The sequence below is a fragment of the Diaporthe batatas genome (assembly GCF_019321695.1).
Source record: "Diaporthe batatas strain CRI 302-4 chromosome Unknown Contig00006, whole genome shotgun sequence".
Lineage (NCBI taxonomy): Eukaryota > Fungi > Ascomycota > Sordariomycetes > Diaporthales > Diaporthaceae > Diaporthe > Diaporthe batatas.
The window spans coordinates 1,809,595-2,012,528 of NW_025408553.1; the positions used below are offsets into that span (position 1 = coordinate 1,809,595).

General features: G+C 45.7%; 44 protein-coding genes across 44 annotated transcripts; 15 read left to right on the top strand and 29 right to left on the bottom strand.

Annotated features, from left to right (window-relative positions):
* Window positions 1-3,953: 3,953 nt before the first annotated feature.
* KVR01_006034 (uncharacterized protein) lies at window positions 3,954-6,362 on the bottom strand. The gene is made up of 2 exons (XM_044783873.1): window positions 6,255-6,362; window positions 3,954-6,132 (listed from the first exon to the last, which is right to left on the bottom strand). The coding sequence occupies exons 1-2, from the start codon at window positions 6,352-6,354 to the stop codon at window positions 4,043-4,045; spliced, it is 2,190 nt and encodes a 729-aa protein (XP_044644837.1). The 5' UTR covers window positions 6,355-6,362; the 3' UTR covers window positions 3,954-4,042.
* Window positions 6,363-7,490: 1,128 nt separating this feature from the next.
* KVR01_006279 (uncharacterized protein) lies at window positions 7,491-19,579 on the bottom strand. The gene is made up of 6 exons (XM_044784224.1): window positions 18,430-19,579; window positions 17,332-18,355; window positions 13,166-17,275; window positions 12,400-13,100; window positions 10,563-12,350; window positions 7,491-10,510 (listed from the first exon to the last, which is right to left on the bottom strand). The coding sequence occupies exons 1-6, from the start codon at window positions 19,397-19,399 to the stop codon at window positions 7,554-7,556; spliced, it is 11,550 nt and encodes a 3,849-aa protein (XP_044645082.1). The 5' UTR covers window positions 19,400-19,579; the 3' UTR covers window positions 7,491-7,553.
* Window positions 19,580-19,773: 194 nt separating this feature from the next.
* Window positions 19,774-21,313, top strand: KVR01_006114 (uncharacterized protein). Its single transcript, XM_044795026.1, has one exon. It carries the CDS (start codon window positions 19,863-19,865, stop codon window positions 21,132-21,134), a length of 1,272 nt encoding a protein of 423 aa, XP_044644917.1. The 5' UTR covers window positions 19,774-19,862; the 3' UTR covers window positions 21,135-21,313.
* Window positions 21,314-21,524: 211 nt separating this feature from the next.
* KVR01_006245 (uncharacterized protein) lies at window positions 21,525-23,502 on the bottom strand. The gene is made up of 5 exons (XM_044791650.1): window positions 23,240-23,502; window positions 23,046-23,186; window positions 22,910-22,994; window positions 22,118-22,852; window positions 21,525-22,066 (listed from the first exon to the last, which is right to left on the bottom strand). The coding sequence occupies exons 1-5, from the start codon at window positions 23,405-23,407 to the stop codon at window positions 21,642-21,644; spliced, it is 1,554 nt and encodes a 517-aa protein (XP_044645048.1). The 5' UTR covers window positions 23,408-23,502; the 3' UTR covers window positions 21,525-21,641.
* Window positions 23,503-23,741: 239 nt separating this feature from the next.
* Window positions 23,742-26,899, bottom strand: KVR01_005906 (uncharacterized protein). The gene is made up of 2 exons (XM_044786214.1): window positions 25,766-26,899; window positions 23,742-25,692 (listed from the first exon to the last, which is right to left on the bottom strand). Exons 1-2 carry the CDS (start codon window positions 26,314-26,316, stop codon window positions 25,155-25,157), a joined length of 1,089 nt encoding a protein of 362 aa, XP_044644709.1. The 5' UTR covers window positions 26,317-26,899; the 3' UTR covers window positions 23,742-25,154.
* KVR01_006008 (uncharacterized protein) lies at window positions 23,820-25,055 on the top strand (the record flags this gene model as incomplete). Its single annotated transcript, XM_044793802.1, has 1 exon — window positions 23,820-25,055. One exon carries the CDS (start codon window positions 23,820-23,822, stop codon window positions 25,053-25,055), a length of 1,236 nt encoding a protein of 411 aa, XP_044644811.1.
* Window positions 26,900-27,233: 334 nt separating the features above from the next.
* KVR01_005803 (uncharacterized protein) lies at window positions 27,234-28,299 on the top strand (the record flags this gene model as incomplete). The annotated part of the gene is made up of 2 exons (XM_044783729.1): window positions 27,234-28,111; window positions 28,167-28,299. The coding sequence occupies 2 exons, from the start codon at window positions 27,234-27,236 to the stop codon at window positions 28,297-28,299; spliced, it is 1,011 nt and encodes a 336-aa protein (XP_044644606.1).
* Window positions 28,300-28,862: 563 nt separating this feature from the next.
* On the top strand, window positions 28,863-30,553 carry KVR01_006053 (uncharacterized protein; the record flags this gene model as incomplete). The annotated part of the gene is made up of 2 exons (XM_044795068.1): window positions 28,863-30,081; window positions 30,138-30,553. The coding sequence occupies 2 exons, from the start codon at window positions 28,863-28,865 to the stop codon at window positions 30,551-30,553; spliced, it is 1,635 nt and encodes a 544-aa protein (XP_044644856.1).
* A 152-nt stretch (window positions 30,554-30,705) lies between these two features.
* Window positions 30,706-32,442, bottom strand: KVR01_006110 (uncharacterized protein; the record flags this gene model as incomplete). Its single annotated transcript, XM_044795071.1, has 1 exon — window positions 30,706-32,442. One exon carries the CDS (start codon window positions 32,440-32,442, stop codon window positions 30,706-30,708), a length of 1,737 nt encoding a protein of 578 aa, XP_044644913.1.
* A 416-nt stretch (window positions 32,443-32,858) lies between these two features.
* Window positions 32,859-35,042, bottom strand: KVR01_006447 (uncharacterized protein). Its single transcript, XM_044785025.1, has 2 exons — window positions 34,003-35,042; window positions 32,859-33,944 (listed from the first exon to the last, which is right to left on the bottom strand). The coding sequence occupies exons 1-2, from the start codon at window positions 34,562-34,564 to the stop codon at window positions 33,355-33,357; spliced, it is 1,152 nt and encodes a 383-aa protein (XP_044645250.1). The 5' UTR covers window positions 34,565-35,042; the 3' UTR covers window positions 32,859-33,354.
* Window positions 35,043-36,245: 1,203 nt separating this feature from the next.
* KVR01_006405 (uncharacterized protein) lies at window positions 36,246-38,217 on the bottom strand. Its single transcript, XM_044787030.1, has 2 exons — window positions 37,597-38,217; window positions 36,246-37,541 (listed from the first exon to the last, which is right to left on the bottom strand). The coding sequence occupies exons 1-2, from the start codon at window positions 38,008-38,010 to the stop codon at window positions 36,420-36,422; spliced, it is 1,536 nt and encodes a 511-aa protein (XP_044645208.1). The 5' UTR covers window positions 38,011-38,217; the 3' UTR covers window positions 36,246-36,419.
* An 8,286-nt stretch (window positions 38,218-46,503) lies between these two features.
* KVR01_005772 (uncharacterized protein) lies at window positions 46,504-47,565 on the bottom strand. Its single transcript, XM_044782274.1, has 3 exons — window positions 47,192-47,565; window positions 46,952-47,076; window positions 46,504-46,891 (listed from the first exon to the last, which is right to left on the bottom strand). The coding sequence occupies exons 1-3, from the start codon at window positions 47,486-47,488 to the stop codon at window positions 46,765-46,767; spliced, it is 549 nt and encodes a 182-aa protein (XP_044644575.1). The 5' UTR covers window positions 47,489-47,565; the 3' UTR covers window positions 46,504-46,764.
* A 970-nt stretch (window positions 47,566-48,535) lies between these two features.
* On the top strand, window positions 48,536-50,771 carry KVR01_006327 (uncharacterized protein). Its single transcript, XM_044782251.1, has 2 exons — window positions 48,536-48,856; window positions 48,918-50,771. Exons 1-2 carry the CDS (start codon window positions 48,564-48,566, stop codon window positions 49,486-49,488), a joined length of 864 nt encoding a protein of 287 aa, XP_044645130.1. The 5' UTR covers window positions 48,536-48,563; the 3' UTR covers window positions 49,489-50,771.
* Window positions 49,835-50,425, bottom strand: KVR01_006098 (uncharacterized protein; the record flags this gene model as incomplete). Its single annotated transcript, XM_044791203.1, has 1 exon — window positions 49,835-50,425. One exon carries the CDS (start codon window positions 50,423-50,425, stop codon window positions 49,835-49,837), a length of 591 nt encoding a protein of 196 aa, XP_044644901.1.
* A 5,030-nt stretch (window positions 50,772-55,801) lies between the features above and the next one.
* Window positions 55,802-57,611, bottom strand: KVR01_006157 (uncharacterized protein; the record flags this gene model as incomplete). The annotated part of the gene is made up of 3 exons (XM_044792360.1): window positions 55,802-56,865; window positions 56,989-57,300; window positions 57,482-57,611. 3 exons carry the CDS (start codon window positions 57,609-57,611, stop codon window positions 55,802-55,804), a joined length of 1,506 nt encoding a protein of 501 aa, XP_044644960.1.
* An 874-nt stretch (window positions 57,612-58,485) lies between these two features.
* Window positions 58,486-59,778, bottom strand: KVR01_006305 (uncharacterized protein). The gene is made up of 3 exons (XM_044794442.1): window positions 59,622-59,778; window positions 59,092-59,541; window positions 58,486-59,016 (listed from the first exon to the last, which is right to left on the bottom strand). The coding sequence occupies exons 1-3, from the start codon at window positions 59,662-59,664 to the stop codon at window positions 58,658-58,660; spliced, it is 852 nt and encodes a 283-aa protein (XP_044645108.1). The 5' UTR covers window positions 59,665-59,778; the 3' UTR covers window positions 58,486-58,657.
* Window positions 59,779-63,408: 3,630 nt separating this feature from the next.
* On the bottom strand, window positions 63,409-64,586 carry KVR01_006039 (uncharacterized protein). The gene is made up of 3 exons (XM_044787957.1): window positions 64,295-64,586; window positions 64,007-64,224; window positions 63,409-63,935 (listed from the first exon to the last, which is right to left on the bottom strand). The coding sequence occupies exons 1-3, from the start codon at window positions 64,439-64,441 to the stop codon at window positions 63,830-63,832; spliced, it is 471 nt and encodes a 156-aa protein (XP_044644842.1). The 5' UTR covers window positions 64,442-64,586; the 3' UTR covers window positions 63,409-63,829.
* A 225-nt stretch (window positions 64,587-64,811) lies between these two features.
* Window positions 64,812-70,438, bottom strand: KVR01_006466 (uncharacterized protein). The gene is made up of 6 exons (XM_044782427.1): window positions 67,612-70,438; window positions 66,300-67,544; window positions 66,196-66,232; window positions 65,655-66,096; window positions 65,526-65,590; window positions 64,812-65,463 (listed from the first exon to the last, which is right to left on the bottom strand). Exons 2-6 carry the CDS (start codon window positions 66,486-66,488, stop codon window positions 65,021-65,023), a joined length of 1,176 nt encoding a protein of 391 aa, XP_044645269.1. The 5' UTR covers window positions 66,489-67,544; window positions 67,612-70,438; the 3' UTR covers window positions 64,812-65,020.
* On the top strand, window positions 69,014-69,818 carry KVR01_005853 (uncharacterized protein; the record flags this gene model as incomplete). Its single annotated transcript, XM_044788692.1, has 2 exons — window positions 69,014-69,430; window positions 69,480-69,818. 2 exons carry the CDS (start codon window positions 69,014-69,016, stop codon window positions 69,816-69,818), a joined length of 756 nt encoding a protein of 251 aa, XP_044644656.1.
* A 212-nt stretch (window positions 70,439-70,650) lies between the features above and the next one.
* On the top strand, window positions 70,651-73,058 carry KVR01_005744 (uncharacterized protein). Its single transcript, XM_044793663.1, has 2 exons — window positions 70,651-71,389; window positions 71,453-73,058. The coding sequence occupies exons 1-2, from the start codon at window positions 70,811-70,813 to the stop codon at window positions 71,957-71,959; spliced, it is 1,086 nt and encodes a 361-aa protein (XP_044644547.1). The 5' UTR covers window positions 70,651-70,810; the 3' UTR covers window positions 71,960-73,058.
* KVR01_005805 (uncharacterized protein) lies at window positions 72,313-73,350 on the bottom strand (the record flags this gene model as incomplete). Its single annotated transcript, XM_044794872.1, has 1 exon — window positions 72,313-73,350. The coding sequence occupies one exon, from the start codon at window positions 73,348-73,350 to the stop codon at window positions 72,313-72,315; it is 1,038 nt and encodes a 345-aa protein (XP_044644608.1).
* Window positions 73,351-82,173: 8,823 nt separating this feature from the next.
* On the bottom strand, window positions 82,174-85,457 carry KVR01_005880 (uncharacterized protein; the record flags this gene model as incomplete). Its single annotated transcript, XM_044781898.1, has 3 exons — window positions 82,174-83,425; window positions 83,488-83,521; window positions 85,400-85,457. 3 exons carry the CDS (start codon window positions 85,455-85,457, stop codon window positions 82,174-82,176), a joined length of 1,344 nt encoding a protein of 447 aa, XP_044644683.1.
* Window positions 85,458-87,473: 2,016 nt separating this feature from the next.
* On the bottom strand, window positions 87,474-87,954 carry KVR01_006099 (uncharacterized protein; the record flags this gene model as incomplete). The annotated part of the gene is made up of 1 exon (XM_044794862.1): window positions 87,474-87,954. Exon 1 carries the CDS (start codon window positions 87,933-87,935, stop codon window positions 87,474-87,476), a length of 462 nt encoding a protein of 153 aa, XP_044644902.1. The 5' UTR covers window positions 87,936-87,954.
* A 776-nt stretch (window positions 87,955-88,730) lies between these two features.
* Window positions 88,731-89,191, bottom strand: KVR01_006457 (uncharacterized protein; the record flags this gene model as incomplete). The annotated part of the gene is made up of 2 exons (XM_044789597.1): window positions 88,731-88,771; window positions 88,837-89,191. 2 exons carry the CDS (start codon window positions 89,189-89,191, stop codon window positions 88,731-88,733), a joined length of 396 nt encoding a protein of 131 aa, XP_044645260.1.
* Window positions 89,192-90,374: 1,183 nt separating this feature from the next.
* On the bottom strand, window positions 90,375-91,471 carry KVR01_005921 (uncharacterized protein; the record flags this gene model as incomplete). Its single annotated transcript, XM_044784600.1, has 3 exons — window positions 91,273-91,471; window positions 90,792-91,212; window positions 90,375-90,715 (listed from the first exon to the last, which is right to left on the bottom strand). The coding sequence occupies exons 1-3, from the start codon at window positions 91,444-91,446 to the stop codon at window positions 90,375-90,377; spliced, it is 936 nt and encodes a 311-aa protein (XP_044644724.1). The 5' UTR covers window positions 91,447-91,471.
* Window positions 91,472-92,678: 1,207 nt separating this feature from the next.
* On the bottom strand, window positions 92,679-94,664 carry KVR01_005988 (uncharacterized protein). The gene is made up of 3 exons (XM_044793543.1): window positions 94,515-94,664; window positions 93,311-94,443; window positions 92,679-93,247 (listed from the first exon to the last, which is right to left on the bottom strand). Exons 1-3 carry the CDS (start codon window positions 94,548-94,550, stop codon window positions 92,788-92,790), a joined length of 1,629 nt encoding a protein of 542 aa, XP_044644791.1. The 5' UTR covers window positions 94,551-94,664; the 3' UTR covers window positions 92,679-92,787.
* Window positions 94,665-95,677: 1,013 nt separating this feature from the next.
* KVR01_006275 (uncharacterized protein) lies at window positions 95,678-96,451 on the bottom strand (the record flags this gene model as incomplete). Its single annotated transcript, XM_044789030.1, has 2 exons — window positions 95,678-96,092; window positions 96,195-96,451. The coding sequence occupies 2 exons, from the start codon at window positions 96,449-96,451 to the stop codon at window positions 95,678-95,680; spliced, it is 672 nt and encodes a 223-aa protein (XP_044645078.1).
* A 12,944-nt stretch (window positions 96,452-109,395) lies between these two features.
* On the top strand, window positions 109,396-113,785 carry KVR01_005957 (uncharacterized protein). Its single transcript, XM_044794447.1, has 2 exons — window positions 109,396-110,717; window positions 110,776-113,785. Exon 2 carries the CDS (start codon window positions 111,252-111,254, stop codon window positions 112,233-112,235), a length of 984 nt encoding a protein of 327 aa, XP_044644760.1. The 5' UTR covers window positions 109,396-110,717; window positions 110,776-111,251; the 3' UTR covers window positions 112,236-113,785.
* A 6,319-nt stretch (window positions 113,786-120,104) lies between these two features.
* Window positions 120,105-121,376, top strand: KVR01_006145 (uncharacterized protein; the record flags this gene model as incomplete). Its single annotated transcript, XM_044785936.1, has 3 exons — window positions 120,105-120,299; window positions 120,351-120,708; window positions 120,772-121,376. 3 exons carry the CDS (start codon window positions 120,105-120,107, stop codon window positions 121,374-121,376), a joined length of 1,158 nt encoding a protein of 385 aa, XP_044644948.1.
* Window positions 121,377-122,426: 1,050 nt separating this feature from the next.
* On the bottom strand, window positions 122,427-123,902 carry KVR01_005971 (uncharacterized protein). The gene is made up of 2 exons (XM_044793021.1): window positions 123,043-123,902; window positions 122,427-122,961 (listed from the first exon to the last, which is right to left on the bottom strand). The coding sequence occupies exons 1-2, from the start codon at window positions 123,425-123,427 to the stop codon at window positions 122,819-122,821; spliced, it is 528 nt and encodes a 175-aa protein (XP_044644774.1). The 5' UTR covers window positions 123,428-123,902; the 3' UTR covers window positions 122,427-122,818.
* A 5,983-nt stretch (window positions 123,903-129,885) lies between these two features.
* Window positions 129,886-131,278, bottom strand: KVR01_005866 (uncharacterized protein; the record flags this gene model as incomplete). The annotated part of the gene is made up of 4 exons (XM_044782370.1): window positions 129,886-130,280; window positions 130,343-130,407; window positions 130,488-131,041; window positions 131,114-131,278. 4 exons carry the CDS (start codon window positions 131,276-131,278, stop codon window positions 129,886-129,888), a joined length of 1,179 nt encoding a protein of 392 aa, XP_044644669.1.
* Window positions 131,279-134,934: 3,656 nt separating this feature from the next.
* KVR01_006441 (uncharacterized protein) lies at window positions 134,935-137,760 on the top strand (the record flags this gene model as incomplete). Its single annotated transcript, XM_044790616.1, has 1 exon — window positions 134,935-137,760. The coding sequence occupies one exon, from the start codon at window positions 134,935-134,937 to the stop codon at window positions 137,758-137,760; it is 2,826 nt and encodes a 941-aa protein (XP_044645244.1).
* A 1,070-nt stretch (window positions 137,761-138,830) lies between these two features.
* On the bottom strand, window positions 138,831-139,932 carry KVR01_006448 (uncharacterized protein; the record flags this gene model as incomplete). Its single annotated transcript, XM_044787006.1, has 5 exons — window positions 138,831-139,021; window positions 139,103-139,425; window positions 139,519-139,625; window positions 139,673-139,828; window positions 139,891-139,932. 5 exons carry the CDS (start codon window positions 139,930-139,932, stop codon window positions 138,831-138,833), a joined length of 819 nt encoding a protein of 272 aa, XP_044645251.1.
* A 4,142-nt stretch (window positions 139,933-144,074) lies between these two features.
* KVR01_006479 (uncharacterized protein) lies at window positions 144,075-145,117 on the top strand. Its single transcript, XM_044781786.1, has one exon. The coding sequence runs from the start codon at window positions 144,307-144,309 to the stop codon at window positions 145,102-145,104; it is 798 nt and encodes a 265-aa protein (XP_044645282.1). The 5' UTR covers window positions 144,075-144,306; the 3' UTR covers window positions 145,105-145,117.
* Window positions 145,118-145,162: 45 nt separating this feature from the next.
* KVR01_006025 (uncharacterized protein) lies at window positions 145,163-146,563 on the bottom strand (the record flags this gene model as incomplete). The annotated part of the gene is made up of 3 exons (XM_044792327.1): window positions 145,163-145,665; window positions 145,727-146,257; window positions 146,347-146,563. The coding sequence occupies 3 exons, from the start codon at window positions 146,561-146,563 to the stop codon at window positions 145,163-145,165; spliced, it is 1,251 nt and encodes a 416-aa protein (XP_044644828.1).
* Window positions 146,564-156,263: 9,700 nt separating this feature from the next.
* Window positions 156,264-158,072, bottom strand: KVR01_005835 (uncharacterized protein; the record flags this gene model as incomplete). Its single annotated transcript, XM_044783776.1, has 7 exons — window positions 156,264-156,341; window positions 156,421-156,561; window positions 156,599-156,925; window positions 156,997-157,318; window positions 157,513-157,643; window positions 157,696-157,949; window positions 157,985-158,072. The coding sequence occupies 7 exons, from the start codon at window positions 158,070-158,072 to the stop codon at window positions 156,264-156,266; spliced, it is 1,341 nt and encodes a 446-aa protein (XP_044644638.1).
* Window positions 158,073-158,615: 543 nt separating this feature from the next.
* On the bottom strand, window positions 158,616-159,465 carry KVR01_005933 (uncharacterized protein; the record flags this gene model as incomplete). The annotated part of the gene is made up of 2 exons (XM_044792830.1): window positions 158,819-159,465; window positions 158,616-158,774 (listed from the first exon to the last, which is right to left on the bottom strand). The coding sequence occupies exons 1-2, from the start codon at window positions 159,341-159,343 to the stop codon at window positions 158,616-158,618; spliced, it is 684 nt and encodes a 227-aa protein (XP_044644736.1). The 5' UTR covers window positions 159,344-159,465.
* A 3,387-nt stretch (window positions 159,466-162,852) lies between these two features.
* Window positions 162,853-164,220, bottom strand: KVR01_006202 (uncharacterized protein; the record flags this gene model as incomplete). The annotated part of the gene is made up of 1 exon (XM_044794026.1): window positions 162,853-164,220. The coding sequence occupies one exon, from the start codon at window positions 164,218-164,220 to the stop codon at window positions 162,853-162,855; it is 1,368 nt and encodes a 455-aa protein (XP_044645005.1).
* Window positions 164,221-166,576: 2,356 nt separating this feature from the next.
* Window positions 166,577-168,065, top strand: KVR01_006470 (uncharacterized protein; the record flags this gene model as incomplete). Its single annotated transcript, XM_044788681.1, has 1 exon — window positions 166,577-168,065. Exon 1 carries the CDS (start codon window positions 166,761-166,763, stop codon window positions 168,063-168,065), a length of 1,305 nt encoding a protein of 434 aa, XP_044645273.1. The 5' UTR covers window positions 166,577-166,760.
* A 2,516-nt stretch (window positions 168,066-170,581) lies between these two features.
* On the top strand, window positions 170,582-171,819 carry KVR01_005919 (uncharacterized protein; the record flags this gene model as incomplete). Its single annotated transcript, XM_044789925.1, has 4 exons — window positions 170,582-170,813; window positions 170,870-170,992; window positions 171,054-171,720; window positions 171,780-171,819. The coding sequence occupies 4 exons, from the start codon at window positions 170,582-170,584 to the stop codon at window positions 171,817-171,819; spliced, it is 1,062 nt and encodes a 353-aa protein (XP_044644722.1).
* A 455-nt stretch (window positions 171,820-172,274) lies between these two features.
* On the bottom strand, window positions 172,275-173,774 carry KVR01_005989 (uncharacterized protein; the record flags this gene model as incomplete). Its single annotated transcript, XM_044790395.1, has 1 exon — window positions 172,275-173,774. One exon carries the CDS (start codon window positions 173,772-173,774, stop codon window positions 172,275-172,277), a length of 1,500 nt encoding a protein of 499 aa, XP_044644792.1.
* A 1,113-nt stretch (window positions 173,775-174,887) lies between these two features.
* On the bottom strand, window positions 174,888-176,066 carry KVR01_006151 (uncharacterized protein; the record flags this gene model as incomplete). The annotated part of the gene is made up of 2 exons (XM_044782091.1): window positions 174,888-175,929; window positions 175,989-176,066. The coding sequence occupies 2 exons, from the start codon at window positions 176,064-176,066 to the stop codon at window positions 175,117-175,119; spliced, it is 891 nt and encodes a 296-aa protein (XP_044644954.1). The 3' UTR covers window positions 174,888-175,116.
* Window positions 176,067-178,225: 2,159 nt separating this feature from the next.
* On the top strand, window positions 178,226-180,705 carry KVR01_006033 (uncharacterized protein; the record flags this gene model as incomplete). The annotated part of the gene is made up of 2 exons (XM_044793294.1): window positions 178,226-178,973; window positions 179,045-180,705. 2 exons carry the CDS (start codon window positions 178,226-178,228, stop codon window positions 180,703-180,705), a joined length of 2,409 nt encoding a protein of 802 aa, XP_044644836.1.
* A 10,180-nt stretch (window positions 180,706-190,885) lies between these two features.
* On the top strand, window positions 190,886-192,034 carry KVR01_006163 (uncharacterized protein). Its single transcript, XM_044785165.1, has one exon. It carries the CDS (start codon window positions 190,956-190,958, stop codon window positions 191,805-191,807), a length of 852 nt encoding a protein of 283 aa, XP_044644966.1. The 5' UTR covers window positions 190,886-190,955; the 3' UTR covers window positions 191,808-192,034.
* Window positions 192,035-202,934: the final 10,900 nt, after the last annotated feature.

Here is a 202,934-nt window from a genome sequence, read left to right on the forward strand (position 1 = left end):
TTACCTGCCCGTCCCAGTCCTGAGCGAAACAGGCAGGCCAGACTTCGTCGGCCTGGATCGCTACCGCAGGTCACATGTCCGTGGAGAGGGCCAACCAGGGGAGGACCTCGGGAATGGTCACCAGACCAAGAACGATCGAGATAGCAACACGTGTAAAGGTGGTCGGAGACCGTTGCCGAATTCGAACGAACCGTAGAATTAGGCATGCTGGCATGATGCAAACCAAACATTCCTGCCCGGACACGACCTGCCCTCCCCTTTGCGTCAGGTCCAGCAACCTGCCAAAGGGCGGGCCGAGCACGACGCGAGCATGAATCTCCCCAGCGGTCATTTTGCCTGAGCAGGATTTGGAAGACCATCCCCTTCCGGAACGCCGAGCCCCCACCCTCTGCGGCTCGCCAGGCATGTGCATCGGTGTCTTGCAGGTGTCATGATTCACTTGTGTGGATCTAGATCCACAGGATGTACCCATCGCATCCTCCCATTTCATCCTGACAGGGGTTGGACTTCTGCGCCATGGTGGGGAAAGGGGGGGGCGGACCGCAGTCGGCCTCTTCGACTCTCAGACACAGTACAATTTGACCTCGTCTGGGAAATAGTCTGTCCTGACAGGTCCCGATGGGGGAACAGGGCTCATATCGAGTGCTGCTTTGGGCAAGTTTCACGTCGTTTGGAGGGTCTTCTGTTGCCACAGCTCGGACGAATCTGTGCAGATGTGGCACTTCTGTCACCTCGTATTAATGAACATTGCCGTTCTGCCGGAGCACCTCAGACATGACATCGTGGGATCAACATTCCCTCCGACTCCAGACTGCCGTGGGCAATTTGCCGTCGCAGTGGCTGGGCCTGGGCTGGGCTTGGACACCCACAGTGTGGTGGTCGTGAGGCTCGTGCTGAGACGACAGATCACTTCAGGCTCAGCCCTACGAGTCGAAGCACTCAATATGAGGTGGATCTCCCGGGCCAACCTGCGCTGGCTGGATCTTGGAGGCCCCGGGTGAGTACTCCTGCAGAACGGTAGCTGCAACTCCATTGCAGCGTCGAGCGCAGGTGCAAGCAAGGTTGAGGGAGGGAGGGGTGGCTAGCAGAATTTGTCCATGACTTCGTGATACTTGCGGCCAAACGTTGTGTGGTAACAAGTACAGCTGGTGCAACTACATGCTTCTTTGCATTGTCTCGAGACCCTGGTTCTTCGCATGACAGCAACATTTGAACCTGACATAGACATTAAATCTTGTCTGCCGCGAAGTCATCAATTGAAGCTCCGGGTGGCTCGAACCTTCGGCTACCAGACCTATCGCCGTTGGAGACGTCAGGATACAGTTGCCCGAGCGGCAGGCCTCACCCAACGGTGCTTGTTGATCGGCCAACGCATATGCTTGGGCATTTGGTCCGCTCGGGCCAGGACCGGAAAGACGTTTTATTTTGGCGCTTTGATGATTGCAGAAACAGTCAGATCAGTCTGGTTAGATGGAAGACATTCATGACTTGAAAGTCATCTGGAACACAACTGCCGAGGACGACACCAGTTCATGTACTAGAAGGTGGGTACCTAGGTAGGCTCTGCAGATTCTCACGATGTCATCTTGCACAAAAGCTTAAAGATGAGCCCAGGGGTTCGCAGCACCGACGGGACAGGCCTGCCTGATTCGCACACTTCAGCGGGCGGCGTCAATGCCGGGTGCAACCTCCACCGAGCCCGGCGGCGCGACGCGACCTTCCCCGGGGCTGATGGTGGCATGCCGGCAATTTGATCCGCAGATCTGGACCTGTGTCATCTGATTCTTCGGCTCCGGGCGGTTCCCTGAGCCTGCAGTAGCGAGCGGGCAGTCGAGTCGCCGGTACGGAAGCGAGTGTCTAGCGCGTGGGGGGTTGGCAGGCTGGCACCGTTGGCTAGAAGAGGGCAGGGCGTGCGCACGATAGCCTCATGCGCAAGTGGTGTGTTTTCCTCGTGGTGATCATGGGCCCCCGTCTGGGTTCTTCGCGAACCAGGTTAGGTTCGCAGTAGCAGGGCGAACGGTTTATCACGGTTGTGTGGTTCTCTGCTTCCGCCAACCACCCACTCGCTGCAGGTGATTCAGTTTCATCCCAGGCACCACGTGTGGGCTAATGCAAGCCAGGCCTACGCCTGCCGCATTCGGTGTGCCTTGCCTCTGCCGTTACATCGCCGAGGTTGAGGTTGGGGGCTTGGCAGCATCCGGGAGGCTCTTCCGGTGATGACGTCTGCCACACAGTACGACCTCGTCAGTGCGATCTTCCGATGTACGGATGGGGCGGCAGATGGATGGAGTACAAGCCCCCCTTCCCCGACATTTGCACCGCAAAGCACCACCCCGACACGGCGCACATGAATAAGGCTGCTGCTGCGAATATCCTTGCAGCTCTCGAACCTATTCGCGCCCGGCGAGCACCAGAGGGGGGTTTAACAGCCTTGGATACGAGTCAATGGGAAAGAGATTATGAGTCTCAAGATGATTGCCGGATACATCCAGCTCCTGTTGGAGTTCAATGGCAAGAGAAGTAAAATATGTGGTCCTGGAGCTCATTGCAAATGTTGCAAGAAAGCAACGCGTCATTCAGGGTGCATTGCTTCAATCCCCTGCTAGGGTGGCATTGTTCGTGATGTGGTTGGGCAATTGACTCTGGCCACATTTAGTGTTGAAACGGTAATCTTGAACAAGCACGACGGCTGGACGACTGACGCACATGCAAACGTGGTTGAAATGTACCTTACCCATGTGGGCGTGTACTGTAATTACGGTACGGTACACGTGTGGATTCACCCATCCCAAGGTCGATTTGCCACGTTACTCTGGACTGGCACTGCAATGCTCAACGTGCCACTGCCTGATCCGACGCTCAAGCGCACAGCTTCCAAGTCAATTCCACCGTTGACCTCAAGTGATTGGGTATCAGTCCATGTCCCAACAATAGTTTCAGCTTCAGTTAAGATTAGACCTGACCAAGTCCATACTGTTATCAAATAGAATTGAAACTTTTCCACCACCTTCCCATCGCATCGTGTGTCCAATCCTGTTCTCGGTATACAGAGCTAAATCACTGTGCTGTGTTACACATTGCCACTGCGCCAACGCCTGCCTTGGTAAAGCTATCCTGAATGCGGTGTCAAACCGCCTGCGGTGCCGACCCTGCTGCAACGCTGGCGCCCCTATGACAGACGCGAAACGGCTCACTAGGTAGTTAGGCACTCTCAGCACCAATTCCGAGGTCCGCCTAAGTCACTTGGGGCATACAGACTGCTATAATAGTGAAACGTTGAAAACGCCATTCCGGCCCCGAGTAAAGGCCACGTGGTACTTACTTATCGACCACTCCGCGGTTTCCGGGTGAAGTCTGGTACGTTGCAACTCTATGAGATCAGCGTGACATCGTGATGCGAGTCCCTAGAAATGACTTGGTCCCCAGAGAAATCGCAAACTATAACCCCACCTCGTCCTGGCTCTCCAAGTCGTGGGGAGCAGGAATGCCCCGAGTAGAGCCAAACTTCCAAACAGTCATTTACAACTTCGTGTATTAATAACAAATACGAATACGTATCTGGGCATGGAGCGCTGATTCGCGGCGTAATACGGAAGGGCTGACGATCGACGGCCCGAGGCATATCTTGGGCAGTCGGAAATACTTGCATCAATATATCTCCGATCTCATCCGGAGTTCCGGTCATGAGGGATGGGGCATGCCAGAAGACAAAACAAGACCTGCAAAGCTGTATCCTCAAATAAGACCTTTTAAATTTGGAGCTGTAAGGATTTGAATTGGGAATGATGAATTGATCTCACCCGTGATGCGCCTGAAGATGCTCCTAAGTACCAGTTGACCAGTGTCTGGAGAAGGTGCACCAGCACCATTTGACTCGACAGTAAACCAGGTGTTTTCGTCCGCAGGCTTTATGGGGAAGGTCAGACGGACTACGCAGTCAGATTGACATTTAATGATCGCAACTCTCGATTCCATCCCTACATGACGAATCTCGTTCTCGTCATGGAGTTGGCTATTCATCAATGGTTTCTGTTCCGCCGTGTTACACAACGTCGATCGTGTGAAAATCTATGCCCCCAATCTTTGTGCCTTCCCCAAACATGAATCCATGGCAATATGCCTCACCCACCAACTCCCACCCCCCTTTTATCCTCTCTGACGGTCTAAACACATAGGGCACACTCGCCCCTGCTACAAGCATGACAACGTCCCCCTCCAACACTGTCCATGGAGCTGTTCCTAAGTAACCACTCTCGGTACAAAACATTCTCCGGTCAGCGTAGAATTTCTCAAACACATCTTCGAACAGCGGATCTTTGGCAGTCCACATTTTCTGTTCGATCTCGAGATCTACCCTGCTCATCCCCTTGAATCGCTCATGCCTCAACCTGATGAGCTCCCGAAGCCTGTAGGCGGGTGTGTCGAATGAAGCCAGGAACTGCCGGACCGTATGAATCTTGTAGCTGTCCAGCTTCTTCATCTTGCTATCATGCATGAACTCCCGAACACCGATGCGGTGTCTGTCGTCAGGCTCAGCAGCCAGATCTAGGTCGTCCTCGTCCTGCTCCTTCAAGATGCCCTCGCGCATTTTCCTTTCGGAGAGCGTATACGATTCTTCGGCGAAAATGACAAACCATTCCGCGAAATGACTGTCGGTGAGCTCGACTTCCACCATCTTGTCATCGCCTTCCTCAGCGTCGTCTGGCTTGTCGGTAGTATGCGTGGCCCCGGCGGCGAGAGTTCTCCAGAGCGCCGTCACTATAGGCTCACCGGTAGGTACGTATATCCCTTCAGATTGGCGTGGCAAGTTAGATAAGAGTCGAAGCAGTCTCCAAATAGGTCTGATGAATCGACCCGAGCGGCTGTCGCCTGTAGCTGTAACGGTATCCAGTAGTGCAGCTTTGAGTTTCAGTACTCTCCCTTTGTTGCCAGTGACAGAGAAGCTGGGCTCAACTGACCCAGCAGCGGAGAATGTGAGTGCTGTCAGCTTCATTAGGGGCGTCGGTCTCGCCGGGGCGCTGAGATCAGGAACCCACGAGGGCAAGTCCTCCACGAAGCCCGCCTCCGGCCTGAACTGGTCGATGTAGCTCGCGGAGAAGGCATAGGCGAGGTCACAGCCCCGGCGGATCTGACCCACCAGCGAGAGCAGCAAGAGCCCAGTGTTCTTGCTCCGCAGCAACGCCGCGGCGCACTCGCAAAAGACCTCCTGGACAGACTTCTTGTAGTCGGCAGCCAGGCCCGCCGCATCTTCCGGGTCACACAACGAAAGCACGCCGTACAGGTTGTCCTGCCCTTTCACCGCGCGCCGGGCCCTTGCTTCTGTCACGGCCGCCTCGAGCGTGCAGCCGCGCCCACTATCGAGCAGTTCGTGCGCGGCGCGTGCGAAGTTGAGGCCTACGATGCGTGTGCGCAGCCTTCCCAGGAGACTCTCCACGTGGCCCAGGGATACGGCCCCGTCCGCTGCGAACGTGCAGCTAAGCAGCTCCTGGAACGGCACCGACCGCGGGCCCAGCAGGTACACCGTCTCGCGGGCCAGGGCTGCCTCCTGCAGCGTCCAGACGCGCCCGAACCAGCCCCGGGAGAGCACCCAGTTCAGCGCCTCGAACGCGACAAAGGCGGCGCCCCGGCTTTTCACGGCTGCCCAAGGGGTCGATAGGTCTTGAGCGATGGTTCCATCAGTGAAGAGGGGGCCGACCTTTTCAAGTGCGAGCTCGGTGGCATACGAGGATTTGCCTAACCAGACGACCACACGTGAGGCGGCGCGGAAAATATCGCCCATCATGTTGACCTGCGCACTTTTCTCCATGTCATCACCCTGATTGATGCATATGGCATCAATCCAGAAGGGCGTCGACGTCCAGCCGAGCTCCTGCAGTTGTAAGAGCGCATTGTACAGGTTCTTGAATACGTCAAGAGTCGCACCATTGCATATTATTGTCCTGTCAGGGGCGCCAGTGTGAGGGCCAGAGATATCGCTATCGATGGCCCACGTGTACGAGAGAGCTTCGTAGTTTGGCTTGGTGTTGAGGTCAACCTCGATTAATGTGCACCGAATGAGATAATCGTCGGTTTTCGGTGAGAGTTTCACCAACCGTATCGACGTGGGCTTCTCAAGGGCCGAATATTTGAAGCCTGGTGTCCGCCGCTTCTAACTTGGTCGTTAGCGGTCGCACGCTGCTGTCAATAAATTGTTGCCCCAGGGACGTACAGCCAAGGCGCCGGCCACATGTCTTGCCAGTGACATTTGCTCTTACCCTGCCTGAAATGATCATGAAATCCAAATATGGACTGTGGTGGCAACTGCTCTGTAGCATACCTAGGTATGCAGATACAACATTGGTCGCTACCCCACATGGTCGATCATTATTCACGGCGGGCCTATCGTACATATAGGCGGAAAGGCCACCTGGGCACCCTAGGTACCTTAAGAAAGCGGATGCTATTAGCTGGACTGAATATCAGGATGTGCACGCTAGCCCATCAGAGCATCCACTATCGACCTCGGGAATTGCAGCCTGCAGTAGCGCTCCCAAAAACAGAGCCCGTTTATTGATGATTCCTCAGCTGACAACTGCATGCCTGTTCAATGGGCTGACACTCTGCAACTCCAAGCTGACATGCATTATTTCTAAATGCAGTGCAAGAGGTCCGCCCCACAATATTGACTATGAGAAAGTACTTCGAATAATCCGAGAAGAATTCGTAGGTAACATCACGTTCATGATCATCCGGATGCTATTGGACGATCATATTGCACCTTGGAACCCCATTGATGTCGTTACCTTCCTTGGTCCTAGGCTCCCGGTAAACGCGATTTATGAGAGCTTCGTTTTCCGTGTACAACAAGGCCCACTGAGTACCTGTTCAAAATCACTCTCATCTTTTTCCAGCTCTCTTCCAGCCTCTGCTACCTGTGTCTGTTTTATTGTGTCTTTGCTGTCGGCATACAAATTGAGATCGCCGTGGCGCGGCACTGGTCATTGCTACCACAACATCCCAGCAGCGACATCCAAATCCTTCATTAGCGGCTTCAGACATTGCAGAATGATTTTGCGATGATAAAAGTTGAAACGACTGTTCATTTGGTTTTACAATAACACTTCTTCCATGCCGCCCAGGTCTCTATCCCAGCTGCGGAGTGTTCTTGGGGTCAACGAGTTCCAATATTCCACAATGTAGAAGCCGTCCCCAAGCATGGGGCGTATGAACCTTCGTACAAACTGCGCAAACGTCTGGAGCTCTAGTACTAGCTTCACAAGTTTTCTTACTTTATGGTTCTTTGACGAAAATGGGTCAGCTTTCGGGTTGACTCGAATTTTCGCTGTTGGATAATCGGCAACCTCCCATACTGTGAGTCGCTTCCCAGAATTGGCCCTGAAATACTCTGTCCACTCTTGTTTGCTTCCCTCTGGTAGGAACGATTTTCATTAAAAATGGAAAAAACCCACCTAACTCTAAGGAACTCTATCTATCAATGTGGCTGGATATCTGCGAAACCCTCGTCTACTGGGGTTGACCATTCTAGACGTTCCGCCAAAACAGCATGATTGCGATCACACTGTGGCTGAATGACCCTCGCTTTCCACATGACCCTCCTTCAAAATCCTCGGGAGCAACGCCTTCCGACTTAGTATAGAATGCAGATGCTCGGCTAGCAACGCATTCATCCCAGCTTGCGTTGCAAGGTCTACCCATTCTCGCACAGAAACCACACTGAATGCTTCTCCCGCCTCATTCTCCAAACCTGACCGAAAATCCTGTAAATTGATCACCAAGTCGCCAGCCTCGTAGACAAACTTGGCACCTGCGGCAGCACGGTCTTGCGAAGACTTGACATGACCAATGATCCGGCCAGCAGCAGCTTGCACGGACACGAAGTCCAAGTAACCGCTCCAAGTCTTGTTGACATCTGGCACCGCTTTGAGTCTGCGCACATATCGCATCAAACTGCTCATGAGATCCGATTCTGGCGCCGCTTCACCCGTGATGCTGGTCGGCCGGTGTATAGTCACAGGCAAGCCCAACTGCCGACTGATGCGCTCGAGGTAAACTTCGGAGACCCATTTCGCTGCTGTGTATCCATCGGTAAGACCATCCAAGGGTTCGAAGTCTGCCACGGATTCCGGCCCGAAAGCTTCTCGCCCGGAAAGCTGAGCGATGGTGGCTGAGGAGATGAAGTGCAAGGGAATGCGGCGTGGTAGGCACAGCCGTACTAGCTCCTTGGTCGACGCAACGTTTGTCAGCCTCAAGCTCTCGTAAGTCTTCATGAATGATACGTCGGCTGCTGCATGGATTACTGTGTCGACGTCGTTGAAGATTTGTCTGCTATCATGGTCAGATAGTCCTAGTTGCCGCGCGCCGAGGTTGCCATGCCGAATGTCGACCTTGCCATCGCGGAAGATGCCCCCCAGTTCCCGCTGGGGTGTCCGTACAGCAATGCAAATTACTCTCGTGACTCTTTCATCATCGATGAGCTGCTGCAGTATTTCTTGGCCGAGGAAGCCAGTGGCCCCGGTGAGGACGACTGTTTGAGGGATAGCTTTTGGTGGTAAGTTGCTACTAGTAGTAGTTACCGCTAGCTCTGTCAGCGCGGCTGATATCCTAGTCTCGTTCTTCCAGTCATTGGGTGAAGATCGATCTCGTAGATGCTGTTTCTGGTGTATCAGGCGCGACATCTTCTCGAGTGTGATTGACTGAAATAGATGATGTATTGAAACCTCCACCATCAAATGGTCTTTGATCAGTCGTTGAAGATTTATGAGGGCGAGAGAGTTGCCTCCTGCGTGAAAGAAGTCGGTATCTCTGTTAACGGTGTGTCCAGCGGCGTTGCCAGGTAATGCCTCTTCCCAAAGCCCTCGTAAGGTCTCTTCGAAATCGGACAGGTCGGCAGCAACATTTTTCTCTCCAGGAAACGTGTCCCAGTCTATCGGGATAGCCTCCACCGCGGTTCGGTCCAATTTTCCTGAAGCTGTCCTCGGAATATCTTGTAGAAACTTAACGACGGATGGCCGCATGTATCGTGGTAATGGCAGATTGCGCTGAAGGTCCGCACTAAATGCCGCCTCGTCTTCTTGCGACACGTCAATGGATGACACGATGAAGGCGACAAGAAAATCCGGCTCCGACAGCTCCTTGCCACTTCTGCATGACACCACAACGTGACGTAACTTCGGCAACATTGTCTTCATAATGTTGCTCTCGATGTCTTCGACTTCTATCCGAACTCCCCCGATCTTGACTTGCGTACTGCCTGCTGTTCTCCCTTCCAATACCAGGTGCCCTACCTCATCCAGTCGCCCGCGATCATCGGATAGGTACAGGTGAGTCCATCCCTGGTCATGGAATGATCGACTAGCATAACGATTAGGGAGGAAGGTCATGTTCGTCAGTGATTCATCTGTAAGATATCCCGCCGCAGTCCCTGCACCTCCAATAGCGACTCGACCCGAAACGCCTGCGGGCACAGGTTTCATGTCCGAATCCAAGATTTGGATAGAATAGTTGGGAAGAGGGGTCAGGGCTGGTATGGTATATGAATCATCAGCATACGAGATCATAGAGTCGGCACACCCAAAGGTAGTCTCGGCAGGGCCATAACAGTTAACAAGACGCAGCGCAGCACAACTGAGCGACCGGAAACTCTGAACAAGTGCTTCAGAGACACCTTCCCCACCGCTCATTGCAACTCGCCAGCTCGACTTGGCCAAAGACTCGCGATTATCCTCCCTGAGCCACGAGATATATTCCGTCGGTGTCGCAAGTGTAACACTGATTTCTTTCTCGGCCACAAGTGCTGATATGGCCATTGGATCTCCTCTCAACGTGCTATCGGGTATGATGAGTGTGTTACCATGCCCGAGGCCCACGAAAATCTGGCAGAGGGACATGTCAAAGGCATACGAGGAATGTTGTAGGACGACTTCGCCTCCCTCGACAAGTCCCCATCTCGAAAGTCCGAATTCCACCCAATTGCAGATCGAAGAATGCTTAATGGCTATGCCTTTTGGCTTGCCCGTCGATCCGCTAGTGTATATAACCACTGCCGTATCATTGGATTTCGCCAGGCTTCTGACGGGGCAAGAGTGGCCGACTGATTTTGTCCTGGAAACAGCTATTGATTCTGTCTCGGCACCGCAGATGGTCTGAGCTTGTTCGTTGGTTGACTCATCTGTGAGGATCACACAAGGCTGGCAGTCATGGACCATAGTTCGCAGTCTCTCGACACCTAGCTGAGCATCGAGCGACACGGCGACGCCGCCAAGTCGCAAAATGGCTAGAAGTGAGCAGACCCAATCAAGCCCTGGTTTTTGGAAAATACCGGCGTGGAAACCGTGACTCAAATCGCGGTTCCATAGCTCTAATGACAATTGGTGAACACGCCGTTCCATTTCCTGGTAAGTGAGGTAATTCCCTTGGGTATCTTTGAGCGCACAGTTCATCCCGTATTGCTCAGTCATTTGGTCAACACGATCGATGATAGTGCCACGCCACCTCGACGGAAGTTGCAGACCTGACACTGTGTCAGCAGCAATATTAATATACCTCAGCTTCCTGAGACGCACCTCTTCCAAGATCGATGACCTTCTTGATCTCCTCTTCGGGATGCAGGGATGGCCAAGCGATTTTGGCAGCGGGGTTCTCTGCAAAATGATCAAGGAGCCCAAGATAGCTGTTTTTGAACACCTCTGCATCCTGTATACTGTACAAATCTTTGCTGACCGAAAGTGTGACTAGATCTTCTCTCCCGTTGCTGTCGAGAATGTCGAGGCTCAGGTCATATGCGTTTTGACCGACAGTGACCGACTCGCCTTCGGCCTCAGATCCGAGAAACGTCCGGGCTTCCTTGATGTTCGAGCGGTAGTTGAAGAATGTTTGGAACAAGGGGCTGTGGGAAGTAGAGCGCTCCACCGACAAGTGATCTAGTAGAAGATCAAAGGGGATCTGCGAGTTTTCGAAAGATTCCATGGTGGTCTCTCGCACGTCCTTGAGTAGTTTCGCGAATGGCTGGTCCCGATTCGTCAGTACCCGGACTGGTAACAAATTCAAGAACAGACCAAGACTTGACAAAACATCCTTCTCTTTTCGATTGCCATCAGCCACTCCAATGCACATATCTTTGACTGTATGGTCCGAATAGCGGAAAATCATTATGGAGAAGACGGTCAGATAGAAGTAGAAGGGTTTGGCCTCCAAGCGACTGCACCGTGCGTCGATTCGATCTTTCAAAGTTCGATCGACGCGGAATTTCACTCCATGAGAGTTGAACGTTGATTTCTCTGGTCGGAAAGACTTCCGCGACAGTGACAGGATTGGGAGTGGCGGGGGTAGTGTCCGAAACTTGATACACCAGTAGTCGAACTGTCTGGTCCAGTCCCCTCGTTCGTACCTTTGTATCTCTCGAAGTGTGAAGTCAGGATACTGGCATACGTTGAGACTCAGAGGACCGCTATAAGCTTTCTCAAGATCGTCACAGAAGATCTGAAACCCGATGCCATCCATCACAATGTGGTGGTATGCGATGACCATGGAACAGGTTCCATTAGGCAAGGATAGAAGCTTCATACGGAGCAGTGGTCCTCTTTCGAGGTCGAATTGATGGTCCGCCATTTCCGACAGTACTTTATTGATGCAGGTTTCGTCTTCAACATCAGAGTGCTCGAGTTCCATGATTGAATGGGGCAAGACACCCTGCATTTGCCTCTTGCTGGCCGCATCGGTGTAGAAGACAGTACGCAACGCTTCGTGCTGCTGCCCTACCGCAAAGAATGCGTCTCTGAGCTGCAAAACGTCGAGCTGACCTTGGAATGCGACCTTGACAACGATGTTGAAGGCGGACTTGTTGTCCACGAAGAATCCAAGAAACCAGAAGCGTGACTGGGCAAAGGACATTGGCACATTTCGCTCGAAAACGACCGCCGGAGGTAAAAGCCTTTTGTCTTCTGGATCCGATATTATTGTGGCTGGCTCTGACGGCATGGATTGCAAGTCACGTTCCACAATTTCTGAACCATTTCCGTCGGAAACCGTTGTCTGATCCGATTCGGACTGCTGATGAACCACGCTGGGCTCTGCGGGTGTGTCAGAATGTGTTTCGTCGGCTAGCAATTCTCTAGGCTGCGGCGTGAACTCGTCCAGCACCAGTTGCTTCTGCACAGAAGAAAGAAGAGCTTTGATTGGGTGAGGGTTGAATATGTCGAGAACTGATAGTTGCACACCGAGCTCTGTCTGGAACCAAGACTGAATGTCCACAGCCACCAGCGAGTCGACTCCGAGTGCATTGAGGCTTAACGAGGCGGTCAGATTGCCAGAATCAATCTGTAACCTATATTGCAATTTTTCCATGAAAGCATCTATAAAAGTCGTTAGTATGGTTCTACTCAAGTGCAAATGCCAACATACCTTCCAATAGTTGGTATGCTTGGTCGTGGTCTTTCGCCTGCTGTAGTGATGATTTCAAAGAACCCCTAGATTCTCGCTGCTTGGCCCTGTCCGCTCTGTCTCGTAACTTCGGCACCAAATGCGAAAAGATAGGATTCGAGGCCCAAGTCTGCTTGTAATTGTCAGTCCCGTCGAGTCGAATTCCAGTTGTGATCTCAAAGTTCCCCTCGAAATCAGACCGGCTGGCTAGAACGCCCTCTGCAAAGATCTCATGAAAAGCTCTTTCAGATAAAAACATGAAGCCGGCTCTCTCCAATGCCAGCTGCTTCTCGCGCGACATCTCACGAGATACGTAGCCGTTGCCCAGAATTGCTCCGACGTTGACCACGGAGGCCGAGAGACCGCGGGCGCGTCGATTGGCGGCGAGACCTGCCATGAACGCATTAGCCATGGCATACGCACTTTGTCCGGCGTTGCCAGCCACGTAGGCCACGGAGGACAGGAAGATCATAAAATCCAAAGTGTCCTCTGGGAAAAGCTCGTCCACGTAAGTGCTACCCTCGACCTTGGGCCTTGTCACTTTGTGCAGTCTCTCTATATCAAGCTCAGGAAACGCAGTGTCATGGAAGACGGCTGCTCCTTGAACTACTCCAGCAATGGGAGGCATGGTCTCGGTAATTACAGAGTGGGCTTTTCGTAGAGAGAGTCGATCTGTGATGTCTCTGAACCACCAGCCAAATGTTAGCGCTTCTTGCAATGAACACAATCGAAACAAAGGTCTTCTTACGCTGCGAAAGTGCGCACATGGCATACTGAATTCAATGGATATTGATACCAGGCCTCGTCAAGTTTAGGGTTCCTGCTTGTCAGTGCGATGCTTGTAGCTCCTCGATCTGCCATCCATCGGCATAGAGATTGGCCCAAGCCGCCAGTCAAGCCAAGCAGCCAGTATGTTTTGTCGCTGGCAAAGCGAACCAGCTGACTGGCGGGCTGAACCGGTATCTCCACAGTCTCCGGGGTTTCCCAAGAAAGAATAGCCTGCGTCTGAATGACTTCGTGGGCTAGATCGTCCAAACGCAATATACTAGTTGGGGTTTCAATTGCAAGACCCGATGGCTTCTTGACTTTCACAGACCCTGCTTTTACAGCACATATCCAGGCGGCTTCAAGGTGATCGCCTACTTCGCGTACGCACTGAGGATCGCCGTCATGATGTGAAAAGTCACTCAGGAAGTCTGAGGACGAGAACTTTTGGCAATGGCGCGGCAAGATATCCTCGACCACAGAAGAAAGCTCGGATGGTACGCCCAGGTCGACGAACGTAGCTATGTCGGCCGGCAACAGTTGCGAGACTGCTCGTTTCGATGCTCGGGGGTGTAGATATGCTCGAGGTCGTGCGTTGCTCTTGTACTGCGTGCTCAGAAGTACTAGCCGTATGCCCTTCTCAGCTGCGACGTCGGCTATAGCATCTTCTAATGGTTTGTTGGCATCCAGGACCACGATTGGCCTACCAGCCTGGGCTTTGGATAGAACGCTTTGAGCCAGAAGCTGACTAGACAGCGAGAGCAGAAATCGCATGCCTTGTTGCGATCGGGGTGCAGGTATAGTCCAACTTGGAGGAATCTGCACCCGCGATTCAAGGGAGCTCGTAAGAACGACGAAGTATTCTCCACTCTCTTCCTTTTCACCCAGGGATAGAAACAGCCTGGTTCGGCTGGAAATCGGAACGGTTTTGAGCAGTGAGTACCTCAAGCGGTGTACACCATTACCGTGCATGAGTGACATAGACTTCGTCGACATTTTCATTCTGCCATTCATGCTTACAACAGCGAGGACAGTTTCCTTCGAGGCCACCGGTCGTGTCACCGGCCTAAAGGTTGAAGCAAGCCGCTGGTTCTGAGCTTCTTGGATTTGAAGCCTCGGGATCTTAATCCGCCCATCTTCGACCCGTATTTCCGGCTCGGCGTGCCACAAAATATCTTCGTCGGGCCGTTGCTCTCTCAGATGCGCCCCTACCTCTAGTTCCAGGAGCCTCCTGGCTACCAGGTTGACATCAACTTGTTCTGGAGTGGTGAATGTGATGATCTGAGTCCGAAGATACGTCATCTCGAGCACTGCAGTCCTCAGTAGCCCAGCAAGCATGTTTTTGTGTGGGTTGGAAGCACCAGTATCAGACGATGCCCATAGCAATGTCTTACTATGTTTGAGCATATTTTGCAGTGCCAACAGCCTTGTAGCTGTCATGCCCTGGAAAATTGAATCGTTGCCGCAATCCGCAAAACTGATGAAGGTCCCAAATGAAAGGCCTGACGATGCAAGGTCATCGAAGCGATCAAAGTGGACTACCTGGTCGTAATAGGAGCCGATGGAATTGACAAGCGACGTTGTCAATGATTTATCCCCCACTACCGACAGAGGACCCAATGATGGCAGCACTGATTGAGATCCTGTCAGCGGTTCGAAGAGGGGGCGTACTTGCTCATCTGTGGCTTGGCTCAGGAGTAAAGAAAAGGGAGTTGAGCTACTGCGTTCCTGATTCTTGGTAGCGATAACTGTGAAGCCGGCTTTGCAAAGTAGGGAATTCCAATCTTCCTTGCTTGCAAATTGGAGTATGCCAGTGATGTTTGTTAAGCCAGAGTGGTAATCGGTGCGCTCGAGCACAATGAGATACCCTCCAGGTCTCAATAGCTTCCTCATCTGCGACAAAGTTTGCCCTAGGTTGTCTATCTCGTGTAACACTAGACAGGCGATCATCAGATCGTACGAAGCCGGTTTGAAATCCTGGTCGTTCACCGGCTCTTTGAGGTCGAGGTGCTTGAATACCACTTGGGAGCCAGTCCTGACTTCATGAAGATCGACTTCAGAAATTCCCGTGAACTTGGATATTGGCTCTGTAGCAGTATACGTCGAAAAGGTGCCACGAGCGCTCCCTCCAAGCATGGTTGTTAGGTATCCCCCACTAACGTCAAGAATATCCATACGGGGAAAGCGATGGCTGAGCTGGTTGACGACATGTGCTACCTGCTCCAGGTGTTGGCCGATCTGCTGCTTAATGCCACCGTTCCCCTCAGGTATCTGATCTGGTAATGGTGTTTCGTATCCCCAAGTCTTCTCAAAGAAGAGTTTCGCATCATTTTGGAGTGAGTATGGACTCAAAGGTTTCACGTGCAGACCTTGGAGTTGAATGAAGGTGCGGCCACCATCGTGTGAATGAACCTCCACATCGCCAATAAGCTCAGTGAGTGCTGGGATTGCATATGCTTGGAAACGCAGCTGTGACTGACGATCGAGATCAACACGACGGGCTCCAATGTCAACGCAGAGACGCTCAATTTTTACCGGCAGATGAAGTTGGCGGAGATCGTTGTCTCCGGGGTAGGAATAAGCAAGAAGGATAGCTTGGATGGCAGAATCTAGTATCCCTGGATGAACCTGCAGGGGATTTTCGTTTTCAGTAGTGTCATCTGGCACGTCGATGAACCCAATGGCCTCATTTAGTCTTCTTTGCGTTCTTGTCAGACCACGAAAAGGCCCAGTATAGCCATAGCCAAGCTCGTGAGCTGATTCGTAGAATAGTTCAGGCTGTACTTCGACATACCGACCCTCTGGCATCGATGGAGCTGGTAGCAATTCGCTTGATACTGGGCCCTTGATAATACGCAGTCTGCCAGAGGCATTGGATACCAGGTCAGCGGATCCTCGCGCGGAATCTGAGCTGAAGGAAAAGCTGGCATCCACGTGTTCATCGACATCCACGAGTATGGATATTTCCACGAGGATCTCCACTTCACCTTCCGCCGGTATGAGTAAAGCTTGACCAATGCTGATATCGCTGAAGTCGACCAACTTGATGTCTTGATTTGGGTATAGTTGCTCAAGGGCCTCGATCACGGCTGAGATGTATCCCGCAGCAGGAAACACTGCTTGGCCTTGTATTTTGTGGTCCATCAACCAAGGCACACTTTTTGGACTTAGGTAGTTTCGCCACTGACACTCAGTTGGGGTTCTGTTGGGACATATAGAACCGATCAAGCTATGCGTCTTGCGATGGTCGCTTCGGAATGATCTTGTCTGCCGTGTTTCGTGCCAGTAATCCCGTTCATGCATCCATGAATACGTAGGAAGCCCCTTGATGAGTTTTGCTGGCGGGTCGCCGACCTCACAGAGATATCGATGAAGGGCATCGAAGTCCACTGCTTTCCTGCCAAAAGCTGTCCAAAGTGTGCCGAAAGTGCTAGCAATCGCTTCAATATCGTTGGTGCCTCTTTGAAGTGTGCCGCAGTAGAGAATTTCTTCGCCATACAGGTTCTTCATCGTGTCTAATGCAGGTGTCTTGAGTGCTGGGTGAGGTCCGATCTCGATTGCTGCGTCGAAAGGACCATGAGCTCCAGTGGCATACTCCAAAGCACTTGAGAACAGTACTGTCTGCTCCATGTTATCCCCCCAATAGTTTCGACTGAGATAATCCTGATCCACACCTTCAGTCCGGTCGCCTGTAACACTGGAAACCCAGTGTGGGAACTTCGAATCCGGTGCCGGCGGTTTGGCCTGCGTGTTGCATTTCTCGAGAGCCTGCAAATATGGCTCCAGGGCAGGGACCATATGGTGAGAGTGATACGCTTTCTCAACCTTCAGCATCCTTGCAAATTTCTTCTCGTCTGTCATCACAATACCAGCATGTTTGACTGCTGCGGCGTCTCCAGATAGGGTCACACTCATCGGCGAGTTGACCGCGGCTACGCACATACGACCTCTGAAAAAAGGCAGCTCGCACAGGTCGCTGGCATCTTGGAATGATGTACCCACGGCCATCATCGCACCTGCGGCGTCGCTAGAGTTGTTCCCAACATTCGCAAAGAAACCTCGATAATATGCGATTCGTATTGCGCATTCGGCACTGGGATGACAGGTCAGCAACATGCTTCTCTCAGGTCACAGCGGCCCCTTGATTACCTTAGATATCCAGCAGCATATGATGCGCCTATCTCCCCCGATGAATGGCCAACAACGGCAACAAGATTGACTCTTGCAGCTCTAAGCAAATCTACGATGGCAATCTGAATGGCGGTGCAGAGAGTCTGTGAAAAAACCGGTTGGCTTATTCGCTGGGAATCAGGTTCGATCAACTCATCCAATAATCTCCATGATGGTGCATGCTCTTGTCTTAAGGTGTCCAATGATCTTTGTAGCTTTTCCAAACAATGTCTGACGGCAGATGAAGATTGGATCAGGTTCGCCCCCATGCCTGCCCACTGGGCACCCTGGCCGGTGAAAACGCCAATAAATCGAGGCTCTGCAAGATCCATGCCGTGACTCCCAAGTTTGCTGATACTTATATTGTCTTCAATCGTCATTTGAAGTTTATCAGCTAGATCGCTCGGGTTGGAGGCTGCCAGAGAGATACGAATTGGGTGTGTTGACCGGCGAGCGTTCAGTGTCCATGAAAGGTCCTTCAACGACACCTCCGCGTTCGCTCTGATGAACTTTGCATATCCATCCAGCATGGCCCTTAAGGACGTCTGGGAAGCGGCAGAAAAGTTGAAGGGTATCAGAGGCGATGATGCACCTGTGTTTTGGTTCGTAGGTTGTGCGGTCGGATCAATGAAGTTCTCGAGGATGGCATGTGCATTAGTCCCACCAAAACCGAAGCTGTTCACACTGGCTCTTTTTGGGACATTTTCCGGTAAATGTGGCCACGATCTGGCTTCCGTGGGGATGATAACATGCTTAGCAAACGGTCGCACTCTCTCGCTCAGCTGATCCAGCAACAGATTTGGTGGAATTGTTGCGTGTTGTAAACTCAACATTGCCTTCATCAGTCCGGCTATACCGGCTGTACCTTCTGTATGGCCCAGAACGGTCTTGATAGATCCGACGTAAAGTCGCCCAGAAGCGTCAGAACTCGTGCTGGTCGGGTCGGGCTGGAAGAAAACCTTATCTATAGCTTCCGCTTCGATTGGGTCACCTGCAGCAGTTCCTTGTTTTATCGTAGTGTCAGTTACATGCGTTACAAGGCTGGGATCCGAGAATGGTGGCTGCAGTTCAACTTACCTGTCCCATGGGCCTCAAAATATTGCGGTCTGCTCGACGGTATAGATAGGTCTAGAGCGGCTCTCTTGTATGTCATCCGTATCAGCCGTGCCTGTGCCTCAGAGCTGGGCATGGTGATCCCTTTTGTACGCCCATCTTGATTGACTCCCGTCTCTCTCACAATAACCTCCACGTGGTTTCCATTCACTTTTGCTCTAGAGACACGTGTCAAGACCAGCACTCCAAAGCCGTCGGCACGAGCGTAGCCATTCGCCGCCTTGTCCCACATCCGACTCCTCCCAGTAGGGCTTAGCATCTTCAGCTTGCTTTCCGCAATGTAGGGTTCTGGTGCTAGTAGCAGGTTTGCTCCTGCAACAATAGCCACAGAAGACTCCCCACTTCTCAGACTCTGGATAGCTTGGTGTAGAGCGACAAGACTTGAGGAGCATGCTGTATCAATCGTCATGGAAGGGCCGCGTAGATCGAAGAAGTAAGATAGCCTGTTGGACAGTATACTTCTCGCGGTACCTGATGCAAAGTAGGTTGGCAGACTTGCAAGATCGCGACCTGCGACTGCAGTGTACTCTTCCCCCATGACGCCAACAAATACTCCAGTTGATGAGCCTTTCAAGTTTTCCATCGGGATACCTGCTGCTTCCAAAGCCTCATAAGTCACCTCTAGCAGTATCCTCTGACTCGGATCCATTGCTGTAGCCTCCACCGGACTGACACCGAAGAATTGGGCGTCGAAAGCCCGTATATTTTCGGACAAGGTGTACGAGTGGCGCACATTGCTTGTGCCTTGGTGTTGGCTGTCTGGATGAAAGAATCTGTCGGCGTTGAAACGATCTCTTGGTATTTCGCGCAAGAGATCTGGGGGTTGTCGGAGTACGTCCCATAGCTTGGCTGGCGAAGACGCGTCGCCTGGAAAGCGACAAGCACTGCCTATGATGGCGATGGGATCATGCCCAGCACTGTGCTCGGCCGCCATCTTGGTGACCGAGCCCTCACTGTACCAAAACAGAAGACACAGAAAAGGAAAAGGGAAAAAAAAGAAAGGAAAAATACTATCAAAATTGATGTTGCCAGCCAGGGACTTTTCGAGACTTTGCCAACGCCAAGCTGCGAGAGTGTCGTAGATGAGCAACCATGGGGACGAAATGAAAAGGCAGTATAGCCTACAGCTGTTGCGTCATTGGCTGCGCTGGGAAGGGAGGCTCTAATTCCCATAGAGTGGACTTGCCACGACGGGTATGCATCGGAGTTGCTTTGGGACCAATCGGGCTTCAGTTGTTTCCAGCTCTCGAAGTGGACCAGGATTTCGGGGAGAGGGAGCCCACACAGCGACTACAAAGGCCATTACGACAAAGTTCAGAGACTTGATTCGCCATGACTAGACTTCACGCCTTTTAAGGGCTTATTTTTCATGACTTACCGGAATATCTCTGCCCAGAATGCACCAATTTTTCAAGAGTGACTTCTTCAATTTTGAGACCATCCGCATCCTCGGCACTGTCAGATCTGGCGGAGCCGAGGTAGCAGAATGCCTCGAAGCACTCGGCCAGATCAAAGACAATGATCCGGTGAGTTGGCAAGAGGCATGGCATTACCAGGCCCAGAAAGCTGAAGAAGTTGCTGAAGAAGCACAACGTCATGACCATCGAGATGCTGCCAAAATGGCACTCTTGCGAGCTGCAAACTATCACCGCGCAAGCGCCTACATGATGACAGGGAACAGAACGGGAACTTCTGATCCCAGGGTCGTGCCAGTTCTGGAAAAGGTCGTGAGCCTCTTCCATCGCGCTGTGCGTCTTATGGATGGCCAAGTGCACACACTCGATATTTCCTACCAAGACGGCATTTCACTGCCAGCCTATCTATTCCTACCCCCGGCACCGAGACGAGTGGCTGGCAAGATCCCGATCATCATCAACTTCGTGGGAGCAGACTCCATGAGCGAGGAGATTTACCACATGTTTCCAGCCGAAGGACCAGGACTTGGTTACGCTCTTGTCACCTTGGAAGGACCAGGCCAGGGACTCACGCTGCATAAGCATAACATTCCAATGCGACCGGATTGGGAAGTAGTCAATGGGTTGGTGCTCGATCATCTACAGAAATATGCAACATCACACCCAGAAATGGAGCTGGATCTCGAGCGAATCGCTGTCGCAGGCGCGTCTCTTGGCGGCTATTTTGCGCTTCGGGCTGCGGCCGACCCTCGTGTCAAGGCGTGCGCGGCGGTAGATCCCATTCATGACCTGTACGATTTCGCCACCAAGCACGTCTCGCCAATATTTCTTGGACTCTGGGACTCGGGCTGGGTGACGGATCGATTTGTGGACAATATGATCTGGCTAGGGACCAAGACCATGTTCCAGATGCAGTGGGACATCGCAACATCGTCCCGTTTTCTAGGGGCGTCATCGCCAAGCGAAATCCTGCGGTTTATGAAGCGGTACACACTCAAGAAGAGAGGCGAGGCGTATCTCGACCAGGTGCACTGCCCAGTGTTCGTCTCAGGAGCCACGAATTCAATGTATGCCCTGGACGCACATGCGACCGCTATAATCAAGGACCTGAATACCAAAGAGAAGGAGACTTGGTTACCAATGAACCCAGGCGGCGGGAGCTTGCAGGCAAAAGTGGGGGCCATGGCATTGTGCAACCAACGGGTTTTCCAATTCTTGGACAAGACATTCAATATTGACAGGTCTGCTATCTGAGGTACTCCACTCTGCTGAAAATGCGAATGGGATCCAAACTAAGACAGTGCTTCCGTGTTCTTAAGTTGGATAGTAGGGGCGATAAATAAGGGCTATGTATAACTAGGTTGGGAATCTAAGCTAATTTATATGAAGGCTATAGATATATTATAATTTTCAATTAACTATATAATTACTAATCTACTATTTACCCTTTTAACTCTCTTTTCTTATATTATATATAAGGTCGATAATAACTTTAAATATTTTTTAATATTCTTTTATTAATAACTTTTTAAAGAGTAATCTTTTTTATAATTATTAATATTTTAATTCACTATATAAAAATTTAATTTATATGGCTTCGCTTCTATTCCGTATACGTCCGAGGACATACATGGCGCCTTCATACTTTTACTACTATGTTCAATTAACATGCTATGTAAGAATAACATTCTATGTTACTTCTCCATGGTATGAATGGCTAAACATAGCATGTCTGGTCCCTAATACCCTCTAATGGGATGTCTATTTTGAGATAGAACTCTTCTTCCGGATCAGAATTGGTGTTGCCATGTTCGGAGCCACACCAAATCCATAATACATATCCGGGGGCCTTTCTTGAGTTCCATCCAAATACTTGAACTCATAGTGAGTCAGCAAGCGTGTGAACATGAGCTTCAACGTGTCTTGAGCCAAGAACCGACCGGGGCACGCATGGTAGCCACTGCCCCAAGTAATCGAGTCATCCGAGACAGAAGCGAAATGGAACTTTGCTCTATCCGCGCCCTGCCGCATTCTGAGCCAGCGTTTCGGATCAAATGTTTTGGCGTCCGGGGTAATATCATCGTCCAAGTTCAGCTGCTGATTCGGAAACGAGATCTGAGTCTCGGCGGGAATATGCAAGCCATCGTCGAAAGTATGAGATTGCATGGCCATCTTCTCGACCGTCACTGTTTCGAGGATCAGCTGAAATCGCGTAGGAACATAATTTCAGGTCGTACCTTGTGTGAATGTGTGCACCCTTTTACTCTCCTTCATGAAGCTATCAAGGACCTTCAAGTCTGCCAGGGAGCTTCGCGTCCATCCGACCTTCTCATCATACACCTGCGAAATCTCCTCCTGGATATCGGTCACGGAGTCTGGACGGTCCATTAGGTCAAACAAGATGGATGTTCCCACTGCTGGCGTTGTCTGAGTAGCGGCAACAGTGACGAAAAGAATGTCCTGGGCGAGATCATCTGATGTCGGTACCTTGCCTTGGTCTTGATATCGACTTATCAACCATTGAATGGCATTGCCCGACGCTGAAGTCTTGCCCGACGGAGTACCCTTCGCATGGGTGGCTAGAATGGGCTGCAATAGCTCCCCGGCCCGGCGACGCAACTGAATGACTGATTTAGTGGGAGTGTCAAAGTATTTTGCCAGCCAACGTAACGATGGGTGGTATTTCTCGGTGACACTTATGGGTGCCATCATGACACTCGGGATATAGGCCAATATCATGCCCATCCAATCCTCATCGTGACACAGTTCAGTTCCGTACAAGACAACTGCAGTAGTATACGCAAAAATTGGTAGCAGCACTTGAAATGGCATGATCTGACTCCAGTCTAGCAAGGTTAGAGAGGACATCGAAAAAGGAGTTTGCATTGAAAGGGAGTATACACCTTCACAAGGAGGGATTATCTTGTCGCAGGCCCGCAAGCATTCTTCGTCCAGACTGGGTATCATGCTTGCTGTGTTAAGTACTGATATCAGCAGCTTGATCAGCTGATCGCCCAGGGAAGACAAACTTAACGCTTTGGTCAGTTCAACCCTGACCATGTCGCTCGCTGTATTGGTGAGCCAGCACCCATGGATATCCTCCATAACGGATGCCTATTCTTTCATGATGAGCCGAGTCTGCGAGGCTCGAGAATCAGATCTTACCTTTTTCAGAAAGGGGTAGAAGTCAAAAGCGCTCTGTGGTGCATTGCGGACCTGGTCCAGGTATTTCATAGGCAGGATGACTTGTGGATGTTTTTCATCCACCGGATTCCTGATGGCAAACGCTTGGCCACTTTTGATGTACTAGAGCACAAATGAGCAAGATAGCTAATGTCTTGATATAGAGTGATGCGCACATTGTAATAGCCTCTTTCCATAAGGCTCTTGGTCTCAGATATGTATCTCGCATCGGAATTGTTGCCGTCAAACTGCACATAAGGCATGTTGAGCTTTACGACTGCTTTGCGCTTGGAGATGAACCATATCGCGCCGAGAGAAGCGACGAGAAATAACGTGGTCCACATTTTGGATTCCAATAGTCGTGTATATTGCTGGTGATCTTCTCATTCGTCACGCCACACTGAGGAACGCAAGCTGCAACTTCACCTGTGTGCCACAGCCTAGCACAAGTCATGTACTATGGTAAGGGCTGTCGCCGGGCTGCTCAAGGATCGACGTTCGACAGTGTCATTCCGCCTTGCCGGCACAACCTTGCACTGTACACCTGCATGCACTGACTGGGATATCGGAGTACCGCGGGGCCACTCGGAGTTGGTTGTGCTGATATTATTTGTCTTGGTCTATACCATAATGGGCAATACCTACAGTTAGCTCCCTCAACACAATCTACTGTGCTGACAACACTGAGATCATAACGATGAGGCACGAAGTACGCACGTCGACATCTTTGTACCTGAAAGCAACGATCTACTTGCCATGAGGTCCCGACAACAGAAGATGCTGCTCGGCCTGTCCGGGCTGGTAGCAGCCGCTGTTGCAGGTGATATCAGGTTTCCAGATGCATGGGCCTCTGAGCAGATCCCCTTGGAATCCGAAAACTGCACAATCAGTCACATGTCAAGATACGATGAGGCGAGGAGAGGCGCACCAATATTTCTCTCAACAAACCCGCTAGATCACTTCGAAAAGCCTAGCGTTGAGCCTTTGAACACAACCACCGGAGAACAGTGGGAATTCGATGGCATATCGGAAGACGGAAGACAGGCTTTTATGATTGGCTTCTACCGTGACACAAGTTTTGCCTTCATGGGGACCGGTAACCTGCGGTTCTATTTCGAATACGCCTTTCCAAACGGGACGAGACACGCCGTCGTCCACTATGCCGAGTCCTCGACGATTGAGACGTGTGCTGGTCGTGGGACCCGTGGGGTGTGGCGAGGCCATGACTGGACATACAGTTTCGAAGTTTCCGACGACATGTCGCAAACCCGGATTTCTATGGATGGGCCAGAGGAGAAAGCCGCAATCAGCATGAACTCGCTTGCGCCACCACGATATGCAAACAACGAGATCTGGCCTTCCTCAAACGGCGACACTGAGCCTGTCCCGTTCTTCCACTGGGTTGAGCCGGTCCCCGTGGCGGACGCCCGCATCGACGGAGTCGTCGCTGGCGAAGCTGTGTCCTGGATAGGCATGGGTGGCCACGAGCGTCTTTGGGGCGCGTATAGCTGGTATACCTGTGTCGCCAGCATGACAGCGGTCCGGCTGCATACTGGGCCGTACGCACTGTCGCTCGTCGAGTTTGGTTCGAATCGTGAGCATGATACCATCGTTCCATCTGTGATAATGGCAGAGGATGGAAAGGTCATTTTCAGCACAAGGAGAGCGGCACCACACGAAAATGAGGACTGGATGCAGGTGCGGAAGTTGTACGGAGCTGATGGCATCACCACGGAACAGCTTGCAGACAAGGCCACTGGGTTTAGACTCACTTTACACTCTCCTGCAGGGGGCAAGACTTGGAAATTTGAGGTCAAGCACTTGAATATTGGTTTCGAGTATCCCTTTGGCGAAGGCGTTGGCAGCACTGGCTATTCAGGTCTAGCTGAAGGAGGGCTTGTTGGCGCGAAAACTCACCATGGCCCGGCCTACACAGAGATCATGAAATTTCCAAAGAAATCCTGGCTTCTGGCCAGGAGTCCGATTCGGTAGCTCATTACGGAAGACCTCGGCATGTCACTAGAGAGGCGGCACTGCATGCTTTAAGTCAACCTCACACCCTATAGTATTTTACTCTGGGTTTGGTTTAGGTCAGGCCTTGGCTGTCTTATATACCAGTTTCTCCCCAGATATGGCGTGCCCCTTAACCAGGTCAACCCCTTCCAGTATGCCTTCCAAACCAGCCTGCTCGTGAACCCTGATCGGATGGGTTGCAATCTCGCGCGCATCGAGCATCCGCTGCACACACCGGGACCATTCCTTTCCAAAATCGTGTATATGCGGATCGGGCTGCACGCCGTACGGCTCTTTCCAACCTACTGCTTTCCCGAGGATCGCTGAATTGATGACCCACTGTGGTGTAATCGCCCTGCGCGTGTCGCCAATTTCAGGATGGAACGGCTCGAGTGTGGTATACTTGCCGCCGGCGCGGCCGATGGCCGCGTAGCAAAACGCCATGCTTGCAGCATCACAGAAACAGTCCAGCGCGTAGTACAGGGCGTTTTTTGTGTAACTCCGTATTTCCCCGGGACTCGTCGGATCGTGATAATCAAATACTTTCTCAGCACCGTATTCTTGGACGAGGGCAAAGTTCCTCGGGGAGCATGTTGTGATGGGTATCATTCCCGATCTGCGCAAAATCGTGAGCGTCCATGTCGTTATATATGAGGCTTCGACCTTGGATGGGTGTATGTTTCACCTACTTGCGCACCAGTTGGATTGCCATAGTCCCGGACGCGGTACTGCCTCCGTACACGAGGACGTATGGCATCGGTGAAGTCTCTACCGGCTTTTCCGGGTGACCTGGGATTTCTAGGGAGTAGAAGAGCGCGTACCCAGCGACCGTAACGCTTGTGCCCAGCGTGGCAGCTTTCTCGAACGCCATATCATCACGGAGCTTCCATGCAAAGTCCTCATAAGCTACAGAGAACTCGGAAAAGGCCCCTACTTGCGGCGCTGTCGGATTGGATCCTGGCACAACTGCAGCTGCTCGGTCCCCTATCGAGAATTTCGTAACTCCGGTGCCAATTGCAATTACCGTCCCAGCGAAATCACAACCGGCAACCGTCCCCGGGCTGGCCATGGAGCCCGAAAATTTGACATCCACCGGGTTGAGAGCCACTGCTTCCGTGCGGATGAGTAGCATATCAGGCTCAATTTGCGGTATTGGCACATTGTGCGAGATGGCGAGGTTCCCTGTCTCGTCTACGACAATCGCCTTCTGCCCTTCGGGCACCGCTAGTATCCCATGCATCTGCCTCTTAGCCAACTGCAGTTTCCGAACGGCGGGGGGGGGGGGGTTATTTGGTGATGGGTACGAAAGTATAAGTCCCAACCTAAACCATATTTTCAGATACTGGGGTCACCAATGGTCCAGTACGAATAGTGTGTATGCAGGGTCGATTGAGTCCACACTACACGATGAGGCTATTCACAATTTTTAGTTCGTGCAGAGCACGGTAGCGCTCGAATAGTGGTGTGTATGTGTGATGTCTTTGGTTACGTTTTCTTCTCCCGTGCTCTTTAAAAAAAAAAAGGCAGTGGGCGGTCCCTTCATACAATGATGAACGCTCAAAGACCCAGCGTTCGATACAAATACCGGGAGTAATAGCTACAAGATGAGGCGTATGTGTGATGTATTGTCATGTTCTTGACATTCCAAAATGAGGTCTCACCTGGATCGATATCATCCTATCGGAGGCTGCCTAGGGGGTGGGGCAGTCCGATGGCCCGTGCGGGGCGGAAGTGCAGGTACCTAAGTACCTAGGTAGTGAACTTGGCCGAATAGGTACACACCACCCAACCTCGGAAAAATCCCCTACTCCTCCGGATCCTCGTCGTGCGTGTATCCAAGTCCCTGAATCCTAGTGCTGCCATCATCCCCTATAGCTAGCTTGAGCTCACTGTAGCCACTACAAATCCCTGGGCAATGTGGCAGACGAATGGGGGACCATAGATTACTTGTTATTAAGTACTGATACCTAGTCAGCCAAGCTGGGCCGTCTTTCGTCGTGATTACGTCAGCCAGCCCACGCACTTAGACCCTTGCCAGAGGCCCTCCGTACCTACCCTAGGGTAGCTGAATGAACCACGCAACTACACTACTACTTGACTGCACCCTAGAGTGACTCCCACAGGCAACAAGCAATTGAGTTCGACAACGTGCACACCATGTCAGGCTTATTCGACCAGTTCCGGGATGCGAGACATCCTCCTCAGGATCCGACACATCTCTCGTTCAAAGGCAAAACCGTCCTGGTGACGGGAGCCAACGATGGGCTGGGTCTACAATCCGCCATCAAGTTTGCCCAGCTCGGGGCCGACAGATTAGTTCTCGGTGTCAGAACACAGGAAAAAGGAGAGGCTGCAAAGGCTGCGATCCTGAGCCAGACGAAGAATGCGCCCGAGTTCGTCGTCGTCACCGCGGACCTCTCGACCTTCGCATCGGTGAGGGCGTTCGCGGCCGAGGTCAACGACAAGATTGACAAGTTGCACATTGTCCTGCTGTGCGCGGGCATCATGGTCCCTACCTTCCAGGCCAGCCCAGAAGGGTACGAGATCAATCTGCAGGTCAACGTTCTCTCAACGGCCTTGATGGCGCTTTTGCTGGTGCCCAAGGTCCGCAGCACCGCAGCTCTTCGGGATGGCGATTTCACACCACACATCACCATATTGAACAGCCTCGCGACCCAAGAGACAGAAGATGCATCGGTCCCGACAGATCAAACTCTGCTCGACCGCATCGGTGACGCGTCCAAATTCGAGCACATCAGTCAATATTACCTGGTCAAACTAGCCGCCCGATACTTCATACGGGGATTGGCGGAGCAGATTGTCTCGAAAGACATAATCATCGTGAACTGCTGCTGTCCCGGAATGTGTCGGACTGGGCTTCTGCGCCACTATTCTCTACCGATACGGATCATGCTAGCTCCATATAGATGGATCTGTGGCAGAACGGGCGAACAAGGCGCTCGAACACTCGTGAGCGCGACCGCCTTGGGTCCGGAGAGCCATGGCACTTTGTGGTTGAACGATGAACTCCCCCCGTACGTGTCCTAGACTTGCTGATAAGGCTTCGCTTTTGCTGACGGAGTTGTGCAGGCCCGCGAAATTCCTCGCCACGGAGCGTAGCGAAGAAGTGTATCGAGAGACATTCAGAGACATCCTCTCTATTCTGAAAGAAAAGGGAGGGTTGACTGAAGATTTCTTAGCTAGCTTGCGTGGCGGTGTCTGAAGTATAACTTGTCCATGTCCCGTAGCTGGATTTTGAACTCAATGTTCAGGTTTGCGTTGTAGCGACTCGACGATAAGCGACTCTCCCTTGCATTCAAATTGTATCTGGATGGACCGGACGCTGGGTTGCTTTCTGGAGTTCACCTTCTTGTAACATCTACCAAATATTCAATCACGGCTACTCGCTATAGCGATTCACATGTATGCATTTGTACAGGAGGATCACCAAGATTACAAATCTAGGGGTCGGGGTGCGTCTGAGACATTTGACAAGGCCTGCAGTCAAAGGATGGCCCGGGATTGGGGGCTGGCAGGGTTCCGTTGGGCGATAATTATCTCCTGCAGCGCACCCCTTGCACCCCCGAGCGTGCCCCAGGGTAAGCTCCGGGTCTTTCCACCCCTCCAAATAAGCTTGAAGCTCCCTTTTCTCCAGTCAACAGCACTGCCTATAAGCATATCAATCCAAGGCTCATTGATGCATCTTTACAGGACGATCGATGAAAGGGACGCCAACAACGCTGGTTCCTAATCGTGGCGAACACGACCCCCTCGAAATTAGCAGCTATGGCAGGCTTCTCGGCGACGCTGCGTGAGCAGTTCACAGCCATGCAGCAAGCTATGGCACCCGTTCGGCTCAGCAAGACCGACTTATTTTGGCTGTCTTTGCGGAAGGCCCGGCATGATATTGCCCTTCTGCTGTCTGATCCGTCTCCTAAAGCGACATACACCGTGTTCGCTGGAGTGGCTCTGTTGATTGCGCTTCTGGTAGATCAAATCAGGGCTCGGCAGTCTTCACTCCAGAGACTGGGCATGCCGCTCGTCAAAGCGCCGAAGGGGTCCAAGAAGTTCGACTACAAGGCCATCCTCGACGCAGGAGCAGTGTCGTACCCAGGCCAGCCCTTTATCGTGAGCTACTCCGGCTTCGAGCTGGTTGTCTTCCCAAACTCCACGTGGGATGAGATCAAGCGCCTACCCGTGACAAAGGCTTCGACTCTCGAGTACTTTACTCATGCCTTCTTCCAAGGCTGGCGCTTCTTGGGTAGCGACACGAGTGCTGTGCACAAGACGATTGGCATTGATGTCACACGCTCTCTCCCGACACGGGTGGGAGCCCAACAAGACAGCGCAGCCCGTGCTTGCGAGAAGGCGCTGGGCACCTCCAAGGACTGGAAATCCTCACGCATGTACTGGACTATGCAGGATATCATCTCGACCACGAATGCAGCAGGCCTCGTGGGCGAACAGTTGGGAACCAACCCTCGCTGGAACAGGGCGGTCCAGAGTTTTGTGCTGGCCATAGTGTTCGCGATCGCCACTGTCAGTCTACCGCCTCGCTTTCTCCGGCCATTCGTTACCTTATTTGTCTTCTTGCCGGCTTGGGGCATCTACTGGTATATGAGATGGCTACTACTACCGATGGTCAACGAAGATATGAGTCAATATGACCCGTCAAGTGAAGGGAAGAAGGAGGTCCTTGCCACGCCAGACCAGAAGTTCCCAATCACAGCATGGCTTCTGAACAGATACGCGGCAAACGAGCGCACGCTGCAGAATGTTGGCCACGATTACGTGGTCGCGTCTTTCGAATCGACTTCGGCAACTTCGGCGACCTTCTACTTCATCATCGCTGAAATTATTCAAAGACCGGAGGTGGTGGAAGAGCTGCGCGAGGAATTATCCCGGGTCATGGTGGATGGTCGCCTGCCGCAGACACAGCTCTCGGAACTGGAAAAGATGGACAGCTTCATACGCGAGTGTTCCCGATGGAATCCTTTCGGCCACAGTAAGTTCCAAATAGGTGGCACGTTGGTGATGCTGTCGACTGACATACATGCCCAGTGGCTCTATTCAGACGCCTAATGGCACCTGTGAAGCTCTCGAGCGGCCCTGAACTCCCGGCTGGCACACTCATAGCGGTTGATGTCCACAACGTGCCGAGGTCGCAGGAACTGTGGGAAGACTCGGAAGAGTTTGACCCGTGGCGTTTCTTGAAGTTGCGAAAGCTGCCAGGGCGCCAGAACCGACACCAGTTCACGAGTCTCGGCCAAGATAGCCCAGGATGGGGTGACGGGCCACAGGCTTGCCCGGGGCGAGCTTTCGCGGCAGCTACTCTGAAAGTGACTTTGGCACACATATTACTGAACTACGACCTCCGCTTGCCTCCTGGTGGTAGGAAGCCGGGTAGACATTCGATGCCTAATGGGTCGATGCGGCCGGATATGTTTGTGAAGATCCAATATCGGAAGCGGCCATGAAATGCTTGGGGATGATCTACTCTTGTACTGGGATGGAATCATGGTGATTTCATTTAAATCTTCTATTGAATGACTGTCTTCTTACAATATGAGCTTAGCTCGTCTGTGCGTCTATAGAACATTCACCAAAATACAAGCTGCACTATTATGTACTAATACGGTGAAAGATCTGCTAAGCATTCATAGCCCGGCAAAGAATCCTCCCATCCTACACAGTGCCAACAAGCCAAGAGCCCATCTGGATCGATGAACTTCTTGATATCCAGTAGCCGGGCGTACTTAGCCCCCCATATATGCTCAGCCCAATCCTGGAGCCACCAATCCGCCTCATTGCCGTAGGTAGCTCCGTCCGGAGACGCCGCATCCAGCGCCAACGTGACATTATGGAGGCTCGATGCCAAAGTCTCCCGGACCGACAGAGGTGTGCTCGGGGTGAATGCAGTCTGTGCCACCACCAACCACGCCGATTCATACCACGCGGAATGCATGGACACCTCCTCCTCCGCGCCTTCATGGTCTGCCGCATAGCGCAGAGGCGGCGTCGTGAGCATGTTGACGGGGACACCGGCATTCTGAGACGCCATGATAGTGTCCACGACCCGTTCTCGCGAGGCAGTGTTGCTCAAAACCTCAACGCTGATTGTCCTACTGGTGATCAGTCCAGCGTTGCTGATAGGCTCCGGAGCGGCGAGACTTCCGTTGACGACGGCGACGTAGTACTCGTAGTAGGTGGGCCAGACGGAGATGGCGGCGCTTCCCCCTTGGCTGGTGGCGTACTCGATGGCGGGGGCCAGGCTGAGGGCGGCTTCCTTCTCGTTGAGATAGGGGTTGGAGAGGAAGGTCAGATTGGTCCCAGACGGGCCGCCCCAGCCTTCTAGGGACCAGCGCACCATGTTCTGCGCCAGGATATCCACGAAGGGCCGTTGGTTGTCTGCCGTGCCCGGGAAAAAGATGGTGGCCGCCGTGATGGGTCTTTCGGGCTCGACCTCGAAGGTGGAGTCGAGCACGACGCCAAAGGCGCCGCCGCCGCCGCCACGGAGGGCCCAGTACAGGTCTGTGTTGGTGTACTTGTTGGCGATCCGGACCTCGCCGTCGGGTGTGACGATTGTAGACTGGAGAAGCCGGTCTGCACCGAGACCACGACTGCCCGTGAGAACACCGTTGCCCCCGTTCAAGGACCACCCGCCCACCGGTCCGATGGAGCCAACGACGGGACCAGCGAATAGCACGCCCTTGCTATGGGCAAAGTCATACGACTCGTCGGTACTGACACCTGCACCAAGCGTGAGGGCGGGAACCGGATGTACACGGTATGTGGCGCCATCAGGGAGGAATGACGCATCATATGTCATGTTTCGCAATCCCCGCGTCCATATGGCCAGGGACCCGCGACGACTGCTCCGGCCGACATAGTCATGGCCGCTGTTCTTGATGGACAGCGCGGTGCCGGTCCGGCGGGCATAGGCGAAGACGGCCTGGACGTCGTCGGCGCCCGTGATCTCGAGATAGGTCGGCGAGAGGACGCCGAGTCCGCACGTGGAATTCTGCACGGGCTCGAGCGTGGCGGGGTCCAGCATGCACTGGTCGGACGGCCGCGAGGCGCACGCCTCGCCCTGCAGATACTGGAATCCCTCGTAGCGGCTGGTGCGGTAAAACGCAGGCTTGCCCGAGCTCAGGGCCTCCCGGTACGAGGCGCACGCCTCCCCGTCCGGCTCCTGGTAGCAGGGAGCCGCTAGTGGTTGCGACGCCCGAAGTCGACCGCCCACGGTGCTGTTCAGCTGGTCCAGGTTGCGTCGTTGCAGGACTCGCAGGTCCCGCCCGGCGCCGATACGGCAGAGGCAGAGGCAGAGGACCTGGACCAGGTACAGCGGCCACCCGGCTGATCGCATCTTTTTCGAGAGGTAGTCTAACTAATGAGATTTGGCGACGCCCACCACAGCACAGCAACTCGCTCACACCATGAAGAGCCTTTATGGACTTGCTTTTCCCCATCGCTTTTCCCCATCGTTGCTGCGCCCGCTCACCAGCCCGTCAACGGTAGACCATTGGCTTGTGATACAAGTGAATGTCGTGGTGGTCATTTCCGTGCTGGATATTTTCGTCCAGCTTCGGCTGCTTCTATTGGAGGGACAGGGGTATCGGCCCCGGGTCGGGCTTGACCATGGAGGAATGCAGGTGCGCAAGGGTATCGGAGTCCGGGCTGAGTCCTAGGCCTCCGATGACAGACAAGTGTCACTCGCGTATCCGCCAATAGAATGCCAGAATGCCCAGGGAGGTGACCTAGGCGAGCAGGCGAGTTAGGAAGGTTCTTCTAAGTAAACGACCCTGGTGCCGGCCGATACGCCGGGGCAGATACACTGGGTCACGATTGGATGATGCAGTGGTTGGTTCTTGATGGATGACGTGCTTTGTTTTTTCTTTCTCATTTTCTTGTGTTCTGTATAGGTGGCTAATCTACGGGAAACACTATGCCATATGCCTGACATCTAACTCAAAATTGTGAATAGCCTTACCATCATGTGGTTTAGTTTTTAATCCCAATACATGTAAAATGTCTTGACATCTGACAGCACCGTCCTGCTATACGGCAGTCCCCACCATCCACTTGTACATATATGCCAATGTATTCTTGAAGAAAATCCATGCATCTCATTACAAGAAATCCTATACACGACCCAGCACGTACTTGGACCTTGCAAGCTTTTGGTCTACGAATACATCCCTGTTACCTGTGATCGAGATCCTTATGACCTACGTAACACATCTAATAATGGTACTCTCCCATCGACTCAAATCCTATCTCAAGGCTCGCGCTTGTGGTACGTCACCGAGATGTCGTCGGTGCGCTGGACCACGGGCTTCCCGGGAGGGAATCGCGGGGCTGGGCCCGTCTGAACCGTAGTGTTTTGCTTGGGAAGGATCAATTCCTCACCAGACACGCCGTGTGTCGGTTGCATTTCCAAGTCCATGTAGCCCTGCTTGTAGCTCAATGACTGCGACGCCGTCTCAGATCTGTGTCGCCTGCTGCTCCTCCTCCAAGTACTCGGGACAAGACCGGCCAGTGACGATCCGAGGTTTTCGAAGAAGGGCGCCAGCACATTCGCGAGCGGACGTAGCGTGGGGATGGACCCGATGATGATAACCAGGCACTGTTCGATCGCAGTGCAGAGACTCATGACTCCGAAGAGTGTGAAGATTTGAGGGTCGCTGAACGGATCGATATTCGCGTACACGCAGTTCACTACCACCTTGGACAGCGCGGCAACCGCGGTCAAGACCGAGAAACCCATCAGGACAATCAAGCCGATCTTGCGGCGCGTCGGCATGTGAAGCTTCCAGATGAAGACGACCGGGAACAAGACATAAAGGAGATCGGAGATTCCGAAAAGCGCTGTTCAGTGTCTCTCGTCAGTCCCGCAATCTCATCCGCACCGGGGACCACTACTTACCCTGTAGCACCAGAGTCAGGTACTGCTGGATTCGCTTATCCCAACATTTCGCTCCGACGACGAGGAAGTCCCACACCGCCTCCACTGGAGTACATTGCACCCAGATAATGATGATGTTAAGCAAGCCCAGCACGGTCTGGAACGCAGTGAAGCTGATGAGAAACCATTTGAACCATCTCCTATTGCCGAAGATGCGAATAAGCAGGATGGTGATGGAGATTCTGGCGAGGATGGAGACGACGTTGGAGAAGGGTGTCGTCAAGAACGCCCATTTCTCGGCGGCGATGATCTCGTCAAGCGTCATGTTGGCGATGGCCTTGCCCAGGCCCGCGACGCAGCATATGGTCAGGAAAATCTGGTAGACTATCTGGAAGAAGGCGGCGGCGAGCATGATCCAGTCGTCAGAAGCGATCATGATCTTCTGGGACTTGCGCAGGTAGAACCGCAGGCCGACGGTGGCCATGACCAGGACCGTCAGCAGCCATGAGACGGCGAGAATCGCCGGGCCGATGCCCGGATCATCGGGGTTTACGGGCGGCGGCAATACAAATCCACTAGGCATCTTCTTCGGGCCGTGCCTGAACGTTATGCTTCGGGTGAGGAAGCCACAAGCCACTTGAAGAGACCGTGGGAGCAGAAGAGCCTTGGAATGAGCTAAGAAACCTCATGGAGCGCGGAAGAGGGGGCATATAATACATCAGCTGACCATGACTGCCGGTGGTGGCACCAAATGTAGAGCCAGTAGGATGCTCGAATGGCTGGGCGCCTTTTGGGCCATAAGATGCTGCACCGCCTGCTGCATCTTGTCAACTCGACGTCGCTTCTGCAGGCCGGCCACATACCGTCCACGAGGGAGCGGGCATTGCGGCTCATTGCACAGCTGGCTTCCCGGTCAATCGCAAGCTCAGTTTTTCATTGAATCTGTACAGATGACTGAGAAGTTTCCTACACACCATCATCGACAATAGTCCATTTTCATTGGTCGTGTGTTGCAGAAGAATCTCTCACGCCGTGAACAGAGTCCGAAGTCCGTATTATAAGTCCGATTTAGGTGGAAACTACATGACATTAGCTGCACTGCGACGCTGGACCTTTCCGTTACAAATATAGATACAATGATACAACTATATCTAAGCCCTTATAGCCCTATAGACTATCTACTATTAGAATAATAGATACCTACTAAGCTTTAAAGCCTTTAAGTTAATAAAGGTAGGGATATTTAAGCTACTTAAAGTTAATAATAAGTATTATTATATATAAATTAAATTTAATATTATAATTATATAAAAAAAGTTAATAATTTTAAATAATATTATTAATATTAATATTAACTTTAAAAATAAATATATATTAAAATTCATTCTTTTTTTATATATAATATAATTATTATATTAATATTTATTAATAATTTAATTTATTACTTTTAATTTTATTTAATATAAATATTAATATTTTTAATTTATTTTAATATTTAATATATTTAAAATATATTAAAAAAATATAATTTTTATTAAAATTATAAATTAAATACTTATAGAACTAAATAGTAGGACTGTATACTCTACTTATCTTATTAATTTAAGTAACCTTTATACCTCTCGCGATATAAGATTATAATTTTACTACTTCCCCTACATTGTTCTTTAAATAAATTTAGTTTTAAATTAATAATTCTTTATAAATAATTTAAACCTTCTTTATTATAAGTTATATAAACTACCTTAATTTTAAAGTTTTATTAATATAAAAAAACCTTTTTATAATTATAATAAGAATAACTTTAAACTTTAATTTAATTTAAATTAATAATAAATATATAAAAGATTTAAAAGTATAAAATTTAAATATATATTATTTATTTTATTATTATAATATAAAATTTATAAATAATATTTTAAATTAAAAGAATAGTTTTATTATAAATCTTTTAATTATTTTAATATTTTAAAGGTTTATAAAATTATAAAATTATTATATAATAATTTATTTAATATTTTTTATAAATATTAAAATTATTTATTATAACTATTTAATAATTAATTAATTAATTATATAAAGAAATATAGAATATAGGGAACGTGTTTACTAGCATAGGGGATGGGTTCACCGGCTCAGTGGAAGTGACGGTACGGGTCTTATGTACTGCTAGGAATAACCAAGGTCTTTTGGCCGGACGAGAGAGCGTGTGGCTAGCAGTCGCGCCTCTCGTTGCAGGGGACAGGTTCACCGGCACAGGGATATCGGAGCCAACGTAGCTAATCACACACCGGGAGAGTGCTGCTCTGCATTACGTTCTTTTAAAAAGCGGCGTAGGCGCATCCCTACTCCTACCCAACCCCTCTGCATGTAACCACACTGTGCTGCTCTCACAGCCTTGATTTCAACTGTGCATATAGCGCCCCACCCTTTCATTCTCAGCTCTGTGCGCTGAGTCGTGATTTGAGCTCACCTGCCAGGTCACTCAGCGGAAGTGAATCCAGCCCTTCTGGCCCCTCGCCCGAGCGCGTCATCTCCTGCGTTAGTAGCATGTCTCTGATAGAGATAGACACAGGTCCCTCTACCACACAGGCTGGCTGCCCCTGCTGGACCCCAGCCCCAACTTGGCGCGCCCTGCTGACACCCCAGCAGCCCGCCCCAAGACCCGTCTCGATCCGTCCCAGCATGTCGAAGCACAGCTCGATAAGCACGGAGACTTGGGTAGCCGGACTCCCCTGCACGCGGAACCCCCCGAGCTGCAGGCTGGGCATGATGGTGAGGCCGCCGCCGCCAATGTCCGTGGATCCGGCTTGCGGTGATGGCGTGCTTTCAAGCAGTAGACGGTGGAGGTAGACGAATATCCGGCGCCACACGCGCATCAGGAGCATGTAAGCCGTCACGAGGGATGTGGTGAGCACGACGCAACAGGCTGGGCTCGCGCCTCGACGATCACAGCTGCTCGTGTAGCTGGCAGTGGAAGAGTGCCCGCCCGCTCCGATTATCTTCAACAGTTCGCACAAGTGCGAGGAGCGTTCGAGAGCGCGCTGAACGGCTGCTTCGAGAGGATTTGGCGAGGTTTTGGAGTATGGAGGGTAGACGTCGGCTGCTTGCAGATTTTCATAGTCCTCTGCTAGCCGACTGCTGAGCTCCATGACTTCGGGGAGATAGTTGCGCGGCACGTCGATCCCGACGGCGTCCTCGCGGCCGCGCGCAGATTCGAGATCCATGTACAAATCGTCGGGGCCGGCAACCTGGGTGCGTGATGATGATGTAGCCAGGCTTCCACGACCGGAATTCACACTTTGTCCTGGACTTGGAGTCTCTTGGTTGACGGTACCGGGGAGTATAGCTCCTGGTGATGAAGAGCCGGCCTCTGGGTGCACAAGATCCATATAAGAATTGCCAAAAACCGCGACATCAATGGAAGATTCCGCGAAATGCTCCTGCCAGTCCACATCAGGTGCCTTGTTGGGGTCACTCTGTGCCTCTCGGCTTCCATCCGACGGCACAAGGCAGGAAAAGTTGAAGTCGAAAGCCGGTGATCGTACTAAAGCCTCAGGCTTCGCATGTGTTAGTGATATCTCAAAAACATCATCACAGTTGAGGATCACTTACCGAAGTGCGGCCCTCTCCCAAAACTGCAGCCGGTGGATTTACTCTAGTATTCTCGGTACGGGCCACGTGAACGGTATCTCTCGCTGGCTGTATCTGTTGCATCGGCCGGGGTACGTTGTGGGAGCTAGAGACCCTGCGCGGCGCCAGGGCCAGTGGGATAGCAGGTCTGGTGCCTGTGCCGAAGCCCTTATTGGCGTCCACGGCCGTTGACATGGGGCTACTGGTAGCTGCGGTGGCCGTCGCCGTTGTCGCCGTTGTGCACGCGGCACCGGACTTGCGGCATCGCTCACAGACGCCCTCAGCTTGGCGGGGATCGCGCTCGCACCGCAGCTTGTACGTCCGGCATCGATTACAGGCCGACCTGCGCTGCTGCCGTGATCGTTGAGACAACATGGTCATCGAGAGTGGGCCCATCGCCTCAGGCCCTTGTGAAGGTCAGCCCATGGGTGTATCGTGGATTTTTTATATGGACTGGAAGCAGCCCATCAGTCCCAGGCAAGGCAAACAACATTTGAACCGTTTTCCCCGCTTCTACGTGAAGAAGATATGGTCGCCAAGGGCTCCCTCTCGGGTTCCAAGTTTCATTGCTGCGGCCGTTGGCTGCAGGCAGTCATCAATGATAGTGCTTGTGTAACGCCGAAGCTGCAAAGGTACCTAAATACTGTACCTAGGTACTTCCACGACTTGCCAACCAACGGTGATAAAATGTAGATCTTTCCTTGTTAGCACCTACTTGTGTAATGCGGGTGTGGGTGGCATTGGGGTCCGCCGCGGGACATAGACATGTAATTAGGTATTTCCACAAATCCTTGGAATTTTATATATACTTATAAGGTACAATGTAATTATTTTAAAAATTTATATATACTATCCTTATAGTAGTTTTATTATTAAATAACATTGAAATAAAGTTATACTTTAATATATATTATATAATTAAATATTAAATTGAAAAAATAAATATATTTTTAAATATTTTAATATTATAATATAATTAGGTTTATAATAAGTTATATATTATATAAAAAATATAAAAAATATAAAAAATATAAGTTTAATTTAAGTAAGACTTTTTACTTATATTTATAAAGTTTATATTAAAAATAACAGTTTAATTTATAATTTATATTTATAATAAAATAATATATTATTTAATTACTTTTTAAAATATATAAAAGTATATATTATAACTTTATTTAAAAGTTAAATTAAAAGATTTTATTATAAAGTTAAGAATTATATAAATATAAAGAAATTATATTTAAAATTAATAATAAGATTAATTAAAATAAATAGAAGATTAGTTAGAATCCTATTATAATTATATTAAGGTAGTATTATTAAAGCTTGTTATTTCTAACCTAGGTAGGCTATATTACTATTATGTGTATCGTGTTTAACTGTGTTTTTTCCTACTTAAAGTTATGTAGTAAGTATTTAGTTACTATAGTAGAAGTATATATATTCTTACCCCATACCTATGAATTAGAATATTAGAATTTATAAGGAATCTAATATTTAAAGGTATAAATAGTTAGATTATTAATTAAAAGAATTAGTTATTAAAGGGTACCTATAAAAGTATAGTTTTAACTATCTATAAAGCTTATTTATATAACTAATTATAGATTTATATTATCCCCTTTTTTAAATAAACTATTCTTAATTTATTTATATAAATTATATTCTTTAATAATACTAGTTAGAATACTTTTAAAATTTTATTTCTTCCCTTTAATATATTAAATTCACTTTTATTAATTAAGCTAAAATAATATAATAATAATATACCTTAAAATTTAAGTTTTAATTTAAATTAACCTAAAAGGTTATTAAAATAAAAAAAAGGTTTTAAATTTAAACTAAAAGTTTAACTCTATTATAATAAAAGTTTTAAATTTAAATTCTAATTTAAATAATTTTTTTATCTTTTAAATTATTTTATTTTAATTTAAAACTTAATTATTAAATTTAACTAAATTATTTAAATTTAAAGAATTTTATATAATTAATAAAATATTAATAGATAGATAGTAATAATTAATAAAATTTATTAATTAAAATAATTATTTAATTAACTTCTAATTATATTAATTTAATAATTTATCTTTTATCTTTTTAAATATTATTTTATTAATATATTATAAACTTTTATAAAATATCTATTATTAATATATATTAGGAAAAGGTTTATATTATTATATTTATTTTAAAAGAATTTTATTAAAGTTTTAAAAGTATAAATATTATTAATATAATAAATAATAATTATTTATAGATTATTATAAAAGGGTTTATACTTATATACTTATTAATATATTTATAGTATTTAATTATTTAAAATAAAGATATAAAAAGAGTTTTATCTTTTAAAGGAAAGTATAAATCTAGTTTTTAATATTTTAAGCAATTATATAATTCTTTATAATTAATATTTTATAATTAACTATTAGTTATTTTATAAAAGCTTCCTTTTTTATTTTATAGATTTTTATATAAATAATATATAGTTTATAAATTAAAGAAAGTATTATCTTAAAAAGGAAATAAAGGTTATAATTATAAAACTTTAATATATAATTATATAATATAATTATTTATTAAATTAAAGTTTAAATATTATAATTAAAGTTAATTAACTATTTATAAAGGATTATTTTTTAAATTATTATTTATTTTTAACTTTATTATTTTTTAGTTTATTAAGTATAATTAAGTATAAATAGGAACTATAATAATAGTATTAATTTATAATAACTTTACTTATAAAGTAATCTATATTATTTAAAATTTATTTTTTTAAAGTTTTAAAAATATTAATAATTCTTTTATTAATATAAATATAGCTTTATAAATTATATTAAATATAACTTTAATTTTAATTTACTTAATAATATATTTAATTATTATAAAAATAAAAACTTTATTTATAAATATAAAGTTAATTATTTAATAAATTAAAAATATTAATAATATAATTAAATTAAAGTTAAAAAGTATTAAATAAAAATTTTATTAATTAATACTCTTTATACTTTATAATTATTTATTATATAATAAAGATAATCTCTAAATATTAATACTTTTAAATACCTTATAAAAGTACTTTTAATTATAGTATAATTATAATTAAAATAAAGTTTCTTAATAGCTATTAATAAATTATTAAATTTAAAAATTAAAAAGGAGAATTATTAAAGGGTAATTTTACTTTATAAAAAAGTCCCTTAAGGAGTATTAATAGAGCTAAATCTTATATAAATAATTATTTAAAAGAATAAAATACTTCTTTATCTATTTAAATTAAATAACTTTAAAAATTAACTTTTTTATAAAAATACTTATAAACTACTTATAAATTTACTCTATTAAGTTAATATAGTTTATAAATCTACTTTAATAAATCCTTCTCTTTTTATTTAAAAATAAAAGTAATATTTTAAAGATTATATCTTTAAATAAATAAAATAAATAGTCTATAAAAATATTAATCTTTTAATATAATATATAATATAAATTTTATAATACTTTATAATATCTAAAAATATATAATTTAAAAAACTAATCTATCTTAATATTAATAATCTTTAAAAACTTATAGTTTATTAAAATTATAATTTTAATACCTTAAATTTAATAAAACTAATATTATAAAGTTAATAAAATTTTAAGTAATTTTATTCCTAAATAAAATATTATATTTATATATTAATAAACTTTTTAAAAGTATAAAACTAAATATAAAATAGATTCTTAATTATAAAAGTAAAATTATAAAAAGTAATATTAATATAATATTTACTTATATTAAATTTAATTATAAAAATAGCTATTAATTAAAAGTTTTATAATTAAAAGGTTAATAATAATATTTTTAATTTTATATTATTATTTCTATACCTTTTAAAAGTATAATAATTTAACTTTTAAAGTTACTAATATAATTTATAAAAATATTAATTTATTTAAAATAATTATTTATTAAATTATAAAAATACTTAATAATATTAATAAAGTTATAAATTTTAATTATAATTATTAATATAAGATAGTTATAAATAGTAATAACTTTTACTAAATTAATAATAATATTATTTTTAAAATAAAAATTAAAAACTTTTATTTAATAAATAAATTAATTTTAAATATATTTAAAATAAAGTTATAAACTATTAATTAAATAAATATAATTAATATATACTTATAAAGTTATTTTATAATATCTACTTAAATAATTATATTATTTATTAAATTATATATAAACTTATAAAGTTTATAAAAATTTTTAATAAACTTTTAAAATATAATTAAAATATTATAAAACTAAATAATATTATTAATTATTTATATAAGTTAAATAATATAATAAAAGTAGTTTTTTTATAATCTTAAAGTTTAATTAAATATATTAAAAGCTATTCTTTAAATTTATAAAATATATTATCTATAATTTATTATATATTAAATTTAATTTATAATATTAAATATAAAATATATATATTTTTAATATAATTATTTAATTAATAATAATTATAATAAAATATTAAATAAATTATTTAAATTAAACTTTTTTATATATAGTTATAAGTTTTTAAATATAAAATAGAAAAATAAAAATTAGAATTTTTACTTTTATAAATAAATATATCTTTATAAATTTTAATAAAATTATATATAACTTACTTTTATAAGGAATTAAATTATTTAAAAAATAAAAAGTTTATAATTACTTATATTAATATAATAAATAGTTTTAATAAAATATTTATATAATATTACTTTTATTAAATAAATTAAAAACTTTAAAGTATACTTTTAATATAAATAGTAATTTAAAGTTATTTATAAAAGTATTTAGGTATTATTTTAAAGGTAAAAAAGGTTTTAATATTTAAAATATAGTTTTATAATTAAAAGCTTTAACTTATATATTTTAAAAATATTAATTTAAATTAATTAAAGAAAGTAAATAAATAAAGAGTTTTATTTTATATATAGTATATTATTTATTAATAAAAGATTATTTTTAAAAATAAGTTTATTTAAAAATATATTATTAAGGATTACTTTATAAAAACTATAAAATCCTTAAAAGTCTATTAATTATAATAAATTTTATAATAATAAAAATATTTTTATAATTAAAGAGTTAATATTATTAATATTATTTATTTATATAGGGTTTATAAAAGGTATAATTTAAGTTTTATTATTAAAGATTTAAAATAATAATAAGTTTAAAAGTTATAATTAAAAAAGTATAAAAGTTATAATTATTAATAAGTTAAGTATAAAAAGTTATAAAATATTTTAATACTTTTATAAGGTAATTTATTATAAAAAAGTAGGAGATTATTAGTATCTATTTTTATATAGAAGGTATTTTAATAGTTTTAATCTTTTAGGTAAATATTATTAAAGATTTCTTTTAAGAGGTTTTTAACTTCATTATTATTTTTATATAGAAAGTAAGGTTATAATATTCTTTTTTATTTAAAGTTATCTTTAATAAAATAAATTTAAGTATTTTTTTAAATAATTTACTTTAAAATAACTTTAACTAATTATTTTATTATATTAATTTATAATTATATTATATAATTAATTAAATAAATTAAGTTATTTATTATTATAAAAACCTTTTAAGGATAATATTTTAATTAGTTAATAAATTATAAATATTTTTAAAAAAGTAAGTTTAACTTTATAATTCTTTATTTAATAATTTTATTTATTATAATTAAAGTAAATATTATCTTTTTAAACTATAATAATATAAACATTAATATATATTATCTATATATTATAAGTTAAATTTTAAAAATAAAGTAAATAATTTATTTATTAATTTATAAATCAAAGATTATTAATTATATTAATATAATATTAACTAGTTTAAATTATATAATTTTTAACTTTTAATAATATTTTAGTTAACCTTTATATAATAAAAAGGGTAGTTATACTATAAAGTTAAACTATTATTTTAAAAATAATAAAGATTTTTATTTAATTATCTTATTAATATAAACCTTAATATATTTAATAAATTTCTTTATAATTATTATAATTACTAATTAAAATAATTTATTAATAATTTTAATATAAATATTTAATTAATTAATAAAAATATTTTAAATAAAATAATATAAATTATTATAAATTATTATTATAAAAATAAAAGTTTAAAAAATATTTTAAAAGTATTAAATAAAATTAATATATAATTTATTTTATAAGGTAGAAAGATTAAAAAAGTATAACTTAAAAGTAAAAATATTATATTAATTTAAAATCTATATAATTACTTTTATAAAAATAAATTAATTTAGTTTATTAGTAAATATTTATTTAATAAAATTATTAAAATTATTTAATAGTTTTATAAAGACTCTATTTAATTATAATTTATAAGAAATTATAAAAGTATAAAGTTAAACTTATATTCTTTTAAACTTATTAAAGATAAAAATATCTATAATATTAAGTTAAAAATTCTTTAAAAGAAAACCTTTTATATTAAAAGTTTTAAAAAGTTAATTTTATTAAATAGAATTATTATAAAAAACTTTTATAAATAAACCTTTATTAATATAATAAGTTTCTATAAAGGGTTATATAGTTAATATTAAAGATTAATTATATTATCTTTATATTAACCTTAAAAGTTTAAAGTTATTAAAAGTTTATTATTAAAAGATATAAATTAATTAAAATAATAATTTTATTTACTTTATTTAATATAATAAAGAATTATATTTTATTAAAGTATATAATAATTAAATTAAATTTTAATTAATATAATTATTTTAAATAATATAAGCTATTTTAATAGTTTTAAATTTAATATTATATTTTACTTAATCTTTTAAATTATTATTTATAGTTTTATTAAATTAAAAAATAAATATTTAAAGTATTAAGAAAGTCTATAAACTTAATATATTAATTAGTAAGCTTCTTAAAATATTCCTTTAATTATAAATTTATTAATATTAAACTTATAATTAATAAGTACTCTTTAAAAGAAATCCTTTATTAAATTAATTTTATTAAATATTATAAGGTATTAAATAAAAAAATTAACTAAAAATAAAAATTAATATAAAATAATAAAACTAATATTTATTAATATATTCTTTTAACTTAATTATAAATTAATTATATTAATAATAATAATATAAAAAATATAATACTTATTATTAAAACTTTTAACTAATTTAAAAACTATTTATTTATAAATAATAATTATTAATAAATAAATATTATTATTATTTAATCTAATAAATAAAGTTCTCTTCCTATAATTATTATTATTATTAAAAATAATCTAACTTTATATAATTAAAATATAAATATTTATTTTAAATTAAATAATAATTAAATTAATAATTATTTAAAAGTATATTTAATAATATTAAAATTAATTATAATTATTCTTATTAAATATAAAAATAAAATAAAGTTCTCTTAATAAAAATAATTATTTTTATATATTTTTACTCTATACCTATATATTAGAATACTAGAATTTATAAGGAATCTAATATCTAAAAGTATAAATAGTTAAATTATTAATTAAAAGAATTAGCTATCAAAGGGCGCCTATAAAAGTGTGGTTTTAACTACCTGCAGGGCCTGCTTACGTAACTAACTACGGATCCACAAGCATGGAACAGACGAGCTACCTTGCTACTTACATGTGCATCCTCCGTATACGCCCTCTCCCTGCCTTGAGGCCTGTTACAGAGCACTGGCGCGAGCACGGTCGGGCGCAGCGACACATATATCCGCAATCCTAGCCTTGGGCTTTGAGCATGCTGCCTGCGGCAGCCCAGCGACGGCGCTGGCAGAAGAGTTAGTCTGACACATAGTGTGCTGAGTACCTAGGTATATAAAGGAGGCCACGCTGCCCCTTACGCGCGGTTTCCCTTGCCCAGTCCCTCTTCCTCAAAGGGCATTGCATGCTTAGCATCTTGTGGTGTATATAACGCCAAGGCAACGCATACCGCAATGAAGAACGACTCGACTTAAGCTGGTATTTAATAGGACGTGTTTGAGCGCAACTACGGGCTCTAGGATAGGCAAAGTGATCGTCTAACTGTAAGCCAGCATCCTGAATTAGATGGCAACAGCAGCGAAAATGAGTTTCCTACCTCTGATTCTAATAAGTTCATGACACTCGCCCGCCGCTGGTGCGATAGTAAGTGGCTATAACGGCACCACCATTCCTATCCGCGTTGTTTGCTCATCGAGAAGCAGTTCACCGGCCGCAGAAAGCCGAGAAGCTGAAATGTCAACGACCCAGACTGAGACGATCACGCCCCATCAAGATAACAATCAGAAACAGCAAGAGTACATCTAAGGCCGTGCGACGCTCAGCTCGCATCGCGGCGAAATGAAATCGCGAGATGGTGACGGAGTGATTTCAGGACCTGCTACTAGTTAGCATTCCTGAGGTTCGGTAGTAATTGTGAATATTTCGTAAAGAAAATTGGATCATGCCCTTCTTGTGTTTTTTCCCCCTAAACTCGATTGTCAGGACCATGATTGTGATGAGGGGGAGGACATGGTAATTAGTAGGTATTTATGAAGACGGGCTGCCCGGTGACCGGTCCCAACAGGCAGGGCGATGACTGGTCAGCGTGAAGGAGGAGACCTTAAAACTTGGCCTCAACAGAGTGACCGGTCAGCTCGATAGCTATGGGGACTGGTCACATTTAGATACTGGTCAGCATCCCAGAGGCCATTACTGGTCAGAGCTGTAACCAGTCCCAAGTGAAGAGGCCATAACTGGTCAGAAGGCATTAGCCGCAGCCTTGCCTAATTAAAGAGCAATAACTAATTAATAGCGCAGCCAAAGGAAAAGAATCACCAGTAAACAAGTTGGGGAGTGTACTTGTGATTACCTAGGTAGTAGTGCAACATGCACATCAAGCTCGGCCAGCTTTCCGTCACAGGAAAAGAGTTGAAACACGATATTTATGATGCCTACTGATATTTTTGTGGTGGTATTAGAAAAGAAAACGAAACACTCGGCTACCAAGTTTCGCGCGCGAGATCAGATTCGGAGCATCCGCAGACATGCAGTGGGGCGAGAACTGATCAAATTGTGGGCATTCGTCTCCAAGTCTTTGTAGAGAAGATGATCATAAGGTAGGTTCACCCTTATAGAACCATCTTGAAACTTTCTTCCAGCTTCTGCGATGTTCCTTCGGCGCGGTCCACGGTGTTGTCTTCCGACGCGATGAGCACCGAGATAAAGCGCGCCCACTCTCCTGACCGGTTCTCCCACCTATCATTTTATCAGTATCGTGCACAATAGGGTTAACAGAGAAACAAAGCCCAATCTTACGCATGCAATGTGCCACGCTGCACGACTATGTCGCCAACATTGCAGACTGTCTCCCGCAGCTTGCCCGACACGTCCGAAGTGCCAGGGTCATAGGCCTCATCCGGGGTTATGAGAACCATAGACCCCTGAAGAAATATGATGTAATCAGTCGTCGTGGTCCGATGGTTTTCACGCATCTCTGGTCAGCAAGCCGGGCCAGCGAGGAAGACATTAATTCCAGGCGCGCCCTCCTCGACCTACCATGGGAGCTTTACCACCAGGCGGGATCTCGTTGTATCTGACATTCGCGCCATGGGGAAAGCAGAGCCCACCGTTCGGGATTGGCTTCACGGTTATGTCGGTCCCGGTATTTGAAGTGGGCACTTTCTCGTGCGTGAAGACGGGCCGTCCGAACCACAGCCCGCCCAGTTCCGACACGAGAGGGAGCTCCTCGCTGACTACTTCGACTGCCGGCTCTGAGTTGTCAACTTTATTGAGACCCTCCGGGACGGCAAGGTTGGAGGTCACGATGCGACGCGGTGCGGGTAAGGGGCTCATCTTCTTGTCCTGGGGATAGTCAATTGTGGGTTTGGGGCGTGATGCAAGAGGGAGTGTGCCCTTCAAAGACGCCTGACATCGGGTTTCGAAATTTATTTCAACCGTTGAAAATGTTCAGGTGCCACCCATCACCCCTCAACTGCAGCTCGTACAGGCCGACCAACCAAACGCAAGTCTCGGACTCCCCCCGCATGCAGGATTAAGACCAAGTACCTCGCAGAGTGTCACTTTTGGGTGTCGGTGAGCTTGCCCAGACGTCGCCTTCCTGAATTCTGTGAGTAGTCGACTCCTGATTCGCTTTCCAACCAATAAAGTCACCAAATCTGCATGGATTCCCCCCTTGCCGTGTCGCGCCGGCTTCCGGTGCCTGCTCCCGGTCATACGACTTGTGAGATCCAACACCCATGGCTACCAACATGTCTTTTTGGATGCTGATGACTGCCCTAGGTACTCTGCACTTGCCTCCCGGAAATTTATGGTTAGTCAACCCGAAGGAATGCTGGATGAAGTAATTCCGTCACCAGATACTCCTATTGTCCGAAGATGCGATTACAGAGTCTCATATACTTCATATCAAAGAGCAGGTTGTGCGATCTTGGTTGGAAGAGCCAGAAGGCGTTGCGGGAACAGCTCCATAGCAGTTTGACAGAGGTATTCCTTGTGGTATTGGAAGGATTCACACCGCCGCTCGTCAATGTACCCTTCGATGGACTGGAGCCGCAGACTCCCCGCAGCTCTACATATGCAGTTGCGAAGTCCAATTCAGGAGATCACGGCCGACAAAAAAAATACAACATTGTCACATATTCTACATGACTGAGCGGGTAGGGAGGCATTCCTGGCTGGTTATGGTTCTTTTCCAAATGCGATCAGTTCAATTCCTCTGAAGGTTTGCCTAGAGGCGACCCCTCAAATTCCCGTGATAGCGTGAGAAGAGAAATGGGTCTCCAAGACAATCACGTGCCGTGTTGGAGTGCAGGACTGAGAAGTTGTTTGATGACGCCGAACCGCCGAGTATTCCGCTAAGCGATTTTCTCATGCTCTCCGTGTTGATGTACATGCTTGTTCATCCGAAATGGACCAGAACGGCAAAAGTTCATCGCACGATGTCCATGCCGACATCAACTACTTCCCGGCCACAGGGAAGGTCATCTCAACCGAGGAGTGGCAGCCTCGCTATTTGGGAGTGAGCAATGAGTCCACAAGAAAAATGACGATCCACGACATACGCGGCATCGAAGACAGATTCAGCCTCGATGAGAACGGTTTCAAGTTTGTCAAGCTCCCCGGCAAGCACAGAAGCACCGATGACGACGAGACTATCAAGACGCTATGGTACCCAGAAGTCTCTGGAGTCATCAAAGACCTGTAAGCCATCTGGACAGGATTTGCAATGCACCGCCAGCAAAGCTCACCTCGGGTCTCCCAGGACCGGCGCCTCGACCGTCCACGTGTTCAACCACTGCATCAGACAGTGCAACGAGCCAGTATCCAAGGGCAAGCTGGACCCATCGGGCCGCTGGCTAGCCGCTGCGTCAGGGCACCCGCACGTGGATTATGCGGCACGTCCCGAGGACATCCAGGGCACGCTAGAGGAGCTCAGGTTCCCCGCCGAGATAGCCTCGCGCCTCGAGTCCTCGCCGCGGTTCGCCTTCGTCAACGCCTGGCGGCCCATCAAGACGGTGCAGCGCGACCCGCTCGCCGTGGCCGACGCTTCCACCGTCCCGGACTCGGACTTCCAGATCCGGGAGCGCAGGTTCAAGCCGAGCGGCGTCAGGTCCGGCAACTACGTCATGTCGCATGGCGCACGGGAGGATCGGCATGCCTGGTATTACATGCATGAGATGGGGCCGGACGAGCTTGTGGTATTCAGGAACTACGATACCAAGAGGGACGTGCCAGGCTGGAGGTGTCCACATACTGCGTTCCAGATTGATGAGACGGGGGACATGCCTGTCAGGGAAAGCATCGAGATCAGGGCTGTTTGTTTCTGGGACTGAGATGCAGAAGTTAGTCGTGTGTTCAGTTGGTGCCATTGGGTTTGAGATCGACCCGGTTCTCGCATCTGCCAGTGAGGTCTAAGCATCCCCGTATCAATCTGGGGACTGTGCAAGAAATGGAATTCGATTTGGTTCCGTGTTTTTTGCTCTAAAGAAATGGTATCAAAAACATTCATGAGTCCTTCATAATTGGAGCTACCAGTGCAAAACTTCCATAGATGATCCGGCAGCAGCGTGATTGTCCACATCTGATCGTCCTGGTCCCCTTTTCATGTTCTATCCAACGCCGATATTCCTTGATCTTTCAGTATTTGGCCAGGGCAGGCGCTGCTCTCTTCGTCATTATTTACCGCTTCACCCCATTTGCAATCTTGTCAAAAACGAGGCCTCCGATTGTGGACTTCATGATATTCCCAATGGCACCGTGGTTCGGGTTTTTGTCGATACCGGTGTTGATCACAGCCGCGCTTATCGCGGCGGTCGCCACCCTGACGCCCTTCTCCCCTACCCAATCACCCGGCCTGCTCCTTTGTCGGAATGCCTCGACAGCTGCTGCTGATAGACCAGCTTTTATCATCTGATTGCGTTTCTTCTTGTTGTCCACGGACGGGTCACGGCCCCTGTGTCCATCGCGGCTGCCACGCCTCGAGGGAGACCGCGGCTCGCTGTGGTGCCTCCGGCCGCCCCGATCGTGTCTTCTGGATTTGTGGTCAGAGGACCGTGGTGGATAGTAGCGGTCTTCGTCTTCGAAGTACTCTGCAGATCCGTTGGCGTCGTTGTATGTGGATCGCCGGGAGGGAGCCGGTCGCTTGGCACGGCCACGAGGTTCCTCGTCGTATAGGTCGATCGAGTCCCGATCATCATCGTAGTATCTGTCCCGGTCCCGCCTCGAGGGCCCCCTGTCTCGTCGCGAGGACTGGTGTCTTGAATGTGCCATTGCGAGTTTGTGGTGCGTGGAGGAGAGAAGTCGGGTTTGGTTGTGTCGAGAGAATGAATGAAGTCGAGCATTTGAGAACCCACAAAATCGGAGTCCCCAATGTGACGTACCCCCCTTGAACGTCACACACTGCACAGCTCGTCCGCAGTCTGCTTTTGCATCAGGTTTCGCCGTGGTGTGCGCCAAGGGATTCACTTCCAGGATTACTGCTCCATTGTCATCCAATGACGGCGGCTCAGGCTGCCACTGCCGACTTACCCGAGTCACTTCTAGGCCTTCTAGTCAAGGCTTGATGGCGGTGTCGCTGCCTGTTCCCTGTTTCGCCAGAGGCCGCCGTTGAGACCTGAATGCAACGTTTGGACAATTTGTAGGCGACACCGAGCGGCATTTAGGGCTAGATACTTAACAATTCCCAATATAGTGTAAGCCCCTACTTAGTAACTTTCTTATTAAACTACTTATATATATAACTATCCCTATTTAGGTATTAAGTAAAAAGTTATTTACTAAGGTTAGAGGTCATTACTACTTTCCTCTTTAAGTATAGTTAATTAGTAAGAAGAAGTTAATATTATTACTATTATAATAAACTATATATTATTAACTTATATTATTAAATTAGTTAACTATAATATTGCTAATTAAGTATATTTTATTTACCTATAAGCTATTATAATAAAGCTTAAATCCTTTATTAGTTATATTAATAATAGTATTAAGGAAGACTTTTTAGAATTTAATAGTCTTTTATAAGCTAAATATATAATATAAATTATACTTTTAAAGGATAAGAGGTTATTATTAGAACTATATAATAGTAACTTCTTTAAGCTAGCCCTTAACTTTTTTATAAAACCTATTAATTAAGCCTCTTACCTATTAGAAGATATATTAATCTCACTACTAGCCTAGATAGCTAATAGGAAGCAAAAGGCCATATTATTAATAATAAGGGTACCTATATATAAATAATAATATAGTCTAATTAGCTAACTATTATCTTTACCTTAAATAGTTTAAGTAGCCTTAATTAAATATATAAAACTATAAACTTAGCAATTTATAAAGCTTTTAAAAAACTATAAGAAAAAGGGTTTACTTAATTTAATAAATTTATATTAATAAAGACCTATATAGAATAAAATAATTAGCGTTTTAAAGAATAAAAACCTAACTTAATAGTATTTAATAAAATTATTAAAAAATAAGTATAATAGTAAAAAGAAGTAGTATAAATATTTTATTACATTCCTTAACTATTTTAGTATAATATATAATAAGAAAACTAATATAATAAAAAGCTTTAAAAAGAATTTCTTATTAATAAAGCGCTATTATTTAAATGTAATATAGCTTTAGAGTATACTATTTAAAAATAGGGCAGTCTATAAAGCCATTTTTTAATAAAAATTAGCATTAAATGAGGAGATTAATACTCTAATATTATTAAAAGGTTTTAAGGCTAATAGTAAAGTTAATAATAATTTAGAAGAAAAGGAGAAAAATAAAGTTATATAAATATATAAGTAAGGCTATAATTAACAAAAAGACTCTAATAACCTAAATCAAGCCTTTAAGATTAATAATATATTATTATTTCCCTTTATAGCTAGGCCTCCTTTTTTTATAATAAGTTAATAAATTTATAAAGCTACTAATAACATTATAAATACTAAACTATCAACTTTTATTAATTAACTTATTAACTTTATAAAGCTTAAAATAGTATTAATTATTATAGTAAATATAACTACTTACTATTTTAAAAGAATAATTAACTTAATTAATATAATAATAAGGTAGTAATATTTTATATATATAAAATAAAAGGTTTTTTTAACTATTAAAATATAAAATAGTTTATTTAATATTATAAAGAATATTAAAATAGTATTTTAAGTATAAAATTATAATAGTTAAAAGAAAAAAAAAAGTAGGTTAATTAGGGTAGAAGGGTTGGTAGGCTATAAGTATACTTAATAAGGTAGTAATAATTAAAGGCTATTTATTAGTTTAAATATAAATTCTATATCTTTAAAAAGTTTTTTTAAACTATATTCTATAAAAATTTAAAAATATATATTTTAAAACTTATAATCTCCTTTATATAACCTATTAATAATTAATCTTTATTCTTTTATTATATTAAGATATATTAAAGTATTATTAAAATATAAGAAATTTAGCTATTTTTAGCTATAATTAATAAAGCTTTATAAAATATTAAACTACCTAATTTTAGGTATATTTAAACTCTTATATCTCTCTAACTAATAAACTAAATTTAATTTTAACTTTAAATTTAAATATAAAATAGTTTAATTAATAAAAATATTATTTTTAATATTAAAATACTTTATTTTAGTTAAGTATATAAAATTAAATATTTTTATTAAAAGATACTTAAAGGTTAAGTTTTAAATAGCTTTATAATTAATTATACCCTTATTAACTAATAAACTATTAATATTTTTATAGATATACTATTATAAACTTTTTTCTTTAACTACTATAATAATAAGGCCTTTTATAATAGTTTAGTTATATTTTATTATTATTACCTTTTTTAATACTTTTAGTTTTATTTAATAAACTATTAGCCTTACTTTATAATAATAAATATATAAAATAACTTACTTAAAGCCTTACTAACTACCCTCTTCCTTCTCTATATTACTTAAGCTAAATATAAAGTTTTAAAGCACTATATAAATATAAATAAACCTAATCTACTTTTTAATATTATATTTAAATATAAAAACCTATATAATCTTCTATTTCCTCTTTAATAGACTAAATACCTACTTAACTATAATATAAAACTAAATATAATAAAGGTTATAAAGTTTTTATATTTAATAGCTTTTATTTCTCTCCTTTAATTCTATAAATAATACTATATTAATAAAAATAATATTAAAATACTCTTTTATAATCTAAATCTAGTATTTATTAAATAAAATCTATTTAAAAGAATTATAAAGCCTTTCTTAAAGACTATATTAAAAGTATTTTATTACTTATTAAACTCTTAGTATTAATTAATATATATATAAATAATTTATTATTTTTAATTATAATAAAAATATTTTATAATATTATCTCCTTTTAATTTCTCTACCTTACTTATTTATTTAAAAGTATAAAGACTATAATATATATATTATTAATAATATTAATATATTTATTAAAGTATATATTCTTTTTATAATTTATACTACTTATTAAACTACTCTTTAAACTTTAAGTATATAAATACCTTAATAAGAACTTTAAAATAGTATAAATACTTCTTTATAATTCTATTAATAATTACTTAATATAATAAAAATAATAAGTATAATTCTATTAAGCTTCATTATAGGTATAAATAAAAAAATATTATTAATTAGTATATTATTATTAACTATTTTATATTCTTAAGAGGTATATAGTCTATTAGTTAAATAAAAGGTTTTAAATATATATTTTAATATCTAAAATATATTATAAAACTACTTATTAGTACTATATAAAAGACTATTTACTAACCTATTTATAACTTTAAGCTAAATTTTCCTCCTTTAATAATAATAATATCTATAAAAGACTATATTTAACTTAAATATTAATCTTTAAGTTTATAATAATATATTATTATATAAATAGTTATTATTATATATATTTATTAAACTTATAGGTAATTTATTATAATAATAAATAGTAGAAGCTAGTTAATATATTATACTAAAATTTATATTATATTAGTTTTTATTTTTTAGTATATAAATTAATTATAACTTTAATTTAATAGTAAAATATATATAGATTTTTTTTTAAAATAGTTATAGTTAGTAAGGAAATTATAATAAGGTAAGGAGTATATATTAAGTCTTAATATAGCCCTATATGAGGAGGAAATTCCACCTATAGACAAGAAGTACTATTAAATAGGAAATAGAGGTATTATTAAGCCAATATCCTTACTAGAATACTATATGTGTGTTTACCACACTACACTGGGAATCGTCGAGCATCTGGCCCTTAATGGTCTCCGCCACGGTCGAGTCTCACCCAAATCTCGGCCCTGCCAAGCGCGGGTATGTCTTCTTAGCGCGGGTACCCGTTTTTTTATATTTCTCAAGCAAAGAGTCTTTACAGAATTTCTTAGACGCAACGAAACGCTCAAGAGCGTAGCTATCAAATCATAGTCTTTTCCGACTGGAGACGAGTGATTTTTGATCGAATTCCAGACTGGGAACACAGATAGGACCTAGTGCATTGCCAGATAATGCGAACCCCTCGGCTTTTCTCTGCATCCTGTGCTCAAGTGGCAGAATTCTCAGGGGCTTGCATCAGCTCAAGGAAAACAAAGAGAGAGAGAAAAAAAAAAAAGGCAATACGAATGTTTCATAGTCCAGTCTAGATTTAATGAGTGACTAATGTCTCGGACTGATAGGCGGACGGGCTCTTAAGTGAGTACGTCCGCTGTGTGCGACCTCGCCAGAGGTAAAGCTGTCTTAGAGGTCCTGGAGAGTTTTCAGCTTTCCAAGCCATGAAATCACAACCAATGGCCACCTATGGAGTGGAATGTCTGCTTATGCTTTGACAATTGGCGGACTGGTCTGGCCCTCTCCGTACGAAGGACGAATCTACAAAGTCAAGAACAGAATGTGAAAGAGGAGAAACACACCGTACATCAGCCACCAGTGCGATTCCACCAACGACAGATAGAGTAAACCATTCTCAAGATCAGAGTGTTCGTTTTTAAGCAATTTCAATAGGAGATACACCTCGATCGGTTGAGCAAGTCGATAAGAGAGTCAGACCGTTGCAGCTCTATGTCCTGGGGCCATGTCAAGTGCTTCAATGTACTACTTGACCCGGACCGGATTATGAATATGAGTTTTGGAATTAAAAATGGTCCAGGTCTCATCTCGGTCCCATTTTAGGACACGCGGCTCCTTTTGTACGCAATTGATCTGTGCCGCAGCGCTACTGTCGCCACGCCACTATATGTGTAACGCTGAATCAACCTGCAGGAGGATCTCTACTGTAACTTGGTTCTCCTGGACAAGGGGCCCCAATCATCCCACCCAGGCAACCAACCAGCCTACCAGCTGGCTCACAGTCTTATCCTTCCGAGAGCCCACGCATTAGGCCCACCCAAAGATATGCAAGAGTTGGAACCTTTTATGTGACGACAAGTAGATCCCAGCATCTCCTCTCCGGCCTGGCTCTAGCAACGTCAGCCAACAAAGGAGTGCAAACAAATCATCGATACCTGGGGTACATAGCAACGCCTCAGCGCCTGGGGCCCGATATCGGCACTTCACTCTCTAGAATTTTGGTTTATCCCTGCAATGATAGGTCATTGTAACGGCGCGGGTGATAAATCTACCTCTCCCAGTATCGCGAACTATTGAATCCAGAGTCACCCGATAACCTCAGCCACGACATCCCAACAGCCCTGCGATTACCTCGTGTCGAACGACTAGCCAGGCTGCGAGCATCGGTATTCTCTCTATTCCGATCACGTGCATCAGCCAGCAAGGGCGAAATTGTTTCCTTGGATTCGCTGATTGTCTCCGCGCGCTCTTGAGTCACTCGCGCCCCAGCCTTGTTCGCCTCGAGGTCTATCTCCTTCAAGCTAGGTTCCTCGATGGCTTCTGGTACCTGGAATGGGTCCACGAGCGGGTCCCATGTTATCATCGTTTGGGTGCCCCTCGTGATCATCCTGGCCTTGGGCCTTGGTGCTCCGTTGTCTAGGAAGTGAGGTGGTAACATTTCCTCGTACGAAGGTGATCGCAAGGGCCCAACAGATGACCGTGTAACGAAGTCCTTGATAGGTTCGAGAGGTTTGGAGCCGAGTGGATCGGGAACCGGCCACTCCTCAGGCTCGGGTTCTCGGGGTGGCCCGTCATTTACTGTGGAAGAAGGCAACGGCGGAAGGCTAATTTCCTGCTCGCCAATTGTGCTGGTCTTGGACTTGAATTGTTGTGTCAAAGATTTAAGCGTCGAGCCAGTCATCGCAGTAGGGATGAGCAGAGATTCCCCTGGTAGCTGCCTGGGTCCGTGACGGACGTCCTCGACGTTCATGACCTGTCCATGCGGGCCTTTCATATGTTCATCTGCCGCGTCGGGTGGCGCGACCCCTCGCATGAAGCGCGCGACAATCGGTCTCAGAATAGGCAGGCTGGTGCACAAGATGGCTGTCTCGAGCTCCGCGAGGGACCAGAGAGCTGTCTGGACGTTGGTGAATGTCGGATCCGGTGATGAGGCGCCGTGGCGAAGTGTTGGGATGCGCACAACCGAGATTATGACGACGACGAAGCCGAAACAGAAAATGCCGATGAGCAGGTATCTCTGGCGCCGTAGCAGGGGCATCTCCCACAAAGGTTTCAGTGGGATGGAGAAGATGATCAAGTCCGTGCCGACATTGATACATGAAATTGCGGTCCCTATTGGTGTTCAGCTTTCTCTGATCACCCTGGCCATGTGTCTTCTGCTACCATTCGAAGGTGGCACCATGAACGCTAGTCAAATAGAGTAAGATCTCGCGTTTTCAACAGAGGGTGACTTACAGACTGGAAGTGTCGGAACACAGATATCCTTTAAGTGCGGATTGTTCACTAGGCCAGTGGTCGGAACACAACTCAGCGCGTAGAGGATGTTCTGTCCAATCATCCATAAGAAGGAGAAGAACGCAAAATAGACGCAAATTTGTCGGACCCTTCGATCGGGGAAAATGCGATAAAACTGAATAAGAAATGAGATCTTGACGACATTGAGGCCCACGCTGTAGAACTGGATTACAATGAACAGCGATAATTCAAAACTGTGGATTTCCTCTTTGGTGAGGTCCGTGATGTGCCGCCCCAAGCCTGAATTGATTTCTGCGCCGAGGTAAGGTCAGTCTTATTCGTCATCAAAGGCTAGACCGTACGCCTACCAAAGTACGTGGCGATTGAAGCACCCACTGCCATCACCTGTTCGAACTTTATCAACTTGAGTTCATGTGCTAGTGGTGTTCTGTGGGACAAACCCATGCGATGGACACGGTTAGGTCATCCCAACCCGCGGAGCCTGCCTTCAAAAGAATGCATCGGATGTAAAGTCGTATACCGACAATCACGGTCGTGAAGAACAGGAGGCCAGATGTGATGGCGATCGCCAGCTGTTGATGTGTGTTGTGGATGACTCCCATTTTGTCTGGTTCCGAGATGGAGCTTCCGCCACTTGAGCTGCGAAGCCTGCTTTAGGAGAGCCCAAGCTTTTCGATTGCCAATGCTGAGGCCTGTTGTTGGCGTCTTGTGTTGATTTGTTCTTGGAACCTGTTTGGCACAACCAATTCTAAAACATTTCTTGAGCGTTTCGATGGACGACAATTGCGGATGAAAAATTGGGTCGACTTCTCCAACGCTATTGAAGCCTCACGACCGCAAGGATGATAGAACATTTGGGCAGAAATGATGCCGGGTCATACGGGCCATGGGCGCTTCGGAAAAGTCGCCCATCCCAAGTCGCAAGCAAGCTCAAGGTTCAAATTTCGCTGAGTTCGTGATCTCCCCACACAAGCCGGGTGAGCCAGCTGGAGATAGTTGTTGGCCTTGTCTGTGCAGCACACCATCGCTCCGTGGGCCCCTTCTCCGATTCGCTGCCGGCGCGCATTGGGAAACATCTATGTAGGATGTGTTAACAGCGTTCCGAGCTACCCCGAAAATTTGTGAGCCTAATAATAGCGAGTGCCTGCGGCGGGTGTAGGCAAAGAGAGAACTTTGACTTTTCAGCTAATAAATAACCTTTGTACTTTTAGGCGCCATGACTGTCCAGATACCTGGTCACATTGGACCTGGACTTCCTACTCCTAACGATTCAGTTTGTCGATCTCTGTCACGTAGCAGACGTCACAGAACACACTTTCCGTTTACTTTGACGCGGTTCTTTACGTATAGAATACAATGACAGTGAAACGAAGTAGAAGCGGCTTTGGTGGCAAGCGGAGATGCTTGATACTTGATGGCGACGCAGGAACAACAAATCTCGTGTCTCAAAAATGGCACAGGAAAGCTCTCACATCCATTTCACTGCTCTCAATACTTGATCAAATTATGTCAAAGCTAAGATGTCACCATCCACATTTGCAGCTGTCAAGGAAGGCTTCCGTTCATATCACACCGACAATCTGGACCCGCGAAAGCCGCCGGTTTCGCCCTCGTACTTCGAAGAACCACTAGTTGTCCACTTGTAAACTTACAAGGCTGTTTGTTTCCCCATCCTCGTGTTTTCGATTGTTCTTTCCATAACGTCATCACAGTATGCAGTCTCGGGTTGGATATAGATGTTCTTGCCGTTCGCCACGACAGCCTTCCCGAAAAGCTCATCCGAGGTGGCTTTCGTGCCGTTGGCATCGACAATTTCGGCTCCCTCAGCCAACTTCAGGACCGTATCGGTGATGATCGACAGCGGCGTGAATACGTCCACTGGTAATGAGTCCCAGGCACGGTCTGGTACAATATGCGTCCTCACTGCACCGGGACAAAGCGCGTTAACACGGACTCCGTCAAGCTTGTAAGAGTCGGCGACAGTGCGCATGAATCCCAGGATACCGACTTCAAGGTCGAATCTCGTGTCAGCATGTCCTTGATCAAAATCACGCGTGTGGGAAATTGGTGCAGCATAATTACATTTCGAAGCAGTGTAAATCGGTGCCCAGTATGCTGGCCAAAAGCTGGTAGAGCTAGCATTGATCACGATAGAACCTTTGCCCGGCGACAGGTTGATGTAATGACGTCCCACATGGACCGTGTTGATGCAGCCTTTCAGGTTGATCTCCACTGCTGCGAAGTCTGGGGGCGGAGGACCGTCAATACTGTCGTGCTTTGCGAAGAGGTTGGATGACTCGATGATGCCAGCATTCGCAAACACAAAGTCCAGTCTGTTTTTTCCGGCAACGAAGGCGCTTTTGAACGCTGCTGTCACCTCGTCGTAGTTGGTCAGATTGGCTCTATGGTAGGTTGCGTTCGAAAGCGATTCTGCAGCCTGTTTGCCCTCGTCATCCCTGATGTCGATTAAGTTGATCTTCCATCCGCCCTTTGCATCCAGAGCCTGGGCCACTGCCAGACCTATGCCTCTACCTGTAGCGTTATTAGAAACGTTATTCGAGTTTGGGACAGTGGTTGAGTTTAGGTCGTTAGCGTGGTCGAGGAAGACTTACAGCCACCCGTGATGACGGCCACTCGGTCAGGCCCGGACGGCATTTTTAATTGGATTTTGTTGTAGCTAGTTCCGATAGAAGCCAATCTAGACCAGCTTGTGTTGATGCTACTCGTAGAACGATGGATATATAAGTAGTTACTGCTGTCCAAGAGCTCCACGGTTGTTGTTTCCTGCTTTCCCCTCTTCTTTTAAGAGAACGGAAATTCGCGTACCCAAGATCGGAAGGCGCGTACCCAACTATGACTAAGCAGTGCCCCAGCCAATCAGAGGACTTTATTTCATTTCATTACACCACCCAAAAAGTGTTTTTTTACATCCCCCCTATTATACTCTATAACGAATTCTCTTCCCACCCAACCACACTTCCTAACTACTATACTACTATAAGTTGAATTAACTATCTAAATACTAAAAACTATTAATTAAAGATTAAATTTTTATTATATCTATTTAAATATTATTTTTTAAGTATTATAGTTAATAATATAAATACTTAATTACTTTAAGTTTAAATTATAATAATAGGTAGATTATTATAATTAGAATTATAATATTATTATTAATAATTATTATTTTTAATACTTTTAATCTCTTTATACTTTTAAAGCTTTTTAATAATAGATATAATATTTATAAGGAGCTTAAAGTTAAGTTAAATAAAGCTATAAAGTTAGTTAATTAGTTAATAATTTTTATAATTTAAAATTATATTAAAAGGTTTTAGTTTATAATTATAATATATAATAACTTTTAACTTTAACTATTTATAATAATATTATAATTAAAGCTAATTATATTTAATAAAATTTATTTATATAATTAAAGTTATAGTAGGTAAGTAGAGGTTTATAATTTAAAAGGGAAGTATATTTATTATAGGCTTTAAGTAGTATTTAAAATAAAGTAAGGTTAGATTAAGCTAATATTAAATTAATATAAATTTCTTTCCTAAACTATATATAACCCTTTTATAATAAAATTAAAGAAACTTAAACTTATATTTTAATAAAAGTATTTTATAATAATATTAGAACTTAATATAATAAAGTTTTAATTAATAAAATAAAGGAAAAGAGTTAAAGTATCTATATATTAATATAAATAATATTAAATTAATTTTAAAAGTAAAATTATTAATATTATTAAACTTAAAATAAAAGGAAAGTATTATTAATATTTTCTAATATAAAAATAATAGATTATATAAATTTAAAAGTAATATTTTTATAATATCTTTTCCTTAATTATATTTATATAACTAATAATAAGAAGATATTATATTTTTAAGGTATAATTATAATATATATAAAGAAGAACTTACCTTTATTTTAAAATATTATTAATAATAAAAGAAAATAGACTTTTAATAGCTTTTAGAATAAGTTAAATTACTATTAATAGAGTATAAGGTTATAAATTTAAAGGTTATTATTATTAACTATAATATTATTTTAATTAATACTATTAAGTATATATTTCTTTATATTTATTATTAATTTTATATCTTTTATATTAATATAAATATTATCCTTAATATTAAAAATAATAGAAAGTATTAAGCTTATAAAGTATAGAAAAAAAGTTAATAATAAGGAGGATTTAAAGAATAAGGATAAAAATATAACCTTATTTAATACCTAATAAAAATAAAATAATAATCCTATTAAAAGTTTTAAATAAAATTCTCTATACCTATTAAATTCTATTTAATTTATTTAAGTTTATAGAGTATTTAACTAATTATTAAGTCTTTAATTTAGTTTAATACTACTTATAAAAGGAGTTTTTAAACTAATAAGTAATAATTTAATATTTAAAAATTTATTATATAAATAAAAGAGAGAGGTTATAATTAAATAAATAGTTTATAAAATTTATAAAGTTTTTAATTTTAATTTATATATAATATCCTTAATAAAAGTATATACTAAAAGTTTAAAATTTATTTAAGTTATAAAATAAAGAATACCCTTTACCTTATTAAGGTTATTTATAAGGCTTTAAAAAATATTATTTATAACTTTTAACTAAAAAAAATATATTAAAAGATATCCTCCCTTTAAAAGTTTAATAAATAAAAATAGTTAGAAAACCTTTTAGTACAAGTCTTATAGGTAGCTCTAGATTTTCTCTTAAATACTAAAAAGTATACCTTATAAATACTTAAGGGTAAGGTTCTATAAAGTAACTATTTATAATTAACCTATACTTACTCTATATTTATATAATATAGCTTAATTTATATTAATTAAATTACTAATAAAGAGGAGGTTAAATAACCCTTTAAGAAAGTTAATATATATAAATTCTTTTAACTTAATTATAACTTATTAGTTAAAAACCCTTTACTTATAATTTATTTATTAGAGTAGGTTAGATTAATTAAGGAATATTTTTATAAAATAGCTATATTTATAACTAATAAAATAAATATCTTTAAATAAAATAAAAGTTAAATAATAACTATAATAAATAAAAAATAAAGTTAATAACTATTAATTTAAAAATAAGTTAAATAATAAAATAAAGATAATAATAACCTCTTTCTAATAAATAAATTTAGCTTAAAAGTAAAATAACTTAACCTTATAATTTTTAAACTAAAAGGATATTTATAATAATAATATCTAATAAGTAACTATTTAATAAAACTAATAGCTAATAATAAAGTTTATAAAATAAATAAACTATTAATTAAAGTAATAATTTACTTCTTTAAATATATTCTTAAATACCCTATTAATAACTAAAAGTAATATATAAAGGTATAAAAGACTATTAATTAATTATTATAAGTAAACCTAACTATAAATAATATTACTAATAATAATAAAAGTATATAATTAGAAATTAAAGTATATATATAATTAAATATAAATTATACTTAAAATACTATTAAATTTAATTATAGAGTATATAATTTATATAATTTTCTACCTTACTTTTATAAATTAATAAGGAAATATTATTAAATAGTAGTTATATATAGTAACCTTACTAATTATTATAGTAGATCTTAATTAAAATAAATTTATATATATATATAGGCACTACTTAGTTATAGTTGGGTACACACCTTCCAATTTTAGGTACGCGAATTTCCGTTCTCTCTTTTAAAAGTCTTCGGCTCGTTTGGGAACGTTTTGGAGCCTTGGGGAAACGGGATGTCCCAGTTCCGAGGAGACATGCCAATCCGAGTCCTTTAGAAACATGGCAGGGGACAGAAGTACCTAGGTACAATTTTGGGGCGAGGAATGGAGGTCACGATGGACATTTCGGCATTTTCGGGCTCTTTACGCGATCATGGTGCTTAAAAATCCAACATTGAACAACACAAAAGCGTACCGGTACTAGTGCCAAGCCTGCGATGCCTTTGGCTCTTCATGTCTCGATATACCCCAGCTAGAGTTCTGTTCATACCGGTTTGGGAACAAATGAGTTGAGATGGCTGGGAGACAAAAGTATCTGAATTATGTCTGCTGTTGGGGGCCAGTCTTGGCTGTGCAAAGGACAATACTTCCTCGATTTGAATTTGCTGGTGGCATGATACCTTCCAATAGAGAATAACAGGGGTTGTACTAAGCGTATTTCCAAATGGTCTATAAAGATTAGTACTTAGGTATGTTATTTGCCGTGTAGAAATGAACCAGTGAATCCTCGCGTTATAATGCGACTCTCAACTCCAGTGATTGCTCAACTTGAAGAGCCTGATCTGACCAGAATCCCGTCACCTAGGGACGCCCCTGCTTGGATTGCTTGCTGCCCAGGTGCACGAGAAACAGACATGCGTAACAAACGCATAGACAATTGTGCCAGACCATGGTACTGCTAGCTTGTACGTACTCGAGAACACGCGTGCAACTGCGTAATTGTCCGGAATCGTCCCGCGATTGTCCCGGCACATAGTGACATCCCCGAGGCATGAGTCGCCAACCGGTGCAGGGGCTCAGCCATCGGGACCTAGTGTAGATTTAGTTTATAGATCTTGTTAATCTTGACAATCATTATCCACATCGGCCACCCCTGACTCGATCTATGCCGGGTTCAGCGATCATTCTGGCCCACATCCAGGAAACGCTTTTTTCTTCCAACATGCCAGCCTTGAACCAAAAATGCGCTTTGTTCACGGCCTCAAACTTGCGTGACTCGGAGCTTTGCCTGTCAATGAAAGGGACTTCAGGAAGTCTGCCAAAATCGTGCGAGTATCTACCGAGGCAGCAGGCACTCCCTCTCGGCCGCCAATACCCGGTCCTGATCAACCTCGTACTTGTACTCAAACACAGCTAGGATGAGCAAAATGAAGCGGAGGATCCTGGTAAACAATTAGATATTAGCTCGTAGGATTTCCCTCCACCAAGGGGTTCCAAGGTTCTGGAGTCTCACGGCAATGCAAAGAACAGCCCAGACCCAATCTGGTGCTGCATGGTGTACCACGGCCCATGCCAGTACCACAGCCCGTACCAGTCCCTCGAGCAGACCAGCGCAAGGGCGCCGATGGCGTCGCCCGCGATCAACATCGGCAGCGCAGACAGGAACCAGCCCCGGGCCTGCCCGCACAGGCAGGCGATCTCTATCAGGTCGATGAGGATCAGGTAGGCGAGCTGGGTGGTGCAGGCGTGGGTTGTCAGAATCAACTGTGTGAGAGCAGAAAGGCACGGGGTGGTCGCTCACTATCACGTAGCTGGTCGTCCAGTTGTAATCCGGGTCATGCCGTATGCAGAGGAAGACAAAGCTGAGGACCTCTAGGATGATGGCTGTCAGGCGGACTGTGCCGGGTACGATACCGAGGCGCCGGAGTGGGCCGGGATAATGATGCATGTTGGGAGGCGGTTGTGGGTGAGTATAATCGCACAGCTGGTAGGGCCCTGTGGAAATGATTGACTTTTCTTTGCCCAAAAAATGAAGCAGTCGTCACATTTCTGATATCGTTGTTGTTTACGGTTGCGGGCGGGCTGTATGTTATGTCTCACTGTTTGAAGGGGGTTGCTTACGACGCGTCGGAATTGAACATGTAAGACGGGATGATTTTGCCCTATCACTTCATCCCCAAAACGGGTTTGATACAATTTCCAACAGGTCCACTTCGATCCTTTTCAGAGTCACCTTCTTACTTCATAATCTGCATGACCGCGCACCCCGCAGCTTGTTTGAGTAAAGATTCCTCGACATGCAACGCCGACCCACGCGCCAAGAAACACCAGAAAGTGACATACTGCGCCCGCGAAGACCAGGCCGCAACAGAGACCGTCACTCACCGCAGTCGTGCCAAAGCTGCTGCGCGTATCGTTCTTTGAGGGTATCGACTTGCTCCAGAAATATTATTAGTTATGTGATTAATCTCTATATGCCAATTTCACACCGCTATTTTATACACAGCAGCCCGGGTGATCAGGCGCATCAAACAAAGCTACTCCCCGTCTCCCCACGGCTCCTCGACCGATCCAGGATCGTCCCGCTGTCACCAGAGCTCGCGTACCCGTGCTGCGTCGTCTTTGTCGTACCCGTCGAGCTGCTAGTCATGGTGACCTCGGTGGTCCTGACGACCCCTCCGGACCCGGGGCGCGTCGACAGGTCCGCCTCGCCCGGGTACATGAACTCGGAGTCCTTGCCGAGCTTCTGGAAGGGGCTCTTGGTCATGTTGCGGCTGTTCATGTGCGAGGTGTTGCCGCCGCCGATGGTGACGAGCTCGTTGGCGCGGCTCCCGGACCGCGACTTGTTGCCCGTGCTGCCGAACTGGCTCGACACCTTCCTGGCCAGGGGCCGGAGGGTCGGCAGGCACGCGCAGATGACGCCGCAGGCGCACTCGACCACGCACCACGTGCAAGCCGTGGCGAGGGTGACTGCGTTGTTTTGTTAGGATCCCAGCGGGGCCAATAACCGCTGATCGTGCTCGGGGACTTACAAGTAGTATCGTTCGGGTCAAACTGCATGATGGTTGAGAACCGGTATATACTCGCAATGAGGACGCTATGAGGTGTTAATATCGGGCGTGTGACCACCTGGACCGACCCCCGTCACAGATCTAACTCACAAGCTGCCAAGGCCGAACGTGCAGATCAGCGAGATCTTCTGTGCGAGCTGGGTGTGCAGCGCCCAGACCTGCTTGACGGGCATGATCAAGATGGCAATGTCGGTGACAATGTTGGGGACCGCGTTACCGATGAACGACCCCTTGAGATCGATACACTGGCCGGCCACCCAGGGCTCCCAGGCCACGTAGATGGGGTTGCACTGGAAGATGCAGACGAGGACGATGGCGATCCACCACCCGGCCACGGTGCCCCCGATGATGTAGGCGGCGATCTTGAACCCCCGGCTTGGGAAGATGCGGAGGTACATCGCGAGCAGCGAGAACTTGATGAGCGCCACGGCCGTGACGTACATGCACTCGAAGCCCAGCAGCAGCTTGAGCACGTTTTCTATCGCGTCGAGGTTGAGGGTGCTGGCGTGTCGGCCCATGCCGGAGTCGACCACTATTTCCGGAGGGGTAGAGTCAGCGACCTGTCAAGGTGATGATAGAAGCTAGTTGATGCTCCATTTGGAAGAGCAATAAGGTGTGTGTGTGTCCTTACTTCCATAGTTTAAGCCGCCGATCACAAACACGGACACCTGGCGATCTCGGGTAAGCACAGATCCTCGATTTACGCTCGCGGAACCAGGTACGCGGCAAACTCACCAGTCCTGCGACAATTAACCAATCGTCCGTGCCGTATTGCGCAGTTACAAAATGTCGAGCCCAGAACCGCAGAATCACAAAAATCGTGGAGAGGACGAGCAGGATCGTTGTGGTGGTGATCTGCGTCGGGCCCGTGTTCTCATTGGCGTCGGCGGGAGTCGCCATCGTGACGAGCTCCTGTGCCCTCATCTTGCCTGCCTGCCTGCTGAGCAGTGGACCTTTTCAGGTTCGCGCTGGCCGAGGTACCACCATATGTGGTTTGCTTGGTTTGACTGTTGGAACAGCCACGAGGGCGGAGCAGGCAGACGTGTGAAAGGAGGTCTCTCGCGGGCTGGATAGGATGGATGGGTGAGACCCGTGGGGAGGAGTTCGAGTTATCATAGGGGGACTTGGGGGAGTAGGAACAAAGACAGGCATTCGCGGTCGACGTATTCAAGACCAGAGTCGTAGTATCCGCCGGGGAGGCGGCGCAACTGTGGGCTCCTGCTAGGGCCGAGGAGTGGGTTTGTCGGCAGCGCACGGCCGCTGTTCTTGTGAGAGTGCAACTTGCATCAATCCTGGGAGACCGTGGAGACTTTTTACCCCTTCGCTTAAGACCCGAGAATAAGAATGTGCAACGAGTCTTCCCAGTCTCGTCAGCCTCTCCAGTCTGCCAGTCAGGTTTTGACGGCCCGCCCCTGGAAGAGGGGGCAGCAGCCCAATCCCCCGCCGCTGCGTTAGTCGAGGGGTCCCCTACAAGGGCCGTCCCTGATTGTATATTGGGTTGACATGTCTGGTCAACCTCGGGAGGCGGGCCATACGACATGGCGCGGAAATATACATGACACTATACAGCGAATGCGACGTCTCGCCGGTTTGAACTGCCCTGTCGTGAAGGAACTGCCGACTGAACCCTGAGTGGGATCAGCGGTCGATGGCATGTCAGTTAGCGACCTTCTTGCCAGAATAGGTTATCAATATTTCAATTAAGTTCGACAGCCCACAATGAGGAGGCTAGGCAGGCAGGCAGCAGAGCACTGTGCAGCTTTTTCCCCTGCCAAAAACGGCTGACCCACGGGGGACTTCGAAAAGAAGACCAACGGGTGGAGGAAGAAGCCACATGGAAAGAACAGGGCCCGGCTGTCGAACTTGACGCGCAGAGAATGCAACACAAAAGGGGTGGTTGCCCCCGGAACCTCAGGCGTTGCAATCCGGCGTCTGTCGATGTACCTGTGCGCGCCGGCCTACACTAAAGCGGTTGACAGGCTGTCACATCGGTCGTGAATAGCGGCTCATATTACCTAGGTACCAGTGGCCTTCGGCTCCCACTTACCCACTGCTAATATAGGGGGCCAACGCGAAGGTCTGAACCCCGGGTGGTAGACAAACTCTGAATGCACGGCCACATCCGAGTGGACAATGGTTCGCAGGCGGAGATTGGGTTCAAAGCATGTCTCTTTCTGTCCACGCTAATGCGCAAGATGCTTTCCATCGCCCGGCAAGGTGGCACACCGGTCCCTTCATGCCTTGCATCGTACACGTGTAGCGCGGCAGCCGGGGGAAGAAGGCGATGCTACATGTTACTGTGATTGAGAAAATCAATCGCCACGGCGCATCTAGTTCCTCTCGGCCGCTGATGGTCAGGGATGGCTGCTCGAGGATCCTCGTCTGGATGCCCAAGTGTTTCGGTCCGGGCGAGATCCCGCTGAAGGCGTGTTGCATCCTCCCAGGTTGACCAAATCGGTCCCAAGGTGAGAGTGTCCTGCGTACAGCATTATGTAAGTGCTCTGCAAGTACCTTACATGCTCTGCAAAGTACCGTGCAGTGAGGCTCGCATTGTCAATTAGTCGTCACCGATGAGACTCGATTCGGACGCGGTAAGTAAGCCTCCTACAACTGTCAGCGGTCACGTGAAGAGTTGCTTCATGTGGATGTATCCTTGCGACACCGAGGGACTCTGAGGAAGCTTCCGGACGTGGGTGGGGATATAGCTTCTAGACAATGCCGAGGGTTCACTGCTGGCCGTGGGCCGACTTCGTTACCGCCTCTCTGGGTCTGGAAAGTTCATGTTGGACGCATTCTGGAACGCCAAGTATCTCACAGAATGAGATTGAGTCGCATTAATCGACAATGCAACAAACAGATCCCGCTGTGATATGGTTGTCTGGTTCAGATCTTGACGAGCGAGTGCGGCTGCGGTTCAAACTTTCGTACGGAGTGCACCCCACATCTTCGCAGGACACTTCCGAGCCGCAACGAATGGCCCACAGAAATCATCCGCAGCATGACTCGCACTATCCGATGGGCCAAGTACCTAGGTAGCGTAGACCCTCCGCCATCCCGTGGTGGCGTGTGGAGGGTCCGCCGGGATGTCGATGGGTTGCCGTTTCAGTCGTTACAGGGACCAAACTGATGGGTAGCAGCAAGGATGAATGGTCTTATACGCACGCTAGTTTGGTGGCTCTTGTGGGCAGCATCCGACATCCAAGCCACGAGGCCGGATAACGTCGAGATGGAGCCCCTTTCTGGCACGCGCTGCCACGAGATAAATCCCCCGGGGTTGCTCAATTCCAAGAAGCCCCGATCCGTACTGCACGTAGTATTTGCGGCCCAAGATAGCAGTGTCTGTTCTCGACTTGACCATTTTTGACGTCGCACGAAGCCAGCCAATATCTTATATCAAGCATACCCCACATCCCGCCGACCCCAATTGCCCCGTTCACAATCAATAAAACATGTCTGCCAACGCACAGCCTGTTTTTGTCTTCGCCCCCGGCGCGTGGCACACGCCCGACTGCTACCAGCTCGTGCAGGACAGGCTGCATGCACAGGGTTGGGAGACACGGGCCGTGGCGTACCCGTCCGTGGGGGCCGAGCCCCCGACCAAGAGTGCATTCGACGACGCCGCCGCAGTGCGTGCCGAGGCCCAGGCTCTCGTGGACCAAGGCCGACAGGTGGTCCTGGTTGGCCACTCGTACGGAGGCCTTGTCATCAGCGAGGCTGCCAAGGACCTGGCGTACAAGCAGCGCAAAGCTGAGGGCAAGGAGGGCGGTGTCGTGCTGCTGGTGTACATGTCTGCCTTTGTGGTGCCCAAGGGCTTCAGCCTCATCCAGATGCTGGGTGGCAACCCGCTGCCTTGGATGGACATCCAGGTGAGTATCCCGCGGGCCTGCTGCCGCTCATGTACTGACACACAAGCAGGGCGACCGCGTGTACGCCCGCACGCCCGAGGAGATCTTCTACCACGACGTGCCTGAGGACCTCACAAAGGCGGCCGTCGCCAAGCTGCAGCACCAGTCTGGGCAGGTGTTCCGGGACGAGGCGACGTACCAGGCGTGGGAGGACATTGAGAGCATGTACTTCTTCTGCGAGGACGACCGGGCGCTGCTGCCAGCCATCCAGAAGCAGATGGCGCCCATGTTCGGGGCAAACGGCATCACCTGGTCGACCAAGGGGTCTCACTCGCCCTTCCTCGCCGAGCCGGACAACGTCGTCGAGGGCCTGCTGCACGGTGCCAAGGAGGTTCAGAAGCGGATTTAAGCACAAGGCCTGGAAGGACGAGAGGGACGAACGATGGCCCTGCTGGTCGGGTTCTTGTCAAGCCTTGATTGTGTAGGCGAGTTTACCCCATGGCTGGGGACTTGATACCCAACGCGCAGCACGAAATCAAACCTCGTCCAAACATGCTCTTATCTCCAGACTCCATTTCCTGCTGCAATGATTTTAGAACCCGGGCGGACCCTGTGGCCCAAGGTGAATTCAGGCTCAGGATCTCGTGAAATTTCCTCGGGGCCTTGTCGACTAATCCCTGTGTTTGCAGGCCAGTAGTAGTGAATGTGTGGGTCTTGTGCGGATCGGCCCTGATGAACCAAGGGACTCGGGGAGGTGCAAGTGGGCTCGCATTCGCCTGGCAGAGTTGCAAGTGGATTTCTTGGTCGAAAATTGCATGTGGCAGGGCTCCCGAGTGGGTGGTGTTTATGAACGACTGACAGCAGCAAGCACTCAATCTGTAGTTGACCCCATGGGATCTTGCCCTCTGCCTGCTTCGTCCCTACAATGACGGGTTTTCGATTGCCTGCGCACGCATGGTGTGGGTGCGGATGCTGAGGTTGTGAGACGAAAGGGTCTGTGAGGGCAGATCTCGGCGAGGTGAAAGGTGAGAAGTGGGGACCTGGGGAGGAAAGCTCAAGCTTCAACGGCCAAATCCCAGCCGTTCCTGGAAGCAAACGGTGGGGCCTAAACCCTGAACGGTGGGCGACAGGGTCGGGGGGTGGGCGGGGGAAGGGGGAAGGGGGTCCCCAACCCAGGAGCCACTTTTCAACCCCACCATGGGCCAAGAGTTATCGAACCATCAAACAACCTGCAAGAAGACGCGTAATTTGCCTTGACCATCGGCGACCAACCACCAACAATCCACATTTGGCCATCGCCTGACAACTCGTGCGCACCCTCCTGACTCGTTTGCCATCGGTCAGTCGGTCCTGTGGGCTCGCGGGTGCGCGGCGAGAGGGTCAAGGGCAACAGAAAAAACAATGCTGGTCTCACGCCTGATATCAGCAGCAGCAGCAGCAGCTCGAGCTCGAGCTGGAGCTCGGCCGGGGCTCCGACGCGCCCTGAGGAGGCCGGCCGTATCAACACCCCACCCGGCCGGGGCAAGGCGCTCATACAACACCGCCGGTGGCTACGACTACTCGCAGAACCCCGTCCCTCTGATCCGGCCGGTCATCTGGGCAGCCACCGCCGTGGGGACCATCTACTTCACGTGTGCCGCCTATGATGTGTGGCAGGACATCAAGTCGTTCAGGGAGGAGGACCGCCGCGGGCTCACTTTTGACCAGCTCGAGACGGAGCACGCCAGGCGGTGGAGGCGCAGGACCGTGTCGGAAAACATCTTCACGCCGGGGCCCATCGCGGCCGGGTCGCCGAGCAGCGTGTGGGACAATCTGAGCGGCCCGTCAAAGATAATGGCAGGCATGACGTTGGTGAACGCCGGCTTCGTGGGTCTCTCCAAGGCGCCCTCGACAGCCGCCCAGGGGTGGTGGGCTAGTCTTGGGCACACGCCAGCCTTGCCCTGGTACAGCAACTCACAGCTCTTCACGTCCATGTTTGCGGTCAGTCACCCTGCACCCTACCTCCCCTCTTGCGTGCAGGTCTGACTTGCCTCGATCCAACAGCACAGTGGCGTGTTTCATCTCGCATTGAACATGATGGCCCTTCTCAACTTCGGACCTTCGATGGCAGCCGGCCCGCCAATCTCGGGGTCAGGTAGCCACTTTCTCGCCTTCTACCTCTCAACCGGCGTGGTTTCTTCTCTGGGTGCCCAGGTCGCCGCCCTGGTGTTCAAGCAGTCGAGGTACTCCTTCGGCATCGGTGCGTCCGGGGCTGTCCTGGGCGTGTTTTCCGCATGGGCCATGAACCACCCAGACGCCACGGTCCGCGTCTTCCCGATCCCCATCTCGTTCAGCGCGAGAAGCCTGATCGAGTTCGACGTCGTTTTCGAAGTCCTCGGCGTGTTGGGTGTCTGGCGGGCCCTGCGTCTCCCCATTCAATTTGGCCACAGCGTACATCTTGTTGGACTCGGCGTCGGGGCTGCGTATGTGACATATGATAAGAAGGCACAGGTATGGGCCACGTCGAGAAGGGCGGCGTTCAGGTCCATGAAGGTTGTCGGCCTTGTTTGAGACGGTCACGTTATCACAACAAGGTGAACACATTTATGTCTTGCCGGGCATTTTTTCGCTGAAGCGATCATCCTCCCCGGGTAAGCTCCCCATCTGCACCTGTCACCTCATCGATCTGGGAAGCCAAACCCGTTTGGATCAGGCACCAATCGAAGTGTCACAATACACTCAAAGCGCGCTCTATTACCGGAGCAGTGGTAGCGGAGCATCATCACACTGTGCCATGAAATCAGCGAAGTGTTATGGCACTTGGGCAACGGCCCATCTATGTCTATTGCCTCTAGCATAATACTACATCAACCAAAACGCCGAAAATCACGCTCTCGGTAACAATCCGATGCTACATATCCACCTTAACACGTCGGCTGGAAGCTCTGCGCAACGCAGACCTTCCCGTCAGGCTGCGTGGCCGTCTTGGTCGCCTCTCCACCCCCACTAGTAGCCTGCCAGATCGTGCAGGCTTGGCCCTCAGCCTGGCAGGAATCAATGATAGTGCACTTATCCCCAAAGTTCGCATTCACACCACACAGCTCCCCGCCGTTGACGGCCTTGACGCCCTCGACGATGATCTCCCTCGGCCCGCCATTGTTCGGGCAGTTGCCACAGCTCCGCGAGAGCTTCCCATAGTTCTCAGCGTAGAAGTTGGAGATGTGCACCGTGCCGCGGCCGTCGAACTGCACGATCTTGTCATGGGCGCCGAACGCGCCCCCGCCGTTGATGTAGCTGGTGCCCGCCGTCTGCAGGAACGTGAAGGCGTCCTCGCAGACGCTCGCGAACCACACGTTGTTGAGCGTGCACGTCCCCTGGCAGTGCACGCCCTCCGCCTGCCCCTTCCCGATGATCACGTTGGACAGCGTCCCCCCGTCGGCCACGATGAACATGGCCGCGTCCTCGTTCGTCTCGACGCCCGGCATGCACACGCTCGGCGACCGCTCGTACGTCTTCATGCCGCCGTCGAACTGGGACGGCACAGGGATCGCGGCTGCCTCCACCACGGTCCCGGCCGAGGCGGGCAGTTTGCTCGAGAGCGCGGCGGCGGCTCTGCTGGTTCCTGTGCCGCCGCTGGTTCCCGTGAGACTGACGCTTGCCTTGCCGCCGCCGCTTTCTGCGTCCTGGCTGGGTCCTGTGCCGCTGCTACCGCTGCTTCCGCCCTTCGTGCCGCTGCCACCGCTGCTTCCGCTCCCCGTGCCGTTTGTGGATGCGCGATTCTTTGGGAGAGTGAGCACTGGGAGCTCGGCTCTGGAGTTCTGACCGACGACTAGTGGGTTGCTTGCTGGTTGTCCCGCCCTTGCGCCGTTGCGAGAGCAGCTTTTGCCGCTACCTCCGGGTGCTGACTGGGCGTGGGCCCCGGCTGCCAGAGCCAGCAGGGAGAGGATGGCACTGCCTTTCATTTTTGCGATGTGAAAAATTGAAGTTGAGTGTAATTAGGTGGAAGAAAGAGAGAAACAAAGTTAGTAGGAGTGTTGATGATATCCGAATGGAATGACTGGCTTGTGATATCCGCCCTCATCGTGAACAGCGGTCCTGATAGGTATATATGCTCCTTCTCATTCTATGCCCCTGGCTGCAATAGAAGTGCACTCGAGGCCGTCCTGACCAAGCTAGCCGGGTGAGGCTCAAATGTGGCAGTTTTTTAGCGTTAGGGGACGCCGAGGGCCAGGTTAGCCTGGAAGCTCCAAATAGGCACGGAAGCCCCCCTGACGTGCCCTCGGCCTTGTCGCTAGGTCTCGCATGCGGAAAACAATGTTTCGCCCCATATCTAGGCAGCTGACAGCCCGTTTCACGTCAGTCATCTCAATCAATTGGCCGCAACAGGCTTCCGCAAATCCTCGTTGTGAGCGCAAGGCCTTCTCTAAGAATTTAAGTGTAAATAGCGTTAAATTCTAACTATCGACTAATAGGCTTCCCACCCCCTTATTTATACACTAAATATCCTTTATTTAGTATTTAGACGCTTTCATCTAATAAAGCCCTTTATAGTCTAACTGTTTTTAATAATTATATATATAAAAACAGTATTTCTTTATTAATTATTTGGAAATATATTTTTATAACCCCCTATAAGCTATATATATATATTTATTTATATATATATATATAAATTAAATATATAAAAATACTTAATAGTTAAAAATCTTAATTTTTTTTAAAAAAAACTACTTTTATTAAGTTATAAACCTTTATAAAGGAAAAATAACTTATTTTATATAATAATAAAACTTAATATATAAGAAAAATATACTATTTATTATATTAAAACCTTTTATAAAAGGAAAATAGTACTTTTATTAATAATAAAAACCTTTATTATAGGAAAAATATATTATTATATAGGTAAAAATTTTAAAAATTTACTTTGGGTATAATTTAAATATAAGCCCTTATAATTTAAATATCTTATTTTATTTGATATTTATTTTATATAGGTTATTTATATTATTATTATATTACTTTATAGGTTTACAGTTTATAGGGTTATTTTTCACAATTTAAGTCAAGAAGTTTATATTTATACTATAATATCTATAAAACTATATTTATATAGTAATTTTATTAGACTATATGCTTAACTTTTGTATATTTTATATATAATATATATAGTATATATAGCTTATATATGCTATATAAGTTATTAAGATAAAAATCTATTATTTTAACTTTTATTAATTTTATATTATTTTTATAAGTTGTTATTTAGAGTATTATAATATTTTATTTTTATTTTATTTTATAATATGTTAGTAAATAAGGATATTAAATTTACTATTAATTTTCTTTTAAATTATATAAATCTTTAAATTTAATAAATAATAATCTTTTAATTGGTTTAGTATACTAATTAGTTATATTTTCCTTTAAAGGTATATATTTTATAGTTATTAACCCTCTTTTATTAAATTTTAGGTATAATAATATATTATATTTATATGTTTAGCTTTTATAAAAACTTAATTTTTAGTTAAACTAATAATAGTATTATTATTTATATATATAATAAGTTTATTTAATTCTAGATTTAAATTTAAATTTATATTAAAATATTTTAATAAATTATATAAATATATAGCTTTTAAAAGCTTTTTAAAGCTATATATTTAGCTTTATAATTACTTAATATAAGTATTTTTATAGTTATAAGTTATAACTTATAAGGTTAATTATTTTATTATTTTTAGAGAATATAAATATATAATTAAATATAAATTGTTTATTATTTAGGTTATTATCTTAATTAAAATTAAAATATCTATATAAATTTAATTTTCTATTATATTTATATATTTTAAATAATTTAGGAATTTTAATATATATCCTATAACTTATTTAATTCTTTAAAATACTCTTTACTAGGATTAAATATATATCTAACTAAATTATATATAAAATATATTATATTTATATAGCTTTTAAACTTAAATATAGTATAATACCTATTTATTTTTAATAATTATTTATTTTATTTTTAAGGTTTAATTTATATTTTTATTAATTTTTTTAGGTATAAAAGAAGTTAATTTAAGTTTTATATCCTTATTATTTTTATATTAAATTTTTAAGTATTTTATTAGTATATTTATTTTAGTTTATAGTTAGAGTTTTTTTATTTATTATTATATTATTTTCTAAAAGGAAATTAATTCTCCTAATAGTTTATATTTATAGTTTCTTTTATTTTATTTATTATATTATTAACTTTATTATTATTACTATTTATTATTATTATATTATTAATATAGTATATTAATATAATATTTTCTTTATTATTTATAAATACTTTTTATTATAAAAGTAGAATTTAAATTTTAATTTATTTAATTCTTTTTAAATATTTATATTATAAATTAAAGCTTTCTTTTAAGTTATATAAAGCTTTATTCAATAACTCTATACTATCTTTTTATATATATAAGAAAGTAATTTTATATATATTTTTATTAATATTAAAGTATAAAAATATATTTTTATATTATAATTATATATATAATAGTTTTTATTTATTACTATTATTAATAATAATATTTATGTTTCTAATCTATAAATTATAGTAAAGGTTTTAGGTAATCTACTCTAATTTTTAATTAAAACTTTATACTACTTAATAGGCTTTATAATATATATTATTTAATTTATTAGTTACCTAATAGAGCTTTATTATATTAAAGTTATTTATAAATTTCTTTTAAATATTTACTTCCCCTTTAAAGGCTTATAGGTATTAGGTATATTATTTATATTTATTATATTATATATATTTTAACTTATAAACAAATTAATTTTATCTTTTATAGCTTTTACCTAATAAGATACTTCTTCCTTATATATAGCCTTTTTAAGCTAAAGGGCTCATTTATTCCACTTATAGTTAGTATATATAGAGTTTTATATTATTTTCTAATATTATTATTTAATTACTTAATAATATATTCTTTATAATATATAAAGCTTTATATTCTATAAAATCTCTTTTCTAGTATAGGATAGTAATTTATATAAAATTCTATTTTATTATTATTATTATTATTATTATTATTATTATTATTATTATTATTATTATTATTATTATTATTATTATTATTATTATTATTATTATTATTATTATTATTATTATTATTATTATTATTATTATTATTATTATTATTATTATTATTATTATTATTATTATTATTATTATTATTATTATTATTATTATTATTATTATTATATAATTCTATTTCTTTATTTTCTTTAAATATAGAATTATTATCTTTATTTATAATATATTTACCTTCTAAGATATTTATATCTTTAATCTATACTATTTTATTATTAGTATATATTTTATATATTTTATTATTTTATTAAAGTTAATTAATACCTCTTTTTATTCTAAAATCTAGTTTATTTTATCCTTATTATTATTATAATATACTATAAATCCTATAATTTAATATAATTTATAAATAAATTATAATTATATAATAAATTATATAGACTTTTCTACTCTAAATCTTTTAAAATATAATATTATATAAATATATATTAAATATAGTAGCTTCCTTATAACTTATATAGTAAATTAATTTATAATAATAAGTATTTTATTTTATTTAATATTATTAAATTTCTTTTTTATAAAATTATTAAGTTCCTTTATATAAAGAGGTATTATTATATATAATTCTATTATTATTTAATATTATTTTAAATTTTTATTAATATATTTAATACTATTATTAATATTAAATTCTTTTATTTTTATTTATTTTATTTTCTATTATATTTTTATATTTATTAAAAGATTTTAATACTTAATTTTTAAACTTTAATAGATCTATATATAAATATTTAATCTTTTATTTAGAAATAATATATAATATTTATAATTATTATAAGTATTTTTAAAAGAACTAATTATATTACTATATATTCTTTTAATATATTATAATTATATAAATTATTATTTATTTTATTTTTTAATATTATATTTAACTTTTAAATATATATTATACTTATATAATAATACTTTTATATCTTTTAAAAATTTAATATTTATATTATTATTTTTAATATTATAAATAAAGAGTCTATATATATATACTCTAACTTATAATACTATAAATATATATTTAATAAATCTTTATTAATAATTAAAAAGAGTTTTTACTTATATTTAATAGTTATTTATTTTACTTATATTTATATAAGTATTTATTTTAGTATAAAGTAATCTATTCTTATAATAGCCTATTATTTCTATTTTATTAAAAACTCTATTTATTACTTTTACTATATTATTTTTAAATATTATATTATATATATACTTTATAGTTTTAAAACCTAATATATTTATATTAAATTTTAAAGTATAATATATATTATTTAAAATTATATTTTATTATTTATATTTATTTTTAAATCTCCTTTTATTTTAATATTTATTTTACTAATATTTCCTAATTAATATTAATATTTATATATTTAATATTACTTAAAAATTTATATCTTTTATAATAAATATATTTATATATATATTTAAAATAAATTTTATTTTATTTATTTTTAAACTATTTTCTATATATATTATATTATTTATATAATTTAAATTTTTATTAATAATATTATTATTATTAAGAATTTATTATATATAAAGTATACCTTTATATCTTCCTTATAGTCTATATTATTATTATAATAATTTTATAAATTAAATTTTAATAATTTTTCCTCTTAAACTAAGGATTTTTATATTATATTTATTTCCTTTTCTTTATTTCTTTATTCTTACTTTCTTTATTTATTTTATTATAAGTAATTAATAATTTATTTTAAAGAAATTCCTTTTTCTTTATTATTTTAAAGTTTTTCTAAAAATTATTATAATTTTTATTAATTTTATTTTTATTTTCCTAATTTTTAATACTTTTTAAAATAAAGAAAATAATAGTTATTTTAATATAGCCCTTTATTTTATAATAAGTATATTATAATATATTTTTCTTATTTTTATTTTTATTATTATTTTTAATAATAAAAGTATTTTTATTTTATTTATTTTTCCTTTTAATTTATTAATAAAGTTAAAAATATATTCTTTATATTATAATTATTATAATCTTTTTATAAACTTTAAATAATATTTTAAATAAATTTAATATATTTATTATTTAATAAGTTTAATATTTATATTATAACTACTTAATTTAATAGTTTTATATTATTAATAGATAAATTTATAATTATTAGATTAATTTTATTTAAATAGTTTTCTATAATATTAAAATTATTTAGTAAGGTATTAAAAATTCTTTTAATAATAAAATTTAATAATAAATCTAATAAGTTAATATAAATTTTATAATTTTTCTTACACTATTTTAATAATTTTTATATCTTTTATATATATAAGTAGGCTATTTATTACTATAAGTTATATATAAATTAATACTTTTTAATCTTTTAAATATTAAATTTTTAAAATTATTATTTTTTAATAAGATTTTCTTTTAATAAAAGGTTTAAGCTTTAATAGACTATATAATATAATTTAATAAGCCTTTTAATTTAAAGACTTTAAATCTTTTAAATAAAGTTATATTTTATAGATATTTTATAAATATTTTATAAATTTATTTATATATATATATATATATATATATATATATTAATTTTAATATTCCTATAGAATATATATTAATGAATTCTTTGTAGATTAATAGATATTCTTTAATATAATTTATAACCTTATTTAATTTTATATTATAATATTTATTAAGTTAAAATATAAATTAAAAATATTTTTATAATTTTTAATTATAATTATTAAAAATAAGAATATTCTAAGGTTAAAAATATCTTTTAATTTAAATTTTCTAATATAAAAATTAATAAATTAATTATAATTATTAAATTTAAATATATTATTCTAAATATTTCCTAATAAAATAAATTTAATTTCTTATATAAAGTATTATAAACTTTTATATTAAAAAGTTTTATTTTAAAATTTATAAAGTAATTCTTAATATAAATATCTTAGAATATTTATAAATAAAAGTTAAAAGTAACTCTATTTATAAAGATTTTTATAATTTTAAAATATAAGTATAAATAGATTTTACTTTATTTAAAAGTAATTATAAAATTAAGTTATAAGAGGAGTATTTATAATTAAAAGGTATTTAAATATAATATAAAATCTTTTATTCTTTTAAAATAAAATATAATTATAAAATATAAATAAAATAAAGATTATAATATAATATTTCTTATAAAACAATTCTAATATAAGTTTTATAAAATAATTATTTTTAAATAATTTTATATATAAAAACTATATAAATATTTTTAAAAGTATTTTTATTAAATAAAATATAAAAAGGAGTATAAAAATATTTTTTATTATTTTATAAATATAGTTTTTATTGAGTTATAGGGGAGTATTAAAGATAATTTTAGGTATATTATTGGTAGTATAAGTAAGAGGTGTTACATAACTCTTTTTTAATTAGTTATAATAGATTATTATTGTTTTATTTAGGAAGGTACTAGTTAACTTAGTTAAGATTAAAGATCCAGGCTTTATAACCTTTAAGAATTTAAGTGTAAATAGCATTAAATTCTAACTATTAATTAATAAGCTTCTTACCCTCTTATTTATATATTAAATATCCTTTATTTAATATTTAAATACTTTCATCTAATAAAGCCCTTTATAATTTAATTATTTTTAGTAATTATATATATAAAAACGGTGTTTCTTTATTAACTATTCGGAAACGTATTTTTACACCTTCCCTCTAATGGGCAAGACGGATGCGTGAAGGGCAGCAAGACGAGTAAATGGAGAACCGTTTAGAGCTATATTTTGTCTCTGCCCATGGATTTCCTGCTCGTTGCACAGCCCTTCTGGTTCGTCTCAATAATCGTGCTCAATCGAGCCATCGTCACAGGGCCACCTGGGCAAGACGGGACGATTGTCCTGGCGCAAGCAGGTTCATCTATTCAACGCCGCCGAGGCACAGGCACAATAGGCAGTTTCTATCGGCTGTCGACGGAATGCAGCCAAGAGGATCTGAGTCGAGAATCCTTACTATGCCGAGTCTGGTATGTGCAAGTGATTGATTGCCCTATCTGGCCTCGCTGAGCTTTTCATGACCAAGACCACACAGCCACTTTGAAGACTACAGATAAAACAATGACATAAATAACTCAAACAATTCCTTGGCAGACTCAAGAAGTCGAGCTGCATATTAGGGATCAAAACCACATTGGTAGTCGGTGCGACGGCTTCTATGTTGCACAGAATCCGAGGCCGTGATGCTTCACCAGTGGCTCACACCATGGGAGATCCACTCTGACGGCAGTCAACATTCTGGCTCGGCAAAAAGAGAAAAACAGTGTAACCATATGCGTCCATAGCGCATGTGCCTCGTCGAGTATGTCGGCTATTTGGTGGAGGTGCTGCTTATAACAGCTGTGGAATCGTGGCGGCAGCAGTGTTGTCACTGATCCACGCCCTCATCAAATCTCCGCATCTATATTTGCACATCCTTGAGGCCGCTCCTGAGCTCAAGGAAGCGGGTATGGCCATCGGCATTGCTCGGAGTACACTAGCTATCCTAGGCTGATCGGTCCTTCGGCCTAGAAATGTGTCGACCAAGCTGGTGCCATACTGATGAAGGGTGTCAAGTTCATGTTGCCACAGGGCGAAGACAGTGAAGGCAGCATGACCGATGAAAGTGGATCAGACAGCTCAGAGAAGACGCCTCAGGAGCATCGTTCATCGCGTCGAACTGTTGAAGGCCCTGCTTGCTCATATCCCCTGCGGATCGTATGCATGCTTCCAAGAAATTGCAAGAGGTCGACCAGAATACCTGTGTTACCATGTCCTTCACCGATGGTTCAACTCATGAGTTGGACATTCTCGTTGGTGCCGATGGAATTCTCAGTACTAATCGTTCGAAAGTTCGTCATAGGCGAGATGTTGACGATCTCGTGGCCTCGCCACAGAACAACGGCGCTTGGTTCCAGATGATTCTTCAGCCATTCGAAAGAGCTCAAGCGAGCGTTGGTAAAGGACTCGTAGATCTCAACGATGCCCGTGAATGTGGATTGGCTGCCCAGATGGTCACGCTGCTTTCTTGATGCACAACATTCTGGGCGGGGATCAGCTCGTGCAGTTTGCCATTGCTTCACACGACAAGTGAGCCGAGAACAGGTCTTCGGACCAGTGAAAACGCGTTGTGCGTGCAGAAGAGTTCTAACCGCTGTTTCAGTATTGGCCCGCCCATCTCAGCAAGGCTGTCAAGGAGGTGAGACGAACCCATACTAGCACCCGTCAACTGGTGCGTTTCGCCTCCCACTTATCCACTGCTGGCGGGTATTGGGGGGGGGGGAGGTCTGACCTCTGGGTACCTCGGCCTACGAAAGTGTCCCTACGAACTTCATTTTGACCAAGCTACACTTGCAGCTGATTTGTAGTCAACCTGAGCACCAAGCGTTATATTTGAGAATATCCCTAGGCGGCCAGCTATGTTTCTGACCCAGACTGTCTGGCCGGTGACGCGGCTCATTCGGCAACCACATTGGATGGGGTCTGGCGGTGGCATGTCTATCAAGGACAGACTAAATTCTCAACAGCCATGTTGCAGACATTAGAGTTAGAACCTGTAGCCGAAAGACAACTGCCAGTGCTTCCAATGCGAAGGTACGGTATTTTATGCCATGTGTTGCCCTCACATACATCCACCTTCTGCCCTCGGCTGGCTCGCGACATTACGGTCCTTGATCATTTCTTCCACTGGCAGGTCCTCGAACTGGCTGCGGTTGCCCATGTCAACACCGCGTTTCTGCACCAGCCGTGCATATTCCAGTGTGCTTTTCTTCCACTCGTCTCTCCCAATCTTCCCCTCGATCATATCTGCCAATGTCATGGCATCAAACGCAGCCTGGCTCGTGCTAGCAACCGTGTGAGGTCTGAATCCCGCCAGTGCGTCTCCAATGAGGATCACCTTGCCACCGAGGAACTCGTTCTCGTGGCCGGCCACGTCGGTGATTGCCTGCACGAATGGCTTTTTGGTAGCACGCACAATCTCGGCAAACTGCGGCGGTAGCTTATCCTTTGCGATCTCGCGCTGCTTCTCCCACGCTTTGGGGTCGGTCTTCCCCGGCGGCATCGTTATTCGATGGCGTAGGCCGTCTATATCGGTCAATAGTTCGGCGAGTTCGGGCGATGGCACATCGAGGGATTTGCTCGGGAAGTTGGTGTAGTAGACGAAGTTGATGAGGCGCTGGCCTGGCTCCAGGGTGCCTTTCTCACCCGGAATCAGGTACGCGAGGATCTGGATCCCCTTTGCGTGAAAAAAGGTGAAACGCTCCGAGAAGGCCTCGCGGGTTTCTGGGCTCACTTGGTCTTCGCGAATGGTCCCGCGTAAGGCGACATATCCGGCATACGTGCGTTGCAAGTTTGGCTCGAAGACGCTGCGGATCGTGGAGCTTGGCCCGTCGGCACCGATGACAAGGTCGGCTTCGAATGTACCCTCATGACCCTCGACTGTTTGATACGACACTTGAACCTTTTTTTCCTGTTCTGTTACACCTGTCACCTTGTACCCATGTAAATGTTTGACATCTCCACCCTCAGCTCTTTGCTTGGGCACATCGCAGTATTCACTTTCTACGCCGTCCACGTTCGCTCGCAGCATATAGTAGACCAGATCCCAGCTGGTCATACTCTGCACCATGTCTTTTGTGTATATGATTTCCCCTTCCTTGTTGAGATATTGGCGTCTCTGCGATGAAACAGCGAATTGTCTTCCACAACGGTCATAGCGTTTGAAAAAGGCGAGAGTGTCCCCGCCCGCGACTATACCTGCGCCCTGATCATGTAGCAATGGTGTCGCATTGCGCTCGAGGATCGTGATACGATGTCTCTGAGGGTGACTTGAGAGCAAGTGCGGTGCAGAGGCCGCCGAGGGAGCCACCGACCTTGTCAAGTTAGCGGTTATGCGCAGTGAAATCATGCCCAGGTGGGTACCTAGGTAATGCGCACTATAACAATGTCGAGCGGCCTCGTCGTGCCAGCTAGAGGGCTGTCGTGATCCCCGTTCACACTCCTCGATGTCATTGTAGCGGTTACAGAGACAGTGTCTCAGAATGTGGTGAGATTGTGATGCAAGTTCAAATTCAGGACCTGGCTGCTATTAATGGAGGATGCGTCGATGAGCCACGTGGGGAGGGGAAGGTACTTGCTTGATCATTGAGATGACGCGGATATCGGGACTGCTTGGAGAACAGGCTAAGTCAAGCCCCCACCCGTCGCCAACTTCGTGATTGGGTGCTTGAAAGCATGATGCACAGTTGTAACCTGCAGCTATGAATTATGCCTAAACAGTCTGTGTACAGTAGCCTAGATGTTGAAGTTGTTCGAAGCAGCTTCAACTCTTCATTCTGGTTATGTGATTCTGAACTGCTAAAACGACCAGATATGATTGTGGCCATCTTGAGGTAGGTAGTGTCAAGTCTGGATACTGAGATAGCTGTGTCATCTTGACGTCCCAATAGCTGGTACGGCTTTCGGATCTTGTGATGGCGTTTATTATTGAGAAGCCTAGGAATTATTGGGGCAGGCTTTACCTAGGTACGTTTGAACGGAACCTTGGAAGTGGTGTTAAGCAAATGAGTTGTACATACTGCCGCCAGCACCATGGCAATGGTGGTCAAGGTTAGCTACCTAGGTAGCTTAGCTACAACTCCGGTACAGTGTTACGGACGGTGAGCAACACCAACCACTGTTGCATGTTCACTTGTTTTTGAGGGGCAATAGTAGTGCATAGAACTGTTTATGAAGCACGAAAAGGTTGGAGGGCTGTGCTCCCTGCTCACTGTTGGTCTTGGTTCGCAAGTTGTTGGCAAAGGCCAATACTGCGGCATGTTGGATTGGTACGTAGGTATAGACAAAGTTGGCTCCGCGTTCGACCTCGAAGCATGCAAATAGAACTGAAGTATGTACAATGATTTGTCAATCAACCACCAAGCTCCCCTCAACCAGTCCAGAGCGCAGGGCCGGGAATCTTGTAGCTGGTGATGGTGGTGTAAGGGTTGAACAGGATACCGGGGTCGGTGGCCTTGTACAGGTTCACACCGAGGGTGCCCCCAGATGGAACCTTGGTACCTGAGCCGGTGACTTGGATGTTGATGCAGAAGGGGTACGCCTGGGCGCCGTTGGCAGAGCCCGCGCCATGGGCAGCGATGGTCTCGTGACGGAAGACGTATGTGCCGGCCTTGAGCGTCTTGGGCACAGTGATTGTCCAGGTGTTGTTGTTGTTGATCATCTCCTGAGCAGCCCAGACTTGGGTGTTGTAGTTGATGCCTGCCTCGTCGATCTTGGTCCAGAGGAGCTTGGACTTGTCGATGGAGGAGGGAGAGCCGCTGTAGGGCGCGATGTAGGTGAGCATTGGGCCCAGGCCGTGGGGCCAGGTAGTCCACTGGAACTGGATGGTACCGCCGGCGCTGACTGTGCCCGCAATACTGCCCGGGGCCGCGTTCTTGTGGCAGTTGATGTCTTGTGTTCCGAAGCTGTTGGGCTCTACAAAGCCGTTGTCAATGGCTTCCTCGTACCTGGCATCGTGTCAGCAAGACTTTGCAGTTACGCAAGTCAGACAGGACCTTAATATCTTACCATCCTGCGATTGCGGGAAGAGTCCCCCCATTCTTCACGAGGTAGTAGTAATCCACTAGAATATCATCCCTCGATCAGCTGTTGCTTCAAATGTTCGACAACGGTTCGACAGGAGCAACCGCAGGACAACGCCCGTGGATTACTTACAGATGTAGCCTTGGTTATACTTGCCGTCCGTAACGAAACCGGAGACAAGACCGTGGGCAAGGGCAGTCGTGGCAAAGCCACAGAGCGTGGCGGCAACTAATTTGAGAGACGGCATCCTGGCTTTCTTAGCGAACCAGTTGATGTGTGTTGATCGCCGTTTGTGATGTCAATTATGCAAAGACGATCCCACATCGGACCGGGACTCTGGTACCCTTCTTATACTCGGCCTGTCTGTTCGACGTTAAAACTGACATCTTGATTTCTCCATTTATTTATCAGCAACAAAGGCTCCGACCGCTCCGTGCAAAGCGCACTGAACTGTTCGCCGTGCTGTTTGTAAATCCGGAACGCCAAGGCGCGTAGTCCAGGCATGACAGCGGAGGGTTATCTCCCATTTACTCTTTTGGTCTTCACAGCGCAAGAAGGGGGCGGCTGCCAGCCAATAAACGGATTGTTTCACAAGACCGGACCAGGATTATGCCACATGGAGGAGCACAAGCATCATTCAATATAGGTAAATTGTATGATGACTCGTTCCTGATTAGCGGAACTCACTGCGGTCAATTCTAGACGAGGACGAGAATGGTCCGTTTTTACTATCGGGTCGGTATTTGATCGACGATCTCTGGGTTAGGTGATCATTGGAATGAAATACACGATCCAGATATTTGCTTTGATAATCAGTCGATCAGGGCTAGGAGCATCTTCCTGCTGTGATCTGAGGCCTACGTGTACCCGTACTACTGTCAACTGTCGCATTACCTAGGGCTCGACAACTATGCCGAATCTCACGAGTCTGAACCTAAAAGCTGAAGGTACTCGTGTGACTATTTCCATGTTGTCTTACATGTCCACACCCAAGATATCGCCAAGCTGCCGGGCCGGGGCACAAGCCACCGGGTGGGACAAAAGGGAAATTGTCGCTGAACAAGGCTTAGAAGTCATCGAGTGTCAGGAATCGGGTGTGTTGCTGTGCTTGATTCGCAGTGGACCACGCGGCCCAGACGTGCAATTGTAGTCTACGCGGTCGAGCTCCAGACGTCTCCTGTCGGGTGACCATGCGAGGCTGCAAGGGCGGCATCCTGCTCCGGTAGTGGCCCCGGAAAGGCGGCACAAGTTCTACAATTTGCTTGTTCAACACTGTCTGTGCGAGTGCTATTTTTGTCATTTTTAACACAAGAAAATCGGTGACCGAGATCTCAGTCACCCACGCGGCTTGCCACACCAGATCGGGTAGCCGGGGTCTGCTGCCGGTGCCCCTGGTTCATTGTTGCCATCACTAGTCTCCTGATCACCGGATGCCAATTTTGCATCAATAAGAAGTCGTCAGGTAAGCAGACATATTAAAGTGCAAGCGGTACCCACCGGAATGAACCTTACAACCTAGTACAAATCATGTCTTTCGCACCTTGGCACGCAATTTGGCCAACCTCCAGCTTGACTCAGATGCACTGAGGTTCTTGAATCACGCCTGCAGCCAGATGTCGCACTGCCAATTCTATCGACACCACGGACACCATCCAAAAGGGAGCTCTGTTGATAGAATCATAACGGCGACAGTGACTCCGATGACCCGAGCGACGCATGTCTATTTCACGGTTCCTAGAGCTTGTGCTCTTCTTCAACTACTCCAACGTTCTGCCCTCATCAAAGTACATTCTGGACTAGGCTGCCCCGGCTTATCCCGATTTCCAAGAAACGTTCCGTATGGCATAATCTGGTGTAGTTAAGATTTATGACTGTTCACATAATTATCATGTGATGGCTCCCACTGGGAACGTTCACTATTACTAGGATACTCATAGTCCCAAATCGCTTGATCCGAATGAAGGCGTGATGTATAGCACCGACGAACATACTAGTGGGCATTCGAGCATGCTCAAGTCGCTTTCCAGCCGTCCTAGAATATGCCATGAAATAATGCAGTAGATTCCATGTCTCCCGGTTGCCCTCTTGTGTACAAGACTCCAAGTTCACTACCTTTTGGTCCTGTTGCTATAAGTGGGTCGGGTATGGTTAAGAAGATTGCAACTATTATGCGTTGGTTCCGTGGACTGGTGTGCATTGATTCCTTCACCAACTAATCCTGTGATTTAATTCAACAGCGGATGCATGTCGCCTCCATTCCCAGGCCTTCTGATGGCTGTTTCTTTGATCGAGTAGATCAGCGTTCTGAGTCTGTGTCCCTCCTGCCAGTTGGAGGGCCCATCACAGCGGAGGCGGCCCCTTCTCGTACTGCTTCACCCCCTCGGGAATCGGCAGAACCGCGCTGCTGGTCCAGATATGCATCACGTCCTTCCATTCCAAGCCTTCCACACAACCGGCCTTGAGACTGACCATGCCGATGGGCGTCCCGTCAGGCTTATGCAGGCGGTTATACAGCCGTACCCCGCACTTTGGGCAAAAGTAACAGTGCTTCGTGTTGCCGCTGTCGGTGGACGTGGTGAACGACTGGAGCCTGTTCGTGACCTCCGATGGGATGTTTGATAAGAATGAATCCGCGGCGTAGAACGCGGAGGAGCCAAACGCAGATCCCGCTTGCTTGCGGCACGAGGTGCAGTGGCAGCAGGCGAGGCGCAGCGGTTGCGCTGTTGGTGTGCGGAAGGCGATGTAGCCGCACTGGCAGCTGACTGGCAGCCCCTGATCCGCAGTTTGAGTACCCTCTGGCATGGTGAGGTTGTGGTTTAATCGAAGAAATGCGAACTTTCAAGTTTGTGTCTGGGTATGAAAAGCAAGCGTGAGTCCTTACTTCTATTATGATCGAGAGTGGAGTGATTTGCCACTCTAATAAGGGTTGTAGCTCATCCCGGCATTAGCTTCTGACGATTAAATCGCGGCTTTCACCCATTTGCTCAAATCCAAGGACCCCACCGTAGGGCGTCTTAGGTAGAGATAAGGCGGGCCATAGTTGCAATGACAAATATCTGAGACTCTGTGTAACGAGATCAGTTACGCCCTTCGGCATGTCAATCGTTGGGCAGTGCAGTCAACAACGATGTGGAGGTATGGGCAAGGAGTGGACAAGTCTCCCGATAAGATTTTAGTGCTGATGGAGTGGCCCGCACAGCCCAGGCTTTAAGGGATCACCCTGCGCGGAATTGAGGCAGAGTGCGAATCGTCGATCGGTAATGTTCTTTGCACATGGAATCTCTGTTGGAGCGACTCTTCCACAAGTGGACAAATCGAATCATCGCGGCGTTGGCCACAAACAGCAGCATCCATGTGGATTCTGGTATGGGTTGGACTTAAGCATGACAGGTCACGGATCAGGGTCACAGCTGCAAGCATGTTCGAAGTTTGGTGACAGAAAGTCGATTGTGGTCCCTTGTATTCGCTATGAGAAGTTCTCAAGCTCGACTAGAATCCTCCATGCCAACGCCAGTTGACCGAAAACAGAAACTTGTATGTCAGGCGCTCAGCCATTGTCGGAATGAACGCCCTGTGTTGCGATTTGCGACGCCCTGCTTAGCAAACAAGGTTGCCGTTGTCGTTGCCGATGTACTGGTCTGTGTGGCTTGTATCAGTAACTGACACCGGGGCAGGGGAGGGGTTCAAGGCAGAGGAGACTTACTGAGAGCAAAGACGTTGAAGACAGTGCCACCGCCACTGCAGGGGCCGAAGCAGCCAAAGTTGGCGCCGAAGTGCTCCTCGCCACCAGAGTAGTGGTTGGTACAGGTGCCCACAGAGTTGGTCAGGCCGCTCGAAGGAGGGTAGGTGAAGCCGCAGGCGTCCCTGGTCCAGCCGAAGCAGCCGTTGAGGTCCAGCTGAGACAAGTTGTTGTGCAGGCTATCGACCTTGCACTTGGCCTTGAGCATCATGGAACGGCCCTGGCCGCCGTTGAGGTTGGTGATGGAGAAGTCAGAGCAGGAGTCGAGGAAGCCCCTGGCAGCGAAGGCGGTGCTGACCATGGTCAGAATGGCCGCCATGATGATGGTGATGAAGGAGGTCTTCATCTTCGTGTCCTGTTCAGTGCTTGTTTCTCAGGGTAGATTGGGGCTTCTGGTGTCAAATGAAGGAGTGGAAAGAAGGAGGCAGAAGTTGGTTGTCGAGTTTGCAAATTTTGGAATGTTGATGCTGCAGCGAGGGGTTTAAATATTGCAAGAATGGTCGGTGCAGCTTGCAGCCGTCATCAGTCAATGGTCGGGGGTCCACATTGGAAAGTGAGTATTGCGCATGTTGTCTGCCTCTGGATATGATCTGGTTGGTCAATGGGTGACTGACCACAGTCACTGTAGATGTGAGGCTACCCGAGTGTCAAACAACAGCAGCAAAGTCGTTTGGTCTCCACACAAGTACAATTTCTAGGACTGATCAAACAGTTCCTCTCAACACATACTGATAGGCAAAATGTAGCTAGAAATCATGCGATCGATGGGCAATCAAGACCTCGTATTCGACCTCTCTGCCCTAGCTGAAATCGTGACTTGCAAAATGCAAATAAGACACTCGCAAGGGCGTCCGCTCCTGACAGACTCCGAGGCGGGGTTCAAATCCTCGATTGGCAGCGAGGGTCTCGGCCCCCTTCCAGCCAGGCCCTACTCGAGAGCTACGCCTCTGTGCCTGGAGGCGATTGATCTATCGGCTGTGCAGCTCGCCGTTGGCCGACCCAGCGGGTCGTTTCCAGCCACCTACTGACTGATGACGACGCTTTGACTGGGCCTTGGCTGCAGTTCATGTGCTTAAATTGTAATCACTGTCGAGGAAGAGGACACGACAATTCAGTGATCGATACGAATATGTGAACACCTCGAGTTTTGTCCTCGAGAATGCTCGGTTGAAGTTCAAAAGGTAGCTTCAACAACCCATCACTCAAGCATCTCCATCCATGATAAAGCCTTAGACTCGAACCGTAAAAAGCATCGACACGCCCCCTAAAAACGTCGCTTATGCCTATGCCCGCGCCGTCATCAAGTGGTTTCTTTTCTAACCCCCATACATATAAAACGTAGGTGGCGCCTTCATACAGTGGTAAACGTTCAAGACCATACGTGAGGCAATGGCGACTTGGAAGACGATGGTCTTGGCGCCCTTGCTTTGGTCAATCAGATTCGCTATGACTGCCTACGTACATCACAAACCCGAGCGACAGGCTTCATCCCTAGAAGCTGCTCAAGGAAATGCTGCAATGTTTTCCTTCACAAAGTCTTTCCAGGTCGTGGGCGGCGAACCGGACTTGGCCAGAATGTTCAGACTTTCCTCCAGACTTTCACCTGCGTAATAGCCGACACCATCGAATCCACTTTCAATTTCGAACATAATCGGCCCAACAGGCGGGGGCAGCCACTTCATAAAGGTATCCCAGTCGGCCTTCTGCACCAATCGAACAGGCTTTCCGGTGATCTCTTGGAACTCCGAGATGATTCGAGTGGGTGTGTAGTAATCTACAGACGCAAGCACTCTCTTTCCAAAGATCTCCGGCGTGCTTTTCATCATTCCAACGACGTATTTGCCTTCCGGGGAAAGTCAGATAGATGTTCCTGAATGAAGGTAAAGGGAACTTTCTAAGGTTTGTGATGATATACTTACCAACATCTTTTTCATTGTCAATCAGAGGAATTTTGGCCTCGCTACTCCCAGGAATGGTCCAGACGAGAGTTCCGTCATCACCCTTCCTAAAGTTCTGCCAGGGAGGAAGTATGAAGTTGTGCATGAAGACCCCAGTGAGAACAAAACTGCTCGGGATGTTCTTGGCGCGGATGTAGCGCTCCACTTCGGCCTTGGCCTCTGTTGGGTGTACATTGGGGCGCTCGCCGTTGGACAGTTCGGCGACGGAAAGCAAGGACGAGAAGATGAGATGCTCGACTCCCAGCTCTTCAGAAACATCTGCAACGTTCTTGCCTTGGGTCTTTTCCAAGTCCCATTGATTCACGACCGGCGCGGTCATCAGGAACACAGTATGAGAACCTTTCAGAGCGTACCTGACAGAGTCCTTTGAGAGCATGTCGGCCTACGCCATTAGCATCTGTCGTGACTGGTATCAGTAGTATGATGGGTATCGGGAACATACCTGGACCATCTCGACGCCTCTGGCGCTTAATTCTCGTGCCACAGGTTTCGATACATCGCGGGCAATGCCTCGGATTCTGAACTCCGCTGAAAGAGTACCATCCGCCAGGACAGCTTCCACGACAGAACGACCCTGGCCACCGGTTGCCCCAAACACGCTCAGAATCTTTGACATGATGAGGGTGTTGTATGGGATCAAGTTTTGTTAGCTAACTTCCCAGGCATTGTTCTCAGTTCATGGACTCGTGTGATCATCTTTTATATGTTCTAGAGTTGTGGAGACATATCTGAGTTCGGGACTCGATCATGACTGAGTTCGGGACTCGATAATCGTCAAACCTTAACAAGACAAAGTCCGATATGTCCGGTTGAAATGGAGAACTACCGACTGTGGAGACCACACCGCTATTTCCGGCCAGTTCTCCACGTCAGTCGACTGATTGTACGTGCTTAACGATATTGTTATGAATCGGCTGTTATGAATCGGAAAATGCGGCCCAATTTTTAAGCGCCAGTCTACATCTTGAAACACATGGCGGTTGTACCGCCAGATGGGCGCTGGAAGATTATTTGACATCATCGATATTGCAATGAGTTTGTCTTTTGATTCGCTAGATGCACGGCTTTGATTGTTATTGCAGGCTCTTGTTAAATGTGATAAACGTCAACGCCAGGGCGTTGTGGAACGATTACTAATGTAACCCGAAACTCTCAGGAACTCAATACGATTTGCTGAAGTCTTTACCGAGCATCAAAGCGCCTCCGGCCCCGCCGGTCTCGTTGTCCTGCTTCAGGATCACTTACTCTTCTCCACCCAAGCGATCTGCTACTTCCTCGGGATGTTGATTGCCCCGGGGCCCCCGCGCTTAAGCACTGACCCAGCCGCGGCTGCAATGCGCTCTGGATTCAAACTTTCGGCGTGTCGACTTGCTATGAAGTATATCCATAGGCAATATCCAACACCGTGCTGTCATCGGCGCGACTCGGCTCGGACCACTCGAACAACTTGTCGTCATTTGTACAAATGTGCGAAGTTCCCCCATCCTAGGGAGGTGGGCATGCCCGCGCTGCTAGGCATATGGTTCCATGACATCCAACATGGGATCGGCCTGGCACCGAACGGCTTGTCGCAACATCTCATTGCAGTGATATGTTGTCCGCTGCCGGACGGACCCCAGGGCTGTCGAATTCCCAAATGCAGGTGAAAAAAGTTCAAGATGAAGTACTTAGATGATCAGCATCCGGAGGTGTTCTATTGCAATGTTAGGTGGCATGTCAGCGGCGAATACTGCATATTCGTATCCATGGAGCACCCTCGAGCTCGTGAACGTCTCCTCTGGCCGCGTGTCCGAGAAGGGCGATACAAGGAAGCGCTATCGTCGTTGGTGTTGAGGGACATTGGGGCCACTGGTTTAGTATTTATATTCTTTCAGTTTCTCTAATAAACCGAAACAAGAAGAAGTGTCCTGGAAAGACAAGGCAATGTATCTTTCGATATAAACCCAGTAAATGCCCATCATTCATTTTGAGAGGGCACGAGCTTGACCGTCCAAGCTTTTCCGCCATCTGAATTATTTTCCATCGTAGCTCGGTAATACTGTTCATTGCCCACCAAATCTTTGAGAGTCACTTCTCTCGTCCTTTGGAGACTCTCGATCTCATCCAAGCGATCCATAGTCGCTTTAAGGTGCTCATCAAAACCCTCGCTGCCACACACCTCCTTCATGGCCCAGTACATTGGTCGCGAATCTGCCTGGACCATCCCGTCGGGGTCGATAGTGAAGATGTTGTTGTGATGTGGCATCTTGATCCATTCTGCATTGGTGATCAACTCCCTGGCCTTGTGCAGCGGGATCTGTGGCAGCCTCCCATCATACGTGCCGGCTGCTCGCATGGCCTCCTCCTTCTCGATCAACGCCTTAGCCAGAAGCATGGCAGCCGAAGACAGATCTTGCTCGTTTTCAGCACCGGGGTCCCTGTAAGAGCAGCTGTTAGCAACACTACTCTCTCGCACGGCCACGCCTTCGAACAGCACATACATATCAGCTCCCAAGATCCAACACTTGTTCAACAGCCAGCGCTTCTCCTTCTCGCAGATCGTGTTGCAGGTACCGATCATGTCCGGTGACTTTGCCGCGCGGGTCAGAAAACTGAGGCGGCCGCCGACCAGACCGTAGACGTGTTCCAAAGTACTTGTTGGCACATCTTCCCCTCGAGTCTTTCGGAACTGCCTGAGGGACTCGATGGCGATGTCCTTGGGGATGTCGCGAACGGGAGTCACGCGCAGCCGGGTGGCCTGCCACATCAGCCGTTCAGTAGTCCAGTAGTCGTCGCTGTTGAACACGACAGTCACGAGGTTGCTCGCCGCCCAGAGCTCGGCGCGCTGCTGGATCAGCTCGAGCAGGTCCTGGCCATCCTCGTCGTCCCGTATCAGGTGCGCACCCGTGATTATCAGGACGAGCGGCTTGCCGACCTTCTCCTTGCGCCGCAGCGCGATCTTCTCCATCTTGTTGAAGGCGCGCTCGATGTCCAGCAGGGCCGTCGTGTCGCGCGGGCCCTTGAAGCTGAACAGGCTGCCGACGTAGTCCTCGTGGAACTCAAAGTCCAGCGCCTTGCCCAGCCGCACCCGAAAAATCTCGGGGTCGCCGTGCGCCTCGAACATGGCGACCCCCTCGCCGCCGATCTTGCCCATGGCCTTGAGCAGCATTGATGTCTTGCCCGTGCCCTTTTCGCCTGTGATGAGGTGGTACTGCCCGCGCATGGTCCCATCGACGATCTTGTCGATGACCTCCTGCTCGGCCCGAGGGATCCAGTCGTTGTCCTCAAACGTCTCTGCTTGGAACAGCTCGGCGTGGGATCCGTCTGACTTGACGTGGCGGCTGAGCGCGGCTATCTCAACGGAGGAGTATCCTAGAGCAAAGGCGTTCTCCATCTTGCTCAACACGTGAGACTTGTAGTAGGCATTGTAAGAGTAGCCTGCGATTCCAAGGATGAGGATAGAACCGAAGGCAGTCGCGCAGCCCTCAATCATCTTGGAAGCAGCTGTCCTCCAGACGGGGGCTGTATCTTCGCCATGAGGCTCTCCTGACCCCGACGCCGTATATACTGGATTCTGTTTATCATTCTTCACCTTATTTGCCCTGAGCATCGGCCATCGGATGGTGCGAGTGTTCTGCCATTCTGCATCAGCAACGACGGGAGTGAAGGGAGACGTCCATGTGGCGGCTGGAGCCACGCGCTTACGTTTTGGCGCCTGGCTAGCCGTACAGTCCCACGCATCACGGCGTCGTGGGCGCAAACCTGGTTCCCCTCGCTTGGTCTTTCGAATGGTAGCTTTTCAGGCTGTGCTACACACGACGCGCTGCCAACGGTCCAAAGGAAAGGTGGTTGTTGTTGGGTAAACATTGAAGCTGACCACCTCAGGCTGCGCAGAAGTCACTGCTTGGCCTACTTGGCGTTTTCACATTGTGGCAGTGCAAGCCCCACACTACGCAAATACCTATGCAGTGAGCTCGGATCAGGATTCCTTCCTTTGCTGACAGCAAGATTTGGAAATCAGTTTTGGCGACTCTAGAGTCAAGATAAGATGATCAAAATGGGCCTTGATTTACCCAGGTACGAATACCTGCAAGATCGAACTTTAATTGACTGGGTACATGCCAAGGCGTAGACGCTACCTGGGCTGTCAGGGCTGCTGAGCTGGCTGGCTCTATGCTAACTGACCCCTGTAGCGCATATCCGCAGACTTACACATGGATGCCTGCTTCCAGCCAATAGAACAACGATGCCAGTTCAAGCCTCCTATGTTGACAATCTTCACGCTGGCCATCATTCGGTGGTGTTTTGAATCCTCAGCATATGAGAAACACCTATGTGACAAAGTCGTCCAAACACTTGTGAATCCGAGTCTCGTAGGAAAACGCTACCTTCTGTGTGGGGACATTACCTTGGAACGCCCAGGCCCCATCTCGATCTGGCAGATGAAGCTGAGGTGCTGCTTGGATCACTGTTCACCCTTGTCGAGTTGCTGAAGAGTAAGTTAGGAGCACAAGATTCTCGCATTGAAAATCTCTGCATCCTGAGTATCTGTGAAAATGTCTCACCAAATAAACCCGGCATGGCCACGGGTGCCCGGAAATACAGTCGTCTTTTCATTGTTTCTGATCGACAAAGAGCATTAGCAATCACTAGTTCAAAAAGCCACAAGAGCGCATGCGAGAGGCGTCTTATGTCAGGCTCTCCGACATGTATAGACAATAACATTGATATAACATTTAGTCCAGAATCGAAGTATGTACATATTTGGGTGTAATACCACAAGTGCTCCAATAATCGTACTCAACATTACATCTTCTGAGAATGTCTGTTGTACGGGGCACAGGTAGCAATTGGGTCCGTCCAAAGACCTAACCAGAGATGGTATACTTGGAGTTTCCACCAGCACTTCCCCAGCCCTCTGTCGCAAGGACCTGGTAGTTCATGCTGCTGCCGAGGTTCAGGCCCGCCTTTGCCCAGGCGTCAAAGTGGCACTTGGTGTTCACGGTACCGCTGCCGGACCGCGGGCTCTTGCGGTTCGAGATGTACTGCCAGAACGTGGCGGTGCCGGAGATGGACGGCTGGTTGACCTGCTGGTGCTTCCAGATGTCGTAGTCGGACCCGTCGCAGTTCACAGTGCCGACCTTGGTTCCCTGGGCGGAGCCCGCGCCGTTGTTGGTGTACTCCTGGACGTAGTACTCGATCAGGGGGTTCGTCGTCCAGCCGTAGACGGAGACTAGGACAGTGCCTGCCGTGGCGCTTGTGGAACCGCTGAAGGTGATGTTCCTGCAGGACGGCTTGTTAGTATCGATACCACCCTCTCGTCTATACCTAGGTATCTTGGCAGGTCCCTGCCAGCTCACAGCGATTTCCAGGAGGAGTGCTTACCTGCTGGTGCCGGTGCTCCAGCCCTTGCCAACAACAAAGTCTCCAGCCCCGGAGAACGAGACAGAGTACCCGTTGCTCGCAGGAGAGAAGTTGACAGTCCCGCTAGTCACGTAGTTCTGGTTGTAATTCTGGCGACGGGCGAGGTTCTGGCCGCCAAGCTCGAAGTCAGGGCTGTCGAGGGACGGGTCGGCTGCAGGAGCGGCAAGCGCCCCAGTGACAGCAGCGATAACAGCGACGATTTTGGTAAGAGCGTACATTTTGGATGCAAGATCTGACTTGTAGAGGTGGTGATGGTCTCTCGGCAAGAGTCTGGGCATGCACCATGGTGGTCTTGGCCGACATTTATTGTCGTGCGACTCCCCCAGCCCCGCAGCCGCAATAGCTGGATAAAGACATGTTGTATACCCTCCAGGGCTCAGGTAAAGTGAAATAAGGAGGACTGGTGTCATAGCGTTCATGTCAATACCCCCAGAACGGTACTGGCCTAGAATGTGCCGGAGCCCTGGTCCTGGGCCGACTAATGAGAGACGAGAATGACTTTAGCCTGTGCAGCTTTTTTCCGTGTAGCAGACCAACAGTTCCAGCCAGCAGGGATCTCAATGCTTGTTTAGGAACGGGCTGGCTGCTCCGACGTAATTAACCTCATGCGAGGCTTCCTAAACTGAACCACACAGTCACGCGGTGGGCCCTAAAAGAATCACGGTACCAGCATAACGTTGTGTTTCGTCCGTATCTGGTTGCCACATGTGGCGGGCGAGTGGCTAACTGCAAAGCTATCCGACCGCCTAAAATCAATATGCCGATACCATCAAATAGCCGGATGCAGGGACTCGAATACCAGCAACTAAAGTGATACCTGACTAGATCTCTAGAGATGATCTTGATGCGGGTCGTACCGGTAATGCGGCCGTCCTGGTCTCGACCGACGCGCACGGGGTCTATTCAGAACCTATCCACCCGTCAACAGCAACGATTCCGCGTCACGCTTCGTTTGGCAGTCCGAGTCCGGATCAGACTCCTCCCGGTGGACCTCGAGAGCCAGATGTCATCAAAATAAACGCCACCCGTGAACTGCCAGGGTTGGTGTAGATCTAGCTAAAAGCCTTGACGCGTAAAGTACACTGCTTCGGTTCGAGCAATTTCAGCTGCTTTGGTGCCCAGGTGTTTCCCAAGAAAATGCACCCCAAGTTTCAAGCAGGACTTCAATACTTCATTCAAACCCCTGGCCAAGAATTTACGAGTACCTCAACAACCACGGCACCACAGAGATTAAGGGGGGCTTTCAATCAGGCTGTCTCACCTCATGCCACGGAATTCGGTGTACTTAAGTAATCCACGAGAGATCACCATGTGCCGCACAGTCATACAAAAGCAATCGTATCCATGCCTGAAGGCTTCGTACCACTGATTATTCCAGTGTGTGGTGGTTGATAGCACGGCTAAATAGGTATTAACATTCGCAGTGACAGCAAACAGGTCGTCCCGAGGTCCGCAGGAGCGGAGGTGGCCCCTCTTTTGTGAAAAGGCGGTTGCGGCACCGAGGAGGGTGACTTCCGTCCTACTATACGTTGATTCCACTTCTGAAGGATCCCATGTCGATGCATCCAAGACAAGAAAGAGACTTTTGGCCTGGCTGCTCTACTTGAAGAGCAGTATTGGAACATAATTACATATGTACATGGCATGTCCGTGTCACCGAAAGACTAATGAGCCTTGTCCCTAACACCCAGAGCAAGACAACATACGCACGCATTACCTAGGTACTTTGCAGACTATGTGATTAAAACATCATCCTCGCCGTTCACAACGGCAGCCGAGGCGTCCCACTTACATCTCCCAGATACCATGCTTATCCAGGCTCCTCAGGTGTATTTGGACTTGATTGAAAGAATCGATCCTGGCTTCCGTTACTACTTAAGAGGATATGAATTCCAAACAACAGAGTTGACCGACCCAATATCCACTTGGCAGCTTGATGACCTCGATTCTCACACTATGACAATGGCCCTCTTCTGAAACGTTTCAAAGAAGTCCAGAACTGGGCCGGGCCCATTGTGGATTCCAGAAGACGTCTTCGTAAAACGATACTGAAAATACCCAACTCTTCTGTAAGTACGAGTGGTCTGGTCATCTAAGGCGAGTGCTAGGCCTTCTACATGAAACGCAGTCTTCTGGATGACAATTTGGAATATGTCTTGACGGATGTCGTCTGGGGTGTCGAAGCACACTCTCGACGAACCGATCCAAAATTGCGTTGGCGCCATTGCTTCGCTGTCGCGATACATTTGTGAAGGTGTGTCCGTGGTTCTGCATAAACTAGCGACTTCGAAAGTGACCGAGATGAGTCTGCCCCAGCCAACGGTTGAGCCAACCTTCGCGCGGAGGACGGGACCTAGCAAGGTGAGGCTCGCGCTTTCGACTTGGCCCGTTTCTGCTTCGCCCGGCGGCTGCGTGATCTCAACCGCGATGAGCGAGGAGAAGGGAGAGGTAACGCCCGAGGTGTCCTGCGGAAACCTCACTTGGCCATCGATACCAGCCCAAGACCACGTAGGTGCCCGGTACGAGGCTGCTCTGGAAGCACCATGGCAGGACGTTTCGTAGCTCGTTTTCCCATAGACCTACGACGTATCGATGCCTGACACCGGGCCTTAGTTGCTCGAGCTTGCGCTTCGTTTCCTTTGCCAGACCAGACAGTGCCACCAGCTTATCGCTCGGCAGAGCGAGAGCACATTTGCCAAAGAATCTGACAATGCCCCTCCAGTCGGCGAAAAGCTGGTGGTATGGATCTTTAGCGGGGCTATCCAGCCAAAGCCGACCAAATCTAGCGTCAACCTCCAAGAGGGCTCGTTCCCAGGTATGGTTCCAGCGTGCATCTCCCACGATCGTGTTGTGCTCGGTGATGCTGGACAAACCGATACCGGCGGGGTGCGTCTTGCACCAATGGGCCTCTTTACATTCCCAGAAGATCTGCTTAATTCCGAAATAGACGACACGTCGAGCAAGAAGCCGTTCTTGTGCGACCCAAGCCCTGTGGACTAGAGGTTCGGTCGGTCTCAAGGCTAGAACACCAACCTCTCCTTGTGTCCTCCTCAAACATGTAGGGCGTTGGTCTGCTGTATCCATCGTGCTGTATATGCAGCAAGGTTGGTACCACGGTTCTTGGGTTTCGTTGAAAGAAGCATCCTCCATCGGCATCTTGAGCGCCAAGTGCCGCAATATTCAAGGCAGCATTCTTGTACACATATGCCATGGAGGAAGCCTCTCTTTGGAAGTCTTCGGCCGAATCTTGGAAAATACAAAGCCTGTCGATCCATATATATCGGACTTTGAAATAGCTAGCGATTTCAATAGCGTCTCTTATTGTTTTTGGTAGGGTGGTGGCAGATTTCTTGCTTCGCATGCCCTGCACGGTGGTTTGAAGCAGCCTATACGCCTGAGAAGCCGGCTGCGAACCCCAGCAATAGCTGAGAGTCACATAAGGAGACTCGACTGCACACTCAGTACCGTTCACCAGTTGGAAAAGGACAGTATCTCCGGTCCTGTCGATCTCGATGATACGTGTCGGCATAAAGGACCCATTGACACCTGGCGCGTTGCTCTCAGTATGGGAGTCTGTACAAATTGAGAACCACCGTAATATCAACTCGTATGTCGTCTGATGGGCTGTAGATGGGCTCAAAGCAAGGTTCACTCCGCTGGGTAATGATAGTCCTGCAAATATGTTAGGATCATCAATCCTGATCTTGATCTCCGGAACGGGGTATTGTGACCTCGGCAGGGGATCATGTGAGAATTCCAGTTCTGGTCATCATAAAATAACTTCACCCAAATGATACCGTCTGCCTTGAATCGCACACTGAAGACCGTATAGTACCGCAGTGTCCCTGGTTCATGATCTGCTCGGCACCGGCTGCATTGCACACAACCCGCTGCCTTGGAGCGAAGGAGGGAGTCCCGAGTCTCATGATGCCCAAACACATAGCTCTCAACCTCCTTATGTTTCCTTGAAACAAGGCCTTGCTCTGTAAGCTGATCGAACCAGGTATTGAAGAAGGATATGTCCTCTCGAAGCCCCAGACGCTTCGTTCGTAGCGGATCCCAAATGCCTTCGAGGCTATCTTTGCACACGTCGCAAAGCATGTTGCAGGTCTGCAGAACAGCGCTATATTGAAGGATATAGTAAGCTTTGAGCCGACGGCAAGAAGCTCAAATTCAGTAGACCGAACACAGGAGACGCAATTTGAGATGAAAGGCCGGCCTCGACCTTGATGTTAGATGTCGACGTCGAGCCAGCTGAGCCTCAGCTGCGGGGTCTCCGAGACATTGCATGCATAAAACTTCCGCCACGGGTATGAGTGGACAAATTTAGTAACTTACTACTAGGAATCCTACATATGTACCAAGGGATGTACACTGTCACACGTCTGAGCAAGAACACTTGATATTACGATGAATATGGTAATTGTTTTGATATACATTGTGTCATCTCCAGGCTCCGGTGTGATCACATCTGCCCAGGTAGGACACTGACATAGACCCTATAGCCGCATAGCAGACACCTGGTCAAGACTAGTTGAAACTGAGTCTCTGACCACGACCACAGAAATTATCAAGTATTATCGTGAGCATACATCAGCTTCATCCGGTGTATTTACCTCTAGCGGTAAGAGTAACATTAGGCGCTGAATGGTAATAGCGATTCCCTTCCTACCACGGCAAGCTATGTAAAACCTGCTTGGGAAAGCATCAGCTCCGAAGCAAAGTATCGATCCTAGGGCAATAGTATATGGGGTTGTGGCTATCAGATGTTCCGGACTTATGAGGAACTTGAAGCTGTTGCGGATAAACAAATGAGATTCCATATTAGCCATTTCACATTCTCGTCGTCGCCATTCAGCACTGCCAGTGGCACTTCTCACGGTAACACTGGAGCTGCAATAGGTGGATTGCGTAAGCTTGATGTTGTATTGTTTGCTGGCTTTCTCACATGCAGCTATTTGCTGAATGAGACTGTTCGTCCTCTGACAAATAATAGCCTTTGCCTGATTCAACGGCTGCTGGGCCTAATGGTGCCAGTGTTGTTGAAACTCATGCGTCGAAAGATGTTACAACCTCGAATGGCCCATCAACAACGACTGGCATATACCGCAGGAACTATAAAGCTCCCCATTAACTCGGATATACCCGACGAGTGTAAGGTTCTCTGGCATCCTGGCTGAGGTTATTGACTCGTTGACCGCCCCAATGCGCAGCGGCTACATCTAGTTCACGAACTGCGGTCGCTTACAGATACTCTTTTCGAGTCAGCTTCTTGCGCGCGCCAATGTTACAGACATAATCATTGAGGGCGTGTCATCCTTCGCCCACTGGGGTCTGCCCCAAACTACGAAGTAAAGTCCTCACTCCTCTGGCCTACGACCTCGCCATGCTCCTGCACATCACCAGGGGGAGGAGGTTGATGGGCCGCTTCTACCCGGCCACACCAAGGATTCCATCCGAGCGCATATCAGGTGTCTGCCGCGGGCACTTTGACGTCCCTCCCAGGCAGCAGCACCCTCGCCCAGAGCCGCCATGAGACATTCCAGCCGGTCATCAGTCCTCTCTAGCAGTGCTAAAAGCGGAATCCCGACGTCAAGCCACCCGCTGGGAAAGAGAAACCCCCACGGTTCATCTGCGGGATCACTTCTCCACTCCTACTACGACCACCTCCCCTTCCTTTCTCCCTGGCCCGGTGTAGCGACCTCGCCCGAGACGTACAGGTACACGACAAGCCCAACCCAGGGCATCGGGCCCTCCTCGCGGCAAGGCGTGAACCAGCCGCAACGTCATCCCCAGCAAAAAGGAACCGTCACGGTCGTTCCCGGCAGGCTGGCTGCCCAGGTGTCCATCGCCCGCGGGCGGAGCATGGGAGGCGCGCGTCCACGTGAGCACCCTCGGATGAGGGGGTGGTGGGGGGAGGGGGGCGTCGTGCTTCCTGCCCCGGGGTAAATCGTGATCGCCGCCGGGCTAATGCAGCCTTATCTGTTTCTGTGCTTCCACCGCCGCGGCGAGAAGGCGTGGGGGAGGAGGGGGGCAAGGGGGTTGGGTGGTTGGGTCGCAGTTCAACTTGGTAGGGTGCATACGAAAGGAGGCCTGGGCCTGAAGCCGGCCGGCAGTGCTGCGGCTGCGGCTGCGGCGCGTCGCGGGTTTTTAATATCCTGCCTGATCCTCGGGACGTGTGTTGGATCGGCGATGCGGCTCCCGGCGTGGGATCGCAATGCCCAGTCCCAGTGGTGCATGCATCAAGTTGCGGTTTGGGAAAGTTGCCTGCCCCGGTGTGTTGGCCGTGCGGGGCCGGGTCGGCAGCGGAGGCGCGGGGGACGAATGTGTGGTGAAGATACCTAACTCCGAGGACGGGGGGGCCGTCGGTGGCAACACGTGGTCGGCGTCGTGTCGGATGGGTGGTGGTCTGTGTAGGTATCGTCATCACCGCCACGTCCTCTGGCGGGAGGGAGGGATGAACGCCACACGATCGAGGCAGGCAACGGCGGTGAGGACATCGTGTCGTCGACGACGTGTATGTGCAGAAATGGGTGGATGGCAAACGTATACGTCAGTAAGTCGGAGAAGAGTCTCCGTGGTGAGAAGGCCTCCCGACACCTCACTCACCTGGAAGACCAGGGGGCGGCGAAAAAAAAAGGAATTTAAGGTTTGAACCTTGCAGCCGCCACCGCGAGTGAGAGTTCGTCCCTGGGGCCGTGGCAGCTGGCGGCGCCCTCGGACGTAGGGTATGCAGACCTACATGGCGGAGCGAGTCAGGTCGGTGGTGATCGTCGCCACGCTGAGTCGACATGGCAGGCGTTTCTGACGCCGGGCGTTTTGTTCTAGAAAAAGTCTATTGTCGCTCGGTTGTGTGATTTCTGAACTGATAATGACGTCGCGGCGTGTTTGCTGCAGGCTCCTTGTGCGTCTGTGGGGGAGTCATTATCCAGAGGCGGCGCCGTTGTATCTCGACATTGAGCGACATGCTGCGCGCGAGCCCCTTCGCGACCTGATGTGCATCGTCTTGGCTGTAATGCTTCAAGGGGTAGGATAGGAAGACGGCAATCCAAATCATGAACTATGCCGTTTCGATGTCGGCCATTTTGAAATTCGATAGTCTGGCGGCAACCAGACAGTGGTCGATATCACCACAGTCACATAGGAGACCACTTGAGCAAGCCTGGAGATATCCAGCCAACAGCCATTGTAGGCCGGCCTCTGTAGCCCGCGGCTATTGGCTCCCAAAGCCAGTCGCCACTGCAGACAAGCGAGCGAGCGAGCGAGCGGGCCGGCCGCTCGCCTCTCGGCTCGCCTCGCTTCGGCGGAAGCAGGACCTCAATGCGGTGGGCAGCATCTCAAGCCACAAAACGTGGGAGAAGCACAAGGCGGAGAGAATGCCGGCCTAGGCATCGAGCTTGGGCCTGGGGAGCGGGTGATCTGCGCAAGCTGTGAGAGGTGGGGGTCGGACAGGAGAGGCCTGGTTGTCCAGAACTGCCAGATAAGGTAGCTCAGTACGAGGTAACGTGGCCACGGATCGAGCTACCATACGCTGTGCACAGGAACCCTTACCTTGGAAGTCAATGGGATGGATCACAGCCAGCTGAGCGTGGGAGGCTGTCAGGATCAAGAAACCACACCCCGCACCACCACACCCTCTTTGGAGTCCCGGGGTTTGTTCGAGACGAGCACAAGGGACGGGTTAACGTGGGGCAGGTGACCAGAACACCCAGGCATGTGAAAGGGAGAGCAGCTCGGCCGCCCTCACGCGGCGGCCGCAGCGGGATGGGAAATATTCGAGATCGGTAGGACATTTTGATCTATCATTCCTCGAGGTCCCGTGATTGCGCCCGCGCGGTTAGTGTGACGGCGAGCTACTACCTACCGGCCTACGTGCTATTCGCGACTGGCGATGGACTGGCGATGCGCTGGCATTGATCGGAGGAGACCTACTGGTCTCAGCCTCTTGTCGTTGTCGTATTAGGCGTCCTTTCTTCTGCCCGGCAAAGAAGCTTATGCATGCGCCGGCGTATTCGGTAGCTCAAGTCATGTAAGTTCTCGCGATGGATGGTTCCACGGAGATTGGTCTTGTCTGGGGGAGCACGACATTATTCGCGGAAAGACAGATAGATAGGTCGTGCAAAGGGACGCGCGGGTGTGCATCTTCCGCGAAAGCGGACCCAGCCACCGCCGAAACGGCTGCCCGGGCCCCGGCTATGGGTGGTCCAGCAGCACGGAATCAGTGGGTTCCCGCCTCGCCTGCTCATGCAGGCTGCGGTTCGTCCTCCAGGCACAAGATGCGAGACCATGGGGGGTGTGAACGAGTAAGTGTCTGCATGCTCCGTACCTAGACATGTATCGTAATAGGGGGACAGACACCTCCCTTCTACGTTCAGCCCCCAAGGGGTCCAGCCCCGACTCAGCGGGATAGAGTTTGGCGACGTCGATTTACCTCGCTGCTTGGTGCTGCACAGGCGATCCTCCGCGTGTCAGCAATGTTCCAAGGTTGCTCTGGGAGGGACGCTAAGGATTCTAGAAGGAATTTCGAAGCGGTGTGCACCGAGTTGCTGTCGTGAGAACAGACCCCGACGCGCAATGCCTAGCTCGCCAAAGTGGCCAGACCGTTGGAATGTACGGATAGAGGTTACCCCGAAGCATCGCCGGCCTCTGGCTAGGTAACCTACCTATCTATGCCAGTGTGATTCACCTTGGCGGCGGGCGCGGCGGCAGCGAGGGCATGAACGAAGCATGGAAGCATGGAGCACGATGGTTCGCGGGCTGCAGCTGACCTGAGTCACGGGGTCACTCTCTGGATCCGGGATCGAGGTGAGCCGGGGGGCAAACCACGCCGTATACGACATGTGCAGCCGCCCGGGAGAGCTCGCAACTCACTGTCGCTGGTGCGAAGAAGCTGCACGCAACACCGCTTTGGGAAAATAGGGGACATACACCGCGAGCCTGCTGACAAGATGCAAGAGAGGCTGGCGGGTGGGAGGTCAGCCCTCAATGATGCGCATCCCTGCGTCCGATCGCGACTTGTTGCCATGGCCAGCTCACTTCTCACATATCACATCGGTCCCAGAGTTTAACGTCGTAATGTAAGCAAATGGTCGTGATACAGAACAGTCAGCCACGTTGGCCGTAACCCTGGGAAGGACCGGGAGGCTTATAGTGCGTGCGCTCTGCTCTCTTTGTGTGCCCGGCCGGGCGGGAGCGAGACAGCGGGTGTGGTCGTACAAAGCAGTGGCGGCAGCAGGCGACGTGACAAGCGGAGCGAACGGCCGTTTAAAATCTGACGTGAGGAAATAGGATTCCCACAGGATCCGAGCAGCAGCCAGTCTTGCCAGTGAATCAGCCCTACATGTGTGTGGATGCACAAAATAAGCTATTGTACAAGAGGGTCGGCCGATCGTACCGCAGCATTGGGTTTCTAAGTTGAGGCTCTTTTGTGGAGATGGGGGCTGGGAAGGGGAACAAAAGGACGAGGCGTCGGGAGGAAGCACCTTGAAACCACGTGGGAGAGTCATCATCCACCCTGCTGCACCCGAATTTAGTGTTTAGTGCATACAGTAGGGGGCATTGAGCTCATCTCATCTCATCATCATCCCATATCATCTGTCTCGGTACTTTAATGAGGGCCTAAACGTCTATGCGAACTGACTGGGGACCCAAGTGCTCAAGGTTTATTGATTCCCCAGGCAGCCAGGATGGGATGTATGTGCGTACCTGGGCGCGCGGTCTTGCAAAACTGCAATGAATGAATGAATGCTGCTGCTGCTGCTCTCCTCAGCTCGACTCGTGTCAGCTTGTCCACCGACACGAGCTGCATGACTGCCGAAACAGGAACTCAAACGTCGGCTACCGTCCGGCTGATCTCTGCAAAGCGTATTCTCGAGACGTGTTCTCTAGGCGCGTGTCGTCCGAGTTCGCCCAAACCAGCGGAGTGCATCTCGTGCTCGTACTTGTCTCGTGGGCAGCTGAGCAGTCATAATGTCACCTCGTTTCTACACTACATACGCACCCTGTCAAAATGCCTCACGGCTGAACTGGCGGCTATAAGCCAGCTGGCTACGTGAATCAGTTTCAGGGTCGCCTAGCTGTAGGTGGCCGCCAAGCTGATGCCCGGATGCCCCAGAATACCACTAAGGGAAAAGACGGGAGCTTACTTGCTTACCCAGCCTTGACGGCCTGACAACGCTCGGCCGAAAGGCCCGTCCGGCGGCGGCGGCAGCATTCCAGCGCTGCGGCTGGGGTCAGGTATAGATACAGCATGCAACAAGGCTATTTCCAGCTGCCTCAGCTGCCGTTGGGCGAGGTGGCTGAGCTGAGCGTGGACAAATAAGGCAGGCAGCCTGGGCTGGGCTGAGCAATCTTGTCCGACGCCAGTTCCAGTTTACCATTCCGACGAAGCTGCGAGTGCACAATATGCGAAGTGCTACCCAAAGCTGGCCGGGCATTGGGGGCGGTCTGCACTTGACCGCCGCCGCCCACGATGCGATGGGGTGGACACGACACACGGACGGATACTGCTCAGGCAGAGGAAAAGGAGGACGCTACTGCAGAGTACACCTGTAGACCGTCCCGCCCACGTCGCCGTCGCCATGTTCACCGTCTGCCACTCCGTCAGTGGATCACGCCCGAGTCACATGCTTCCGAATCGGCCGTGCATCGGAATCGAGATCATCACGGCTTATTTCTTATTTCCTACCTCCCCGGGGGAGCCCACTCCAGCCCACATGCTTTCTGATGAAGCGAAGTGAGGCTCACGAGCCGCCCAGTGCCCAGGTCTGCTCTGGTAATACAGAAAGAGCGGGATCAAGATTATCAAGATGAGGCGGGAGCAGTCAGAGGGCGGCCAGAAATGTCGTCACCGCCGTCAGGCAGGGACGCAAATGCAGGGAGATGCAGGGGGCGCATGGATACGCTACGCTGGCACTCCAGGGCTTGTACGCGGACGCATATAGCTTAGACTATGTGAATAGTACGGAGACGTAGGATACGCTCCCACCTGCGGTAAGCCCAGCACGGCTGCAGGCAAAAAAAGTCGTCATACAGCCCCCAGGACCCGCCACGCCACACCGCCGCCTCGGTACAGACAGCGGTTGCACCGTCGATCTGGCGTACCAGAGAGGGCGACTATCCGGGTGATCCCTCACAAATACTGTACATAACCCTCACACAGAGCTGCTGGCATAGGGTTATTCTGCCAGCCCCCGGGGTCTGGCAGCTGCGGCCTCCTGTTTGCTGGAGGTGCAGGGCGGGCGTGCCATTGAGGGCCAGACAGCCAGACTGCGATGCGACCTTGTTATAATAATAAGGAGTGATCGTTGCCTCCACTGGAAAAGGGCTGACGGCTGCACAGTCAGCGCCAACCCAGATGCGATGGGCCTGTCTCTGATGATCAGTACCACGGCCGGGTCATGATCGCTTCACATGATGTTTCGGTTCCAAGGGTTGCGCTCTTGGCCCCAGGTTTAGATCCCCGTGGACTTTGTCGAGCCCCGAATGCCGGTGGGCTCTTTCGATTTAGTCTCTGGCAGGACAGGACGAGACATGAAGGTTAATTGTTACCTGCATGCAAGGCCTCCCGGGAACACAAAGAAGAGATGACGCGATCCGATGCTGGCGCAGCAGGAAAGATCGCACTCCAGAATCCGATCCGTAGGGATACCGGAATCTGGGGAAAGCCTGGCACCCGCGGCACGGCAAAGGGGAGGCAGCGCCCCCTGCCGAGAGACCCGGGCGGCGAAACCAAGAGGAGGCGGGCCCAGTCTGGCAGGTTCTGCCTCGGCTGCCCTGGGCCTGACAGCCCTGCCCGTCAACTCTAATATCCATCTAATGTCCACCGGGCCCCGGGCTACTGCCCCAGTGGGCAATGGCCCGTTACGTAGGCTTGGTAGGACGTCCTGATAGCGTCATCGTTCCCTCAAAAACCAGGTGCTGGCAACTTGTACCCCTGATTGTTTCCCACCTGAGATACCGAAAGCGTGATGCCCTCACACCCGACAGGTCCGAGTCAGGATGAGAGAAACAGGACATCATTCTCGGTGTTTCTCTGCGTGGCTGCAGGGATGAGTAGCAGGCTATCTACCACACATATACACATATACACATATACACATATATGTATCATTCGGCCCAACGATTCTCAACGGCCCAACGATACTCGTCGCTGGCCATTTGAACCGTGTAGAAGAACAATTCGTCCTTCTAGTTTCGCCTCACCAGTCTGACAGACTAAAACCACCCACGATCACCATCTGTCAGGAGGCGTAACCTGCCACGACCCCACTGATTAGTTCCTCGCATCCGCTTAGCTGGCTAGTACCGTACCAGGTCATCACGGATCTATCATAATTCCATCACTCTACAATACCAAAATCATTTAGCAAACCCAAGGGTAGCGCCGGCTTCTTCGCCTCCAGGTGTCACACCCGCCGCCGTCGAGTTGTTCGGGCCGGCATCGTTGGGTGCAAGATAGCTAGGAAAAAGCAAAAACAAACGATCCTCCGACGCAGAGGGACGACGCGACTCGCGAGCCAAGAAGGCTGCTGGCTGCTTGCTTCAGGTGGCCCGTCGAGCAACGCTCTTGTACCGTGACATCTCTGCGACCCAAACCTTGCCCCAATATAGCAGTCAAAATCAATACGTTTTGCCCCCCTCCATCAACCAACCAACCGCCCCTGGGGCCCTGCGAGTTTAGGAACCGAACGAACGCACGACCGCGGGCAGGCAACACAGACAAGAAGGCGGCAGCAGGGAGCAGCAGCAGCAGCACCTGGCACCTGGCATCTGACACCGGCGCATCGGTCCCAGGCCTATCAGCTCGAGAGCCGCAAGTCAAACGCTCACCCGGCGGGCTGCCTGGAACTTGTGACTTGTCCAGGCCCAGACCCGGCCCCAGCGCTCTCAGCCGGGCCAGAGATACTATAGTACAGTACCGTACCGTGGTATTTCCTACGTGTTTGTATCTTTTCTACATCGGTACGTACACGTACAACACTCTCGCGGCAACGCCAGCAGCAGCAGCACGGCAGCGGCAGCTTAGAGCCCGGCGACTCACTCACTCGCTCGTAGTCCGTCAAAAGGACGCACCGGCATCACACCTTTTGCAGATACTGTACAAACCCGGACGAGGCAAGTCCGCTGGATGCATGATATTGAATCAGTTGCCGACGGGGCTCAACAAGTCACATCCTCGCACCCGCCGTCGCCTGCCAAGAGGACATTGCAATCCGCATCATCTACCGTCACCGTGTCGTTGCCCTCTCTGATTTGCGCCTTTTTGTGTGCACGCGGTACTCGTACGTGGACGAGTCCTTGGGGGTCCTGTATAAAAACAACTCGTCGGCCCCGCCGCCCCCTTCACGGTGCTTGGTGTGGTTTTACTATTTCCAATATCCACATCAAGATACCTTGACCTGATACCCTCTTCACCTCGGCAGGCCACGGTGTGTTTCTGACTTGACTGCATTTCCATCCTCGTGCTCTTGTTCCACTTGATACCCTGATACCACGTACCCACATACATACCTACATAGCCTGTTACCGCCCCCACCTCTTCCACAAACAATCAATCGATCACCACTCAATCAACAACTCGGAAGAAACAATTATTTACCTTGTCAGATCGCACTCCCAACAAGTGCATCAGCCGCCGAACCGATTCGTTGCTTTGTCGCTCACACACCCAACAACAAAGCACAGCGCAGCGCAGCACACAGGACAAGCTTGCCCAAAGCCCGACCCGGCCCGAATTCTAGACCGCATCAACCAATCCGCCAGCTCATTTCTGGTGTGTTTCCGTTTTGGGCAACTCGTGTCAGCAGCAATATAGTCGGTAGCGGCGCATTAAGTCGTGGGAATTCACCGAGATTTCCCTCGTCTCGTCCACCAACAAGCTTGGAGCCACCCTCCCTGGTCGCCCAGGGTCAGCTGCCAAGAGAGGAGCGCGAAGGGAAAACGGAATAGGGACGGACAATCTTGGAAGGCAAGCCCACATCGTGAGGCTTTTAATAGCGCGCCGCGCTGCACAGCTGCATCCCATCCGTCTGCACCCCGCGAAGTTGGATCGGAGACCCTGTCACACCCCATCGCATTCGCATTATATTGCAGTGCATCGACCTGTCTCAACCGGCGCCTACCCGTCTGTCAAGCGACCTCGACCTCGACCTGCTTGTCTCGGCCGACGATAACTCAGGTTGGATATAACAACCTCGGAACAAACAACAAACAATCACGCACATAACCGGCTTCCAGGTTCGGGCTAGTCCTCCGGTCGAAGTGACCTTGAGCTCAGACACACATTGGCATCCCCCCTCGGATCGACATCTGTCTCTGACTTGGACCCCGCGACGGCGTCCTATCACGGCCTGGCTCACAATCGCGCAGCTGCAGTCGAGCATCCGCATCGGGACACCCACAGCAGGCAGACGCTGCAAGCCCGCAGTCAGTGCACACACGCCTCCTCCTCGTGGCGGGCAGCAAGCAAATCCCGCCTGTCCTGTCAGTTTGTTTCCCCACGTACGGATACATACATACATACTTACATATACAGATACAGACACACGGACCGCGACGCGTTTGGGAAAAAGAGAGAAGCCTGAGCCTCCTTGTCGGGTCGGCTGCAACCAAACCGAGACAATCCAGGAGTGCCCTTGACCTGTGCCCAAGGGCCCCCAGCATCGCCCCCCAGCCTCCCGCTTATTAGTCCTTATTCGACCTGGGATCTTGATTCTTGAATCAAAGGGGCCTGTCTCACCTGTGGCCACTCTCCCTCTTGGCTTATTATATGCCATCTGCCATCTCGACCTCCCAACCACACCCACACACACCCTCCTTTTCCTTGATTTCTTGATTTCGACGCGTCAAGAGTCAAGTCACAAGTCACCTGTCCTGTCCATCGTCCACCTTGCCGCAGTATCCAAGTCTGCTGCCTGCATATCTCCTCCCTCTCGAACCTGTTTCGACACACGCACCCACTCACACACACACATCTGATCTGATCTCGGGTCTCTGATCTCGGTGGATCATTGCTGCATGTGTGACACCGGCTCGCACAACAGCAGCAGCAACAGCAACAAAGACCAGAAGCAGCAGCAGCTGGCAGAAGGAGGCGCATGTGCTGCAGCAGCCGCACCCACTAGCGCATCAACTGCACCAGACCCCCTGCCTCCGTACCCCCCGTACCCGTACCCGTACCCACACCCCAACCCCACAGGGCACCCCCCACTCGCACCCCCTCCCCCTCCCCCTCCACCCCCTCGGTGCTCCACCTCGCCCGATACGTCGCGATCCTTCAGCCATCAGCCAGGCTCCACCCGACCTGAAAAAAGGCCTTCCACCCTGCCCTGCCTCGGCGAAGCCACAATAACAAAACCGCTGCCTCCTGCACCTGCAGCAGTCAGCACCACAACCACAACCAACACCAACACAACCAGATATCATAATAATAAACACCTCCTCCCACCCCGTCCTCCTCCTCCTCCTCCCACCTCCACCTCCATCTCCAACTCGTCCGCCGACCTGGACCCTTCGACCTCGTCGCTCCCACCAACACCACCCGAGCTCGACTATCACCACCACCACCACAACAACAACACCACCACCCACAACACCACAACCACATCCACAATGTCTTCCCAACAGTCATCACGAGGCAGCGCCTACTCGTCGACGGCCTCGTCCCCATACCAGCACGCCTACTACTACTACGACGCCCCGCCCCAGGCCGCCACCTGGATGAAGGTCATCCCCATCGAGGACGACGAGCTCACCTTTGGCGGCAAGCCCCTGTCCGACTGGCACGAGGAGGACCTGCGCCGCTACAGCAGCTCCAGCTTCGACTCGGACGAGCACCGCGGCCGCACCCGCCAGCGCGCCCACCACTACGAGCCCGCCGCCTCGGCCTCGTCCACGTCTGGGCACCACGGCCACACGAGCAGCAGCAGCCACCACCACAGCAAGCACGGCCACGGCCACGGCCACAAGCACCACCACAAGAAGAGCGACAAGAAGAAGTGAGCGGGCAAGGCGGACGTGTTACCCTGCAACCTCGTGTGGTGGTGGAGTGCAAGCCACCACAGTCAGGACACGCATCACCGGATTCCGGCGCAGCAGTCTAATGTTACGCGTGGGTGACTGACTGACTGACTGACTGACTGCTGCGGGATGTGCACTTGCGTACGCACACGCACACGCACACGCACATGCAGCCCCGTTCGTCCCCGGCGGACGCCACAGTCGCTGCACGACGGGCTTGGCGGGGCGGGAACAACCACCACGCAAGCAAGCCCTGCTGCTGCTGCTTGCCCCCCTCCCCCCTCTCTCATCCCTTGGACCAACATATGCGAGAGGCCAGCCAGGGCCCCTCCCCCTGACGTCGAACGCCGCCCGGAACCACGTCAGCTCCCCTCCTCGACAACGCCTCCTCCGCCAGACCAAGCCAGGTTTTCGAAGACTGGCGCCCGTGTACACATTGGGAGGGAGGCTGGGCTGTACACGGACATGTGGCGCGAGAGGACATGGAGAGAGGAGACTTTCAAGCATCCGGGGAAGGAGAACCTGCATCTCGGGTGGCGGGAGAGATATCTACCTGCTGCCCGTCTCACACCGATAGATCCAACCCCCCCAGTCCTCTGTCTCGAAACAACGCACAGAGAGCGGAAGGGGGGCACGACATAGATCAATACGACACGAATAGATCTCCAGATGTCCTATACAAAGCATAGACGCATAGACCTCTAGACACGGAACGGGGAACCCACCCACCCACCCCAATCTCATCCTCACCACCAACATCACCACCACCGCCTCTGTACAAGTACGGACACCCATTCATCCACCAGTGGGAGGGAAAGGCACCCGCGGCAGGTCAGAGGGCCCTCAACACAAACACAACAATGAACCAGCCCTTCCCGCCTCTTGTCATGCGGCGTGCCGCATCCAAATCTGGCCTGCCCGCCTGCCTACCTACATGCATGCATACTGCACGGAGTTTGTTGTTTTTGGTTCATTCGATTCGACACCCCGGCTTGAATACGGGGAGACGGGCGCCACAATTTATTTTTTTGTTCATGAGCGAGCTTGGCCTTTTTGCTTTTCGGCGCGACGCTATCTGCTGTCTCATCATCTTTTTTTTGCTTTTCGATCGGTCCGCCGGTCGCTGCATACTGCATGTCTCAGATGCTTGCCTGCTTGGCTTTGTTGTCTCTGATGCACTGTCTCGTCACGGGGGGCCAAGCCAGATTGATTGATTGACCTACCCTGCGCTGGTTGTTTCTTGGGTTGATTCTTCTTTTTTTTTCAAGGTCATCTGCGCGACGATATCCTGGCCTGCTGTAACCCGCGGCTACGTCTTTGTCTTGGGTTTTCTTGGAGCGAGCTGTCTGTTGGGTTTCTAAACTGTTTCCCGGTTCGGGACTGGGTCCCCGGGATTCTCTCTTTGGTCATGAGGACAACTTTGGCTGGTCAGGTGCATTACGTGTTTAGGTGCATACAGGGGTACTCTCGAGATTGGACCTAGCGGTATTATTTGGTAGTGATTATAGATAATCAGAATGGACACAATGTACAAACAAACAAAAACCCTTTTGACAGTCTGAAATCCCCACCGTTTGAATCAACCATCTCACCATGCAGGTGCTGTCTAGATCACACCTCGGCTGCTTCCGCCGATCAGCAAAAGCCGGTGTCTCTCATTACCAGCCTCAGGCTTTGGAGACCTTCCCTCCCTAATAAACGCCGCCAGCCAGCCAGCCCAGCCCAGCCCAGCCCAGCCACGAGTCTCAAAAAAGACTTCACAACAAAATCGAAGGACCGACCCCCCCAAATAACGGACCGGGCGGGAGAAACCGGACCAAGAGCTAAGTAGTCTAGCAGTTGATTGATTGGCGCAGCCCCGCGATACAAAAAGAGACCCCGTGGGTGGTTGGGGATGAAGATCGACCTAGCCGGACGCGTTCCCGCAGACCAAGGAGAAATAATTGGTCTTCTCTATATCCCCGATGGGTCCCCCCTTCTGCCCCTTCCCGTTAGCCTACTTCTTAAATAGGTTAGTTATATCTTAATATAAGATAATCCTTATAAACTATCTATATAAGAAATTTATAAATAATATACTTAAATTAAAAATCCTTAATATACTTATTTACTATTTTTTATAAAAATTCTTATTACTTAAAATATAATAGTTTATATTAAACTAATTAATACTTTTAAGGTAGTTTTATTAAACTTAAATTCCTTATTTTTAATAAAATTCTATTAAGTATAAGTAATTCTTTAATATAATTAGTTAATTATTTTAATAAAAGTCTTTATAAAGGTTATTAAAAGTCTTTTATAAAATTATTATAATTTAATAAAAATAAACTATAAAGTTTTTTAAGTTTTTAAATATTAAATAAAATAAATATATAAAAATACTTACTATTAGTTTTATTATTAACCTTATTAACTATAAATAATTTATTAAATAATTACTTTTATAAAAACTTATTAATTTATATATTTTATTAATAATAAAAGAATTAATATATTAAATAATTCTTTTAACTTATTAAATAAAGTTATTAGTATTATATTTAATATTTTTATTTTTAAAAGAATTATATATATAATTTTTAAATAATAATTATATTAAGTTAAATATATTTACTTTATAAATTATTATATTACTTAATATATTTATTAATATAAAAATTTATTTATATTTATTAAAAGTTAATTTAAATAATTAATAATATAATAAAAATATTTTTATAACTATTTAATAAATTTAAAAACTCTTTTATATTATAATAAACTTTATAAAATATATAAATTAATATTATATATTTTAATAAAATAAATAGTTAATAGATTATTTTATAAAAAATAGATAATAAAATAAACTTATTAATATAAATTTTATATATTATCTTTTTTATAATATATTTTTAATAAATTTAATTATTTATTAATATATTTAAGTTATTTTTATAATTAATAATTTTTTAATTAACTATTTAATTATTTTTAAAAGCTTTTATTATTAAAAGATATACCTTTATAAATATATATAAAGAAGTTAATACTTATAGAAAAATAAATAAATATATAATTTTTAATAACTTTAAATATAAAAACTTTACTTTATAATAGAATTTTTATTTTTATATATTTAATATAATTATTTTATAATTAATAACTATAAAAATTTAAAAATAGTTAAAAATTAAAGTTTTATTATTATAAATAAAATAAAATATTTAATTTTATTATAAATTTATTAACTTTTTTATTATTAAAAATTTATAACTAATATATATTTATAAATTTTATAAAAAAATATAACTATATATTATTTTTAATTTTATTAACCTTAAAATTATTATAAAAACTTTTAAAAGAAAAGATTATTATTATTTAAATAAGATTATTATTATTTAAATAAATATAGAAATATTTAGTTATATTTATTTAATTTAATAAATATTATTATTATTAAATAGCTTTTTTAATCTACTTTTAAATATAATAAAATTAAAGTTCTTAAAGAATTATTATTATAACCTTATAATATAATTTAATAATCTTATTTTTAATTTTATAGAAAATAAAATAAAGTTAATTAAACTTTATATCTTTTATATTCTTTTCTTTAAAGATATAATAAATTAATAACTTTTAATACTTTTAATAAAGCTATAATTTTACTTTTATATTAAAGTTTTTATTTAAAATTTAAAAATCTTTTATTTAATTATTAAATTATTTATAATAATATACTTTAATATTTATAATAATATATATTTAATTAATTATTTTAAATAAATTATAATAATATATATTTTTAATTATTTAATAAAAGTATATATTAAAATATTATTATTTATAATTATTATAATAAAGTAGTATAAAAAAGCTATTACTTTTAATTAATATAATATATAATATTAAAAGAAATATTATTTTATAGTTTATTAATATATAATTTTATTTATAACTTTTTATCTTTTTTAAAGGAAGATTAATATATAAAAGGTATTTTCTTTCTTTTATAAGTATATAATATATAAATTAATCTCTTTATTTTTAGAAATATTTTTATATTAATAATTTAATTTTTATTTAATACTTTATATAGTAATTTTTAATTATTTATTATTTTATAATAGTTATATTAATATAAAACTTAAGGATCTTTTTATTTAGTTTATTTATATTTATATATTAATTTTTTATTTTTATATATTTTATAAATAATTATAAATTTTATAAACTAATAATTATTTTATTAATATTTTTAATAATTCTTTTATTTAAATTTTATTTTTTTAAAATACTTTTTATTATAAATTTTAAATTAAAAGAATATTTAATAATATTATATTATTAAATAATATAAATATATTTATTATTTTAAAAGAGTATAATTTATTATAATATTATAATAAATATTTAATTTAAAAGTTTATAAGTATAAAATTAATTTTATTTAATTTATTAGAAATAATATTATTAATTATTTAAAATCTTTTAACTTTCCTTTACGTTAAGTATTTATTAGTTAAATAAATTAATTTAATATATTTATTATACCCTTTTAAGAGAACTTATTAATAAAAATACTTATATTTAAATTAATTAATTATAAAAAACTTTTAATTATTAATTATATTTATATTAAATTATATATTTAAATATTTAATACAAAAATTTAAAAGCTTTTATTATTTATTAATTAAAATAATAATATAATTAATTATAAATCTTTTATAAATTCTTTTATAAATATTAATTTATATAAAGGAAGTTAATATTTAAAATTATAAGAATATTAGATAGCCTTAAAGGTTTATTTTAATAAGAAGATATAATTTATATATATATTATTTAATAAAGATTTTATTTTAATAAGAAAATATTAGATAAATAAATATAATTAATAAAAAAGAGAGTTAAAAGATTAAAATTAGTTTTTAAATTAAAATAATATTTTAAACTATTAAAACTATATATAATTTAATATTTAATATATTTAATAAATAAATAAATATATAAATATATAACTATTATATAATTACTTTATTATAATATAAATTATATTTATATAAAACCTTTAATTACGTAAAATTCTTTTATTAAATAGAAAGAAGATAAGGAACTACCTTTATTTATTAAGTTAAGATTATTTACTCTAATTTAATTAGGTAAGCCTTAACTATATAGATATTAAGAAGATATGTACTCTAGAACGCACATTTAGGATTTAGAAAACCCCGAAATAATTACTCCCTGGCGCCAGCACCCCCTGCCGTGCCGCGGCAGGACGAAAGAACGGACGAACGAGCACCTGTTTATTAACCCCCCTGATAGTGATAGTGGTCGTGGTAAGTGTGTATATGTATATATATATGTATATAAAAGCCTGACATCCGTCCCGTCTCAGCCCCTGGGGGAGCCCAGTCCTACAAACATGTGAGGGTGCATCGCGCTTAGGCAAGGCAGAGAAAGACCAGATGACAGGTGGATGGATAGATTGCCCTGGCCAAGGGGGCTGGGCTGGGCTGGGCTGGCTCCATCGCTCTACTAGAAGGGAAGGGAAGGGACGGACGCGCGCGCCCGTTCTTGTTTCTTTATCCCCTCGCCCTGTCCTGTCCTGTCCTGTCCTGCCCTGACCCGTCTTTTGTTTCACCCTAGGAGGCACCTTATGCCCTTCTCGGGGTGCGGGTTCCTGAGGGCCCGGCCAAGCCCGTTGCCCTTTTTTTATTTTTGGGGCGGTTTTGTGTTGGGTTGGGTTTAGTCAAATAGAGTAGGTAGGTACAAGGTAATTTATCTAGCTGGGCCCGGGTGGTTAGTTGGTGTTGCTATAGAGGCCGGGATTGGTACATACCAAGTATATTATTACGCACATGATGTGTTCGGACGCTTGCGGACTGGGCTGGGGTTGCTTTGGTTGTTGATCCGGCTCTTGTCTGCCGCTGCGGCTCATCTGTCAATCGGTGGGAATGGCAAATGGCAGGCCGTGGGGTTGGTTGGGTATTAATCTAGTTGGGCTCGATGGGGGCCAGAACAGAACCGGAACACCCGACCACCACCCTTCCAGTTCACCCAACTGCCTACTTAAGTACGGACGGACAGGGCTGGGCTGCTTGGGCCCCTTAGGTCCGGACCCTGGATCGGGGCATCTTTGTACCACATCAGTGGGATTGGAGAAGCCAGCCGGGCTCCCGCAGTCGCTTGAACGCATCGGCTTGTTCCTTCTTATTCCTGCTCGGGCCCGGGCCTGTGTGCTTCTAGTGCGCCCGTGAAGCTTCGTCCGCTTTGCCTTGTTGAGCATGAATGAATGCACGAGCGCGCGCGTCTTGCCAGTCGCCGAGGAGGACCATGACGTAGCCACGGCCGGTGAGCCTTGGTGTTTTACAGGGCTTACCAGCACAGCAGCAGAATTAAACCTTCCTAATAAGATCTGCTTGTCTTAACGCTGGGGAATGACAGCATGCGTTCGGTGCCTGGCGCAAGAGCCCAACAGCAAGCAAACAAGCGCACAGGGACTCTCTTGCCCCCGCTGGCGCCCGGCCGCTGCGGTAAAAGACTGAGCCGGGAGCTCGGGCTGGGCAGACCCTGACTGTCGGGACGCGGTCTCAGCCACCATGTCATCAGCGGGCTTTCGCGCGTGCGTGTGTGCGTGCGTGCCTGTCTGTGCTGTTGCTTCTGTCATGATCGCCAAGTAGTACCCCGGGGTAGGTAGGGACCTGGGCTTTGGTTGTGGCTGCTGATCGATTGAAACATACATATGATGATGATGATGATGATGATGGTGACTGCGTAACCTTGGCTGTCCAGGAAACGTGCTGACGTCGGTGACGTAGGCTCAGATAATTGCCGATTTCGTCTGTGCTGTTTAAGTCTCGGGCTTTGAGACCCCTTTTATTTTTTGGTGGTTTGATTGGTTTGGGCTCTGGCCCAGAAACTATCTTGAGTGCCTGATCTGGCAGGGTTACACAGCTTGTTGTATTGTAAGTGGTTTCGCTTCTATTCCGTATACGTCCGAGGACATACTAGTACATGGCGCCTTCATACGGTGGTAAGCGCTCGAAGACCCAGCGCTTGAAAAGGACACGATGTCGATAACTATAGTTATAACACGATAGTTGTATAGTAGATATTATACATCGGTAGGTACCATCGCTTCATTGTGCTTGGACCGGCTGACGCGGTATTAACAGTCATAGACTGGCGCTTTTATTGTTTAAAAGGAACACCATCATGAGTCCATCGTGACTATACATGCATTGTTACCGCTATAGAACCGCACTTCAAATACTTCGAAACGCCACAAGTTCTATTTGCGTACCAGGGCTTCAAATGTTGTTTTAAGACACATGCCAACTCGGGTCAACTGCATGCTTAGTCTTGTGCATAGCTGCAATACAGATACGCTACATGTCATTGCATGACTTTAAATTCCGAATCAGCTAGACGTTGATCGATGGACTCGGAGATGCATCGCCCAAATGCTGTCTAGGTCCTGTTTGGTTCGAGCCAGGATTGTCTCTGCTGGGTTTTATAAAACAATCCATCAGTGCACACATATCAATACTCACATATATTGATCTGTCGACTCGTTTTCCGTGCGGTGCTGAAACCATGCTGGCGATTTGTGATGAATGACAATGCTTCCGGACTGGGGCAAGACCCAGTGCGGGTCTTTGTCTGATTCCCGAAATATCTATTTCTTCAGCCGCGGGCTGCTTCCTCACAGCTGAAAGCGGATGTGCCTCGACGGCCATAAAGCGGCGTCCTGGCAATTATCTATGGGTTTGCGGAGGGGCCGGAACAACCCTGCTGCATCACACATTCCATTCCTGTAAATCAACACGATCGAGTCTTACTGGATCGGTTGAAATGGCCGGCCACGGAAATGTTTCTTTTGATGACGCAGACCCGGCGAAGCGCATCGAGGATCTCATTAATGAAAATGTCATTCTCAGGGCCGACTTGGCGGAACGGACCGAGATAATGGATGTGTTGGCCAAGTCAGTGAACATGATACACGGAGTACAACAAATAGGAACAGTGCCACCTGAAGAGGTCCGACAGGTATGATGATAGAGGCATCACGGTATTGAACGAGTGCTTAACTATAGGCAGCTATATGCCGAAATAGGCGCCAGCATTGAAGCGTTCCTTCAGCCGATGTTCAAAGCCTTCGATGAGAACACGCAGCACAAGGACGGGATCACAGCGTCTTTGAACCAACCAAAAGCCTTTGGATACTTTCGACAATTGATAAGCTATGATTCTGAATTTAGGGCCGCTGCTTCAAATCCTTACACCGAACTGAAGGACATCTGGACCGCATATATCTGGAGACATCTGTACGAGAGGGTCTTCAAAGAAGGGGCCGCCGCATCATTTTATGCAGGCGGTAACCAGAACCCTGCACAATATATGAGGCACGTAGACCAGATAGTCGATATTATGAAGCTGGCCGATCCGCCTGTATTCAGTGAGCAACAATACGTGATAAGACTGAGCATTGTGAGGTTCGATGGCTGACCCTTGGATGCAGAGGAATACGTCAGGCGCCTGTGGCGAAGACAGGCGCTGGCCGCCATGTTCAGAACAGCTGAATTAGACTGGGTCCAGCAGAGCCGACAGAATGGGATCCAGCAGACAAGCCTAGAGATCCAACGCGCCTTCACCGAGTTCGCGAGCCTGATACCCGGCCCCCTACGGACGCAACTGGTGGAAAGCATCGTCACCGCCGCGGTCCGGCTCAACGAGCACATCATGATCGAAGCAGACGACGTCTGGGAAATCAAGATACATGGGCTCATAGATGAGAAAGCAGGCGGTTTCTTCGCCAACGCCAGGGATTTCGCGCTGACGGGGTGCGGCACCAGATGGGCCAAGATGGCCAGAACGCCCGTGGAGACCATCGCGGACCGCACAAGCGCCCAGGATCTCCGCGGCCTGATGAGGCCGCTGTGTGCACTTGCGCCGGCCCTTCGATTTCGACACATGGACCGGGAGGCGGAAGGGTATCAGGACAGTGTGGATCTGGTCAAGCCACGGGTGTTAGTATTCCTTAGACACTCGGCACCGGCGCATGTTCCAGTCTCTGAACCAGTCAACCTGATATTTCCCTTAATGGCTAGGATGAATGTGGGATAGCCAAGGTCAGGGTGACCTTTCGTTGTAACTACAATATGATAATTTTGTCCTTGTCACTGCTGGTGGAGACTGCAAAGGGTGCATTGGGAGCTGCTGTTGAATTGTACTCTGCCCGAGTTTATGGGACTTGGCTCCTATTCATATCATAGCTGCAACGCTGTTTTCGTTGCCATGGATCGGACTGATTCCCGAAAGCTTTTCTCCCCAACTACTTACCTAGGTACCTTGCCCGAACTTAGAAGAGCGTGACCATAACCATGGAACACTGTCCCTCGCAGACTTGTTTCCGATTAGCGTGAATCGTGGTTTTCGTGACCTTTCTATGGGAATTTCAAGGCCAGTAGTAAAGTTATAGCCGATCCAGTAACTTTCTACAGTGATACTCAGGCTTCCGACTACGCATTTGGTTGTCCAATTGCATGAGTTTATCTCACCCATGATCGTATTTTAACCACTGTTATGAATACCGTATGTCTTTTTAAACGCTCAGGTGGTTTCATTTTTAATCCCCATACATATAAAATGTTTGTGGCGCCTTCATGAAGTGGTAAACGCTGAGTGAGCGTTTACCATCATGTGAAGGCGCCATGTATGTCCGCGGACGTATGTAAACCAAAATTTTGATACCTAAAAGAGTGGAAGTCGCTCCCAACTTGGGACACATTCGACTCAGACATATTGCAGGAGAGAAAAATATGTGTAGCACCCATGGTTCCAAGCCGAAAGGATACTCAGCGCCTCTTCGCAGCAGCCATGCGGTGGCGCTGTTATGGTGATCCTGGGAAACTCGGTTTTGATGGCAGAAAAGGGCTTGCAGGTGCGTCGGCCAGGACACCTTTTCAATTTCATGGCGAAAATTAGCTTTATCTCTTCTGGGATGACGAGTCCTCGCCTGGCCGGTAATTGCCTAGGTAGGTGTCGTTTGTTCATGAGAAATGAGCAATGCATGTTCCTAGAGATGTGTTTGGATAAGGGAGCAGCATCTCAATTAGTCGTATCAAGCGAGGGCACCCACAACAAAAACTTGGGAAGATAGCAGGGAAGCATGGGCACGTGGATGTGGCTTCATGATTTTTGGTTGCAATTTTCACATTGCCCTTCAATCTATGTCCTTTGACCCCAGCCCCGCCGTGCCTTCGGGTCTGTCAGACCAGACACCACCTGACGAAACAAAGAGTCCGAATTGAAGTAAGAAATGGGTATCGATATCGTATGCGCTCCCCCGCCGCTCATCCCGCCTGAAAAGATGCAGCTCAATCTGTGCGAAACCTCGCCGCCGATGGCCTACCTTCCCGGCACAAACAATTCCAAACGCCAGGGCCCCGCGCCGTGAATGCATCCCGGTCTGTGAAACCGGGTCTATGAGGATGATGGAAAGACAAGTGTGACGCGTCTCGCGGGCTCGTGCTGCGTGCACGCCCCAGCCAGGAGAAGCGAGCCACTCAGAAGACGGATGCGCGCTTCCACTTGGTGCTCCTCTTCCGCTTCGTCGAGTTCTCGTGCAGCCACTCGACAAGCCTCTCCTTGTCCTCCTCGGGCAGGTCTGACACGCTGTCGTTCAGGAGTTCAAGACAGGCCCGGGGTGCTACAGACGACAGAGTCAGCAACTGAAAACCCTGACCTGGCAACAAAGGAGGAGGGGATGGCGGGGGGGGGCACTACTCACGAGCATATCTGCCGACGTCGACTCCCATCTCCAGCTCCAGCAGCGCAGCCGCCATGCGCGCGCTGTTGTAGCAGTGGAACTCGCGCTGGATGTCGAGCATGCGGCGCCACAGGCGGGCATCGTCCAGGTCCTCGCCGGCGGCCGGGTCGAGGTGCCACGTGCGCGTGGAGGATGAGGTCTTGCGTGACGAGGAGACGTCGGCCGCGATGATGGAGTGGCGCGGGCTGGCCTTCGCCTTGGAACATGACTCCAGCACGAGCGGCTGCTGCTGGGGCTCGGGCGGTGGGGACGAGCAGGGGGTGATTGCGTCCTCGTCGTCACTGAAGGAGGCCTTTGCCATGGTGGAGCGGCGGCTGGTTCTTTGGAGACGCTGTGATAGTGCCATTGTTGTATGTGTGAATAGATATTGTGGACGTTCCCGGCTTAGCCTGAGGTGCTGATTCGATGCCCAGTGAGATTTTTCTGTGAACTGGCGCAGAGCTGTGTTGCTTCTTTGTCTGTTGTTGTGGGCCGGGGTTCGATGGTGGATATAAATGCCAGGGCGACCCGAGATTTCCAAGCGGAAGGATTTTTTGGGGGTCGTCAGCTTTCTTTTTATGGATCGGCGCGTATGCAGGTTTACAGCGCCGCAGTCAGACGTGTGTGTGGTAGAGCGTATCGAATTTTGCTGCTTATTATTCCAGTATTCAGCAAGGCAGGGCAATGCATGAGTCAGGCCGCGACGGAGGGCTGCCGAGGGGGCCAGTGACTTGATATATATAAGTGAAAGGGAAGGGGGTGTGGGTGGGTGTTGTGTAAGTGTGAGGTGGTCTAGAGCGGGTTGCAGCGTGATCTCATCGCCGTGGTTACATCCAAGAGTCGCATGTGCGTGCACTCGCTTTGTACGCGAGTGTGCCAGTGTGCCAGTGTGCCAGTGTGCCCAGTCAGTGTGTGACGGCGCTGCTCGCCTCCTATCCCACAAGCGTTGGTCTGAGTCAAGGCCTGGATGTCCGGTTGTCTTCGCAGTGCTCCGGTCAATGCACCACACTACCAATGTACTCCGTCTCTGTGACTACGGTGACTCCCTTGTAGCACACCAACGCGCTACGAATGTAGAATAGGGTGTCGTGTAGGGTGGGCAGGAGGGGTTGGGCCTCAGTTGAAGTGGATGCCATCACCCGGCATGTCTGCGGGAGGTGAGAGAGCCTTGGATTGACAGCTCACAGCAGCGGTGCGACGATCTCTATTCGCCCGGTACCTTGAATCAGGACAGGGAAGTACCGAACCAACTGTCGGTTGGGCTGAGGAGACCTTGGTCTAGCCGGTGTGGGAGCCAAGATGGGTACCTGACTTCCAGCTAGTAGGCACTGGCTAGTCTTCCTAGTCTTCCCTGCTGGCGCTGTCTCACTGTTTCGTTGCGGTGCCCGACAGGTTTCCCAGCTGTCGTCACAGCATTGATCTCATCACCTTTCCTTGATTTCCCAAAAGCCTGGGGCTTCATGCGCCCCGGGCCCAGCGGCCTTCAAGTGCCGGATGTGAATGGACTCGGTGACACGTCTGTGGAACAAGGCCAGTAGGACACCTGGGTAGAATCTGGGGAACAAGATCTTGATCAGGTCTCTCTCTCGTTCTGTCTTGTCCTTCCATGGTCTGATTTACCGCCCGAGTATGATGGGCATGGGGTGGGGCATGTCATGACCTCGCCCTTTCGCGCCCGACGAGCGGATCTACAATGCAACCTTGACTTCGGCTCTGCTCCCCGCCATCCACTCATACCGCAAGATTCCAAGGAGATTTACCACATCGTGAGCACTGACCACTGCTTAAAACCGGTAGGGGTGGAGAACGCGCGAAGAAAAAAAGAGGTGAAGAAGAAAAAATCGCGAAACAAAATAGGAATTCTCCGAGCCTGACGACATGATTACTCTCCTTGACCTTGTAACCAAGGTGGCAAGCAAAAAATTCTGTTATCGTGATTTTCTACACCCCCTTGAACCCGTGGGTGGCTGGTTCGCTCCTTACTGGCGCTCGACAGTTCACAGGACTCCGACAAGATAACGATTGAGCACATGGGTTCTTGCCAGGAAGGGAGGGTGTAACCGATGTCTTTTTTGTACGGTAAAATGATGTCTCAGACACCCCCCTTCACGCCAACATGGCTCCAACGGCCGCTCGTGACGCCGTAGCGTGGGGTGGAACTGGCGGTGCAGTGCTAACAGTTACACTCACACTTGCACGTCTTTAGTCGATCAGCGGAGAGTCATTCTCTGGTTCTAGTGTAGCGGAGGGGCAGCGGGCTTAGGCCAGTCGCCATGGATGCACGCGAATCTGGTCCGACCTTTACCCAGATGGGCAAACCGAACACACTCCAGACAGGTCAGAGGCTGACTGATAGGACCACAAGGCTCTAATCATTGCCAGCCAGGTGCCACGGTGGTTGCTGCTCGACTCACGCCAGAAGCCTCCCCCCTGACGACAAAGGGTCAGATGTGAGGCTTACGGGCCGCTTGCGGGACTCGAGGAGCGTTTCAGGGGTCAGCCCAGCGTCCGCCCAGGGCAACACGGCGGAGTGCCCCAAACCTTAGCAGCGGCCTGGAACTTGAAGTCTATTCCTTCACAGCGACATACGTGGACATGTTGACCGGTGAACACGTGAGGCTTGTCAACAAAGCCATGAATGATTTACTATGTATGTATAATCAAATTATATTTCAGGCTCTTGTTGATGTCATCCCCCGCGCTGCTGGCTGCCATCTATGGATGTTAGAGTTTCGGCCATAACATCCACGGTCTTCATGCTCATCTCCAATCATCATGCCGAGGCAACACGGACGAGTCCAGTCCCGTTGCCATCTAGTGTGGGTACCCAGACAAACAACGACCCAGCATCCGAACTCGGCGGGATCTCCGCCTCCCGCCCTCTCTCCACACGGAAGTACCGTTGGAGATCCCGGCAGTCCACCGCTTGCGCCGGCCCTCGCGCTACCCGCTGGGAATAGTCCGGCGTTGATTGAGGGGCCCTGCAGAAGACACACTCACTATCCCACCCCATTGGCGTCGAGAACTTGAACCAGAAGAACGAGGCGATCGCAGAACAGACCGCCAATCTGGGGTTTTCCGTCAACCCTCGCCCGCCTCGGTCCTCCCTGCATCCGAAGTTCAACCCAGCACGCTTTTCCCCTCACGGAACGGCTCGGCTCCGACAATGCTCGTCCAGTCAGCGAGATCAATCAGTCACAAAAGAGTTAGGCGACCGGCAGCGTCGGCGACCCCTTGAAATTAGGCCATGTCATGCTGTGCGCTGTGCCGCGGTCTCACAAGCGAACGACGTCAGACCGGCGCCTGCATCTCGCTGAGTGAGCATAGGCGCCAAAAGTAGTGCAAGTGCTTAGGGGAGGAACCAAGTGTTCATCCCAAACGGGCGCCCAGCGGAGCCGGAATATTGGCACTAGTCCTTAGATAATGCTCGATGGATGGGCTTGGAAAAGGGGCGCAGGCATGCAGCTTTGGGTGAAAGGATAGTTCCTTTTCGCACGACCCTTAGGGTAAACCAGAGAACAGGATTCCAGCCCGCATACTGTCTCACCCCGCCGCCTCCCAAACGAGATTCTACAAGAAAATTGAAGGCTGATTGCGTCAGGGTCAATCTTACCTAGCAGCTGAGATAGGAATTTAGCTATAGCATTTCGCAACAATTTTCCACGGATCCAAATTGCATGAGAGCTGCAGACAAGAGCCAACACTTGTGAATGAGAAAGGAGAACGCTTTGTGGTTTATGTCGGGCTGTTGATACTTGTTTACCCATCACCAATACAATCAAATTTTACCGATATCACTACCTCAAAAACACTGTCAATGACATTTTGCTCGAGATTTCTGACGGAAAGTGTTTCTCTCTAGATGTCTAGAAACCAAACGCCCCAAACTATAACACCTACTACGGGCTTGCAAGATAGCAATGCACCCTCCCGCCGCCCGCGATAAAATTATTTTCTTGACGTCGACGTCGCGAATTGAGCAACATGGCTCAAATGCTACCTATCGCGAGCACGGGACTGTGCAGCTCTATTGCTATAAATACGGGCTTCCCCAAATCTGCTATATTCGATATGCCCTGCTCATATTCGTGACACTATCGTCATGAAATGTGCTCTATTTAGGTAGGGGAGATGTTTGTGGACAGTTCCTGTGAACAGTCACGTCTTGTGTGGACCAGAGTCATTCCGGGGACACTGGACGACAGGGAGTTGGGACCAAAGTGGGACATAACCAAAGGTCCAAAAGTTACATTAATATATGCTGTCGTGTCATTATTTGAAATACGAGCCCTGTCGACTGCTGATATCGACATTATCACAGCCTGCATCTTTTCTTGGCCGCTGATGAAGGCCAGTGCGATTTGTGCATATGTAGGGTACACTTCTAATTCTTCGTATGGGATGATTCAGACCGATAAAAACTCCCCGGCCTTAAAGTCAGGACGCAGCCGGCAAGCTCGCATTTGACTTACCCTATGCGGTGCCATGTTCTGAAGACTTGCCCGTGGATCGTGTCAGAGAAGAAGTGAAAAGACTGTGATTCCCAAGAAGGGTGATCTTCAACTCTGTAATGAAGTCGCCAAATCAATCTGGTTGAGGCAATCATGCCGACGCAGTGCATTCGTTTTAGACCAGGCCAGGAAAGAAATTCAGGAACAACGACTCCAGAGAAAAAAGAGAGACAGTCTGAGGCTTGTATTTGTTTGAGCCATAAGTGAGCTCAGCGAATTATCGCCAGTGACAATAGAGAGGCATACTGTGCGACAACGATGTGAAGGCCCCGATGGCATTGGCAAAGCGTTTTTTGTTGTTAGTCGCACCATCACCTGGGCACTTAATGTGGAATATGACACGTCTGATTCTATACCCTAGAGCAGTTAAACTCAAGTTCTGCATAATGAACAGGACTCGGAGAAGGCCTAGAAGAAATTTCGCTAGAGTTGTAAATGAATAGCTATTGCCACAACGCCCCCCACCGGGCTCAGTACTCTCTCCAGAACTGCTTCACCAAGGATTCTTTCCAGTCAGGGTCACTGGCGGTTCATATGACTCCGATATAGTACAATTACCATGTTTCAAAGAGAACGGTAAACAAAATAGTTATTTTTACTTGCACTCTCACCCTGGCTGATGCCAGGCATAGCCAAGACACAGAAAGACAATTGCTAAGAGTGGACTGGGGATGAGAGGAAGGATATAAAGAGTTCAATCTCAGAAAACATATTGTTTTCTTACCATGGCCGGAATTTCACTCAAGTCTAGATGCCTCGTCACAGACTGGGATGAAGCAAACCCGACGGAGGCAGCCGGCAGGATAATAATGAATCTTTGCCAAAAGCCGTGATTTCAAGACCTGAAATGCTAGCTGAAGAGAAGGCAATCTATAGGCAATGGAGATCCGAGGTGAGAAAACTTTTCGCCTTGGACTTCACCGAAACGAAAGACCAAATTAGACCATTCCGTGGTGTGGCTTTTAAATAGAGAACGGAGATTCGCAGGGCAAAAAACGGAGGGTACAGGGCAACGTGTACCCCTAGTGCACTAACCTTAATTTACACCACTAATTTACTATATAAAATAATAATATATAGTCATTACCTATATATCTATCCTATATAAATGCCACTCTTATTACTTTTACTTACCTTTATCGTTTTTACTTACCTCTATTGCTTTTACTTACCTTTATTACTTCTACTTACCTTTATTGCTTTTTCTACCCTAGTGGTTTATTACTACTTTCCTCTTTGTTGCTTAGGGTGTTTTAGTGATAAGTCTTTAAGTACCTAAATTTTCTTTTAAATCTTCTTCTTATAGATTTGTAGGTTTGTAGGTTAGGGTGTAAAAAGTATTTAGTTGGGGTGGTGTGGGTAGTGAGGTAAGGTTGAATAAAGCCCTTTGATTGGCTGGTGGTACTTTTTGCCCTGTACCCTTCGTTTTTTGCCCTGTGAATCTCCGTTCTCTTTAAATATGAGAACGGATATTCACACAGGAAAAAACGGCTAGTATATAGGTACAGTCTTTCCTTCTAGACTACAGCCAATCAGAGAGCTTTATTCAACCTCCCCTAACTATACACACCACCTAAATGAAGTACTTTTTACACCCCCCCCACACAAACCTATAATTCTCCTTTACCCACTAAATAAAACTCTCTCACTATTAAGAAACCCTATATAAGGACTTATAGGACTATTAACTAACTACTACAGATTAACCTTATTATAGAGAACCTTATTAACGATAAAAAGGAGAGTTAAAAGGAGATTTAAGTACTTAAGGACTTATTAAAACGCCTTAAGTAATAATAAAGAAAGAAGTAACAAACTACTAAACTAAAAGCAATAATAAAAGGATTAAAAGTATAATTAATAAGTATAAATTTCAGTTTTATATAATAAGTAGGTAATATAAATTAAGGTTAGCGTACTAGGGGGCATTTATACCTATATACCAGCCGTTTTTTTCTGTGTGAATATCCGTTCTCTTGAATATAGTGCGACACTTAATATCAGTCTCAAAACCACAGCCTCGCCTCTGAATCTGAGGTCGGGTTATGGTTGAGTGACATCCACAAGCAGCTGCTTTGGCACAGAACACCTGCGGACATGAATGATTGGACAAGCGGCTGAAATGGCTGGATACTTTCCCGACATGGTTATGGGCCTATATTGCACTTTGCCGGTATAGTGACTAATTAAGGCCTGCAAGGCCTGCATTTCTATAACATTATCATTAACGTGAAGTTCAATATTTACGTCAACATCAGCGACTCATTGTACTGTGCATCCAGATAGAGCCGCTGTCGCTTTCCCTTTGCGGAATTCAGGGGCGTGTCCAAGATGACCAGCTATCTGGTGTGCGTCCCCCTCCTGATGCGAGATCCTTCTCCATGGTGTCCCCTGTCTGCAGCATCTCGATGTCGTCGTTGTGAGTAGTAATGATGTCACTGGGCCTAGATCTGTGGCCCCTGCTACCCTTTCTCGATTTCGACCTTTCTTTTGAATCGGTTCCTTTGGATGGCCATTTCATCTCGGAGCCTCCTATCGTCCTTTGCTCACCACTGAAGTAACTGGCCGAAAATATTTGTTCTTGCTGGCCGCCTGGCAGTATCCGGTTCACCCATCCCTTCCAGAGCGGCCGACAAACAGGTATTCCGATGGCAACCATAGTTACTGTGAGCTCCGCTGCATGCCAGACGATTAAGGTTGCCCGATCCCCTGGAGGAGCCATGTCAGTCAACAAGGTTCATGATCGACCGAAAAAGCATATTTCGACTAACGCATATATTCTCCGTCGGACATGGTTGGTAGCTTGACTGCTCGCATTATTCCACACGCACCAGCACTTTTACAAAGAAATTGTCAGCTGTCGAGAACTTCTTCTCCGGCGACATTTTACATCCGCGCTGATAGCCAATGCAGGACAAACTTACAAAATTCCAAGGCTTAGGCTGTATAATACGATTTTCTTTTCCCGTGGCGGCACTAGGTGTAGATGTAAGTTCCTGTTCCTCCGTAGCTTCAACAACGTGCTTACTTTGAATATTCCTGAGGGTGAACCAGGGCAGCGCCGCAAAGATAAAGTCGCACAAAAAGCTGAGGATGGCCGCGATGAGGTTCAAATAAACCGCACTGTCCCCGCAAACTCCATCCGGATTTAGCCGGTCCCACAGGTAAGAGACCGGTCGGCATTCGAGCCAGAACGCCAGGAGACCCGCCGTTACAAACAGCCCCAATAGAATAGGCGGGATGATGATAGTATAACGAGTCTTTCGACCACAAGCTCCGAATATGCGCAGCAAGAAAAAGGCGAGAGCGGTCTTTGATAACCAGACCGCAACTCCGACGACTGTCTGGCCGGCATTCGTGAGAATAATCACCAGTGACCGATGCCATGGGTCTGGAACATCGTCTCGGATTAAGCCGAAGCCGTAGAAGCAGGATGCTGTGATCAAACTGCAATAGACCACCAGGAGAACCTGTTCGGGACACAGAACCATCAGTACGCGAATGGTTGGAGATTTTGTTTGCATGGTCCGAGTCTAACTCACAAAGGCGACGTTGAAGAGGTGGTCATCTACTCCTATGGCATCAATGACCTTGTAGCGGGTGTAGAGCCGTAGGAGGACGAAGACCAGGGCCACTACGACAAGGCACCACAGAGCAGCCAGCGTCTGCGGCGCGTTACCTTGGGGTGACGAGAAGGGCGGCGCCATCTCAGCACATGGGCATTCTCGGCAGCAGAGAACCAGCTATCGCGAAGCAGTAGGATGGAGGTTTGCACATCCCTAACTACTTGTGCATTTTTCTACCGAGACGGCAGCTCTGATTTCCCCGAATGTATTTCTAACAAATCTTATTTTAGCCCTACCAAGCCCAGAAGGCGAGCGCCCTACTGACTCGACAACCAGGCTCGGCTGTCTTGGGTACCACATGTGGCTTGGCATCCTAGTCCGTTTGGAGATGAGACACACCACACCGGACGGGAAGCTGAGCCATCGTGAAACCGCCAACGGTGGATTCCAGGGGAATTATGCCCTGGTTGGTCATGCGCCGAAAGCATACTGTAGTAGGGCTACTCTTAAATCCTCTACAGCACATCCCTGTGGCGCCTGACTATTGACGGTAGCCTCGCCGTAGTGGATGTGCACCTGGGCACGAAGGATGTGGTAAAGTTTAAAGTTCAAGGCTATTCCGTCATGGCGGGAGCCGCTTTTCATCGATACCTGCCGGAAATATGGGTACACTTTGTCTCCAAGCTTGATTTGTGTGTTCTCCGGATATTTGTTTCTGCTTCTCAAATCCGCAGTTCATGACTGTCCCGAGACTGCCGAGGATGCTGCTAGTCATCAAATGGCCTGATGAATCGTGAGACTCAAAAGCTGTGGATCTAGAGACAGATTCCCTCGAATTTGGGTTTAATACCACGTGGGTAATATGACTTGCAGTTGTCGCCCTGATGACAGCCGAACGGCCCATGTCCTCGGGCTGTAGCGATGTGTGCTCTTGCTCTGATATCTAGAAGTTCGTGATCGCAATCTGCTGGCTGCGATACGTGGGAAGCGTTGGGCGAGTCAGGCCCCCATTGCGATCGACTGGGCGCCGAGGCATGTGTTCGGCGTCGGCAGCTAATTCAGTGTCGCGCCTGCTCATTCGCTGGCGTTCGCATTTGACGGTGAGAAGTCACATTTGAGATGCGGACCTAGCCTGAGATCGACGTACTAGAGCTTTCTCATTGCGCCACAGACGCGAAATCTGTGAAGGAACATAACGTTATCTACCGCCCATGTGTCTATTAAGTGGGCCTTGGCAGACCGATTACTTGGTATGCACATTTAGAGTTTTGGTAGCCGATTTGTGGCCCACTCAGCAGATTGTTGATTTGACATCAAGGTACCTAAAAAGATGACGAATCAAAATCAAACTTCAAGTGCATGCTGTTTTCAGCAGTACAGCAGAGAGCACAGCAGCCCGAGGCCGGATACATGTCCAATGTGACGAGCAAACTTCCAAGCTTATTTTTACACGCATTCAATTTCAAAGTGAGGAAGAACATGTTTAAGTTGGCCACCAAGAAAGGCCCGGGGTGCACCATCCGATGTACTGACCGCAGAACACAATCATTCGAGATTCTGGTAATCTGATATCGCATTATTGTATTATATTTGCTAGTCATCTTTGACAGGAATCACCACCCGAAATGTCGACAGTTCCAGGCTTTTCGGGCACTGCTCCTAATGATGGGATCCTGTCCAAACAGGATTGCGATATCTCCACCTATACCACGGCCGTGGCTGCAGTGACGGCGTTACAGGCAGCTGGCCTGGGCGGTATCGTATATCCGCATCGTGAGGACCACTTTGAAAGCCGGGTCGTATCCTACTAGTCACGTACATCACAGCTTAGGCCTCGGGGCATCGTCCAATCTCGTGGTGCGCAACAGGTATCAGCCGCCGTGAAAGCTCTCGTGGAACCTCCCGGATGCCAGGCTGCGATCCGCAGTGGAGGGCATATGGCCTGTCCCGGGGGAAGTGGTATTGAAGCCCGTTCAAAATTGATTTGGATCTTCTTAAAACCACGACGTTAACTGGTATGACGCTGAGAACAATGTCGCATAACTCGAGCCAAGTGCGCGCTGGGTAGATGTGTATGCTGAACTTGAAAAGCGTAAGCAGTCTGGTCCATCGAGTGCGACTTTTGAAGCTTGTAAACATAGCCGCCGATCCATGAAATTTCTACCGTTTTAACAACGTCTTGGTTGCTGGTGGCCGCGAACGAGACGTTGCTGACTATCGTGCACCCGACTCTGTATTCGACAACGTGGACAGCAGGTTCTCTCACACAGATTTACCCGCCGACCGGGGCCATCTTTTGACCCAGGGTGCCATAGTTTTGTTGAGCGGCAACTCCACCGGAAACGTCATCTTAGGCTTTGTGGGATTCGTCCAGCCTGAAGCGAATGCAGAGATGCGCCTGCCTTCAAATGACTTCCGTGATGATCCGATCATCATCTCCAACTTTTGGGGCTCTGAAAGTATTCACATTCCATGGCTATATTCATTTACTTCGGATGCCCATGGTGTGGTCCGACTCATAAGCTGATCATTGGCACGGTTGTCGCATGTAGGTGACAAAGCAGCCATGTTGCGTGGCTACAAAAGGCTTCAGAGGTTTGAGGCAACCCATCTTTGAATAAATTCATTGTCCGAGAGGTCTACCCCGGCTCGGATGTCGTGCCAGACGAGGACTTATGGCACGTCATCCAGAATTCACTTGCAGTCCCACATGTGCACTGATAGATTTTCAAGGTTGGCACAGTCTCTCTTGGTCACGTGTTGAAGGGCGGTTCTTTTCAAATGACAGGAATTGAAGGCATCCGTGTCATAGACTCGTCCGCTATGCCATATGCAACTGGCTGTCACCCAACGGCGTCTGTTTATGCCTTTCTCATTCAATGTTATGGTGCCTAACAAATGAGCTCATACTACAAAGGCTTGACTCATCAGGCTGAACGGATAATTGATATCAGCGTTTATAGGTCGTCTAATAAGGGCAGTAATCTAAGTAGGAATGACCCCATTGCCATTACCACGCATTCTGCCTGAGCAACCTGGAGGTGTCCAGGGTTGAACTCAAGTACTGATAATGAACTAATGATATAGGCAAGCATGAATTCTTCTCTAGCACATACGGCCATAGACACTGGAAAATACGGGATCCCGTCCGCTCTCCCTTAGTCAAACCCGTGATCGCCGGATCAGTAGTTGGGTCGGTGATGACCAGCGAATACCTGGTGCTGTATGTTTTGCCCTCAGATTTCTTTTTGCACATTCTTATTTAGCAGACCTCGGGTGTCTTCCTACCTATACTGTTATTGGCATAGTTTTTCGTCCGCACGGCTCGATTGTTTTTGGTCATAAAGAAAAGATTATTTATAGATTAATGTACATAATGAAATCCTCAGGTACTTACTTTAAGCCTTCACTTGACTACAAAGTCATGCGGACAATTCTTTGTTAGCAATTATCCCCCAATTGAATGGATCAATGGATTGTTCTTCTACCATGCTACAATCGATAGGTTGAAATGATATTGTTCTCTCTGAGCTGTCGTGTCTTGCTCTGTGGAACGATCGGCAATATGTACATACCTATGTCGGATGGTTATAAAAGTTGCTGGAGACCGTCCAGATGTCATAATTGACATCCCGATCGTGCTTTCTCTCCATCGACTTCTAACATCATCCTAACAGAGCTCAAGTGCTTACAAGATTCTACCCTTACACACAACCAAAGGACAAAACTGTCAAACTATCATTATCACCATGGCTGGACAAGGTGACAAGACCCCCCGTGTGAGTAGAATGCTGGGAATGCTGGGCCTCGGTGGCAGCACACCGGTGCGGCCGCCGCAGTCCCAGCCTCAAACTCCAGGCACCGGACCTTCCGAGAGTTCTTCTGGGATTCAGCCCTCCCCTTCAGCCAATTCCCAGCTGGCGGGTCTTCTAGAGCCCGACCCCCTTACAAACCTCAACCACCAATTGCCGCAATCACCAGCTGTAACCTTAGATCAGTTCATCCAAGAGTGCAGCGAGTTGATCGAAGGCATAGAGCCACGCAGACATGTATTCCCTGAGGTACGTTCCATCAAATTACCCAAGACTCGTCTATCAGTCACGCCATTTCAGCTGTACGAGGCCTGGAAGATGCTAAATCAACGAGAAAGAACAGGGCTCCGGGGCGGCCTACAGGCCAGTGCTGCTGGAGTAGGAAAAAGTTTTATAGTGGTATCTGTTGTCGTACTTCGAGCCCGGCTATACGAAGTTTCGCGGCAAGTTAAGGAGTTCTGGTCCTTGCCCCCCGTCACAGGCTCAAGTCGGGGAGGAAGGCCGGCCTCTGCCAAGCACTTGCCCAGCACGACCCGCGGCAGCGGACACAAATGCCCCTCTCAAGCCAAGGGTGACGTGGTATGTTATTGTGTACCCACCTCGAAAGCCCGCGAGTTTATCGATGCTGCAGTCGCCCCCCGTGGAGCGACCCTCATTCAGGCCCCTTTCGCCGTGATGCCCCAGTGGATCGACCTATTCGAGACTGGGAACTTGGATCCGTCCACATACAACCTCATCATCACCTCCCCGGCAACTCCATCACGACTGAAGCGAGATTTTACACGGGTGGTCAAGTCTCTAGATCAGCCAGGCGCGAAGGGCTCACACCAAGCACTGGAGACTTACATTTTCTTTTCGTCTCACACCAACCCAAAAATCCGCGAAACTTTTACGGAGGGGAGCATCCAAGTTGGAGTTCATTTCTCCGACGAATCTCACGGCGCGATGCGGCTCGAGACAGGCGCGATGGCAATCAGTCAAGCGCAGTCCAAGATTGGTGACGGTGTTGATTTATGGCTCGTCAGTGCTACACCTATCCGGCTGCTTAAAGATTTTGAGCTCCCGATCCAGATTATTAGCAGCTCTAGCGACTTGGCCCGCTGCACGGCTATGGCAGACTTGGTCACAGCACATACCACCGCGAGGTCTTCGACTGAGGACATGAACACCTTCCTAAGCCATTGGTCCAGAGTATTTGACGGCAGACTCGTCCGTCGCAACAAAGTCTCCGCACAGTTCAATGGCAGGTCGATCACAGGCTTACGGGTCACTAGGCCGGACAGCAAATGGCTGGAAACTCCGCAGCAGCACATCGGCAGTGTCCAGAAAGTCGCTCATATGACCAGGGAGGTAGTTCGCGAGAGCGCACGCGTCGCCAAAGAGAAGAACGAAGTATTTAAGCCAGATTACAACTCAAACATTTACGCCAAGCTTCACTTTGTCTCCCTTTTCCCTGGCGCTGCTGAACTCATTTCAAAGGGAGAACTCAAGGTGGAGAATAACGAGGTGCAGGAGCTTGTGCGCAAAATCAAGGTCTCGGACAAACACAAGGTTGAGAACATCGAGTCTTACACGCAGCATGTTGAAGACGCTGCACGCGGCTCACCGAAGCTCGAGTTCATTCTGGCAGAAATAGGGCGCATGCGGGCAGATAGGGAAGAGCGCGAGGAGATTCCTGGACTTCAGGAGACTCCCCGCAGGGAAAATCTCGCCCTCAAAAAGATGGTCATAATCACTCCGACCCTCGCAACTGCTATCATGCTTACCATTTTCCTGCAGAAGCGGATGCCGTCCCTGAACCCCGTCTGCTTCCACGCCCTTGGGAGCCCGGAGCATCGCGAGGCTGCCTTCAAAAGCTTCGAGTCTCTGACAGCTAGGAAAAATGCCCGTCACTCCTACGTCCTGATCACCCCATACGCTGTCGGTGGCACAGGGCTCAACTTACAGTCGGCCAACTACCAAATCTTTACATTTCCTCCTGGCAGTCGAGACAATCAGACCCAGGGTTTTGCTCGCACCAATCGAATCGGCCAGCGACTTTCACTTCATCACTCTATACTCATTATGCAGGATAATCCGGCCGATAAGATTAACGTGGTAAACTTTGGTGGACGAAAGGTTATTGGCGATCCGTTCGATGATATAAGGCGCAATCTCGTACTAGCCGCGCCAGACGGGACCAAGAAGATCCAGCGGCTTTCAGACTGGGGCTACGAGCTTCACAAGCACGAGATTTACTCCAAAGCCGTCGAGAGGCTTTATTCAACTACGATCACACAGGATCAGTGCCATGCCCGCGAAATCACGCATCCAAGTTATAGTGCTGAGGAAAGTCTTGATATATTCGACTACTTCGATGCCGGCTCTGTAGGTGGTGACACTCTTGCAGTCAGCGAGGCGTGGAACGCATTCGACCAACGGCCACGCCATGAGGTTTTGGCGCTGCGCGATATCATACTGGGCTTTTGGGTACATGAGCTCGACAGGCCGGCCACGAGTCTCAAGCATCTCGTTTACTTCGTCGTCAAAGAAGAGCTCCTCCGCTACGAATTGTGGCCGGAGATCTATGCTCTGATGCGCAAGAAACAAACCGAAAACCTTCTTATCCGCCGGGACGGTGGGTCAACTGCAGAAGGACAAGCGTTCAATATCTTGCTGCAAAATTCTCCGTTCGGTATCGGGGTACAGAAGATGCTGGATGAGTATAACGAATTTGCAAGGGTCAAGATTGTGTCTTTTGAGTTCCTGCCGGAACAGATACTCGAGGAAGGTTTCGAGATCACCTTTCATTTGAGAATTACGCTCGCATAGTATCTCTGTTCCGGATTTGGTAGAGAAACCCCAGCTGTATTTTCCGATAGTCTATTAATACAGGATTCACGTAGATAGATTGTATCACACAACTGCGAGTAACTAGGCATTTACCAAGGCCCAAGTTTCTCCAGCGATACATCTGGTTGTTCTTCCATGCGAGCATCGCCTTTCAAAGTAGCCTTCTGACATAAAGGGGGATGATGTTCAATCTATCAATTTATATCACCCACAGGAATGCACAAGTTTTCAGATTGCGAAACCTCATAATCGCTGTGATAAAGAGTGATGGATCCGATTAGTGATTACACCAATGGGTGAAACGAAACACATACAAGTGGAAGGTTCGTTCCAAACCAAAGTACCCTTGGGCTTCGGCTCTGCTTACCTACCGCTGGCGGAGAACTGGGCAATCGAAGGTCTGACCTCCGGGTAGAAGTTTAACGTGTGGCTATGTACTATGATGCCGTGAGCCGGCGCTTCGCTATTTCCCCGGACATACTTGTCTGTTGTGCACTTCGAGTAGAGAATAATTGTCATCCAATGTATGACCGCTGAGAACAAATATCAGGAGCCCTAGTAATGCGTCATCTGTGTCGCAGCACCTATGGCGCAGCTTCGTTGAAATGAACTTCCCATGGCATGGCCTCCCATAGTGAACCTCGGAGACTCCACTGTGGGCTGGTCTCCGATCGACCAGTCTTCTGCGCAATGGCCCCCTGAAGAGCGACATATCAAAAGTAGCTGAGCGTTTGCTCATCAAACAGTTGTTGTGAACTTTTACAATGCAAACATTGTACCACAATAGCTCATGTTGGAGCCGGAGCAGTGGATGGGAAGGTTCATTGGATGAACTGTACAACCCGAGTGTATGAAAGTCGAGGTGATTTCACGCACGTCTGACGCATGTGTGATTCGCCCATTGAATCCAATAAGTCGATTATTTAAATAGAAATGTCAAACACAACAGTGACGAATACCATCTGCCATGACAATGTTTCTCATTGTCTTCGTTCCCGTGCCTGACAGATCGATATATCACATGTGCGGAATATTCGCCTCCGGGTAGATCAAAGCCATTGCTTAGTCCCGAAATGGGAGACGAAAGAACCTCCATCTCCATTGGCAAGACTCGCTTTCTCGTAAACTGAGATGACTTGCTTGACGGACTCCTCGGGGGTTAGGGGGCCCTTGAAATGCGGTGCGTATTTCTGAAATGAGGCTACCATTGACGCCAAGCCCTTCTGTTGTTCCTCCGTCACTATGCGCCAGTCCCGGGTCAGCTCAGCCTAGATGTGAGAACCAAAGCACGCGATGAAGGCCAAAAGATCGCCAGGCTTACAGTTGCTAGTGTCCGAATGTCCCGTGTCAACAAATCCCGGGCTGATGCTCATGAAAAGCACCCCACCTTTGGCGTACTCGGCATGGAACTTGGCCACGACGACGTTCGTTGCGGCCTTTGCGAGGGAGTATGGTCCATTGACTGCGATATCATACTTGGAGATCAGATCGAGGTCGGCGACACCCGAAGATATGAAAACGACCTTTTTCTGCTCGCCCTTGAGCAGTAGCGGCAGGAAGAGGTTGAACAGATGAATATTTCCAATAATATTAGTCTTCGAATCTGCGAGGATATCTTCCTCCAGGGCGGCAGGGTTCTTTCCCCTGTGTTGTAGTTAGAACTAGGTGATCCTCAAGTGCTATGGTGCTGGTGCAGTGCCAGTAATACCTGGGTAAGCATGGGGAACGAATACTTACAGCTCTCCAAATCCGACGAAGGCGGATTCTTGGGGCATTCGAGCACCATTAGCAATAAGGTAGTCGAGGCTTCCTCCAGTAATTTTGGCGGTGGTAATGCTTGCTTCCTTTTCAAAGTTAGTAGCAGCACAGGGAATGAAGCTCAAGAACTTGCCTTTAGCACTTCATAGCTGTCTAGGTCCCCGTGAACGATATGGACATTGCTCCTATTGATCTCCGCCTTGACCTTGGATTCCACCTTTTCGACGTTGCGAACGAGGCCGATGACGGTGTTGGCAGGGTTGAGGGAGAGCTGTCGTAGAAACTCAAACTATTGCAACCTGTCAGTCAAAGTCACTTGCAGTGGCATGAAAGATATGGAGCAAGCCCTACGCCAATGCCGCCTGAGGCTCCGTTGATCACGTATGAGGGCATGCTGTCCGGTTTTTGAGTGTATTTATCAGCATGTGAAGGAGAATGGTCGTCTGCTCAAGTGGGAATCTGTGTCTGGTGCAGTATACCCGAGACGTATACAGCAAGCGAGAACATGTCTTTTATATCAAAATCGCTCGACATTGAAGAATGTTTCTAAAGGTGGATTTGTAATTGGACTTGAATGACGGATGGCTCCATCGCCATGAACCTCCATTCTGAGGAATCTGGTGGATGTCAATGACCCGACTCCGAAGGATCGTAGCCAAAGAGGAAGAAAGATGCCAAGCATTCTCAATACCCGTTTTGCGTTAGTTCGCCAGTGCTGGGTTTCCGTGCTCGAAGTTTAGTTGGCAGTAGACGCACTCTGCTGACTGTAATTCTGCGCGATAGATTTCCCACAGGTACCCGTGGGCCTCGGCTTCCACTTACCCACTCCTGGCGGAGTGGGTGCCAAAAACCCGCAACGGCCAAAACCTCGCAACACCTATACCCACCTATTTTCACTACTTTTCTCCATAAAAGTCTACTTTTTAATTAAGTATATTTCCTTTATTAAATTTTATATTATAAAAAAATAAATATCCTTAAAATCCTTATTTTATAAAGATTAATAATAAAATATTTTTAAATTTCTAAGATTAGGGTTTAAGATTTTAGTTTTTTTAGTTAAGGGTTTTTTAAAATTAGTATATTTATTTAAATAAATTATATTATTAAAAAGTAAAAGTATTAGAATATTCTTAAAATTATTTAGTATATATAAATAATATTTTTAAAAAGTCTTTTTAAAATTAAGGTTATTATATTCTATTTCTTTATAATATTTTAATATTATAAATCTCTTTTAAAACTTTAACTTTTAATCTTTTATAATTAGATTCTAATTTTTAAATATTATTTATATAAAGTAAATAATTCTTATAATATTCTATTATTTTTATTTTTTAATAATATAATTTAATTAAGTTAATATATTAATTTTAAAAAACCCTTAATTAAAAAAACTAAAATCTTAAACCCTAACCCTAAGAATTTAAAAATATTTTATCATTAATCGTTATAAAATAAGGATTTTAAATATATTTAACTTTTCTTTATATAAAATTTAATTAAGGAAATATACTTAATTAAAAAGTAGATTTTTATAGGGAAAAGTAGTGAAAATAGGTAGGTGTGGGTGTTGTGGGATTTTGGCCGTTGCGGAATTTTGGCACCCCCTACGCCCTTGGCGTAGGGGGGTAGGGAAGGCAGCCTTTCTTATATCCTCTACTACCCACTTTTCCTATAACTCCAATAAGGGGCCCCTAATTACTATATTATATTAGATATAGAAGAGAGGTACTTTTATTTAAAAGTATTTAATATATTATTTTAGATTAAAGTAACTATTATTATAAAAATTTAACTTTAAATTTAACCTTAACTTTAAGGTAATAGCCTTTAGTTAAAGGACTAGAGGGGCTTTGTTTGGGAGGGTTAGTTACTAGTGGCTATGTATCCCCTATTAGGGCTATTCGCTCCGTAACTAGTACCCTTAAAGAAAGAGAGAGAGAGAGAGAGAGAGAGAGAGAGAGAGAGAGAGAGAGAGAGAGAGAGAGAGAGAGAGAGAGAGAGTAAAATAGTGGTTTTTAGTAATTTTTAGTGGTAAAAATAAAGAGAAGAGGAGGAAGTTAAAATTAAGAGATAACCCTAAAACCTTCCCACCTTACTTACTATATAAAGTCCCTAAAGAATCTCTTAATAATAATAAAGATTTTTTAAATATATTAAAACTAATTAATAAAAATAAATAATAAAAATATAGTATTTAAAGGGATAAAAGAGTTAGTAATAGCCTTAAAAAGGAGGTATATTTATCTTCCTGTCTACTAAGTACACTTTATATTAGATTTAGATAGTGTAGGTGCTTAAAGTAGGGAGGTCCTAGTGATTAGAAGGGTTTCTGGTAGTAGATGATATAAGAGTACCCTAGGGAAGGCCTGCCCCCCGGGTAATTTCTTGAGCCGCATGGCGTCAACTTAGTGGGTCTGGCCGGGCATTTGTCACCACTTGCAGCATGAGTCGGGCACACCAAGATGCGTTCGTACCGGATCTAGGCCGTTATAGGAAAACAAGAATGCTTGGCATTGCCATTCGAGATGGAGTGTACCGCTTGGTAAGCTGAAGACCCCCGGGCAACTTCGACCTCGTCGCAGTCAAGGCTCATAAGACCCGCACGGGAAGTCATAGTACTGCATCAAACCGACGCGCGAATCACATATCCGACTGAAGCTTTGCTAACACGATGGCTCCGGGCTTGACATTTGTATCGACTACTGGCCCTACGCTGGATAAGGATAGCGCCAAGGTAATGAGAGCCCACACTACGAGGGCCAACTTCGCGCGTAGACGGCGACGCCTTGTACAAGATCACGCTGCTCAAAAGCAATCCGAGATCACCAAGTCCTCGCGGACTGAGGACGGCTTTCCAGCCAAAGATACCAGCCTAGTTTTAGTCAGTCATCAGCCACCCATAACGAGCCGTCCGGGACTGGATATGCGACTGCAACAAACGGATGCGTTTTACATTCGAAATCGTACGTAATCAATGGAAAGTTGGCACTTTTGAATTTACATGCAGCTGATCCGTCGAATGCTCCAGTAATAAAAGCAATGGAAAGACTGCATTTAGTTCCAGAAGACATTAAAGAATCGGAGGCTCCCCTTGCTTCGATACAGTCTGACTGGGCTCGCTTCCTTCCCGATCCTACAATGCGCGATGTTTCTCTCTGGTTTGCCAGACACGTATATGCATCTAAACAGCATAATCAATTCGTTCAAGCTATCTGTGATACATACAAAAGCAGGGCAATCCGATCCGTGAGAGAGCGCCTCAACTATGGCTCTGATGGCCTCAACGATAGCCTCGTTGCGGCAATTTTGATACTCACGGTCGCGGAGGTGGGTCTCCGATTCAAGTTGTTTCTCACAGCTTGATTTGAATTAATGCTGATGGAGAGTTCTCAAACAGCAAGTTTTGGGCAATGTGGAAGCATGGAAGATTCACGTCGTTGGGCTTCTTCAAATCCTCGAAACTCATTCCAGAAATTCGCAGGATACTCGCGCGAATTTGGTATCAAATGCGATTCCACGGTTCGTAGAGCACCTAACACTGTTCTCTGCTTGTATCTAATCCTTTTCTGAAAGCACAACAATGCAAGGGCTTCTTGTGCTGGCTCGACATGATGCGACAGTGTTGAATACTGTCGAGAAAACCGGCATGTTCGATACTATGTTCTCCGCCCCCGCCAAGAAAGCAGCCTACTTGATCCTCGAGAACTCTGAACAGGTGACTATGCTTGTACAGACGAGAGTTGCCGGGAAAAGTCTTAGTGGGACTGTGCAACAACACCTTGATCGTATTATCAAGTCCCTAAACGAAGCAATCGAGTTGGGCTCTACCGCTTACCCGAGAGAGGCATTTCTCACGGCGATGGCTTGGTCCATGAAGGTGTTCTTGTCAATTTTACAGCATAGCGGCGCCGGTACAGGTGACGATCCCGGTGACACGGCTGTGCAGTTGATGGATGTCTTCCGGAGACCCGAACAGCAATTGCCTTCGTCTTTGGGGCTGTGCTCTTCCCTGGAGTCACTGTTTTGGCAAACCATGATGGGCGCAATAGCTGCGCCGGATGAATCAACCAGATGGTTTTTCTGGTCCAGGATGGACCGAATAACCGCGGCGGCGGAGCTCACATCTTGGGACGATGCCTTGGTCACTTTGGAACGGTTCTTTTGGATACCGTCCATCTTCTCCGACGCGGGCTATCGTGTTTTCTCGGAAGTCATGCAGGCACAGGGGAATGCTAGAACATAATATATATGCTGGTTCAGTCTATCTCAAGTTATCAATTATGGGGAGGGAGAAGAGCATAACAAGGCTTTCGGGAATCCACCACTCCACCAAGCCTCGGACTGTTTATACACGCCATACTCGAACTCTATAAATGTTTCTCATGTTTCCAATTGGCCGGGTCACGGCCCGAGGCGCCGGTCAGTGGGCCGGGAGCCGCTAGGCCCGAAACAGTCTCACCTAATTTTAACAACAAAGCTTAATCTCAGATAATCTCGTGGTCAGACAGGATTCTGCCCTCGACCGCACCGTGCAAATTGCCCAAATCCTCCGCGCCGCACACGATCGCGTGGAGTCTGTCCGGAACATACACACACGCCGTTCTACGAGCCGCAGACGCGGCAGCAGGGTCAATCCTTAATGCCCCAGTCAATCACTTCCATGCGAGTCCTAAACTCGGAGTCAATCATTTGATATCATTACCGTATTATCGACAACCAACCAGCCAACCAGCCAATGAGCCAGCCACTCACGCATCGGCCATGATAACAACGCCCTCGCCCGTCCTGCGCCTGGCCCTGGCCCTGTGGTGCCTAGCCGCGCTCGCCGCCGTCGCCGCGGCAGAAGGCACGGGCATCTGGGCGACCCCCCATGACAGCTACTCGTCCTCGATCGGCGTGCTGGGCTGCAAGATCAACACGAACCGGGTCGCCTACTGGCCCATGAGCGTCGACTGCAACAACATCTGCGTCAAGCTCAGCTACGGCGACCGCTCCCTCCACCTCCTGCGCGTCGACCAGTCCGGCGGCGCCTACGACGTCAGCTACGACGCCTGGAACTACCTGCAGACGGGCAAGTCCGCCTCCAAGGAGCCCATCGCCGGCGGGGGCGTCGCCATGACCTGGGAGAACGCAAAGGCCTCCGACTGCAAGGACCTCATCCACGCCGACGGCCTGCCGCTGAGCGCGGCGAACAGCATGAACTTCGTCGCGAGCTGCCTCGGGGAGCCGGACAGCTGGGTCGGCAGGAACCACGTGCTGTTCAACATTGCCGATTCTGTGTGCTCGCTGGGCCATGACGAGAAGTGCAAGCTGGACTGGGCGTCCGGGCAGAACCAGCCCACCTGTGATCACATGCTTGGCTCGCAGGACGAGCTGACGTCGGATCCTGTGTATAATATCCGATACCCGACCGGGGAGAAGGTCCTGGCCTCCACTGGCCAGGTGGTAAATAGTAGCGGCGCTGCAAGTATCCGTTGGAGCCTCGACGGCCTTCCTTTCTGGCGGCTGGAAGCACTCGCAGGCCTTGCTGCCTGTGTTGTTGCTAATGTATATTTATAGCAGTGCGCTGAATTAATAATTCGTTTCGTTCGTACCTCAATCGTATCCGTCGTCCCGCTCAGCCGCTTATGATTGTCGGGGTTCCGAGAGACGGGCCCAAATGCTCCCACGGTCGGTCAAACGTACCAAGCCTGTCGACGGTCACTTGCGTAGTTCGGGTAACGAGTATTGTCATAATCCCATCACTTTCCCAATTTATTCTCTCCGATACTTCTTCCTCGTACGACTCTTCGTGCGCCTGCTCTTCGTCATGCTGTCCACCGCGAGGCTCTTCAATGCTCCTGTCCTGGTGTGCCCCGTCCCAGTGCCCACACTCCTTGAACTGTCCTTGTGTGAGGCTATTATGCGTGACCATTGAAGGGAAATCGCTGTGATCGTTATTTATCGGGTCCTTGCCGGTCGGGTTGGAGTTATCTGAGACCGTCTTCATTTTCCGGGCTTTGGCCAGCAGTTGTGTCGGGGCAAAGAGCGGCACCAACGGCCTGAGTGCCGGAAGACATGCTGTTATAATGTATGTCCCAACCTCAATGATGGACCATCCGCACAGGTCCACAGATGCCCCTGTTCATTAGATCAGCACCGACCAGATATTAAATAGGCGCACCGGGGAAAGGACACCAACAGGTTCGATCTACAAATGCAGAGGTCTCGAAAAATGTTTGGACGCGGACAATGGATGCTATTAGTCCAAAGCCTGCCACACTAAACACCAGTATAAGTTCGATCCTCTTTCGCTCCGGCAACTGCAGGCCCCAGATCGACCTCATGGGCAACATGAGTATGACCGCGTCCAGGATGGGGCTCGTGAGACCTTGCCCTCGGAAGAAAGCCTGCACGTTGAAGCATGTTCCTCCTTGTATGCTCTTGTCCCACCAAAATGCCAGCGGCCTGCACTGCATGCAGGCAGCGAGCGTGCTTCCCAGCCAGGTCATTACCACCAGGCCCATTGTCGCGCAGCACATCACCCTCATTCTACCCCCCCAGTTGAACACTTGTAGGTAGAAGAAGAGTATCGCAAGCTTTGGCAGGGCCACTCCGGCGAAGTGGAGGAGTTCCAATATCAGGACGAGTTCGGCCCAGCGGACGATCTGCGTAGGGTTGGTGAGCATGACCCAGTCCTCGTGATGGCCCACGCCGGCCACCTTGGTCATCACTATACACAGCGATATTAATCACAAGTCCATCCTTGTAAAACCAAAAGAGAAAAAAGTATCAAACCGGTAGTAAGCTAGGGTCACATACCAATGACTACAACGCATGAACCGGTGTTGCACATATACGCACCCACGAGAATTAGATCGTCCCAGCCAGATTGTGAGCGCATGAGCTTCTTGGCGTAGAATCGGAGTCCCAGGAAGACCGAAGTCAAGACAAAGAAGATGACCGAAGCAACCACGGCCTTGTGGCCGGAGTAGTCGTCCAATTCCTCGACGCTGGTGCTCCGGTCCACATACCCCATGGCTACGGACGTGCGGAGAGGCAAGCAATGCAGCCTGCTGATCGCCTTCCCAGATCAAAGGGTGCACGGCTGCGAATCGGTAAAGTTGTCATCCCTCAGGTCGCCGGTGGATTCGGTGTGTGGAGAGCGAAAGGGGGCCCAGACACGACAAGTGGCCCGGCGGAGTTGGGGACCTGCGGGCTGGGTGCTCTGTTATAAACCATCCCATGCGCCGTGCACCTCTCAGCTCCAGCTCCATGGAACTTTCCCAAGCGTTGCCATCTAGTCTAGGTTGTTGCCGTTTAGTGTACTAGGGTACCATCCGGCCCACAGCTCCCGGCCACACAATGGAGGCGGGACACATGGCGCGCCGAGCATGCGGCAGCATGGTTCCGCCGCGGACGCACCGCATGGCCCTACTGTTTATGCTTCGATTGGCGGGGCGTCTGATGTAGCTTCCCGGCCAAGACGCGTTCAGAGCTCACGGCTGTGGGGAAGCAAGAGGTTTCCCGAGACGGGGCCGCTTACCATCGTGTCCACTCAGCCGGGGGAGGGCACCTGTGTTGGCGCCGGTATGACTCGCATGTTGAGTGCTCGAGCAGGCAGCTACAGGCTATTCCGTATCTGAGGCAAAGTGTCAAAGCATAAAGCCAGAGTTCTGACTCGAGGCTGTCTAGGCCCGTATTGGACAGGCTTACGGCGGTCTGATTTGGCAGTGGCCGCGGGTATTGATGTTCCGGGACTTACACGAGATCATTGTGGCACTTTTACTGTTTATTATTTGCTGTCTGAACGCCGCCGGCGTGAAAATTAACATGGAGTCAGAGATATTAATATAGAGAGTAGGACCGTCTCGTCGCCATTGAATAGGAATTATTTCGTCGCAATTCAGTACGGTTTGTGGCTTTGTCCGCCAATTTTAAGTGGTGATCATAATCGTTTGAGCACTCTTGGTGGCTATTTTGTTTCATCGGGCAGGATTTCCTCTCCGACGCGCCCTTCCGTGCGCCCGGGTACGCTGGGCGATGGCATGACGACTGCTTCCTAGTTTGTCGGGCTCTCCGTCACGAGTCGCGTGAATGGCTGGCTAGACGAGTCCTCACGCCAGCGCATATAGTAGCCAAATCGGGGATGCAGCCCATCGGGTAGATCTTGAAAATCTCTTGACGGTGGCACATGTCTCGTGGGGAGCTCGTCGTGTCATACTAGCGGCTTGACAAGCAGATTCGGAACCAAATGTTCTGTACGAACGTGCGTTTGCACGAGCCATGGATCGAGTAAGCCCACCTGTAGACCCGACGTTGACCCGACGTTGACGGAATCGAAACCCAGAGGATTGCCTCATCAGGGTACCTGGCAGACAAGCCTCGCGTGATATTATCTTCTCCACAAGATATCAGCAATTATCCCTCACAAGCCAGCCACGTTATATGTGCTCAGGTGAATTACAAACATCGTCTTCGGGCCGACCTCTTAGGCCTGGACTCCTCCTGAGGTTGTGAATTCCAGAACTGATGAATATTTCGTTTCCATTATTGGATATCTCGGGATGAGGTCTGGAGAGAATCTCGAGTAAGTTGAGCTGGGTCATAGGTACGCATGCAGAAAACCAGCTGCGGGTGCAGCTGCTTACTAGTACCTAGGACGGCTGGCAGCGACATCTGCATGGATCCTGAACCTGATGTCCCCTGCTCGCATCCCGTACTAATCATTTCCTGCAGCTACGGAGCATGCGACCCAGATATTTGAATGAATTAGATTAACGCATGACACCCGTTGGGTCCAGACCCTTCCCTGTGCCAGTGCTATGAGACATTTGAGTGTAAATTTTACTGCAACAACAAAGGGCCTCACATACTGCATCTTAGAATGCTTCGCTGATAAGTGAGCCGTGCCACACTACACGTTTGTTGATATCCGCTGGTCAACAAACTTGGTTACTTATGTATCTATGGCGGGCCTAGGTAGGATTGGACCGCAATGGAGTCATCATGCATTGGGTGGCAGCCGCCGCAACTCTACTTGCTCCCTCGCTCACTTGTTCGAGACCTAACACTACACCGACACATAATAGCGAGCTTCCATATTATTCCTGACCGCTCATCGGAAAGACGCTGTGACATTCATCATGATTTTCTGGTCTGTGGGAAAGACTCCCTAGGCCCCGAGATGGTGCAGGTAGATGACAGCGGTGCATACCTGCACCCAAGTCCGTGGGTGCTGGGGAAGGGCAGGTAGCCCACATGTGTGTGTGAGCTGGCTGCAGAAGTCAAGAATGTGGGTTCGATTTCATTCAGTTGTCATTCCCACTGTCATTGCTCCCCTGGTACTTTCCTGCGCTTCGCCGATGGCTGTGAAGGCTTGCCGGCCGTCTTCGGAGTGATCACAAAAAAAAAAAAGAAAAGAAACCAAACCCCCGCCCCCAAAAAAAAAGAGATAAAGGGGCCCGTCGCCCCTTTTTTTGAACATTTGAATACTTGCCCTCTCTCTTTTACCGTAGACCGCCTGGGCTGATGTTGTTGATCACTTATCAGTATCATCATGTCTCTTGATGCTGGTACGCTGGTGCATTTCCTAAGCATTGACGGGCGGCTATCTACAATACTTCCGGAACAGCTCCAGCACGGGGGCATTGTTCAATATTTCGGAATCATGCACGAGATGTGCAATTCTATCTCGTGTGGCAGTCGCCTCATATGTCTATGATGACTTTGAGGAACCGAGTATCTGCGCGAGGGAATGGAGGCACATGTGCGAAGAAGGTGACATATCTCCGTTCAAGGCTGTAATTTAAGCGGGAGCGGTGTTCTATCCTTGTAATCACAGTCAAGATCCCAGGATGATTTCGTCATTTCAGATACTCCCTGGCCCCATCATGATGTACAGTTATGAGATGAAGAACGAGGACCAGAATCGTTATTCAGTGTGGTCAATTAACAGTAAGCTTTGCGCAGCCTGTCCAATAGGTGGATAATCCCTAGTTCTGCCATGATTTTGGTGCTCACGTGCGCCTCAGGACCGGCAATCATGTGTGATGGCGGTCAGGGCCCGAAACAGAAAGGCGCTCACCGTCTGTGATCGATGGTCTTGATTCAATCACATGAGGTACGCTTTGAACAATGCGAGGTGGGGGTCTAAAGGCCACTTCTCGGCAAGTATGAGTCATTCTCAGATTTCAGGGTCCTCGATATAATATGTAGTCTCTTACACTGCGATGAAGTTACTGCAATCCTAAATCAGCACCCCCAGGACTCACTGCACCCTTGTATTGGACTGAATTGCCACTTGAGGCCGTACCCAGGAGGCCCAGACACCAACTGGTAAGCTTTTATTTCGTGTTATTGTCCATATCAGGGGTTTCTGCAGGAGATAGGGGCCTGTCTCGCGCTTTCAGTACTTTTTGGGTGTCCTCCAGATCAGTAAAGACAGGGCATAGACGTGTTGGTGAGCTGCAATGGGCCCGGACCGCTTAGAACAGCTGTGATGCATGTTCCAACTATCGAGCATTAAGATCCTCCAATACTATGACATGAATTTCTTGACGACCCGGCTGGAGCTCGGCCAATCGACGCTCAAGCTCTCGAACACGATCCCCGTTTGTGAGGCGTTCCAAGAGAGATTGGACAACAAGCTGGAACATATAGAAAGACGTCTTGTGCTTCATTGCAAATATAGTTGTCTACATTGTCTGCAGTTGCTGCGTATCTGTTCTGTAGCTCAACGACAAGGCGTTGTTATTGAACTTTGAGCTCATTCTGTACTTGGCTCGGATGTCCTAAGGAGTCAGGCCCTCAAGGATAAGACCCAGACGGCGACGAAATGCTGCCTCAAAGCAAGTACAGGGCCGGATTGCTTCCCACAGCTTCAGGTTGTCACACTCTTCGCGAAGTTCGGCAATCAACTCAGTCAATCGTGTCTGTTTTGGATGATGGAGTTTACCGTAGATAGAGAATCCATGAGAAATACTCCGTAATTCAGTTCCTCGGTCAAGATTAGTAGTGTATTTGCACTAGTCGCTGCCACAAAATTATTTCTGTTTAAATCTATACAATGTCACGCAGTGAGAAATGTTGGCTCCAACTGCCGCCTACTTACTAAGAATAGTTAGTGAGGATCTCGTAGGCTCAGCCGGGTACTTCAAATATAGTTTGGCTGACTCCCTTTATCTTCTCGCAAATCACTTCTAGGACTCTCTTTAGGAGTTTTAATGCTTTATTATAAAAATCTTAGGGGTGGTATATTATAAATCTTTTTTTATTTTATTCTTTTTAAAGTTAGTAGTTATATATTTAAATAAAAGTTATAATATTAGACCTTATAAGTTTATTTTATAAAGGTTTAATTATAAGATATATATATATATATATATATTTAAAAGGATAATCTTTAATTAAGTTTCTTTTAATATAATTTATTTATATAACGATTATTTTAAAACTTAATTTTATTATATAACTTCTTTATAATAATTAGTTTATAAGATATTTTTATTTATAATTAATATTATTATTAAAATAATACTTTTTAACTTTATTTATATATTATAAAGTTAAAGTTATAAGTATTTATTATATTATTATTAATATTAATATTATATTCTTTTTAAATATTAAGTTTTAAATACTTATTTTTATATAAAAACGTTATATATATCCTTAGATATATATAGAATAGAAGCGAAACTATATAGTTTAGTTGAAGACTTAGGGAATGTCTACCTAGGTGAGTTAGCACAGCGAGGAGTTAGCCTGGAGCGCGAGCTAGCAGTTGAGGCGAGACTTACTTCCTTATGATTCTCTTCCCGGGTAGTACAGTACTTCAAATAGTACACTTATTGACTAACCCTCATATGAGAATCAGATTTAGAAGAACGGCTATATGAGAAACATTTTATCGGGTCTCGCAGTAAGAGTAGAGAAAACTTATCTAAGTAGCTCCTCATTGCCCTTCCGCTCCGCTCAAGGATAACTCGTTAATATGCTTAAACATTGCGACATGGCGAATTGTAGTCGGACAGCACAAATGATACGATGGTTGTTTTTCCTACGCAGTAATATCCAAGCAACCGCGATTTCAGGAACACTGAACGCCTATGTTGCTTGTCGGCTGGAAGAGCATAGCATAGCACTTGAGGCGGCTTGGCGTTGATAAGTGAGTCGCTCTGCGCAGAGCGAGCGACGTTGATCAACCAGGAGAGCGATTATGTCAGCGGGTCGTGGCTGTGTGGGGGTCGACATGCTATTTTCGTTCGCCTTCGACCTCGGGACCCTGGATGAGGCAGGTACGGAGGCACGGGGGTTTTAGCCGCGCCCGTTGGCCACCATAGTGGGGTCTAGGGGACCCCCTCATGGGCGTGTCGGCGACCTTTGACCGCGCTTCGGCCTGCCAACGCCGACCGCTTTGTGGGCCATATGCATGCATTTGACATGGAGTTTTTATGTGGTAACTTGTATGTGCCCGTCCTGGATCCAATTTCTTGGACAGTCACTCAGAACTCTGTCTGCATCAAGGGTCAGTTGAGGGTTAGGGTGCGAGGTTTGAAACGGAGGCTGCGCAAGCGTGCTGAGGTACGTACCGACGGAGCGCCCGCCGTACGTAGATTGGGGCCGAAACGGGAAATTGGCCACGTCTCATCCCTCCTGAGCGACCGACCCCAGAGGAAATCTCGTCCACGCCCGCCCGCCGCGACCCCGACCTGGTCCTCGATCCTTCAAAGGCTATTTGTTTCCTTATCTAATCACGCTTCACCTTCACATTCACTCCCTCTTTGACCCTGACTTTTGCCTCGACTGGACTTCACTTCACTTCTCGCGGCTGCACGTGTCGTGCTAGCACCCCCATTCTGACCGTTCGTTGTCGTTCCTTTCTTTCTCTTATAGCTCGTTGTCGTTGTCTGCACATCTCCATACCCCCATAACAATCTCCACCGTCTGTACGACGCACATCCACATCCACCCCCGTGACCATGAGGCTCTTCACAACCCTCGCCCTCGGCTTGCTCGGGTTTGCCGCATCAGCCCTTGCCGAGGACCCTGCGACCGAGTCGGCCGTCGAGCTGCAGCCAACCACCTTCAGGACCTTCATCAAGGAGAACGAGGTGGTCATGGCCGAATTCTATGCGGTACGTGCCCGCCCCAAGTCTCCCTCTCCCTCCTAATGGGGACCCCTGCCTCTTACGATGAGCACCTGCTGACGTCCTGATATCTAGCCCTGGTGGTGAGCCTCTCCCTGAGAAGCTGTTGTCCTCAGCTGCCGTAGTCTCTCTCATGCTAACCCACTGCTACAGTCGGCACTGCCAGACTTTTGCTCCCAAGTATGAGGCTGCTGCCAAGACCTTGAGGGACCAGAACATCAACGTCAAGCTCGCCAAGATCGACTGCCAGAGGTTTTCCACCTTCTGCCAGGACTACATGATCAGGGCATTCCCCACCCTCAAGATCTTCAAGGAGGGCCGTGAGCTGTATCACGAATATGAAGGCCCTAGGAGGTCATCTGCGTAAGAAACGACAGCAGTCCATATGAACATGACCCACTGAGAATAGCTGGCTGACCAGACTCAGAATTGTTGATTTCGTCAAGAAGCAAGTGCTCGCCACCGTCAACACCCTCACCACCAAGGCGATTCATGACGCATTCCTGGAGAAGGAGAAGGAGGAGATTGTCTTGATCGGCTACTTCGACAGGTCCAGCGAGGTCGCCAAGGGCGCACTCCTGGCGGCCGCCGAGAAGCTCCACGAGGACTTCCCCATCGGCATGACCTTCGACCCCGCCGCCGCCCACGCCGCAGGCGTCAGCTTCCCCTCCATCGTCATGTACGAGCCCAACGGCGAGGGCAAGGAGGTCTACAAGGGCGACATCGAGGACATCGAGGCCATCAAGACCTTCGCCAAGACCACCTACACCCCGCTGATCGGCGAGCTCGGCTACAGCACCTGGCGCAGCTACGTCTCGGGCGCCAACGGCCCCACCGCCTTCATCTTCTCGCGCACCGACGACGACCGCCGCGCCGTCATGGACGAGCTGCGCCCGCTGGCCAAGAAGCTCAAGGGGAAGCTGACCTTCGCCACGGCCGAGACGCCCGACTTTGCCGGCTTCGCGGGGTACCTGCACCTCGAGAACGGCGCCGAGAAGGACTTCCCCGCCTTCGCCATCTACGACGGCACGACACGCGCCAAGCACCCCTTCTCCACGCAGGGCAGCACCAAGGCCCTGTCGGCGGGCAGCATCGGCCGCTTCGCCGACGACTTCCTCGCGGGCCGCCTCAAGCCCGTCGTCAAGTCGGAGCCGATCCCCGAGCAGAAGGGGCCCGTGACCACCGTCGTGGCCGACAGCTTCGACAACATCGTGCTCGACGGCACCCGCGACGTGCTGCTGTACTACTTCCGCGAGGACTGCCCCTACTGCAAGGCGCTGGGCCCCGTGTACGAGGCCCTGGCCAAGACCTACGGCGGCGGCGTGGGCAGCTCCCACGTCGTCATCGCCAAGATGGACATCATGAAGAACGACCTGCCCGAGGACGTCCCCTACGTCCCCTGGGTGCGCCTCTACCGCGCCGACGACAAGGCGAACCCCATCTCGTACGAGGGCCCGCGCACCCACAGCGACATGGTCAAGTTCGTCAGGGAGAACGGGCGCCACGGCACGGAGCCCGTCGACACTGACCACCCGTGGCAGCACGAAGGCGTGGAGCAGGCCCCCATGGGCGCCGGGGAGGAGATCCACGAGACGCCCCTGCAGGGCCACACGCCCGTCAAGCACATCCATGACGAGCTTTGAGCGACAGCCCGCCCGTCTTGTGTATTTTCTTTACTATGGTTATCAGCTTTATACCTGGCAGGACTTTCGGACGCTCTGGGGCCACAGCCCGGCCTCAACTTCTAAATAGCGTACTGCGTGCCTGCTACTTGCTTTTTGGACTGTACCATACCGAGAGGCGTTGAAGGATAGGTTTCATTGGCATACCAGTTGTCCCTTTCGTATTAGAATCACATTTATTTGATACAGTGTTATAAGAAGCTTTTCGCTGCGACCCCTTTTTTCTATTTATCCCTCCCCCACCCCCTCCAGGCGACTCACAACCTCTCCAGGCAGTCTCTTCTTGCCAAAGGCCACACTCAACCCACGAAGACGGTCGAAAGTAACTCTGGGGACCCTGACAACGGTACGTCGAGGCGAGCATTGCCTACTGCTGACCAGAGCGACCCAGGCACCGTGCTTCTCCCCGCTCATCCTCTCCAGGTCGGCCCGCGATCCCTCCAACAGCAGCTTCCACGTCCTGGCTGAACAAGAAAACCCCCAAATCCTGCTCCACCCAGTCTCCCCCGTTCCCCCAGCCGCTGTTGTGGAGCACCTCTGTGCCCAAGCAGACTGACTGCTGCTCATCGGCCTGTGGCGACGTGGGAGAGTGCGGCTCAGCCAGCCAGGGGAGAATGAGGGGTAGTGGTGTGATCTTTGTTGGAGGGAGGAGAAATCAGGGGCCCCGAGATTGTTGCTTGCTCCCATGTCCCCAGGAAAGTGAGGCTGAGTGGTGAATCAGCCCACAGTCGACCTACGGCCACATGGGGGAGTATAGCTCAGCCAGGCCAGGGAGAATGAGGGATAGTGATGTGATCTCTGTTGGAGGGAGGAAAAATCAGGGGCCCCAAGCTTGTTGCTTGCTCCCTTTCCCCCCCCCCCCCCAGACTGAGGCTGAGTGGTGAATCAAGCCGCAGTCGAGCCAGCCGGGGCAGATGATGCCGGGTGGTGACTCGGCCAGCCAGGGCAAAAGTGAGGGATAGTGGTTGAGATCCCTCTTGGAGTGAGAACAACTTAGGGCCCTGAGAATGGCGGCTCCTATGCGCCCGGGAAACTGAGGCCGAGCGGCGAATCATGCCACAGCCCAGCAGCCAGGGCAACCCTCCTGGACAAGGATCGAGTGGACCTTTGTACAATCCTCGGCAGAGGGTCCCTGAGATCCTGGGAATGGAGTTGTCTTGTAAGGCTGACTGCACAAGGATCGAGTGAACCTTTGTACAATCCTCGGCAGAGGGTCCCTGAGATCCTGGGAATGGAGTTGTCTTGTAAGGCTGACTGCTGCTCATCGGCCTGCGGCGGCCACATGGGGGCGTGTGGCTCAGCCATGCCGGGCGACATGAGGGATAGTGATGGGATCTTTGTTGGAAGGGAAAGAACCCAGGGCCCCTAGAATGTCGCTATTGGATTCCCAAGGAACTGGGGCTGAGTGGTGAATCAGGTCACCACCACAACCGAGCAGCCAGGGCAGACAGACGCTGACTGCTGCTCATCGGCCTGCGGCGACATGGGGAAGTGGGCTCAGCCATGCCGGGCAGACGATGCTGGAGAGAAGTCAGGGGCCCAAGAAAACCGCCATTGTGTGCCCGAGAAACTGAGGCCGAGGAGTGAATCAGCCACAGTCGAGCAGCCACGGCGGGTGATGCCGGGGTGACTCGGCCTACCGGGACGGCGACATGGGGGGGTATGGCTCAGCCATGCCGGGAACGTCGAGGGATACTGATGTGATCTTTGTTGGAGTCCCAACAATGATGCCACCAGGTGCCCGAGAAATTGAGGCTGAGTGGTGAATCAGGCCACACAGCATCCAGGGCAGATGATGGCGGGAGGCTATTCGGCCTACGGCGACATGAGGGTGTGTGGTCCAGCCAGGCCGGGCAACACGATGGATAATGATGTGATCTTTGTTGGAACCCCAACAATGATGCCATCAGGTGCCCGAGAAATCGAGGCTGAGTGGTGAATCAGGGCCACAGTCGACCAGCCAGGCCTCCTCGATGGGAGAGACCTGAACAGAGGCCAATCAAACCGAAATTGTCGAACCTCCATGGCACCCCATGGCTGCTCGAAGAGGCCGGCGGACAGACCATGAATAGAAATGGCGCTGCCGTGAACCAGTCGCGAAGTGAACCTGACCGGTTGAGACCGTCGATCAGGTTCACAAAGGGGTAGCTGTGCTTGAAGACGGCGACCTCGCCGGCCTGCATCTCCTCGAGTCGCAGCTTCAGCTACGACGGCGAGTCCGAGCACGGGTCCCACTCGTACTCGAGGGGCGGACAGGCCATGAATAGAAATGGCGCTGCCGTGAACCAGCCAGTCGCGAAGTGAACCTGACCGGTTGACACCCTCGATGAGGTTCACAAAGGGGTAGCTGTGCTGAAAGATGGCGACCTCGCCGGCCTGGATCTCCTCGAGTCGCAGCATGAGGGTGAGGGTGCTGCCGGTGGCGACACCCTTCACAGCAGTCTGAGGGAGGGTGCTTCCGGTGGCCACACCCTTCACAGCAGTCTTCGGAAGGGCAACGGCGGTGGTCAGAGCCTTCTCAGCAGTCTTCCAAAGGGCGTTGGCGGTGGCGACACTCTTCACAGCAGTCTTCGGAGGGGCAACGGTGGGCGCCGCGGTCGCAAGGCCGCGTCCGGCCACAGTAGGTGGCATGTCCGCACCGGACGATGGCGGGGAGTCGGAGCACGGGTCCCACCCGTACTCCAGGGGGGACCAGCGCATCCTGGCCGCCAGTACACGCGCGTCGTGTCGACGAGGCCGTTCATGACGGCGTTGAAGATGGTGTCCTGGTTGACCTCGAAGATGGTGTCCTGGTTGACCTCGATAAGGTTGACGAACGGGTGGCTGTGTTTGAACATGGCGACCTCGCCGGCCTGTATCTCCTCGAGGCTCAGTATCAGCGACGGCGGGGAGTTGGAGCAGGGGTCCCACTCGTATTCCAGTGGGGGCCAGCGCATCTTCGCCTCCTGGGCCGCGCGGATGCTGGCGGCGCGTCCGAGCAGGGCCACATCTCCCAAAAGTATTTGTGATCTGATCCACACTTCCTCCATGAATATGTTTCTTTTTGATACAAATTCCCTTTATCTTACAACAAATTTATCTTCTCAGAACAAGGCAGGCCAATGGTGGCCAACCAGAAGCGGGCCTCCGCGCAGATGAGCCCTCGAGGGGCGTACCAGCGCATCTTTGCCTCCTGCGCCGCGCGGATGCTCGTGTACCATATGTGCAGGCGCCCGTGGACCGGGTCGCCGTTCCCGTCGCGGGCCTGGCCGTCCAGCCACATGGCTTCGACTTGGTCCCGCTGGTGCTGCGAGAAGCCCAGCCCGAGGGCGCAGGCCGTCCAGCCACATGGCCTCGACCTGGTCCCGCTGGTGCTGCGAGTAGCCCAGCCCGAGGGCGCGGTGAATCCCTGCCACCTCGTGTGGCTTGCACTGCTCCAGGACCAGGCAGTGGGTGCCGGTGGGCATGGCGGCGGGGGACTGGACCGGGATATCTGCTGGGTTCCCCATTCCAGAGGCAGACCGGAAGAGGTTGACCTCGGCGCGGTGGGGCTCCTCCTCCTCGACGCCGGAGAGGGAATAGCTGAATGTCCATAGGTCCCAGATGCAAGTCCCTGCGGGTAGATGCCCGCCACCTCGTGTGGCTTACACTCTTGCAGGACCAGGCAGCGGGTGCCGGTGGGTATAGCGGTGGGGGACCGCACCAGGATGGCGACTCGGTTCCAACCGGCTCTCATTCCGGAGGCAGACCGAAAGAGGTTGACCTCGGCGCGGCGGGGCTCCTCCTCCTCCTCGACGCCGGGGCGGGAATAGCTGAATGTCCATAGGGCCCAGATGCAAGTCCCTGCGGGTGGCGGCGGGGGACTGGACCGGGATGTCTGCTGGGTTCCAAGCGGCTCCCAAGGACGTACATGGCGCCTTCATACAGTGGTAAACGCTCAAGGCCCAGCATTCAACTTCTGCCAGGCTCCGCCGTGGCAGCCTCGCCGCACGAGAGACCTGCCCCAAGTCGAAGAGGCCGAAAAGAAAACGAGAACATCACACGGAAACTCGTGGACCCCCCCCCCCCCCACCTTGCAGAACAAGGCATTGTACACTGCCTGTGTGGGCAGCATACACCACACCGCTGGTTGCATGGGCCACACTCGGAGTCTCCATGCTGTGGCTGCTGGCAGGAGTGATTGCAGCCCGGCAGCTTTCTACCACACTGCAGAGGGAGAATCTGAAGTGGCGTTGGCATGGCCCGGTGTCACCATGACTACGCGACTCCGAGTGTGAAATCACGGCTGGTACGGCCCGTCTTGCGCGAGCAGCATGTTGTATCCGTGCTCTGCCCAGTCCGGCAGGCCAGGCATGGGCTGCAGGAGGTCCGACTCCGGCAGCGAGGACTTGTGGTCGGCGGCGAGGCGCATTTCCAGGACCTCGTCCCGGCTGAGAGGCTGGTGCCGGCTCTGCTCCGGGCGCGAGGAAGAGCTCCATGAACATGAAGGCGCGGTTTGCTCTGCCCGCCGTCGATGCCGGCCACGGTGCCGGCCACGGTGCCGGCCACGGTGCCAGCCCTTCCAACACCGTCAAAGCCGCCAGAGGTGACGTTGCTCTGCCTGCCGACGTGGGTGTACGGGGGGTAGCCCAGCTCCTGGCGCTCCTGGCTGCGGGCGACGAACGTGTCCGTCGGGGAGAGTAAGTGTCCCGGCGGCACAGCCCGAGCGGCCTGGAGGTCCCTGATCGTGGCGTTGGCCTTGGCGACGTGCTCGGGGTGCTCGGCCGCGACGCAGAGGAGGAGGTGCATGATGAAGAAGAGCGACTCGATGCCCTTCTCGGACGCCCTCAGCGCGCCGATCTCTGTCTCCTCTGGCCAGGGGGTCGCCCTTGTGAAGAGCTTTGTCACCTGGTCCTCCATGAGGGCGGTCAGGACGTCCGCTCGGTCCGAGATTCCTCTGCATTGGCCCCTGTGGGCCAGCTGGTCCAGGGTTGCGTAGGCTTCGTCCTTGACCACGGCCTCCGACATGTTTGTCTTCGTTCTGTGTGACAACCGTCTAGACAGTGTAACCAACAGGCATGGGTTTTCCAACCTGTTTCAAGACGGCCCTGACTGCACCGGTGGCGGTGATAGACAAGAGACTGGAGTGGGCACTCAGTGTAGCCGACAGGCACGGGCTTTCCAACCTGGTTCAAGACAGTCCTGACTGCACCGGTGGCAGTGATAGACAAGAGACTGGAGTGGGCACTCAGTGTAGCCGACAGGCATGGGTTTTCCAACCTGGTTCAAGACAGTCTTGACTGCACCGGTGGCAGTGATAGACAAGAGACTGCTGTGGGCACTCAGTGTGAGCCTTGGGACTTGAGCGTGGGTCTTGGGCATTGAGTGTGAGGAGTGGGGTTTTGAGTGTGAGGATTAGGTTTTCAGTGTGAAGATTAAGTTTTCAGTGTGAAGAATGAGTGTGAGGCTTAAGTGTGAGGCTTGAGTCTGAGGATTGAGTGAGTCTCGAGTGAGAGTCTTGAGTGAGGATATTTGCGATGAGGGAATGAATCTCGCTTACCTGTCAAGAGATCGCGTCTCACTTCTAGTACGAGGGAAACCAGCGGGCGAGGTCGTCAATGGGTGCTGAAAGCAGGTTGGGAATTGAGCGTCAGTCTTGGGAATTGAGTGTGAGTCTTGGGCATTCAGTGTGAGGATTGGGTTTCCAATGTGAGGCTTGAGGGTGAGGCTTAAGGGTGAGGATCGAGGGCGAGGATTGAGTGTGAGGATTGAGTGTGAGGATTGAGTGTGAGGATTGAGTGTGAGGATTGAGTGTGAGGATTGAGTGTGAGGATTGAGTGTGAGGATTGAGTGTGAGGACATTTGCGATGGGCTCTAGAGGAAATGAATCTTGCTGCTTACCTATCAGGAGATCGCGTCTCGCTTCTGGTCTGAGAGAAGCCAGCGGGCGAGGTCGTCAGTGGGTGCTGAAAGTAGGTTCTCATGCAACGTCTGTCGAAGCAGACGGCGAGGTGTATCCCCAACAGCTTGAGGAGTTGCTGTCGAGGTCTGCGAAAGAGAGAGAGATATCGCGAAAGAGATAGAGAGAGAGAGAGAGAGAGATGGAGAGAGAGAGATGGAGAGAGAGAGATGGAGAGAGAGATGGAGAGAGAGAGATGGGAAACGAAGGGAATCAGTTGGGTGGTAGTGAGTTGTGATCAGCGTCGAAAGAGGTGGTTTTGAAGGTTTCCAAGAAGAAGAGTTTGCAAGAGCGTCAAAGTTTTCAACGGAGGGAGTTGCGAAAACGTATTTGGTGGTTTTCTCCGGCTTGGGGGTTTTCAGCTGGGGGGAGGACGAAGCCCGGCTGAGATCTGTACCTAGGTATAGATAGGCAAGGCGCTGGAGCCTTGCGTTCAGCCGCGCGGCTGAGTAGTTCGACCAAGCTCTAGTGTCTGTCATGGGTGGTATCAGGTGGACCAGGAAAAGAAAACAGAATCTCCATCTGAAAGCTGGCGTTTGTGAAGGGGAAGAAGATGCTGAAAGCTGCAGGACAGTGATTGACCCCTAATACATATGGCTGGTGGCTTGTTGATGTTCACGACGAGCTGTGCACAAGTGTGGAGGTGGGTGCCCAGGTGTTTTATATTCGGTTGCAGTGTCTGCCCCCACCCGCACCCCCAACCCAGACAATGCCATCTTCAATAGGACAACCTCAATAAAGACAATCAGACCACAGATCGCGATGTCTAGCAAGTGCTCTGGTGCAGTGTGCCTTGGCATGAAGCAGTCAACCAATCCGTTGCCAGCGAAGCCTACAGGGGCGGCATTGGCGTCGTCAGCAAGGTCGAAATCGAAGGCCTGGCCGTTTAACGCAAACAAACAACTTCGCAAAGACCTCCCATTAAACAACCTCCATGGTTCCTATAAGACAGCCCTTCACAAGTAGGCAAGCTTCGGATCGCGGCAGTTTTGTACCTAGGTAGTCAGGCATAGTGTATGTCATACAAACAAACAAAGAGCCACGTCAAAAATAACCATAAGAACCTGGAGATATCCGCTAAAGGGTACTGGGCTGCTATCAATCTACCTAATCAAGTAGATAGCAAGCCCTGGAGACTGATGAAGACACTGCCCGGATGCTTTTACCAAAAGACCAAACGGAAGAGAGCTCTAAGCGAGGCTCACGAGCACATCAAGGCTTTCACGACGACAACTACAGATTGATACTTGTGTGCGGAAAGGTGAGCACTCTTGTAGACAGACTCAGACCCGACCTACAATATGATCAAGTCACACATCAAGTTCCAAAGCCAAAAGCTGCCAAAGTAATTTCATGACATGCTCCTGATGTGAGCAGACAGCATGCTACCCAGGCTACACATTCACATCACCCATCCAGTCCGAGGGCCAAAGCTCCTTTCAAGGGGCTCCAAGTCTGAGCTGGCACCTGACAAACAAACAATTACTACCACAGGCACCACATGGCAACCCCCACCAGCCCGCGATCCCAACATCACCAAAATAAAAAAGGCCTTACAGAAAGGAGTTCCACAGCTCCTGGCAAACGGATCAACAAATCAGATCCCCACCAACATAATTGGTTTAACGTGGAATCTGCAACGTACTTGTTGTTCGTCTGCAGCTGAGCGAGGGGCCAGCCCTGGTAGTCCGTGATGCGGGTGGTGCCGGGGACGTAACACCAGCGGCCTGAGTAATAATTCCGAGTTACCGAGAAATCCATGATGGTCGACGTTGGGATCGCTTGGATCGCCGCCCATGGGATGCTTGAGTTCCTGAGTAGACACACACAAGTTGCGACGTGACCTGGCCCCCTCCCATTCCTTCAACTTGAGTCCAGACAGATCTGCCCAACCGAGACCGTCCGAGCCGAGCCAACAAAACCCGCACCCATGTCCACGAAACCCACAACATCCGCTCACTTCGCAGTCAAGCCTGCTGCCCGATGAAACTCAACCCAGGACACGATGCCCAGGCATTCCCATTTATTCCCCATGCCGTCAAGTCCTCCCCCAGCTACATCCATCAACGCCCTACGAATGCCCCCCCCCCTCCAAACAAGCATAAACAGCTCCGGGCCCTCGGTCAGTGTAGACTCCGGAACAACGCTCATACGCTTCTATTGAAAATGGTATCTCGGGCATGCTTGCTTGTACCTACTTACTCAGGTAGGCACATAAACCCAACAAATTGCGACGCGGAACCACTCAAACAAACTACTGCTACTACTAACTACCTAATAAACGGACCAACCAGCAAGTCACCGCACGAATCCCCGCTCGCACAGCAAGAGACCCGTCCCAGGGCCGGGCCCGCACATGAACGCCCCCCCAACGCCACAACACAAACAGCATGCGGCGCCCGTGCCGCCTCAGACACAGCCACAGCCGCAGGACGGCTGCCCGGCCAAACAAGACTACCAAGGCCACCCCCACCAAGAAAAGCCCCTAGCCGTGGCCGTCACCATAACCGCCGTGCGCGTAGGACCCCAGGACCGCGCTCCACTCCGGGCTCCACCTAGACCGGCGCAGGCCGGGGACCTAGTCCGACCAATCTTTCTCGACGAGCCATGCGTCGCCCGGCCGAAGGCCCGCGCCCGAAATCAGGTCGCAGTCCCGGTGCCCCCACTTTCGGCGGAACACCTCCCGCCCCGCCTCGGTCAGGACGTCGATCGCCTCCGCGAAGCCGGCCGCCGGGTAGTAGAACGGCTCCCCCACCCCGCCGTGCTGTCCCTGCTGCCAGGTGTTTCGACCTCGGTCGCCGTGTTTGTAGTGGAACATGCGGTCAGACACGTGGCGGAGAGAGTGGTAGTATGCCAGATTCGGATCTTCGGGTTCGGTGCTTTTGGGAGTTGGCGTGCGTTTTGATATGGTGTCTGGCTCTGGGGCCGGTGCAGGTGGGTTGGGGTCCGTGAAATCGGGGACAACGTTTGGGTCGCGATAAAGAGCGATGAGATCGTTCAGTGCGGTGCTGGTATCGGTGACGGTTCCTGCATGTCTATCGATCATGCTCAGATTCGACATGAGCAACCGGCTGTGCATATCGCAGTCGGTCAGATAGTAAGGAATGAGCGTATCCCACCCCCCGACTTCCTCGTACGCCTTTGGATTCACCAGGGCCAGGTGATCGTATGCGAAGAATCGTACGGCCCACCTACTATCATTCTTGCGCGCCTCATCGAGCCATTGGCAGCCCAGCTCGTACACGGTCTTGTAGCCGGGTTTGTCATAGGGTGGGGTGACCCCTTCAAACCCTTCTTCGAACGACAGAGTGAGCACATCCTGATGAGACCAGAAGTAGTAGGGCCAGCTGTGGGTATTGGCCATAGACAGGTAGAAGTTCTGGAGCTGTGCGAAGTTGAGAAGGACAGGGGTCTGGACGACGTTGACGCCCAGCTTCTTCAGCTGGGTGTGATTCAGGTAGAAGGGGTTTTGGAGGGACAGCTGGTCACGAAAGTTGGCCATTTGAACGCCGGTGTTCTCAACAACGTAGATCTGGTCGGGTGGCCATCCTGCCGTGATATACGAGACGACTGCTTGCAGGAGGATGGGCCAGGTGCGCGTGAAGCCGATAAGCAGGGGAGGTGGTACTGGCAGGTCATAATCCTTGTGGAGGTTCGCTCGGGCTTGGTTCCATCGTGGGACAGGAGGCGGCGTCGAAGTTGCCAGGAGGGGAAATGGGTCTCGAACAGGGGACGGAGTATAGGTCGGTGTCGGTTTATATTTCGGGGTTGGTTTGGGTTTCTCTTTCGGCTTTTCTGGATCACGCAGGCCTTCGACCCATGTCTCGACGTCCCCCTTGACCTGCTTTGCGACGTTGTTGCTCCCCAAATCGACGCGTAGGAAGATGACGAAGAGTGTGAAGAGACATGCGACGATGAAGAAGTTCAAGTGTCGACGACTTGACATGATGGCGGAGATGTCTGGGCCAAGACAGCAATCAAGAGGAAATCGACCGATTCGACTGACGTGTGGCCGACCAGATGATACGCAAAAAACGCCTCGTCGGGACCGCCAGCGTCTCTAGAACGGATATTGCAGTCAAGGGCTGGACAATCGAGAGTGTGCTGGTTCTTGTAGTGACGCGGTCACGATGCAAGTGTAGCTTTGTCGCATTACCCCTTCGCCTTTTGGCAGGTTGTGTGAGATTGTCCGAGCCAGGAGGGATTGCCAGTATGGTGGGCAACAGGATCGCGCAATACGGTCACATTATTCCTTGCGGTGCGAGAAATGTGAAATACAAATAATGGCAGTGGCGAGCAAATTGTGGCTGAGAGTTGCCAGATCCAGCATCGAGGGTCGAGCGCCGAGCGTCGAGCCGCTTGAGATGCCTTTTGAGTTGAACCCAAGCTCCTGGGCAACAGACTGCTCCAACCTGATGACGCAGAAAACAATGCAAAGGAGTGCCAAGTGTCGGGGACACGACTGTTGAAGGAGAGAAAAATAGAATGGTACGAGAGATGCTTGGTATGGGTTAAACCAAGACTGCCCAGGTGGGGAGGAAGGAGACAGGGGAGAGGCACGTCACTAGCAACAGCGGAGAATAAAGCCCGGAAAATGCTAGGAAGGCACGAAAGACGCTGTGCTGAGCGAAGTGGGGGCGAGAGAAGGAGGAGGAAAGAATTACCTTGGTGGGCTGTAGTCTGAGAAGAGGCTGAGGAAGTCGGAACGAGAGCACGAGGGGCGACTAGGGTTACATGTGGCCAGCAGGGAGGAGGGAACACTCGTTGTGCTGTCGTGCTGTCATCCCAACAAGTTTCCTAGGCAAATTCAATGGGAGGGCTAGCAACACAAACCCATCGCACAGTGTCAGAGCGAGGCCAATCGAGGGAAGTGCAGGTGCAGGTGCAAGGAAGCACAGAGGCTGAGGTGCATCCGTGCAATCATGACGCAGGCCGACCGACGGCTAGTCGGCAGTGCTCGAACAGGCAGAGACCAGGAAAGGAGCTTGTGGATGTGCTGGGCGGATGGCGTCGTGGCCAGGGATATGCTGAGCTTGGAGGTCTAGACTTGTGATCGAACATGGTGGCTATGGCTCTTGTCACTATGACTTGTATGCGGTATGGTAATGCCGCGTGTCGCCGTGTTATAAGGCTGATGCCCAGACTGCCAGACTGCCAGACTGGGGCTGAGGCTGGATGGGTCATGCCTGCTTGTCCCGGCCGGACGAAGCTTTTGCCTCGCTGGTGCTGCAGGTGGCAGCTCATCCGATGCAACCCTGCCAGCAGGAAGCAGGTGTATTCGGTCCTGCGCATCTCGGCTTCGACAGATGTCTAAGGAAGGGCGGTGATGGCTCTTGCTTTCCGCATGCGTCTGTACCCTGGTCCTCCCCCATCGAAGGAACAAGCATTGAAACGCCCGAGCACCACCAGAGTCTGTGCTGGCCCCATTTTACCCCAGCCAACATCAGACGGGTCGGATGGAACGGCGAGGGGCGACCAGTCGACTGGAGCACAGCGACCCAGGACCAGGACGCCATGGCTGCACCAAGAACGGTACCGCACAGCTGGGTAACAAGAGGTGGGTGAGATAAGACGGTGGATGGGGATTGTGCATCTTGCATGCGGGTGCCACTAAAGTAGGTACCTACCTAGGTGGATACGTACCTACGTACCTAAACAGGATTGCATCTGGCGTCAACCGCAGCTTGCCTCCCATCTATGGGCTCTTGATAAGATACCCATCGTCCCGATTTATCCATTGACGCACGCATATGCGTACGTACAAGGATGCATGGCAGACAGCAGCAATCAACAAGATGCAAAATGTCTAGCGTACCCCCAAAAGATGTAGCGCTAGATGTAGCGTCGAGGTTCGAGGTTGAGCACGGGCCACCCAGGCCAAAAAGCTCCGGTCGCAGCACATCCCTACGTCATCATGGCATTTCCACAATCGCACCTGCCAGAATGCAGAATCCAATCAGTCGGTCGGTCAGTGGGGTCGTTTGAGGGAGGCGTCGGTCGATGGTCGATGGGCCAAGCCATCCTTTCATTCTTCTAGGTTCTTTGCCTTTGAAAATTGCAATTTAAGAAGTCTGGCTAAACGTACGTCAGGTTCAGGTACAAACACACACCAAATATGCAGGTCAGACTGGTGGTCGCCGGCACATGAGTTGCAGGTGGGTGCAGGCAGGTGCGGGCGGGTGCAGGCGGGATGTTCCACTCGACGCAGATCCCCGCCCCTGTGCGGCGCCCATCAGATCCTGTGGCCTGCAGCTTCCCCAAAGCTGGTCGAGCCACCACCCATGAAACGTGGTTCCATTTGGGGAGCCCGGCCCGACCAAACCCCTGCTTGGCTGGGACTGGCAGGCTGGCAGAGACTGGCCTGGTCTTGCTTGCCCTCGCACCAACAAAGTCAACGTGCAACCAAGCACCAAGACAAGCTTCTACACCCTTGAATGCCATCAGCGTCGCCGGCCCTCGCAGACGGTCAGCTAGCCTCAATGAAGCATGCTACCTCCAGCTGCTGCTGCATCTTCACGCCCGCTGCCCCTGTCCATCCTGCTGCTGCTGCTGGCAGCTCTGCAGCTTCTCGTGTCTCCTCCTCCGGTCGCCAACGCTCTCGTCCATGAGCAAGTCGCCTTCGACAACTCCGATGTATGCTGGTGGAGCCTGATCCCCCCCGATCTTGTCTGCCCCGTCCTCAGGCAGCAGAACCTCACCGACATCGTCAACAGCCTCGCAGGGCCCCCAAGATGGACTGGTGGTGACGACTGTGTCGGCAACTACTGCCTCTACAACAGCTCAAGGTTCGCCGGCGGCAGAGGCCTCGCCGCCATCACCACCGCCCAGAACCTCCCCAGGCTCAGGGAGGTCGGGCAGCTCCTGCACGAGTTCGAGGTGTCGTTCAACAATGACGACGACAGCCTGCCCTTCCTCGTTGCAGAGGTCGAGGGCAAAGGGAATGGCGTTATCGCCAAACAGCCTCTCGTCCGCGGCGACCCCGTCATGGCCCACACCCCGGTCCTCCTCGTCCACCAGGGCTTCAAGGAGGAGCCAGACCAGGCCGGGCAGCACCGGCTGCTGGACCTGGCCCTGGCGTCACTCCCCCAGCAGACCGCGGACCTCTTCATGAGCCAGATGGCCCACGACCCCGACGAGCATCCCGTCGCGGCCCGCCTGACCACCAACGCCTTCCGGCTGGACCTGGGCGGCGACGACGGCCAGCACTACGGCGCCTTCCCCGAGGTCGGCAAGACGAACCACGACTGCCGGCCCAACGCCGCATACTACGTCGACCAGTCGACGCTCATGCACATCACCACCGCCGTCCGGCCCATCGCCGCCGGCGACGAGATCACCATCACGTACCTGGACCCCCTGGCCCCGCGCGCAGACAGGCAGGACCGCGCCCGCTCCCACTGGGGCTTCGCGTGCGCGTGCCCCCACTGCAGCGCCTCCGCCGACGAGGCCGCCGAGTCCGACAAGCGCCTCAAGGAGCTGCGGTGGATCGAGGGGCAGCTGCAGGACCTGGCGTCGGGCGACGCCTCCGTCGGGCTCATCACGTACCTGCTCAAGCTGTACGAGGACGAGCGCCTCCAGTGCCGGGTCGCCAACGCGTACATCCTCGCGGCGCTCAACTTCAACGTGCTGGGGTATGACCAGCGCGGGGCCCGGTATGCCGAGCTGGCTATCGAGGCCCTCAAGATCGAGAAGGGCGAGGGGTCCTCGCATGTCGAGACTATGGAGGAGCTGAGGCGGGACCCGAGGGGGCATCCGACCTTTAAGGGGAGGGGGAAGAAGGGTGGGAAGTGATGAACGAGATGTTGGAAATTTGTTGGCGGTTCCGAGTAGGAGGTATATTATGTTCGGGTTAAATTTTGCGCAGACATAGTCATCAATACTAGATACGGACATGTTTGAATCCAATTTATGATTGCATGATACCGTACTAAAGCAAAATCCTTCGCCTTAATCAACAATCCCGCGCATTCGCCGGCATCCCCCATCCCCCGGGCCCCGGCAGAGCATCACGACCTTCCCGGCGGCATGCCAGGACCAGCGTAGAGCATCAAGACCAACCTTAAATCCCCATAATCGCCACCACCATAACCGCCCGGCCCCCATCAGTGCTGCACCGTCTCATCCAACGATCCCAACGCCATCCATCCCCTTCATTCAAGGCCTGCTGATCCGTCCTCTGGCTAAGCGCGCCTTGGACCGCATCTTCCCCCGCTCCGCCTGAGACGGCCAGATTCTCGGGCCGGTTGGGCGCGTAGTAGGGTTGGTTTCGTTTTTGATCCCCATACATATAAAATATATTGTGGCGCCTTCATACAGTGGTAAACGCTCAAGACCCAGCGTTTGAAGAAATACAGTGCCAATGACAGTGGAGAAAGAATATAGTGCTTCGTCTACGGGCACATCGCTCAGCCTCGTACCGCACAGACAAGGCTGGAAGGCATCGCTACCGACGGCGCCGCTCACTAGAATCGTCGACGCAAGTAGCCCAAGGGCTAATAGCCGGCAAAGCAGTCATACGGCGAGACTAAAATAGTCCCTCGAAATGGTTGGGCGCGTAGATTGGCCTTGCTCTGGTCGTGGGGGCTTGCCAGCCTGCTGCTCCTGCTTTATGGCAGAGGACTGATTCATCCCTTAGGGACAGTGTATATTTGGTCGCGTCGGAGACTAGGAGGGAGAGTGGGAGGCTGTGGTTAGTATAGCCTGTTTGGTTTGGTCCAATGTTGTGTTCTGCCACATCGTGTTGCTTGCTGAAGGGGCACTTGCAGGTGCGTGTCCTGGCTGTAAGCAGCGCTCAGACTATCTAGACGTGCGGGTATCGGAATATGTAAGTGAGAATGTCACAGCCTGACTTTGGCAACTTGTTGCACCTGGACAATCCATCTCTTCCCTGCCTCTCGATCATGATAGCCATTTGAGGGAAACATTCATCATGACAACCACCTAGGCAACATATGCACACAATCATCGGGCATCCTAGAAGACCTCCTTATGGCTCTATTCTTTTTTTTCTGTTGCCAGTGATCGTCTTCCTCTTGGAAACTAATTCGGTGCAAGTCTCCCCGGTGAGATCATACCGGTATGGTTTTACCAGCAACGACCGGACCGTGCCCAGACTCGGGAGGTCCCGCCCCAAATCCTGGGGCACGCCTTGGCAGGACCAGAAACAGCCTCGCTTCTTTCGGAGAGGAGAACAGTGTAATGTCCAGTTCGGAAATCACAACGCATGCCGCTGAACTGAGTCAGAGTTCAGGTCTTTTGTGAGCACCGGAGACGTTGATGAGGCTGTACACGCGAAATTTATCAAATCGAGGCCGTCGTCGCCCAACGCTGAGGGGCTTTGGTCTGTTGCCGAGAATCATCCCGAAAGTCTGAACTTCCGATGAGGTGGATAAAGTTGTTGACACACTTTTCCCCTCATACTGTGACGCTGCCATCCCAGTCTGCCGGGCCTCGATGCATCATAGAGTCTATGGAAAGATGGAAGGTGGCATGGGATAAATTCTATTCTCCTCCCGCGGGAATAGGGGATTGGGTGGGTCGTTAGGCCCGCGGTTGATAGGAGTTGCCCAGCCTCTTGGGCTTGATGTCTTGGCCATGCCGAGAGCCTTGTCGCCGTGGCACGCCCCCCTCGAATACTCTAATTCGACAGTGCGTGGCTTAGCCCAATTCGGTCGATCTCAATTGTTTCTATGCGTTGTTGACAAGACCCACTAATCGGCCTCCAAGTCAAACAAGTCGGAGATTAGGTGGAAATGCCAACGCGGCACCAATCCGCTGGATCAACTCTATGCTGAGGTCGCAAACCCAAGCAATACCAAGCACGCCCAAGCACGTCCAAGCTTCAGGAGCGATCACGGCTGCGAATTGCATTTGTTCTCTTAAGGTCTCTTGACATTTCAGGACCATATCTGCCGCCATATTTCCACTGCACCTTCTATTTGAGGCTTAGCCCTGTCGGAAATAATGCGCTCGATCGTTCCTGTGTTTATATGGGGGACACCATCAAGGCTGCTCGGGACCTTCTCCATTGAGAGGCTCCGCTCTTAGTTAACGGGATAGGAGAACGTGAACGGTGCCGTGCCAGAGATAGAGTAAGGAGTTCGGCGCATAGTGTACCACTGGGAGTGGCCCTTGGCCGAGAGACCGAGACGGTCACAAACATATGAGAATGAAGCTTTCGAATACCCAATATATAATGATGCTCATGGACGACATGGGACGAAATTGTTGAGGTTCCTCATCCTGAGATCATCTGCGCCTCCTCAGCCCAAGTCATCTCTTTGCCCTGCTGTACCTCGCCTTCCAGTATGCTTGTCCAGTCGATTCTGAGCGCCCTGGTGGCCACCCCTCTGCTTGTTTCTGCCCTTCCACACCAGAGGAACAGGCGAACTGAGGGCCTGTCTGTCGAGCTTTCACAGGCAAGCGAGACTGAAGTCAAGGCAACAGTGTCGAACACTGGGGCTGAGACTCTGCACTTGTTCACCAGCGGCACTATTCTAGACAATGCCCCCGTTCAGCAGCTCGACGTCACCCAAAATGGTATGAAATTGAACATAGCCGGCTCAAATTACTGATGCTTAACTAACATGTCAAAGGTGAGAACGTCGAATACCTGGGTCTAATCATCGACTACTCGGCTGAGGACCTCGATGAGGACTCATTTATCACCCTTGCCCCTGGTGAGACTGCAGAGGCTCTTGTCAACATCCCTGCTCTATGTAAGTCGCCGGATGTGTGGAACATGTCATCGCGGAACGTCAGCTAACCAGAGCCTTTTAGATGCCATCAATGGGGGCGACTACTCCGTCTCCCTCGACGGCGAGATCGCATTCGCAGGTGTTCACAATACCCAGCTCGAGGGGATCTACGAGTTCCAGACCAACACCCTGGAATTCAACGTCGAGGAGACCGTCGCCGCCGCCGTCCCAAAGGCAGTTAGCATCGACACCAACCCCCTGGAAAAGCGCACCCGCATCGTGTCGTGCTCCGGCTCCCAGCTGACGGCCCTGACCAACGCCGTCTCCGCCACGAACCGCCTCTCCACCGCCGCGGCCAACGCAGCCGCCAGCGGCTCCTCGGCCAAGTTCAGCGAGTACTTCCGCACCACGTCGGCCACGACCCGCAGCAACGTCGCGGCCCGCTTCAGGGCGTTCGCCTCCGAGGCCGCGTCCACCACCTCGGGGTCGAGCTCCTACTCGTGCGTCGACTTCCTCGGCGTCTGCACCTCCAACACCATCGCCTACGCACAGCCCGCGACGGGCCGCATGGCCTCGTGCCCCATCTTCTGGAGGCTGCGTCCCGTCTCCACCGGCTGCCGCCAGCAGAGCCAGGCCTCGACGGTCCTGCACGAGTTCACCCACATCCTTGCCCGCACCACCGACCACGCGTATGGATACGCCGCGTCGACTGCTCTCTCTGCCTCGAGGGCCTACACCAACGCCGACAAGTATGTGCTGCTTCCTCCTAATCAGGACTTATTAACCTGGGGACTGACAAGTTTTGCAGCTACGCTCTCTATGCCGATGCCATCGCCAATGGATGCTAAACATTGCCAGTTAAACACTGGCAGAGCGTGAATCCTACTGAAGACTGAAATGTCAAAGTTCACATAGTCGAAGACGTCCGGTGGAGAAAGCGAAAGGTCATTTTCTAAATGTATATATTCTCTTGGAACAAAAAGACTGGTGGAAATAACAACCGATATCCCTTCATATTCTGTCGTGCAGGCTTCGAAAAACTGGAGCCTACCCCCGACTGCCCGCTCCCTCCCGAGGTATTCAATCTGCAACTTCTGGGCCCTGTGGATCATCCAATCTGTGGCCACGCCTCGCTTCTTTATTTCAAATTTATCCTTAACCAACACAAAAATAAAACCCAAGCCACACAATCTATTTGTTTCGAAAAGCCTTATTAAAGCACAAGATTCCATACATTTCCGCTGCGTAATACATTGCCGTTGCGATAGTCCGGTATAAAGCATCATGGAAAGAGAAGACCCACTCAGGCCTTTCCTCCTCTCCTAAGGTGGCGGGGGATGTTGCTTTTCCTGCCGGGGATTGGCCATTGTGGCCGATTGTCATCTTCATCCTCGTCCTCGACTTCATCTTCGTCGGGCAGGTTCAAGTCGACCAAATAAGAAAGATCAGGGTCTGGGTCGTGAGCATGCTCACTCCCTGTGTCCTCCATGGGGTCGTCCTCGCCAGCATTATCGTCACCAGGATCCTTGTCACCAGGACTATCTTCACTAGAATCGTCCACACCAGGATCGTCACAGAGGTCGATGGAGCCCGCTGGCCTTCTCGGTAACTCAACCCACTTCAAAAAGCCATCCCATTTCGCAGAAGTCACCTCCAACTTCTTGACCTTGTAATGGAAACCGTCGGAGAAGGCTTTGGTTCTCTTCTTTCCCATTTTCAAACCGAAGCGCGCCATCAAGTCAATACTACCGTGATGTGAGACTTTGGGAAGCCTCACCATGCGGAAAGAGGCCAGCTCTCCAATCTTCGATAGATCCGGATTCCTGAACCCATACGCACAGTAGAGCCAGTAGCAGCACTTGTCGTCGATCTGCTGGGGGGCCGGCTGGCCTGTCTCTCCGAGATATAGGATAACCGCACACATGGCATTCCCGTACCGTCCATTCGGGTTGCGCACGGCCGCGTGGCCAGGGTGCTCCATATTATCCACATGACGTGGCTGGCGGAATTTGTCGATGGATATCTTCATCTGGACCTGCGTTGCCGTGGACCACATGATTTCGTCACTCTCATCCTGTATCAGGGCGACAATCTCCCGGCCCTCCTTCTTGTAGCTGCGGTTTATGGTCACGAGGTTGTCCTCTTCGATCCTGATATCGCAGTCGCAGAAGAAAGTGGCCACGTCTTTCAACAAAGAGCCACTGATGCGGGCGACGCCTGGCCCCACCGGCTCCCAGAGCTTGTCCCGCATCCACAAGGTAGGACGCTCGGCGATGGCACGTTCAATGCGAGCACATTCTTCCGCCCATTCCTGCGCCTCTGCTGCCTCTCTCTCCTTTTTCTCGGCCTCGAAAATGGCATCCGCTCGTTCTCTGATTTCCTCGCGGTACCGGCGCCACATCACGTCCGTCCCCACGCTGTGTTTGGGACATGCAATCGGAACTGGCCAATTCTTGCGGGGAAAATCAAGAAAGCAAGCCTCAGGCTCAACGCATCGTAGGAAGTATTGCAAATTGATTTCTTTTTTCCAGTCGATTTTGTAGTAGTCTTCCATGGTCATGGTCCTGCGCCTCCACGCAAGCAAGCGCAGCGCAGGAATGGGCTCGTCTTGCCTAGGACACCCTAGCTCGCTGAAGAACTTGACGCCATGTTCAGCCTCTTGTTCTGGGCTTCGTGGGTGCTCGTCTTCGCGCACTAGTGCGGCACCAGAGCCTGTCTCGGCCGCTGTCCCAGAGTTATTAGTGTTATTATTGCGTCGCGCAGAAGATTCGCGGCGATGGGCAAGATCTCTGAGGCGAGGCATGGTGGAATCGTTTGAATAGTCGGTTGAATTTGAACGGAAAATTGAAAGTATGTGGATGAGGAAAGTTGAAAAGTCGAGGGATGGCTAGTTTGATGCCCGAGACCTTTGAATATATGAAAGTTCCATTTCTTCCAATTTGTTGGCAAACTTCACAAAGGTCCCCCATAGTACGTAAACCAGTGGACTAGGCTCTTAAGTGCCTTCATAGTTTCAATTTAGGATGAAGTAATGTAAAGCACTACACATTTGTGCATGTGAATATTTCAACTATGACTACTAGCCGAAGTCTTCGGACACAAAACTGCAAAGAAAAGCCGCCTCAGCACCACACCAAAGAGTGTAGCTCACCAACGAAACTACCTTAGGATGCTTAGCACTTGAAGAGGCCCTTACCAGACCCGAATTAATGATGCCTTTATTCAAATTGTACAATATTTGTTGGTGAAGCCCATTACCATCTTAACTACTAGTGTGATTGCTGCCTGAGGCATCCAGGTGAGCAGACTGTGCCAAACTTAACGCCACCACAAGTCAGTGACGGTACGGTACTAATATACTGCTAGGAATAGCCAATCCGCAGATTGGTCATTATGGTCTTTTGGCCGGACGAGAAGGCGTGTGGCTAGCAGTCGCGCCTCCCGTTGCAAAGTCCTCTAAGGTACATTAGATAGCATCCAATAATTTCTTATATGGCCGTATTCTCGTTCAGCGTAACCAAAGACGCATCTCACCCATAAATGTTAAAGAGGTGGGTGGTATTCTTATATGATCCATTATAAGGGGCCATATCCAAGGACTAGGCGCGGGGCACACTCTGCGCACTTAGACCCGTGAATTCTCTTCGGCGTTGGTCACGTCAACACGTACTACAGCTTAGAAGAATATGTACTAAGGAAAGGCTCATAGTCCATACTTATCCATCAACAGGCCAGCCTCTATTCCAACTTTTATCTGTGCGGCATGAGGCTGAGCTATGTGCCCACATACTATATTCTCTTTCTACTGTTATTAGTACTATATATTTCTTTTTTGATGCCTGGGTCTTAAAGATTTACCACTGTATAAAGGCGCCATATATGTGGGGATTAAGAACGAAACCACCCCTATTCTAACTTGAAATGCAATATGATTTTTATTATGACATGTCTAATATGCGATGCCCCTCCACTCATTTGATTTACCTTTACACCTTAAATCACGACATTCTTTCCTTGCTGCCAAATATCTCCATATAATATGCTAGAAATTTGAGAAATCTTACGACCTCCAGATTTGGTAAATTCTTACTTCTCAATATCACACTCAGCACGTCTTGCCCCCCCCCTTTCAGTTGTCAAAATCATCAGTACATGTCCGCGTCTCCCTCAAATGGAAGTCTAGTGCCCATGCGGCCCTGTTGGCTCCTTAGCGACGAGTGATTGGCGCTTACTAGCGGTCGGATCCACGTCTCTTTCTCTTCTGTCTTCACCTTCTCACTGTCGTCCGCGTTGACTTGAACATTGGCAGCGCCCAGCAAGGTCGGCTGGCAGTCGACGTAAATGGTTTCGTAGTCTCCAGGGCGGGTGACAAATGTCTCGTGGAAGATCCCAATGTGCGAGTTGCCCTCCTTTTTGGCGAAGCGCAGGTACCAGTCCCAAGCGTCGCGGTGGACCTTGTCGTGCGCGAACCTGTTCAGGCCGTCGACGTCGCGGAAGTACGCGACGTTCATGAGGGTGTTATTGGTGCTGCGCTCTGTGCCCCTCCAGTTGGTGATGGTCAGCATGCCGAACTCGTCGCGGCGCTGCTCGAGCTCCTTGACCATGGCAGCGAAGTAACCGGCGATCTCCTTCGCGCCGGGGCTGAGGAGTCCCAGCGGGTGGTTGAAGCGTACGCCAATGTGGAACACGACCAGGGGTTTGGCGGCGGGTTTGGTTCCGAACGCTCCGGTGGTACGAGACGGGAGCTGGGCGGACATGCGGCCGGGGACCACGTCGAGCGTGAAGTGGCTGTCTTTTGGGGATCGGACTTGAAGGATTGTGGATATGATGGCGCGGCCGAGCAGAAGCAGTAACGGGAACAAAGAGTAGCGTGCGGGAAGGACAGCGATCACTGCGGTCTGGACGAGAGCGCCGAGAGCCAGGAGCGTAGGAAGCTTGAACGAGTCTTTGAAGGAGGCCTAAGGCTTTGGTTAATTGTCGCACGCTGACCGGGGAGCAGAGTGGGCTATCGGCTTACCTGCAATACAGGAGGTGGCCTTTCTTCCACGGGTGAGTTGGTCGTCGTAAAGACGGGCTTGAAGTCTCCTGCTGTCATTGTGTTCGACTTTGAAACTGATATGCTGTGAGTGTTCTGATGAAGAATATGAGGTTCGAGTTGATGACAACGGCCACTTGGGGTTTTATGAACATTGCGGTCCCAACTCCATGAGATCACCATCAGGCATCCTCGTCACTCAGGATGACCAATCCTTTGGTTGGCATGAACACGCGCCGCGACGCAGAATGGTTCTCATCTGGGTCAAGCGCACTTTGCTACAGACACTAGGCATTGTATTGGTCCGCTGAACTGCCGCCTTACTACTAACCTTAACTAACATAGCCTTGCTGAGACGAGGCGATGGATCTGACGGCGCAGGTGGAGGATCTAAAGCGCCGCACTGGAAACCTGGGGCGCTCGGGCTGAAGTCGTTGACGCGCACCGGCATGAGGGAGCTTGCCCAAAAGGGGACAGCCTACGGGGTACATAGGCCAGCACCGACACGACCGGGGCGGCACCAGAACGCCGACGGCTCGAATTTGAGCCGCTCACCAAGGTAGCGTGGACGTCGACAGGGAATGGCCGTTCCAAGGTTCCGAGGCCGAACCCATCCGAGGCCATATATGGGGCCAAGGATTACAAACAGGCATTTCTAATCCCAGTGCGAATGCGAGGTGCATTTCTTGTTACTCCTTGTCATTGCGACACTGGCTTTCCACGTGTTCAAAGTCGGGGCATGCACAGTCTAATTAGAGCACTGGCTAAAGTTAGAAGTGCCCGCGTGTTAAAGCTTTTTGCACACCAGTCCATTGCCTGTTACTTTGCCTCAGATATCAGGCCGTCAGCGAGCGTGTCGTCCTCAGGCAATCATCGTCTAGGGTAGTACGGTGCCTCAGATAGAGTTGGGCTAGATCGGGCTTGGCCCCTGATCGATTTCAGGGGCAGCGACGGAAGAACAACTTCGCCCTCATTTAGCTTTACCAGGCTATCGGGCGCAGCGGAGCAACAGGTTTCTGGGCAGGGGCTTCGTCCCATGCATGAATGAAGGGAGATTAGGGCTTCCATCATTCCTGAGAGACAAGTCAATTTGTATGGTACCTCAAGTGCATGGCAATGCAGTGTCCTGATCAGCCTTTTGCCGTTGATCGAAGGATATGCCAACGCCATTTTCCTGTCCTTGTGTTCTGGAAGATCCTGTTATTCTCACTTGCCTTTCAATTGCACGGCACTTTCCACATTCGTTCTTCCATGCATAGAAATGATGCAGAGTCGATAACGTATGATTAGCAGGGTGGGTGTATACACTGGTTCTGAGGGCTCACATCTTGGAGACTGGAAACTAACCTGGTGTTTTAGCGCGCTTAAAAGATTTCACAGCAAAGTGAAATACCTATTCATGTGGACAGAGATACACCGCTGGAGGTTGCCGAGGAGTACATATGTAGATTACCGTAGACGACATTGTAGCCTTAGGAGGCTTACTCGCAGGAGGTGGTGCACCAGGAGGGTGACCACGAGCAAGTTATTCAATACGAAACCAAATTTAAGAAGATTCCAAAGGGAGAAGGGAATACAAATACGTTGAGTGAGGGAATTCTAACCCGAACCTTTGACTTCTTGGGCAATTACCCGTGAACCACAGGTGTCTGTCGCCTGATTCAAGTCATGCATCAACCCCTGGATATCGGCGACTAGTAAACCTTGTGTCAGCTGTATCATAGAAAAGGGTTCGACGGCCAGCGGTAATTTTTCTTAGTACATGGGTGAAAATCTTCTCGACCTGGTCCGTACTTAATTTGAGTTACGCAGGACTCCATCTAGCAGCGTTAATGAACCGTACGTGTATTATTAGAAGCCTTCAAGCTCACAGTGCCTGGCTGGAGGAGTCTGCTATTCCGCAATGTGGTCAACATTTCCATAGACCTTATCCAAAGTCCGGGTACGGAGGAATCTTGGCAAATTTCGGAGCATGCCTGATCTTCCAATGTTGTGTGCTGGCTACGAACAAGCTTTCTCCCAAGGTCCGGCCAGCCGTTAGTTCATGAAGACAGGTGGAGATAGGAAAAGATATAAGATGGTCTCCGAAGACCTTCTCTGCCCAAGGGCCTCGCATAATGTCAACCGTCCACTCCTTCATTATCCCTCTCTAAAAGTTCCTGTCCAAAGACAGTGTCATTCACTTAGTGTGGTTCAACTTGGAGGATATCTCGCTAAACATGGCGAACCTCAAATTATTCGCACTGCTACTCTCCGCTGCCCTCCTTGGGAGTGGCCAGGCACAGGGCATTGAGAGAACCTACATCGTGCAGATGGAGGCCCCTGTTTCCCAGTCGTCAATCTCCCGCCGCTCATTGCATGAGAATTCACTCCGGGCGGTGACATCCCGCGACACTATGCTCTATTCATACAGTTCAGCCATGAACGGATATGCTGCGAGGCTCACCGATGCCCAGGCTCGCGAGCTGATGGCCCAACCCGGGGTCAAGTCCGTCAGCCGCCAGAAGATCTACCAGCTTCACACCACCCACACCCCGGAGTTTCTCGGGTTGGACAAGGCCGAGATCTTAGGTCAACAGGGAACTGTGTTCACGGGCAACACCACCTCTGATGGCGAGTCCGACCTCATCATCGGCCTTTTCGACACCGGCGTGTGGCCTGAGAGTGACAGCTTTGACGACACTGGGCTTCCACCCATTCCCAGCCGGTGGAAGGGATCCTGCGTCGAAGGGGAGGAGTTCACGGCGGCTAACTGCAACAAGAAACTCATTGGCGCCAGGTGGTATACCAAGGCACTCGAGGCCGCGTGGATTGACAGCAACAACGGGACCGCCTATAACTTCACGGGGACCTACAAATCCGCGAGAGACCCGGAGGGCCATGGAACTCACACCGCATCCACGGCAGCCGGCGCTGCGGTCGACAACGCCAGCATCTACGGACAAGCCTCTGGCACAGCTCGCGGTAGTAAGTGCTTTCTTGCATGTGTCGAGTGTGGCTTTTCCCTAGGCATCCTGTGGCTGACTTCTGCTTCTTAGTGGCTACAAAGGCGCGCCTGGCCGTGTACAAGGTGTGCTGGCCGAACTTTGGGTGTGCCTCGGCAGATATCCTTGCTGCATACGACGATGCTATCGAAGACGGTATCAACGTGGCTTCCCTGTCCCTGGGTGGCGCGCCGTCCTTGGGACCTGACGATATATTGGTCGGCGCATTCTCTGCCATGGCCAAGGGAATATTTGTCGCCATGTCTGGTGGCAATGACGGACCCCGCGCAGGCTCGATCTCAAATAACGTCCCCTGGATAATGACCGTGGGTGCAAGCACCCAAGACCGTGGGTTCCCCGCCACTGTTGTCCTCGGTGACGGACAGAACTTCACGGGCAAGTCCCTCTCTGTCAACGAAGACAATACACTGCCCGCATTCGAAGAGCTCCCTCTTATCCTAGCCAGCGATGCGGCCAACAGCAATATCACCAACACCACCGAAGCGGCGATATGTCTACCTGGATCTCTATCATCCGCCAAGGTCACGGGAAAGATTGTTGTCTGCTTGAGAGGCGACATTGGCAGAGTCGAAAAAGGCCTATATGTTAAGAATGCCGGTGGATCAGGAATGATCCTGATCAATACCAACCTGACGGGTCCGGCAATCCTGGCCGATACGCATGTGCTCCCTGCCGTTCACATAGGAGAAGAGGACGGCGCGGCCGTGATCGCATATGCCAAGTCTGCGGGTGCCACGGCAGGTTTGGACATCAAGGGCGCCGTCTTGGGCATCGAGGCCCCAGTGATGGCCGCATTCAGCTCGAGGGGCCCTAACTACCCTGCTCCGGACCTGCTGAAGCCCGACATCACCGGTCCGGGAGTCGAAATCTTGGCTGCCTGGCCTGACAACGTTGGCACGAGTGGAATCCCTCAGGACACGCGCCGGGTGAAATACAACATCCTCTCCGGTACCTCCATGTCCTGTCCCCACCTGAGCGGAATGGCAGCCTTCATCATGGCAAGAAGGCCCGAATGGAGCCCTGCAGCCATCCGCTCCGCCCTGATGACCACCACCTATACGAACACCAAGGGCGGTGCGTCCACATTCACAGACGAGGCCACACAGGATGCAGCAACGCCCTTCGACTACGGAAACGGCCACGTCAATATTGCAGCCGCCCTCGACCCCGGTCTGGTATATGATATCAAGACCGAGGACTACATCGACTTCCTGTGCGCACTAAACTCCACCACCGACTATGTGCAGTCCATCACCGGGACCAACAGCACCTGCTCGGCCGACAAGACTTACAGCCAGTATGATCTCAACTACCCATCCTTCGCGGTCGGGTACGACACCAAGACCGATTCCGGGCCCAAGACGGTGAACTTCACGCGGACGGTCACCAATGTCGGCGAGGCTGGCACGTACCGCGTCAGCGTGTCGCTGAGTGACCCGGCCCTCGTCCAGGTATCGGTTGACCCCGAGGAGCTCACATTCACCGCGGGCCAGGAGCAGCAGAGCTTCGTTGTTACAGCCACGTTGGCGGGAGCCGGCGCGGAGGCTGATTCGGGAAAGACTGCTTGGGGCAGGCTGGCTTGGTCGGATGGTTCGCATACTGTTGGCAGTTCCTTGGGATTTGTGTGGGGAGATTTGGCTGCCCTGTCTTTTAACGCGACCAATGCGCCTTCTAGTGACAGTGGGATCTACTAGTTCATGTCTCATGTGAAAAGAACAGAGCTTCGCAAGGCAAAACTCGGAGAATATGCGGGCACGTTGTTTGCTTCGTCGCTGTAGGTAATTAGCGCAATCTATTTGATGCCGTTGCTCTTGTTACACCACCCCAAACAAGCCACCCTGGGGCACCTGGTAAAGTTCTGAATCAGGACTCGGATAGCCTTTAACCAAGTAAGATCTTGACTTGCCCTCCCATATGATGACATATCATACAACATTTGATTTCTCGCTAGAAACATTGAACTAGTCTATGGCAGTAGAATAGAGCTGGGCAAGAAAAACATCTTGAGCAGCTTCGGCATGACGATTTACTTTTTCAGTGTGGCTTTTACAAAGTTAAGATGCTTGATTGGACAGATTCCAGAAGCTAATCTTATCCTATGTTGCACGCAGGCAGCAAGCTACTTCTATCTGTATAATGGTTAGGGGTAATAAATGTTAGCACGGCGCCGTCGCTATATTTTTTTTTAAACTAATTATTATAAAGTAACTTCTCTTTATATATATATCCTTATAATAATTTTAATATTTAGATAATTCTTTTTCAAACTTAAAAACTTTCTTAATTTATTTAAATATTAATTAAATTAGTTATTATAAAAACTTCTTTAAAATAGTAAACTATATCTCCTTAATAGCTTTATAAAGCTTTTAACTTAATAATTAACCTATAAAGTCTTTATAGGAAATATACTCTTTTATTTAATATTATATATTTTTATAAAATAATTAAAATATATTATAAAAAATATTATAAGCTTATTTAATAAGGTTAAAATTTAAACTTTTAATTAATTATTAGATTATCTATTTTTAAAGGTTATTTTCCTTTATTTACTTTATTATTTCCTTTAATTTATAAACTAATATATTATTTTATTAAAACTTAAAGTTATTTAAATTAAAGTTATCCTTTAAATTATTTATAAATTTAATTACTTTTATAAAATTTTTAATAATATTTAATAAAGTTTATATATTTTTATTTTTTTATTACTTACCTTTAATTATAAAATTAAATTACTATTCTTATTTTTAAAATATTCTTTTAATTTCTCTTTAAAAATAAAGTTCTTTTATATTATTATAAAAGAAAGCTTAAAATATTTAATTATTAAATTATTTTTTAATTATAATAAATATAATTAAATTTTACTTTTATAAATAATAAGCTATTATTTATATAATAAAGTATTATTAACTTAAATCTTATTAAAAAATATATAAAGTTTATTATTTAATAATTTAATTTTTTATTTTTATATTATTTAATATAATTATTAAAGTACTTTTAAATATATTTAATCTTTTAAAGATATTATATATAAAAGTATTTTATATCTTAAAAACTTATTTAATAATTAAATTATAAATATTATATAAATAGTTAATATAATATAAGAGTTCTTATTATAAAATTAATTAATACTCTAATTTTTCTTTAATAAAAGCTTAAATAATAGCCTTTTATTTATTAAACACTTTAAACTTTATATTTAAAAATATTTTTAAAATATTAAATAAATTTTAATATTATAAATAATCTAAATTTATCTTATTATAAGGTTTAAAAGAAATAAAACTAATTTTATTATTTAAAAATAATTATTTAAGTTTACTTTAAATAATATAAACTTTTAATTATTAAATAATAATTTTAATAAACTTAAAGGTTTATTTCTTTTAATATCTTCTTTAAGTATATATTCTTATAATAAAAAGTATAAAAGGTAAATTTAATTTATTATAATTAGATTTATAATTAAAATCCTTTAAATAGTTATTAAAGCTATATAATAATAAATTAATAAATAGATTATTAATAAAAGGTCTATTATAAAAATATTTTTAAGCTTTACAATAATATTTAAAACTTTAAATTAATTATTTATTATATTAAAAAATATATATATTAATAACTTTAATTATTATAAAGGATATTAAAAGTATTTATATATAATAAAATATATTAAAATTAGTACTCTTATTTACTATAGTTATATATATAATTAAGGAGTTACTAGCTTTAGTTAATTTAAAAAAAAATAAGTGTAGTAATAGCGCTGTACTAATATTTATTACCCCTAACTATTGTAGTCTGTTTGAAGGGAACTAGGGCACTGGATGGCTGAGCCACTCCGACCTATGCAGGGTGTCTTATCAGTGACCAGTCCTGGTGAAATGAAAGGTGATTTTTCACCTGCGTCTGAGACATCGATACATCACAGGTTCTATTCGCTGTGCAAGCGTCGGTAAATAGCCAGCCCCCATGTAAGAGTTGAGGTGCTCGTATTCTGGCAGATGATACCGTAGCATTAATTTCCCCTCAACCGTGCATGTATGGGTAGAAGCCAGTCAAAGTTTTACTGGAAGCATCTACTCGCAGCGTTTGGTGGCTAGCTCAACGTTGAAACTTGACTCCAAACTGATGGTGGCAGCTCCAGCTTACAGAGGTGTGCACGATGTCACCCATGGCTGTGGAGGCATTCCAAATGTATCCTTCCAATGATTACATTCCGTTTACTTCGATTGCATTTTTCACTGGTATTCAAGCCTGTACTGAGTGGTATCGGATTTGGAACGGAAATAAATAACCTGGGTGCTCATCGACCCCAGACATCACTCACTTTCGGTAAGCAGCCTACTGTGACGGTTTCAGCAGTGGGCACCCTAGGATAGTGAGCTGCTCAAACATACCTGCATGATGGAAAGACATATCGCAAAGGAATTCGCAAGCGCATTGCTTGATGCCTGTCGAGAATACGACACAGAAACCACATGCATCAGCCCTCATTTATTGGTCAGACCAAAGGTGGGCACCTACCAGTTGACGAGTAGAGATTCAAGCCACCTCAAGCCCGTCCTTGACTCATCTGACATACCTAATTTAGTTCCTGGCCGATTTCTCAGCATTCTTCGGCAATATCCTCAGCTCACACAGCAGCCTGCCACGCCAGTTCCGAGAAAGCCTGCAGGACACCCTTCACGCCAGTGGCTTCTCCCACTTCGACGACGTGTTCGGGGATGATGTGACAAGATGGATGAGATTTGAGATTGACAACCCCGAGTCCCTACGACCAGAAGAAGATACTGCCACGCGACTATATGATAATCTGAGAAGACTGCCGAATCCGACAACAAGATTGCACAAGGCAATGCGACAAGTGTATACCGTTGAACTCTATCACCTTCGGAGAATCTTCAACGAATTTTTCACAAGTCCTACCAGGGAACCTCTCACAAAGTATATCAGTGTACGCCGCGGATTAGAGATTGATTCAGTAAGGTCTCTGTTGAAAGAACTTGCGTATGCAGGGGAGCGGCTTGATGCAATTGCTAAAGAATTGGACGGCTTCGGTGCATTACTCCTGCCGCACAACATTGCTCGGACGACGTAGGTCCCTCCTTTTCCTTTCTTTGGCACGCTATCGACTAGTACGACCTAGGTGTTCTAATATCTCTCGAGATTGGAGAAGCGGGTCTCGATCAGGGGCCCAGGGCCCTGTGAGATCAATGGTGTCGTGCAATCTCTGAGAGAGCAAGGCGTACTTAGAAACGAGAATACGCAGACACACTACGACTTAGCTGCGCGGTTCTTCTCGCGACGAATTGACGATAGCATGCGCCTGGTTGAGAGCTTGCGTCAGAATCCCCGGGTCCACAAGTTGAGTCGAATGCGGGTCCCGCTGTCTGGGAAAAACGAAGTTGTGCCCCCCCCTGGTTAAATACCCTCTATTTCTTAGTTAAATTAAAACTTTATTAATAGGGTAGAAACTCTAATATTTCTTAATAAGATACCCTTATTAATCTATTAATATTCCTTAATTAATAAAAAAAAGGTTCTAATAATAACTAATTATTATCTATTACTATTTAAATTTTAATAATTAAAGTTTTATTTATACTTTAACTTATTATTATTTAATAAATAATTATAAATTAAATTTTAATATTATTATAAAATAATTTAAGGCTATTATTAAAAAGTTATTACTATCTATATAATTACTTTAAATATATTATTATTATTATTATAAAATATAATTAAGTTAAAATAATAAATTATAAAAGTTTATTAATTTATTTTTATAATAATATTATAAAGTATAATTAATATATAAATTATATAAATTAAAAACTAAAAGATTTTCTACTTAATAAATTAAACTTATATTTTAATAAAATATAATACTTTTATTAAATAATTATAAATTAATATTATTATAAAATAATAAATAATATCTTTAAAATTTATATATAAAGTAATAAATAAATATATATATTAACTTATTAATATAATAAAAGGTTTATAATTATTATCTCTAATAAATATATTAATTAAATTATATAATAAAGATATTTATTTTTATTAATAAGTTTAATTTTAATAAATAAAATAATATAAAAAGATAAATTAAGTATCTATTAAATATACTCTATAAATTAAAAGTCTTTTAAATAAAAGACTTACCTTTATATTCTTTTATAATTATATTAAATAATTTACTTATTATTATAATATATAAGGGTTATATAATAAAAGTTTTTCTTTTAATAACTAAAAGAGAATATTTTATTAAAAATAAACCTATATTTAAATTTAAAATTAATTTTATAATAAATAATACCTTTTAATATTATAAAATAAAAATAATTAAAGTAATAAATATAAAAGGTATAAAATATAAATATTTACCTTTATACTTTTTAATTCTAATTTTATTAAAGTATATTTTAATAACTTAAAATATTATTTATATTATTAATATTAATATAAATTATTAAACTATAATTTAAATAATAATTTTACTTAATTTTTATTCTTTTATACCTAAAAGGTTAAATTTAAAGTTAAAACTATTTAAGGATATTTTTATTATATATAAATATTAAAAATAAATATAAAATAAAGTAAATATAATAGTTTTAATTAAAAGTTATAAAAATTAAAATTAATAAAGTTTTAATTAAATAAAGTTATATAAATAAAAGAATATTATTTATAAATTAAATAATTAAATTAATAATTAAAATTAAGATAAATAAATTAATTATAGATAAATTTATTTAATTAATTAAATATTTAATATTAAGTACTTAATTTACTTTATTTATTTAAAATAAATAACCTTTCTTTTAACTACTTTTTATTACTAATTATATTTTTCTATATACCTAATTACTACTTTTTTATTTAAAAGTCCTTTAAAACTTATTATATAACTCCTTTACTCTATTAAATAAAAAAATATTTTAATAAACTTTTAACCTTTTATTAAATAGTTAATTTAATTATAAAGTTTAATATTAAATAAAGCTAATTAATTAATTAAATAACTTTTATAAACTTTATAAAATATATACTTTTAATATTTATTTAATAATTTATTAAATAATTATTTAATAGTCTTTATTATAATAATAAATTCTTTTATTATTATTATTATTAAAAAATTAATAAAGTCTTTTTTTCCTTTAAATATAGCTTAACTAATATTTTAATTAATAAAATAGCTTTTAAATTATATTTATTAAACTAAATATCCTTTTTTATAAAGTTTATAAAATTAAACTCTTTATACTTTATAACTTTTATAAATTACTTAAATTAAGTTTTTAATAAATCTTTAAAATACTTTTAAAAGATTTTTATAATAAATTTTAATATAAAATTATTTTATCTTCTTTTATTTATAATAATAATAATAAAAGGATAACTAATAGCCTTTATCTTTATAATAGACTTTTAAGTATTATTATTATTACTATTAATAATAGTAAAACTAAAAGTCTATTAAATTTATAAAAAAGTTAATAATAATAATAATAATAATAATAACCTTATTAAAATTATTTAATTATATCTAACTTTAAATAAATTAATATTAAATAATAAATTAATAATTATATTAATATTACTTTTTTACTTTTATTTTATTACTTTTTTAAAAGAATAAAGCTAACTTTATTATTATTAAACTTTTTTATTAAGCTTTATTTAAGTTATTTAATAATTAAAAAACTTTTAATAAATATTTAATTATAATATTATTTATTATAATTATATTAAATTAATCCTTTAAATTTCTATTAAATAAATTAATATATATATTATTTTACTTAATAAAATACTATTATTATAAAGAATTCCCTTTACTTTAATAATAATAATTAGTTTTATAATAATTATTTAAAACTATAATTATATTTTTATTAATTATTTATACTTTTTATATAAAGTTTACTTTTACTTTTATTTTAACTCTTTAACTAATAGTTATTAATTTAAATTAAAAGTTATTAAGATTAAGTTTCTATTAAATATATTAATATTTATTATTTATTTAATTATTAAAAACTATCCCTTAAAGTAACTATTTATTAAATAATTAATAATAAATAAAAACCTTAATTAATAATTATTTAATTAAGTAATTATTTTATAATATAAATATTTATAACTCCTTTATTAATAATATAACTCTATAATTATATAAAAATTAAAGAAAATATAATTTTTAAACTTTAAAGTATATTTATAATATTATTATAATTAAATACTTTAATCCTTTTATTAATATTTTTCTTATAGATTTTAATTATAAAAGTATAAACTTTTAACTTATAAATTAACTAACTTTAATAAAAACATTTTTAACTTAATAATTATATTTAAATAGTTTTTATATTCCTTTATAATTAAATCTTTAATTAATTTAATATACTCTAATAGAAAATTTTAAATCCTTTAACTTTAATTTTTTTATAATATAATACTTTATTTTTAAATTATATAATAAGAATATTAATAATTTTTAAGTTATAAATTTTAATAAATAAAGTTAAAATTAATTTATTTAAATATACTTATATTAAAAGTTAATTAGATAACTTTTAAAATATTTAATATTATTATTAATATTATTTATTAAGAACTTTACTTTAGTAAAGAGGTTTTTATTATTAATACTTTTACTTCCTCTTTTTTATTAATAAATATATTTTTTATTATTAACTTAAATAATATTCTTTTATACCCTTTAAACTACTTAATTTATTATAATAGTTTTATTTTAAATAGTTTTTAAAGGTATTTATAAATACTTTTAAGTAATTTATTAAGTTTTAATTACCTTAATAGTTAGCTTTTAAATATATAATTATTTAAATAATATAATATTTTATTAATAAATTATATAATTTAACTTTTAAATAAATTTTATATAATAAATATTAAATAATTTAAATTTAATAAATTAATTTAATAATATTATTTATAAAGTTAGTTAAGTTAATATTACTTTATATTAGAATAAGTAAGTTATATATATTTTTATAAATTAAACTTAAATTAATTATATAAAATTAATATAATATTACTTTTATTTAATTAAATAATAAAGATAATTTATTATTAATATTAATAAAGTTAATAAAAGTATTTTAATAAGAATATTAAAGTTTCTACCTTATTAATAAAGTTTTAGTTTAACTGAGAAATAGGGGGTATTTAACTAGGGGGGGGTATAACTTCATTTTTCCTAGACAGTAATTGAGCGGTTGTTTATACCATAAAATCCAACGGCTAGTGTCGAGATCCACTTGCCTGAAGGCGAGCCAATCCCCGACACGCCTTTCAGGCCACAAGATGGCCCGGGGGCATCGTCGCAGAACGTCGCAGACTTCAGTAAGTCCTTGAGACTTTCTTTTAGAGAAATTTAACATGATCAAACTGAAATTCAAGCAGATCCCGCCCGAACAATCATCAGTCAGGGAAGTTGGGAGGTCGCAGCGGCGTCGAACTCCCATGGACCAAGTCAGTACACTGACATGGACCATGTTCTGGAACGAATGACCGGTTAATATACATGGTTTCAAACCTGGCCCATTCCATTCTCATCAATAGTTGTGCTGTGCAAAGTTGCAATCATACAAATATCGCGATCTTCGATGTCGCCTTCCCCGCGAGTGTGAAGTCTTTCCCCTCCCTCAAGCACAAGAATGTCTCCAACTTGACACTTGAAACTCGACTTAACGAACTGGTTCTCAGCGATCGGCCTCTCAATTATACCTTCGGAAGCTGGCAGTTCGTGCAAGGCTTGGTTCGCCGTTTCGGCTTCGCCTTGTCTGATCGGCCGCCGTACAAATACGAACAGTGCCAGTCGGTCCTTCTTGGTGGACACGCCGCCACCCTGAAGCCAGATTATTTGTGGCCCCGAGAATCTATCAGGGTTGACCTTCAATCTTCTGTCATTGGCCCACATAGACGTGATTGATTCCTTTGTAATCCTAGTAAGCCTTATTTGACATGCTAGAGAATTATCTGGCTATATGCCCAGGTGTAGTTACTAATACGAACCATGATGACGCTGTCGTGAAGTAGCTCGTCAAGTCTCCGCGCGGCATTAGGTAGGAGTGGTTTAGGCAGTCGCATCAAGTCTGCGCTGCGAGGGACATATTCCATTTCATGGCAATGGCATGTGACATGGCTTGCCAAATTCTGAACTACATAGAGAATCTCGCGCATGTCCGGGCTGTGGGTTGTGTCGGTGGGCGTGAGTATCAGCATCGACGTTAACAGAACCCTAATGCTGAGAGTATTTTCGCAAGATGGTACAAGATGTGATATTGATAACAGGCTCCAGGCAAATCCTTCGGCGTAATCAGCGTCTATGGCGGCGGGGTTGGCAAATTGGGGTTGGCAATTTCGTGGCGAGGTTTTGGGGTGTCACCAAAGGGGCGGCACGGCATTTCTTTGGTCCGAGTAAGTATTGATTCCGGCTGTACATAGGCAGGCAACTTGAATTTCACCGGCAGCTTGAACTGAGGTATAAAAGGAAATACTTCGAATGCTGGCGAATTGAGTACCTAGGTAGTAAGTATTACACAAACTGTTCCAAGGTTTCTTCTAGTCGCTTCAAGACAAGGCACAATTGCATTGAAAATAAATTCAACCGTTTACTTATTAGGTGTAATGTGATCTCACATCGACTTCAACCTATAATAGTACATCAACCATTGATTAGAAACGAAACCACCCGTCTACACCTGGCCACCTCCGTGGGTCGCGCCTAGTATCCTCCCAGGAACTATCACTACCGGAGCTTTCGCTGCTCGGTGAACTCGAGCTGCTGCCAACGCTTGCTCCAGACCAGGGCGTTGGGAAGGGAATGCCGGGTAAAGGTGACCCTGGCATAGGCATAGGTAGGAGCGGAGGTAGCATCGGGAACGGTACCGTCTGAGGCGATGGAAAACCGGACATCGAACTCTGTCCATGCCTCCTACTTCCTCTCCTGCTCGTATCCTCGTGTCTGCGGTTGTTATTGTGTCTCTCTTCGCGGCGCTCCCGCCGCTCGTCTCTGTGCCTCGCCAGCACGCATCCGCCGTCTTTACACCACTGACACCATCTAGCTGGATTGGGACAGCCACCTCCGCGCTGTCGCCGGTGGTACGTTCGTCTGCATTGGCATGCTAATGTTTGTGGCGTTTCCGGTGCCGCGGCAGTAGCGCCTGGTATTTCTGCGTTTTGATTGTCGGCCATGTTCTCTACTTCGTCTAACAATGAATGTGTGGGGATCGCGTGGCTGAATTTGGAAGCGTTTATCTCTCTTACTCTGCTTTTATATCACGGATGGAAATAGGGAAAGGAGGGGAAGTGAACAGACGTAGTTAAGTCTTATGATCCGGGCGAGACGCTGACTGTAGTTAAACCCTCACTTGCATGACCACCCTTTAGTGACGAGAACACTGCTGATAACAGCACCTTAGCGATAATAGTGCTGCAACTGAACGCACCACTCATTTGTTGCTCTGACTCATTGTCAACTTGCTGTCATGTCAGATTCGTCAAAGTCAAGTGCATACAATTCAGCAACAAGAAAGAACATTCAAACTAGTCTGGGGATATCGATTGGCTTGAGTTATTAGCATTCATGGCATCCGGGATGCACCCAAGGTAATGGGAATAGGAGTGCAATTTTAGGTCACGCAAAGCCTTGTTCGATCCTGAGGACTGAACAGGCGAGCGGCCCGGGTGTGCTGACCTGTGGCTTCATGTCAGACCATAACGGAGCCGGACCCACCCGAGGAGGATCGACTAAAGGTATGTCAACGGCGGTGTCATAAAACCTCTTCAATCCACTTCAAAGGGTAACTCGTTCTGCGCTTCTACTGTGAAACTTCTAAAATTTCGACATTGATCAGCAGCAGCATCCCAAGACTGGAAAATGGCATCTCAAATCCAAAATCCGCAGCTCGAGCACGCGATGCTTCTCATCCAGAGATACGTGCCAGAGACGGTCATAGACAACTGGCGCGTGATCGGCATCACCGCAGTAATGATCGGCCTCGCATTATGCCCTGCCATCGCCTGGGCCATGGAATCCTACCAGGAATATTTGGACGTCGGACCGGGAGGAATGCCCTACAATATTTTCGGGTGGATGCTCCAAGGCATAACACAAATCGTCGCGCGACACGACACACGCGATCATGAATCCTTCTCCGACCCGAAATTCCGATCATCTCTGGGAGAGCACGGTACAAAGAGCTTTTTGTCGGGACGCAGCCTTCCGGCGCGCAAAGGAGACCGTCCGGTCGTGCCAGGCTTCGTAGCGCCGCAGCGGCAGATGAGCGATCGCGGGCCCCGGAACGCCGAAATGAGGGAACGACTTGTGGCATATCAGGAGGACATCGCTCGGGCCAACCCTTCGCTGGTGTTTGTCGACGTGTCTCGACTGGAGGGCGAAGGATCTCCGTCCGACCACGCCGCGCTGTGGTACGCCGTGAGCCGCGATCGGGTGTTCCCGCCATACCTCAAGAAGACCAAGGGCGAGTTCGCACATGTGCACCCTGAAGCTACGATGCATGTCACATTGAGCTTGCCCGATGCCGAGGAGGTTGTCAGGAAGGGCTGGGGTGAGAGGCATCCGCTCAGTGGGGTCAGAGGGTTCTGGCCGATCACGCATGTCATGCTTTATGTGCCGAGGGATGACGCCGAGCTGGAGATCTGCAAGAAGATTGTTGATGCTAGTGTGAGTTTTGTATGCTGTGGTGGGCCTGAAGTTCAAAGGGCTTGAGCAGCTGAAATAGTGGCGAATGCCTACTGGCTCCATTTGCAGACATGCCAGTGGTCCCTGGGACTATGCTACAGGTAAAATGTGTCCCTCCTGATCGAGGGCGCATTTCTCTTGAGTTGCAGATTAAGATCAGACACAACGCCACAAGGCCATCAAATGATTCGTTCATGGGATTTAGATGGATATATATATAGATAGATTAATAATATTGATATCAACATTCAAAATCGTGGACATAACATCACGAGCACAATGATATGGTCAATCAGAACGAGCTTCATAATATTCGTAAGTCATGAAACGTTAACAAAAGATCAGCCTGTCACAACTTGGCTGAATTAAGTAAGTATTCAACTACGAATCCTACACACTTACCAACTCCCGGGAAAGGTATTTGCACACTAAGAGCATCCACAAACGTCACCACAGCCGACTCAGAAGATCAAGCCTCTTACACCTGGCTGCTGTTGCATGATTTCTTAGATCTATACAATTTTGAGGCCAGGTCTCCTTCTAACCGTTTGCGTCGAAGGGCATAGGAATGAAAACTCCACTTTGTCGATACTCATACATACCCTCCACCTATTCTCTAAATTGTTGCAGAGAACGATCTGAGCCGCTCGCATATGTACAGTGGGGGTAGAATCTCAGGTTGCGACTACAATGCTTGGCCAACCAAGCTTTGGAACGGCAGTCCACATAGCACGTCCTTCTATTTCGCAGGGTGGGTGTGAGCAGTTCAGGCTGATGGCCGAATCGATGTGATGCATGCTCAATACTAAAGACATAACCCCAATTAGTCTCACTTTATTATACAGTGTGGTTGATAGAGCATTGCACTGAAGCCTGCCTGGCATTGGAGGCTGCGCCACAGCATCGTGGCGCAAATGCAGTGGTGCCCAAATGCAGCCTGGAGGCGCAGCATCAACCGCTGCCCAGGTTTCGGCAAAGCTTTCTTTGCTGACGGTTTGTAAACCAAGTTCCCCTCATCTGATTCTGCATGACAATCTGTCTCAACCAAGGCGGAATCGTACAAACATGACCATCTCACCCCGATGGCACGAGCCATCCTGCAAATCACCCCAGGTCGTGGTCGACGGCAACGTCCCCGAGTGCCGAACCTGCGGCAGCAATGCCTCCGGACTGCTGCGGAGGGCCGCTGAAGAGCCCGCTCCGAGCTACAGCGGGATCAACCTCCCTCCGGAAGCGCCCATCGGTCAGATGAACCTTTGGTGGCCGCCTTGCGTGCCATATACAATTGATGGCGTACCTAGGGCTAAGCCAGAGATGTCTTCAGTGGATACTGCCACCCCCGCGATGAAGACCTCGGGCTCATCTGTGTCTGAGATATATACCTCAAGTCTTGGGAAGGACCATTTTCGACTGTTCTACTTATCCGGGTCACGGCTTATTAATAGCCCTATCCATGGTGACCTTGTGGAGTATCCACGGGAGAACTGCCCCGAGTATGAGACGGTTTCATATACGTGGGGCGGCGAAGACGACGATGCCACGCCGTGCAAGCCGGCTTATCTTGGCGAATTCTGGGATGTGCTGTTCCTCACCCGGAATTGCTGGTCTCTGCTGCAGTACCTACGCCCTCCGGCGGGAACTCGAGCTGTCTGGGTCGATGCCGTTTGTGTCAACCAGGACGATATCCCGGAGCGAGGCACGCAAGTATCCATCATGCCTCAGATCTACAAAAATTGCATGCGTGTGATCATATACCCAGGCGATCATCTCGTCCGCAGAGAACAGCACAGATTCCGTGAAAGGGTCAGACATGACGAAATTCCCAAGGACGGCGATACCAGCGAGGGTCCTGTGAACGACCGCCGCTTCGATATATGGGCCTCAGTCTTGCAGGGCCGATATATAACACGCGTGTGGATCATCCAGGAGCTCATTCTCGCTCCACATTCGATTCTAGCCCTCAGACATCACGACCTCGACATCACCAATGACTTACTGTACCGCATGTCCCAAAAGGATAATGAGAGACAATGGTTAGAGTATATGGGACAAGATCACAAACTGCGACACACTACGCTTCTTGAGGGCTTACGAATGACCTCTGGCAGTCGGGCTACCAATCCACGGGACAGCATTTTTGGAATTCTTGGAATACTTGGGGGAAATCCCACATACTCCAGTATCGTGCCCGATTACTCCATATCGATGCGGGACTGCGTCATTGGTGCAATGGGGCTCACGTTGACCATTTCAAAAGAAATCTGGCCCTTGTTACACATATCAACGTCCGAGAGGCCGTCGAAGTATCCTTCATGGGTGCCAAACCTGGATAAGCTCGCAGTCGTGGCAGATGAAGATAAGTATGGCCAGGGGCGGAAGGGACGGGGCGAGAGACTGTTTCCACTCCGAGAAATGTACTCAGGAGACAGCCTGTCACCTAAATTTGATTGGAAATGGCCGACAGTCGCAATCATACAGCACCTCTATCCTTCACCACAGCTGGATTTCTGCAGTAGAGTTCTGAAAAACACCGAAATACTAGAACTCGCCTCCGAGACACCCTGGTTTCAGGGTGCCTCGATAGATTCACGGAGCGGTGCACTTACATTGCCGCTCGTGCGCCTGTTTGACAAACCTCAAAATATCCGAGTCATGACTGAGGAAGAAGACGTCGACTGTACCACTTTCGTCATAGAGGGACCGTCCGCCGAGGCTTGGCTCTGCGCCGAGGAGTTGCCCCAGATGCCAGATCAGCCCTACCACGTGTTTCTGGCGTTCGGCGATCGACTTTCTCATCCCGGATACCGCGACTGTGCTCGATGGAGTGAATGCTCTTGTATTCCAGGATCTCAAACATCAGACATTTATCTTGTGTTTGCTTCCGAGGCTGAAGCATCCAAGACGTTCAAGCTTGTGGGCTGCTGCGGTCTGGAAGCTGCATTGTTTTTGTCTATGAGCGCAGTTCCACCACCGACACCTTGGGAGTTGTCCCTGACAGGGATTTCAAGGTCTGAGCCGCGCAAAAAGCTGAGCCTCTTCTATAATCTTCGCCAGGCTCTACACTACAATGCGCGGGAACATATCTTTCTAGTCAATGCCGCTGATGTTTATAAAAGCCACGAGAGAGCGCGTATCATTTCAAGACCGTCTGGCGACGAACCCTACCGCCTAAGATATCGTCAGGATAGTGTAAGTGAAGCAATGCTCTTTGATCTGATTATCCCAGGGAAGGGGGCTGCTGCACCTTGTCTTTTGCAGCTCTCACTTGCCGCGGCGCGGGCGGGGGAGACCGCCACGGTTACAGAGGAGTTCACCAGGGCCTACACTGCTTGTTTAGAGTCCATACCGGCGGCTTTCAATCCCGTTATCGACGAAAAATACGTGTGGTTCACACTGGTCGATGAAGATTCTCTTGGTCGTTACTGGGACAGTCTGCAAAAGCACGTATCCGACCTCGTGCAGATTAGGCTCCGGAACAAAAGCTTGCCCTGGGCCCCTTGGGACACACTCTTCCCCAGTTGGTTTGACCTGCAGATACCCGGGATCGGGAAGAATTTCTTCAATGGAATGTCTTGTATGCCACCCGTGTTTGGGGTAGACGGCCAATTTATGCAAGGTCATAATGGCCCCTGCAACCTACATAAAGGTCGGAAGACTCGAGACTGTTTGGGCTTGCAATACTGGCTCCCATGCGCGGAAGAGCCAAGAGAATTTCAGATGCCTATAAGAGCAAGGATGCCGCTCAAACGAGTAGTCAAGGCGATCCGTTGTACGAGACTGAACTGGCTTCATAGATATCTGCTGGCCTTTAGTGAAAAGCTGTCCGTGGATGTGGAAGCCCTCCTAGAAAGGGGGCCTCGACCTGAAGATAGAAACGTGTTTCTGCACGACTGGCCAGAATCACTGGTGGACGAGCTGGGGTTTGTCTGGAGAGAGGAATTAGTAACCTTCGTTTGAGGCAAGCTGTTGGCAATTGGTTTTCTCGTCCCAAATGTCTGTGGATACTCCGAGCCGTTTCCTAGGTACTGCTATGTCTTATTTTTACAGACACAATGTAACATGTCGACGTGTCGTATTCTCTCTGCACTATTATTGGCTTTATGTTTTCTTTTTTTTTTTTTGTTTTTTTTTTAAAGAACGGATATTCACACAGGAAAAAACGGCTAGTACATAGGTACAAATGCCCCCTTAGGCTATAGCTAATTAAAGGGTGTCATTCCACCTCTCCTAACTATATACACTACCTATATATACTTTTAATACTACTCACACAACCTACTAATTCTCCTTCACCTACCTACTAAATAACACTCTTTTTCTATATAAAAGCTTATAATATTATAGATTAACCTTATTATAAAGAACCTTATTAATAATAAGAAAGGGAATTAAGAGGAGATTATAATATTTAAAGACTTATTAAACTATTCTAAGTAAGACAGTCCTTACAACCTATAATAAAAGAAGGCTTAAATTGTCTATAAAGAATTATTAATTTAAAACTAAAGTTACTTAAGGAATAGTATAAAGGAGACAATAAAACTATAATCTTATATTATAAAAGATATAAAGGCTATTTAGATTAATAAGATAAATAGAATATATAAACCTATTAGTTAGTTTTATAAGTATTTAATTTATAGCTTTAATAATCCCCCCTTTTTAAAAAGGTAACTAACTATATTATTAGTTAAAGTTAAACTTATAACTTTATTAATAATTATTTAAATAATACTTTTAAATCTTTATAAAAATAACTTTTAGGACTTACTATTATATTAAAGGCCTTAAAACCTAAGTTATAATAGTTTTATATTATATAATAATTAAAATAATTAATACTTTAAATAAATATCTTATAATTAACCTTTTATTTTATAAAGTAATCTATACTTTATTATTATTCTATTATAATATTACCTTTTAATACCCTTTTAATATTAAAATTATAATTACTTTAATTATAAAATATACTATAATTAATAATATTATCTACTTTTTTATATTATATACTATAAAATAATACTTTTATCTATTATAAATACCTTAATTTAAAATATATCTATCTCATACCTTTATCTATTATATTATTATTACTAACTAAGTTATATTAACTTATTATTATTATTATAATTTAAAACCTTTTCCTTCTATAATTAAGTATATAGCTACTTTTATAATTAATATAAAAGTTTAATATTATTAAAATAAATATTATAATATACCTTTAATATAGTTAATATATATTTAAAGTTATTAATTAAATATTATTCTAAATTTAAATTCTAACCCTTTTAATAAATCTAATAAAGTAATATTTTATATAAAACCTTAAATATTAAGATTTTATCTACCTTCTACTCTTCCTCTCTATTAATAACCTTACTCTTAAATTAAAAAAGGAACTACCCTAAAAAGAGATCCTATAAATTAAGTTATAATTAGTTAAATATAAACATCTTATAACTATATTAAATTAAAAACTTTAAGTTTAAAAGAATAATAAAACTATTATTTATAATATAATAAAATTATTAAATAAAAAGTACTTAAATTTATTATATAAATAGTTAATTATCTATATTTTCTTAATAATAAAAATATAATTATTAATATTAAAATTAAGTTTATAGTAATATTAATTTACTTATTTTACTATATATTTCTAAATTTATTATATTACTATTTAAACCTTATTAATATAACCTTATAAAATATAAACTATATATTAAACTTTATTTTATAATAGTTACTCTTATATAAAACTAATATTCTATTATTATATCTAATATTTCTAATTAAAAAAGACTAAAAGCAAACTTTATTTAAATTTTAAAAATAAAAACCTATTAAAAGTTATAAAGTAAATAGATTTAAATAAAGTTTAAAATTAATACTACTTTAACTTAATTATTCTAATAATAGTTTATAAATATATATAAATATTAATTAATCTACTAAAAGAGGTTCTTAATTTACCCTAAAACTAAAAGTAGCCTATAGTAAATAACTCTTAATAAATATTTATAATATAATAAAGTTTATTAATAAAGAATAAAATAAATTAAAACTATAATTAAAAATAATAAATTTAAAAGGTTAAATATATAAAAGACCCTTTATAATAAAAATAAACTACTTATATTATAATATAAATATTTATATAAAGAATATACTATATAATCTTAAATAAATAGTTTATTATTACTAATAAATTATTTAAACTAATTTTATCCTTTAATATACTTTTAAAATTAATTATTAAATATTATTATAACTAATAAAGTATAAATAATAATTTAAATAAACTTAATATCTTATTATAAGGGTATTTAGAGAATTAATATAAGTAATTATTTATAAACTATATAATATTTACTTATAAACTAAACTATTAATACCTATATTATATTAATTTAATAATCTTATTTTATTCTAAATATATAATTATAATATAAAAATAGATATTATTAATAATCTTAATATAAAGTTTATTATAATTTAAAATTATTAGCTTATTATAAAAATAATATATTAATTATTAATAAACTCTTAACTATTTATACTCTACCATATTAAATTATAATAATATTTAAGAGTTAAGTAATTATAATTAATATATAATAAAATATTTAATAATTTAGGCTTAAATTACTTAAAAGAATAAAGGGTATAATTATTAATAAATAATTAAAGTTATTTTAAACTATATTATTATTAATAAAGTTCTTTATATTTATAAATATTAACTTTAAGTTTAAATATATACTTTTAATATTAAATAAGGTAAAATCTAATTAATTATTAATTTAAAAGGTAAAGATATTATATACCTTTAATTTAATATTTTTATTAACTTTATAGAAAACTTAAATAATTTAATAAATATTTAGTTATTCCTTTTAAGTTTTAAACTCCTTAAGGTATTAAAATAAATTAAAAATCTATCTATTTAGCTTATTAAAAGTTTAATAACTATTTTATATTATAGAACTTTAAAGTATAATAGTTAGTAATAATTTTAAATAAAGTAAACTAAAAACTAATTAATTCTAACTTCTAAAACTTTAAGAAATATATTATAACTAAAAGCTTTTATTATAAATTAAATAGTTTATCTATATATCTAATATTATTTTAAAAACATATTTAACTAAATACTACTTATTATTATTATATTATTAAAAGAGAATATTAGTTATAATATTATTAAATATATCTATTTTTAAATATATAAAGTTTAAATATAAAATATAATAGTATTAAAGTATTAATTATATACTTTTAAAGTAGTTAAAGGAAGCTTAATATTCTAGGTTTATTAAAACTCCTTACCTTTATATATAAACTATATTAAAAGTTTAATAATCCTATTATATATAAAAATAAACTTTTAATAAAAATTATAAAAACTAAAAAGGATTTTATACCTTTTAATATTATAGATATCTATTAATTATAAATAGCTTTAATTTTTTAAGGTCTATAAAAATACTATTAACTCCTATAATATAACCTAAGAATTTAATACTTTAAATATAAAACTTATATTTCTTTAAGTCTACCTATAAACTTACTTTATATAAGCATTTAAGTATAATAATAATATACTAAATATATTTATCCTTTATTTTAAAATAAATAATAATATTATTAATATATATATAATAAAACTAATTAAAATACTTTTAAAATATATTATTAATATATTATTAAAAGGTAAATAAGCTATTAAATAAATTAAATAATATAATTTTATATTTAAATAACTCTTATTTTATATAAAAGTTATTATATAATTAGTTTCTCTATAAGGTATATTTTATAGAAAATTTAATAAATATTAATTTTTATAAAAATATTAACCTAATTAAGCTAATTTAATATTTTATTTATTAATAGGATTAAACTATAATCCTTTTAATAATAGTATTAAACTTTCTAAAATCTATATAAAACTAAAAATTGCTATTAAGTTTAGTAACTATAAGGATAGATAATATTTAAAGTATAACTATAAACTTAATAAACCCTTTTATAAGTTTTTAATAATATATATTTTAATTACTTTAACCTTTTAAATAATATTTTATAAAAGACTTATATTTAATTATAAATATAAAATTTATTTTAAATAGTAATTTAATTTTTAAATTATATAATTAATATAAAGTTAAATAGTTTAAGTTTATCTTATTAAAAGTTTATAATAAATAATAATACTACTTTAATATCTTTATTAAAACTTTTAATATAGCTTTTATTATTATAAAGTATATTTTTAATTATATTAACTTATTTATTATAGATATATTAATTAATTTTATAAAAAAATATAATAAAGGTAGGTAAACTTATAGTTAGTTAAAATAAAGAGAGTTTTTATTTAAACCTTATTAATTTCTACTTTATAATACTTTACTTAATTAATATCCTTTTATATAATATATATATACTATTAATATTATAACTACTTAAATAATTCTAATTATTCTAATAGTTCTATTATTATTATTAATAAGCTTTTATTCCTTAAGGAATAATATAGGTATAAATATTAAAGGGGGTTGAAAAAGATAACTATATAGGATATTTTTTATCTTTTTTAAGTTTTTATTAAAGGAAGAGCTAGATAGAACTCTATCAGGTATTATTTATCTAATAGTATAAAGTACTTTATTTATAGATAATAACTTTAAGTTCTATAGCCTTTTATATATAACTTTAATTATTAATTTTAATAATTCTTTTTAAGATAGGGGTAAAAGTATTAAAATAGGTACTTTATTTTTAAAAATTATCTTTTATATTAAATATTAAGAATTATATTATAATTATATATCTATTAATACCTAATAATTATTTTATAATATATATTTATTACTATTATAAATAATTAAAGATAGTAATATCTACTAATAATTAAGTTAGTAATTAAAGTAATATTAATCTTTTAAAATATTTATTCCTTAAATCTATTAATTAAATATAGTTAGAATTTTAAGATATACTTAATACTAAGGGTTTAAATTAACTTTAATATAAAGTTTATACTAATAAAAATTATTTTATTTACTTTTATATTTATAAGTCCTTTTATATTTATATTATTTTTATTATTAATTATTATATAAGGTACTATTTATAGTTTTCTATTAACTATATAGGTAAGAAAGTTATATAGAATATTTATAAATAAGTCTAATTTCTTTCTATTAATATAAATTTTATTTAAAAATATATATATATCCCTTAAAAGGAGTCTATTTACTTTAAGGTTATTAGTTTTTAAATTAAATTACTTATTAAGTAGGTTATTTAGTTTAATTAAACTAAATAAAGGCTTATTATAAAGTATTTTAATTTAAATAATATAATTATAATAATTAATTTTATAATTATAATTATAAATATTATTATTAAAATAATAGTTTAAATTTTTAAAATAATTAATATTTATATATTTTATTTCCTTATAATAAAAATAAGTACTTTTAATAAAAACTTAATTAGCTTATTCTTTATTAAGCCATTCTATTTAATATAATTATAAATAAAAAAGGCTACTATTATTAATCTAATTTCCACTAATATTACTAATACTTTCAATATTATATTTAAAGTTACTATTATTATAATTATTATTTCTACCTCTTTTTTACTATTTAAGTTATTATAATTAAAGTTCTATTTATTATTTTATTTATTATTATTAATATTATTATTAAAAGCTTTATTTTATATAACTAATTAATAAGTTACTAATCCTAGTTAATTACTTATATTTAAATATAATAGTCTTTAAAAATAATATTTATATTTTAAACTTAAAAAAGGAAATTATATAAATAAAGAATTAAAACAAGCTTTTATATATCTTATTCTTTTATTTACTCTTAGAAAGTTAGTATATACTAATTAACTAAATAAAGTTATTATAAAAGATATAGAACTAGACTTTATAGTTAAAATATTAAAATTAATTTTTACTTATAACTTTTATTAAAGTTACTATATTTATTCTCTAACTAAGTAAGGAAAGCCTTTACTATAAAGATATAGTTAAAATAACTAAACTTTAAGAAAAATCCTATAATATTAATAACAACACTACCTATTTAATTCTCAATTATTATTACCTTATTATACTTATTAAAATAATAATCTATATTTATATTTAACTTATTTTAAAGTTAATACTTTTATATCTTAAAGTTTAACTTATCTTTAATTTTATTATTATATTAAGTAAATAGAGAATCCACTTTAGTAAAGCATTTCTATTAAGTAGGGGTGGGGTTTTAAACACTAATAAAGTTAATAACCTATATATATAACTTAACATTCTTAAATTAAAATATATAAACTTCCTTTTATAGCTTTATCTCTATAAAATTAACTTAATTAACCTTATTAACCTTATTTAATTATTATTAAAGGTTAATAATTATATTTTAATTCTTTATACCTTAATAAATTAGAATAACTATATATTCTTTAATAATATTATAATCTTTAATTTTTACCTTTAAGTTTATAATAAGTTTATTATATTTATTAATAGCTAACTTAAATTAACTTTATAAATAATTAAGAATAAAAGTAGCTCATATATTACCCTTTAATACCTATAAATAAAAGTAAGCTTTTCTATAAGCTAAATAAAGTATCTCATTTACTCTTTAATATAAAATAGATTAGTATTAACTCTTTAAAATAATAACACTATTTTAATAACCTAAATAAAAAGTCTAGACTTATAGTTTTAAAGAGTAGAATTTATTAAATATTATCTTTTAATTCTATTATATAAATTTAAAAATATTATTTATAAAATTAATTTAAATATAAAAAATCTATTAACCCTTTTCTATTAAAGAGATTTAAAATATATAAATAAAATAAGTTACTTTAAGCTATTTAATCTTATTAATAAAATCCTTTTAAATATTAAATTATTAATAAAAACTAATTTAAAAGAAATTAACTATATATTACTTAACTATAAATATACTAATATAGTTAATTAACTCTTAAATTTTATTACTTTTAATATTAATATTAATATTATCTTTAAAAATTTAACTAGCTATAAAGGTTATATTAAATAAAAAGCTTACTTACTTTTAAATAAAAGTTAGTTTAAATAGATTA

Excerpts from the sequence above, each read along its gene's own strand:
- KVR01_005957 (XM_044794447.1), top strand. The coding sequence starts at position 111,252 with ATGTGTGACACCGGCTCGCACAACAGCAGCAGCAACAGCAACAAAGAC.
- KVR01_006245 (XM_044791650.1), bottom strand. The coding sequence starts at position 23,407 with ATGTGGACCACGTTATTTCTCGTCGCTTCTCTCGGCGCGATATGGTTC. Across the intron at positions 23,187-23,239 it reads TGGAAAGAGGCTATTACAAT|TACATCAAAAGTGGCCAAGC; the intron begins GTGCGCATCACT and ends TTTGTGCTCTAG. Across the intron at positions 22,853-22,909 it reads TGAACTGACCAAAGCGTTAA|CAAGCATGATACCCAGTCTG; the intron begins GTTTGTCTTCCC and ends TACTTAACACAG.
- KVR01_006279 (XM_044784224.1), bottom strand. The coding sequence starts at position 19,399 with ATGGCGGCCGAGCACAGTGCTGGGCATGATCCCATCGCCATCATAGGC. Across the intron at positions 17,276-17,331 it reads TATGCTGCTGGATATCTAAG|TGCCGAATGCGCAATACGAA; the intron begins GTAATCAAGGGG and ends CTGTCATCCCAG. Across the intron at positions 10,511-10,562 it reads GGTCATCGATCTTGGAAGAG|GTCTGCAACTTCCGTCGAGG; the intron begins GTGCGTCTCAGG and ends ACACAGTGTCAG.
- KVR01_005744 (XM_044793663.1), top strand. The coding sequence starts at position 70,811 with ATGCTGGTCTCACGCCTGATATCAGCAGCAGCAGCAGCAGCTCGAGCT. Across the intron at positions 71,390-71,452 it reads TCTTCACGTCCATGTTTGCG|CACAGTGGCGTGTTTCATCT; the intron begins GTCAGTCACCCT and ends TCGATCCAACAG.
- KVR01_006479 (XM_044781786.1), top strand. The coding sequence starts at position 144,307 with ATGATAACAACGCCCTCGCCCGTCCTGCGCCTGGCCCTGGCCCTGTGG.
- KVR01_005772 (XM_044782274.1), bottom strand. The coding sequence starts at position 47,488 with ATGAGCCCCTTACCCGCACCGCGTCGCATCGTGACCTCCAACCTTGCC. Across the intron at positions 47,077-47,191 it reads CTGGTGGTAAAGCTCCCATG|GGGTCTATGGTTCTCATAAC; the intron begins GTAGGTCGAGGA and ends ATATTTCTTCAG. Across the intron at positions 46,892-46,951 it reads CAGCGTGGCACATTGCATGC|GTGGGAGAACCGGTCAGGAG; the intron begins GTAAGATTGGGC and ends ATAAAATGATAG.
- KVR01_005971 (XM_044793021.1), bottom strand. The coding sequence starts at position 123,427 with ATGGCACTATCACAGCGTCTCCAAAGAACCAGCCGCCGCTCCACCATG. Across the intron at positions 122,962-123,042 it reads CGACGTCGGCAGATATGCTC|CACCCCGGGCCTGTCTTGAA; the intron begins GTGAGTAGTGCC and ends TGTCGTCTGTAG.
- KVR01_006405 (XM_044787030.1), bottom strand. The coding sequence starts at position 38,010 with ATGGGCCCACTCTCGATGACCATGTTGTCTCAACGATCACGGCAGCAG. Across the intron at positions 37,542-37,596 it reads TGGGAGAGGGCCGCACTTCG|CCTGAGGCTTTAGTACGATC; the intron begins GTAAGTGATCCT and ends ACACATGCGAAG.
- KVR01_006114 (XM_044795026.1), top strand. The coding sequence starts at position 19,863 with ATGCACCAATTTTTCAAGAGTGACTTCTTCAATTTTGAGACCATCCGC.
- KVR01_006163 (XM_044785165.1), top strand. The coding sequence starts at position 190,956 with ATGGCATCTCAAATCCAAAATCCGCAGCTCGAGCACGCGATGCTTCTC.
- KVR01_006034 (XM_044783873.1), bottom strand. The coding sequence starts at position 6,354 with ATGTGGGGTAGCGACCAATGTTGTATCTGCATACCTAGGTATGCTACA. Across the intron at positions 6,133-6,254 it reads TCATGATCATTTCAGGCAGG|GCTTCAAATATTCGGCCCTT; the intron begins GTAAGAGCAAAT and ends GGCGGACACCAG.
- KVR01_006039 (XM_044787957.1), bottom strand. The coding sequence starts at position 64,441 with ATGCATCATTATCCCGGCCCACTCCGGCGCCTCGGTATCGTACCCGGC. Across the intron at positions 64,225-64,294 it reads GGACGACCAGCTACGTGATA|CTCGCCTACCTGATCCTCAT; the intron begins GTGAGCGACCAC and ends TGCACCACCCAG. Across the intron at positions 63,936-64,006 it reads GGGCTGTTCTTTGCATTGCC|GATCCTCCGCTTCATTTTGC; the intron begins GTGAGACTCCAG and ends ATTGTTTACCAG.
- KVR01_006447 (XM_044785025.1), bottom strand. The coding sequence starts at position 34,564 with ATGCCTAGTGGATTTGTATTGCCGCCGCCCGTAAACCCCGATGATCCG. Across the intron at positions 33,945-34,002 it reads CCTGACTCTGGTGCTACAGG|CGCTTTTCGGAATCTCCGAT; the intron begins GTAAGTAGTGGT and ends GACACTGAACAG.
- KVR01_006305 (XM_044794442.1), bottom strand. The coding sequence starts at position 59,664 with ATGCCGTCCGGGCCTGACCGAGTGGCCGTCATCACGGGTGGCT. Across the intron at positions 59,542-59,621 it reads GGCCGTCATCACGGGTGGCT|GTAGAGGCATAGGTCTGGCA; the intron begins GTAAGTCTTCCT and ends ATAACGCTACAG. Across the intron at positions 59,017-59,091 it reads GATTTACACTGCTTCGAAAT|TCGGTATCCTGGGATTCATG; the intron begins GTAATTATGCTG and ends TCGACCTTGAAG.
- KVR01_006327 (XM_044782251.1), top strand. The coding sequence starts at position 48,564 with ATGGACCAGAACGGCAAAAGTTCATCGCACGATGTCCATGCCGACATC. Across the intron at positions 48,857-48,917 it reads TCTGGAGTCATCAAAGACCT|GACCGGCGCCTCGACCGTCC; the intron begins GTAAGCCATCTG and ends CGGGTCTCCCAG.
- KVR01_005906 (XM_044786214.1), bottom strand. The coding sequence starts at position 26,316 with ATGCATGGGATACTAGCGGTGCCCGAAGGGCAGAAGGCGATTGTCGTA. Across the intron at positions 25,693-25,765 it reads GCAATCCAACTGGTGCGCAA|ATCGGGAATGATACCCATCA; the intron begins GTAGGTGAAACA and ends GATTTTGCGCAG.
- KVR01_006466 (XM_044782427.1), bottom strand. The coding sequence starts at position 66,488 with ATGAGGGCACAGGAGCTCGTCACGATGGCGACTCCCGCCGACGCCAAT. Across the intron at positions 65,591-65,654 it reads ACGTTCGGCCTTGGCAGCTT|CGTCCTCATTGCGAGTATAT; the intron begins GTGAGTTAGATC and ends AACACCTCATAG. Across the intron at positions 65,464-65,525 it reads TGACCCGAACGATACTACTT|TCACCCTCGCCACGGCTTGC; the intron begins GTAAGTCCCCGA and ends AAAACAACGCAG.
- KVR01_005988 (XM_044793543.1), bottom strand. The coding sequence starts at position 94,550 with ATGCGTGGGACTGTACGGCTAGCCAGGCGCCAAAAC. Across the intron at positions 94,444-94,514 it reads GGCTAGCCAGGCGCCAAAAC|AACACTCGCACCATCCGATG; the intron begins GTAAGCGCGTGG and ends GCAGAATGGCAG. Across the intron at positions 93,248-93,310 it reads TGGATCTTGGGAGCTGATAT|GGACCCCGGTGCTGAAAACG; the intron begins GTATGTGCTGTT and ends CTGCTCTTACAG.